Here is a 277,917-nt window from a genome sequence, read left to right on the forward strand (position 1 = left end):
AGTGGTATTAATTACTATTGTGGTGCATTTCCTTCCCAAAATCCTTAAAAAGACCACAGAATGAGATCACTCTGTGGTGGCTTGGCTTTGGATGGGCTCTTTTATTTCAAAATGTATTTCTGCTAGTGGCGTGAGAAATCAGATTTCAATATTTCCTTCACAAGAGGTTGAATGAGTGTATTTTGAGTCATAAGGCCCAGCAGGCTGACAGCAGGAAGACAAGCTGATTTGCCTTACTGATGGAATATGTAACGTATATTTCTTTCTTGTTAACACAGATTTTCTTCCTCTCAATAGTTTTCACAATGTCATAAATCTCATGAGCACCTGTGCTCAGATGTGCAAGCATGGTAGATTTGCTTGAGTTGAACTGTTAAATGACCATCTGTTTGAAAAGCTTTCTGCGTATTAAATAGCCATGCAGCCAGGAATCCAGAAGTAATGCCATGTGGCTGAGATGTTAAAGAGGCTCAAATACAGTTGCCAGAAATGACAGCAGTGATGATCCAACCAATCACAAGTTCAGGCTTTCCACCTTTGGTGTGCAGTCTGTAAAAAGCTAACTGATGAAATTTTATATCTTTTCCAGGATGATTAAATTCATGCCCAAGGTGAAAGATGACTACTGTGCCTAGCAATAAGACCTGCTTTGATTTCTCCAGTACAATGAGTTCCAATTTAGGGAGGTATAGGTGAGAGAGTTGAATATGCTTTCCCACATTTCATGAGATGTTCATTGCAAAAAGGTGTTAAAATACCCAAAATTGCCAGCAGAGATTTTCTTAAGGCAAAATGTTCCTTCTTGCTATCACTAAAGTAAAGGGAAGAGATCAGTGATGCAAATCTATTTGGAATACAAGAAGGACTATTGCAATTCCTAGCTGACCAGATGAAATTACAGAGAAGTTGAGTATCACTCTAAGACAACCCTACAAATGCAAGATATCATTTTCTTCCAGGTGCATCAGTTGCAGATTTTGCTTATATGTTTTGTTAGGGTGTGCTCAGTTCAGCATGTAGATGCGCAGCCTGGCTTATCAGACCCTTATACCAACATGGCTCTGTTGTTGCTGGTGGTCAAGCTACATTGTCTAAGCTAGCTTTTGTGTATCTATATAGCTATAACACACAGTATTTCTCTAAATCACCCTCTTTTTGCCCCATCAAAGGAAAAACTGACCTTGGTGTTTTTTCATATCAGAGCTGGCACAATAAAGTAAAACAAAATTTGAATTCTCAAACAGCAAATAGATGTGTTGGAGAATGCTTGAAAAGAATGAAATTTATCTTTTCTTGCCCCAGAAACAGTTAATTCAAAGCTAACCAAGTAGAATGTCAACAAACTCACAAAATACATTTTTGGCTATAGAATACCCACACAGAGAGAGAGAGAGAGAGAGAGAGAGAGAGAGAGAGAAATCAAATAAAGCTAATGCTGAAATGAAGTCAGTTAAGACTTTTCACAGGCTGTGGACTTGCAGCCTTCAAACAGTCTAAGCTCACACCAGGAAAGTACAGCTGTGGCAGTAGCTCATCTTCCCCTTAACTTCAGCTATTTTGTTTCACTTCCACACAGCACTGTCTGTCTTTCTAATAACCACTGGAGCTCAGACAAGCTTTCCTCCATTTGACGCTCCTCTGGCCCCATCAATCTCACTGTTTCCAGACAGCCAATCATCTTCACCTCCTGGAAATTGTCAGGTTCACAACTGATGTTAAAGATACAACTTACTTGGAAGAACTAATGAAAACATGCCTGACTTGCTATCTTTTAAAGACCCGATACAACCTGATACAAACATTGAATCAGTTTAAATACACATCATTTGAATGTATCTCTGGGGCAGAGTGAGCTTTGATTTTTCATTTGATTTTTATCAAGACCTTCCCATTTTCATCCATGCACACAATTGCAAAAATCTTGGTAGATGGTCTATGAACTGGGACTAAGTTCATGGATAGAAGCAAGCACAACTTACAGTTGATGAAGTTTCAAGATTAGACTATTGAGCTTAGGCTGAAGAAGAGCTGAACATGAAAACAAGGGTGATCACTTACCTGAAAGCTCAAAAAATGCATGACATTTCATCCAATAAATCTTTTACAAAAACACAACCCACTCTCAAATGAATGCTTCACTTCAATTCTATTTAAAACCTGCTCCACTCTGTTAAGGTAACAGCCATTTTAGCCTGTCAGTGTTCTTCCAATTACACCTGCTAGGGATATGTTTTGTGTACTTTATTTTCTACATTCAAAGTTACCTGCCAGTTGAAATGCACTACCTGGCTTTTGGATAATACATCAAGTATTGCCATATCACATTGGAAATAATCCAGTGAAGCAACATCTGAGACAGTAGTCTGTAATGAAAGACATTAAATAGTACAGCAACATCAACAGTTGAGCTAAGGGCTCATAAACTTCATGAGACAAATAAGAAAACCAATTATTATATATATATATATATTTTTTATGAAGACTTTTTTTAATCTGAACTTATTCATTTCTCACATTGCTTAATGCCTGATCCCTTTTCATAGGAAAAAAAAAAAAAAAAAAAAAAAAAAAAAAAGTAACTGAATCAACGTATCAAAACCCATTTTATGAACGTCATCATTATCTTAACAAACAGAAGATAGTGAATGATTTAACCAGCTATCAGAACCTTCTTATGTTGTTGCCATACTTCTTCTGTGTTTCATATAAATGTTTTTCTCTGAAGTTGTATTTTAGTAAAATGAATACAATGAATACTATATAATGTTATGCTTCCATCAGAGTTTGTGTAAATATTGTCAGCTTTTCTCTACAACTTCATCAAATTCATTGAATAAATTTCATTTATATCTCACACCAGTAAGAAAGACATTATCTATATAAATACAGATTCATTGGCAAGTTTAACATAATATGGTTTACAGGGTGTTTTTTTGTTTTGTTTTGTTTTGTTTTGTTTTAATAAAAATATTGTTTTTTCATGGTGATTAAACTGAATTAATTTAGTTCTCATGCAGCTATAAATCAGACAGTATATACCTATATCTATCCCCAAAGAAGAGAATCTTAGGAGTTTGGTACATTCTGAATGAAACTAATTAGTGTAGGAACAAACTGACTATAATTATGTTGCAACCACATAAAACAGTGAAACTATTATTCTCTATATTTAGTTTGTCGAATCCCTGAGTCACTGCTATGCAGAATTCTCTCACTGTGAAAGTATTGTTTTACACGCTATTTTAACATTTTACAGTTAGGATATACATCACTTAGTCATTCCATTGACCTTTCTGCCACATCTCAGTAGGTGCCAGGTGAATAAATTCACCTTTTCTTCCTGCTTATGAGGTATAAATTTAGTGAAAAGTGGAGTATTATAAGTGTAGCAGTGGCTACAGTTCTCAGTTAATAACTACACTAATCAACCTTATGGAGGTGGTACAAAGTTACTGAGGTGACATGACCAGATCTAAATGACAATAAAATGTTAAGCAGGATTATAAAGAACAGTTACTCCTGAAGAAAAGTTACTCCTGAAGAGTAACCAGCATAGCTCTGTAAGTTGGAATCACAGCAACGTAAAACTGAATCATACTCAAAAGGTGTCCTGCCTCTAAGGACATAGAACGCTGTCAGAAACTTCACAAGAGGAAAACTCTTCCTCAGATAGATATCTTAATCAATTGGAAGTAACTGTTTGCCTATTTAAGCTATTGCTGTGCTGTCACCGAATTCTGGCCAAGAGTTTATGACCTATTCCCAATAAATGTTACATGCCAATAAGAGGAAGGTAAAGAAGGAGACAGAGTCCTATTAGGACACAGGTTTTAATAAGCAGATTTCATAACTCAAAAAGTTCTATAAAAGTTTGAGCTGTAAATATGAGAGGGCTGAATTTCTTCATCTGAGCTAATGCAGTGTCAACGAGGACAGCAGGAAGCCAACACAGATGATGACCTAAGGGAAAACTCAATTAAAACAAATTGAAAATGTGGGAAGCAAGAAATAATCTGAAAAAAGGATGAGCCAGATCCTTAACTGTTGTGAATCATCACTGAAGTGCCTGGCTGAGTTGATTTATACATGCTGCAGATCAGGCTGTTGGCAGGAAACCAGAGAACAACCAGTGGCACCCACCACTGACTTAGGGGGTAGCTTGTGTCTTGGTCAGAAAAATCTGAGAACTTGAATCTTTAAGCATGAAATGTGAGAACTGATCCACCTACTTGTTCATCCAATATCCTACATAGTCACGTGTGTGGAAGTGAGTGGTATTTAGTACTTACAAATGGACACAAACAGGCAAAAAATACCAAGGAGATTGCTCTTTCACATATTCTCTCCCAGTTCTCAGCAAGCCACAGCTTTTCCCAAACAAATTGGATTAGTAACTTGTGTACTGGAAAATTACAGTAAGCACGAGAATAGTGTACTGCTCTGAATTCCTCCAAAAGCTGTGTTCTCCTATGCGTTTAGCCCAGAAAAGGCTTGTGCTTGAGAGGAACAAAAGGGCTCTTCAAGTCTGTAGCCCCTTCAGTGAATGATCTAATGATTCTCTCACTCATGGAGGTTTACTGGAAGAATTCTCTGTCTTGTCTGAAATGTTCAGCAACTGCTGGCTTGACAAGTGAAGAGCCCCTTTGCTGTGGGGATGGCAAGTGAAGAGGCCACTCTCTTGAAGTGATGCATCTGAACCCACAGAGCTGGTAGTTTTATTTTAAGAAATAAGTCAATGGCCATCAGATTCATGGGGAAAAAGAAAATTCAGGTTTCCTGCAGCTGCCATAGCCGCTCAGCCAAACCAATGAAACCATCACGCTCCGCCTGTAAATCATCCTCCTTGTCAACAGGACTGCAGTTAGTATTAGTTATTGCAAGGATTAGAAATAGTCACTCATATTTAAATGCACATCACATTAATCAGCAGCCTGCAAACTTTTCAAGAGCTAAGGGAAAGTTATAGTGACATTCTTAGATACAGTTCCCATTTGCTAAGTACTACTACTCACCACTATACTTACAAAGAGCCTGGCAAGCACTAATAAGATTATAGATCTACTCTCCTCAAAATTTCCAGCTGAATACAGTAGTAAAGACCTTGTTTAAAGAAGTTTATCCTAATATCAAGGCTTTCAATGGTTATACGGCTTATAAGATTTGTGTATATATGTTGCTTGAATCTGTTTAGCTTGTACACAACTCATTTTGTGTTTTCTGTTACCATGCAAAAATCTTTGGTTGACTACACATTACTGTAGAACTCAATTCATATCCCCTAACAGTTATGCTGCCAGGTTAGAAGAGAAATATTCCTGTGTTAATGGACAATCATTATTAGCCCACTCAATTATTGCCACATATGTTTAGATTCTAACCTGCTCTTGGTCCAGAATATATCTGAACTTCCTCTGTATTTCTGTTAACCATCCTGAACTCCCAGTCACAGTTTTCTATGTGCCAGTCCTAGCACTAGAGGTTTATTCAGTATTTCCATGTTTTGCTTTGGAAACACCTAATTAATAATTACCTGTGGCGTCAAGAAACCCTGACTTACACAAATGAAAATGTCACATCCTCTGACTCAGTCTGTTGCTTTGCTTTGGAATGTGCAGCAGAGCTTCTGAGGGATGGGCAGAGATTTGTCCTTTTGTCCTTTTATAATCAATTGAAAAATCACTCAGAACAAACACGCAGATCTGAAGGAATAAGCTGAAACTACGACAGGAATTAAATATAAAGTATTAAAATAATAATAATAATAAGCTAATATTTCTGCACAGACAGGTAAATTAAATGTTTCTGTCTTGTAAACAGAACTAGTCAGTTTTGTCCAAAACTCTTTCTCTTCACGCATCCTGTAATTCCATAAAGTCATCATTCATGTGGTCAGGGAAAAAAAGATGTGCAGAAATGCATTATTATGTGCAGACTGGAACTATTCCTTGCACTTAACCAAGTTAAGTATAAATAAGTGTAAGTTCTTATAAGAGAATCAGCGTAAGAGAGTAACTGTTAATTCAGTCACCATAAGTGATTCATTGTTCTAGAAACACACTGGACACCAGCGTAATATTTCAGTGAAGACTGTAGGGTTTTTCTCCCGAAAGCCAGTTCTTCTTTGTCTGATGGGAGTTACTCCCACCAAGGCCAAAGGAATTTTTTCCTGTTCTGTGCTAGAGCATGGAAGCCAACAGGTCTCTCCTCCTCATTTGTCTGGTGTGAGGTTTATCAAGAGCATAACATCCTCATATCTTATTTTTCTGGCAAAATATTCAGTTGTCTTCCAAAGAGAGTATTTCACAGAATCACAGTATGGCCTGGGTTGGAAAGGACCTCAAGGATCATGAAGCTCCAACCCCCCAAATAATTATTTAATTATTATTATTTAATTATGATTATTTTATTATTATTATTATTATGGAATTTCAATTCCATAGAAAACAACAACAGTATCCTCCCAGTGAGGAGGGACTTTCATAAAGACTAGAAATCTGCAAGCCTTGGTGACTCCACAACCACCTCTGTAAAGAAAACTGAGATTTTTTTTCAGTAGGTGGAGCAGACTCCAGCCCAAAGAGGTGGCTTTTGGTTTTAGATCCTAACTGACCACACTACCTGCCCATCTGTCGCCCTGCATTACTTGCCAAAGCAAACGGGAAAGATTCCACACACAATAGTTGAATGTTTCCTATTGGCATTCTAGGTGGATCTAAACATACCACAATCATCTGTTTTTGTCTGGAAACACCTGTGTTTCACTGAGGAGAAGTACAGTGCATCTATACTTCTGACCATGCCTTGCAGTCCACTCTGGAGGCTGAGCATTCAGACACTGAGACTGCAATCCATGAAGTTTTTCTTGGTTTTTCTCTTTCATACTTGACCAAAACCAACCCAGGTTTTCTGAAAGCTACAAGTCGCTCAGAAGCTATGCCACTTGCTGCCAATGAGCTAACTGCTTCTGAAGGGAACAACTGTTTACACACACATATGTATGTGCACATAACTTTTATAAAGTACATTTTCAAGGCTTTGAACCATCTAATGGAAGGGAGAAAGCAGAGATATTATACATAGATGCATACTGTATCAAATAGTACCACAAGCAATCTAACCAAATTATTCACATGTCTGGGAGATTGATGCATGCAGTGAAAAGTAAGGAGAGAAGTCAACAAGATCAAGATCTTCTAATTAAACCATGGCTATATATGAACTAAGGATCTAACAAACTGCTCTCTCTTGACTTCTTGTATATTTTCCCAACTAAAGCTTCATCTGGGATTTAGTCTTACTGTCCCTCCCTGAGCTTCTGCCCAAGGTACCTAGTACAAGATGTTGCACATTGCCTTCTGCCATCATCCCTGCTAAAAGTTAGCTCAGTGGCAAACATGGAGAATAATCCTGGGTCAGACAATGTGATAATGGCCTCTCTTTCCTTCACTGTTATTTTCATGGATCTAGTCCTTAAAATTCTTGTCCTTTAAATAAAAGCTTTTCCCTGTCAATTTCAGTTTGAGATAACATTGTTAATGACAGTCTCAGAATATTCTCACTCCTCTTCTTCCCATTTTTACTAAACGGTCAGGATACTGTCACTGCCTTTCAAGTCCTGCAGGGAAAATATGTCACACTTTTCAGTGCATCTGCTAGGATAGGGGATGAAAAAAGGCCTTTATTCACTACATTAGGTTACATAAATCCGAACATGAAAGCAAACAACATAATATTAGGCAGAATATACCTTTTCCTTGTACTTTTGTAGCTCTCAAGTAAATATCCAAAGATATCTGAAAAAAAAAGGTTGAGTTAAAAAAAAAAAAAAAAAAGCATTAAAAGTGGAAGTACATCTGATGTGTTTGCCTCAGACTTCTCAGACTTCTCCAAGTCACAAAACTAAAGCTGCTTTGTATTTCAGTCTTAAAAAGAACTAAATAATTCACTGGCTACTGTCCTGCAAAGTCATTTCCTCTCTTTGTTTTCCACACTCAAATTTTCATATCTTTTCCAATCTTTTGTGCATAGAATGAGTCAAGTTTGGCAATTTTGCCCAGAATGGCTCTTTTTTTTCCATAGATACAGTCTTTATTATCCTCCCCAACTCCATCTAACACAGATTCCTGTCAGTGCTCTCATAAATTATACTTCTATGCAGTTTTAGAACTGGTGACTAAAAGGGATTGACTGAGACTATTTGTGATAAATTAACAGGTACCAGAAAAGAACAGCAATATCTATTTCGAATTCTGCATGTAACCAACACAGGCACACACATAGAAAACACAGGAAAACACTTGCTTATCACTTTTAGATCTTCTGCAGAGAAATGACATTCAGTATGTTTCGTATACGTGGTCCTGACAGTTACATCTGCTGTTTTCTAAGGGTTCTTGTTTCTATTCAAATACCATATGCCATAGGAAGTCCTGCACATATGGTGCAGCTCTGCACAGTCTGACAGCACAGAGCATTAAGGCTAATTTTTTAGCTAAGTTTGGTGTGGGACTTTTCTGTTCCTACCCTTATCATTTTTTCTATCATGATAAAGGAGAGGAAATAATCCAGTACCAGTTACCAGACATTTTGTTTGGAAAGAACTAGTCTCAGATTATCTCAGCAAGAAAAATGACTGGAAATAATGTGATTGGTTGATTGCATCTCCAGTAGCCCCAGTAAGGGAGAAGCTAAAGGATGAGTAGAACAAAATATGAAGAGCAAAGCCAACATGCAGGCAAAAGCTTCAGTTTTCAGGAGGACACATTTTTACTGCAGACCAGAAGAGACGCAGCAGAAAAGAAAACAATCTGTTCTTGTCAAACCAGAAGGACTTCGTGACTGCCCAAATGAAAAGTCAAGGAAAGCAGAGAAGGACTGAGAGTCAAACCATTATCTATCACTTCATTGTTTATCTTGCTCAAACAGTGAAGAAAGCTGGCTTTGAATTTTTAGAGGGTTGAAAGAAGAAAGCAGTGCTTTCCCATTTTCCAGGGTAATTTGGTCAAGTTATGAGCCAGCTGCCCTCTGCAGAAAAGGGAAAGCCCCTATTTAACAGAGTTGCTATTTTTCCTATTCTGTTCCTTCCAGATCTCCTGGACCAGTATATCTGTGTTCTCCAGCTAGAAGACATTACAAACTCTTCTGTCTCATAGAGTGTTTCTGTCTGTGGTTTCCAGCTATTATTACATTACAAATGTGTTGATGATAGCTGGAGAGGAAATCCCAGATCCACTGAACCCCACAAGAATATTGTCCATCACTCCATGACTCCAGCAGAGCCTGGAATACACCCTGGCAGATTTTAGTCCCAGTCAGATTTGTAATGGTCCAGTTGCAATCTTTGGCCCATTCCTATGAAGCAGGATTTATCATCTCCAACTACTGCCCAAGCTACAGCCTCAGCGGACAGAGAGCTGGCCACTTACAAGAGAGGTCGGTCTCCTCAGGAGAAGGTTGGTGCATAGTGGATGAGCACTAGCACCACCGTCTCATGATGTCAAAGATATTCACAGTGTGAGATTAGTTTACGTAGGTGAGACACTGAACTTTTTGCAGTAGGCCTTTTTTGAAACATAGTCAAAGTTTTGCAAATAATAAACACATCCCAAAGCAAAAGCTGTTCTCATCTAATGATTAATTACACAGATAAGCCTGAGACTTCGGGCTCAAATTATTGTCCTGGCTTCTGGAAGATGCTGTTTCAATTTTGGGAGCTCTGACATTCTGCTGCTGAAACTGAATTCCCAGAAGTGCCTCCTAATAGCACCGAGAAAGTGACCGGTGCCAGGTAGGCCAAATTCATGCCCAGTATAAGCACATGTAACTCCTCTGGAGAGGCACTTATGTCTCAGTTAACCTAAGGAAGGTAAAATGGTCCCAATCCAAAATAGAGTGGAATGGTCTTCAGAGCCTTTCTCATCGTTTTCTCAGATGGTAAATCTTACTCAAAAGTTTTTTTATAACTTCTGACAATAATGCTGATAATATTAGGAATGCCCTGTGCCACATTATGCAGTGCTGTATGAGCCATTGTGATACTGGGGCTCTGAGCAACTGAAAGGGAAAACAAATCTTTGATATAATAGAGAACCACAGCATTACTGATGCCTCTAACAGGTACTAACCAAACTAATCATTCCCCAAATTTTCCACTGACTAGAACTTCATAGCTGGCAATCATCTAATAGCAGCTTTTCAGTATCTAAAGAGGAGCTACCTCTTTAGCAGAATCTGTGGTGATAGAAGAAGGGGAAATGGCTTCAAGATTAAAGATGGTAGATTTAGGTTGGATATAAGGAAAAAGTATTTTACAGTGAGCGTGGTGAGGCACTTGAAAAAATTACCAAGAGATGTGGTGGATGTGCCAGCCCTGGAAACAAAATTCAAGGTCAGGCTGGACGGGGCTCTGAGCAACCTGATCTAGCTGTCCTGTCCTATTTCCTGTATGACAGTACAGATGAGATCTTCAGCCAAAAGGAGTTTCCAGAATGCTCAAAGTTTAAACACAGGTTTCATGGGCTAGCCCTGAAAAACGTGTGAAAGAGTGGCTCATTCTCTAGTGAAAAGGCTTCTTTCTGGGAAACCAGAGATGTTTCTTTGTTTTTTGTTTTATTTCTTTTTCTTTTTCTTCTTTAATGTACTGTATAATCTGATATTTTTTTAGATTTTACTGGCAGAAAATTTAGTTTGATGCATTTTTTATTTTATTCTAGGCCCCAGACAATGTGTCAAATGGCATTATCAATTTCTTTGTGAAATAATCTCCTTCATTGCTGTTTGTTTGCATATAGATTTTGCAACCTAATTTTGTAGGCAAATTTTTGGCTACCAGAATATCATCGCATTGCTCAACAAAATCCACAATAGTCATAGTCGTAGTTGACTGTTCACTTACTGAGCCAAGAAAGAGAGACTTTATTTCAGTTTTTCAGCCAGAAGATCTTAGTCTCAGAAGGACTAAAGATTAGGCATAATTATTGTCTAAATCGCCTGAACAAAAATGTTAACAATGAACTGGTTGAATTATGATACATTACAGAACTGCAGATAATTTTGAAAGTGGCTGTAATTACTGAAAGGTTTTTACTCGGATTTTGTGGAGTGAAACTCAATCTGAAATCTTAAATACAATGATAAGAGCTTACCAGAATTTGTCAGATCTTATCAGATTTGCCTGGGGAATTACTGGTCTTCTGAGTTTCAAACATGCATTTTTACAACTTCATGTTGAAAATAATGTTGGCATTTTAATAGTGATTAGTGATACTGGATATTTAGTCTGATTTTCCAAGCGTGGCACGTAGATGTTTTAATTAGAGAATCTAAAATAATTTATTTTCAATATTTCTGAGTTCTCAGTGAAATCGTGGTTTTGTTTTAAATATTTGTGTCACTAACGATATAAGGCAATAGAAATCAAAAGGAAATTTTAACCTTATTTTAAGAAACTCCCTCTCCCTTATGGGTAAAAGTTGGTCGATTTCAGTGTACCTTCTAACTACAGAAATTCAGGAAGTATCCTCTGTGACTTGAAAAATTATTACTGGTTTACTCCATAATTAACAGTTTTGCAATCCTTTCATGTCAGGTAAATTCTCTTTTAAACGCTCATATTTCTATTAAGTAAAACATTTATATAGGAATTCCTGATGCATAACTGACCCTCTGTAAAGCTTCAGTTGTCTCAAAGTTACTCTGACAGGATAGTTTAATTTATTATCTCTCTCAGCTCCCTGACTAACACTAGTATCTCTTCATAGCAGAGTCTATCAGCCAAAAAACTTTTAGGCCAAGCAGACATTCACTCATTATGACAGCAAATTTTTGGAGAGACATCTGTGTGGTCTGGTATCTAAACATAGCAAATATGGTGATCAGGGGTACAGAGAAAGCTGAAGTATATCATTACACATTGATCTCATCTACTCTTATAAGCAAAAGATTATAAATTTCCAAGACATTTTGTATTTTACAGATGTGTTAAGTAATTTCCCTGTTTTTCCACATTTAACTTCATCAGTATTTTTCTAGCTACAGTATGCACCTTCTGGAGTTCCTTTTCCCCTTCTGTAAATTTTTCTCATAGATTTTGAACTGAAAGTAGGTGATGCTTTATTTAGCTAACTGAAATCATTAACAATAATTGTGCAAAGGTTTGTAAAAGCTCATGGCGTGCAAAACGAGGAAAATCTTTCCACAGGAACCAAAAGGAACCAGACACCATGGGACAAGTAAAATTCAACAGAAGCAGGCATTTGTTTGAAGTTCCTCATTACGAATCTCTACATATAACTCACTAGAACTACGTAAGCTGTTCCACAATTAGTTCCTCCAATTTCTTTTCCTGGAAACTACAACAGATACAAAGAGCACAATAACACTCTTTGACAGAACAAATTCTCAGTTACAGAACACACATTTTCAGCATAGTCGCCACCATTAGTTATGTATTTTTGCCACAGATGAACAAGAGCCTAAATGCTGCGCTCATAACAGTCTGCACCAGTGGAGGTGACTGGATGAGTCTGTCTCATTCATTCTCATAAACTGCATTTAGACACTGAAAGGTCAGTCTCAGGTCTCTCCAGAGCCTTCCTTTCTCCAGGCTGAACAGCTCCAGCTCTCAGCCTGTCCCTGTAGGATAGGTGTTCCATCCCTTGGATCATTTTTATGGCCCTCCTCTGGATATGCTCCAACAGGCCCATGTCTCTTCCCTACTGAGGACTTCACAGCTGGATGCAGCACTCCAGGTTATGCCTCACCAGCGCAGAGCAGAGGGGCAGGATCACATCCCTCAACCTGCTGGTCACACTTTGTTTGATACAGCCAGGGATACGGTTGGCTTTCCAGGCTGCGAGAGCACATTGTTGGCTCTTGTCCAGCTTGCCATTCACAGGTACCCCCAGGTAATTTTTGACAGGGCTGTGCTTTATCCTTACATCCTCCAGCCTGTATTGTTAGTGGGGGTTGCTACAAATCGGGTGCAAGACATTGTACTGGGTTTTGATGAACCTCATGAGATTCTCCTGGACTGCCTGATCAGTCTGTCTAAGTGTCTGTAGTTAGCATCCTGCCCTTATGGCATATCAGTAGTACCACACAGCTTGTTGTCATCCACAAACTTGTTTAAGTCGATTCCATGGTTGATGTCACTGATGAAAATACTAAAAAAAAATTGATCCCAGTACTAACCCCTGACAGACACTATTCATTACCAATCTCCATCTGGATACAGAGCCATTATCTACCACTCTCTGGGTGCCGTCTCACAACTAGTTCCTCGTTCATCAGACAGTCCACCCATCAAATCTATATCTTTCCAATTTGGAGAGAAGGATGTTATGGGGGACCATGTCAAAGGCCTTACTTAAGTCTGGATAGATTATATCAGTGGCTCTTCCCTTGTCCATTAATGCAATTATGCCATCATAGGCCACTAGGTATGTCAGACAGAATCATAGAATGGCTAATGTTGGAGCAGACCTTAAAGATCATCTATTCCAACCCCTCTGACATGAACAGCACTGCCCCCACCAGCTCAGGCTGCTCAGGGCCCCATCCAACCTGGCCTTGAGTGCCTCCAGGGATGGGGCACCACAGCTTCTACGGGCAGCTGTGCCAGCACCTCACTGCCCTCTGAAGAATTTCTTCCTAACATCTAATTCAAATATCCCCTCTTTTTGCTTAAAGCCATTCCCCCTAGTTCTGTCACAATCAGACCATGTAAAAAGTCAGTACCCCTCCTGTTTATAAGCTCCCTTCAAGTACCAGAGGGTTGCAATAAGGTCTCCCTGAAGCTTTCTCCTCTCCAGTCTGAACAAGTCAAGCTTCCTGAATTTGTCTTCATGGGAGAGGTGCTCCAGCCCTGTGATCATCCTTGTGGCTCTTGGTGAAGCCATGCTAGTTATTCCCTATCCCATGTCACTTCCGTCTCTTCCATATACCTCAGCATAGTTTCCAGAAGAATCTGTTCTGTGATCTTCCCTGGAACAAACGTGAACTTCCCTGCCACAGAGATGACAGTCCATTAAATCTTTAGAAGTTTATCACCAGCAGCACTGGTCTGTAAACCCTAGCAAGGAGTCTAGATCTCCTGAAGAAAAGCCACAGAAAACACAGGATTATGATTGACATCTGTAAGGGAAAAATATCAGAATAATGTGGTAAAATCAATGTTATTTCATCATCCAAGAAAGGAGTTTTCAATTGTGGTTACTGGCAGATGTGCAACAGTATGCAATGACAAAATGTATCTTTGTTTTAAGCACACTAACCACTTGTCCCCTTACAACCTCAGAACACAAGTTCTTTCTGACGGGTCAGTGTTATGCTGTTACATGCTTCTATTTGAATAAAATATAAAAATGTGTTTTAATTACACACCACAAACTGCATGCATGTGTAGAAAGAAGAATGTGGGTCATAGCAGAGTCTTAGTGGCCTCCAGGCTTTCAGTATGTTTTTTGCGACCACCATAACAAAGAAGAATGCAAGATAGAAGTAACAATGTCCAATACATAGGCAAACCCTGCTTCTAATTTGAACCAGATATAGCCTTTTTGTCTCCAAACAGTTCTAAAAACTGTATTGCTGTATCATTCTCCACTCTTTTAATAGGGCTAATTTAATTCTAAGTCAATATATAGATTTTCTGCACACATTTGCTCTGAGGAGCATAATTCCCGAAGGGAAAGAAACTGATAACTTAGAAAAAGAGACACTTCTGAAAAAGCCAAATTTTTAGTCTTTGCATGGCAATATATCTCCATAAAGAGCAACAAGAAGATTTCAGCTGGGAAGCTGATGAAGGACAGTAGAGGTGCAAGGTCCCAGCAAGGTAGAGCCCACTGTACCCCAGTCCTGACCTCTCTTTACACTGCTCCCTTTCCCTTCCACTGGCTTTGGCTCTCATCTGGCACTTGGGTGAGCAGAGCTGACTCAATGAACAACTCATCTTTCAGGAGGAAGACTGCGTTGCTGTGCTTACTGATTCAAACATGAGGCTGTTAGAACAGCCTTGTCTTTGATAGGAGAAATACAACAGTTATAGCACAATTCACGTTCTGTATCTTGTATTTATGATTCATGCTGTGTCATACTCTTCTCTGCTTTCAGGAATCACTCTAGAAAAGAGAATAATAAGCAGATCCCTATGTGTCTTCATGTCCTTTCCTGAAGCTGCAAACCTAATTTGCCAGGCATACCTTTAACAGAACCACTGTTCTATTGTTCCCTGATTTTTCCAGACTCCTTTCCAAAGGGCTGTATTATGTTCTTTGTTGGGTTTTATAAATAACACATGTAATTACAACACAAGAGACCTTGGAATTCGTTTCTACTCAATAGGTGTCATTTTGGTCTCCCTCTAGTTGCTTCTGCCAACATACTCAACTATAAAATCCATAGAAATTATATTGAATATGCTAACTTCTACATATATATATATATATATATTCCATAACCATTAGTTTCTGTGTGCTAAATTGCATACTTTGGCAGAATCTTCAAGTGTGTACAATTTAGAGATTGCAATATAATATGATGTGGCCACATGAAATGACACTGCTTGAAACAATGATCAGACAAATTTAGTAAACGGTTTAAAATAGGCAGTTCCATATTTAAATATAATACAAATTGTCATACATATAAAACTAGCATTAGTAAGCTAAGAAAAAAAAAAAATCTTTATATTCTTAGTTTGCACACAAATACAGGCATCCCTTGCAGTTTCCATAAAATACTACTATATAAAAGGTCTCAATAAGTGGCAGTGGGATTTTAAAACATTTGTATTGACTTTGCTGAATCAGAAAATTTCCTACTAAAGCAAAAACAATATATAAACATAATTGTGTAAAGCAAACAAACACAACACAGTTTTTATTTTATTATTTAAATTGATTGTTTGGGGGGATAGGACATATTTTAATTGAAAATAATCGTTTAATAATAAAATTGAAATCATTTCTAACAAAAGATTGCATGAATGTGCCAAAATATGCAGTGAGAAGTTTATCAAGTGAGCAGGAAAAGCGATGTATAAAATGCATGCCAGCTTATTCAGAAGCACTGCAGCCTTTCTGTTTGAAAACTACATGGCATTTTCAGATCGTATTGGATAATTTAGTTTCATCTGGGTGCTGGACTGTAACTCAGTTTCTGTTCACACCAGTTATTTTGACGTGTTAATCTGATGTCTCTGCTACACAACTGAGTTAAGCTCCTGTTGTTGAATGCTGATGCAATCTGAACCATTTCCAATGTCACCAAGTTCTCATTACTGTCATGTTTTCCAAGGAAGTGTTCCAGAGGGGAAAGGGGGAAGGGTCTTCTTTATTTATTTATTTTTTTGCTGCTGCCAGGCAATCAGGTGTTTCTCAAGGCCAAGGTTTGTCTTTGGGGTTTCACATGGAGAAGGCATGGGATCTTCTGAACCATACCCCTCCCTCCTCCAAGATGCGAGCAACGACTCTGCTCCCATGAGACCTTCATATTCTGGGACTCCTTCATGGTACAACCAGCAATCCCAGAACATGACGATCACACTCACTGCCCCACGGGCACTGCTGAAGAACCCAAGGGCTATTTTCTGGCTGAGGTCATCTAAGGGCTGAGTATTATGTCTCACTTGAGTCTGTGTTGCCAACCAACACGTGCACATACAGCTATCAAACTGGAGCAGAGACATGAGTTAGAACTGAAAGACTGGATGATGTCAAACCTGAGAAAGTTGTGATAGGTTTTAAAAAAATAATATATGGAATTTCCAAAATGTCAAGAAATCATGATTCTGGAATCATACATGGCATTAGAGCTTTAAAGATATTTAATATTATACAAGGTAGGTACGTTTGTATTTTAATTTGTATACTGTCTTCTGTGACCAAACAGAGGTAATACATATTATAAACGGATGAAGATTATATGTTTTTTAATGATACGGATATACTCACTAGGTGCATAAAGTATATACACAGGTAAGTACATAAAAGGGAAAGTAGCAAAATTCTGCAGTTCCACATGTTTTTCAGAATAGCAAAAGGTTTTTGTTTAGACTCCAGTATATCTGGTGGAAATGTTTCACAAGACAGGAGCCTTTTCCATTAACCTAAATATTGTTAACCCCAACAGAACACATGTTAAAATGACTTGATCACCCACCTTTCAAAAATACTATGCCACCCATCTACACAGGAGCATGTAAACTGAAACCTGTTCATGTTAAAACAATAGCCTAATTCATTTTTAAAGTTACTTATTTGTTCTGGAAAGCTAATCCACAGATTCATGCTAATCCACAGACAGTAAGTCTGAGATCCACATGACAAGCTTGATCCAGAGCACATTAAAGTCACTGGAAGCTAGCTGACGTCAAAGGATTTCAGATCAGAACCTAAAATAAGTTATTACAGCACAGCACTGAAAAACCCTTTTGTGAGCCCTTCATTCATCTGTGAGGATGTGGGGAGAACTGTCCTTTTTCTTCTTCTTACTGTCTTTCTTGCTTGCTTTCTTGCTTTTCTTTCCTTCCTTCCTGTTCTCTCATTTTCTTTGTCACTCATTTTCTCTTCTCAGTTCAACACTTTAAATAAACGGGAAAGACTCTGGGAGAGGGAGGTAGCTTATTAGCCTCATTTTATTACTGTTCTAAAGGCAGTTTTGAATCTAAACTATGTCAGTTTTACTTAGAATTCGAGCACCCCTTCACACTACACAGAATTATTGGTGAATAACCAAGCAATATAATCTCTGTGAGGTGTACAGAGTAGTTGTATCTCCAGTGCACACAGAATAGCCCTGCAAGAACATATTTTTGAACCACACAAGATGAGTGGTGTAAGAGCCCATGAAAGCCACCCCAGAAAGCAGCGAAAAACAGTACATTTAATGAGCTGAGCCAGCACCTCTCTCCTCCTTGAGTGCATCTTTTCTACTCATTCCTATTACAGAATTACAATCACAGAGAATACACTATAGAGACCTTTCCTCTTACATACATATGCATGCACACCGACTACACAAGAGGAGCGTGTGTTTGGACTGCAAAGGATATTCGTTGCTGCTTTCCTGAGGTACCATTCTGAGTCTGTATTTTATATAAGAAAAAGAACTCTGACAGTGGACAATGAGAGTGTAAAGAGTACAACCCAAAGGATTTCTGTTCTGAATCAAAGATGTAGGAAAATTTAAATTGGGTGACAAATCCAATGGACAGTTTTGACTAGGTCATTCAAAAATGCTTACAGTTAATGTTACCCACACATCAAAAATAAACATTCTGTGAAACCAGAAGAGCAACAAGAAATAGAGTCACAGAAGTCAGTCTTGAGAGTCTGGCAGAGCCTTCTGGGTCCACCTTTCTCTGAAGAAACACAGCTTCAAGACGTGTGTATATTAAAACCAAATCCATAGATTTGTAAATTTCTCATGAAATTTTCAGCAACTCTGAGGAAAATACTTGAGTTTATGCAATTCTGTCATTTATTCCATTATGCTGTAAAGAGGGGACAGAGACATTTCATATAATGAAAATACTAGCTTGCAGATCCAAAGTGAATCTTGCAGCCCTTGTTTATAAACAAGGTCTAGGAAGGCTTCTCAGCATAGATGTGTCACAGCACTACCCCACACTGACACTTTTCTGCAATACCATACCCAGCATTACAAGCTTTTCCACATCCTTGAGCACAGTGCAGGTGCATAATCAGGCACCACAACACCAAGCAGACTGCTGAGGGTGCAGAAAAGTGCCCTACTGAATGGGCCAGGGGTCTTGTACAACCGAATGTTGGTCTCTGCAGTGCCTGTGTCTTAACTTCACATCAGCATCAATCTAAGTTTTGTTGGTCCAAACAAATTACTGAATGTAGTCAAAAAAGAATACTTTTTCCTTCTGTAATCATCTTGCAGCTGTCTAAATTGCTCTTCTTGGCATTCAAAGAGTCTGTTGCTGTGTATTTCTGAGTGCAAATATACAGAGGACTAATGAATGTCAGCGTTATAAACGGCACTTTTTCCAATAGGGTAAGCAGTTACAAAAATACTATTCTAAACTTTCATGGAATTGTACTATACTTTTTAGCACAGGAACAGATACACAGCATTTTCTATCTGTCTAACAATCCTGTATGCTTAAATGGTATTGAATATCTAAAGTGCTGTGTTTCAGAACTCACCTGTTAATTTTTTTCACTTAACTGTCTGTATTAAAAGAAAAAAAAGAACATTCTCCTAAACACCTCTTGTGATGCATTAAGATCCAGCTTGGATTCTGATCTTATCTTACAGGCTAGAGGATTTATATTTTTTGATGATGGGAAAGATGCTGCTATGGAAAAAACAGTTATTTGTAGCACATTGGTACTCCAAGATGTCTAGAGGTGTTACTCTCCATAGAGCAGTTGGCATGTGCTTGTGAGACATCACCTTCTACCAAATACATCAAGCGCCTGGAAAGTAGGTATCTCTAATTCAAACCAAATGTCTGAACTCCTAGCTGCGCTGATGATCTCATCTCTCAGCGACTGCGTGCAGTTGTGCATTGTGCAATCCTCCCCTTCATTTTCAGTCCTGGCTCATTTAATGAAAGAGCTCTTTTCAACTGTTTCTCCACAGTGCATAGGAATATAAATATGAATTTCTCACACTCTCTACCTGTAATTGCATTTCACTTCAGAAATAATATTTCTAGAGATGCCTCCAGAACATGATTAAAATATACATAGTGCATTAATTACAGTAAATTGAGCTCCCTGCGTTTACTGAGTATAGTGCTCTGTAATTTTTGTTCATTAATTCTCTGTAATTGTGTCTAATTTCATCTGTTACTTACGCCAACTTCCCAAGGCCTTGAGCACAAATAACTCTCATTTACTGCAAGAGAAGTGCAGTGCAGAAAGGCTCCTACTTATATTTCACTGCAGATTTTCCAGATTTTACTTTTTTTTTTTTTTTTTTTTTTTTTTTTTTTTTTTTTTTTTTCAGAAACTCAAGTGTATTCGGCCTTCTGCAGTGTTGAAAAAAACAAGAAACTCACCTGCACATCTGAAGAGCGAACACATACATAGTCACAAATGAAAGGACCGAAGGACCGAAAGAGCTGAAACATAAGAATAAACTGTTTCGAGGTAGCACTTCACACTTCCATGTCTACTAGGTGAAAGCACATAGATTCAGATCTGAAAATGCATGGAAATACATGATGAACCACATTGCTGTTATTCTTCAAATCTTTTCTAAAACTGAACTTTGTTCTACCTGTAAAATACTAAAATAAACAAGCCCCATAATGTGCTGATTCTACTGCCCATTATCTTTCAAATTATGATTTCATTTTACATTTGCAGCAAACTTCCTTGTTGACCAACATCAGTGAGATTCTGGACAATGAGGCACTACTGCAGTATAGAGGTGCATGTGTTCATGTACGCAATAGAATGTGAACAAGTTAGAATAAATGTTTATGTGTTATCAACTTAAAGTCAAATTCTTAGGCATTTTTTCTACTTGTGTAGAGTAGCATCTCACTATGCATGTCTGCTGATTGCACCAACCGGAGATTTTAAATCTACTCTTAGCAGAAGATACAAGCCAGCCATAAAGGATAAAATGTGAATTATGTATCTGAACACATTTCTACATGAAAGAATGTATGAATTTTCTGCCTGACTCCTTCATGAAGCATGCCATTGCTTTGCTTTAGCTTTTATTCAATCCTTTAATCAACTAGGTCCAGAGACAGAAACCATGCCAGTGATAAGGAAGCTTCACATACATTTAAGGTATTTCTGAAATCTCAGAAAGGGATAAGCATGCTCTTAGAATTCTTACTGTCAACAGGTATTTATTTCATTTTAAACAGTAATAGTTCAATACTTCAATTTCTGGGCAGTAAATGATTACAAATACAGAAGAAAAGTAAAAAGAGAAACCTTGATTTCACATTTCCTGAACAGGATTTGAGTTTTATTGTTTGAGTGGGCGCTTTCTTCTTAGTTTTAATTCTCTCTTGATTAAATCCTTTCTCTGGTGATTAGATTTTTGTGCACTAAGCTGGAATCCATTTCCAGTGAGACTTGTCCCTTTTCTTTCACCCACTGTGAAACTTTTCCAGATGGCAAGGGCCATTCTGTGGCCCATTCAACATTTAAATTAACTGGAATTTGCTAAGTAGATGTAAAGCAAAATTGAAGTAGCTCTGGCTTCTTGCAAGAGCATGGTTTCACCCATAAGTCTTTATGTGTCTTGTTCAGTGAATACTGAAATTCAATGACTCAATGTAAAAATCTATTTGAAAAACTTCAGGTAGCTTAAAAGAGAGTTCCAGCTTCCCACTTCATATCTGTGCTACCATCAACATCTGCCATGTTCAGGAAATTAATATTTTGCGTATTTCTTTCTATGAGTACAATTAGAAGGAAGGAGATCTAATTACTTTTTATGAGTAATTCTTCCATTTACCTTGATTCTGGGCAGTTTAAATTTAAAAAGCAAGACAACACTAGATTACATCTGTGAAAATTCTTTACAAACATGATGTTGGCTCTCTGGACAAAATACTAACAGCATCTCAGCCAGTTACTGGTGCACATCCAGAAGATCATTTATTTGGAAGAATTTTCTTGCACAATCTCAGAACTATGCAGCAACAGATAGTAAAGTGTGAAAGTAGCTGGAGGCTGACTGAAAGCTGACTTTACTATACCAACTTGCATTAATTGTTTGCTGAGAGCCAGTTACTTAGACATTTTGCTGCTATGTTTCTTGCTGACATCAGAATTTATCCCCAAAGCTACATTGTTAAACATGCCATGTTAGAGCTTGTACTTGACAGAAATTTATACCTAATTTTGATAGAGTTTGTATGTACATTGCTCCATAAGTAATATCTCCTATTTATTTCCATGGAAACTGTAACAGATACAAAAAACACAATAACACTGCTTGATGGAGCAAATTCTCAGCTACAAAACAATATTTTTCAACACAGTCACCACCATTAGCTGTGCATTTTCATCAGTGATGAGCAAGATCCTGCATGCTGTGCTCGTAAAAGTCTGCACCAGTGGAGGTGACCACTGTCTCTGTCACCACTGCTGAAATTCACCACCCACTGCCTCACTGCTCTCACATCCACTGCTTGGTCTCCACCAGTGTTCAGAAAGCACCAATGAATGTTAATGGGTGCAATGTTTTCTACATGGAGGAATCTGGTGACACAACTTTTCTTCACATGCACTTACTTCTATGTCAGATGTTACTTTATTATACTGGCCTTCTGCTGCCATCTATCACAGGGCAACACAATGTAATGGAATATCGGTAGTAAGTTTCACCCTCAACTGCCATACCACCAACATCTACCTCTGATGTCATGGGCCAACATAGTAAAATAGGAGGCAGTACTTTTGGAGCAGCTCTCATACATTGAGTTAAAAGACATGATCACCAGCATAAAAAAAAATATGGCATTTCCTTTGCCACCCTAGATCTCACACCACAAATCACCACTGTGTCCATGACACTACTACCGTGTTCCAGAGGGTCCCTGCCAATAGACACCCAAAACACTCCAAAAACATCCACAAACAGGCCATCTCTACTGCTTTCATGTCTTCGGTGCACAGTCCCCTCAAACCTTTTTGAAGCACAGAAGCACTTGACAATATATTAGTACCCATCTAAAATTGTTCAAATCAAGCAACATGGACTTTTGACCAAAATCCATATATATATTTACATGTAAATTATTATTATTATTAAAATCAGTAGCAAGGGATGAGGACCTGAGAGCAAGGTTTCACCCTTGGCAGCTGCAGGCAACTAATTGGATTTCCAGGTCTTACTGACTCTTTACGGGTTTCTCAATCTGGACAAGTGTAACTAACCAGTAAATGAACTGCTGTGGTCTCAGAAAGAAAACCAAATCGACGTGGAGGATTTAGACTATTTCCATAAATACATTTAAAAACAAAATTGACAGGAGTTTTCAAACAGGTCTCAAGTGAAAAAAAAATAAAATAAAATGAGTGCCTGTGCAATCTCTCCAGCTGATATCTTCTCCATATGTGTCTGAATTGCCAACTGGCCAAGAAGCTCTCTGAAAACTGAAGCAGCTCTGACAGAATCTCACAATGCACTGCTCAACAAATAGAGAGCACAGTTAAAATTCCTGGCTAGGAAATACATCACTTAAAAACATACGAGATCCAGGAAAAAAGTCATGGAAAACATTGAAAATAGTCATATGGCAGTGCTAGATGTCAGCGTGTGTCAGTTTTTTAACCAAAAAAGGCTGAAAGTCAGCATGATTGAGTGTATCATGCTTCATGTCTTATCAGAAGTATCTTTTTCTGCCACTTATCTGAAAAACAGCCATATAAAATAAAAAAACATGTTAAAAAAAAAAAAAAAACACCAAAAAAAAAAAGAAAAACCAAAAACACTGTTCTTGCTGGACTAAATCACTGTATCAACTGAAAAATAAGCAGAGAATGCATTCCCTAGCCAGGACCTTACCAAGTTTGCATGTTCAGCTATCAGAGAGTCATACTGAATTAGGCCTTTTAGAATTGAGGAAACTTCTGTGTAATTAACTGTCTTGTTAACAACCCCGTTGTCTGGTGATAAGTCTTTCAAATGAGCTACCTACAACTCATGCATTTAAAATAAAAACAGCTTCAGGATGTTCCTTTATTGCATACAGTTTTAACCACAGCAAATGCTACATTCCTATCCTTAACGAGAACAGCCTCAGTAAAGGCCCACAAAAAGAACCAGCGGAGCACATATGTCACAAATAATACATTTTCCTCCCTGTGCCAAGCTTTTGTCTCCATTCTTTAAAGCTTCTCTGTTGTCCTAGAGGATTGTTTTGGCAAACGAAAGGACCCTCCACTAACTTCTGTGGACAGCTAGCCCACTCATCCTGCTGGAAACTGGATTGCTTGTCAATCATGTGTCACAAGTCCCCCAGTGGGTAAATGCCATCTCCTCCTGCACCGATTTGCCCTTTTACAGCCCTCCAAGGTAGGCTTTTTGCATGTTAGTGTGGATGCAAAATCAAAAGGAAGGACGATGTGAACTAGATCCTCTTCCATAATTTCCCTAATCTTCAAGGGTGATGTTCTTTTTCTAAGGGAAGGGCTCATGGTCCCATGGGTTGTGCAGTCAGGATCTGACCGTGTCCATCTGGCAGAGTTCTAGGAGCAGCTGATACCCCTCCTCACCGCTCAGGGCACACCATGAACACTCACAAGTGCTATCCATTCTGCAGGATGTGAGTGGAGGAGCTAATACTACATATGTAATGATATATGTTATAGTGGCATGCATGATTTATTCAGCTCCTTCCAAAGCTAAGCTCTTGAGATCAAAGAAGATCACCATTTGCAGCTTCTCAAGGAGGAAAAAATAGCTGGGAACACCTCATGGGTTAGCCAAGATGGCCTGCTTCAGCAGCCCTTAGTGGCTCCCGCTCTGCCCTTCAGCTCCAGAGAACACCCATGCTGGAGCAGATGCTAAGAAGTGCAGATTCATGTGTCCATACCACCCAGCAGGGTGTGGAAACACAGAAATCCTGTGCTACTATTGATCAGAGCCAGGCAGCACAGCTGAGAATTCCCTCTGCAAGTCCTGCTAGCCTGGGAGCACCTCCAGCTAAAAACTATTAAGTGCAGCCACTAGCTCTCATTATATGTCTGCTTTTACCTTGTATTTATTTACTTGAGGTTAACACTAGAGAAGAATGGTAGAGAACATGAAAGAAACTCTTAGATGCAGGGCAATTCAACCAACCAACTTTCTGCCTAGAAAATACATGGAAGGCACAGTGCATTAACACACTGGGCATGCAGCTCTGAGAGCAAGCAATGAACACCACTAAATCTATTTTATCATCTTAAAGGCAACATGAGATTTTCCTTTTTACATGCTAATTCATTCTGACCATTACACTATTCAATTGTATTTAAACCAGATACAGATTTCTGGGATTCTTTCTTTCTGTAGTCGTTGATTGGCTATGCTTGGCTAACAAGAACTGCTTTTGTTAAGATTTTTGCTGCAATACATTTAATGATCAGATGTCATCTGATTTCTTAACCCCCAGAAGACTCTCAGGCTTATCAGAATCCCTTTTTACCTTATAAGATTAAATCTGGAGCAATTTTTTTTTCCACAGTTCTAAGTAACAGTATGCTCTTGAAACAGATCTTTTACATCTTGTAATGTTGCTAAAGTCATAGCTTATTGGCTACAGGATTTGGGAGCTTACATCTTCCTGTGACAGTCAGTGCCTGCACCTTCATCCAGGTTAGTGAGTTGAAATTAGACGACCCTGCAGGGTTCAGCCTGCAGCCATGGCTGTTCTCTGGGAAACAAGGTTTAAGAAACTGGAATGTTGATGCAGGCAGCCATAGATGTATGGTAAGGGGGCAGAAGAAAATTGTTCTCTCCAGGGCTCCTCAAAGTCAGCTCTATGGAGGCATGTTCTGCTACCAGAATGCGGACCCAAATGGTGTTGAATTTCTCTTTACTGTACTCTGGGCCTATTCCTTGCTACAGTCCTTTCTTCCCTCTGCTGCCACGTGTCCCTTTCAAAGGGGGCAGCAGGCAGCCTGCATACACACCCTGCCTCCAAAACCCTGCTATCCCTTCCATAGCTGACACACAACCACACAGGCATGAGATTGCTGAGAAGTCTGATTTCACGTACAACTCTCAATCATGCAATTTTTTGCCCTTTCATTTGGTCTTGCCAGGCAGCTGCTGGCACAAGGACTTCGTGATGACAAGTTTAGAGGAAGCGTTACTTTGATTTAGATCTGGATAGTAATCGCGCTGAGGAGCCACAAAAATCAGGCTATGAACTGGTAATTGCTTATTGTCACTGTTCCAGGAGTTCTCCTGCCTCTTTCATATCACTAAGAGTTCCCAAATCATGCAAGATGCCTTCTTTTCCTCTGCATAGCTGAGTTCCAGGCTTTAATGGCAGCATGCAACCTGATCTGCTGGAGCTTGTCTGACAGAAGCATAGCAGTCTCTCTAACACAATATTTTGTTCTGTTAATTTTCAGGAGAAAATGAGAAGGAATGCATAAGAATTCTACTTCACCATAGTAGCTCTCATTTGAGATTTAGAAGAAAAAAACCACAGAATCACAGAACTGTGGGGTTTAGAAGAGCCAACCCCTCTGCTAAAGCAGGTACCTTACAATAGGTCACACAGATAAACATCTAGGCAGGCCTTGAATATCTCCATAGAAGGAGACTCCACAGCCTCTCTGGGCAACCTGTTCCAGTGCATTATCACCCTTATTGCAAAGAAATTCTGCATGACAACATGGAACTTGCTGTGTTCAGGTTTTAGGCCATTACTCTTCGTCCTATTGCTACACACCGCTAAGAAGAATCTGGCCTCATCCGCCTGCCTCCTATCTCTTTAGATATTTAAAAAATATTTATCAGATCCCTTCTCAGTCTTTTTTTCCCCGGGATGAATAGGCCCAGGTTACTCTTAGCCTACAACAGGAAAAAAGTGAGGACTTCTAAGTATGTTATATATGGAAAAAGGAAAAAGAAAAAGGAAAAAAAACAAACAAACAACAGCCTGTTTTCCAGGCACAGAAGATGCAAGTTCTCATCTTGTTTATTTCTCCACTGAATAGAAAGGAATTATATCCCAGGCCACAAAAACTTTCCAGCAAAGTCTTTGTCAAAATTAGGGTATCGGGACAATGAGTTTCATTTTTGAGTATATTCCAGTATTAAAAAAGAAAGAAATAATAATAATAATAATAATCAGCCTTTGCCACTGATGATACAATGTGTCACAAAAAGCATTGCTGTGTATTGAAGCGAAACGAGCATTTTCATCGGATCTGAAAGTTCCTTGAAATTACAGAGGTAAACTTCTCCAGTACAGAGATAAGCTGCTTCCTGCTCATTACTGCTCATTATTGTCATGTTACTGATACCTGTGAGCTGCTCCAAGGAAGTGCTTGTTGTCAGATAAATACAGCTTTGACAAAACAAATGAGCAGCCTAAGAAAAAACATCACACTCCTAGGCTAGTATCATTTAAAAAAGCAAAAATCAAATGTGTATATACAACTGACTATAACTTGATTAAAAAAAACGTGGGAAAAACAGTACAAATATACAAGGATGCAACAATATTAGAATAACAGCAGCAATTCTAAACAAAGTGACGGATGTTCCCTGTTCAAAAGAAAACAGTGCTGAAGGTGACAGAACATGGTGGTAAATCTGTATGAAGAACAAACCAACAGGGGAGAATGGGAGCTATAGTCAGTCCATAATGCTTCATTTCTGCTGTTCCTTCATGGCCATTCTCAGTCCCTGCTACCAAAACCCTGCCATATGAACCCAACTGTTCTTGCCATTCCAGTTTGGAATGCTGTTAGCAAAGCTGTATACATGGTGACAGCCCATGTGGCAAGATGATTTTGAATGATACTAAGCAGAAAGGACTGCAAAGTTGATGGTGCATTCAAAAGCAGATTTAGAAATAATCATGAGTAAGTGGTCACTATCTGGGAAATTTCACAAAATATTAGCTTCTAACAGTAAAGAATTTTCTTCATCATTTCTACTTTGCTTTTCCTTCTTAGGTTCTCAAAGAAGGTTTTTTATTTCCAGCTTCGGAGTTGCTTGGAGTTCCAATGTTACACTGTTAGCTAAGAAAATCTATTCAAATTTTGGTATAAAATTTAATAGGAAGGTGAATTTGGTATAATTTTGGAGAATTTGGTTAATGATGGGTGATATTAAACCATTGGTCTTATGTCATTATGAAGTGCAGTTGATTGTTTTTCTTACCCCATCTCAATATGAGTTACAAAGTATTTCATACTGGGATTCAGATAGACAGAAGTTTGGAAATTCAAATCTGAAGCAAGTAGTATCATATTATGTTTTTTTCACCTTTGTGTACACACTTCTCACTCCCAAATATATACCTATACCACTATATAACCCTATATGTATGCCAAAAGGGTGCCTGTGCCTCTCTGTGGATGTTCATACTCCTAGGAACTCTGCAGCCATGTGACTAGAGCAAGAAATGCAGTGGATGAAGAAGGATAAAAGGAAATCTTAGCTAAGTATGTAAGTACTGAGCCCAAGAGGATGGCAGTTGTTATGTGGCTATTTGTGTTAGGTTGTATGACAGGCAGATCACTTTTCAGTTTAGCGTAATTAGGTACTTGTAAAAGTTACTGTTTTCTAGTGGTTTTCTAATTGTCTGAGGACATCTCTTTAATACTGTTAGCTGAGCAGTTCAAGTATTTAAAAAGACAATTAAGGAAATTCAGAGTATAAAATGTTACATGCCTGTAGAAGTGCAATGATGTTCTACAGCTGAAACTCACACCGGAGTTCGACATTGGTAACTCTTAATATATCAAAATTCAGTTCTCTGTGGAAAAATACAAGCACCCCAGCAGAAGTACATTGATCTCAATCATTCGGTGAGGTGAATCTGGTAGTTTTTCAGAGTCATGGAATAGTCTGATGCTTAGAACATTTACAGACCTTCAGATTCAACATTATAATTTTATAAATTGCTTCTGATGATATTTTAATCATTATAAACGTTTCAGAGTACTGCAGAAGATAAACACAACCAGTTATTCCTATTTAAAAGTAATTAAGGATACATGCATAACGAAATTACCACCGCTGGAAAAGTCATTTTGCTTTTTTTAATTGAATAGATAGAGAGACAGTATTGGTATTGGAGAAGTCAAGGTCCCCCAGCTGTTTGTAATTTAAGATACTGATGTTTCACTTAAAGCGTTTGCGTATGCTGACTGAATTGAACTGTTCCAACACAAAATCCCATCAAAATCTAATGGGTTTCTTCCACCAGCTACCAGATTCTACAACTAGCTTGTATCCATTTTCTTAAGGTGGTGGGACAACAGGTTTGACTCAAGTCAAGCTAATGAATTTGACTCTCTTTTCTAAAATCAGTCTAACCTCTTCAAAAATCTCAGCTGAATGAGGTACCATCCCAAGGTACTGAAATGAACTCACTGTGACTAATGCCATTGTCCTTTTGTGGTATTCTTTATCACTTGGAAAATCTGCATGTGTCTTATCTGTCTCTTTTCTGTTCTACGTATACAGATTACTTTCCTAATCCCATATGTATTTTTTACTGTAAGCTCTGTCTTACATATAGGCTATCTATACCTTAACAACCACAGTTTCTTGGTCTGTTTCTTAAGGAAAACAAAACCAAACCAAACACCTTTTTTATCGTGTGTGTGTGAGCACTGCTGTGCGTGTGCTTCCCAACCTGCAAAAATGTGAAGACAGCACATTACCATTACAGGTATAATTAAGAAGGTGCCCTTTCCTCATGCTGGAAAGCTGACACTATGCAAAGACTCATTGCTCACTTGCTCCTTTTTCCAGCCATGGAATAAGTGGACACTGAATAGCATGAATAGTGGGAAAGAAAACATGATGTTTTTCACCAGCCTGATCACTGGTCTGAGTCATGGTATGGTCAGCAGTAGCCCAAGGCCATCTAGTAGCTATGGAGAAATCTGTGTGCCATGAATTAGTGGCCACATGCCAGGCACTGATTAGGCATTGCTAACCCATGGTCCCTGTAGGACAAAGTGATGGCACACTGTTGAGGAAACCTGAGAAGCTTGTTCATTCGCTGCCCATGCTGGACCAGCTTTGTGGATAAACAGAGGAGTGCACACTCACAGGCTTAAAGTTTGGATCTTCTCACTAGCAGGCACTTTTTCAGATGTAGTAGTCAATGTCAATATTTGCATTTTTGCCATCTCTGTCTAAACATTTCACTTCTCTCTGTTATCTACCAGATGGATCAGGGTGAGTTGAACAGCACGCCCATGACCCACCCACAGCACTGGCTTCCCGGCTCCATCCCAGAGCTGAGTGTAACTCAAACTCTGACTTGGCTTCTGAATCAGGCTGAAATAACCACAGATAGATGCATTTCAACCTGTTACCAATCCAAGGACACATACATGTCCCATTTGACTACCTCGATAATGTTTACATCAACACTGTCATCTCCTGCAGGTGAGACACGGAGACTCCATTATCTGTACTTTATCAAGGGGAAGAAATTAAGGCCTGGGACTACAGGGACACCAAAATAAATGGCTGTTATGTATCTTCTGTTTTTGGTAAGCTAGCCAGAATTTTTTTCTACATCTCTCTGTAGCTGTACTAAGTAAAGTATCCTTGTCCCCAGCTGCTCTTCCTATTTTTCCCCTTGCCAGCAGCTCACATCCACTCAGGTCTGCCTGAATAACTGGCTGTGTAGCTTCTCCCTCACACAGCTGAAGGGAAACAGAATGGAGTAGCTAAGACTTGCTGCTTACAGTATTGAAGATCAAGGACATCAATGGAGAACGGGTTAACCTGGCAGAGCAGAAGTGATGGAGGGGTCAAGAGTCCCTGCTACCTCTTGCTACATACATAGAGGCCTACTGAGGTGTGGATGAAATCGCCACTGCAGCAGCTGCAGCAAACCTGGCTGGATGAGGGCTTCTTCTTCCTCCCCTGTCCTCCTCCCAGGGTGCCCCAGCTCATAGTTCTGGGTTCCAGCTGCCTGCCAGAAGGCCACCAAGGAGAACATGGATGAGCACTGGGCATAAATTTGGCTTTCCTCATCTCAGGCTCATCTCCATCCCTCTGCTCATAATAGCAAGAGGCCATGGAGAAACCTACTGATCTGCTGTTAATCTCAAAAGAGCCTCATCCAAACCACACAATACTGGCTTCCACTTCATAAAAATCTTCCAGCCCAGCAAAAGTGAGTCTTCTGTAAGCACCATTTACAGTCACAAACTGTGATTTCTTGTAGGTGGAGGCACAGTCAATGGTTGGCTCGGCACATGGCATTTCTGCTCTTCCAAAGCATTTGCAGTAAGCACCTCAGGAAATGGAGAGCACCTGATACTAATGATGTAACAGTGCTGGCAGAGAGAGACACACATGCACACAGGCACAAAAACTTTTATAGAGTGTGCAGGTTCTCCTTTGTAGTTTCTTAGGCTTTTATTTCAAGTGTGGTAGCTATAGTATGTGTCCCTGCTTGCACTGACAGAATATCAGAAGTCACACACAGATTCTTGCACAGAGTGAATATATCTCTTGGGGCTTCTCTCATTAGAAACAAATAATACAGATTCCAAGGCTTTTGTAGCTCTTCTCAAAGAGCTTTGTTTTCTGTTACAGAATAAGCATCTTGCCTTGTTCAAAGATCACAGGGGAATGTCCATAAAAGAGCTGGAATTCATATCCAGGTCTCTCAAATCCCAAACTGATTATAATTCCGTAATTTACTTCTTCTATGTAGCAAAAATGTTTTGCATCTTATTTTATTATTTGGAAGTATGGCCTTCTGGTTTTTGTATTTCGTCATCAGCATCAGTTCCATAAATACTTTCTGCATGTAACTAATCCTACGCAGTGTCAGACTACTAAAACACATGTGTGCAAGATCAGGGCCTGGATTTGTTTTCAGTCACTCTTGCAAGGTACGATTCAGCTCTAGCACAGCTAAGCTGCATCTTGGAAGGTTCTAGGAGGAAATATAAAGGTTTGCCAGAGCCTGAACCCATACCTGTTCTCAAAGTCTCCCAAAGCAATGGTGTATTAGCTCCAGAGAAAACTGGTGAATATCATTCGAAACACAAACGTATGGATCAGAGATATTTCAAATCTCTAATTAAAAAAAGATAAATTTCCATTTACATCTGCTGCTGAACTGTCACTCTTTTCAGCTGTGATTACTTGCCATACTTGCTGGAATAGACTTAGAAGGAGGATGTCCATCTGAGGGCAAATTAACTGAAATTCAAACAACAGAGTAAGCATAGGAGGAGCCTTGATTACAGAACTGAATTTCATCATTAATAATGAAGAATAATTGAATAACTTATCTGCAAAACAGCAAACTGGGTCAAAACCAAACAATTTCAAAGATGAATTATTACATATTTCACAACTGAAGAGCTATTCACAGTCCTTTAGTGCCATCTACAGCCTTCTGAAAGCAGCAGGATTTCTAAACAGAAGGCATGTGTAGACTTTAGCAATGGTCTGATCCAAAGCATGAGTGTTCCATGGCCAACAGATGATTTTTTTTCCACCATTATGAAAAGGGAAAAAAAAAAAAAAAAAAACTATTTTTTTTTTCAATTGAATATTTGCTCCTTTTTTTCCAGCCTTCTTTGCTTTCTGTCTCACCTTTCTGTTGTTTTTGCTAATTGAAGATATATGTCAGACCAAAGGTGATACATATTATATAGACAGTCACACAGAATGCCTTTGTTACATGCTGATTTATATATATATATATATTAATTTGTATCATAATTATTACAGAATTTAATCTGAGTTTTAACAGAACATATCCCTTGATACCTACAGCTGGAGACATGTCAGCTTCTTTTCTTGTATGCAGAAGTTTCCTGGAATATGCTTTTTCAGTGGAGATGATGACTGTTTCCAGCTCTGTTTTGTTCTGAGTTATGGAAACAGATCAGCAAAAACAGCACTGGGCCATATTCCATCAGGGAGCAGACCCACGGCTGAGTGCACAGACGTATGGTGTCTTAGCAGGGTACCAACAGTAAGCAACCACAGTGGACCATCATTTTCCGTGAGACTTCCCCCAGTCTGTGAGGTAAAACAGCCCCTGAGGGTTGTTGAAACAAATGAGTCACCTAGGTGTACCACAGGTAATGCTTCTGGCCACTCATCATGTAGGAGTCTGTAATGTAATAAGCTGTGGTTGCTAGTTCATATGGCCAATCCCTTTCTCTCTTTTGGAAAGAATTTATCTTGGTTGATGATTGTAAGGCAGAGAATTAGCACTGTTTACAGGGTTATAGTCATTGCTAGAGCAGGAATGCTACAAGACATTCGGAATGAACTTTCCTAGCCAAAGAAAAAGGATTAAGAAGAGAAAATAAACACAAAAACATGGTTTAGAAAGAATAGACTGTTTTATAGCTGCAAGCTAAACTGAGAATATTCGCTGGGTGTCAAAGAGCAAATAAGGCAGCTGGGAACATCAAGTTCTGCCTTGAAGGGAGCAGCTCAAGCTCAGCTGCACCATTTACCATAATTCCTCTAAACCCTAATGTAGATCAAGTGCAAATCTGACCTGCCAGCAGGTGAGTGACTGAGTGGAAGCTTAGCATTTCTTCTTCTGCACTTCTTGTCCCTCTGTTGTTCAGAAGCAACACATCAGTCTGAAGGTACAGAACACATCGTACGTGCCTGATGCAAGATAGGTTGCTGCTCTTGAAGAGTGAGTGAGCATAGCTGGGAATACCAAGCTAATGGGGTACAGTGCTTTCTAATCACACTACTTTTTCCTTCTCTATAAGGCAGCACTGTGTTCAAAATACATACATGAGGAGCTGTGGCTGCTGTCCTGTTCAGATGCATTACTTGAGCTGCTGCAGCACCAAGCTCCTGCCTCTGTCCTGCTGCCTGATACTTAAAATCCACCCACATCCCCTCTTGAGGACTCCTACTTCTTGCACTAAAACCTCTACAGCAAATATTCAAAGTAAATAGTTTCAGTAGTGCTAGTGTAATATAAGGATTCTGTAGACTTTGGTCTAAAATGAAGAATGAGCCTGAAAATACCCATAATCTCAAGACACTAATTCAGAACGATTAACATTTTCTGAAACATTTAATGCTGTCTCACTTGCAGCTATTGGTCTAGATTCTGCCTTCCAGACACTTGCAGCTACAGCCCCCATCGATGCTGCTGGGGAACAGCTGTTGGTCAGCTTTGTGTTAAGAGCCAAATGCTTCTTCCAGTGTCCACTCAAATGAGTAGCCTCAGGAATCTCTCAGGAGGCACTGAGTTGACCTAGAGGCACATCTGACACAGGTATATGGCCAGAAAAACTCTAACATCAAGGAAGTTGGAAAGAAGGATTCCAAACTAGCATCCAGCCCTGTAGCTGATGAGTTCAGGCACCCTGACCTGAGCGCTTGCAGGCCCCCAGGCATCAATGACAACAAAACTTATACATTTAGTTGTTAAACATCTCAGGAAATGTATGTTCAAATTTAAACTCTGTCCTAGGGATCAAGTAGGGAAATAGGGACAGAAAGTGACCCATGACTTGTGTAATACATAATGCTTCTATTGCACAAACTGCTTTCACGGAAATGGTACACAATAGTACATCTAATCCCTGCTGCCAGTATGTGTACTTGCAAGTGTTAGCATAGCAAATCAGTAACCAAAATGTAAAGACCAAGGACAGGTCAATATTAAAAACCATTTTAAAAAGAGGTAAATAACATTCCCTGTCATATTTTTTAATCTTTGATATATTTGTCCCATCTGAAGTAGTCATTTCAGGGAGAAAGGAGATTTATGGCTATATGAGAGAAAATGCAAAACAAATGGTAGAGGTAAAGGAAGAGATTATGTTACCAGAGATATTAGAGTTAAAAATCACTGAATGAATCAGCATGCAGTGCTGAGGCTGAATTTTCATGTAGTCAGACTGACATCTTGTGGCTTGTGCCGAGCATTTAAATATGCACCTGGGGAGAATTAACTTCTATGCTATTACAGCATGGTGAGATACACCCTTTTTTCATTGGAATGGTATGTGGCTCCCCCAGTGTGTTAGAGGTTGCAATCATTAAGATTTTAGATTAACCCTCATTTCATTTTCTGCTTTTGCATGTGTTTGTTAACCCTGTCTCCATTTGCACATCTCAATCTAAAGATAAAGCTACATACAAAGCCAGTCTTTCAAGGGATGTATCTAACAGCAAAAATTCCAAAACTGGCTAAACATTCATATTTTAAAGATTACTTCTAACCATGGATCCTTGTTACTTTTCTTCTCCTTTAATGTCAGTGTTAAGGCTTATGAAACACAAAAACCAGCCCTTACAGGTAAGCTGACATCTGCCCTTCCATCAGTCTCCAGTGACCAGCAGTAAGTTCTTACAGAAGAAAACAGTGTTGCCCCAAAAAAAATTGGAAGATCTGAAAATCTAAACTGCAACAATCTTAATAATGATGGCATCCATTCTCACACACATTTTTATCCAACTCTGAGTGCCAAGAGCCTGAGAGTTCTCCCTTTTTCAGCCTGTAGGGCAAAGAGAATGAGACCAAAGATGATTTGATGGATGCTCCATCCGTGAAGACACTTAAGGTCAGGTTGGATGGGGCCCTGAGCATCCGATGTAGCAGGTGTCCCTGCTCATTGCAGGGGACTTGGACCAGATGACCTTTAATGGTCCTTTGCAACTCAAATAATTCTGTGGTGAATCTATGATTCCGTGATGGAGCAGAGGCAAGAAAGGACTGCTTGGGATCTGCCTAAGGTTAGATGAGTGTGCACAAGGAGAGCCAAAGGGCACATTCAGAGTTTAACCCCAGGGCAAGCGTGCCCACAATATGCATTCAGTCATCCTCCACACTGCAGAGGGAAGCTGAGTGTGGGTGTCATCCTTGATGGCAAGTGACACTAGCACAAGCAGAAGGCTCTGATAATAGAAGGTGCTTCTTTGTCATTTATTTTTAGTGTGATAGAGCAGAAAGGGAGGAATTAATGTCACTGTGCTGAGAGGTATTTCTGAGGGCAGAATGGAGCCACATGCCAAAGTAGATCAAATGTCTTCAGCTGAAGTTACAGAGAAGCTGCCTGAGCAGGACTTGAGCAATAAACTCAGTCAGATCTCTCCCACACAGCTCCACTCATGTACCTCGAATACAATCTGGATGTAATGTCCTTGCTGTCCCAGCTGGGATCTGCTTTCCATCAGCAGCTGACATTCACACCAAACTGTAGCATTTAACATTTATCCCTAAACACATAAAGCCCGCTAATAAAAACGGACGGGAACTATTTGGTTATGGTTACTAAGGCACCAATAGGCGAGAGTGGGAGTTCACTTTTCTGAGCCTCAGGGTGTTCCATCCTCCCCAGCCTGCTGCTTTCAGGCCATTTCTTCTGCAGGCTTCCTTGCTGTTTAAACACACTTCTGACAGAAGGTCTCTAAAATGTCTCCAAAGCCCTCTCTTGCAAGAAAGGCGAAGGGTGGGAAAGGTACTCCCTCAGCACATTTCCTTCTTCTTCCCACAAGGTGATTGCACCTCCCAGCCATGAAAGAGTGGAAATATTTAAAAGTAGCATATTTAAAAGCAGTGGTGTGGGACTGTGGGAGTGAGGGGATATATTACCTGTATGAGGTCCCCCAGTTTTGCCCCTGGAGTTTCCATAGCCACCTCAATATCTCACATACCTGCTAAGCACCTTTTTTCCCATTACCTATAAAACCAAGTATAATAAAGGGAGGAAGACAACACCATTCTATGTCTTAAGTTTCGTTGGTCTCAGTAGTTCCTTAAAATATAAGCATTATCTAAAGGCAGAGATACACTGGACTTTATTGCTAGGCAGCGGGCAGTGTTTGCAACACAGACGCCTGCGTGGATGCAACACGTGCTGTCTTCCAGTCTGTCAGGTCAACACATTTCACAGCTGGTAACAACCACAGAAAGGAATTCTGAGCAGTGACAATGAAATTAATAACTAATTTCAGGACCACTTTGTTCCAAGGGTGGCAGCCGATATGCAAGTGTGTGACTACAGAAGTCCTCCCTGTAGGCCTTCACAGTTCACCCTAGCCAGAGGCGTCAAATGATGGCAGGTGGCTGTAAGAAATTCTTGAGACATTAAGCAACAAGGACATGTTGAGATCTCTAACTTACTCGAAATCTGAGCAGCCATCCCAGTCACGGTTGCCAACACTGTCACTGCTGAAGTCCAGGCCAGGTCAGACGCTCAGCACTTTTCATAGTAGTGCCTGAAGATGCATAGGCCAGTTTTAACTGGAACAAATCCATCTGAAGCTAGTAGGAACTGTGGATGTAAGAACGACAAGGTTTTCAGGATGAAGCAATGCATTTCATTAGAGATACTGATAAAACTGGAACAAACAAGTGAGCTGTGAGGTACTCTTCTGAGCCAAAAGAGGCTCATGTGCTCCAAACTTGTTCAGTTTTTCCTATCTATACAAGCTAGAGCACCACACTCCTCCCGAGAAATATGTTCTCATTTATGAGAGACCATCACAGCAACATGATTACTGCTAGTGGCAGCACCACAGCAACACAAGACCTTCTCTGGGTCTGAAACAACAGAGAATCTGGAAGACACACAAGTTCTTTTTTTTTCACAACAATTACTATGAAAAAATTTTCTGCCTCGTCTATTTCTCACAGTCTGTTCCATTACTGTAACAGAGAACAGAACTCTCACCATCGCCCCAACCTTTGCCACTCTGTGGTAAAGCTTTTACTTCTTCAGCTCCTTTGATAAATATCACATTGTCATGTGGCAGAGGTCAACATTTTAAAATTTCCAGACTCATACAGTAATTATCTATGAAAAAAAACAGTGCTACTGAGATCTGGTCCTGTCAGCAAAGTCAACGCTTGTACCTTCTCCAGGAGCCAATGCTGTCCAAGGAAGAGAACAAAGCCCAAGAAATCTGAATTTGGCAAATGCTGACTCTCAGAGCCTCAAGGAGATTTTCAGATAGGCTTTGCAGGCTCTGAGAATCAAGCTCATGGCTGTGGTGTCTAGCACATGTCACATCTAATTATTGTGTAGAGTACTTCAGAATTGTACATGGGAATTATACGTTTCCTTTGAGTTACCATGAACAGTATTGGTCAGGCTAAAGGACAGTGTGCTGTTTTTCTGATCAAGTCAGGATATCCTATTTCTTGTAATATAGATAAGTACAGACTCCCTCGCACTGATTTGCAGAAGTTAATCTCAGATGGGTCCAGATAGGGGAAGAGACAAAATAAAGACCTTCAGCTTTCCTCAGCACCAGAGTACTTAGTGTTCTTGGGGAGATCCACCAGCAATCAGCATCACCCCTATGCAGCCCTTTCCAGGTTGTATCCTTTACAAGCAATGCTCCAGAGGTCAGATCTGTCCTCCTTTATGCTCCCCAGGTAAGTGGCATTGGTATTTATTGGAGCAGGTTTTCACCAGCATACACATGGAGTTAATTAATGCAGCCCACATTGTTGTTAATGACAGCCAAGCACCTAATCCTCCATATGCAGCACTCCAAATACATTACCCTATGAAACTGCAGTTTCACAGTTATTGTACTTTGGTTTATGCAGTTTCCCTTATGCTGTGCTGAATGGATTTTCATTCTGTGTCCAGGAGCATTCCAGTCCCTCCAGTAGCAAACAATAAATGAATCTTAGGAGGCTCTGGTGTACTTAGGAGGCTCTGGTGAACCTATCAAAAGAGGCAATTTATTTCTGAACTTGGCACTAGGCACAGCATGCCTTGTAAATGTCAATTTGTGTATGTGTGAGCATCTGACACTACTCAGCAGCACATGGCTGGAGCCAAGAATTTGACTGATTCTGGCTGATTTGCAAGCCTAAAAATATTTTCTTTTATCAATATCCATTTTTTTGGGGGTGTACTTATTTGCATGCTAAGACAGTTCTAAGTGTGCAATGGCTTTATGAATTCATCCACAACAGCTCTGTGGAGATCAAGTACACAGTGACCTGCCATAAACTGTGTGATGACACAGTCAGAAGCATTGCATAAGAAATGGCCCATATATAGGCATACTTTGATTTTCACTGTTTGTCTGTTCTAATCCTGCAGGAATCGGAGACATTTTAATCTTTTTTATTGTTTTGTATTCATTTACATGCAGTACTCACAGGCCTCTGGCAGGCAGAGAGAGCTATATAAGTCAAATGCATTGTTGTTACTACTGTAGTTCCTATCATGGGCCCAGTTCTCTTCCCATTGACGTCAATGGCAATTCTTCCAATAACTTCAGTGGGAGCTAGATTAAGCCAAAAATCTACGACCACACCCTGTTATGTTTTACACCAACAGTACTGTGGGCTTTAGCTGAATATTTTAGTACTTATTACAGTATAGGAAACAGGGGACTCCTACAGAAGTTTTGATAATAAATAGGCATGTTTATACAACAAGGTGACCTGTCTGTCATTGGAACATGGTAACAGTAAGTTCAAAAAGAATCTTCAGAAATACCAAGAAAATTACAAACCTTCAACTTTAATTAAAATAGCTCAGGGGCACAATGTGGGTTAACATGACAGTTTTAAACTTCAAGAATTAGTTGGCAATGCTGTACTGTGGCAAAACTATACAATATTCAAACTACCCCATAGGTTTACAGTTGGGTATCCTATGTCTTCCATTTCACCTATTCTGTTCATTTGGTGGCCTGTCAGTATTGCCCCATCACTTTCAGTTTCACCCACTGAACCTCTTCTTTACTGCTCATTTCTTGTTTCCCTAGCCTTTCGCATTCTTTTCCTTCATTTTCAGATTGTGTGCTTACCACTTTCCTTCCCTGTTTAATGCCTCTCAAAGACCCCTCTGTTTAACTAACACTCAGACTGCCACAGCTGCAAAACTTTTTATCTCAATTTCCAGCTGCTGTCATACTCCAAGACCAACATACACATTCTGCTCCTATCTCCCATTTTAATCACTCCTCCATCAGCCTCCATTTTTTTTTAATTCCAATTTTTTTCCCTCTTCCTCAGCACTTTAAAATATTACACCTAAATTTACTATTTTTTCTGTTGCCTTTTCTGACATGGAAGTTCAATCTGTCTTTTCTAGAGGACTCTGTAGACGACAGATCTGCACTAACACCACTGATCTCTTTGAAATTCAACAAATACATCAAATCAAGTTGGGTGGAAACCCAGCTAAAATTCCAGGCTCAAAGTGTAATGGTTAATTAATGGTTTAAAATCAGACTAACAGCCATTCATGACTGGAATTCCTTGGGGGTTTGTGTGGGACTCAATACTATTCACCCTAGTTGAAAATGGATGATGGAACTGAATTCCCACACCAAGTCTGTGGATGACATCAAAATTAAGATGTAAATACACTGGGAGGAGATGAACCACTGCACAGAGAGGTCTCAATAGGCTCTAATAAGACTGAGCCAACAAGGCTGTTATTTAACATGAGGTTAAATCAATAAATACTTGAGATTTAATGAAGACAAATGTGAAGTCCTGCAGCTGGGATAGAATAATCCCAAGCAGCAGCCCAAACTGGGGACTGGTTGGCTGGGGAGCCACTCTTTAGAAACAGCCCTGGAGGTATGGGCAGACTGCAAGTTGAACATAGGCCAGAAGCCTGCCCTGGCAGAGAAGAAGGCAAATTGTATTCTAGGCTGCATCAGCAAGAGTACAGCCAGCAAACCAAGGGATGTGGTTATTCTTTGGCATGTGGCACTTGTCAGGCCACACCTGGCTTGATAGCTTTGCTTTCTCCCTGCTCAAGAGACATTAAAAAATCAGACAGACTGATAGATGACAACCACCAACGAGTAGAGTGCTACAAAACTTGATTTAAAAAGAGAAGTTGAAGGAGTTGAGATTTTCAGCCTAGAAAAAAACATAAAGAATTTAATCATAGTATTCTAACACCCAAGAGCACTTAGAGACATGAGCTCTAAGGGACACAGTTTAATGATGAGACTTGTTAGTTCAGGTTGAGTGTTCTTCTTGACAGTCTTAAAGGTCTTTTCCAACCTAGATGATTGTATGATTCTAAAGTGCAGTTTTAGAGAGGCACGTAGATGTACAGAGGAGTACTCTCCTCACAGGGATGCACAACAAGGTAAGAAGCAATGGATACAAGTTACCACAGGAAAAATGTCACCCCCAAAAATTAATAATAATTTTTAAAAATCACCATGAGATCTACACATTGAAAGCTCAGAGAAGTGGTACAGTCACTCACTTCAGTGGCAGAATCATTCTTCATTGCTACAGATGTGGATTGACAGGGCCCTGGATAACCAAACCAAAGGCCCTGCTTTCAATAGAGGGCTGGTCCAGGGATTCCAATCTAGGTTTTTCTGTGATTCTGTCAAGTTCTGGATGTCTTCTCAGAAAGAGGTTTGAAGCCAGGGTAGGCAGGTGATAAGACAAACATAGGGTAAGTTCAGTGGATGACAATATACAATTGAAGAACAATGAATTATGTAGGCTTCCCTCCCTGGTGAAATTAGAACTGTTCTGTTTTTCACCTCATCACAATGCCCAGGAAATTCAGCCATGGAACAACATACTATGATGTTAGATATTGCCCAGAGAAAAAGTGGTGGTTGCTATCCAAAGGAAGTTGTCCATGTATAAGACAGTAAACCAGGAGGTAAATGAAACATACAGACCTCCTGGAGATTGCTGGAGACATAGTATTGGTCAATGTGACAGCACTGGTTGGGAGCCAGCTCTGGGAAACAGCAACTGAATACCTGAGAGCCAGGATGCACAGCCTGGGTCAGCAGCAAATAGAAATGGGTGCAAACTGAAGTCTTTGCACTCACTCTAAGCTTTTAAGCTGAGCTGCCAGCAGCCTTTCATCTCTCAACGTGCTGCTGAAAATATTTTGGAGCTCGTGGTGATGAAAGCCCAGAGCTTCATCTCTGTTGGTTCTGAAACATCCCAAACACCTTACAGCCTGCAGAACCATCTTGTAGATGATACATGAGTTTGGGTTAATGCAAGTCAAATACTGAAGTTTCCATAGTATCAAATGTGTGTGAGGTGGGGAGTGCTGGGGGAGGGAAACAAGTATCCTAAATGAGAAATCTACACAGGTGTTCAAATTGAGTGAAATGTTGTTATTAAAATGTTATTTGATACTCTTCTACTGTTGGAGTTCTGTTTGATTTGTGATCTCTTACCCTCTCTTCCTTATTTATTTACTTTTTTAATTTCTGAAATGTCTGCGATCTACCCATGAACCAACAAAGGAAACAAGCTGCAAGTCAGGGTAAAAGGAAGATTGCGTTAATGTCGCACAGTGCTACCTCAGGACTTGCCTCAGTTGCCACACCAATCTGTGTTTCACCACAGTTCTTCAAGGGGTAACTTCTGCAGTTAAATGAGTCTACAAAAGCATTGTTTGCATCAAGAGATTTCAGATTGCTGGTTGAAGAGGACTGAGACCATGTCAAACTCACTGCATTCAAACTCAGGGAGTGCAAAGTGCAGGGGGCAGTTAGCAAGGTACTTGGTGTGCACATCCCATACTCCATCTTCCTGGCAAGACTACCACCACTCACCACTACTCACATCTCTGAAGGAGGAGCTGCAGGATACACCTTCACTCACACTACAAAAACTTCTGTCAATATTGGCAGATTTAATGGCACCATTAATGCAAGTTGTGTTTCTTGAGCACAGGTAAATGGCTCCTTTTAACTTTCTGTCTTACTTCCATGCAGCAGCTCATCTGAAAGTACCATGCAATATCCAACAACAATGAAGAGCATAAATTTTTCACTCTGAGGTATTTTTAAGAATACCAAATTTTCAGGAAGCACATCTTTTGAAATAGTTTGTAATCTACCTTGATGTTAGGAATACATTTTAAATGAACCATCAACAGATGCTTTCTGAACACAATGCAACAGAACTATCTGCATTTTCTGACAAGAAATATAGCTTAAGAAAAATGAAATTAACCACACTGACTACCCTACCAACTGTAAGAAAACACTTTCAGGATGAACAGCTTTGAAGCATTCTATTAATGATTTCATCAATTTGTTCATGATCATCATTATATGCTTAGTAGATCCTTCTGGAAAACGAAACAAAATAAATATTATTTGTCATTATATCACTGTACAGAAAGATAAGCAAGCCTAGTTATCGCAGTCCATTTTAGATGTTTTTACTGAAAATATTGTTTGCATTTGTTTTCATAACATTTCTAAGAAGCAGGGAAGTGAATCACAAGAAGCTTAGGTGACTTACTTAAGTGAAATTACAGCAAGAAAGAGACTTGAGCCCTTTTGAGTCCTGTGTTAAACACTGAACCATGCTACCTTACCCTCTAAAATATACATGGTGTCAACTCTGGCACATAGCAAAAGTTAGAATGCTGATCTGTAAAATAAATGTATTCCTGATGATATTTAAATTCATAATAACATTAATTTCCCTGAAGTAGATATTTATTCTGGTTTGTACTCTAAGTACTGCAAAGCCATATCCATTAAGAAAGAATGAGTTACATTCTGTTTTGCATCATGTATCAACATTTTTTTTCTGTTCTTCATTTGCGTGTTAACTGTTTTCTGCTCTGCATCATGCCTCAATATATCCCAAATGCAAGGCTATAATCCCTTGTCTCTCCACACATCCTCTGGAAGACAGGGAGTGAAAAAGATTAACAAGAATCAGAATTTGTAGAACGTGCGCTTGCATAAATGCAACACAAGGCATGGTTTGAGTGGTGGAAATTTATGGTGATAATGAAGAATTCAAGGAGACCACAGCTTGGATTTCAAGAAGGTCAGAAGCCTGCAGAGTTGGAAGGTGGACAAGATTTTGTGGCAGACGCTCAGAGCAGAAGACATTTTGAATACTTCACAAATGGTATTGGAGACAAGGAATTCCTAGCTCTCATCCTGAGAATTAACATTTGCTGTTTGCTGTTACAAGCTAATCAAGCCATGGTAATTTTTATAAAGACAGCAAAGCAGTCTGTTGCATTCTGTAGTGTATTTTTTCTGCAAATAATCACAAAATGTTACACATTGAAAGCAATTTTTTGCAAGTACTTACAGCATCAGTTGTTCCTCAGAATAAAAGGCCCTGAAATATTGGATCATATGTGCTCAAAAGACATCTTTTGAGAAGGAGCAGCCATAGAACTCATCCTACAGATACTATTTTATTGTACTTTAATCGAAGCCCAATTAGTCACAAGATTTAAACAGACTTCAGCAATAAAATGGATGTCTTAGGCTTGTCTTACACAACAAGAGAGCAAAAGAATAATTTTGGGGTTTTCTTAATGGAAAACATTTTTGCTTGAGTTAAGGAACATTTACAAAACAATTGCCAAATCACACTACTTATGAAAGTGAAATGTTTTAATTGGCTTTCAAAATTTTTCTGATGAAGCAAATTTTTCGTCTTTTCCATCCACAAACCTAAAACCACCCTACAACAGAGAGGAGTTCTTTCAGGTACTGCATTAGGACTGTCATTATTATTCTTGAGTATTATCAGAACTCTTGCTGTAGCTCTAAAAAATGTCTTCCTTATGGCAGACAAATCTTGTCACCAAATGTTCTCTAATTCATTTATAGCTGATGTGTATTAAAGATAAATAAATAGCAAATTATACATGTGACTTCATCTAATAGTCTTGGTACGACATTTATTATGTCTGAGGCCATACACTGGTCTAGCTCTTTCTCCCACTCTTTATTTTCCACAATTTAGTGATTAATGGTTAAAAAAGACAAAATCTTTGCCAATTTGAACAAATAGTTCTAGGGATTTGATACATCTGGGCACAATTCCAAATTCAAGGAGGCGCCAGTAAACTAATGAAGAATGTTACTGATCTGTTCTAGCCACACGAAATCAAGACTTCATCTAGTACAAATCGCACAGGGTCAAGCACAGTCAACATTTTGTTTGGAGTCCTCAGTCTGCTCCTGGGTGTCAGTGACTCACCAGGATAAGTTCAGTGCCTTGGCTTACTCCTAGGGTGCACTGTGCTGATACATGAGACAGTGAAGTCATAGGATTTTGAGTCTTCAAGTTCAGAAAAGGTTCTTATGGTATCTTTTTGTTGTTGTGAAACAGGACCTGCTAAAGTTTGTTGTCCTGGACAGTCACCAGCTCTGAATGATTTATGTCTGCTTAAGTGACCTACGAAAGTTACATGTATATGATTGTATTCCTTGTTTCTTGTGCTGGAATAGAGTCTGAAGAGCTGTCCTTGAAGAATAGCTATGAATAAGTCAAAAGCCCACAGGTGAGAGTTAGAGACTGAGGCAACAAAAGGGAGACTCGTGGCTAATGTCTACTACGGGCTACCCAATCAAGTGGAGCCTGTTGATGAAGTCTTCTTCCACCAGCTACAGGAGTTTACAGCCTCTTGTTCTGCTTGAGAACTTAAACCACCTTGACATAGATGGCAAGCTATATGCTATTCAGGAGACTCCTGGAATGTTTTGAGGATAACTTCTTCAGCCAAGCAATAGACAGACTCGGCATGGGCTGACAAGGAGCAAAATCAGGCTGAAAATTGTTAGGAGAGTCAATTTCCAGATTCTTCAGGGTGTGAGTCAACAAAACCTCCTGGAAATCTGTCCTGATGGACAAGGGAGTGGAGCAGAGCTGGCAAAGCTAGATAAGCTTTCCTTAGTGCACAAAACCTCTCCATTCCCAGATGTGGAAAGTCTGGAAAAGAAGGCAAGAGACCAGCATGGTTGAAACTGGACCTGTTGGCCAAAATAGAGTGCAAGAAGAAAATGCACAGGCAGTGGAAGCAGGAACAGGTAGCCTGGGAGGAGCATAGAGATGCTGTAAGGCTGTACAGGGATAGGGTTAGGAAGACCAAGGCCCAGTTGGAGCTGGACCTGGTGAAGTGGACAAAAAAGGATAAGAAAGGCTAGGTACATTAAGTGGAAAAGTCCAGGAGAGCATACCCTCCCTAGTGAGCAATACAGACGGGCTGGTAACAACAGATAAGGAGAAGGCTGAGGTACTCAACAAGTTTTTTTGCCTCAGTCTTGACCAGAGACTGCTCTACAAACAGTCCTCAAGCAGATGGGTTGAAAGGTGGGGACTGAGGATGCAGTGCCCCTCCCACTGTGAGCAAAGATCTTATTGATGACTGCCTGAAGAACCTGAACATCCACAAGTCTTTGGGTCCCTAAGTGATGCATCACAGAGTCCTGAAGGAATTGGCTGATATAGTCACCAAGCCACTCTCAATAATATTTGAAAAGTCTTGGCAGTCAGGTGAAGACCCTGGTGACTGGAAAAAAGATCGTGTCACAGCCATTTTTAGAAGGGTAGAAAGGATGACCCAGGGAACTACTGGCCTGTCAGCCTCACCTTTGCACCAGAGAAGATCCTGGAGAAGATCGTGCTGGAAGCTATGGAAGAGTGGGAAGTGACAGGGGATAACCAGCATAGCTTTACCAAGGGCAAGTCCTAGTGGCCTTCTATGATGGCATAACCACATCAATAGACAAAGGAGGAGCCACTGATGTCATCCACGATTCTACAATAGAGCTAGAGTTGTGTGTGGCCATCCTTGACCAGAAAAGCACAGTAAACATGATCAAAGGTATGGGGCAGCTTCTGTTCCAGTCAGGAAAAGAGATATCTGAAAGTGAATATGATGGAAATCTACAAAATCACATTATGATACAGAGGGTTCTCTTCCCACTCCTATAAGAAATACAGGGCATTAGATGAACCTTGCAGGAACCAAGTTCTAGACAAAACAAATTACATGTTTTGTCATGCCGTGTATATACTAAATTTTTGATTGAGCCAGTGGGTAGGCACAGCAAACACACAGGATGGAAAATCACAGTGAAAGATTTGTAAGTATGTATAAATTGCACGTGTTCCTTGCACCTCATCCATACGTCAGTGCAAACACACTTTCCAAGCACAGTGCTGGGTATCTCTGTTCTGATGTCTGAGAGCTGCTAAGCTGCAGCTGTCATGGGAATATTTAGGAGAGCATACTTTGCCTTAGAAAGTGCAGTTTAAATGCAGTGGAAAAGGAGTTGTGAAAAAATATTAAACCGAATATTGGCAATGGAGTATGGAAAAAGATTAATCAAATTTATAGGTGTCTTCTGTTTGAAGAGAATATCAGGCATCTTCAAATCAAAATCATCACTGGAAGTTACTCTTGAAAGGAAATATACTGTGGTAGGCATCATTTGCTAGGGCCCCAATTCAGCAAAAGGGCTTATGCCTGTGGTTAATATGCATTTGCTGAACTGGATCCTTCATGCAACACAAGGGAATGTCACTAGACTGGGATGGGCAATAAACTGTCTCTTCAACAGGAGACACTGATAAACTGCAGGTAAAATCTCTCCAAGACACTATTACATCTGTAAGACCGCGTGGTTTTTACTTAACCTATTTCAGATGAACACCTAATTTCCAAAAATAAATCCTCTTTTATACATATAAATCAAATAAAGAAATGCTTTGCACTCTGCCATGCACTGTAAGTGAGACAGGGATCGACATATTTGTAGAACTGAATCATAACTCTGAGGCACAGAAGCTGGCTAGAAACTCCTATTACTGGCACTTCCTGTCAGGTGCTTTAGTTCTGCAACTTGATGACTTAGGATTTGGTTGTCCAGCCTTTTGGCTTACCTGGGCCACACTGAGTGAATTGTCTTAAGCCTCATATTTCCTTCCAAAAGTAATGCCTCCTATTTATTTCCATGGAACCTACAGCAGATACAAAGAACACAGTAACTCAGTTTCACAGAGCAAGTTATCTGCTACAAAACGCTATTTTCCAACACAGTCACTACTGTTAGCTATGCATTGTCACCAGTGATTAACTAGAGCCTGCATGCTGCACTTGTCAAAACCTGTACAAGCAGAGGTGACCCACTGTCATTGTTGCCACAACTGAAATGAACCACCCACCCCTCACTGTGCTCACCTCCCCTCTTTGGTCTTTATCAATTTTCAGCAAGCATCAGTGAATGTCTATAAGGTCTTTTTTTTTTGCATGGAGGAATTCAGTTACATTTTTGCTTCACCTGCACTTTCATATCAGATGCCATTTTGCCAGACGGCCTCTCTGCTGCCATCTGTCACATAGTAACGAAGTGCAATAGGGTATTGACAGGAAGGTTCAAGTTCTACTGCTTAACCACTAGCATCCACCTCTGATGTCATCGGGTCATAACATAAAATAAAAGGCATTACTTTTGGAGCAACCCTCGTAAAATATATGCTATCATTAATATGTAGATAAAAAAGCATTTTATTCTTTTAGTATTTTTATTAAAACACTAAAACAGAGAGAGCAACAAAAACATAAGCCTTGCTTTTGTGAAACCAGTGCACATGTCTGGTTCTATGGCAGTGGCAGCAATTCTTAGTGAGTTCTCCAGGTGTTTGTCAGAAATTTTTCATGAAGTTTTACTCTTCCTGTGCTTCATCCCCGACAGTTACTCACAAATGTGTCTACTGCTAAAAAGCAATGCCATGAATAAGACATGAGTGGGAAGTGAGGGATCTTTTTCTCTGGTAAGGGAGGTCTTATAAAAGCCTGGCAAGGAGATGTGATCAAATTTTTTGCATTGAATCACAGAATCACAGAATCATGGGGGTTGGAAGGGACTTCTAGAGATCATCAAGTCCAACCCCCCTGCAAAGCAGGCTCTCTACAGCAGGATGCAAAGGTAGACATCCAGGTGGGTCTTGAATATCTCCAGAGAGGGAGACTCCACAAATTCCCTGGGCAGCCTGTTCCAGTGCTCTGTCACCTTTACTGTGAAGAAGTTCATTCGTATATTGGTGCAGAACTTCAAATGCTTCAGTTTATCACCGTTTCCCTTTGTTCTGTCCCCACAGGCCGCTGAAAAGAGATTGGTCATGTCCCTTTATCTCCCACCTCTGATCACCGTGTTTACCAGAACCAAAGTATTTACTTGAGGAGATGTTTAGGGGCTTCTTATTGGGAAGTTTTATGTTCTGCTCTTACCTCAGGATATGTAGAATGAATTGCATATTCAACTGCAACTCTATACATTCTATTTGAAAATTTACAGGCATCTTATTTATGTCTACTGAAAATGGTCTTGCAGACACAAATTGGTCACTTTTGTTGCAATCTTGATTCCTATTCTCAAATTCCTGTACCAAAACAGAAAACACAGCTGAATATTTTGCCCTGTTCACTGGACTGCATTTAGCCAGGGTATCAAAATGCACAAATTATTTGCCATCACTTGAGCCAGCACTGGCCAGGGCCTTCCATCAGTGCCTCTTATAACTGAATCTTGCACTGCAACTGGGAAGCTCCAGAAGAAAAAACATTCTCTGATGCATATTCAGTAAGCCTTTGGAAATCTTCTCACCACATCCCCACTGTACTTTTTATTTTGTTATACACTATCCCGCTGCACCCCACCACACCAAACACACAGCTTTCACAACGTGGGAGTAAATGTCCTACAATATGCAGGTAGAAAGGAAGAAGAGAGCATCCAGTGTCCAAAAGCTACGATGAACCAACATATTTCAAAAATATAAGAAATAACTGGAAAACCCAAGTGAAAGTACAGTATTTACCAGAAGAAACAGTTGAAACAAGAAAACAAATACTTTTTAAATGATTGTATGGACACAAAGTATTTTCTGCTGGAAAATCCCAGTCTGTACAATTTCTGTTGTGACTTCATGATCTGCTGTTCACAAAATGACATCCCCCTTTTTTTGATGGAGTGACAAATGCAAAAGATTAAACCAAGCAGAAGCAGAGCAGAAGTACTCAGGAGAAAAAATAACCAGAAAAAAGGATAGGCCAGCCTAAAGAACAAGGCATGTGCAACCACTGGTTTCAGCAAGCAAAGCAGCACAGGAAGAGCAGACCAGCAGATCAGAGCAGTTGGTGATGAGGCTATCATTAGTACTAAGGACGTAAAAGGATGAGCTGAGCTTTGTTAATCAAGGAAATTACTTCTTAAACAGCATGGCCCAGAGTAGAGTTTTTCTGTGATACCCATCAGTTAACCAATGCAGAGGGTATAAATTCAAAACCTTACAGGCAGAGTGGGGAATCAAACTTCCCTGGTTAATCAGATACATGGATAGAACTGCCATCAAGACAGTCTGCACGAGGTCTGCAAGCCAGCTCCTTTGTTTCCTCACTTCCCACTAGAGACACTTCAGACAGGAATGCACCACTCCAATTTTGTTGAATATCACAATAAAAACTCTTTCAGAGTTCTTTTAGGCTGGAAAACAAATCAAGGAACTTCATGTTCCATGCAGCTCAGATGAGGCTTGTTACTGGCTTTTCAGTCTGGCTGAACTGTATGCTAAGGTACATTCTAATATAGTGTGAAACCTTCTTAGTGCAAGGCCAGTGCTTTGGTGTGTGGGCATCCTGTTACCTATTTGTGGAGCTGAGTTCACAATCCAGTGAAATGAACAGCATTGGCTGCTCTTCCTGACACGCTTTGAGAGACCACAATTTACCTTCTATGCATTCGTGCTGAGATGGATGGATGAGGTTCAGCCTTTGACAAAGTCTGAAGAGAATCTTTTCTCTTAGCAGAGACCCAGATCAGCTTTATTTGGAAATATGTGGATTAATCACTGTATAGGCTGTATAAACAAAAGCATTCTTCCTGGTGATTTGAGGCAGAACAACCCAGTAACATATTTGTGTAGGAATTTAAATCTTCAGTTATTTCTGGAATTCTTAAAATGCTGCCAATTAAATTTGTAATTCAATAAATAGTGATTTTTGTATATTAATTAAAGGACACAAGTCACTCACTTTGTATCCACAATCTAAAGAATTGCACAAAAAACATTTGTTTTGGATATCTTCTTGAAACTTGTTTTCCAACATAAGCAATCAACCGTTAACAAATCTGAATGGCATTTTTAAACAGAATTTAAGATGAGAAAATAAACTGGGGGTTTCAAAAAATAAAAAGAAAAGAAAAGAAAACAGCCTGAATATAAAATGTCTCTACTTTAGCTAAATAGAGTATTTAAAATAACGAGCACAAATCCTGGCAACCTGGCTGATAGTACAAAAAAGAAGTAAAACATTTCCCAGTCTCCTCTGAAGCAGGAAAAGTAACACAGTGCTACCTCTATTTTGCAGGGGAGAACTGGAAGGCAGAAGATATTGATGTAAACACATGCCCCAAAGAACTGAAGTAATGGTATCAAATTCTTTCACATAAATGGCTGACAGCCCTCAGGAGCTAAGCTGCTATTCAATATGCACTACTCTGAGACCTAGGAAGAAGTGTTAAACTTAAAGAAATATCAAACCTAACAGTTCTCACAGCAAAAATGCATTAACTGTGATAGCAAAGGTGGTGGATGAAAATGTTGCTCCCACAAACAATTTACGAGAAAAATGTATGTTAATAACTCAAGTACCGTGTTAGAATGTTCCAGTATTCATCCCCCTTACTGTAAAAAACTTTGTTCTTTTATCCAAACTAAATCTCAAAGGGCAGGCCTGTACTTCACACTCTATGGCAAAAGAAAGACAGAAATTTGTGGAGATGCACAGTTAGCTGCCTCCTGGCAGGATGTGATCCGGAGAGCTGTCAGCTCACAGGACAGATTCTAGGCATTTTTCTGAAGTCCATATTGGATCATACCGTGCCAAAGACAAACTACTAAAAGTTGGCCAGAGCCCACTGTAGCCCAGAAGTACCTTCCAGACAGTTATTAGCAGAGTAAGAAGGGAATCATCCTCAGATCTGCTTTCCAGGTGGAGCTTTCAACAGGGAAGCCATGTCCATAAGAGAGTATCTTTTCTGACTCTCCTGATGCCTGCACATTCATCGCAGAATGATTCTGAAGGTGTTATCATCTTTAGTTAAATGCATGTGAGCATTATAGGTTCTCATATATAATTACAGGTCTTAAAAAACTAAAGTGGAATACATCAAAAAGTACATTTACAATCTGTTTTGTTTTAACAATGCATATTTAAGACAAAGAGAAGGACTCACTTTATTTTAAACTTATTTCTTCAACTTCTTTTAAATTCTTGTTGTTTTGTTTTTGTTTTTTTTTCCTATCTGAATTTAGTGAGCTTAATAACGCTTTTATAGAGCAATATTTTAACATGTGTTGACCAACAGGGTAAGTCCCACTGGAGAAAATTATTTAGAGTTCCATCAGTCAAAGTGAATTTATGGCGTTTTTCTCTGATTTCAGAGAAAAGTTTAAATGCAAGAGGAGAACAAAAAGATATTAAAATGTAAAGCATATTTTAGCTATTAAAAGGTAAAGCCTATTTTCTTATATTACAAACCAAAAAATCTACTGTATACTTGTAGGGAGACCAGTCTGCTAATTTGCTGTCTGTCCACATCAAGGAAGTCTTAGATTCAGATGTTATATTTGGTAACTACACAACATTTTCCACAAGCTGGTGGAGCCAATTGTTTGGATGAGAAAGGATAGGAAAATAAAGAAGAGCATCACATAGCACACAAATGCTAGAATTCGGATTAGAAATAGTTTCCATGCTTCTTAAGAGACTGTCAGGAACTTATTCCTATATGAATGTATGCAAAAGATACACACAGATTTTGATAGAATTTCAAGAGAATCGTGGCTCTGAGCAGCCTGGCCTGGTGGTAGGCAACGCTGCCCACAGCAGGGGTGTTGTAACTAGATGATCTTTGAGGCCCTTTTCAACCCAGGCCATTCTATGCTTCTATGATTCTATGAATAATCACAGTTCTTGCACTTCCATGATAAACTGCAGAATAAATGCATAGAGAAAAGATTAAAATCTGCTGAAGAAACACAGTGTGACTACAGTAGGCACAACTGCACATCTTAATCATTGCTATTGAATTGGTGCCTGAAGGCTTAACCAGGAGTTACGCTCCAGGTGAGCAGGTTTGCAGTGTGAGCAAAATGTCTCTGTAGCATCTGCGTGTGGTGGGGAAATAAATCTTTGTGCACTTGCAGGTGTTAGGAATCAAAATAGCATCTTACTTCCAACGCTTTTGTTTGGAAGTCTGTCATGAGCAAAAGCTTCGCATTTTTTACAGTTAATTTATTATTCATTTTGCAATCATTTGCTGCATGCCACATGCAACATTCTGTGAAACAAGCTAACTAATTACAAAGTCCTGAACTAAACTCATGTTCAGCACAAAATAAACTTCCTCCTGCTCTGTTCAGTATAAAGCAAGGTTTGGAAAGGAGAAGCGGGGGCACAGGGAGCCTGGATTTCTGCAAGATGTCAGAGAGCTTTCAAGCAGATATCCAGCATTTCCATGTGGAAAGATCTGAAGCCCAGTTTTTTGAGATATCTTAATGATGTCCCGAGAGGTCATCCTGCACATTGCAAAAGCAGTGCTCAGTAGTGCATGACTGGTGGGTTATTTTCAAAAGGAGGATGAATATGCGCTCAGAGGGGATGTGACTGTGGTATAAATATGTGTGGAGCTTATAGAATGGCTGCATCACCCCTGGCTCTGTCTGCCTCTGAGCAGCGATGTTCATTAGGTCTCTTCATAAAGAGCACCATGCTTGGTTCACAAAGGCTAATGAATCCTCCTTTAGCCTCTCTGCCTGGTAGTCCCTCTCTCTCACTGCTGCTAGGGCAGGCTGCAGGAGGGGAAGCACCAGAACTCTGATACTTGGGTGGTGAATAATCACAGACATTATGAGGCAGCTGTGCTGAAACCTCTGTATCAGAGCAGGATGAGAGGAGCTGATCAGGAGAAGGAAAATGCCTTGTGACTTGGCAGTTGCACTTCATAACTCCATGCATGCTCCAAACTGTCTGCTCATTTGCCAAAAATCCATCTAAGAAATAAGACCAAGCTGGCTCCTTTCCATTCATGATGATCTGTCCTCTGACGGGTATCCGTTGTGGGGATAGGGATGGTTGGTGGAATGTGAGATCCATTTAAGGAGTGAATCTCACAGAGAATACACATGGGGATGGACAAATGGAAACAGTACTGTGAGCCTGGGGATGTGCTGGTCCCTGCCAATCCTCAGTCAGAAGCAGCAGAGACCAGGACACTGTTCATACAGAAGTGCATCATTTGCATAAACTCATGTTAACTTGAGCACAAATACAAGTTCAAGCATGGTAAGATGTCAGGGCAATGGACCTACCTATAATGAGCAGAGCTGCCTTTAGGGAGGCAAGAATGATTCTTCAGGTGCATTTATTACTTTATCTGTTGTATTTTCTCTATTTGAACATTCTGCCTAGCAAAAGATAAGAGGGGGTCTCATGCTGTTGTTTGAGGATGTGTGAGTTGTCCTGCCTTCTTGAAGATCAAAGTTGTTGCAATAAGAATGTCTCTATATCATGTAGAGGAATGTGGCAGTTCATCTGGGGCAATATCTGTTCATAACTCTGTGCCTTGCCTTGTAGGAATCCTTCCTGTAGTTAAGAAACAACTGCCTAGACATGATCATGTCATTTTAAATTTCCTTTCTTCTTCTTTTTAGTGAAAAAACCTGCATGGAAACTTGTTGGCACATCTTTCCAGTCTGTAGCACATACCAATGCTAATGAGGACAACTGCGGTAGGCTGCAAATAAAGCTTCACATTTAGAACATAAATGCAAACAGACTCACTCATCTTCCCTCAAAACCACAAAGCAGGACTGGACCCCAAAAACAGTTCCGTTGGTTCATCTCCAAGTGGCTTTGCATGGATGGCAATAAACAGGACAGCAGTGGATGGGGAAGAAAACATCCGTATTAAACAAAGTGTCTGATCCCAGTTCCTCACAGGGTAGTTTGGGTTCACTTTCGGCTGCTGACTTTACTCCCAAGGTGTATTAAACTCCTTCAGGTCTTTTTCATGTCTACCTGTCATGTCAGTGACCCCCATTCACTGTGTCAATGGGGCCACACCTTTACCAGCACTGTCGCATTCTCTTGCGATCCCAGACACACAGTTTTGTTGCCATACCAAACTGAGAACAGAGCTGGTGCTTTGTTTACAGGCAGTGTTCAATAAGAAATTTGAAAGGAGAATCAGCATTGTAATATACCACCATCAAAGAGGGGTTATAAACTACCTGGATCCTTCTGCAAATTTCCTGTAGGAGACATCAGTACAACTAAAAGGATAGAGAACAGACTTCATACTGAGGGTTCTTGGACAGAAAATTAGGTGGATCTTGCCTGATACCAGGCCCTTCTATTCTTCCTGTTAATGAAAAGAAGAATGGTCCCAGATGTAAAGGAGCAATGGTTTCAACGAACTATAACCAATCCTTTTGTACTTAATAAATTATGTGTATTTTAGCAAGGCACTATTCAGTCCTTTGACAGCATAGTTGTCAATATATCCTTAGAAATGTAAAACTGGGAAAAATGTTGCTTCCTAATTGATAGAATTATAGAATCATTACAGTTGGAAAAGGCCATTAAGATCATCTCATCCAACCATCAACCCATTACCACCGTGCCCAGTAAATTGCTATGCCTATCCATTGCAATGGATGCTCTAGCTCCAACTTGCTTAGGAAATACTAAATTTTGCTGGGCAGTGATAATGTAAAATCATTGTGGATTACTTTTTAATTGTAACTGATGTGGCATTTGTCATTGACAATGACCCACATGTTCTGCATCAGAACTTTCTATAGTTTTTACTTTTATGAGAGAAGATTTTCAGTATCTTTTCCAGGTATTTTCCTTTTTCTTTATGTCCAAGTCTGATTAAATTCAGTTATTTTGCAACATTAAAATAGTAGGTAAAGCTTCTTTCCACTGTAAAAAGGTTCTTTCATTAGAGTAAATTGAAAGCCAGAATAATTTTTGTGTGCGTGTGTGTTTTCTTTTGATTTTTGCTTTCTATACGTAAGGGATGCACAGTAGGAGTGCATACGAAACCTAAAACAGAAAAAAAAAAATAAAAATAAAAATTAAAAAAAAAATCACTTAATATAGAGAGTAAGCACATCTATGTCAAAAATCTTTGATCTGAAGTGTTTTCTGTTTCCTGATCTGTCAGATATATCTTCAGTAACCTGAACAAAGACCATTCATCTCTTTGAACCTGTATTTCCCTGTCATTACAACTGGGCAATAGACTTTCCCTGCCCTACAAATACACTGGTAATATTTACACACTGCAGATTGGAGAGGTCAAGTGCTATATCAATGAAGACCATGCAAGTGCTTAAGAAAACGTACTTTGTATGTTTAGAATTACCGCCCAATTCCCACTACATAAAAGGAAAGTACACCTTGAATGCTTTACACTGCAGTTCGATTGGTTAATAACCCTGTATGGGAAATTGGTAATCACAGCCTGAACCTCTGATTAATCAGCTGAGGCAAGTGTCAGGGCAGCTGTGGGAGCACAGGTGAGAGTAATTTAGCTGTGCTCCCGGAAGGGATGGAGCTTGACTCCACCTCCTCTAGACCTCATTTAAGGGCTGACCACCACTAATGCAGCATCTCTTGGATATTGCTCCTCAGTGGAGATTGCCTCAGCATTTCCCAGCTAAAGGCATCCATATTGGTGAGTTTTTCCTTATAAATGACCTTTGGAATATCTGTTACCATCTTTGTATCATTCCACCTTGCAACCCCTCTGGGTAATTTTTTCATGGCCTATTTCTTTACTGAAAAACCTCTTCCCAAATGAAATAGCATTAAGTTAATATTTTCCACTTTGGTGTTGATAGTTACATTCAGTATCTAAAACTGAATCCTTTAGAAAAAGTAATAAAGAACTGTAGAAATATGTTGATGCTTTTTCATTTTATCTGGACATCAGTGTGTGCAGTGAACCTGAATTCTAAGGTGTTGTCAATACTGAGAAGACAGACTCTGATAATTCTGAGAGCATTCATCAAGGCACTCTCTGGAAATATTCTGTGTTCAGACTACCTATATGCAAATATATGCAGAAACTGCAACACCAAAATTGCTGATTCACTGAGAAACAAAAACAAAAGAAGGCAAGGTAAGTGGAAATACAGACAGTACATGACATGGACAGATTAGACATGTGACTGAAGTTCTACCATAGGTTTCCAGGCTAGATTAATCATTGTAGCATACATGATTCAAGTCCCTAGTACATTCCTCCAACTGGCAGTGGCTACCAGATCAGAGTGTGGTTTCTGAGTGTATATGATAAAATTTACCTACTGCTGACCAGTGTTTTTCTGAGCTGCCTTGTCACATCTGTGCTGCTAATTGTGTGATTCACTTTGGTTGCTCATTTCCAAATCTGCTGCATTAAAATGCCTTAATTTACAACGGAACAAGATAACAAGCCAATATAGAACCATGTCATTAATATAGTCTCACTAGCACTTGGTCATATTATAAGAAATTTAAGACTTATTCTAGACTGTAAAAACATGGTAGGCCAATTACTCTTCCCTTTAAAATACATTTAATAGAAAAGGACACAAGTAATCTGAAAAGCTAACTCTATTTTACAGATATTGGTATTACTTAAAAACGTGTAAAAATATTTTAAATAAACTGTTTCTAATTAATTGCAGTCAAAGAAGCCCCTCAGGCCAAAAATTTTCATAGGCATCTGCACTCATCACAAAACATTTGGGCTTTCACACTTAATGACCTCCTCCTGCTCCATCTCTTCACAGGTGCCCAGACACCCCTGAAAATGAGGTTGCATTTATCTACATAGGTGGATATTAATCTACTCAGGTACTGGCATACCTCAGTTTAAGTACTCATGTTTCTTTCATTACTATTTAGCTCATAATATTGCAGTTCACAGCGTTTTCTTACTGGTGCAAAATATTTTCAAACAGGGAAAGATCATGATCTATCAAAATCCTAAAATGGAACTTAGAATATAGTTGTAGCTTTGGTATACTGATACTAAGGAGCACATGAAAATAAATGAAAGTTTCTTGCATGTGGTCTGAATACCAGAGCCATCATCCTCCAGAAAGTACCAGTTATCAGTTGTTTTAGTTCTTGTTGGAATTAACCAAAATTGTTCTATTCATTTCTACAGAAAATGTTAACATTTTGAAAATGTTCTGGCTAAATTAACATGTTACTTAGCTGTTTCTCTTCTGCAGACCTCATTTTCTGAGTCTCAAGAAACACATCCCAGCCCTCAGAACCAGCTCCAACAACAGCCCAGCCTCAAGTTCTTTCCACAGCTGCCCACTTTCTTCACCTAATGACATGAAGTGCTTGGTCAGCTCTGGCTGCTCTATAGAACTGAAGCAAGGCTTGGATGTAAATTGATTCACAGAATGGAACACCTCTCCAATGAGGATAGGCTGAGAGAGCTGGGGCTTTTCAGCCTGTAGAAGAGAAGGCTGTGATGTGATGTGGTTGATGCTCCATTTACCCAGAGACCTTCAAGGCAAGGCTGGATAAGGCCCTGGGCAACCTGATCTAGCTGTGGTGTCCCTGTTCATTGCAGGGGAGTTGGACTAGATGGCTTTCAGAGGTCCTTTGACTCTAAGGATTCTGTGATTCTATATATGCGCTCAGCTACCAGATAAGTTATTAAAGCAACTGAAAAATGATGCAGTAAAGACTGGCATTGTGAAACAGTAAAAAATATTTCACACTTATCTGACCTAGTGGGTACATAGCTGAACTAAACATAGAAGTGACTTTTTCTTTTTTATTTAAAAGGAATATGTTCCTTGCCACTAGAACTTACTGGCATGTGGGAGATGCCAGCTACTGGAGATAAAAGACTTGATTAAGGGAGAAAAAGCAATGGGGTAAGTCCATGAAGCTATTCTGTTGAAAAATTTATTGAACATTTGTAAATTCAGGAGAGCCATGGGGTGGTGGAAATGCTGGCAGTGGTGGTGTTTTAGAGCTAGATCACACCAGGATATTGGGTAGTTTTTAAGGATAAGAACTGGGTCAGTGGTTTCCTACAGAAAGATCTATGTAAGGTTAAGACCTGGAATAAATGTGTGGGAAAACTATTATCCAATTACTTGTTCTCCCTGGCTACAGTGAGGAAATCCTGCAAAATTTCCCTCTCTTATGTACTGACACCATAGAGTCTGTGTCAACTCTAGCATTGCATGTAGTACGTGTGATACTGACAATTATTTACTTGCTCTTAGCCAGATCCCTCACATTGACAACAATAGGGTCTATTTATACAATTTAGAAATCTTTGCATGAGGACACCCAAGAGACCAATTGAAACTGTTTGAAAAGTATAGCGCTATATATATACAGTTTCAATAACCAAAACTGGCCTTGCTTGACTAAAAACAATTAGATTGTGCAATCATTTGGCTTGGTTGCTTTTGAAATACAAGATGTTGAACTACACGATGGGCAGAACTATTCTAAGCACTAATTCATCAAATCAAGGGACATCTTTTGCTGTTACAAGAGCACCTTCTACTGCCTGGGTAATGGCATTGTGTTAGGAATGCTCAGTCTTACAAAGACTGGTCTAAGAGAACACTAAGTCTCAGAAGAGCCTTCCTAAGACATTTTGAGGAATGATCTCATATACTGTGTGACAAAGGAAATTACATAGATTTCAGGCTCAAGTTTGTCCTTTTAGAAATAAAGATTCTTAGAGCTTCAAGTGAAAACCTGTAAGATTTTCAAGCTATAGCCTGATCCATAAGGATGCTTTTTCCCAGTTTGAATACTTATGCTGAATTTCTTGGTACTGTTTCAGCTCATGAAGTCTGGCTATTTGTCCTATTTCCAACTTGCTGGGGTGGAGAATCACATAGCTCACAAACCACCTATTAATAAGGCAGCATTTTTAATTACAATATGTTTCCAATATTTACACATATGAATTTTATGTTCCCAAGGAATAACAGTGTACTAAATGTTGTTTATAACCATCAGATAAACTTTGCCATTACCGATTCATCAGCCAGGGGATACCGGAGCTTTTTCTCATTTTCTTTTCTTTTTTTCTTTTTTTCTTTTCTTTTTTTTTTTTTTTTTTTGGCCCTGTGTCCTCTTGATAAATCTTCCCCAGTTAGCAGTGAGAAGCCTCACCTAAATGTCTTTTTTCAGAGGAAAAATAACCATTCAAAAAAATAACCATTGCAATACAGCATCAGAAAGAAACTCAGACCCTTATAAACCTCATGGACACTAAAACTGATGGTTCAGCAATTTCATGCTAAATAATCGTCTACAGAAATCATCCATTAAATCACCTGGTGACAATCTTTTGTGTTCTGCAAAAGACTTGTGCACAGCATGCTACTTCCAGCCTTTCCATGAATTTGTTAGCTGTTTTTCCAGTAACATCAAGAACAGTTGCCACTAAGAAGTGTACTGTAGGCACTTGTGCTGACAAATGGCACCCACGCTATGCTTCCAGTTGCCAAGTGATTGTCATTAGGTAAAAGAGAGGCGGTATCCTCCTTGATCTCTCTTCATGTTTTTTACTTTACCTCCTAACTCCAATCTCATCCTGATGTATTTACATTCCTCCACTTAATATTCCCTCTGCAATTTCCCACACAAAACAGTTTTCCCTTGTTACAGCCACAGTGCACTCCTAATCAGTTTCTTCAATGTTCCCTCCCTCACCCATGCAAGAGACCTCAGGTAAGACTGGTTTCATCCCGCAGGATGACATTCTAAGTCTGTGTTTTTATGGTTCTTCTCAAGGTTATACTTCCAGTTATAGAAAATAATGCTATCTGAGATAATACTGAATTCAAAATATTTCTCAGTTTCAACACTAAATTTCAGAAGTCCCCACTTTAGACAACCTATGCTTCTTTTAAGGATAGCATTAAGGAATACTGAAAAACCTCATCCAGAACTGTTCCAAACGTTTCCTATTTCAAAACTGCTTTGCAAAAAACAGCATACATGAAAACCTTAACACTACCATACATGGCCACCAGCAAATACAAAAACAAGAGACTTTTGATCTCCTTAATACCGGCTTGGGACTGGCAGTGCAGTAATACTGCATGTCTCTGGTTTTATTCTGTCATCTTTGAGGTTAAGGCTTTCAGGAGCTGTTCCACTAATACTGTCTTTAATGATGCGTATAACCAGTTAGAGGATATTGAACCATTCAATTAGGATGTAATGAGATAGCCTTGTGTATATGTTACTGCTGTTGCCACACAACACTGACCCAGTGTACCTAAGCACTAAATGAGAAGACTGATGAGATATTTTTCAAAGATGAATATTCAGCAGAAATCTTAGCACCTCATTTTTGCATAATATTTTCCTTGATCAAAATTCATCCCAGTCTAGCTTCTCTCCCTTTCCTAAGAGTGTCTGGATAATGTCAAATGATTGCAGTTAGGCTAATTCTGCTCTTGTGTGAGGGAATTCATTTTGACATGATAGACTTGGCATCATTTTTGGGTACATACCAGTGGGAACAGGTGGAATTTCAATAATAACTCTTGTCTCCTTGGTTGTGTTATAAATCCAACCTGTGGAATCCAAGAAGATTAAGCAAAAGTGTGCTGAGGTAAATTGTATTTTATAGAGACTGAACTCCTTAAATCTTATAGGCAACACTATTTTTCCCACTTTTTGGGTTGTGAATCATACAGAACAGTGATTAGTTTTTGTAACACCTAATTTTATGCCACCTAGGCAAATTATTTTTTGAGGGTCTGGATGTAACAAGAATTTTGTAGTTCTCCTTTTGGAATAAAAAATTTAAGGAATTATTGCAGTTAGCTTATTTCTTTAAAATGAACCACAGTATAAAGCTACTTACACTACACTTAAAATATTTCCTCCATATGCTCTTAATAAGCAGAGCCGCTATGCTGCGTTGGTATGAAATGGATGAAAGTGACCATCTGAGGTCATTTCTCACACAAAGGGAAATGGCTGAATAATTTAATTATTTAACGTCTGCTGCAATTAGCCCAGATGTAACATAGTCATATAATTACTCCAAATATAGACTTCTTGCAGCTTCGATGAGTTTGGCTGGCTGTTTAAAATAGTTTCACTCCTCCTCCCACCAGCAGTTTAGCAATAAGAGCTCTTGTCTGCTCCACTCTTGTCTATTTTTGCCCCTGTGTGTTTGTGCATTGTGTGTTGACAACTGTAGCATGTTTGTACTACAAACCGTACTTTGAATGAGGGCTTAAATCTGTTCAAGTTTCCTAATGTGAAAAGAATGTTGGCATAGCTAGAGAGAAAAAGAAACCCTTTTAAAAATCTTCCTGCATAAAGAAATAAGCTTTTTTCCTCCACAATGAATGTGATTTGAATAGAACAGAAGAACTAATTGTTTTTCTCTTGTTCTGGCACATATGTTGTGAATTGGGTGTGACCATATTTAACTGCAGCATCTATTCAAATTGGTAGCAAGCAATTAAGCTATAACTAATAGTCTATTTGGGAAGGAATTTTTGCATAGCCCTTGCTGTAGCTTTTAACACATACTCCTTGAGTAAAACGGTGTTCGGTGCTTATTTAGAAAAAGGTTCCCCACAACATTCTTCTCTCCAAATTGGAAAGATAAAGGTTTGATGAAGAGGTGGTGTGATGGACAAGGAACAGACTGCAGGAATGAGTCCAGAGAATGGTGGACAGTGGCTCAGTGTCTAGATGGAGACTGGTGATGAGTGGCATCCCCCACAGGTCAGTGCTGGGACCAATACTCTTCATGATATTTGTCAATTATACAAACAGGGAGATTGAGTGCACCCTCCGCAAGTTAGCAGATCACACTAAGATGTGTGGTGTGGTTGATGTGCCTAAGGCCTGGGATGCCATCCAGAGAGACCCCAGACAGGCTCAAGCAGTGGCCTCAGGAGAACCTCGTGAGGTTCAACAAGTCCAAGTGCAAAGTCTTACACCTGGGTCATGGCAACACCCAGTACAAGCTTGGGGGCAGAAAGACTGAGCACAGCCCTGCCAAAAAGGACCTGAGGTTACTGGTGGAGGGGAAGCTGGACATGAGCCAGCAAGGTGCTCTCACAGCCTAGAAAGCCAAATACATCCTGGGCTGTATCAAAAGAAGAGTGTCCAGCAGGTCAAGGCAGGTGATCCTGCCCCTCTGCTCTGTTCTGGTGAGAAGTTACCTGGTGTTCTGCATCCAGATCTGGAATCCTTGGTACAGGAACGACGTGGACCTGTTGGAGCACATCCAGAGGAGGGCCATAAAAATTATCCAAGGAATGGAACACTTCTATGAGGACAGGCTGAGAGAGCTGGGCCTGTTCAGACTGGAAAAGAGGAGTCTCCAAGGTAAGTTGATAGTGGCCTTTCAGTATCTAAAGGGGAACGGCAGTAAAGAAGGTGACAGACTCTTTATCAGGGTCTGTGATGATAGAACAAGGGGAAATGGTTTCATACTTAAAGAGGGACAATTTCATTTGAATATAAGAGTCTTTTACTGCAAGAGCAGTGAGACACTAGAACAGGTCGCCCAGAGATGTGGTGGAAGCCTGGTCCCTGGAGACATTCAAGGCTAGGCTAGACCAAGCTCTGAACAACCTGATCTATCCATGGATGTCCCTGATCATTGCAAAGTGCCCTACATCCAGCGACAGCCCATCAGCCCAAAAAAGCAAGAGAAGACATGATCCATTCTGGCAGCCAGACTTGAGATGTGCAGCACTTCCACAAATGTCACAAATTCTCCATAATCCTCAAGCAATCCTCTCCCACTCACTCTATCACTTTTGCAGCAGATGAGTATAAAATGTACAAAAAGCAGTTTGTTTTTGTACTCGTGGTACCCCCATCAAAGACTGTCACGCTGCTGACAAGGAGCTTCCAGTTCAGTTTCCCTTAAAATGATCCCCATTCACACAAACTAAAGCCACTCCATAAGCTGGATCAACATGGAGGCAAACGGATAACTGAAAACACATACAGTTCCAAAATAAATTGCTAGTGTAGAAGCAGTCTTGACATACACATGTCAGGTGAGATTCTCTTTTATTCCTTTGAATCTTGTTTCCTGACTTTTTTGTTTGTTTGTTTGTTTGCTTTTTCTTTATGTGAATTCCTCATTCAACAAGATGATAATGAGGATAACATGAAATTATCTGTACTGTTTGGTGCAGGCTCTCAGAAGCAATAAAATGTCACCACTAAAAATGAAGAAAAATACCAACATAAAGATCTTTAGTCAAACTGCTGTTAGTGCAAGAATATTCATTACTGTTATGGCAGGTTTGGGGCAACTTATATATATATGTATATGTAGATATGTACATATTTATGTATATACACATATTTTCTTCTTTGTTTAGATTTCTTCTCTCCATATAATTTTCATTGTTCAATTTAACTACAATAAAACAAAATTAATGTTGTAAAGAAAGACATTCAAAAGTTTAGGAACATAAAAATTAAGTTAATCCAGGCAACATTAATTTGATGCCCTCAACCTATGTATTGTATTTTCATTGTCTAATTGCAAGATCATTTAGCGTATTTCTCATGGGAAATTGTTTTGTGAATCTATTAAAAAGATGGTTATACAATCTTCTGCATCTTCTTCTATAGATGTATTTTTTAATGAAAATCACCAAATTGTTGCCAAAAATACGTAGTTGTGCAAAACAATTCTTTAAGTGGGGCTTTGAGCAGCCTAGTCTAGAGGGAGGTGTCCCTGCCTATAGCAGGGGCTTGGAATGAGGTGATCTTAAAGGTCCCTTCCAACCCAAACCATTCCATGGTTCTATGATAATCAGGATTTTGCAAGAGCCTTGGAAAATCTCATTCAAAACCAAGATATTTCTGTTAGTACTGAATGTACACCTGTTTTATGCATTTAGTACTGCTACATCAACATTTTCTTAGTAAATTCAGTCTCCCTGAAAAAAACAACAACAACAACAACAAAAAACTGCATCTTATCTGCATCAAGATGCTTGATAGACTGCAATGGTGTTGCAATCCGTTTGAGCAGGAGTGTGCCTATTCCTGCCTTCTTTTATTCACCCATTCACTCCTCCTTTTTTGCAGTCAGGGTGCCTGACTCCCGGAAATATTTACCTTTCTGTTACTTGTTTATGGCAACCACCTGCCACTTTGTTCACTCACCAGCATCCACCAGTGGCCTCAGAAAACAAATCCTTAGCAGAATCCACCTCCTTTTCTAAACATCTTACTGCTGACTGGAATTTTTTATCCTTACATCATCTGGTCACAGAGATTGGAGCAATAAACTCTTAGTTTCATTCTTCTTCCCTTCCACTGCATGGAGCTACATTTGTACTAAAACCAGGCTTTTGACTCACTTCTGAAGTCCTTTATCTCAGTAAAACCTTCCTAGATCCGGAAAAAAAGTTAAATGGTTTTTAATTGTGTCTTACAAAACCATAGAAGGGAAACTCAATAAAATGTTGACTTTTTAAGAGTTTTCAGAGTTTTCATTGTGTTGGTTTGGGGTTCTTTTGTTTTGTTTTGTTTTGTTTTTGTTTTGTTTTGTTTTTATACAGCTTAAGTTGCATGCAAATAGTTCAAAGTTATATATAGTGTGTGAATAAATATGCCTCTTCTCCTTCACATTAAAATATGTTTTTGCCATAACAACACTCCTTATAAAGTAACTGTATTTTGATGTGTGTGCTTCTCTTGGGAAAATCGCTCCTTTGCTTGGTCAGTCTGCATCCGCACAGAGCCAGAAATTAGAGTAGAAATGAAACATTTACTAGCTGGTTTAGCTGGTTTATTTCTATTCCTGTTGTTTGGTTTGTGAGTGTTTTTGTTTTTTGGGTGGGTTTTGTTGTTTTTTTCTTATGTCTCAGACTGACAAACCTGCAAATGCTGGGAAGACACTGAAATCAGTTGTTTATGGAGGAAAAAATAAAAGTCTTCCTACTCAGTTAAAGTATGGCTGTATTCCACAACTTCTCATCTAGGTTTCTTTAGCCAAAACACTGCTGGAAGGTACTACAGAGCCTAGTTAGATAGAAAACCAAAATGAGAACATAAAAAAGAATTGAAGAAAATACAGTATGATTTGCAGTTCCAAACCAAAAAAGATCCTGTCTCCTTCACAAAACCACTTACTAAGACATCACAGAATCATGGAATCACAAAACTGTAGGAGTGGGAAGAGACCTCTTGAGATCATTGAGTTCAACCAACTGCTAAAGCATTTTCCTACAGCAGGTTGCACAGGTAAGCATCCAGGTAGATCTTAAATACCTGAAGAGAAGGAGAATCCACAGACTCTCTGAGCAGGCTGTTCCAAGGCTCCATCACTCTGACAGTAAAGTTCTTCCTTATATTAGTATGGAACTTTCTTTGTTCAGTTTCTGCCCATGGCCCCTGGTTCTACAGTTGTTTGCCACCAAAAGGAGCCCACCTCCTACTGACTTGACTCCCACACTTCAGATGTTTATAAGCTGCTACAAGAACACCTCTCTGACTTCTCTTCTTCAGACTGAACAGACCCAGGTCTCTCAGCCTTTTCTTATTAGGGAAATGCTCCAGGCCCTTAATCATCTTTGTAGCCCTTCACTGGACTCTTTGAGATCCCTGAGATCCTCTGAGAGATCCCTGTCTTTTTTGAGCTGGGGAGCCCAGAAGTGGACAGTGTTCCAGAAGTGGTGTCACCAGGGCAGAGTAGAGGAAGAGGATCACCACACTAGACCTGCTGGCCACTTCAGGATACCATTGACCTTTTGGGCCACAAAGACATGCTGCTGGGTCATAGCCAATCTGTTGTCCACCATGACCCCCCAGTCCTTCTCCATAGACTTCCTCCCCAGAAGGTAAGCCTCTAACCTCTACTGGTGGAGTTATTCCTTCCCGGGTGTACTTTCTCTTATTGAACTGCATCAGGTTCTTCTCTGCCCAACTCTCCAGCTTGTCTGGGTCTAACTGAAGGGCAGCACAGCCTTTTGGTGTATCATCCATTCCTCCCAGCTTTGTATCATCAGCAAACTTGCTGAAGATACACTCTGTCATCCAGGTCACTGATGATGATGTTGAACAAGCCCGGATCCAGCAGTGACCCCTGGAGAACATTGCAATTTGCATGCTTCCGACCAGACTCTGCTGCTGATCTCAACCCTCTGAGCTCTGCCAGTCAACCAGTTCTCAATCCACATCAGTGTCCACTCATCTATTCCACACTTTCTCAGATTCATTACAAGGATGCTGCAGGAAACACTGTCAAACACCTTGCTGAAGACAAGGCACTCTATATCCACTGCTATCCCTCCATCTACTCAGCTGGTGATGACATCATAGAAGGCTACTAGGTTGGTAATCATAGAAACATTAAAGCTGGAAAAGACCCCTAGGATCATCTAGTCCAACCACACAGCTTAAAGCTACTAGGATATTTACCCAGCTTCTTCAAGACAGCAGCAGCTCACCAGTGGGTCTAGCAAACAATGGAGCCTACAGGCAGTGTGCTCACATCAGTCCTCTCACCCCTCCATAAGAATAGCTGGTTCATTCTTTGAAAGAAAAGGAATTATGGCTAGATCAAAATCTAACGGGAAGAGTCTTAATTTCTTAAAATTCAGCAAAAAATAGAGATTTTAGGTTTTGTTTGCTTCTTTGTTATTGGTTTTTTGTTTTTTTGTTTGTTTGTTTGTTTCCTGAACTGCCCATTCAAGATGCTCTAGAAAGGAGTATTGTATCACTTATCTTTCTTACTATTTGTTACTAAGCCTGTAATTTTGATGATGATTCTAGCTCTAGGAAGGGCAGTCCAGTTTTTCACACCATCATCAGGAAGAGATCCTCAGCACAGGGAGAAAAAGAAATGGCCTCCAGAAATGTACACTATTATTAGCAGTAAATAGAAATAAAAAATGTCATCTTCTAATCATGAGTCTACTTGTAAGGACTCAGGGAAATCTCTCTGCCTCAAAATGTCCACCTGCAGCTCATTATAGGAGTCAACTATCTGAAAGGTGGATGGGGAAAAATAATTGAGGAGTGAAAACCCGAGTTTCTCCTCACTCATTTAATATACTTATAAATGCATTGTTCTGATTCCTACTACTGCTAGTGAAAGAAGAATGAGTGGTACTTTGAAGTATTATATCAAAGCAAAACATTGTATTTGGCTTTTAAATACAAAGTTGATAGCTGTTTTAGAAATGCCTGAACTAGGCAATCAATGCCAAATACTACATTTCTCAAATTCTGCAGTATTCCTCCTTAACTACTATAAGATTCATACAGAGAAAATAGCACACGATCTAAGTAAGGTTGTTATTAATAGTTTTGACCAAAGTCATATGATTTGTCATTCTGCTTTTTAAACGTTTGGAAGCTGTTTTTGCTTTGTTTTCTGTTGAAGGAGTTCTGTAAGTGAAGTGCCACTTACATATTCGCCACAGTTCCTGAGGTTTAAACATGAGCCATATTAGTAATAACAATCAAGGTGCAGTGAATTTCCTGAGGATTAATGACTAGCTGGGAGGAGATGAAGGTCAGCAGCGCAGCCAAGGATCATTAACCCAAGCTGGTCATTAATCTCTAAAATATACCTCATGCCAAGGTCAGTATTGTTATTTTAAGCTGCAAATGAAAAAAACTTGGCCATATGGACTTTTATTTGATAGTTTTAACTGTAACATCTAGCATATTTTAGAAAAATTAATTATATCCAAGAGAATTATATTAGCTAATCAGACCACCATCCAATCCTTCAGTATTTGATTAGTCTTGCTTTATTTAACATATATATACTGGACTATGACAGGCAGAAAGGATTTATAACATTTTTTTCCATGTACAGCGGTTTAGATCTATTAGATAGTGAGCTTGTTTGTGTATCTACTTCTGAGTTTTGATTTTCATCCCAAATTTTATCTCTTAGATCTTATTAACATCTCTCCTAAAATATTTGTTTGATTGAACCTCTGTTTATTAGGGTTTTGAAAGTAATGTTTCCAAAAACCATTTTAAAGTGAGGTTATTATGGAGGCGTGTCAGTAATTTAGGGAACCTTTACTTCAGGATGTGTAGTACTCTAAGTGAAAAATGTAATGGCAATTTTATTTCTATCATTCACGTTAGTATTTATGGTAGTCTAACATTTAGATTAACACAGCCGTGAATCATTTTTGTAGACACTCATCCAATTTTTATGTCTGTACACATCTGGTGGGCTTCAAAGACTTTAAATTCTCCCTGGTTGGGAGGGATGCAGCCATCAGCTCTGGTGATGTACTCAGTGGCATGCTTCAAGAGGGCAGACTTCCCTAGGCTTTCTGGAAATGACTCTCCAAAAAGCAAATACTGCCAGCCCTTGTCTCCATGCTCCATAGATACCCTTGCAGACTGAAAGTCCACAAAATCTGTTCTCCGGGCACGTTCCAATTTACTACTGAGGCAGGTGAGAGTTGCAGAAAGCATGTAAAGACTCGGATACTAAAGTATTTTGACCTTTCTAAAGCAAATCACTTTTCCCCTGTTTCAAAATCAAGCTCTCCTTGTGTTTTAAAGTGTTTCAAATGCTAGTACTTTTGTCCTATGAGTGCCTTTTGAACTTCTCAACCTTTACAGTTTTAAGTCCTGACTCTTATTTCCCTCTATTCTGCTGAAAGAAACAAAATTGCCCTTTTGAGTTCTGTTCCCCAAGTTTACAAGAAAAAGTGGAATAGATGCAGATCTGCAGAGCTTTGACTCAATTCAGAATAGACCACAAAATGCTTTCCAACATTTCTTTACAAATGTTAGCTCCACGATGAAAGACAAAAGCCTACATGTAATGTGCTACACAAAGACAGCAGGAGTATCAAGGATCAGTTGCGACCATTTTTCTTTCTTGGCTAGATCCTGATTCCAGATGAGGTCAATGAGCAGTGCTTTAGAGCATGGCTCACCAACCAGGCACCTTGAAGATTTTAATACAGTTCTAAATCACCTCATTTATTCATACTGACATATGTTATGTCTCTACTTGCAACGTATTTTTAGCATTTCCTTTAAAATATATTAACAGGTGTGCATGTGAAAAAAAAAAAAAAAAAAGGACAGCTTAAGGAGATTGTTGTTGCTGGACGAAGCCTCAATTTGAGTGTAGTCCAAAGAAAATGTTAATCTCTCATTCTGATTGCAGATCAGGCCACTCAAACAGAAAGAAGCTAATCTGCAGGCTCCTTTCCACAAAATATTTAGGGTTTTTTTTTTCTCTCTGACATGCTTTTTGTATATTCTCCTTTTATATTTCTTTTAAAAATCCAGGAAATGTATTGAAATAAATGTAAAGTTAAATAAAAGCCCGAAAAACTCATGAAATAGAGAATCATGTCGTAATTTATGAAGTGCTAGCTGATGTTTGTTGCTAGAGAAAGTTGCTGCAAATGTGGAGACCCATCCACGGTCCTTAGAGCTGAATTAGATATCATATTGACTGTCTTGTACTATGACGAATTCCTTCAGTGTAGACCAAACTCTGCTATTATTTTTTTTACTAAATAATGTGTGACTCCACAAATGATTCTACTAAAATAACCTTAAATGAGTAACTATGGCTAGAATTTTTACAATGTATACTCATCAATCATCTACAATATGTATAGGTATAGAGTCAATATATGAATAGGTCTCTCTAAAAGAAATGTCTCTTTATTTCCACGGAAAAAACAATAACAAAGATCACAATGACACTATTTGATAGAGAAAAATGTCAGATGCAAAATACTCTTTTTCAACATAGTCACTACCTATTTTTGACACTGATGAACAAAAGTCTGCATGCTGCACTCACAAAAATCTACACCGGTGGAGGTGACCAACTGTTTCATAGCTGCTGTGATGGTGTCATTGCTAGGAAGATGTTGCCCATGCAGTCCATCTTTCATTGTCCCAGGCAGATGAAAATCAGAAGGTGCCAAGTCTGTATTATACAGTATGCGTAGCAGAACAGTTCAGCTAAGATGTGCCCCATGGACTTCAGTGTCATGGTTTTGGATGGGGCCTGGTGTTATCATGTTGCATGAGAACGGCTGACTTATTCTCTGGCCTGACTGGAATTTTGAGCCTTTGGCTTAGCCAACATCATGACATAGCAGTCAGAGTTGGCAGTTTGTCCAAATCCAAAAGGATCAGTCTTTCCTATCTCAAGAGAGTACACATCAGCTCATCCACTGAGGGCTGCGTCCTGCACTTTTTCTTCAATGAGGAATTAACATGTTGCCACTCCATTTACAGCTGTTTTGAATTGGGTTCATAGTGGTCACACCATATCTCATCGCTGGTAATGATGCAATCCAGGAAACTGTCACCTTTAGCCTCATATTGGTTCAATAGGTCCTGGTAAATTCGTATACAGTGTTCTTTGTGTTTCTGTGTAAGCATTTGTACCAGGCACAAACTCTGTGATATTCCAGCATTGCCTCCATCATTTCCAATGCACTGAAGCTGATATTCAGCTCCGTACATAGCTCCTCTGTTGCACAACAACAGAATTTTGGTAGGAAGGTTCAACTTCTACTACCATACCTTCAGCATTCACCTCAGATGCTTGTGGGCTAACATAATAAAACAGGAAGCATTCTTTTCAGAGCAGCCCTCATATTTTGCACATTAGAGTCTTTTTCCTATAGTCTGTCAAGATGCTTTATCTCAATAACACTCAAGAAAATCTTCCCTCGGATGTGCCTTAGGAGATGTAGCAAGCTAGCTGTATCAACACCCACTATGTTGGTAGACAGCTGCCTAACATCCCTCCTTTTGAACCATGAGTATTAGTAATGGAGTCATTATGAAAGACATGTCAGGACTGTTTTGAAACAAAAATCCTTTTTAATATTGCTTTATTAGATTTTCGTATTAAAATACACACAGGGAAAACTGCCACCCAAAATGTAATTACATGCAGATTATGTTTAGTTTCATAACAGTCACACTGGTTATCTGAACACATTAGCATTGTCCAGGAAATAATACGGATAAGACTGTGCTGGCAAAAAGTTTGTAATGTATCCAAACAAAAAGATAAAAAGTGTCATAATATTTAGAAGTGCAAGAATCACTGTCTGTTAATACTGATCAGTATCGCTGTAATCTATCAGCAGTGTCAGTATCAGCCAGGAAAAGGTACATAGAATCTTCTACATGGTGGGTGTTTTTCACTGCCATTTTTGCAAGTATGTTGTATAACAAAAAATTCCCAAGCAAGTTTTCAGATGATAGCAAACTGGGAGGACCAGTTCTGTTCCAGAGGGTTGAGATGCAATGGATGCAGGTTGAAATATATGCTTCAAGCAGGTCATAAAGAAAAACACTCTCACCCTGAGGAAAGTCAGGCAGTGGAGTAGGTTGCCAGGGAGGCTGTGCAGGCTCCATCTTCACAAAGCATCAAAACTGCCTGGCAAACATACTGAACAGCCTGGTCTGATGCCAGAGCTGGGCTTGCTTGGGACAAGAGAAGGAGTGAGAGACCTCCTGTGGCCCTTTCCATCTGGGTCCCTCTTTCATCCTGTAATTAGATCAAAAGAAATATCAAGATTAAAAAATACCAACTCAAACCTGCTTACAATTCTTGGACATTCCTAGGATAACTAAAAATAAAGGAGGTAACTCAGGTAAAAGTGAATCACTTTAATTAGTGAATTTCTCCCCATATTTTTGGTGTATCATGCTTCAGTGACTCAACAGAAGATTACATTTTTTTACTACAAACATCTCTCAGCAGTCACTGTTCATGTAGAATAACAGCATTGGAATTAAAACTAAGTGCAAAATGCTTTAATAACCTGGCTGTTTATTATACCCTATTCTAAATGACCATTTGTGGATGTCTGCAACCCAAAAGTGTCTTGTTTAACATTTCAGTTTCTTCAATTCATGCAATGCGTTTTCAGTGTACAGTTTTATAAGCTTCAATCACGTTATTACTTTTTCCTTCCCTAGCATCCTAATCTACTCTTCAGAATGTACTTTTTAGGCTACCATGACTACTACAGACAGACTAACCTGGAGGATAACTCATGTTAGTTTTAACCTTTTTAAAAGGAATTCCATTCTTCTAATAGTCAAGAAGGAATGAGTATATTGCCATGAGGATGCATATTATTTTCATGCTCTCTTTCTCTCGGTTCTCCAGAGATCTTGGAGACAAAGTAAGAAAGCATCATCAACTCTAACAGTCATGATCAAGCACCTCACTATTTGTCAGGAAGGAAGTATGATGGTTTGTTTGCTAGAAATCAGTGATACAACACATCTTTAGTCTTATTTTCCTTTCAAAACTAACACTCTAAAATGGCCAGAAAATGAGGAAGTGCCCTTAAAACAGTTGAAGGAGTCAATCTGCCTCCAGGTACATTGTTGTAGTTTCTTGTGGAGAACAGACATAATTCTCTAAAGGATGCAATCTTGGTAACTCAGTTATAAAAGCTTCACTATATCTCTGCTGCTTGAGGTGTTATATTTTAAGATGTAATGTTAAAGGAGTTGATCATTTGTGACTTAAAAATCCCAAGTCTCTTTTTTTTTTATTATTTATTTTATTTTATTTTGCATTAGCAGTAGGTTTTTCCTTGGTTTCTGGCCCAAATCCAGGTAAAATAATTATATATGACTACTTAACTAAATCTTCTCTTTCTGCTTAGCTGAATATGGTATTACTCATTTTCCTTCCCGAAGTGTTGAAATACTTCTGCACGCTATTAAAATGTTTCTTGCCTTTTCCCTGAGGTAGCTGTATTTCAATGATGAGTGATGCAATTCCTTCAATATAATAGTTTGTAATTGGTTTGTAAAGTTTATTATGTACTCTGGGATCTTTCCAAGAAGGGATACAAACAAGTATCCATCACTCTTACTCTACAGAATGTCATCTCTGGACCTCTTCTTAGCAGGTTTAGAAATTCCATTGCTGTGATTAAACATTACCATGCCACAGTGTATTGAAGCAATGTCATGATGTAAGGGCAAGAATTTCCATCAGTCAGTAGAGAAGCAGGGAAGTGAACAGAGATTCAAACTATTCACTGTAGACCTGTAAAAGAAAATGTGTAAAAAATAGCACTGACTTGTGTGAGAGTATCTGTGAAGAATGTGGGATGGGAAAGATTTGTTGGTGCAGATTTTTACAGGCACAGCATGCAGGCTCCTGTTCATTGCTTTGTTCTTCACCCAATGCTCAAGGAAGCAGTAAAAATACTGTAGTACCTGTATCATCAAAGATGTTACTGCTTTGTGACTTTTGACTACGTTGCTACAGGTATGTCAAGGAAAATAAGCATTCGTGACCGACTGGGGAATAATTTAATATAATTAAACAAAGGAGAAACAAAAGGAGGTCTGTAACTAAACCTCACAACTCTGAAATGACAAGCTTTGGTAATTACAAGAGTAATTGATTGAAATAAACTAAGCTGGCTTAGTGATTAAAAACAGACAGACGATGATTTTGGCCACGATGGCAACAGCGGTACATCTTACTACATTACTGCAGTGTCTGTCTCCATTTCTAAAATAGAAAAATGAAACATAATGAACTTACTTAGACTCCCATGAAGCTTTTGATGTGGTGTTATGTGGAAAAGTATATGCTAAGCTGGGGAACTGAATACAGATGATACAGCCATACATCATATTGAGAAGGAATAATATCAAGTTAAAAGTAAGTCCCTAATGCTGACTTCCTTTAAGATCGCTCCTGAGGCTGAAATTACTTAATGTTTTTATTGCTATCGTTGCCATCACTCTTATGACAATATGTAGTCATATTCAGAACATGAACAACAGACTCTTGAAGTGGACTAGTAAAACAATAAAACCCTATAGAATCAAGACAGCTTGTGTATGGGAAATTGGTAATCACAGCCTGAAGCTCTGACTGATCAGCTGAGACAAGTGTCAGGGCAGCTGTGGGAGCACAGGTGAGAGTAATTTAGCTGTGCTCATTTAAGGGCTCACCTCATTTAAGGGCTCACCTCATTTAAGGGCTGACCACCATTAAGGCAGCATCTCTTGGAGATCAGTCCCTGGTGGAGTTTGCCTCAGCATTTCCCAGTGAGGACATCCATATTGGTGAGTTTTTCCTTATAAATAACCTTTTAAATATGTTACCATCTTTGTTACCATCTTTGTATCATTCCACCTTACAGCTTGTCACTCTTCAAGAAGGAAGTCTTAAGGGCACAGGAGCAGGCTATCCCCAAGCTGCAAAATGAGTTGGCAGGGAAGAAGACTGGTGTGGATGAATAGGGAGCTATTTTTGAGGCTTCAGGAGAAAAAGAGAATCTACATCCTGTGAAAGAAGGGGTGGGAGACTCAGAAAAAGTACCGAGAAGTTGCTAAGATGTGAAGAGAGAAAATCAGAAAGGCAAAAGCCCAGTTGGAACTGAACCTGTCACTGGGATAAAAAGGAACAAGAAACAACCCCCTTCTCTGCAAGGAAGACATCAAGGCCCTGGAATGTGTTCAAAAAAGTGCAACAAAGCTGGTGAGGAACCTGGAGCACAGGCCATATGAGGAGAGGCTGAGGGAGCTGGCGTTTTTTTAGTCTGGAGAAGAGGAGGCTAAGGGGAGACCTTATTGCTTTCTGTAACTACCTGAAGGGAGGTTGTTGTGAGCTTGGAGTCAGCCTCTTCTCTTGTGTAACTGGTGATAGGACTGGAGGGAATGGCTTCAAGATGTACCGGGGAGGTTCAGGCTGGATGTTAGGAAATGCTACTTCTCTGAAAGAATGGTCAGGCAGTGGAATGGGCTGCCCAGGAAGGTGGTGGAGTCACCAACCCTGGAGGTGTTCAAGGAACATTTGGACGTTGTGTTGAGGGACATGGTTTAGTGAGAGCTATTGGTGCTGGGTGGGTCTTTGGACTGGGTGATCTTTTGAATCTTTTTCAACCTTGGTGATTCTGTGGGTTCTCACTTAGCTATCTGGAAACCATTAAGGAAAAGATTAGGAAAAACAGATGAGCCAAAATGGTAAAAAAAAACAAACACCTCACTTTTGCAAGAAAAATGCAAATATGATACTGGAGTGTCCCAGAAGAGACAAAGTAGCTGCTGAATTTTGTCAAGCACCACTAAGGGATTACCCTTAGTGGAATATTTTGTACAAGTAACATTCAGGGTTAAGTCAGACTTCAATCCTTAGGCAAAGGATGAAAATACATCGAGGGAAATGAAGACAACAGGAAACTTCTTATTTAGTCAAGCAGAACAAAGGCTGATGAGAGTCTTTGTCTACAAACCCATCAAGCAACCAAAAAAACAAAAACCTGTGAACTGTTTAAAGTGATGCAGCTGCCAGAAAAATGAGTGAGCATAAAGCCTATCACCACCACCTTAACGCTGGGAGTTACAAGGTCACCATTAGAGCACTGAAGTGTTTGGAATGAAGAAGTGCTTTTAATTAGAAATACCAGTAGTTAAGAAACCTAGCTCCTTTTATGAACACATTTTTCACTTTAAGAAAGATACTATAAACTGTAGTTGCCTGCTGGATTTCACAGACAGATAATCTCAGGTATCATCATGGTTGAACTAAAGGTCAGCCAAGGGATCAGGCCTAGTCATCATGGGTTTATGAATGGTAGATCCTGCCTGACTAACCTGATTTCATTCTATGACAAGGTGACCCGCTTAGTAGATGAAGGAAAGGCTGTTGATGTGGTCTACCTGGACTTCAGTAAGGCCTTTGACACTGTCCCCCATAACATTCTGGTAGAGAAGCTGGCTGCCCGTGGTTTGGATGGGCGCATGCTCCGCTGGGTGAAGAACTGGTTGGATGGCCGGGCCCAGAGAGTTGTGGTCAATGGAGTGGAATCCAGTTGGTGGCCGGTCACAAGTGGCGTCCCCCAGGGCTTGGTGCTTGGGCTGCTTCTGTTTAACATCTTCATTGATGATCTGGATGAGGGGATTGAGTGCACCCTCAGTAAGTTCATAGATGACACTAAGCTGGGAGGGAGTGTTGATCTGCCTGAGGGGAGAAGGGCACTACAGAGAGACCTGGATAGACTTGATTGATGGGCCAAGGTGAACGGAATGAGTTTCAATAGGGCCAAGTGTCGGGTCCTGCATTTTGGTCACAACAACCCCAGGCAACCCTACAGGCTTGGGGAGGTGTGGCTGGAAAGCTCCCAGATGGAAAGGGACCTTGGTGTGCTGATGGACAGTCGGCTGAATACGAGCCAGCAGTGTGCCCAGGTGGCCAAGAGGGCCAATGGCATCCTGGCTTGTATCAAGAATGGTGTGGTGGGCAGGACTAAGGAAGTCATCCTGCCCCTGTACTCGGCATTGGTGAGGCCTCACCTCGAGTACTGTGTCCAGTTTTGGGCTCCTCAGCACAAGAAAGACATGGAGGTACTGGAGCAGGTCCAGAGAAGGGCAACGAGGCTCGTGAAGGGCTTGGAGAATCAGCCCTACGAGGAGAGGCTAAGGAAGCTGGGGCTGTTTAGTCTGAGGAAGAGGAGGCTGAGGGGAGACCTTATCGCTCTCTTCCAGTACCTGAAAGATGCTTACAGTGAGAGTGGGGCAGGTCTCTTCTCACTAGTGACATGTGACAGGACGAGGGGAAATGGCCTCAAGTTGCACCAGGGCAAGTTTAGGTTGGATATTAGAAAGAACTTCTATACAGAAAGGGTGGTTAGGTACTGGAATGGGCTCCCCAGGGAGGTGGTTGAATTGCCATCCCTGGATGTGTTTAAGAGCTGTTTGGATGTGGTACTCAGGGATATGATTTAGCAGAGGTTTTTTAGAGATGGGGTACTGGTTAGGCTGCGGTTGGACTTGATGATCTTCAAGGTCTTTTTCAACCTGGGTAATTATTCTATGATTCTTCCAGCCTACTCTTAGCAGCACTGACCTTGCAGCATTCTTGCTGGTCCTGCTTCTTCACATGTATAGGAAGAGGGACACTCACAGGTCCAACACAGGCCTACATCTCATCTGGGACACAGAGGGCCAGAAGCTGCCATGGAATGCTTGAGAAGTTTGACTGAGATCACTGAGAGCTGATACGCAGCTAGGAAGGTATGGGTTAAGCAATGCTGTGTGAGAGAGAACCAGCACCCAATTCCAAATGGGACAGGGCCGCACAGCTTAGTTAGGGTAAACAGATGGCTATGATCCTTGTCAAGAACAATTTTTCATCTCCGTAAAGCTCAGTTTAATAGCATGGCACAGGCACCATCGAAAATGGGGATATTAACTTTCCAACAATTTCCCCAAATTGAAATAGAATCTCTTTTGGCAAAAACTGTACAGCTGTCTACCAAGAAAAACATTTTAGGTAGTTATATAAGCAATAAAAATAAATGTTTTATAAAATTCACCCAGAAGGACTTATAAGTATTAAAACAAACAATAATAATTAACCAGATTTCATGAACTATTGAACGGCCAAAACCAACAACTTGTACAGCTGAAGATGGTGAAGTCATTTCTTCTACTGCAGCCCAAAGCCTGTGACCACCTGTGGAGATTTTAAATATACCCCAAGAATTAATTTTCCTAATATGGACAGAGAGGAAAACTCTCTCTTCTTAACATGATTTCGGTTTTAACAAAGTAATGGAATTTTATGCAAACTTAATATGTTTTATAAGCACTTGTTTCTAAGGCACAGAAGCAAATTGCTAGGAAGATGGATGAAATGAAGGAGTATCCAGTGAATGCCCTTTCGTATTAAAAACCACGGGGGCATCTCCAGTCAGGCTCTGCTCACTACTGTTCCCTGGAGCAGCCTATCTTTCTCAATTGGTGAAGAAAACATAGGAAGAGTTTGTAGCAGAATTAGCACAGTTATCAACTGAAATAATTTTTCTGGGCATCAGTCAAGGGACTTCCAGAAAAGGAGACTTTTAGTACCCTCTGACAGACACTTACACTCTGTGCAGTCACCATGCTGAAAGACAGAGTAATTTGCCACAGTAAATTCAGGACAGAGCAGGGTTAGGGGGTAAATTAGAAGGAAACAACTGTTAATTTTGTTGGCAAAATAAGAGGTTGAGATGGGTTATGACAATACTTCTAAATGTACTTGATGGAATTAAATAAGGGGAAAACAATGTTTTAAATTATAAGGTAATATTTGTGTAAGATCGCGTCCAGGAATAAATTTGCTGTGGAAATTGAAATGATCCAAGTGAAGTTTCTAGAACTGATTTACGTGCTATACCATGGTGCACGGAACCTAAACTCTCATAAGGCAGAGGTTGATGACTTCATTTCTGTGGTGGGGCAAAAAATGATCTCTGAGTCATAAACTCATCTTCTTATTTCTGGTTATTGATTTCTGGATATCTGATTGCATGGACTTAACTAAAAAGTGTGGGGTTAAAGAGTTTACCAGCTGATCATGCTGGCCTTGTGTGTATTTCTGGTATATTAATTACGTCTCCTGCTAATTTCTGTTGACTACCTGAAAAAGCAAAAGCACTGATTTTTGGGAGTAGAGTAGGGAGCTGATTTTAGTGGAAATGTCCTCTATTTGCTATCGAAAGCAAAAACTGCTCTACTGATGCCTGCCCTGCCATTCCCCGTCTGGCGGGGCCTCGTATCTCTTTGTAATTGGGTATTCATACGGCAAGCCTTGGCTCCGCCCCCTTTCACTTCCGCGGATGGCCGGGACGTGGGGAGCGGGTGGGCGCATGCGCGGCCTCCAGAGGGCGGATGGCAACGCCTGCCGTCCCCACGCCGCGGTACGAGCATGTGGGGCCGCACGGCCCGTTCCGGGACGTGTACGAGCCGGCTGAGGACACCTTCCTGCTGCTGGACGCTCTGGAGGGGGATGCGGCCCAGCTCCGGCAGGCGGGGTACACGCGGCAAGCTGCTGTGTGGGGAAGGCGGGGCGGGGCGCGTGTCGTAACACTGCCCTGATTCTGTGGCTGCGGGACGGGCTCGGCACCAAAACACTCACCCAGTGTTGTCTGTCCTTAGGATCGACGTCTGCCTTGAAATAGGGTCTGGGTCTGGCGTGGTTTCAGCATTCCTAGCTTCCATCATTGGAGCCAGTGCGCTCTACCTGTGAGTATAACAGTGAGACTGCTGCGTGAAGGGTGCCTGCACCTTGCTGTGTGTGCGTCTCGCTTTGAAGATTCCCTTTTCCATAGAGAAACATCACGTCAGTTCTACAGAGACGACAGTCAGTCTGAAGAGAGCCTTGTCTGTCTCATTGTGTACCCGTTAGGCAGAGATATGGCTTGAATTCAGCTTTCCCACTCCTTAGATGTTGATGCAACATTAGGTCACCTGGTTGTAGGTGGTAACTGAGATTTACTAGGGAGTGTATGCATATATACTTACATGCAGAGCTGATACTGAAAATATAATTATTTTAAAATGCTTATTTTCACATACTTCAGCATTCGGATAATCATTAAGAATTGTTTTGAGTTGCTGCGGACCTTTAAAGGTCATCTAGTTAACTCCCCAAGCCTGGCCTTCAGTACAGCATTGAGTAGTGTAGCTGCTGATACACTGTGTATGTTTTCCTAGCTATCTGTCACTATTTCTTGCAAAGGCTGTTCTTGAGATTGCCTTAGCACAGAGTCTGCAGCGTTAAACTTGCAGATACAGGAACCAGTAACTTACAGTGTTTTGCTTTTAAGATGTACAGATGTCAATCCTACGGCAGCTTACTGTACGCTGGAGACAGCTCAGCTGAACAATGTTCACCTTCAGCCAGTCATTACTGACTTGGTAAGATAGCTTCAATAATAACTTCTTGATAGTTTTTGTAATTTCCTTTATAGTTGTTATATCTTTTTTAGAGATACCGAAAATTAACCACAAATTGTTTCTATGAGCACAGGTTAAAAACTGATGAAATACTAGAGTGCAAGAATAAAATATTACCCTTATGTCTGTATGGGCATCTCTTGCTGTTCTGCATTTCACATAATGCTGTCTTAGAGATACTGTTCTGCTTCTCTTGCACATAGAAAGTTTGGTGTTTCTGAGTCAGGCTGAAGTGCTTGGAACCAAGCTAAAGTTGACAGATAATACTAACAAAGGAATTGATAATTTCATCTCTAGGTCACAGGACTGTTACCGAGATTAAATGGGATGGTTGATCTACTGCTCTTTAATCCACCGTATGTGGTAACACCTTCTGAAGAGGTAGGTAAAAATAGATGGAAAATCCACAGTAAACGTGCTGGTTGTGCTCTCAGGGGAGCTGGCAAATCAAATCAGCTGAGGTTTGAGAACTCGGCCTGTAATCGTTTCATTACCTCTGACATCTCTCTCATTCTTTATTGAGAAAGATGGGTTTTTTTGCTTGCTTTCTTTCTAGGTGCAAAGCCATGGAATAGAGGCATCCTGGGCTGGTGGCAAAAAGGGCAGAGAAGTAATGGACAGAGTTTTTCCATTGGTAGCAGACTTGCTTGCAGCGGGAGGATTGTTCTACTTGGTCACAATTAAAGAAAATAATCCAGGTGATCAGTTTCTTTGGACCCCTTTGTTCCAAACTATATTTAACACCATTAATCACATCATTGCCCACAACAATGTCCTGGAGGCTATCAGAATGTGGCAAACAAGAACAAAGTAGTACGGGAGTTTAATCTATTGTAGAAATGGCATGGATTGAAGTTCAAATAGGTATTGTAGGCCAATTGTTAGAAATGCAGTGGTGTATTTGCATGCTGCATACATAGCATGTCATCTGTGTGGACTCTTGTTTCCATATTTGTATGGGTGACTAAAAACAGAGTGACTTTTATATAAACCTGATGCTTCCCTGCAGTCCATTTTCTGAATTGGTGGCTTGATGTTGTGGACTCAGAAGCAAAATCTGAATCTTTTCTCTGCGCAGGTCAGAGTTGCTCCTTCTGACCTAATGCTTAATGGGTTGTATGTTATGAAGGGGCTTTGAGAAGAACAGTAATTCAGTTTTGAGTTATTAGTTGTTATTACTAATACCAAAATACTGAACTTTGTTTAACAAAATCTAAACTTTATTTGTTCAGGGTGGGAGGCTACTTTGCCTAAAAATTACTGTCTAAAGTGACAATTGTAGCTTACGTTTACAGTTTAGTATTGCTTATTATAGCTGACTTCTCTACAAACTTACTGTAACGCTGTACTTTTCATTATAGATGAAATTCTGGAAACAATGAAGAAACATGGCTTAGAAGGCACACAACTGCTTTCCAGACGAGCAGGACCAGAGATGCTTACTATCCTCAAATTTAGGAAGCCTGGATAACTGTTTTTATTACATATACTAGGAATGCCAAAGGTCGGATACAGAGTACTGAAGTCAAATCATTTTCTAAGTCAGAATTGGACAAAGTGCATCCTCACTTCTTAATTATTGCAATGAAACTGATCGAGACTCTTCTTATTTTTACTCTGGATGTCAACCAGCTTTTATCTGGTTGTCAGCTACAGCTGTTCTCTGGCTACCTGCAGGAGAGGTGTGAGTGAACTGGAAGATACCATAACACATCATGTTTTGCACTTTGCTGCTTATACAAGTAGGAGTTTGTGTATTTATTTTTATGGCTTAATAAAAGAATGTATGTGATGTAACATTGCCCGTTTTGATAGCTAGTCTGTTCCTCTGTTGGGTTTAAGTGAAAATTTGGTATCACTGTTACTCATTTTGATGTAATGTAAGGCTTAGCTCTCGTAGAAACTGATCTTCAAGGTTCTGTGTGAACAGAACTGTAAATGATTGGTTAGCTCTTTTCATGGGGTCTAAAGCCACAAGTTTGGGTCATTTGTTTTTATTTTTTGTCAGATACTGAGGCTTTAGAGTCACTGTTCCAATGTGACTTCAGAGCTAAACGTATAACTCTATTCAACTAGCTGGCTAAAACTTCAGAAGGTTTTTTGTGTTTGGAGCTGACTACCCAAAAAAACTCATCTGGGAGACTGAAGGAAGGCTTTGGACAGGCAGAACACCACGTAAGAAATAAAAGCGTAGGGCATGTTAGCAGAAATGTGCAACTACAAGCCTAGGTAGGCTGGCTGAGGAAGAGACATTTTCCTTGTACTATGCTGAAGAGCATACAGAACTGGAGAGCAGGCAGTACGCAGTGGTGATTGTTCTGCATCCTAAGATCACTACTTCCCAACTCAGAAGACTACCAAAAAACAAACACTGCAATTCAATTCAAGCACGGCTAACACATTCCTTTCAGATAATGTGTTTTGTTGTGGCTTTTTTTTTTTTTGTCAGTGTGGTTTTTATGTAGATTAATACAAATGTAAGCATCAACACCCAGAAGCATTTAGACAGAAGATTTGGTCATGTCAAGGATATCACCCGATGTGTGTTAAGTACAAGAATCCCTAAATAACAAAGTCTCACTGACCGAGGTGAGGCTACAGTCATCCTTGATTCTTAACTTCAGAATACCTTGTTTGAGGAACACCAGAGGTAAGAAGCTGAGATGAAACTTTGTGATCACCTGTGATATAACATAATTAAATCCATAGTCTCTTTCTAGTGATGAATTTAAGCTATTCAAGTTCTTGCAACTTACCTCCTTAACTGTAAGAAGGTTCTCTACTCACTGATATTGCATTTATGCAGAATTATGTTTTTGGTGTTATAGCTGTAGTGCTGTTCATCCTTAAGACCGCTCTGTAGGCATTCTGTTGTTAATCATTATGACCAAAGTCAGGCTGCTGTGCAAAGGTCGTGAAATTGAAAAACAATTTTAAGATGGATTTAAAACATGTAATAGAATCAAACTGTAAGTTTAACAATGGGAAGTTTAACAGAACTTGGTTCTGTTAGACAAACTACACAATTAAACCAATCAGACTCATAGAAAATTTGCAAGTTTGGGTCTGAATGAGGAAACTGATGTGGCTCTTTTCAAGCAATGCCTGGTAAACATCAGTTGGCCTTCAAAACAGTTATCAGACTTGCATTTAAGTCCGATAAAATGGTGGTATCCGTTAAAGACTTCACAGTTAAAAATTACTTCTAAAGTTGTCATCTCAAAAGGGACCAACACTGAGTGAACAGATCACCTAAAGCAATCAGCTGCTGAGGTACAGCCAATTGAGCATGCCAGAAACTACCTGAAAAATGATGCTATTAATTTCTGGAAGTTTAACACACATAGGAAGAGAAATCAACCCAGAAACTACACAGACTAACAACATTCATTCATTCCTCTCTTTTTATTGAGTTTTCCAAGGAATCTGCCATGGAACAACACCATCCAAGTTGGAGTATAATAGTATGCTACTGCTATTGGAAAAAAAAAACAACAAGAAAAAAGACTAATGGAATGAAGATGATGTTAAATTCTGACACATCTATCAGGTTCATTTAGAGCCCTTATTATTATGGGACACTGGAATTACACAGTAAATTCAGTCATAGTTTATGCCTCAGCTAATGAAGACATTTACTGAAATAATGACAGTACAAGAATTGATTGGTGCGCATGTCTTCTTAAAGGCCAATCTGCAATGAATGGGCAGTTGTTTCTCATTGTCATGCAGGAATGATAGTGCTCTACTACCTTAAACTTCAGAATTTTCAAGTGCTGGGTGGCTGAGGGTTTTTCAGAAAATAAGACAATTAAAGGTGAAAGCTCAATTAATAAATGTTAATTTAAAGCATGCTGTGTTTAAATTTAACACTTTAACAGAAAGTTATCGCCCTAAGTCCATGCCTCAGTGTTTAACTGCAGCATTTTCATTTATTTTTATCTCCCCCGTAAGAGGAATTATTGTGAACCCACATACACTGTAATAAAAAAAATCAAGTCTTTATGCCACCGATGTTAAATTCACCTGTTAAATTAATAGGCATGATTTGGCCCTAAACGCATGCCACCGTGACACTGAAAACAAGAGCTTTTAAATCAACTATGCTGTGGCTTAAACACCACTTTTCAGACGTAACTCTACATCGCTTAGGAATTTGGAACATATTTTCATACCTTAAAAATATACAAATCAAAATAAATTATTCTTATATATGTCTCTATATCAAAGAAGACTCTTCAAACTTTTACAAAAAACAGTCCAGAGGTAAATATGTGTCATATCCCAACAGTCAAAATTTTTAAGTAATAGATATTATTTCCAAGTAGTTTGCTTCTTTCAACAGATGGTTTATTGCCTCTTCTTCACGTATTACTTAGCTCACAGAAAGAAGGCAGACCATTTTAGTTCAGAAAAATGTCTCTCGACAGAGCGGGCAGGTGGATTTGTTGCTGGACGTGAACCATTTGTACTGAAAAAGAAATAGGGAGGATTAATATATGAACGTGAGCTAAGTATCAAGAGCATTGTTTTGTCACTTGTAATAAGCATTACACTAGTGAATGAAATTAACTACCAAAACATTCATTTTACTTAACACAAAAAGCAGCTGATAAGCCCTTTCTCCTTACATATATGCATGCGCGTGTGTATAGATGCATATTTGAATGCGTGTGCATATACATACACTGCCTGTGCAGAAGTTTTATCCTAAAGATGAACAAAAAGCAAACACACACACAAAGTAAATCCTGCCCAGTCTAATTTTGGACAGAAGTTGTGTTTTCAAAGCACCAGGAATTCCTCTTTTGCATGGCAATACGTGTGTCAACATGCTCCATCATACTCAGTAACAATACAAAAATGCCTATCTCACTATGGATACAGTTTATTATCCAGATCAGCAGATCAGATGAAGAGCATGCTGTATAAATTAAAATTAACATTTTCTTTTCCCTTATTCAAGCTGCGAACATCACGATGCTCTTGCTACACCCAAGCCAGATGTAATGGCTTACATTTTAGCGAACACAAAAACTCTTCAAAGTAGAATTCCTCCCTCATTGTATCTTAGAATAGAATTCATACAAATTACTTTGAATTCACTTAGTCCCAAATACTCCAGCAACACAGTGGAGAACTGATGGCACTGGAGTAGAACTACCTTCCTCAAACTATTCAAGGATACTTTACCTGCTCAGAAGGATTTAGCGTAGGTACTTACCAAGCAAGCTGAATGGAACTTTTTCTTGCATGTCCTGCAAGCTTTTTTGGGCAGTGAATAGTTGGAACCATGAATGACTGAAAAACAGATCATGCAATCTTCGATGCCCTCAAAACGTTTATCCACGTTATTTTTCCACAGAGATAAGCCTTCCATAATGCTTCCATTCTAACAGAAGAAAAACAGTTATTACTATTACAGAATTCCTTCAGAATATTCTTACTGTTATACTTAAGTACATAAAGGAAATTAAACCTGAAGACTCCAAAATCAAGTTATTGGCAACATGCAGTTAAGTGATTTACAAAACCAACATATGTACTACAGGTAGTAGTTTAATCTTTAAAATTGCAAACAATCTTCACCAAAAAAAGAACAAAAAACAAGCAAGAAAACCGCACTTTGGATTTCAGAACCTTAATTCACTGTTTTCTCTCCTTTGTTCTAAACTCGGATGATGCAACTTCAGCAATGACCAATCTCAGGTATACATGTATATTTTTCTAACTACAGTTGAGATGGCATTGCCAAATGCTGTGACTACTGGCCCACGCCTTATGAGACCTTATAATTCTCAGTTTTGGTTGTGGATTTTTCAGGACTAACTTACACAGATAATTTTACCTCCCTCTTCATTTCACCATCTGGAGAAAAGCAGATGGTAAGAGTAACCAATTCTATAAAGAAGTTTGAGATCTGAAGAGATGCATTACATGAATCTAAATAGTGTATAACTAGGAATATTGTCGTATGCTTTCAAAACTAGAGGCTTTCTCTAAACTCACCTGATGTGTAAGATACGTGCTTAACTGCAACATCCAGTTGCGCCATTGCTGAACAGCCACACCAACTCTCTTTCCACTCTCAACTGTTATAGACCCCAGTGGGTAATTTGATGGAAGCTGTATTATTAGTTCAATAAATATATCATCAACTGAATAGGTAGCAATGACTTCCCGTGCAGCAGACCGAGCTTTTACCTATGAAAAAAATGAAAATATTAAAATACATAAAATATAATAATACATATATCTACAATCAGAGATAGGCCTTCTGTGACCTTTCTAAAATATAAGACCTGTAAGCACTACAAACATTAAATAATTTTCTTAGACTAGGAAAACATTTTTCTCAAAAGAGAAAAAATTCACTTGTATCTTGGCAATCTAAGAAATTAACAGCCATTTTTTAATCTAATGGCTGATTATATCTATTAATGAACCAAAAAAGTAATATGCTGATAGCAAAATCTTCAACTTACCTCTTCTACTTTACCAACAGTCATAAAACCCATTCTTTTTGAACTCATTCAAAACAGAATGCTCATAGACACTTATTATATCAACAGCAAGCTAAATTATGTTCTCATCAGCCATACAGAATATTAAAATGCCATCATGTAAAATACTGTAGTAGTTAAGAAACAGCATTTCTTTCATGTTCTACAAAAAGTAAAATAAAAAAAGGAACAAGAAGTCTTACTAACCGTCATGCCATTAAATAGCTGTGTGCTGGTCTGAACAGAAGATATTTCCTGTGAAGAAAGTACGCCGCTGACATACTTGCTTGTAAATTTATCCACAACATTGAAAACACGTTTCTCACAGCTATTCCACCAAAGCCTAACCATGGCTGGCAAGTCTTTCAGTGTTATATGATACACAGAACAAGCCAAATGTGGGATCTGGGATGACAAGGCTCCTGTCCCTGTGAGAGAAAATAAAGGATGTTAAAATACTTGAACATATTATTCACAAATGATGGTTCTTCTACACCATGTATAAAAAAAAATAAAGTAAAAAACCTGGTATCAATATAAGTTTGGAAATTGAAATTCTGTTTAGTTCTCTATTTCTTACTGTAACTGTTTGAATACAGCTTTCTTCATCTGTCTTGTTTCTTTGTTTCTTGGAGTAATGCTTAATGGCTAGAAAAGCATCTTCTAATTTTAGAGGATGAACACTAGGCAGAAGACCTATAAATCAAGAATAATTTTACATTCTGGAAATTACAAACTGCTCACTTTGGAGTGGTGTCTGGAGTACCCCGGAAGTTTGGCAATGCTATACAGAAGTGTACAAAAAAGATGATCCAGTCCTTGACCTAGGGGCTGGCAACCCTGCCTGTGGCAGAGGGATTGGAACTTGATGATACTTGAGGTCCCTCCCAACCCAAGTCATGCTATGATTCTGTGATGAGGGATAATTTTCTCTCAGAATATAGTACTGTAAATTCTTCAGACTACCCTATTTCTGCCTTTCTGTCATCCCAATAAACAGCTTTGCGATATACAGTGATGTTCAAGCACAAGACTAAGAAATGATATCTCAGTATCTTTGTGGGAACATCAATAGATATATCAACATCTATACAGGAACACTGAAAAAACATTTTTAATGAAGCAACTTTCAAAACTATTTCTCTGTTCCATGTTTCTTAGTTAGAAAAACTGGCAACTTACCATAATTCATCAACCAAGAATCTTCTGAGCACAGTGGTAAAAGCAACACAGACAACTTTTATGCTTCAACAACTTAAAATACTTTAAAATAAATATTAAAATACATATTTGATTTTGTTTTTACATAGTTACATAGAGGGGAAAAAAAAGAAAAAATTCAATTTAGCATGAAAAAAATATAGAAACAAGGGAGAAATCCCAGATCACATATCTTCATGTTTCAGAATCTTTGCATACATAGAGAAAAAAAATGCATCACTACTAAATAGCATTTCCCAGTTTTGTTTCAGTTCTTTTTCTGTTATATATTTCAACTTCCCTTGAACTTCAAATGGGAAGTTGCTGGGGAAAAAAATTAAATGCACATTTCTGTTTATGTACGCATGTATATCTATTTTATAGGCAAAATCTTTTTTCTTTTTTTCCTCCTTTTTAAAGCCTGAAAGTCATCAAAACTCTCTCAAATACACAAATATAATTTTTACTAACCTTTGACATCTAAATGAAGCTCTTCGGTAAAGAAGGTTTTTGTATCTTTATTTGGAACTTCTGAAGTCAGCCCAGAAAAGACAGGGTTTTCAGGCATAAGCCTGAACAAGTGATAAAGCAGTTTGTTCAAGCTTTTAGTTCTTCTGAGGTATTGGGAATAGAGAACTCGCAGCTGATGATGTTTGCACAAAGAAACAAACAACAACAACAATAAGAAAAACAACAAAATCAAAGATAGGAATAAAAAGGTTACTCTAAAAATAATACAAGTATGCTTCTACATGGAGGAAACCAGCAAAAATAAAACCAAACTCATATCAATGAATTTTAAAATTTATTACTCTAACATTGCCATCCCCCATCCCCAACAGACATCTAGATCTACTAATGCTTTCGGAAAGGAATCCCACTAAGCCCAAAGGAAGTAGGACAACATACAATTACGAAACCAAATAAAGTCTCAATACCCAAATCAAGTAAGAACACTAAAAAAAAAAAAAAAAAAAAAAAAAAACAAAAAAAAAAAAAAAAACCTGAAATGAAAGAAACTGAGCATATACCTGAGAAGAAGCTGCTTTGAAGAAAGTTAACGTCAACTTCCAAGTGAGAAGATATCCTAGAACAAGGCAGAACTCATCGCTCAAGGGCTGAATAACTGCAAACTCCCCAACTGGAATGCATTCTAGGATGTTTTCTAGCAAGACCTCTTGAGTGGCAAGGACAGACATAAGAGCTGCTGGAGGTGATCTATGGAAAAAACATTATCTGGCATAGTAAACTGAAAACTTCAGCAGAGTGTTATCTGAATTTATATTCACAACCTTCCTAGCATTCTTTAAATAAAGCAACATATGTAGAACACATAAGGGGTCTTTCATTACAAGAAAACTCATTTTCAGATTCACATACCACTGCTACATCTTCATAGTTCTTTCTCCTGCAAATAATAGTCTCTCACCTTCTTAGGAGAAGGATATAAACCAAGCACTTTCCACATTCTGGAAGGATGAATTTCATCTATGGCTGAGCTGACTTAAACTCCATCATGGAATGCTTAAATATTTTTCTTTACTTAAGTCACACCAACAATGGAGCAACTAATGTGATGGGTGTGGGTTTTGGCAATGGATTAAAACACCTTTTGCAGCTCTGTTTCAAAACATGTTATTAATCATTGCACTGTGGTAAATAATATCAATTATCCTATTCCATATTCAAATTGTTGACTTCTTCAGATTCAATCTATATAAAACGTCTCCAATTTTGGACATCTTCAATTTGTTACGTGGATAAATCTATCTAAAAGGAATAACTGAGGAATCTGAAGTTACTAGTGCAGCTAGAAATATTCTCAATACAGAAATCAAGTTTAAACATTTCTTGAGATTATACAATAGAACATATATGGTCCATTTACTTTAGTAACTGGATCCAGAAAACAATTACAAATATTGTTTCCAGTTTTAGTCAAAATATAGATGTAATCAACTATATTGTAGATTTTCAATATTCATACCCCTTATTGTCATAAGCATGTCATTTTTTCCATTTTAACAGCTTCTGAAAGGCGACTATATTGCTGCAGTTCTCAATTCTTTAATAAATAACAACAGGGAAAACAGTATTAAAAATTAAAAACATGAGGAAAAAACACATACAATGCTAATTCCTCCTCTTCATCACCATAGGACTTGAGATCTTCGTCATCAAATTTAGGCAATTCAGGCATTAACCTATAGAAGAATGGAAAAGAAATCAGATTTAATTTTTAGTTATTTTTAATGTATCCAATGCATAGCTTTTTAATTATCAATGTCAATATTATTGACAATGAGTAAAAATCAAGCAATTACTTTTTAATAACATCATAAAATCTTTAAGTCACGTCATCCAACGCTGGTTTCTGAATGACAATAGCCAAAGAGCACGTAAGCCTTACTAAAAGAAAAAACTCCATCTGAGAACAAAGCTCTTACAACTTAATGCCTCAGAATAATGGCCTCCAGTCAGCTGTTTTGCTGTCTGTATTTTGAACAGTCAAAGGCACATAGCAATCTTCAAGTTCTACATTCACTCTTTTTGTATTAGAGATATCAAAGAAAGTTCACAAGAACACAACACGTTTTTCTTTACTTTCTTCATTTTCTTATCTAAATGAGTGAAAATAAGAAGGTCAGACTATTTAATGATACTGTGGTAACCAAATCAAACCTGGAATGCTTCAGTTTACATTCTGGGATTTTAAGAGTATTGAAGCAAGTGCTAAAAATAAATAACCTTACAGTTACAACAATACATATTTAACCGTATCATAGAAAATAGCATTTATTTTTCATGTAATGCAGTAAAACTTCTTTGTATCTATTTAGTTTACTTTGACAATTAAATTTAGCATTCATGGCTTTACATCACGTCTACAAGTTGTCCAGTTAAGCAATTTTTTTCCCCATAATCAATTTGCTAAACATTTAAGTGCCCGTTCCAGATCATATTTTCAATATAAATAAATAAGGGAGAAGGAAGTAAAGAGAGTGAGATGTTTGTTGATCTTACTTATACAACATGTGGTAGACTGAAACCTGTACAGATCTAGCCCGGAAAAGCAGCAATGGAGATAATGTATTTAACAGAGTCTGTAGGTTATCTGGAAGATTGGTTTTCTGGCCTGCAACAAACTTTGCCGGTAGCTTATGGTTTAATAACTGGTCCTTCGAGATGTAAGTTAGAGCTTCACCCAGAGATGTTAATACAGAGTTCTCAAAAGAGCCTTCAGCTGCAGTTTTTGTTTCTCCTGTATAAAAAGGAGACAGGTAAGCTGCAATGCACAGTGTATGGATACTATGATAAACAAGCATAACTAGAAACAACTCAGACTGCATTTATAAGAATCTACCCTAAAACCAATGCAATACAAACACTTTACCTACTAGCATACATTGAAAAATACAATTTTACTTCTATAAACATAATATTATTTAAGAATATGTTCTATATTAGAACAGCCTGATTATGTACTGCCAACAGCTTACTTTCCAGTTACCATATACTCACCTGTGACTTTCACAAACAGAGGTAACAGCAAATTGTGAATTCCTTCAGAAAAGAATTCTTTCCACTCACTGACCAAGTTCACTGGAAGGTTTTCAGTAGTCTTAGGAGCTGCGGGTTCAAAGTAAGCACTGAGGGCAGATGCCAGGTCACAGCTGACACAGGCAAAAATTTGCACAAGTGGGACATGGTAGAGTGAATGGTTTTCTGATGTTGTCTAGGAAGAAAAGAAAAAAAATCATAAGAGGAAGATTTCATAATAATAATATTTGGTTTATAGTAGTTGTCTTACATTCCTTCCCTATAGCCCGAAGTACTATTTCGCAGAAGACTCAATTGCAAAGACTAAATTAAAACTATTTTAAAAGCTTGAAAATGTAATCTGTATGTTAACAGGACATGCTGAAATGAAATTCTAAGTCTCACCAATGTTTATAATTCCAGACTGCTTCTCTTACATGGCCTTCTTTATAATGATAGTCTAAAACTGCCACCAAGTGGGCTCAAAAAGAAATGCATGCATCTGTAGCTTTTACACTGCACTTGTGCAGCCAAGTGAGCCAAAGATGGAATGTGAAATAATCTTACTTTTCCAAACATAAAACTGTACCTAGACCATGCCTACATTTCCAAATTGAAGGAAAAAAAAAAAAAATAAAATAAGAAAAAATGTATAAAAATGTAGCTGTTTCCCAGTCTAATTTTGAAACTCTTTCCTTGCTCCCCATCTCCTGCCTAAATTAGCCTATTATGTTCCAAGAGCGTTAAAAAGATTGCATTATAAATGACAATGTAATGGTTAGTAATAGACTCTTTCATATTACCTCCAACCAAGCCAGCATGGAGCACATGATAAAGTCCCATTCATTATCAGCCAAAGGATCTGTGGAATACTTCAGCAATAAGGGAAGGTAGCGGATCATCTCTATGTTGAAACCAAGCAACTGAGCGCTTGTTTCTTTCAGATTGCTGAAATAAAAATACAACTAAAGCTTACATATACTGTCATGTTGTAAATGAATGTATTAAGTTTCACTGCCTTTGCTTCTCCACACAGGACACATTAGGGCAGAGAGCCTCATACAAAACTATGTGCTTTAGACACTTGGTCTTTCAAAACGAGAATCCTACATTAACTATAATAAAAGTCAGTCAACAGGTACAAAACAGACGATTAGAGGTAGTTGCTCATTTATATGTTCTTTTAACAGATTCCTAAAACTGTAAATGACAAAATGTAGCAATTTTAACAAAAATCAGTGCAAGAAAAATAGTTTTCTTTTGTAATTAATAACTTACTTAAAATATAAGCCTTCAATAGTCCCAGTGTTGTAAATTATTTACAAACGGTGTTGCCTGGATTTTTCTCACTACTCAAACAAATACTGCAACATTTTAACTCTCTGCTGGAAGTTTAGCTTTCCAAATTACAGTGTCAGGTCCAGAATTTTAGAAAACTTTGATACTAAACTTAAGTGTCTTTCTCCTATCTTACGCAATCATAGTTTTGAATTGAATATTCAGCTACACCTGCAAAACTGGTCAGTTCTGTATGCTATGGAAACAACCTAAAAATGCCCCTAGTTTTCCAGCTTTGTTTACAGAATTACTGTCAGGTTGACTTTCTTACATATGCTTACCTTCAGGTAATCCCCTTCTGTACGACTTATTAGATACTCACACAAAGCTATCTTAAACCGCAAGATGCAGTTCAACAAGAACTTGAAAATATAGTACTAAAATGGTGGATGATGGCTTTAAGTTATTATTTTCTTGGTTCTGTTTGAGTTCACAACTACCCCGTATTTTTAAACTCTTTAGAAACTGGGAAAAAGAAACAGTGAAATTATCTCAAAGTTGCACCCACCAGCTAAAGAGGAAGCTGTCCTCATTATCATTTTTCCAAGACATTATGATTTTTAGTACTCCGGGTAAGAGGTGATCGCAACCAAAACTTTTGTCATTCAAGCAGGAATTCAAAATGGAGAGGCAACCAAAAGCTCCTACGACAGAAAAAAAATATTATCCCTCAAGAGGCATTAATTATCAAGGTAAGACAAACATTAGAATGTGCATTGATTGAACACTTAATACCATAACAGAGTTTGGACAGCAGCTAAGCTATTTTCTTTTAACACTTAATCTGTAGATGCCATTATTAAATTAAAAGTACTAAAACTAACCCAAACGCTCAAACCAAGAACCAAAAAACTCCTGTAAGATTCACAACAAACCAATCCTGAAGAACAAGCATTATAGAAACGGCAACAGCAGAAGCATTCTCTTCAACTGCTGCATGAAACTAACACTGAAGATTTCAATACTTCAAGGACATTCATTTGAAAGAGCTCATCTAAAAACATCTGAGAACACTCATTTTTTTCTACAGGACATTCGAAGCAATTATAAAACATCTTACCACGTTAAGTAATTTCTCAAAAGCTGTTAGAGATGCATGTACAGCAGTTCTTGTTCAGCACATGACACAGCATTCACTATATGAATTGCTCAGAAAACTATATATGAACTTCAAAGGAGTTCTCACTAAAACCAGTCACAACCCTAACAGTAAACAAGAGAAGTATTTTGCATGCTGTGTAAAGCCTAAATGATGAAATGAAAACTCCAATGTTTGCAAAGGTGTCCAAATCAGATACAGCAGGCTGTATCAAAATTCTTTTGACCGACATTGTTAATCTTTAATTTCTCATTTTGGACCAGAAATATATAGCTGTACTTCCTTAAAAGACATAAAACCACAGTGCCCAACAGTATTGAAGAAATAAGCAAACTGCAGACACACTAATTTCTAGTAAAATCGATATGATTATAGTTAATTCATCTAAAAGCAAACATTATTATAAAATAATGTTCTTCAATTATAGTGAAGTGCGCTGAGGTAGAAAACCATACTGACCATCAGTACTGGAGAGATCTGTCTGTGTACACGTCATAAGTTTGGCCACACAGTGAAAAACAAGTTCTCTCTTCTCTTCCTCAATTAAAAAGGGTGATAGGCACTGAAGTGTATGCAATCTGCCCTCTGTTAATGGCAGAAACCTATTCAAACAAGCAGAACATCAAAAATAAACTCAAAACTTTAACTAGTAAACAAAATGATAACTGGTTTGTATTGATCTAGATGCCACTTAATATCTTGCAATGTAACTAATCCCACACACTACATGCAATGTCTCATTTTTACACATCACATACATATACAACCAAATTTTCAGTCTTCAGATGCTGATCATCAGAATTACTATCATTTAACATCAATATTTGCAATGCAAATTTTGCTTAAGAGATTATAGGCAACAGTATTTAAGATACCCTTCGCTTGTCTTAAAAAGCTTTTTCATCTCACAGGACACAGTGTTTTCTCCACGAATCACTTTGGCCAGGGTTAAGGACCAGAGTCTTCCATGTTCCTCTGATCTTCAAAAGAAGAAAACAGACCCTGGTTAAAATATACTACACATAAACAGTTCACAACACAAGCATTTGAATGAAATATGAATGAATATACAGAAGGAAATACTATACCATTTAACAGAAGTGCTTAACAGTTAATTCTCTACACACTGCAAAGTATAAAGACAGAGCTAAGGGCTGTACTGTGATTGAAGTTTTATTTCTTCTTACATACCTATCAAATATTGTTTGCTGAAGGTTAGCTGTATTACTGAGCGCACTGAACTTTTCATATGTGATGTGCATCTCTTCTAACATATGAAGATATTCCAGAAGCAGATAAGGAGGATTCTCCAGTTCTTCAATCCACTTTAATGAATACAACAGTTCTGCAACTAATTAAACAACAAAAGCAACTGCTGAATATATTCAATGGATAAGTAAGAAATCTGTTTTTTGTTATTGTTGTTGGATTGTTTTAATATATTAGCAATGTATTACGATAACAATGTCTATACACAATCTCAGACCCTTCAGAGCACTAACTGGGTTATCTGCCATTACATTGTAAAACACAAACGAAGAAAAAGCGAGAATAAAATACCACAGATGTACAGGAAGTTTTAAATGAAATCACAAACAACAAGAACTTTACATCCTCTCCATAACATTTTTTTTTTTTTTTAATATATATTTTTTGCAGACGAGGCAATCAAGATCTAAATCTAGAACCCAAACAGAAACACACAACTAAATCAATAGCTAGCATGTGGTTTGTTGTTGTTGTTTTCTTAAATTGGCTTATAATGGCCTACATTAAACAATTACACTTTTCTTCTGATCTTATTATAAATCAAAGGAAATAAAATTTCACCAAGCAGAATTCAGAAAACAGGCTTTTATTTGATGGCATGGATATGCCTACTGTTGCCCACTCATTCCAATGCACATACTTGCTTTGACAAGAAATAACTTAGAGATTCACTGTAAATTCAATCTTCCCTAAAATCCAAGTTCTATTGAGATAGCATGTATATGAAGCAAAAGGTGCTAAAAGTCTAAGTACACACTCATACTTTTAAAGGAGACCTAATACAAGCATATTTATATGTATGTATACATGTGTGTATATATTTATTTATATTTATATACACACACACACACATATATGTTTGCACGTTTCTGATACTCATATGCCAAACTTTAATTATTCAATTATAAATCAACCTGAATTGACAATTAGAACTACTACAACGACAAATTCCTTTAAGTTTTACCACCATAACTTACTTATGTTGTCAATTTTCTTTCTTTCAGCATCCTCGTTTCCCTTCACCATATCATTTTCCAGTACAAGTAGCACCATTTTACTTAATAAGGCTGAAGTACACAGATGTCCTGGAAGCTTAGTTGTGCCACATAGCTTAACGCACGATCCCAAATGTTCACAATTCATACTCAGCCTTCCTTCCAAAAGAGGTTTGTGCATCCACTATAATACATGCATAAAAAAGTTTATGAGCAAATGATTGAGATCTTAATGATACACAGAAGATGAATGTTTAATGTTAAAAATACTCAACGATTAAAAAATAACAATGGAAGATAAAAGTTTACACCAAGCGCTTAATACTGAGGATCACCCTCTCAAGTATATAAGAAATAAATCCATAGCAACTCCTTGAGACTGCATTATTGCATCAGAAATAAACACATAACTTTAGAACACTAGACAGCTTACAAAAAAAATAGTAGGGTTACTAAAGATTAGTAGTTGGACAGAAAATTATTTCTTTCTCTCAATCTAGTCATGCCAGCATTTTGTTTACGATCAGCACATCAAGTTACCCTGCAGATATTAGTGTTTCACAAAAAAATAATCTTATAGTTTACTTATAGAGTATCTTCAGGCAAAATTTCAGAGTTGTAATTTGCCAATGTATCACGATGAAAAGTATTTCGCAGATGTTGCTTGCCTCCAGCAGTACTGATGGGGCCATAAGCATACAGATTTTGTCCTACAGCAGGAATAGAGGCCAAAAAGAACTACGGGACATGTGCTGATATATATAATCATACCAGAAGTGTCATGTAATTGGAGACAGGTAAGGTTAACTACAGTGCGAAAGTCAATTATCATTTTCATACCTCAGCAGAAAGTGACTCACGCAATGTCTCCCATTCAGTTCTGTTGGGCGTAACATGCTCAACATAAGATCCCACAAGACATCCAGACTGTCTGTCAGCTTCCAGAAGTGTAGACAATAAATCACTAACTGCAGAGATCAAAACCTGAAGGCTGAGAAAAACAAAGAAACGCTGTCAACAAGTTTGGCACTATATATAGCAAAATCTTGTTTTAAATAACAGACAATACTATTTATGTGCAATGTTTTAATTATGCTTTTAGGCCACCTCTGACAGGCTTAAAAAACTTTAAGTAATGCAGATGCCAAGTAAATATGGAATTATATAGGTTTGATCTTCATTTGTTTTGGGGAACAACATACTATGATGTGGACATGCACATCACAATTACCTTTTGACATCCAAAGAGGAAGACTGAATCTGATTCTTGATCCACAGTGCAGATTTATGCAAAAAGGTGCTCTGATTCTGCATACTCCGAAGATGTCGGACGAGTGAATTTACACCAGATATCCATGTGTGCTTTAACTTGCATACGAGCAAATCTATTGTAAAAAAAATAAAATAAAAATTGCCTCTTAGAGCAATGATCGCATGACTAATGGTGCTAGAGCAAGTAGAGAATTCTTTTTTCTACATTATTACACATGATCACCATCATGGGCAGATATGTAAACTTCTAGATGAGGAACAATTTTAAATTAACTCTTATGCACAAGTAATATTTTATCTGAGATTAAGAGTGATTTTTATCACCCTTCTGGCTGATAATCCATCTCACAACAAGACAAAGCAAGACATGGTCCAAAACAATTCATTTTTCAGATCACCTGTTAAATGTGTAGCATCCTGCCTCTGAGCGCACAGTTGGAAAATGGTAAGCAGCAAGTCTTCTGAGGATGGCATTAGTAAACAGCCTTTAACTGAACTGAAAAAGCTTGAGGCTACATCACAGATAAAAGACACTGATAGTTCCGTATTTCCAGCTTCTGAAAGATCCTTAGCTTTAGACAGAGCTCCTTGAAGTTTATCAATAATCCTTTCAACATAAGTTTCACCAATCAAAGATTCTATTAGGAACAGGAAAAGAACAATGAGCTTTGATAAGTTGACAAACGATATCTCAAAGACACGATATCAATATGTACCTACATGCTTTTTATTTACTAAGATGGCATGCAAAAATCAAGTGCAAAGTAGTTTGAGAAATAATTATCACCCTTTCACAATTCATCCTTATTTCCTTTTAATTCCTATCACTTATTGACCCATGAAAAGCCTTTCCTTTTGCTTCATGACAGTTTACCTTGAGAAATTCGGAAGAGAGAACACATCAAAAATCTTTTTGAAAGTCATACACTCTACTTTACCAGTAAGTCAAAAACCCTGAAGGTCTCTTAGAACTTCATCCAATGCACAATAAAACAGGTCACACAGCATCCAACACCAAATGAATGCCTTGAGCTTACCAGTACCTTCAAGTTCTACAAGTAGAAAAACAGCCAAGTCACTGAGAAATCAGCTGTAGGAAACCACTGAATCATAAGGAATCAAGTTGAAGTTTCTGTCTGGAGAGAGGTAGGAGTTCTCCTGATACTCCTCTACACCTAAACTTCCAAAATTCTGGCAACAAAAACCAAGTTTAAGTGCAGTATTTCCAATTCACAAACTCCAAAGATGAAATACGTTTACCATTTTTTATGTGTTGTGACAACACTAAACTCAGGATGGTCCATTTTTCTGAAGAAGATGATTCGGGTGAGGTTGCTATTGGTTTTAAATCCAGGTGACACAGATCATCTGCCAGCATTACAAGTCTTTCCCCGAGCATATCTCCTTTCAGCCACTCAGAGATTAATGAAAGCTTTGCTGTGCTAGAACATGCCTGAATGACAAAAAGAAAATAATTCTTATTATCTTTTGAAGTTATTATCCTCTATTACAAAGTATAAGATTAATATGCAGAAATCACAGATCAAACCTACACAAGCAGAGCAGGAATCCTACTGTGTCAGAAACTAGGCCCTAGGTAAATATGTCTGTGATTGTCCCCTAGTTTCCTTTTTGGCTAAAGACAAGACAGCAATTTACTGCTAGGTCAGGCTTCTATGTCAGGGTGAAGCAAGACACCTTCTAAAAGCTCTCCTTTTTTATCTTCTCAAACTACAGAGGCCAGAGAATGCCTTAATCAGAGTAAAAAAAGCTTTCAGATAACTAAAAGTTTTGGCTGAAATAAAACTTATTTACACCATCCAAGTTTCTCTAAAAACAGATGGCGGGTCACAACCAGAAAAGCATTGTGAATAATAATGTGATAAAAGTTCCAAAAAATACACAGTATCTGTAAGGAAATGTACTGTTTTGAACCCAGTAAAACATCAATTAAATGCTACAAGTTCTTGTCCAAAAAAATTGTAATACACTCCATATATCATCCCAGGCAATTATTTACATACTAATTATGCAGAAATAATGGGATGCTACCTTTTTCTTGTGCACACAATTTACGGGTGATAATCTAGAGATCCTTAATCCATTGCTGGTCCTCCAAAACAATAAAGGAGCTTACATGTGTGTTTTCAAAGTAAACATGAACTTTGTGGTAATAAGCAGAGAAATAACACAAGTATTGGTGATTATCCCAAGATAATCAATCTAACACCCAGCTCCGTTTTCTCTAGCTTAGAAGGGATGACTGGAAATGAATCAGGAATCCCTCTGGCTCAAAGGGCAAGTTGATAAAAAAACAGAAGGGACAAAGATGCATGGAGGTTTTGTGTGCATGTTTGCGGGTTGTTTTTTTTTTTGTGGTTGTTGTTGTGGCTTTGTTCCTTTTTTCTGCTTTTCAAATTATCATTTCATTTCTAGGACTAACTCTAGATTTAAATGGGGTTAAAACAAACGCTTTGAAAGTGCTGCTGCATCACTTTACCATTACTTTGGGGAAAAAAAGTAAGAAATAGGGGTCTAGCACATTTAAATCTCAAAGATAAAACCAAAGAAACAATAAAAACTAAGGAAACAACAACAAAACAAGTCTAAAGAAGTACCTTCTGAATTATCTGGAGAAAAACAATCCATTTCAGATCCATCTAGAAAAAAAAAACAAAATTCCAGAAAATTTAACAGAAAGTATTGACTGAATTAGAATTATTTGATATTTTTTTAACTGTTAGTTGCAAAATTTGATATTCTGCAAATGATAAGGACAAGTTGCTAAGTTTCAGTTAACAAAGTTATTCATCAGTTATTTATCAGTTATTTTGCCTCCCAAGTCTCTCTCTAGTACCTAGACCAATAAAGGTCTGTGTTTAAAAGAAAGGCCTCCCATGACTAAGCATAAAAGCACCCCGTATGAAGATGAACAACAGAGAGCTTCTGATGCTACTTCTATTTACATATGTATATATTTATGTAAACATTTTTAAAAAATATATTTACATCAAAATATAACTTCAACACTGTAATGTCAACCTTTCTAACTCTACTTATATTCGGTTGAACAACTTCACGTAGAACATAACTCATCCTACATCCCCAAAATAAAAAGATTAAACAGCCACATTCCATAAAAAATAGTAATTTCAATGAAATCTAGTATGAAAATACACAAGACATACCTTCGTTAAATCATCAAGAATGACTTTCCTTTCATCATTACCGTTGCAACAGTGAAGCACACTGTACAAAATATCAACCAGAAAATGCATGTCTTTCCTCCAGTCTTCTTCAAGCCAAATTATTAAATTCATATACAGAAACTGTACAGATGGATTTTCATAATGAACTTTTATGTCTTCTTGGGATTCAGCTGGAGGACAGCTTGTGTTGCGTCCCTGCTCTAAAAGCACTTGAAAAACTCTGTTTGAAGAGAATGAGTTGAGGAGGGCAGAAAGGAATTTCAAATGCCGCTCTGACTTCTGTTCATTGACATACACAATACTCAGCTCAGAAAGGTTGCAGACTAGATTTTCTAAAGGTTCTTTCCGTAGAATTGAACTATGCTGTAGGTCAGCTAGCATTTCGGAGTCACTATTACTCCTCACTTCTGTGATCTTTCCATTCTCCGTGTTCCTTTCAGATTCATCCTCATCTGAAAACTTTACTTTGAGAGATTTTCTATTGCTTGGTTTTCTAGCAGTCTTTGGATTCTGAAGAACTTCCAGCATATCAGATATAGCAAACAATGTCTTCTCATCGGCCTCCAACTTATCAACGTGAAGCACGCACATTTTTAAAAGACGGTCCCAAAAATTTGACAATAGTTTCTGGAAAACTTCATTTGTATTGTCATCACTGGAAAGTTCAGCTTTAGCTTCCCAGGAGTTTAGTGTTTCTGCTATTTGATAAAATAATGGTCCATTTTGTAACCTAGGCTCCTGAAGTACAGCATCAATTAGAGGAATTAGCTGTAAAATAAAGAAATAAATAAGATTGACCCAACTATAAAAGCTTTTTGTTGTTCCTAAGATCAGAAAGTTATATCATTTTGAAAAATGTTCTGGAAACCAAGACCGAAAACCTCAGAACTATTGAAGTTGAATTTATAGCAAGAAAGATATTGAATGACTTTAGTAACATTATTTTTCTCCATAAAATCTAGCGAGACTTTCAATAGAGAAATAAATCCTCACAGAAGTTGATGCTTTTCTTCAACTTTGAACTACTGTGTGCATGTGAAAGAGCATGAGGTAGTTTTAACAAATACCTGGTCATATATGAGCATTTGATGCACTTGTCTTTGCTCATCTTCATCTATTTTCTGTAGTATGGCAAAGCGCAGACATTCCATAAAAGTAGATATAATAGCTGAACTCTCTGAAGGACTGTTTAGTGCTCGCTCATTTGACAACCTGTTGAAAGATAACATTGGGAGGTGGGAGTAGAAACGGTCAGCTGTCCAAGCTTCAGAGAAACCCACTGTTATACTTCAGCGTAACCTTGATTATGTTGCATTTATCCAGACAAAACCCTTTTAGTTGTCAGATAGAAAAGAATTCAAGAGGACATGTTCAAAGAGCCAAAACAATAAAACTAGGCACGTAATACAAATTACATTAAAATATCTTTTTCATCTTGTTTCAGCATTAAATAGAAAGGAAAAAAAACAACTATGTAAATTGAGGAAACCTATCCAATCAAGTATGCAGTTTACTGTTTCAGCTACTTGTAAAAGCTCACCTGCAGTTTTCTGTACGCACTAAACAGGTTTAGGTGCTCATGAAATGTTTAGCTGTTTTACTTAGTGACATGGGTTAGAGGGGAAATACTGCTGGCTGGTTGATGGTTGGACTGGATAGTCTTTGAGGTCTCTTCCAACCTTGGTGATTCTATGATTTTACTATCCTATGAGACGCTATTATTATTTCAAATCTGTAGCTTGTGTCATAATACAATAGGAAAGGAACCAATCATTACAGGGGAAAAAAAAAAGAAGAAAAAAAACCCACAAAAAGCTAGCAAAAGAAGGTTTCACCATAATCGGTTTGATTCAGAGCAACAGTGATGCTTAAATCACCATTTACAGACCACAGAATATTACTACACAATACTACTTCCTCTGAAGAACTCTGCTAATGATCACCTCGCCATCAATCAAGAACTCATTTTGGTTTAAATAAATTTGGTTTAAATAATTTTAATCTTTCAGACAAAGATATATGTATGTTTGAGTACATAATGCTAACAGAATGTGTAAATTACATTTGACAGGAAGCTGGTTTGACATTTTAAAGGAAAAAATATAGTAGCAGTTCAAATAATCAATATAATAAGAATTAAACTTCCTGTACATAGTAGCTTTCACAACCACAATGCTAACCCTCAGTAATCTCTACAATAAAGCAAGACCTCCATGGTGGCAAGAGGAACCTGATCTCTCCAAAGTAACTCAATTTGAAATTTATTTTTCCCATTTTTCCTTTCAAAACTTATCATGGAATAAACACAGAACTTTGACAAAGAAAGATAAGAATGCTTTTGGCAAGGAATAGGAAATAATAATCCCGTAGGAGGCTCAACAGGACAGGAACAGCTGCAAAGGATTGACTTTAGCACTGGATATGCAAAAGGAATATGAAAATGTTATTTTCAGATACCATAGCAAAGAGAGTGGTTTCTTTCCCCTCAAAATTAATGATACATGCATATTTAAATATCCTCAAGCCAAGAGATACAGTTTCTTATGTTTGAGTACTTAAAAGATTAGTCCTTTTACCAAATATAAGAGACTAATAACAAATAAATGCAGTTTGTGGTTCATACCCTTGAATTATTGAGCTGAAAAAAGTTTTGAAATATTCCAGCTTTGGTTCTGTGATACCAGGAGGTACCTTGCTAATGAATGGCAAGATATTTGGGTATATAACCGTAGCTAGTCCTCGTCCACCTTCTCGAAGTACTGTCCACAGCTTTGGTAGAACTCCTTTTCTGGCATTTACATGACTCCAACAGTCCTAGAGAAAAAAATATACTTAATGTAAATTTAATGAGAATATGTTACTTTGGAGGAACTCTTTAGACATTTAATCTATCTGGCTAAGTTGCAGATGAAGCAATTTATTGGAAAATTTCAATTCATTTGCCCCTAATTTTAAAAATTCTTATTTCAGCTGTAAATTTTTACAAGTAATTGTGATAAAACTGCAGTTAAACACTTTAATGATCTGCACTTAAGAATTGCTCATAAAGAATATTAACATAACTGCTTCTTTATTTAATTCTGCTCTTATCATTAAGAATAAGCATTGATTTTGAAATCCTAACTTCAGAAGCAACACTAACTTCAAAACTTCCTGGAAAAGTCTGATGATCACAAAATACCTCAGCACTTTCTTCTCATGCCTTAAAGATTTTCATCCTCTGATCTATCATCATTCAAGATATCTACAACAAACTACTGTTTAGCATATATCATGTATATTTATGGGGAGCACTGCTTGTCCTGCTATTAAATTCAGTAAAGCTGACATTTTATTCAAAAAAAACCAAAAAATTTAAAAAGTCTGGAACTAAGCATTAAATCAGAAGAGAAAACAAAGAAAACAAAAAAGCACTGAAGGTAATTTTTGTAACCTCCTACCTATTTTTAATCCAACAGGTTAATTGCATTAAACTTATAAAACTACCTATGCTAGATACAACAGATTTGAAAGTTACACTGATAGACTAAGGAGAAGGAAGGAGTGTGAATTATTGATAAGTTCATGTTATTAGTTAAGAAGAAAACCTAGATAAGCAGTTCTTTTTTCTACACAAATAACTCTGGCATCTGCTGAAAAATTGAATGTGGCATTCCAGTAAGACATCTGCACCTTATGTTTATTATGTTACCTCAATAGTGGCAATAGCATGAAGGACAGCTTCCCAAAGAGCAGGGCACACCACTGCATCACTGTCATCAATGCTGAGAAGAACAGCAGGACAGACTCTCGGCGCTTCAGCTTTCACCAGCTCAGGCAAGTATTGGCAAAAAGCAGAAGCCAGCTCAAAGAAAGCTGAACGAACCTGACAGACCACAGAAGAACAAAATCATTAGGCAAATGACAATACACTGTTGCCACACATAGCTTTATAACATTACCTCTGAAAACAAAAGGCAGGCTTCATATTTTAGCACAACAGCAAAGGTTTAAATATTATGAAAATAAAATAATGTTTAAAAATTTTAAATAATTTGGTCCTTCATAACATGTACTCTACTAACATTACGTTTCACTTCAAATCCATCTCCTATTAGACAAAATTTAGAGCAACATTATCCATTTACAGTCTAAAAAGTCTGAGAACTGTTTCAAACATAATTAAACAAAATACAGAGTTCATTCTTGAAGTACAGAAGAAATTTGTACCTGCTTAGATCCAATGCATTATCTTGAATAAAAACTCACCAAAATAATTAAAATAAAGTTACCTGTGGTGTGCTGTGTTTACCATATTTCCAAAACTTGTTTTGAGACAGAAGCGACATTAATTTCTCCTCCAATGAATGCATCTCTTTCTTTGGCAGCATGCTAAGCAACTTTTTTAAAGCTAACAAGGAACAGGTCAAAATCCGGAAAAATTTGGCTTCTCTTTCTTCCTCTGGTACAGTTCTCAAAAAAAAAAACAAACAAAAGAAGACAAAATTAAGGTGAACCCTAAATTAACCAACAGGTTTTCCATATGCTCCAATGCTACCAAATTACTCTATAAATTACTAGAGTTTCAAGTCATCCCATCTTCCACAGCTATTCATAAAAGATCTGAAACAGGAATTAGTATTTAAATTAGGCAACTGATAATTATAAATGCTTTCACAAACCCCAAGGAAAAGTGCTGGGATCTAGACTCGCATAACCATTCCCTCTCTTTATCGGAGCTAGATCCACTACCTCAGCAAGAAGAGTAAAACCCAACACAGACCAAGAGTTAAACTTAATAAAGTAGGTTAACATACTGAGGATCACTGAGTGTGTCAGGGGTTTCTTTCAGAAGGTGATCTTGAAGAACCTAGGGAGAAAGAAAAAAACCCACAATATACCTACTCACATACACACGCACAAGAATATAATCATAGAATCACAAGGTTGGAAAGGAGACCATCTAGTCCAACCGTTCTTCCTTTACCATACCTACAGCAAACCACTAAACCATATCTCCTAGCTCCTTATTGAGACACCATAATACTACATATTATTCAGAAACAGCTCTACGGTAAAACTTGCAAATCCCTAAGCTGAGTTTCTTAAATATATTACAGATATGCTAGTGAGCAAGAACACAATTTTAATGATGCCTGTGAAACACAGTAGCCATTGTTGAATCCAGACTTCATAATTCTGCAGTCATAAAGCTGCAGTCCCACGCTGACATGTTTCAGGCAAAAAAGACGATAAATTGAGGCAAAACAAAACGGTTAAGTTGGCATAAGATGGGCCAGCAATGCAAACTTTATCTTCTTAAATTCAGTTTCACATATGAGTAGCAGAGTAGTATTAACCTTGGTAGCAATATGACTTGTTGGAGCTTTCTGAAACAGTGCTTAGCATTCTTTAATCATCTACTATTCCAGATAATCTGCATTGTTCTAGTTGTCAGCAACATTATTCGATGACTGAGCATCATTACAGAGAAATGCATGCAGTAACATTCATTTCATTAATTCTTCTGGTTGTGCGGTTCCAGTCATTGCAGCACGTCAAACAACACAAGAGGTATCTTTGTATCTGTCTTCACATTAGTAAGAGCAAAGTTTCAGGTGAAAAGCAAATTTATCTTACTGAAATTTAACCATGAATAGGTGGGGACAGGATGAGTTTTAAACATTTAATAGAAGTTGACATATACACGCAAAGCCTTAAAGAAATACCAACTCACGTTAAGAATTTCTTCTTTACAGAACGCTAAGGCTTCAGGTTGTTTGCTTGAAGGAAAAGCTTTCTCAAAAGCTTCTTTTGCAGCAGAAGCAGCAGGAGAGTAAGTGTCACACTGTGCAATTAGCCAGTATCCCATGATACTTTTTAAGTAAGGCGCCAAGTGTTTCTTCACTTTAAGAATCAGTTGCTCAAAAGATTGCTGAGTTGCTTCTCGAACACGGCGATCATGATCCTGTTGAAGGGAAAAGAAGTATAGTTTTGATGCCAAGCATTTCAAAGGAATGATACATGCACACAGAAACAAAAGCAGCTCTCTCTCAGTTCAGCCATTTTATGCAATGAATCAAGCTATGTAGATTTGAAAATGTTGATATACCCCTAAATAAAGGAGGTTGCTAACTTAACACCAACATACTCCTGATATATTACACATCCAGAACCATTATCTTTCCCAGATAAATACAACAGTCAGAATCCCTATTTTATACAAATGTTTAACAGAAAGACGCGAGGAAAGAAAACCATAAAGCCTTGTAGACACTATGAACTGAAACCACTATAAGCCTACATAGACAGTGCACTTACTTGCACTTTCTTTGTCTATGTATGTTTATTTGTATATCAGTTTACATCATGATTTTCTATGCCCTTGGCTTCTAAAAGAAATATCAAGAATTATTCTAATGGATTCTAATTATTTATTTTGATCAATATCATATTCTCAATAGTAGCCATTCCAGATGGAGGTATCATGATTAAAGAACGACAAGGTCCAAACAGCAGAAAGAGCCCAGGCATCAACAGTTGAAGGCTCCCCCACTGCCAATACAGAAACATCTCACTAACAAAGAATGCTACTTTCCCTCATTTTCTTTTTCCTGGAATAAACCAACAATTCCAGCAAAGACAGATATATCAATAAGACGGCCTTAAGCGCTTTTCCAGGACATATTCAGGGAAATTTCCAGTTTATATTGTTTTGTACTTACTAGTGAGATCTTGCAATAAATTCTTGGCCAGTAAGGAAGAACACCTTTAACAACTTCTGCTTCTCTTTCTTTGCACATCGTACCAAACTCTTGCATAGCCTAAAAAAAAAAAGACATCAACAGCAAGATTTAAGAACTGTCACATAGCCACAATCTCCAGTTTATCAGCTTCTACTAGATACTGCAACTCTCTTCCAAAAATTATTTCTTGAAATTGAGCATCCATACAGTTAGTTTTATGAATGCTCTGTCAGCACTGCCTGACAGGCAGCCTTAGGAGTCTTCCAAAGTATCTTCTGTACTGCAGCTCTAATAGATATACTGGTATGAACATATGACCGAATAGTTTGATAGATTCCTCTCCCAACCTTCAGAAAACCAAGACAGCTCTCCCAAACATGAATTCATAATGGGGAGAAAGTATACACCTACTTTTAATTTTGTTATGATATCCCTTTTAGAGAGTTTTCGTAAGACCATTCGAAAATCAGCATCCACGAGGCTGTCTATTTCCTCTGCACCCTGAATTGCAGGAACGTAACCGAGATCACTCTGCGATGTTCCAAAGCCGATAAACCCAGGCACTGTCCCGCGTTCCTTGGCAAGGAGCTCTGCAGCCCGGCCGCTGCTAGAAGGCTAACAAAGGACAGAGACATCAGTCAGCTATATACATCAATCGCTTACTTAATTCTGCATGCATCGAGCATTCAAAATAATGATACTATTTATAATTAACCTCCTATTTAAAAGAAAGCCTTACAAAAAAGGGACATCTGTGGCTTAAACATTGAAATCTGACCTAGAAAATTATTTTCCTCTTTATACTCAACATGCAATTTCCTTATTATGACTTTAATCCATGAACACTGATGGCACGTTTTATTGTCCATGAACCAGCACAGCTCCCATGGCATGCTCAGTGTGCCTGGAGGAAAACTTAGGCACCTAACAAGGAACCAGCAACAAAGTAAAGGGTCAAGAACAATTTAGAAGAATTGAGCTAAAAGGATACATATGTAAGCCAATGTAACACTATCCCATCAGGCTGCAGTGAGTGGTTTGGAGTTGAGCATTTAATCTAACCAGCCCCAGGTTAAGCCAGCATCTAGATCATGCTATGGCCTCATGTTTATTTCAAGTATGCTCTTCTGAAGAGACTGAAACTGAGTTATCTGTAATACTGTATCATAGAATCCAACAATAAAATAATTAAGGTCGGAAAAGACCACTAAAGTAATCCAGTCTAACCATCAGCCCACTCCCACTAACCACATCCTTCACATCCACACAATTCTTGAACAGCTCCAGGGACGGTGACTCCAGCAGCTGCCTGGGCAGCCAGTGCCAGTGTTTCACCACTCTTTCTGAAAATAAATTGTTCCTAATATCCAACCTGAACCTCCCCAGAACAAATTGAGGTCATTACCTCTCATCCTATCACTGTTACCTGCGAAAAGAGGCTGACCCCCACTACAACTTCCTTTCAGGTTGTCGTAGAGAGAGATGAGGCTGTTTCCTCAGCCTCTCCCCATTACACTTGTGCTCCAGATCCTTTACCAGCTTTGCTGTCCTTCTTTGAACTCAAGGCGAAGGCCTCAACACCTTTCCCGTAGTGAAGGGTGCAAAACTAAACACAGTGCTCCACTTGCATTCTCACCAGTGCTGAGTACAATGGATGACCACCCCCCCGGTACTGCTGGCTGCACTATTACTGATACAAACCAGGATACTGTTGGCCCTTTTGGCCACCTGAGCATACTGCTGGCTCACGTTCAGCTGGCTGATGACCAATAGCCCCAAATTCTTTTCCTTCACACATCCTGCCAGCCACTCTGCTCCAAGCCTGCAGTTATTGTGGCTAAAGCACAGGACCTGGCACTCAGTCCTGCTGGACCTCAAAGGGTTGTTTTCACCCCACTGGTTCAGTCTACCCAGATCCCCCAATAGAACCTTCCTACCCTAATATACACCAAATACCTTTTAATTCCTAATGATTGTTAAATTCGTTTTTGGGTAAGGACAACCTGTTGAGGTTCACTCTACTTTCCTAATTCCCCTCAGGCACACATGACACACGGACTCACTATCCAACCTCCCTAGTTGGCACGGTAAGACAATGTTCCTGCACGTAAAACCTCAGCAACAGGGACGTGCCCCTCGGTACCCCCTCAGTAGACGGCGAGCTGGGTCAGAGGTACGTAAAAACACCCCCCCACCTCTGTCAAGTTTCACCCGGGCGATTCAAACCCGAGTCCAGCAAAGAGCCGTCCCGCAGCCCCAGCTGTGGTGCCCACCGGCAGAGGCACGGCCCTTACGACGGCAACGGACGGTGAAGGGCGGCCTTAACTGCCCGCCAGTGGCGGAGACCACGAACCGCGGGTCCGAGCCCCGCCGCCCACCCAGGCTAAGCAAGACGGCGCGACGACACCAAGAAAGGGGACAGGACGGGAACGCCTCAGCTCTCACCCTCACGTTGCCCTTGGTTCGCTGCTTGTTCTTGCCCCCCATGGCTGCGGCGGCGCCACCGGCCGAGGACCGGCGTTTCCGGAAGGACGAGCGACAGCGACGCGCGGGAGAGGCGGGGCCAGCGGAAGTCCCGCCTGCCTTACGAGCCTCCCTCTCCGCCCCCCCCAACCACACACCTCACGCCTGAACGAGCGCGCACCAGGAGGAAGGCGTTGGGGCCTTTCCAAAGCCGCTGTGTTTTGTTTAAAATTAAAAGGATTTCACGATTTGCATAACCTCAGCCGCGGAAATATGTTCGAATCGAACAAAATCACTGTCAAACTATCACTACAGAAGATGTCCGATCTCATTCTATCTGCACAAATAAGGGCATTCCCGAGTCTTCTCAAGAAAAATGTATTGATCTCACAGCTTCATGTGGAAATCAGTAGAAAACAGAGAAGTCTGGATGTAGTATATGTAAACAGTATAAAATCATGTAAACATCTTTCTTCAATGCACGCACCTTTTACTCTTCTTCCTATTCATACATTCCCTCACTACAATCTCACATTCTGCAGTTCTACCTATTAGGCTACCAAACAGTCTTTTGTAATTCGGTATGTTATGCAAAGGTCTTTAAAATCAGCAGCTGTAATAACAGAATCATACGGGTTGGAAGGGACGTCTGGATATCATTGAGTCCGGTCCCCTGCTAAAGCAGTTCCCTACAGCAGGTCGCACAGGAAAGCATCCAAGTGTCCAATCATTCAGTCATTTTCATTATTCAGTTCTGAAGGTTTCCTTAGAAAACTGGATTTGTCACATTAAGAAGCACCGATTTCCTCTTTGATCAAATGTTGCAGAAAAGAACCTGTTATGAGGTTTAAGTCAGAAATGTAGGCAGTTGGACCTGTGATGGTTCAATGCCCTTCAACCCCAAAGTACATTTGAAAAATGTCAGCACATCCTTTTTCTTCTAAAAAGTGATACAGCTGCCCCAAATCCATGTGATTTCCTCTAGCACCGTGTGCATCGAAACATTTTTCTTCCAAAGTGGAGAACTTTCTTTGTTTCTGAATCTCAGCAAGACCTCCACATTCCAAAGAAATATCTTCTCTGTGCCGAATTAGTATTCTTTTCCATGTTAATCTTCTTATTCTGAAAGCAAATGGAGATATATCAATCTATAAGATAGAGGCTCTTTTAGAAGATAGTATGAAATAACAATTATCACAAAAGCCAACAAATTTATTTCTTGCATACATCTGGACAGAAGTAATGTTTCCTTAGTTGGTCATAGGAATACTGCTTGCATGGCAGCAGTTTGCTTCGCCTCCTTCAAAAACCCTTATGTGTTTTTCCTCACAAAATAATTGATGAAGGTGTGGTTTCAACTTCAGTACTCACTTCTGCCTTGCTGTGCTAAGAATTCTAACATCCTTACCGTGAGTTGTCAAATTCTTTTAGTCAAACAATTACATTCAATCTCTACTATCCACACAAGTGATGGGAGCAAAATAAATGATGAACATAAAGCAATATAACCATATATATATATATATAACAAGAATGGAGCACTGCTGTCCATTGCTATACCTCTGAAATACAGAGCAAGATAAAAACAGAAATATATGTGAACTGTGCAGTATTAGTAGCTTTGACTGCTATAACCACCAGTACAGTGGATATTCAGAGTTGCAGGGACATTATGACAAAAGAGCAAACAATAAAAAACAACAAAAATTCATATTTGAAGAACTCTATGGGCTGGAAGGTAGTCACATCTTCTACCCATATGTACAACACCAAAAAAAAAAAACCCAAAGTATTCTATTTATTCATGGCATTTAATTATAAAGAAAAGCTAACCTTGACCAGAACTCTTCGCAGCTACTTTGCAGACCTTCTACACAAACAACACCTGGTTTCCCTGGCATACAGAATCCTGACAGAGAAAGTTCCTTGGACCATTCTATAATATTCTTCCTTTTTTGTTTGTTGTAAATATGGTGACTATAGATCCACAATCTAGTGAAAACCATGTCCTCTGACCGCACAGCATTAGATGTCGTCACTGGGGAAGGTGAAAGTTCTCTGTCAATGTAAGAGGCAGCTTGGTCTTTAACCCATTCTCTGGCACTCAACACACAAGGCTCACCACTGCAGTTCTGCATCAAATATGCTTTTAGATCTGAATTCAGCTGGACTTGCTGAGAGCGGCTTAATAATGGTGACCTAAAGGAAAAGAAAGAAAAAAACAGTTGTAATATGCTTACAGATTACCATTTATTTTTTTTCCAAACAGTTTACTTAGGCTACCAAACCAATCAGGCCATATTCACTCGCTATTGACATTGAAGTTATCTGAGATATAAATGTCATAAAAAGCTTTCAATTATCGCGCTAACTCTTGAATACAGATACAGTACTGAAAATCAGACTCGAGGAAAAAAGCACGTAAGGAGGAGGAATGGTGGCTGAATTCATTTTCTGTAACATGGTGATGGAAAATACCTTTTTAGTGAGAAACATTCAAGAAAAAAACATACCCGAAAACCTGAGGCCTGGTAGTAGCTGCACTTGGTCAAGAAAGAATAAGACCAGCGTGTAACTTTTCGCTCCTTTAAAGAGTGTTAATCCTTATCAAAATGGAAAACGTACTCTGCTTGAGCATCAGACCAATGGACAGTATGTACACATAAACCCTTTGTGCAGAAGATGGGACTCTTCCACACTACCCCCATTTTTGTCTTATCTGCCAAGGTGACCGATGCAATCAAATCCTTGTAGGTATGACTTTCTTCTTTGTCCACCTGGCTACATCTGACTAATGAACTGATTTGAATAATTTGATAGTAAATCGCAAAAATAAAATATTAGATCTGCTATTAGATCTTTATTGACACATTACAATGGCTTCTGAGTTATTTCTTATTAGCAGTAGTTTTAATAACATACCTCACGGTAATTTCTGGTAGAACAGATGGATATTGAAATGGTAAAGCACAGACCATAGTAAACTTTACCTAGAAACAAATGAGCACACATTAAGCTCAAGGAAACCTCGGTGCCTCACAGTAACATCTTAGGGAAGAAAAATCATGAAATACACTCTCTCCAAAATAAAACATGCAAAAGAAAACATTATTATGATACCACAGAGGCATGAGAGTCCTCTGGCTTCACATTCAGTATAAACTGAATCTTTGAAGAGGGCATCTCCGCAGACTCATTTTCAACGAAGTGCTTTAGTTCTGCCACAGCCAGCTGGTCGGTCACAGCGAACTCTTCCTCATAAGGAAACATGCTAGAGAGTAAATCTAATTCTGATATTTGTATCTCGGCTTCTTCTCGGCTACTCATTTCTCCAGCTTCCTAAGTAAGGGAGGAGAAAAAAAAAACACACGTGAAGGAGAAAACACGCGAAGAAGTCCATCATCTACCCCCACGCAAACCAAATTAAGTCTTTAAAACCAACTGATTCATAGATGTTGGGCAAAGCATGAAGCTCGTGTGACAACTTCATTACTTTATAGTGGAATACGACCCAATGATCCGGGTTGGAAGGCAGCCCACCCAGCCCCAACGCGCTGCCATGCAGGACTACCTCCCACATGCACCCACTCCAACCTCCCGGCCGCCACTCCGCCACCGCCACCCACCCAACGCGCATGCGCCGCCCACCCTATGCCCTCACGGCCCACAATGCAGCACGCCGGAAGTACTCTCGGCAGCGGCTGACCGTTGCCCGGGGATGAGGTGAAGCTACCGGCTTCCCCGGATCGAGCCATGAGTCACCACGCCGTCCGCGCTGCTACGGAAGCAGGTGAGGGGCGGCAGCGTACCGGGCACTCCGGACACCTCAATCCCGAGACTCCGCTGTCTCTCCTCCAGCCCTGGCGCTCGCCTTTTCCAATTGGTTGCGCTGTCTGTCAGTAAAGGGACGGAGGCGTTTTCGGCCAATTGGAAGCGAGTGGGGCGGAGCCTCGTGCTGTTGCGCGGAGAGGCCGGAGCGGGGCCGTGCGGGCGACACGTGAGCGGCGCGGGACGCGGTGAGTGAGGCGGCGTGGCCGCCACCCCAACCCCAACCCCAACCCCGAGGCTTTCTGGCCTTGCCCGGCTCTTGCCGCTGGACGGGGGTGTCAGCTCCCTGCTGGCAGCAGGTGACCGGCGGGACTGCTGGGCTAGGCAGGCCTGGGGGCATTACCCTGCGCTTTTAGTGCTTTTTAGGGGATTCTTGCTAAAAAGTAAAGCCGTCATGAATTGAAGCCCAAGCCAGTGTTTTGTTGAGTTAGGCGCTGGGCTCTGTGACCAGCTTCCCAGAGTAGGTTGCTGGCGGAGATCCTGTCAGACACGTCTGGCCGACCGCAGCAGGTTTACGTGTGAACAGCGTGGTGCTGACCTGGCAGCCTGGCTGGGGCTAAATCAGTTTGGGAAGGGCTGTAATGGCTTCGAACTGACTGTAAAAAAATCAAGCGTTGTGATTTTCTGTGGAAAAATAATAATAAATGTGCTTTGGAGGGAATCTGGATGAACTCTTCTTCTGAATGAAGCAAATGCGTGGTTATGAATGTGATCATAAAGTCACAGAACAGTCTGGGTTGGAAGGGAGATCAAAGCCTGTGCTGCCCCAACTCCTACCATGGGCAGGGATGCCTCTCACCAGCTCAGGCTGCCCAGGGCTGCATCCAGCCTGGCCTTGAGCACCTCCAGGAACTGCTCTTAAAGTCATTTAACCATTCTGCTACTTCTCATTTTACATCTGAGTTATCAGCTCTACAAATATGCTTCTTAAAAGTTTTTTCATACAGAAAGGTCCTTTGTATGTATTGTGCCTAAGCTCTCCCGAGCTCAGTTACTCTGTGATTCTTTTAGGCTTGTTTTGTTTTCTGACTGTGGCAGCACCAAGCAGGCAGCTGTTTTGTTGGTGTGGTGCTGATTCCAAGCTCAGAAATGGTTTTGAAAGGATGGATATTATGAGTCAGACCGAGTTCTGTGTTTATGCGTTTACCTGCAACTGACTTGAAGGGTGGAGAGCAGAACCAGGCCGGCTTGCAAAGCACGCATAAATCAGGGACTCAATTATGAGCTTTTTCACAGCATCATAGAATTATTTGAGTTGGAAGGGACCTTTAAAGGCTATGTGGTTCAACTCTCCCGTAATGAATGTAAAACCTACAGCTAGATCAGGTTGTTCGAAATTGTCTAGCCTGACCTCAAGTGTTTCCAGGGATGGTGCATTCACCATCTCTGGGCAGCCTGTTCCACTGCCTCTCCATTATTATTGTTAAAAAAAAAAAAAAAAAAAAAAAAAAAAAAAAGCCCAAATAACAAAAAACAAACAACCTTTTACCTTATATCCAATCTAACGTTTCCCTTTTTTAGCTTGAAATCATTTTCCCTGTCTTATCACAGCAGACCCTGCTAAAGACTCTGTCCATTTCTTTCCTGTAGCTTCCCTTTAGATACTGAAAGGCCACACTCAGGTCTCCCCAGAGCCTTCTCTAGGCTGAACAGCCCCGTCTCTAACAGCCTGTCCTTGCAGGGGTGGTGTTCCATCCTTTCAGTTTGCGTCTTTGCAAATGTCAATTCTGACATCTGTAAGATAAGTCTCAGAGCTTTGCAGCAACTCCAGACTAAAAGCTAGACAAGCACCAAACTTTTAGAAAGGAACCTCTTGACATAGACCTCTGTAGTGGTAGACTGCTTTTCTGGAAGGGTTTATGGGCATACCAAACACCAGCCCATTTTCTTGTAACGTTGGGAAGCAGTGATAAATTTCCCCTCACAAAGAAATTAAAATATCAGAATTCCCATTGTTTGTCTATTTATATATATCGGAATTCCCATTGTTTGTATATTTTTAAATCTGTTCGAGTATTTGCACATCTCAGGCCTTATCAAAGGTGCGAGGGATTTACAGAAAACAAAAGTGAAAGGCTGTAATTGCACAAGTCATGTAAATGTAATGGGGAAAAGTTCAGTTTCATTTCCTGCAATTGCTGTTTTACTAGTTACTTAAAGTGCAAGTTCTGATAGCGTGTAGGATTTTTGATACATAACTAATTCACCTTGTTCTCCTTTGCATTGTTTTTTGCTTTAAGGTTTTAAACCATTTTTAATAATTCATACTGGCATCTTGTTTCTACCATAGTTACAGTTGCTTCTGTTAAATTATAATTAATTTCTTTTGAGAATGTTGAACTACAAGTTAATTCTCCTGAAGGAACATCTCGGCCATAGAAACAATGTATTGTTTAGCAACTAACAAATAAAACTTAAACCTAATTTCTGATTTATTTTTTTTTTCTTTGCTAGGCCACTGTTGTATGTGAAGAAAATCGTAGGCTACAAATATGGGAAAGAAACGCACCAAAGGCAAAACTGCACAGGCTGATGAGCCTGCGGATATAGTGGGTATGTTTCTTCCGAGAAGTCAGCAGTTCTGAAGGGGAAAACAAAATGTTTTAACCTTGGAGAAGGCTCAAATACTCTTTAATATCAGAATGCCTTTATGCTGGCTGACCTCACTAACTTTGGAGTGATGATTACAAAGTGTGGGTTTGTATAATTGAAACTGAAATTTTAAAAGAAACTTTAGTGTTTAGATTTAGATTTCATACATACAATATATAATATTTTATATATACTACATATAAATATATGTATAGTATAAAATCTTACAGCACACTGAAAGAAGTAGCCACGCTGAAGTTTCTTTTAAAATTTCAATGTCTGTCTATCTATCTATCTATAGATCTATCTGTAGATCTGTCTATCACATATGTATCTATATATATATATATAGATATCTATATAGATATATATGTGATAGATATATATAGATATATATCTATATAGGTATATATATAATATATAGATATATATATGATAGATAGATCTACAGATAGATCTATAGATAGATAGATAGATAGATATGGCCTGTTGAAAGCCATTATTCAGTCACCACCTTCACCCTGTTCTTTACCAGCATGCGGATCTTATATAGGCCAGCCAGGTGCTGCCTTGGTGCCTGGAAACTGGCAGTGGGCTGTGGCTGCTCCTTGAGAGGTGTGGGAGTCGTAACAGCAGTAGTAGAAGCTCGCAGCCTGCCTCAGTAGGTAGATTTGTAACCAAAAGCTTTGACAATGTAGAACTGAGTGATACTTGAATTATTACTTTTGTTTTTTTTCCTTGTAATTCAGGAGTTCAGGATGTATCAGAAATGTCCTCAGGTTGTGAGTGGTGGTAACAAAGTATGAGGTAACAAAGTATGAGCTTCCCAATAGGTTTTCTGATTTGTCTGCTGAATTGTCAATCAATGTTCCTTTGAGTTGGGAGAGATCATCACAGTTTCTGGATTATATCCTGCATCTTTGAAACCCACAGACCTCTACATTCGTTATGATACCTACAAGATTCTTGTGCTTTATGTTTTATAGAGCCTGCATGCAAGCATATTCGTAAAGGACAGGAACAAAGTCATCTGAAGAAGGCACTGATGGATGTGGAATGGCATGTTTGTCAGGACTGCAAGGCAGACAACAAAACACAAGAGAAGTCTGAGGAAGAGTCTGATGAAAGCCCTTCAATATGGTTATGTCTAAAATGTGGCCATAGGGTATCTCTTGTTTTGTTGTTAATTTCTATTAACATCTTTCATTGCCTCATAATAGAGTGTAACAGTAGAGCTTTAATTAAACAGCAACACCTTTTTAATATTATTTTAAATGTGCTACGTCAGTGATATGATATATGTTAGTCTTATGAGAAAGGTCTGCTCTGAACTGCACGTGAAGTACTTCAGAGCTTGGCACAAAGGCATTTAGCAGACTTAAGGCTAAAACACAATCTTGAGGATTTACTTTCTATGACAGTCCAAATTATTTTTCTAAGAAAAAATAATTTTTTGTTAATGCCCTAAATTTTTTATTTTCACTATCATATCTTGTGCAAAACATTAGTTTGTTGAAGGTAGAACTCCGCATGCCAAACAATTGGTTGCTTTTTGTTTTTGTTTGCTTGTTTTTTGTTTTTCTGTTGCATTCTTCGAGCTGTTCAAAGTAGGATTTGTAAATTAGATTTTCAGTCCCCAATAGACTCTGTGTTTATTCTGCACTCAGTGAGGTACTTTTCTGTCTGCAGAAAAAATGTCTTGAAGTAAAGAGCCGTCTATTCATCCTAAGTGGTCGAACTCAACTGAATGATTTTCATTTAAATACTTTCTTTATACTCTGACTCTTTTTGTGTTTCATTGATAGTCAACTGGATTTTGTGACGCTTCTGGTTATCAACATTATAGGGCTGTGGCAGAAATTCTCAAGAGCAGCATGCTTTAAAGCATTACACAACGCCAAGATCAGATCCCCATTGTTTGGTTCTCAGTTTGGACAACTGGAGTGTGTGGTGAGTTTGTCAGGAAACAGTAAAGATGTAGCTAGAGGGCAACAGAGGCTGGGTTATCATTTGTGCTTTCTTTGTGCTTTCTAGAAGTTCTTTAGAAATATGTAAAATGTTTCCACACACAGTAGTCTTTATTAAGATCTGCTGAGTAAATATTACTCTCTTGTAAAACTCCCAACAAGGATGTTTTTCAAATTGAACTTGACCAATCAGTAAGTGCTTTTGATTTCTTATTTTACTGCTTTTGTCTGGTGAAAATACTGACACATGGAAACATGTTATATAGCTCTAAATCTTGACTTCGATCCCTGGTAGAAGCTCCTTTCTGGTGCAGACTTAATGAAAAGCTTACTTGCTGAGAAAATAAAAGTAATTATGACCTCTTAATAAAAGATGCATTGTTCAAGAAGCACAGCTGCAGGATTAAAAGATGCTGTTGGGTCAGTTAATACGAATTCTGTCTTCCTGGTATTACTCTCTTCTCTTTAAAGGAACAGTACATTAGTGTGTAATGGAGAACTGTAACATCCTTAACTGTGCTGTTTAGAAATACGGTATCTGACATAGTTTTGATTTGGCTTAAAATCACCTTTTTCTGAACGTATTATTTATCATTAGATTAATTTTACATTAGACTGTCTCTTTACCTGATCATATTTGGCACATACGCTTAGGATTAATATTTTTATTTTATTTTTACTATTGAATGAGAAGTAGTTGTCTAAACAAAATATTTGCTCTCTTGTTCGAACTTGTATAAGGAGTTAATCAGAGAACAGTGTATCAGGCTTCAAGTATTATTAATCTGAACTGCAATCCTGAACTGTATTTCACAGTGATTTTAGTACATAAAACCAAAAAGTTGAAAGCAATTTTAATCAGCATATGTTAATGCTATGAATTTATGAATTAATGTATAAAGTGTGTATGTGTACGGGATTGAAATTTGGCTCAAATAATTCCTGTAAGCAGTTACAAAAATGGGTTTGAATGTGGGGAGAAAGAGGAGAGTTCTAGAAGTTCTTCTGCTGTTTAGGGTTTACAGGAGATGCTATTGTACATACTTGCAATAGGACATAGCAGTTGGATCTAGTAATGGTTTTCGCTCATTAGCTAAATTGGCATCACTGAAAAATATCTTAATTTCAATCTCCTGATTTCTTCAAGACTTCCTATAAAAATAATCGTTGAAAGGTTGTTGTGTTAAAAATTGCCCACGGAAGTAACTATCATCTGTTATTCCAGGAGTGAGAATGCCAATTTTTACAATTAACCAAACTGACAATAAATACATACTCAAGGATCCCACAGGTAGAGCCAGGGTTTTTTGTTACTGTTGTTTTTTGTTTGTTTGTTTGTTTAATGAAACATTAGAAAAATAGGAAAATCACAGCTAATACTGAAGATGCCAGAGATTTAGGGAAGCAGTTTACTGCAGGCTTCTGCTGCTTTTAAGATCAGAAAGTTACAGATAATCCTGAGATCTGCTAAATGCATTTGTGCCTAATAACTGTAATTGCCATGGTTCAAAGTGCAGAAGTGTTTGCATTCCCATCAATACCTTTTAAGACCTCTTCCAATAGTTGATTGACCAGAACTATAAAATTGATACATACAACTATCCATATGCTTTTTGTGTTCCAGCAAAAATTAACTCTTACTCCAGCCTTTATCACTGTAATTTCTATCAGAACTTTGTTGAAATCAGATCTGTGGTCTAACCACGTACTTGTGGTTAGTTACTTCTTTGCTTGTGAAGAGAGAAATAGATTTATGTCAGTAACAAAAGAGGGGAAAAAAAGCATGCAGAACAAATGGAGCACAAAAATAATCAGGTTTTTTTTTCAGTGCTATGAGATTGGAAGGGCACTTCCTATAAGGCGTGTTATCTCATCTTCCTTTATTTGGGCAATATTTGCCCAGCACTTCCTTTGCATGCAGTTTAGGTTTATAAGCACATATTTTAAAGGTCTCGTTTTTGTTTGTAGATCACTTTACTGACTTCTTTTAATCAGAAATAAATTGAATGCTTTTCTGTAAGGCTTCAGAATCTTCAAAAACAGAAAAAAACAAACTCCCATAACTTGTAATTTTATCTGTGTAATTAATTGCATGAAACGAGAAAGTAGTTAGGAATTGTAATGGGAAAAAAAAAAAAATAGGAATAATTTTTTTTTAATCGTTTTTTGGGGGGTGTGGGTGGGCCACTACAGGTGCTACATATGTGATAATGAAGTTCCATACAGTACTTCAACACGTTTGGGCCAGACTGTGGATTACATTAAAAAACAAGTTTGTGTCAACTCATCACGTTTAGGTAAGTAACTGCAGTATCCATAGAGTAAATCAGAAAGTCCCTTAAATGTAGCAAATAATTCTGTAAGTTAAGAATGTTCAGTAATTCTTTTCTTACTATAAAGTAGCTTATGATGATTTAAATGGCTAACTTCATTTGTTTTTCTTTGTTAGTTTTGAAAGCAAAATATCTTAGCCCATAGACTTAATCGGACTAGATTTTTCCTAATGTCTTGTGAACTTTTATAGCTCCAAAAATGAAAGAATAGCAGGAAATTAAGTATGTTATTAGGATGTACGGTGATTAAATAATTGACTTTCATTACTAAGAAAGGTCCTGTTTATACATTGGTATTGCCCAATCTTTCTTGAGATTTGAGGACAAAATAAATAAATAAATAAATAGTTACTGCTTAAAGGTAATTTGATTTTTATTTCTTATATATTTATGTAGACATTCTAAAGCATATCAGCTGGAATGGCTAGGTCTTCAGCTGTTGTAGCGTGTATATTCCTTCCATTAGGATATAAGAAGTTTTGTTTTCTGAGGGTGTACGTGTTGCTGCAGAGTACTGAAAGCTCTGCAGTCTACCTTCAAAACGTTGTTTAAAAGCAAAAAGCCCAACCTACCCCTCCAGTTTGTACAAAGTGCTGTGCTCTGCAAAACTATTTCTCTGCAAGGGATTTCCACTTGGAGGAGTTTTCATAGCAGAATAAATGCTGTAACTCCTACCAAAATTTCCAGCATCATCCTACACTTGAGTCACATCATAGCCCCTTTTGGAAACAGATCACGCCCAAACCAGCAACGCCAAGTAGTTGTCTCTGAATATTTTGTTCAGGAATCAGCTGAGCTTTTCCCAAAGGGGATCAGAATCTTTGGGCGTGTTTGTTCCGTCTTTGCCAGATAAGTGGTTTCATTACATGTAATATTTGAACTTAGATTTCTTGCTGGAATATTTGTTCTTAGATTTGAAGTAGACTGCTTATTTCATACCTGCCCGTGGTTGCCTGCTTCTGAAATTCCATCAGTTATTCTTTCCTTGCTCATCAACAAATATGATATTGTCCATTTTCTTTCTTTCTCTGAGCTGGTGTTTCATTGTCTTAAAGTTACCTTGACTCCCAGCCCTATTTGTCAGAAACCTTATCAAAAGTAGATTGCTAAACTGGTAGAACCGGTGTAGGTGTTATTCTGAAAACTACCTGGTGTTCCTTTATGGTTCTGCTAAACAAGTCATTGGAATTTTGAGCTATACATCAAGGTAATTTGGGGGAAAATATCTGATGTGTCTTGAAGAATATATATCGCTCTGTTTCATCTGTTTATATTAATGAAGAAAACATGAGGATTCTTTCACAGTGGGAATCCTTTTTAGTTTAATTTTCAGACAATTATGCCATATCAAGAGGACCAGATGCCATCTTGTTGGGTGCTGTAGAAACCCCTAACATAGAGGATGTTGCAACAGGAATGAAATTTCAGATAACACATGCTGAGTTTCAGAGATTGTTGGCATGAATGGCTTATAGGCTGAGTGTCATGTTTAAGTGCTAAGCTGATAAGAAACAGTGTTTCAGGAGTTTCTTGTTTGTTTTAGACTGTCTAAGTGATATGAGTTAAGAACATTACATCTCTAGGATTATAGAATTAATTATCATGTGTTTAAGTTTCAAACATCATGGTTTGCTCCTGCATATAATAACTTCATCCTTGCCACTTCTTTGTTGCTCGATTAATGTGTTTGTTTGTTTCAGCAGAAAAGCAACAGGGAAACAAAGATGTTGGAAATAAAAAGGTAGAAAAAGACAGCAGAAATGAGCAAGAAAAAGAGGTTTTGCTGAAAGAGAGTTCTCATTCTGGTACCAGCTCTGAAGTGACTGTGAAAGGACTTAGTAACCTGGGGAATACGTGTTTCTTTAACGCAGTGATGCAGGTACAGTAGTTACTGCTGTTCTTAAAAAGTAAAAATAAAAATAATAATTAAAAAAAAAATCAGTAAGGAAATGGCACCTCTAAAATATGATTTTTATCTGCCAAGAATGATGGGTTCATGTTAAAAATAGTGCATTGGCCCAGAGGAATATGAAGGAATGGCATTGCAGGTTCAGACTTGCACTGAGTGGAGATCTAACCAATTGCATTGCCTTTGAGGGACAGCATCTTTTACTGATAGAGATTAAGCATGCCAACATCCTAATTTAGTAATAATGTAAAAATACATTGTAAAGTAGCCTGGTATGTTACCCTTCCTGACCTCTTAGAATATGACATTAATACCCAAAGACCATGGATGTTTACTGAAACAAAATACTTGCTGTAAGCAGCAGGAAATCAAATAGAGGAAAATATTAACTGGATCAGCATATTCCATTGCCATCTTGCATGTCTTTCTTTGCTAAGAAGTGCATAGATTAAATAAGCTTCCTCTTCTGAATGTTCTAAAAGTTGCGTGTTACCTTGTACTCTCTGGCTCCTTGCTTTTCTTGAGCGAAATTCACATTGCACTCATAGAATTTAATGTTGTAATATGTTTAAAACCAAGGGAATAAATACGTACACTAGATTAACCTTTCGATTTAAAACAGACACTAGTAAGTAGACTGTCAGAAGGTCAGTCTGTAGAAGAAGAATACATCTCTGGCTTCTACAACCAATGAGAATATAGAGAGAAGATATTTGCAAGTCACCTTAGTTCTGTGGGATTTACTTTGAGCAGTTAAACATTTGTAGAATTTCCAGATTTCTGTCCAAGGTCGTACTTAACTCTCTAGTTGTGGTTGGCAGATACAACTTACTGTTAATCTTGTTGTTAACACGTGGCAAGTGGAACTTCCCTTCCTACTGTTCCCTGGCTATTTTTCTTTCCTTTGTCGTCTGCAGAATTTATCACAGACCCCAGTCCTGAGGGAGCTGCTTAAAGAAGCTAAAATGCCTGACACAACAGTTAAGATTGAGTCACCCGAGTTATCCATGGTATATATGTTTCAACCTTCATTGTGGTTTTGTTTGTCTGTTTTCTTCAAGTCTTAACAAAAAAAAAAGCAAGCAATACTCTCTTCTTTAGATCTGAAAACTGTTTAACCATTAACAAGATTAAAATGTAAAAGCAGTGCAAACTTCACTGAATTTAGTAGAGCTGCTACTGAAGTCAGTAGTGCTTTTCATTTTCCAAGTAATGAAAATGTGTAACTTCTGCATTTGTCTGATGGCAAAATATGGAACTAGAAAATGTCTCCAGCATGAACCCAGTGGGAATTTGGCTGGGGAAAAAAGAAAAAAGGAAGGGTGTTAAAGCACTAAATAAAAGCAAGAAATACGAAGTTGCAACTGAGCAAGAAAAATAGTTAATGACTCTCAGGTCAGTGTTTTGATATCACATGATGAGAAACCATTCGTTGCTTCTTCTTGTCAGTTCTTAATACTTGAAATTTTGTGTATTCTGTTTCTTAAGAGTATTTTCAAGAAGTCAAGAGATCAGACAGGGAAAAAGCTAATCTGGAAGGATCTGTCACCAAACTAAGGGGCAATTCTGTTGTTGTTTAAAACAGGAACCTCAGCTGGTAAAACTAGATCAGCCAGGTCCTTTGACTTTAGCCATGCATCAATTCCTGACTGAAATGCAAGAGACAAAGAGGGGGGTAGTCAATCCTAAGGAACTTTTTGCTCAGGTTTGTAAAAAGTGAGTATCTATATATATATAGCATAATGAGTATGGGACGGGGGAGTGTTGTTTAAACAAAAGATGAGTTTTCTTCCTTTTTTTTGTTGAGCTTTCATAACCATGTATAAAATTACCACAGTACTTAGACTTTGGAAGGATAAAAAGTGAAATATAAGCAAAAAGAAATTAAAAGATTTTCAGTGATACAATGGTATGTTCTGATTTGCTAGACTCTGATATTTAGGAAGTACAATGTGCAGATATTTAGTGGTCTTACGTATGTGGGTGCTTGAGATTTTGCACTTATGTATCTGGAGCGTGTTGTTTTTACTCTTCTATCTCTATGATGAGCTATACTTTACAATTATTGTTTTCTTTAACAGAGCAATACGATTTAAAGGTTATCAGCAACAAGACAGTCAGGAACTGCTTCGGTATTTACTTGATGGAATGAGAGCAGAAGAAATCCAAGTGAGTGTTAGTTTCATAGTTGCATATAACTTTCTTCTTCAGATCAAGACTTTCATCTCTGCCGAGGGAAGAAAACGTGTTCTTAGAGAGGTCAACCCTTTGTAAAGTGGTTTGTGCTGCCCAAAAGCACTTACTTGCAGAGGATTGGCAACAAAGCTGTAGAACCTAGCAGCCCCTAAGTAGTACTGTTGTGAAGAGACCATCACGAGTGATGCTGTTTTAGTTTTAGAAAAGAATATTCAAATAAATACATTTGTTCCTGTCCTGTTTATCTTCCAGATTGCACACGTTGTTCAAGTCTCAAATGCAGTGATATTTTCTGTGGGTTTTTTGTTTCTTGCTGTTTTTCTTTTAAAGAATTGTACTGGTTATTCTCTGCTGTTCTGGTAAAATCAAGTAGACACATTCAGTTACATTTGCTCGAAGGGTCTTGAGTTGATTGAACACTTTTCATATAAACGTCTGTTGTTCTTCAGAAAGGTGATTGGCTTGTCTGAAACTACTATAAAAACAGGGGTTTGAACTATGTGCAGTCATCCTAAAGAATGTCTTTTTGTCTTCCTTTCTGAAAAATCTGGCAGAACGGTTGTGGAAATTTCATGGTGTATCTGCCAAGTTCTAATTTTATGAAGTATTTAATCCTTGGACTTATTTTCTTATATACTAATTGTGATGTTATGATTGCAGGTTTGTTTCTTGATTGGTTGGCTGATTACTTTTTTTTTAACATCAAAACACGGGAGCTCTCTTTTATCTTTACAGGAAATTGTGTTGTTTGTATGGATTCTTTTAATAGTAAAGATAGGGTTGGGTTTTTTTTTTTCTGAATTTGAGGCATTTTATGAAGCTAACTGAATTTGTTTAGGAAATGGTGCAAAATGTGGGTTTGTTTTGAAAATTTCAGCGACTAAGTGTTGGAATACTGAAGGCTCTGACCGATTCAGACAAACAAAATGAAGAAGAACTGAAGAAGAAAATTAAAGGTAAGAATGTGTTGCTGATACTTTGATAGCTTCGATTTTTCTTTTTCATTCTAACGCCAACAGTTGTCACTAAAATATATGTGTTAAATGTCACGTCTTGAATCTGTGTCTGTCTAGAACATAAGACTTGAAAACATTAAATGATGTATTTAAAAGTCTTGCTGACCTTAGTGGTGTTCTTTTCTATAGTGAAGTAAGACAGTATGTGCTGCAGTGGCAGCACAGCTTGAGAAATTGATTTTGTTTATCGAGGTCTTATTCTGATGGAAGCTGTTACTCATTTTTAGCTTCAGACAATTGTCTGAGGTAAATCCAGAGAGAAAATAGAGACTCCTGCTGGGGTGTGGTAGTTCTTAAGAAATAAAAACGTGCATTTGGCTTGAGAAAGTGGTAAAGTTTTCTGTTCAGTTGAATTTTGCAAATGTGTTTTCACACCTGCTCCATTCATATATGAAAGGATCTTATTGTAAGAGGCTTGTTACACTTCCTGAGTAGACTAGTACAGGCTGACTCTTGCCTTGTACTTCTTATGTAATGCTGGTGGGATTTTGGGGGTTTGGTATGCCATAGTTAAATGGGTTGCCAATATATTACATGCAACGTTATTAACTGTAATGTATACTTTGTCTATTCTCAGAATATGAAAAGAAGAAGGGAATAAAAAGTTTTGTAGATCGGATCTTTGGTGGAGAATTAACCAGTACAATTATGTGTGAGGAATGCAGAACAGTGAGTAAAGTACCTGCTTTGAATGCCCTGGAGTGTATGATTTTATGTCCTTTTGAGAAGAACCCCAAAGTAACTTTATAGAAATGAGTGGAATTAGATTTTCTTCAGTTAATATGCTTCTATGAGCTGATGAGCTGCATGGCTGGCTGGAAGTCCGTCTTCCTTTATGCTATAAAGCTAATCTTCCGTTCTTTTTCAAGAGTTCCAAAAAAAGAGGTTGGCAGCAACAATTTACTGCTACCAACACAATTTATCATCAGATTCCAGGTAAATGCCTTCCAGTGATGCGAACTGTAGTGAATGAATTGTTCTGCTACCAGCAGCAGTATGCTACAAGGGTCTCTCTTTTCTTTTTTCATGAGACAGTTAATGGGCTCCCTTGCCCACACTGGAATTACCATGAGGTTCCTTGGAAGATAGTTAAGGAAGAAGGCACTGTGGGGATAAGGCACCCTGAAAATGTGCTCAGCATGGTCGTTAGTGAGTGGGTTAGATGAGCATCCTGGCAGATGTCTGAATCGATTTCGTGGCCATAGGCTGGAATCTCGTGCTCTAGAAAACCAAGACTTGTGCAAGGATTTCTTATCTCTGTAGCAATAGGACTGGTAGAATTTGACTGTGGATGGCTCTTTGTGAATGCAGATAAACTGTGTTTTACATCTGTATGCATAAGTGGGGAAAAAAAAACCATTGAATGCAACAAGGATACATACGGATAATCTTATTGACAGCATGCCAGCCGCATCCAGAAATTTAAACTGAACTCTTAAATGTTCATTTAAAGGTATCCTTGGTCCACGAATCTTTCCTTGATTTGTCGCTTCCTGTACTAGATGACCAGGTAAGGACCTGTATGTGCTTGATACCTGGCTTAATTTTGTTTGCATATATGAAGGCACCTATATTATATAATCATTTGGGAATTAATATATGCATCTTTCTGAATGCTTCTTTGCATATTAAAATACTGACCTTGCCTCAAAAAGGCAAAGGATATGGTTTTTTTGAGACTTATTCCAGTTAGTTATGGCTATTCAGTTGCTTTTGTAAAATTAGTGGTAGTCTGTTGGTGATCTTGCTGCACTGTCAGTTAATATCTCTGATTTGGACTTTGACTTATGGAATAATCTGCTAAATTCAAATGTTGTCTCACCACTGTGGAAGACTGAGTTGCAATGAACAATGTTCACCAGTTTGCCTTCGCTGTCATTAATGAACTAAATGACATGACAGTGATGGTTGCCTATTGGTATGCTTGCATGATTTGTTTTCTGACTTTTCATCCATTTTTCTTCGCTCAATACAGTAATGCTTCTCATCATCTAAATGGATATTGAGCGACATTGAGAAGCATCACTAGAGCAGTGTCTGAATATTTATTTGATTGGCCTGCTCTCAAAAATTGACACTCAGAATACTTGATTTGCTTTGTGCTTCAAATTGAGAATCAGCATGTATAGTATTTCAGATTTGCCATGTAGTGCTGTCCAACTAATGAATATATATTGAAAAGAGATCTCAACCAAAGGAATCATATGTCTTCTGTGATGAATTTAGTTTCAGCAGAAGCAAATAAATGTTAATGCCGCAAATTGTGTGGCATGCAGTTCAACTGTAAATGTCTCTACTTGTGTGAAATACAGCTCTTTAGTGAATTTAATGTGATTTACATCTGTTAGAGGAAAAGGTTGTCCCTTTATGGGTCCAGAGTATGAGTCTAATATACTGACATTTTCATGCTCTTTCATTTTGCAAGTCATCTTTTCTCATGGGTTTCATCTGGAGTCAGATCCATCTCCTCTAAGCATTAGGGTGGTTGGCGTCAATGAGTTGGTTGTACCTTAATCACTAAAATGTTATGTCTGGGGCTCAGAACTCAAATAGTTTTCTGTGGAATGCGGTTTTATTAGTCAGGACAGTAACATTTCTGCTTCTGTGATTGTTTTGTGGCTTTTCTCTTCTTTTTACCACCAGAAAATAAAAAACACAAATGAGAGGAATGTAAAAAGAAACAAAGGAAAGGAATCTGAAGAAGAAGAGGATAAAAATGATTATTATATTAAACAGAGAGATGAACCCCCTGGTACAAGTAAGCACCTTCAGAAAAAAGCAAAGAAACAGGCCAAAAAACAAGCCAAGGTTGGTTTTGATAAGTATTTCGTTTGTACTAATGAAGCAGTTGAAACTTGGGGTAAAACATGTTCTTTTTCGCTTCCTCTGTTTAGATGGAGGAGGAGGGGACAACTTAGCATTTCTCCTCAGTCCAGTGCACAACAAAAAAGACCATTTCTATGTACAGCATTGCTATGAAGAAATTCTATGTTCTGTTAAGAGTTGCTGTACAAGGGAATAAGTTAATATCCAGAGGAATGTGGAATTATTCCTTCTTCAGATGGGCAACGTACTTGTGTCAGGCTCTCCATTCATTGGTTGTGAGATAGTCACAAAACATATACAGGCTTAAGAAAGTGTCTTTAAAATACATCAGTTCCCTTTGTACCTCCTTGATCCTGTGCGACAGGATGAAGTGGGGGGAGCGATGTCTGAGCAAGGATAAATTCAGTGCTAGTTAAAATGACATCAGATTACTTAATAGTAGGTATTTTTCTCCCCTTTGACACAGATATGAGGCGCAGCAAGGAATTTCATGAAGTGCGAAGTAATATTTAAACTTACTCTGCTGCAGGTTTAGTTTGGATATCAGGAAAAACTTCTTCGCTGAAAGGGTTGTGAAGCACTGGAATGGGCTCCCCAGGGAGGTGATTGAGTCACCATCCCTGCATGTGTTTAAAAACTGTTTGGATGTGGTGCTCCAGGACATGATTTAGTGAAGGGTTGTTAGGGTAGCATGGTTAGGTGGTGGTTGATGATCTTTAAGGCTTTTTCCAACCTGAGCAATTCTATGGTTCTGTGTTTTTTCTATGCTGATATATAATGTATACCAATTTGCAGAGCCAGCGCCGCCAGCAAAAACTCCAGGGAAAGGTACTTCAATTGACAGATATCTGTGCTACTGAAGAGTCAGAAAAAGATGCAGCGTGTGACCAGGAAGGAGAGGCAGAAATTAACTCTGAAATTCCTGATGTGAAACAAGAAGTGGAATCATCAAATGATTGCAAAGATGACTGTTTACCTCAAAATGACTTAAATGTACAGGGAAATAGTACAGAAGTTCAGAGCATGCATGAAATTACAGCAAAGCCAGAACAAGAAAAGGAGTCTATAGTGGATCTCCCTATGGAAGGCTTAGATTCTCCTGTGGAGTTTGTCAATGGCCTTGACGACCTATCTTTGAAAGATGAGGATGAAGAAAATGAAGATGAGGAAGGGCTTGCTACTGACTTCTCAAAGCTACACTTGGGTGCCAATGCTGAATCTGATATAAACATCTTAGATGACATTCAAAGTGTTCCAGCCAAGACATGCAAAATATTGACCGAAGATGCAGAAATGGCATTTTGTACTCTTGCCAACAGGGAAGACCTGAACCCAGAAGAAGACTCAATCCATCACTGTTTATATCAATTTACCCGTAATGAGAAACTCAGTGAGAACAATAAACTGCTGTGTGATGTATGTACACAAAGACGTTATGGACCAAAGAACACAAAAAGTATGACTGATTATATATATCTTTATTAATCTTTTAAGTAAACAAACTTCCTGATTGCTGCTTGGATTGCTGGGTGGTTGATGGGGGGTGTTCCGAAAAGAGTGCTTGTGTAACTACAAACCTGACTTGGATCAGTAGAATAGTATTTAAAGTGTAGGTTGTGAGAACCTTGTCTATGTAGACTGATACAGGTAAAGTGGTGTGCTCACAAGCTTCCGTACAGATTGCTGGAGGAATGGAACAGAAGAGTGGTCAAAGAGGAGTGAGTTTTGTTCAGGAGGGTCATTTCAATCTAAAACTTCATAACATAGATGAATTAAGTGGTTATTCTTTCTTTTCTCAAGTCTGGGACCTCTGTAACAGTCCTAGGGAGATCATGTTGGTGTTGCTCAAATGACCAGTGAAAGTAGCACACGGTTTCAGATTATGAGGGTTACAGAGAACAAGAATTCATCCTGAGTGTGTTGGCCCTGATCAGACATAGTATGAGCAGTTAGTAATTCTGTGATCTGAGAGCTGCGTGGTGGCGGCTGTTTTACAGTTCATCACATTAAGGTGGAGTGCTTGGATTTACATGTTCATCACTGGTGTTTTTTCTTTCTTGCAGATGAAAAGCATGTTTATACTAATGCCAAAAAGCAAATGCTGATTTCTCTTGCTCCTCCAATTTTAACTCTTCACTTGAAGAGATTTCAACAGGTAATGAACAGCAGTTATTTCAAAAATGTGCATTTTTAATATGTATAGATATGTATCACCTTGGAGGTGTTCAAGGCCGGGTTGGATGGGGCCATGGGCAGCCTGGTCTAGTATTAGATATGGAGGTTGGCAGCTCTGCCTGCAGCAGGGGCATTGGAGCTTGATATTCCTTGAGGTCTTGAGGTCTCTTCCAACCAAAGCCATTCTATGATATCGTAGCAGCTTAACTTAAGTCTGATGGTAGCGTGATCTAGTAAAGGCGTATGTTTGGTGGCCCTGCTAGGCAGGGGGGTTGGAACTACATGATCCTTGAGGTCCCTTCCAACCCAGGTCATTCTGTGATTCTGTGATTCTGTGTTTCCATTTATCTCTAATCTTGTTTGTTGTTTTTTTCTGCTGTTGTTTTCCTCTTCCAGTGTTTGGGAGGCAGTTACATGCAAGGTTGTTTTTTGTTTCATTGGGTTTTTCTTTGTTTCTCAAGGGGTGGTAAGATGGGTGGGTTTTTGCTGGGGGAAAAATACCAGAATGTTCTAGCAGGGCTCTAAGCAACTTCTTGTTGTGAGCTTATTTGCAATATATTAATTCTTTCCTTCACTGCTGTTAGTGCAATATGTTAACGTTGTTTCCTGCTACTGCATATATACATATGTATATGACAATAACATTTGTCATCTTCTCCCTTGTTTTTCCAGTTTGATACTGGAAGATTATTTGAGTAAGGTGGGAGTAGAATTTCCATCAGTTCTGACAACTTAAAATTAGATCCTCAGGCATATTGCAGTACCTACAAGAAAGAGATGTCTTCATAGTCATAGGAGTGTACTTTGAGTTGATTCGTTTTCTCCTGCTACCATTAAGTTACCATAAGAGGGGGCTTAAGAAGAGCCATCTTAACTTGTGCAGCCTGTAGAGGCAAGGAGGTAATGCCAGAACACCTTGGGCACTGGAGAAAAATAGAGACAGTTTTGCCTCCTTATAATCTTGTCCAATGTAAAATAGAATTTGCATTGCTAAAAGGTTAGCCTGAAGTATTTAGTAATTAAACATAGTTTTAATATGCTACACTTTAATCTATGGATTTTCCTTCTACTTTTTGTCTGTTTAAGGCTGGATTTAACTTACGGAAGGTTAACAGGCACATCAAGTTTCCAGAAGTGATAGACTTGGCTCCTTTCTGTACAGTTAAATGTAAAGTAAGTAGTGGAATAACATTCACATTCTCTCATGTTTTAATGTGTTTTTCCAGTCCTGCTGCTTAGCAGAATCTGCACTGAATGCTTATCAAGTTATGTTTCTCTGACAAATGCAAGTGGCACTTAAAAGCTGTGTTGAATGCCAGTGTTTTACCACAGGCGACCATCTTCCTTTTCATTGGCAAACACATCCAAGTGAAGAGATTATATTCTAGCCTCGTTCAAAAGCCAGTACCACACTGACATGCCTTATCTTCCACTTTTTTAGAACGTGGCTGAAGGGAATACAAAAGTATTATACTCCCTCTATGGAGTTGTTGAACACAGCGGGACAATGAGGTCTGGGCACTACACTGCTTATTGTAAGATGAGAAATATGAACAACCATCTTTCTGATCTTGTCCTTCAAGGACAGCCTCCTCAAGGTAAATAATCAGCTGTATTGTACAAATTGTTTTTTACTGCCAAACAGTAACAGGACTGAGTGCTTTAATCCCTGCTTATAACGTTTTGCTCTGAAATTCTTACTTTACTTTCATAGCTTTAGAAACTGAACCAATAAAAGGACAGTGGTTCCACATCAGTGATACCCATGTACAAGCCGTGTCTACATCAAAAGTGCTGAGCTCACAAGCCTATCTGCTGTTCTACGAGCGACTGCTGTAACTCATCCAACAAGTCTTCTTGGTCTGTCACCACCTTAAGCACCCTAAAAGAAGGCAGGGACAAGCAAACCGTACTAACATGTTAGAGCTACTGTATGCAAGTGCAAGAATATACTTTGTGCTTCTTGGACACACTGACAAGTGGTTAACTTATACTTTTTCCAGTGTTTTCACTACTTATAAATAAAAAGCTTTTTTTTTTTTTTTTTTTTTCAAAATTAGACCCTGATGTTTCTATTGAGTATTTTTACATTGGTACAAACAAGCATCTGCTGCTTTCATTTCATAGACCAGCTGTAATGTTGAACTACAGTTATCTGTTACCTCCATATGTGTTATAGAACTTTCTAGGTGTCAGAGCCAAGACAGATTCTGCACTGGCTGTCTTTCTGGCATTGGTTTATTTCCAGCAGTGTCCTCAATTTGCCAACTCTCTAGGAAGTCTTTGGTATGAGCACCTTACTGCAGCATATTGACAAGGCTGTGATCACAGCTTTTAGTACCAGCACTTCAGTTAAGCATTTTTGTTCAGGAGGATGAAGAAAGCTTGTCCTTCTCCTCAGGCTTGGCTTCACACTGGTTCACATACATAAAGTCTTGGCTCCTTGTGCTAGAGCAGCAGCTGTTTACATTCAGTGCATTTTTCACAACACCCTTACTGAGAAAATGAGTGCTCTCATCTGTTCCTGTTACCCTTGAAGTCATCAGCAGTAGCACTTGTGCAGCTGACGAAATCAGTATGCTAGTCCTTCCAAAAACTTGCTGAGTTTTTCAGCCATGCCAGCTACCAACTGTAAGGCAAGCTCTGGTCTAGCTGCTGTATGGCAACCTTATTTAGGCATGCAGTAGTTCCAGACTTGATTTAGCTGTCCACTCCCTTCTGGCTGTGAAGGAGTATAGACAAGAGTAATAAAAAAAATAAATTATTGAAGTGGCTTGAATTTCAAGGGACTTTAAGGCACACGAATGTTATTGACTTTGCCCAAGGAAACTTAACACAGGACTTCAAATTTTACATGCACGTGAAAAATTTCTAGTGCTCTGCATCTACGTACTTGATAACTTCTCAGCTAACCTCTTTATTTGTCAAGCTATTAGAATGAGATGTGTTTCACCACTGTCTGGCTGACACATTTGGTTGGAGCACACAGAGCCCTCTGAACGTGTGAGAATGAAAGAGACACGTGTAACAACACGAAACATAGCTACAGACTACCTCATGACTGCTGTATTTAATTATTTCAAAACTCAGTTAACTTTTTACACAGGCAGAAGGGTAAGGACTGTAATGAGGTGCAAAGGTTACGGACTGTGCTTTCAGTTGTGTTCCTTATAGCAGACGTACATCCAGCCTCACTCAGCTCCTGTACTAGGCTCAGCTGCCCAGGCAGGGGCAGGGGGATGTCTCAGCTCCTGGACAAGGCAAGGCTAGGGCTGCCTCCTGCCTGACACAGCTGGGCCCACCCAGCAGGGAAGAACTGTACCACAGTAATTCCAAATAAAATCCCAGTTAACAGTTTAGTAGCAGTATGTTTATTGAAGTGTTCGTTCAAAGTTCTGCACTCTTACTGGATACAGTTCATAACTTAAAGGCAAGAGACCAAAACGTCATGACAGGTTCCAACTGGAATATTACAAAACTCACATAATCATGTAACTAAGTAGTACAGTTAAAGCGTTCAATCATTTTGGTCTTCATCCCAGTCTTTTTTTCCTGATGGAGGTTTAGGACCACCAGCTGGTTTTGCCATTATGATCTTGATGGCAGCAGGAAAGTAGAAAGAGAAAGAAAAAAAAGTTAGACTGACTTTTCTCCCCCCTCTAATTTATAGCCTTATGATGCTGACTGAAAACATTTCCTAGGTTATACAGTTTCCCTGCTCTGAGCTTAAACTCATTACCCATCTTATTGAAACTCGGTAGTTTTTCTTGAAAACGGGCAGAAGCGGAGCCCTCACATACAAAGTGCATTTACCTTACTTTTGCATGCAAAATAAGTTAGTCTGATAGAACATGAGTGCTTAAACTAAGCGGTGACTGCTTTACCGGTTGCACACAACACAGAGCAAAATCATTGGAGCTATTGTTCTGAACTCCAGCCAAGATACACCCTTTAAAGCACAAGTTCCACTAGCATTGCTTTGTTAGAGGCTTATTTAATGCACTTGTTCCAGTGGCAGGTAAACCTAGAACTATACTCATCATCTCTTCAATGAAAGTTTAGTTTGAAGAATAAAATTCCTTTCACTGTGGCATTTATTTCCTTCTCATTTATCAGCACACATAAGACAGCAGTGTTACATGCCCCCAAGAGCAAAGCAGATCCGCCATGTGATTGTCAGTATGTTCATGCATGCTCTTACACACTGAGACTTCTCTGACAGAGCTTACTCATACTACTTTTCAGGCTCATCTCTCCAGTCATCCTTATCCCAATGTCCTTGTTGTTTAGGGACTTTTGGACCGCCTGCTGCTTTTGCCATAATAATCTACAGAAATTTCACACGCAAATACATTTTTGCTAGAATTCCATACAAGAAATAAGCATTTTTTTTTATTAAGATTATAAACATTTTTCCTGAGGTGAGATTCTTATGTAAAAATAGTATGTGGGAAAAGGTTTCTTGTGATAATCCTTGTTCCTATAGAAGGTTTCTTTCTAGGCGTGAGTATCAGTTGCCAAATATTAAAGGAACATGAAACAGCACTTGTTGGTAGCTGAAACATTTCCACTCGTATTCCAAACCATAAGCTGCTGAAGAAACCAATTCCTCATTTTTGACAGTAAGCTTAAACAAACCAAGTCTTCCAACATCAGATCTGTATGCCTTGTAATCCCAGAACACTCTCATACTTTTTGTGTTCTGAACACTGAGTTATAGCAGAGGTTTCAGTTTAGCACCCAAAGTATTTTTAAGCTTACCTGATCGACCCGTAGGACAGTAACTGCTGCATTTGTGGCCAGCTTGATACCCCACAATTTTCCCAGGTATGTGTCTAATATGCCAGCTTCTAACATATCCTTCACAGCAGCAGCTTCAGCCTTTCAAATAGAAGGAAAAACTTAAGTTTTTACAGGCTTCTACCTGATAAGTTATTAAGTGTTCAAGGTTACCATTTTCTTTCCTTCTCTCTTCAGAAAACCTTCATTTCTAATCCATTACAGGAAGACAAAGTAAGTAATCACTAAAGATCTGCTGTATCTATGATAATTCAGTATCTCGCTTTACCTCCTACAGGAGGCTACTGTGCGACATCCAGTTTAATAATAACAAATTAAAAAACCCTGTTAGTTTCAGAATTCTAAATTTTCTTCTAGAATGTGCACCATTAAGCTTCAAAGATTTCAATTCATCTATAAATATGTAGTACTACCAGTGGAAATACTTTTAAATATAACCTAGTATTGCTGAGCACTAAGTAATGTGAGAAACTACTTACCTCGATATCAAATCCAACGTTTTTGTTGCCTTCCTGATGCACAGCATAAAGTTTGGAGATGACTTCATTTGCCTTTACTCCAGAATTTTCTGCCAGTGCTCGAGGAATGGCTTCAAATGCTTCAGCAAACTTCTTGATGGCGTATTGGTCAAGCCCAGGACAAGTCTAAAGTGAACACCATGCAGGCGTTTTAAACAACAGTAATACAGGGAGGTATACTTTCTACCCGTTTTTCTACTGATTTACATGTAGGTACATGTAAATATGTATTTTTGTTTAATAGCATGTGTATATATATATAAGAAAAAGAAAATTAAACTAACAAAAGAACGGGCGTACCTCTCCATAAGATGTGATTTGCTTGGCTAATTCAATCTCTGTTGCACCGCCTCCAGGAACAAGACGTTTGTCCTGTGAACAGACCATACCAAAGCAGAAAGCATTACATTTATCTCTTAGCTTTTAGGATGTTAGTTTTTAGGAGACATTGATCAGATTTTAATCATTCCAACCAAATATCCTACAAGAAAAATAATAATGCTTTTTTTTTTTTGTTCTCTTCATAGAAGTCATTTCAATTAAACCCTCATAAGCTGAGGGTTGAATTCTTGTCTCCTTCTCCCACCTTTTCCATTAACTGTTAAGTATTTGGGAAACAATATGCATAGAACTAGTTTTCTCAAACTAAGTTCAATATGTCAAGAGGTATCACAACGGTTTTATTTAAAGAAAAAAAAAACACAACAAGAATTTAATAGACCCTTTGGCCTTCATTCACTATCTCCCCATCTTCTAAACAGACAAGTTATCAACATAAGTCATAACTACAGCCAGCCATAAATGTACTGTTTATGGGTGTTTCCATACTCAGTGTCCATATTCATGAATGCAGGACATCAAGTGTCCAAATTTTTACTCTTTTTGCATGCCATCTTCCAAGTACATTTTCAAACATTTCCTTTCTCCTTCAAAAGCAAAAGAAATTTACTCCACAAGGACTGAAAAAGTGAATTCAGTACCAACCGAGTGCTATTAAATACATCATATTCATGAGAACGCTGGCAGCAGTCTTCTCTACACATTGTTTTCAACCTATCAAAAATGGTCCTGAATTGACAGTGTAAGAGACAGTTAATGCCTTTATGACAAACGAGCCCAAAGCAAACAGGTATAGTGCCGTACCGAGCCTCAAACTGATCCGTAGCTCAGTTTTGATAGCTGAGACATTTTGGGTACTTACTCTTGTGAGCACTTTGAAAGTATTTACACCATCATCCACTGCTCTCTCGATATCATCCATGAGATTGTCTGTAGATCCACGAATGAGTATAGTAGAAATAGCACCATCCTCCTTTTCTGTTAAGAGAGAGATGCTCATTACTGAACTAAGTTTTCGGTTATAAACACATATAAGTACCATCCTTATGGAGCAGCAGTATTAGAATTTCTATAGAACATACATACCATGCTTAAACACAACAACTTGCGTATCTCCAACCTCTGATAAATACACACTATTGCAGTGACCCATTTCTTCAAGAGTAGGGGGGGTCTGGAAAGGAAAACAATAGTCAGGAAATGAACGTACTCAACAATGCTCTGCTATCTGCTTCTCATATGAAAATTCCATACCAGTCTGGGTAGGGCTGTTGCACCAACAGTTTTGCACAGTCTTCTCAGATCCCATTTTGAGTTCAACCTTTCAAAAACAAAAGCAGTCTTGTTATTTACAACTTCCCAGAACAAATGACTTTTTAATAGTTTGAAAACAAGTAATCCAAATACAGGGAAATTACTAATCTGCTACTGTATAGTACTTCAACTGATTTTTACACCACCTCTGTAATAATCCCGTCATGCAAGAAACAGCAGTATCATGCTCCACTTCCACAAGTTCAGAATTTTGTGACACCATCAGCAATGTTAGTTTTTAGCAACTCATCTACCTAATACACGAAAGGTGCCATCAAGTGATTTGTCTGTACGTATCGCAGAATGTATTTTAAGCAGATTGTAAGTCCACAGAAGTGGATGAGAAGTACTAAGAATTATTCTTCCATTCATCAGTGTAAGAGTGATGCACAAAGATGCATCTCATCATTGCTAAGGTTTCACATGACGACTGACCAGGAAGAGCCCTCATGGTGATAATGCACATTTGTGGACACGTCTCTAAAGAAAAAAAATCAGTTGATTTGTAAAATCCCATAGGACAGAGTAACAGTATCATATACACTAATTAGTACCCAGTTAGTTACTATGCACAGGTCAAGAAACATAAGCTAGGGAACCACCTGTCTGCATCTCAGGTTTTTACCTACTAGAAAAACTGCCTGCAGTACTCTGCATTGTAAGTTACCTGAGAGGCAAGAGACAATATGCCAAGTGCTTTTCATAAATCTGGTGGGGCAAATGTCTTATGTCTACTAGCACTTACCTGACTATCATAAGATTGTATTTGTTGGCATAATGAAGTGCCATGTCTGCCACTTTGCCACCTGTTACAACTACATTTGCACCACTATCAGCAATAGCTTTGACTTGCAAATCCATTAGGTTTTCTTCTCCCTTGCTGAAATTCATCAACTCTTCAGCATTCTTTATAAGTACAGTGCCCTAGTAAAACACATACACACATCAGTTCAGTGTCAACTAAAAACCCCTCAAAGTTTTAGACAAATTACTGGCTCCCAGCCTATCCATAAACCTCAGTTCTGCCTGTTGTGTCACAATGAAGCTTTCCAGGCAAAATGGGTAAAAACAAAACAAAAAAACCCACAAGACCCACCCACACCATCAAAAACCCTACAAAGCAAAATTAGGTTCAGAAGTTTTCTACAAACTTTTTTAGACTAATGAACTCAGTCTTAACAAATATATCTTAATCACCAAGTGTCAAAAATATTTATAGATAAGTCTAAAAATAAGAGGCTAAGAGCCACAAATAAGTATATGTAGATACATAATTTATTTTGAGCTTCTACATACCTTAGTTTCAGTTATCATACCATCAAAAGGGCAGGAATACACAGCTATTTTTGCATCTTTGACAGAAGTAACATCTCCTTCAGTTTCCTTTTTAAAAACCATGCCATGTAGCACTGATGAAGCAGAGACACCGGCACCCTGGCAGAAAAGAGATGGAACAGAAGTCACATCACTCATCATTTCACTTACTGTCAGAAAGCTGCACTACACCTTCCAAAAGTAGTCCCTCCATCTACTTGAACTTACCAGTCCCCACTGTCACACAAACAGAAGGTAAGACTTAAGAAAAAAAAAAATAGAAAAGGGAAAATCTTTGCTTCAATTCTACATAATCTATCACGGCCTAAAGACCCACTTAGCAAAAAACATTAAGATTACACCACTACACTACATTTCTGCCAGTCTGCACCTCAGCCTATCCATGTGAATTCAGTTAAGGTTCAGACTGGATATTAAAAGCAGTCTATTGTCAGCAAGAGCAGTGCTGCAGTGGCACAGGCTGCCCAGGGAGGTGGTGCAGTCACCACCCCTGGAGGTGTTCAAGAACAGTGTGGATGTGGCACTGAGGGACGTGGGCAGTGGGCATGGTGGGAATGGGCTGATGGTTGGGCTTGGGTGATCTTAGCCGCCTTTTTCCAACCTTAACGATTCATTCTATGTTTCTATTTCAAAGCAGCAGTGCCTGTAGATGATTAACATCTCATTTAATGCAAATTTCAACAATTTCTATTTCTGAAATCAGCTACTGGGCCGTAAACAAGGAATGTGGAGACCAATTTCCAAAGCTTATCATACGTGCTACAGCACAACAGAGATTAGAACAGAAGCAGCACCTTCAGAAGGTCTAAAAATCACTTCCTTTCCTTAAACTGTAAAAAGCTTACAGTAAAACTATACTCAACTTACCACAATCTTGCACACTCTGATATTATCAACGTTGAAATGACCAGAATCAGGAAGAATAGAAACTGGTTGGAAGAAGAAAAGAATATATTAGTGTTCCTTAATGATTATATTAAGATTATGACACCATAAATAAAAAAAACTTAGAGCTTTTCCACAAGTACTAGAATTCTATGGTTTGAACTGCCTAAATAATTTAAGGAAATTACATTTCCTGCTTTAAATTCTTTTTAAAATGTAGCAGTAATCAGAAAGCAACGTTACTTTAACTGACCAGCCTGAATGAGGTCCAAATATCCATTTAGAAACTTATCTTTGAATGAAGCCTGACCCAGGGTATTTTTAGAAAGCACTTAAACTACATGTTTTACTTTGAAGTCTAAAAGGAGAAACCAACAGCTCAATACAACTGCAGTCTTGCTATCATTGTTCTGTGGCCTAGAGTAGAAACAGCTTTTCTGAAGTGTAATGTATCCCCTTTAATGTCAAAAAAGACTACAAAAGGCAGATAAAAAGGCAGAAGTAGTAAGCAAATCACAGGACTTTTTCAAGCTACAGGGTCAGTAAACAGTTCAACGTGAGAAATGTTATACTAATCTCAGAGGCTACTGTATTAGGTTAATTTAATGAAATAAACTAAACAGGCCGTGAAGAATCACAAGCAAATACATTCATTTTCTCTTATGCACTTACCACAAGCCTGAGCAATAAGCTTTGACAAAAAGCTTTCATTGCCATACTGTTTGCTCATCACTGAAGTATGCAACAGAGATGCCACTTCATCAACATCTCTAAGGTTCTTTGCAGAACAGCACACCAAATCTGGAAGAATTTCTAGAGCTTTCTTGCATGCCTTCTCATATCCTTCAATCACCTGTGCAACAACAGCAAATATTTACTACTTTACCTCATTATGCATTCACACTGCCTACGTTTCCTTTTAAAAGTCCACTAAAACATACAGGTGAAAAAGCTTACCAGAGAAATAAACAATCACAAGCAGCAATCGCAACACACTTCTAACTAAAAATTCAGATGAAATACACCATTCTCAGCACAATGACTCGAAAACACTGACCAGCTGCAATCTGAACTCAGGATACATGAACCGTATTAACAATGTGACTCGCCTCTGAGACTGATAATCCCATCCTCAGAAGGTCTTCTGCTAACTCCAGAAGGACTCCAGCAAAAACAAGGACAAAGTTTGTTCCATCTCCAACTTCTTGTTCTTGCATGTGGGAAGCCATCACAAGCATTTTTGCAGCAGGATGCTGGACCTTTAAAAGAAGGTGCACATCATTGTCACTGACACCAGTAACTATACAGGTTCTAAGGAACTATTCTACAGTTGACAAAATTGACAGTTAATTATTCTAGAACAAAATTTATAAGAGTAGAACTCGGTAAAGTATCATTTCTATCACACATTTGATAGCAAAAGAAAAAAAGTCATATGTCAGCCTTTCCACAGTCCTTTTCTTTCACTTTACTTAGAAGTGGGTGCTGGTAGATCTCCAGCTTCATAAGTCCAGTTATCATATTCCAAGCAAACAGAACAACGTGGCAACCACCAGCGCCATGAGATTAACACAACAGCTATTTCATTCAGAGTTTTCCAAACACCGTGTTGTCTACACATACTCTTTTCTAAATCTACAATGGTCTGAGAAGAAAAGAAGTAGTCATTTACTGAGCATCTTCTGCAACTGCTTGATGCTGCTTTACAGAAGAGTAACTCGTGCTGGGGATAGCCCATTACTTTACTCAAATCCAATAACGAATGTAAACACAAAATGGCATATATAATCTGGGAGGGTGACATAAAATTCCTATCAGTGTTCAGATCCATAGTGACCCACGCTAACAAAAATGCTTGGTTACAGCCACTGACACAAAGCTGTACTGAGATTCAGACTGAACATCAGGAGGAAATTTACCGTGTGGGTCACACACTGTAACAGGCTTCCTGCACAGGTGGTTGATGCCCCATGGCTTTTGGTGTTCCAAGACACATTTAGATAGTGTCCCCAGAAACATGATCTAATTTTTGTTTAGTCCTGAAGTGGTCAAGCAGTTGGACTCTCATCTCTGAAGGTCTCTTCCAACTGAGCCACTCTAAGAGAACTCACCTCCAACTCTCTCAAGATAGTAGCAGCATCATTAGTAACAAAAAGCTTCTCAAGATGGTTGATAACCATTTTGTTCATTCCTAGCGGGGAAAAAAAAAGTATTCATTAGGCAACTGTTGCACTGTACAGAAATATGGTTTCCATAGGTTTCCAGTTCATCTGACACATTAAAACATGAGCCCTATTTATAACTTCAGACTCTTAGGTACTTTTGTGAACTAACACTTGGGAATGCATTACGTTATCAAGAAGTTATTATTTCTGAACAAGCAGTTTTCTTTTCAGAAACATTGGTGCATAATTTAATTGACACTGAAGAACACTGTTGTTGTTGTGTATCTATGCGAATACAGTATGGTTACATTAATCATGACTATCGACCAAGTTACCATCTTTCCTCTAAGTTCTGCAGGTCTCCCATACAGCAATCAGACAGCAAAGAGGACAAAGTAACTGAAGCAAAACAGGCACAAAAACCCCAGCAAAAGAAGGTACATGGTGCATAACTTCAGAACTAACCAGACACAACAACTGTATCTGGAGTTCTACAGCAAGTCCAATATGTTTTCTCAAGAAATAACTGCCTCTTTCTCAAGGCAAGATTAGCCTTCAGACACACCATTTTGATCCAAATAACTACAGCAGCTTCAGGATTTACTTACCATTGGGTCCATAAGCTGTACGGGTGGTTTGAGCAAGTTCTTTGCATGCCTGGATGTTCCTGTAGACAGCTTCCTCTAGTCCCGAGTAATGCTAAACACAAATGAGAAAAAACTAGTCACTTCTCAAAGAGGCACTAATATTCCAGCAGGCCAACAAAACTTTCAGATTGAGTTGATACTTCATAAAAACTAAACTTTACCCAAAGACAATGGGACAAGAAATTACATGTGTTCCTACTCAGCGTGACTTGATTTTTTTAACAGTTTGCATATCTAAACTCCTCTAAAAAAACTCATAGAATCATTTGAATTGGAAGGAAACTTTAAAGGCCACCTGATCCAACTCCCCTGCAATAAGCAGGGATGTGCACAGCTCCATCAGGTGCTCAGAGCCCCATCCAGCCTTTTACCATCTCTAAGGATGGAGCATCTACCAGCTCTCTGGGCAACCTCTTCCAGTGCTTTGCCACCCTTATGCTAAAAAATTTCTTCATTACATCCAATCTAAATCTCAGTTCAAAACCATTTCCCCATCTCCTCATTTCTTATAGCTCCCCTTCATATGCCAAAAGCCTACTAACTAAAATATTAATGGCATACCAAATGCAGATAGAAAATAAGAGCAGCTTGGAGAAAGAAGGGAGGACCGGGGACACAAAACAGCAAGTTTCACTTCTTTACCCATAACTCTGTACATCACAGAATCATATAACTCAGTTTCACATTCAAATGTGTGGCTTAAAAATTTAAAATTCAGTGATTTAATTTAACACGTTGGAGTGTGTATGCCCATGCACCAAGTGACATGGCTTAGTCATGAGTCTCAGGTCAGGTTCATGGCTGGTCTCGATGATCTTGAACATCTTTTCCAGTCTAAATGATTTGATGATTCAGAAAATATTGGTGTTTGAGAAGCTCATCAGCCTGGCTTCAGATGAAAATAATGGATCTCCTGAAAGGGCCTTACTTGTAAACCAGGTAAGCCATAGTCTATGCCTCCCAGAAGAGAGAATCATAGAATGCTTTGGATTGGAAGGGACCTTTAGGATCACCTAGTTCCAACTCCCTGCTATAGGCAGGGACACCTCCCTCTGGACCAGGTTTTCATAGCCCCATCCAGACTGGCTTTGACTGACTCCAGCCCTCCAGGCAGGGAGCATCCACCACATCACTGGACAACCTGTTCCAGTGTCTCAGCATCCTCACAGTAAAGAATTTCTTCCTAATAGCTAGTCTAAATCTACTGTCTTCCAGTTTAAAACCATTTCCCCTCATCCTATCACTACATGCCCTTATGAAAAAGCCCTCCCCAGCTTTCCAGTAGGCCCCTTCAGGTTCTGGAAGGCCACCATAAGCCTTCCATACTATTATACTATTCTTTACATTCAGAACAAGCACCTCAGAACATCCTTCTTATTTGGTAGAACACAGCTCTCTCTATTGTTGATCTTTTTTTCTTTGAGAGTACCACCATCTATGGCACTCTGTCCTCCCCCACCTCTGAAAGAGACCATTCCTTCTCTCCGAGGAAACCTCCAAAAAAGAACAAAAATAGGGCTGAGCTGTTTAACTTTATTTTCCATTGTATTCATCAGCAACAAGCAAAACTTCACTCCTTTTTTTTTTTTTCCACCTACAATAAGCTGCTTTCTTTCTATTCCATCTTTCAGTAGCACTGCCTCTATCTCCGACTGCAATGAGGATCCACCGGCTGGGCCCCAGCAGAGCCTTCTAGAAGGCCGCCCCCAGCACGCAGCCACACAGGGAGGGCCAGGCCGCCCTCCCGGAGCCCACAGGCCGAGGGGAGCAGCCGGGGGCCCAGACCGCGCCGGGCCGCGTGGAGCGGCCGGGCCTTCCAGAACCTTCCCCGCCCATCATGCCAAAACGCCCCGCAGGCTGCTCGTAGCGGGAGGAGGGGGAAAAGGAGGGAGTCCGGGAGGCTCTCACTACCCGGCCGCTCTCACCTTCGCTCCCTCCTTGAGCATCTGGGCAAAGCCCGGGGCCTTGGGGACGTGCAGCGCCATTGCTCCTCTCCGTTCCGGCCGCGCCGCGCCTCAGGATGCTGGGACTGGCCGCACGCATGCGCAGTGAGCGAGGCGGACCGGCAGACACAGCCAGCCGCTGCCCGGGAACTCGAGCGTGCGGTTCGGCTTCTCCACAGGGCGGTGAGGGGCGGCGCTCGGGCCGCGGCCTTGGAATGGAAAAGATCTTTAAGATCATCGAGAGCAACCGTGTACCTAACTGCAAAGCCACTGTTTAACCACCGGATGGGGACTCTGCTGCTTCCTTGGGCGGCCTATTCTCGTGCCTTACAGCCCTTCCCGTGGGTAACTTTTTCCTGATATCCAGCCTGAACGTCCCCTGGTGCAACTGGAGGCCATTTCCTCACTTGTCCCTTGGCACACAAGAAAAGAGACCAACACCGTCTTCCTTGCTGCAGCCTCTTTAAAAGCGGCTGTAGAGAGCTATGAAGTCTCCCCTCAGCCTCCACCTCTCCAGATAAAACAGCTTCAGTTCCCTCAGCTGTTCCTTGTAACTCTGGTTTTCTGCACCATCTTCATTTATTTTCTCTGCACACAGTTGAACAACTCGACACCCTTTCTGTAGGGAACGGCCCAAAACTAAGCACAGCACTCGAGCTTCAGTCTCACCATTGCTCAGTACTGCCTTAGTCCTGCTGGCCACACTATTTCTGATACAAGCTAGAATGCCATCGGCCTTCTTGGCCACCTGGGCACGCTGCTGGCTCATGTTCATTTGGCTGCTAAAGAGCATTCCCCGGTCCTTTTCTGCTGGTCAACTCCATTGCACGGAGTTGTTATGACACAGGTGTCAGACTTGACATTTAACCATGCAATTGGACATGGCCCATCCATCTAGCCCATCCAAATTCCTCTGCATAGCTTAGGAAGCAGATCAACTCTCCTACCCAGACTTATAGAGGGATTCACTTCATCCTCTCACCAGCATCACTGATAAAGATGTTAAACGAAACTTGCCCTAATACTGAGCCCTGGAGAACACCACCTGTGACCACCGCCAACTGGATTTAACTCCATTCACAACAATTCTTCGGGCCCAGCCAGCCAGCCAGTTCTTTACCTAATGAATAGTACACCCATGCAAGCCACGAGCAGACAGTTTCTCCAGGAGAAAGCTGTGGAAAACACACACCTTGGCAAAGAAAGGAAATAATATTGCTGAATTTAGGCCACACAGTCAATAGGCCTGTAGCCTAACAGGGACTGAGTTGCTTCACCTCTGCATCGTAAGTAGACCATCTACAGCTTAATGAAATCGCTTGAGATGTGATGTTTAAGCATCCTCAATAGGACATACTTGGTTTAATTTTACCACCCTATAATTATTAAAATGTCTTCAGTTTTAACTTATCGTGACACTGTAATATGGAGTGCTAATAGAACATAAAAATAAGGCGCTCCATGAACCAACTTCAGAAGACTGTGTGAGCTTTTGCCAGAAGTTGTTAGAGGACTTATCATAGAATCATAAAATCATGAAGGTTGGCTAAGACATCTAACATCACCCAGTCCAACCATCAGCCCACCCCCACCCTGCCCACTGCCCACATCCCTCAGTGCCACATCCACACGGCTCTTGAACACCTCCAGGGACGGTGACTGCACCACCTCCCTGGGCAGCCTGTGCCACTGCAGCACTGCTCTTGCTGAGAAGAAATTGTTCCTAATATCCAGTCTAAACCACCCCTGATGCAATTTAAAATCAGTAGAGGGAACCAATTCTGACCTATCTCTTGTGATCAAGGATTGTGGGCACTGCAAAAGGAAGTGCTCATACATGGCATAATGGGTGCAACCCCACTTAACTCTCTCTTTTCCTTTCCAGTGTATCTGCATCACAGTGCATCTTAGGAATAAGAAAATTCCTGTCTATCCTACAGATGAAATTGCATTTTATAAAGTAACATATGTAATCTTTTCTTAGCCTTGGAGGAGACACTTCTAAGTCAATGCAGATGACTTTTCATTGTCAGAAGCATGAGGTCAGGGGTCTTAATAGTTGAGTGCTTCTACTTAGAGATATCCATTTTAGGGCACAGACTAAGAAGAGATCAAGTGATCAAGAGTTGATGTGGAGCAACTGATGTACCTTCTTATGAGCAGCAGTTCCTCTTCCTCTGCCTGAAATGCAGAAAGTGAGGGAGGTCTTAGGCAGTCACATTGCAGTGGGGTAAATCCACGCACATTAATCTGAAGAATGAAGCCTTTCCTGCTTTCTGTCCCACAAACTCTGAGAGGCCCTTTCCTTCCCAGGGCTTCCACCTGAAACAGCTCTCACAGTGCAGTTCTCACTGTGATCCCACCAAGTACTCTCAAACTGGTCACTTCCCAAGAAAGGAACTGGGTAGCAGTCTCTCTATGGCAATGCTGCCTTATTCTATCTTCTGTTATTTCTGGAACTGCTCTCTTGGTCCAATGTATTCCATGAAGTTTATGTTAGCTACATTGTTTTAAGCCAGAGTACTACTAAATCTAGAATATATATATGTATGTCTGTACGTTATTATGAACATATACATGTATACGTTAATCTCTATTGAACTCTATTACTAAAATACTCTTTCTGTTATAATCAGAAGGTATTTGGGACTCAGTGTCTAATCATGACTTTGACTTGGCCTTGATCTTTTTTTAGCTATTCATTTATATTCTGCTCAGACATCACCATGCTGGAGGACCATCCAAAGGTCACAGGGTTGGCTATTGGCAGTTGGCTGCCCTTTCAACAGCCCAAATCTATTACTGTACACATGGAAATCCCCAACTTATCTGTCGGCATATGCTTGTCGAATTTTGGGATGGTAAAATTTAACAGGATCTTGGGAAGTTTGTACAAAGGACAGAATGTTAAAGGGCATAGAATCTATTTACTTATTCCACAGTGGGAACCTGAGAAATTGGAAAGTAAGGGACAGAAAGGTGTTTGGTAAGACTGTGAGTAAAATATCTGATTGTGTTTGTCAAACGGTACTGATGTTTGGCCAATGAACAAATGTGAGTGCCATGTTGAGGAAAACCTGAGGATCACACCTAGTTTGCAGAGAATCACACTTATACATGACACACAGAAGTGTGAACCACATAGCACTGAGCATTCAAGATGAGCATTATTCTCTTGGAAACAACAGCAGTAAATCACGTAATCTTTTTCCAGACTGTGCTTATCTCACCTGTCACAAAATGAGGAGTGCTCTAATCAGCTATGAGTACTTCTTACATTATTGGTCCAGAGCTCCTGGGTTAAACACTACTTGCATCACGGGCTTATCTCATTTGCTGGTACAAGCAAGTCAAGAAAGAAAGATTTCTTTACCACTAGTGTGTTTTTAACTCATTAGATGAGCTTTCTGCTATAGCTAATCCAATTAACTAGTCACTCCTAAACTGCCCTCTTCTGGGGATTTTAGAGGGGAATTGTCTTTGCATGGGATGGAATTCTTTGAAAATGTTATTTTAAAATAGCATTCACAATCCCTCACTGAGCTAAAGATCCATAGTGTTTGATTCTCTCTGCATGTGTGACAAGAGATGAAAAGTTTTTCTAATCAAACAAGATTGAAAAGGCTGATAGTCTCAGAATGGAAGTGATGCTGTTTGAACTATTTTTTCCTGCAGGTACTATTCAGCTGTAAAATCACAATGAGTCACAGGTACGCTACACATGATCCAAGAACACTTGCATTATGAGAGAAAGCAAAATCATTGAGTTCTTTCTGGATATGATAACAGAAGAAAGATTCTTTGAGAAAAAGTAACAGATGTAGATGGTAAGTTCTGTTTTCTGTGAGAAAGCCAAATCCAGGATCAGTTAAGGCCTGGGGAATCATCTCTCTTTGGTTTTTTGAAATTGTGATAAGTGAATTTTTTTTCCACTGCATTGCACAGTATCTGGGAAATACAAACCAGATGCTATTATGTTTGGCTGCTCTTGTTGGAGGTGGGAAGAATTTATCAGCATGTATGGGATGTGGAAACTTGGAGAACATCAAACTGAGGAGTGGGGGAAAGTCATTTTAGGCTGCACTTTCAAAAGATAGGAAATACTGGAACAGGATGGTGGGCTGAGGATTGGATAGCCAAAGACTTCTGCAGAAATAGCACTCAGTTAAAGTCATGAAGAGTGAAAGAAATCAAAACTGTTTGCAGACTCCTAGAAACAAGCTACTATCACATATGATCTGCATTTCTTTCACTCTGCTGATGCTAAATAAAGCAAATATAGCTAAGAGGTAGGATTGTGAGCTCAAGACCTCAGCTTAGGTTGGTTGCCACTTGAGCCACTGAGGTCTGGGATCTTTCTGCACTGTGTCCTGCCTTGATTCAGAGGAAAATTTGGAATTTTCTGAGGGTTAGTCTAAAACAATACTAAATTTTTAGAAAAGAAAAAGAAAAAAAGATTTTTTTCTTTTTTTATTCTTTTAATACCTAAATTCTCTACCCAAATAATCTTAAAGAGCTTGTTCAAGTAACTGTAAATTTTCTTTCTCGTATTACCCCTGCTCTTATTTGGGGATTGACCTTAGGTTTTGTATTTATATGTCTTCAGAATACACCTGTTGAGAAACCCATGAAGTCTCCAGAACTTAGGTCAGTGGTCTCCTGGCCCAGCTGTTTCTGAATCACAGAATCGTTTGAATTGGAAGAGACCTTAAAGTTTATACAGTTCCAACACCCCTGACATGGGTAGGGGCCTCTTGTACTAGGTCAGGTTACTCAAAACCCCATCCAGCCTAGACTAGAACAGTTCTGGAGATGGGGCATCGGGCCCAGGGACTGCAGAACTCCCTTCATCCTGCTGCCAGCATAGATCGTGACCCACCAGCATGACCTGGGGAACTTCCGTGTATCCCGTTATTTCCTGGCTGCTCTTTCAGCCCCATGTATCTGCCAGCAGCTGGGCAATTGGACTGATTCCATGCTTGTCTGTGAATCAAAAGAATTCAAAGGACACCTTTGCAGCCCTTTCTGCCCTGCATAAACTTTCCTAGATGTAAACAAATACGTCTTACAGAGTGATGCATAGGTTTTCCTACACAATTCCTTAAGTGTTTAAAGAAATATTGATAACTAAATGCTATGCACTTCTGCAAAGTAGGAGGTATGATACCACATTGCATAAAGAAGGGAATCATGCTTTAGTGTCATAAAAGTAGCCCTGGAGTGCATCTATGGCAAAATCTGGGACCATATCACAAGATTTGATTCCAATGTCACATGTTAAATCCCTAAACTGTGATCCCATGTCTGAACAGTAGTCACATCAACTATCACTTAAAAAACCTGCTAAGATGAAAAAATATACTACTGGTATTTAAGTTATACAGTAGGGGAAAAGTAATATTTATATAGGTATATAGTTAGATAAATGTCATATATGGACAATTGCCTAAGTATCATTTAAGCAGCGTGACATGATTTAAATCTAAAAAGTAAGCAGTAAGCATTTTTTAATTACAACTTCAAAACAGATAATTGTGAGTGTACCAGTGTTGTAACGTGTGCAGCAAGAGAACAGAATGGAACAGAATAGAACAGAATTGAACAGAATAGAATAGTTTGCTCAGAATGGACATTTCAAAGACCATCTAGTCCAATTGCCTGACCAGTTCAGGGGTAATCAAAAGTTAGAGCATTTTACTGGGGATATTATCCAAATGCCTCTTGAACCTGACAGCCATGGGGCTTCAACTGCATCTCTAGGAAGCCTGTTCCAATGTGTGACCACACTCACAGAGAAAAAGGTTTTTCCAAAAGTCAGCCTGAGCCTCCCCAGCACAGCTTTGTGTTTTTCCCATGCATCCAGTCATTGATTTCCAGAGAGAAGAGATCAATGCCTCCCTCTCTATATACTCACTCAGGAAGATGCACTCTTGACTTCTTCCAGACCAGACTTGACAATCTGAATGTCTTCAGCCAATCCTCACAGGCCATCCCTTCCAGCCCTGTTACCATCTTGTCTGCCTTCCTCTGGATGCTTTCAAGAATGTTTTTATACTGTGAAGCCTAGAAATGCCACACGTGAATTTTTTAGTAGTCAGTCTCTTGGGTGAAAATGGTTCAAAAATATACTAATACTTCACATTGGTTATTCTGATCTCCTAGCAGAAGTCCTTCTTGTCAGCCAGCTGGCAACAAAAGCAGAAGACATTAAACCAGTGCTTGAAGTAGCATGCTGTGTGGCAACAAGCCATGCCACCACTTGCTCTCTCACATTGAACATCAGCATGCCACATATATAGACAGAGATCATCTATGTTCCTAACAACTCCAGAAACTCTAAGAGAACAACTGGCTTGCTTGATCACTTACAGAGGTTTTGGATAGGTTGGCCCAGAAGACACCAATTCAACAGAAGGAAGAGTTGGAAGGTAGAGTCTACAGAACTCTGAACCACACTGCTACATTTTTTTTGCTTTATTTGAACTTCATTTGCTTTAGAAATAAAAGAAGTCATTTGACAATTAGACTTACTTTGTGCATGAACTCAGAAAAACACTGTGGAATAAGATCCAGAAAGAAATCATTTGGGATGAAAAACCCACAGCAGTCATTCAGCAATATATGATTCTATTTATGATGGTTTTGAAGAAATGTGTGTAACCCCCTTTGCTCTCTTAGACAGTCTGATGTCTGTCTTTCAAGCCATTAGCTTGGACGTTTGAACTCTAACACATAGTGAGGTACTTCATTATGCCTCCATGCCTCCAGTCCTTTGTGATATTGTGTGTTGAATTTCTGTTTCTACTGACATGTACAGAAGAACTAGAAAAGAAAAGGTGCTATTCTGATGAGATTTATATGAGATTATGAAGCTGAGAGCTAGTAATTGATTTTACATACTGGGATCACAGTCCAATCTAAAATAATAAAACACTGAGTATGTATTTCTAAGGGTATCATCCACAGCGTTTTTACTTTAAAACAAACACAAATAAATTCTTATGTTTTATGTCTAGGTGTCTGGGTTCCAGATACATAGTTCTGGTGTTTCTCCCTTTAATTCATTAGAGTGAATCCTTAGCATAATGTTGCAGAGACTCATAGAAAATCACTGGCAATACAAGCTGTTTAGTACTACTGGTACTGGAATTATCATTTCAACGAGCATGGGTCATATTGATAGCTGGTTTTGTTAATTTTAAACTAGTGACATTTTATTATGACTATAAAAATGTAGGAATGGAGTGAATAGACGGGAGTAATTTTCATTTCAGTTATTTCAATAGCAATTTCTTTAGTTCTACGCTGTGTTTAAAGACATAATACTCAAAAGGCAAACAGGGTGATGATCTGAGCTGTGCCCCAGAATGTGCAATTTGTCCCCAAAAATGTGTTACCCCACCTACCTTTCAGCTTTTGTTTTGATACCACTGGAGAATACTTGAGTCTTCAGTCTTACGTATCATAATGTTTCAGCGTTTCATCTGAAATAGATGGCTACCAGATGTTACAGCCTAACTGCACACATCTAGTGGAATTCAAAGTATGATCGAGCTTTACACATAGAGTTTCTGAACCTTGAAAGATGGGATTATTCAACATTTTTTAAGAGGATCCCTTAATTCAGATAATCTAGAGATCAGTATTCCCTGCTGCCTCCCTGCCAAGGAGGCATTCTTGTTGCTCTCACGAGAGAATCAGGACTGAGAGATCTCAAGCAGGAGCTATGGCAGCCCTGGTACAGTTCATGGTGTTAAGACAATCAGCTGGTACTGACAACAGAACTAAACAAAAGGAAAACAAGAATTAAAACAAAAAGAAGAGTACATGTTTAGTTTGGAGATTTCCTTTTATTCTTGGATTATTGTAGATGGCTACGTGAAGAAAATAATAAAGTTAAAACTGGGACACCATTAGAGGACTTACACAAAAGAGGTATGGGGAATCTTTTGCTTTGTTTGACAAACAGTGCTGAAGCAAAGGCATTTTCTAGAAGTGATTAAGGAGTTTGGCATGTTAATATACTGTAGTTGTGAACAGTTAGAATCAAAACTGTTAATAGGTTTCAAATGGCACAACATTGTACTGTCTTCATGCAGTTCTCTTTGTATTGTCTTCAAAGACTCTTTAACAGGAGATGGATGAATTTCTTAAATGTGTCCTCTAAGGGGCAGCATTGAAGAGCAGGTATTTATCTTCCATTCATAATCTGAGGTAAGTAAAAATCAGTGACTAGCAAATTAGTACTTATTCTCTGTTGTCTACAAATAAGGGTTTTCAAAGCTATTCAATATGTTTGAGAGTCATTACTGCTAATACTGTTAAAAATCCTGTGGCAGGTATATTTCAGTTAAAGTGCTGAAACCTCTGGCACAGAATATCAGCTGCTGCTGGGGATTCTGTCAGAGGTTCTTCTGGAGGCTGATTTCTACCTGACAGCAACAAAGTTTGATGAAGAAGTGTATTTTGAAAGTCTCACGGCTGTATCCACGGGACCAGGATGACCTCAGCCACCGTCAAGTAAGTCTGTAATGTTCTGCAGTATTTCCTCCAGGTAAGCTCTTTAGCAAGATAAATTAAGCATTTCCTTAGGACGAGGAAAGTCCAATTGAAGTGGAGTGATAACTTTTACATGACTGTAAGAGAGCTGTCCTTCTGTCCTAGGACAGTTTGTTATGGTTTAGTGACACAATCAGTAAATAAACTTGATGTATTTGTGTTGTAGTGATTTCAGGAAAGCACTAATGTTTCTATCTAGCCAGAGCTAGCTTTGACCGTTGGTCTGCTAATCAACCAATGCATTACTGCATACTTTCTATCCATATCCCTCTTCATCATTCCCTATTCGGATGACCTGCTGCTATTCTTCCTGTATTTAATTTCTAAAGGTTATTTGCATCTCTGTGCTGATGTGAGTGTATATTTGCACCTGTTAATTTCTGACAACAGTGATCCTTTTCCAGTAATATTTCTAACTTCAGCTTTCATCTTACTCTTCATCCAACAAATATTCAAGGACCTTTGGCAGCTTCCTGTCTCAGAGGTTTATGTTTTCTTCCTGTCAGCATCATTAGCTTCCCACAGTTTTTGTCTACAGATTGCTGGAGCTTTTCAATAGCCAGACTTTCAAATGATTCAAGTTGCAGTTATTTCCAGATGATCATAAGGCAGGTGAAAAAATGTTGAGCCAGCTCCTGTCATTCCACATTACCTTGACTAAGCCAGTGTTTTAAATTTCTCTTTAACAAAACAAACAAACGAATAAACAACAGCAGAAAAAAAAACAAACTCCACAACACTTCTTTACTCATTTCCATGCTGACTTGAAATAGTTACCCTTATAGAAGAGACTGAGTCAATAAAGAAATGTTATTTCTGTGGGTGGTGTGAAGGCACTTTTTCAATTACCATGACAGGCAAAATGGAATATACCATCCAGCTTTTAATGTCTGGCAAATTCTGAGCTTTGCAATCAAGGTGTTTTGGTTTTTGTTGTTATTGTAGTTGCTGTTTTCCCTAATTTTACATGTAATGTGCATCTAAAATTGTAACTCACCAGTTCTTATGCCTTTAAAGTCAATTCTCCTTGGAAAGGAGCAGCTTCAGCCTGGTAAGCCTCAGTCTAAGTAAAGGGGACCAAATGTCTCCCGTAGAGGTTTCTTTTAACAATTTTTTTGCTACAGCAATAACATGCAGCAAAATCAGAGATATCCAAAACTGATTCTTTTCGTGCTCAGAGGAATTCGTAAAATGAAGATTTTGCTGTAGGAGCAATTTTAAGCAAAGGATTTTTTATTATTTTTATTTTATTTTATTTTTTTCCATTTCTCCTTGGGACATCTTCCATATGATGGAATATTTAAAGTGTATTTTTAAATAGTGACTGACAATCTGTGAAACACCATTTTAGCACGAATGAGATCATATGCTACTAAAATACTACTTATACTAGGAAGCTGAGATGAATTGAGAGTAGCTCAGCTAAGAAAAGAGAAGGCAACAGGTGTTTTATTAGATAGCAGATATTGGCTTTTTTTCTTTTTACATCTGTAGAATAACTTATACTTCATTCTAAAAATGTTACAAATTTGCATGTCTCTGCTACTGAGCATCAGTGACTTTCAGTGTCCTTGATTTAGTGTATGTTTCTTTAAGATGTTTCTGATGACATCCTCTTCTTATCACCAGTTTTCCAGTGTGATAAAGCATTAACAAAATTTTGTTTGAGTAGCAGGCATCTGATGTGTAAGACTATGCTGGAAAGGAAACAGGGCAGGCTGTGCCCTGCACAAAATAAAATAAAATGAAATTAAATGAAATAAAGTAAAATAACAGGGTTATAGGCATCCTGAAATTTTCACAAATATGACAAGGTGTATATGCAGACTGCTATAAAGTATTCTTTGTGTTGCAATAAATGGGTGAACAGTTTTCTTAGATGCGTAGATTTCAATCAGACTACAGAATAGGAGAAGCAGGATGCATCTCCTTCCCAGATTTATTATGTCTTCAGCTACTAGTTTCAGCAAATCACAGTATTGAAGCACCCTGGATTTCAATTTCCCCGTTGTTTAAAATGGATTTATTCTCTGCTTTATTGCTGTAAAGTAATTTTAAAAAAACCTTTTAAAATGTGCTATTTAAGTCCATATTGTTATTTTTTGTAGAACCCCATTAGTAAATGTATGACAAAATGGTTACAGTAAAATCATTCAGCTTGATATTTCAGATTTAATGTCCTTTATATAGAATGCCACAATGTTCTCAGATTCTTAAAATATGCTGCCTTACAAGAAGTAGTAATTCCAGGTGGCCAAGCATTGTGTAAAGCATAGAACTGATATTTAAATGAATTTAAATCATGGGCTGTTTGGTTTGTACAATTTTGATATCTTAGTTCATGATTAATAGCCTTCTGGAGAAGAACCCAACTTACGGGTGTGCGCATTCAGTGAAGCACAGGTGTTTCCATTTGCTTTTGTAAACCATATATAATAATATAGATCTAGATAGAAACACTGACATTTAAAAATATGTGTACAATGGATTCCAAACGTGATTATGAACTCAATTTTCAAATATATATGCTGTTTAAACGGAGTACAACTGAAGTGTCAGTCTGGAAATGTGGAGTGTCAGAGCTGTCTGGAAAAGCCACTCCTGAGCTATTCAGCCATACTTTCTGGTCAACACCCTTGCTGTTATGACTACTGAAGTTCTTGCATGTCATAAGGTTTTATGCAGAGAGCCTTTTTAGGCTTTATCATAATGACATGTAATGAGGGCACCTGTACCATCTGAATGTCATCTGTCCACATAAGCAGAAGAGATTACATAGGACCGTAGAATCATTAAGGCTGGAAAAGACCTCTAACATCACCCAGTCTAACCATCAGCCCAACCCCACCATGCCCACTGCCCAAGTCCCTTATTGCCACATCCACACAGCTTGTGGACATGTCCAGGGATGGTGACTGCACCACCTCCCTGGGCAGCCTGTGCCACTGCATCACCACTCTTGCTGAGAAGAAATGCTTCCTGATATCCAACCTGAATCTCTCCTGGAGCAATTTGAGGCTGTTCCTTCTCATCCTATCACTGTTACCTGGGAGAAGAGGCCAACCCCTGCCTTGCCACAGCCTCCTCTCAGGTGGCTGTAGAGAATGATGGGTCACCCCTGAGCCTCTTCTCTGGACTGAACAAATCAAGTTCCCTCAGCTTCTCCCCATCCAATTGGTGCTCCAGACCCCTAACAGGTCTGTTCCCTTCCCTAGACACACCCTGGGGCCTCAATGTCTTTTCTGTATGGAGAAGCCCCAGACTGATTTCAGTGAAACCTTGGCTCTGTGGAAACAGAAAAAAAAAAGTATTTTTTAGTAATGTCAGTGAAGTGAGGACTTTCTGTATTTCCAAATACTTTCCCAATAGCTAGTCCCAGAGATGGAGATCAGTATTAGCTGCTGATGCTATTGATCTGTAGAAAGTTATTATAAATAGTGATTATGACTGGAGATAAATATCTCTCCTTCCAAAGGAGACATGCAGGGAAGAACCATCATTTTGTTTGTTCGTTTGTTTGTTTTCAGAAATATATCAAGAGAAAAGGATGAGCGTAGTCAGAGATGTATTTCTGGTTTTGACTATCTGAGCCTAATGCTTGCTTTGAAATCACAGTTCAGGTCAGAAGATTGCCTCACCAGACGCCTAAACTAATGGTATGGCTCTCTGATACCCTTCTGGATCATTGCTGGTGGAAAGGCTACAGAATATCTCTGTAGTTTGGTCATTCCAGAGTATGAAAAAGGTCTTGTGAGGGCAGATGATGAGCTCCTGGGATCTACAATGATTAGAGCAATCATAGGCTAAAGCCAGAAACTGAGGAGGGGCTGAAGCTGAGAATGAAGATCTGACTTCAGAGAGCCTTTACACCTCAACTTGTCCTGCAACTTCTGTGTGTCTCAGCTGAGCTAACAGAAGAATCTAGCAATTCCTCCACTTGGGTTAGATAAACCATTTCCATCTGGAGTTTAGAGATTAATACACCTTCAAAACATAACTTGAAATATATATATGTGTGTATGTGTGTGTGTGTGTGTATACATATATAGATAGACAGATAGATAGATAGAGATATATAAAGAACCCCTTTTTCGATAATATTCTGTGTACTCATTTTGTAATTGTTTTCCATTTTTTCTCCACTTCTTTAATTACAGTGGTAGCAGTCAATCTAATAAAATTACGTAGGCAGTACACATGCCTGATATAAACTGAAGCTCTTTTGTGATGGTTCAAGATTTCCCTCTGAATTACTTGCTTGCAGTTTCGAAGCTGAGAAATGCTATCAGAAATCACACTGGGAAATCTCTGAGTTCAGTCAAGTCTCTGATTTAGTCAGCTTCGGTTATTGCCATCATTATCAGTTCATCTATAAATACATCTGCTTTCACGGTGCATGCATTCTGAAATGTGCCGCTGCCTCTCCGGAGCTGCAGTGCCATTGCTTGCTATTAGCTGAGCCTCACTTCACCGCAGCCAGCGCGAACCGAGCCCAAAACACCGAGCCCATCCCTTGTTGTTAGCTCTGATCGTTGCTGCTATCATTTGATAGTCCGCTTGTAGCCGGTCCAAGTTGGCAATGTCACCCCAAGCTGATTGGAGCCACAGACATTTTTGCTGACTGGAGTCATGCTATCTTTGCCAGTTTGCTGGAATAGACACAGACACTGATTGGGTCATGCTGAAAACATTCCTGTCCTATGAAGCAAGTCTGTTTGTATTTTAGGTTTGCCAGGACTAATGAATTAAAAATCTTGAGCTCGCCACAGCTTGCTGTTTAATAATGCCTGTGACAGAAGGATTTTTTCCTCCCTGAAGCATGACAGCATCATAACCCCTCGCCACTGGAAAGGAGAGGAAGGAAAAGCGGAATTGTGAAGAAAAGCGGAAAAGGGTGATCTTCTGGGACGGCAAAGCCCATGGGAAGTGCAGGTAGCAGCATGTTGCCCTGACAGCTGTCTCAGCTTCTCAGACCTTGTCAGTTTGTTGCTATGCAGCAGGTGCAGCCTTTTCTTTTATTGAAGCTTTACTCCATAAAGGCAACGACAAGCCAAGGCAGTGGCTGGCTCTGGATTATACAAGTGCAGACACTCCAGTAAGTGAGGTAAGGCAACAGGTGTGAAAACTGAACTAAACTGATAGGGCTGTAACAACACTTAGATTATGTGGGTTCTGCTATAGACTTTTTATGAAGCATCAGCAGCCAGTGCTATAGGCAATTGTCATGAGCTAGGGGGCTGCTCATTAAAGGACATTAAATTCCAGGTTGCCCACTCACATTCATCTGTCTACAGCGATACTGTTCATCATGTGTGGAGAAGGCGGGTGGGATGGGGGCAGCCAGGCTGTGTGTTTCCTGCATCACCTCGTTTGCACACAGAATGCTTACACCTCTCTCTGTACTCTCATTGCTTTTTGTGATGAAGAGCTTGAGGATGCTGCACAAAACTGATTGAAGGTATAAATGTGTTATAAGAAACCAGAAAGCAGAGTAATTGCTCTGTATAAAGATGTGATTTTTTTTTTATTTTTTTATTTTATTTTTTTTGTGTGTGTGTGTGTGCTTGTGTGTGAATTAGAATAAAATGAAAACTTTCTTTTGTGTCATGACAGAAATCACCATTACTTACTGAAAGGGTAATGATTCTTGCCCTCAGACAGTTAAGTGGTTAAGAGAGCTAATTTAAAGATAATGAAGACCACAGACTATGCATTTTGAATAAGGCAACAAGTTTGTTCCAAACAGTATTGCTATAGAAGTTTGAATCCTCTAGCAGAACGTATCATTTTAGTTTCTTAGGCTATGATAATGAATTGTGAAGTGGAAGACCACTTCTATAGTAGATGTCAGGGGAATGATAAAGAATGATAAGTAGCCTTGTTTCAAGGATGTGCTTATCATTTAAAATCTTTTCCTCTTATTCTTATACTGGGGAGACGGTAAAAAAGGTCAAACACTTTTGGATTAGCAGTTCTGTTGTCTTTTAAGAAAATGGAATGTCTCAAATATTTCTCACAAAGTGTTTCCAGAATAAGAGAGAAAGATCATAATTTATGATAGATATATAATAGAGTATTTCAATTGACTCTAGAGATCTTTGAGACTACAACCATACACTGTGGCAGTTATTTGACCTTTGTTCATCTCCACCCAATAAATATCAGTTCAAATTTTTGTGTCTCGATGAATAGTAAGTGGGAATAAGGAATAATCCCTGGTATTTTTCATGTGTCAGCAGAAAAAGAAATTCTTACCTCCAAATGAGATTTATTTAGTGATATTAGAATATTTTCAGAAAAAGTAAGGCTATTAAATAACAATTTCTTTGATTACGGTTAATTCTAATGAATGATTGTGTAACATTGCTACAGAGTAACTGTATCTGTTAGCTAAATATTAATGCAGATGGAGGCTGAAATTAATGGGCCAAATGCAAATTTGATATTCTTCCACTGACTGCAAGGCAGTGATGCCAGGGAAGAATTTGATTCACTCATGCATCACCAAGGAAGACTGTAATCCTGTGATATTTTTCTGTTCTATTGACTTTCTGAGACTGCCAAATAATTAAGTGTAAATTGGAATGGGTTGTTGGGATTTCAGTGCAATATAATCACTGTTTCACTGAAAAACTGCAAGATTATTGGCTTAGGAAATTGGCTTGTGTTTTCACTACTAAATGCTATGTTCTTAGTGATATATGGTACAACATTTAGCTTTTTTTTTTTTTTTTTTTTCCTGAAAAATTTAGTTTCTAATTGACCCTGGAGTTTTTTATGGTGATTTAAAAGCTACTCTCATTATTTGTCCACATTGTTGGTATGAGTACAATGCATTCTGGATAGCATAGTCTTCAGTCCTATAATAATTTCGTTATGGGCAGATCTCTGGCATGCATGAAGTCCCACTGACTTCATGTTCTTCACATATGGAGTTAATCAGAAAGTTAATATCTGTGAATTTCAGCAGCTCTGTGCTAGTTATATGACAAGATCAAGTTTGCGTTCATCTACTTGGTAGAGTTCAATCAAAACCATTCATTCAAATGCTTAATGGTTCAATAGTTCACAGTTCACCAGAACTGTGAGCACAACTTTTGGATGTTTGAAGATACTTTGATTATACTAGTGCAGATCAGTAGTAAAAAACTTCTTTGTTACTCAACGATTCTTTGTTGCTCTGCTTGAAGTGAATTAGCAGTTTTCTTAATGGACAGGGTCTCATCTCATTAAAACCACTTTTGGGAGCTGCTGGTCTCAGAAGAAATTCCAAGGACTACATAAGGTCCTGATCCGGGAGGCAAACCCATGCAGAAAGACCCCTACATCTGCACAGAAGTCCGCTGAAGAACCACCACCAAGGTTTGGCAAGCCATTAACATTCTGTCCATTGACTGGGGGAGTACGGGTGGAAGGTAGGAGGTTGGGTGCCTCCTCATTGACACCATCTGGAGTGGTGTGCACGTTTCCAATCACATGGCAGGCTTGGGGTCATGTTACTCTCAATTCCCCACCCCTTCTTCCTTCTTCACCTTCAGAACCAGGCAGCATTGCCACGAGTCAAGGCTTGCTGAAGGGGCAATGGCGGGGAGCAAGCAGGTGAGGAGAGGGGAAGCTTCCTTTGCCATTGTTCTTTCTAATCTGCAAATAGCAAATGAAGGGCAGTCTGCACTTGAATCCTTTTTAAATGGATAAGTGAAATGTCATTCCCTTGGCTTTGATTCTAAACATTGCTTAGTTAGAATGAGAAAGGTAGCTATGAATGCATGAGAAGCATTAAAACTCATTTACTGAATGGTATCACATGCTCTGTAATAAATGTATTGTTTATATTATTGCAGCTGGAACAAACAAGTAAAAGCATTGGCTCAAGTGCCCACATGATCACCACCGCCAGGGTACCTGCTGATAAGCCAGTACGAATTGCCTTCAGCCTGGATGAATCCCCAGGTACAATTTAATTTACAGATTAAACCACAAGGAAGTGACTGCTTTAATTTTTTACATGTTTTTATGAGTGTCTACAATATCAAATGAAGTCCAGAGTTATGGCAGGATTTTCTTCCTGAGTGGTAGTGTATGATCAGTTTTCTTGACCAGTGGCTTTTAATGTTTCTGTTAATAATTTAATTAGACTAAGATGTCTGACTGACAATTTATATATATATATTTATATATATATTTTTTCTTCCCAATGGTTTGAGGAAGATAGACTTAAGATTTTAATTAAATATCAAAATCATTTGTTTTCACAGTATGCTTGATTTTCAGGCAATTTTAAAATAATAAAAGAAAAGGGACATTTTGTAATGACAGTGAGGCTAGAACAGGAAGAGACTTTCACTTCAACAGGAAGGTTGGAAAGTGCCACACGTGTCCAGCCTGGTGAAAGGTTTCAGGAAACGGATGCCCCACATGGCATGTTCTCTGAGAAAGCAGCAGAAATTTCATTGATGTTTATCCTGTCAGCTAGTGCTGACTGAGCATTAATTTCCTCAGATATGCTCTGTCTGTAAGTGGCTCCTTTGGACTTCAGAATAAATGAATATTTTTAGTTTGTATCTTAAATACTATTAAGATCTGGAGAGCCATTGAAACACAATAAAAAATCAGGGTGTGACAATGTAAAAGCTAGGAAGCATCTTAAATAAAGTTGACTGAGCTGTTGATAAAGGTGAGTCACTGTCTGAGATTTGTTGATGGCGTGAAATCTAAGGATCTCTGATAAGGATAACTGAAACCCATTGCTGTCGAGTGCCTTATGGGACAGGATAATATGTGAAGTCTCTTCCTGAGCTTTCTGAGAATAATCTTAGCTTGGATATCATTTTCTCTTTTTGTAAAATATCATAGAATATACTTTATATTCCCTAGCTAATTATTGCATAATACCATTTTACAGTGATTAGTCTGAAATAAAATATCATCCCTTATGCAAGGAGATTTCAAAACAAACATTTCTATTATTGCACATAACTTGCAGTTTATAAAGATGAGTAACACACAAATATTGGGAGAAGAAATATAAAGAAATAGATGTGGCTGTCTATGTGCCCTCTTTTCATAAGTGACAGTAACATGCTAATTACGCTTTTATTACAGAAAGTAATAATGAATCCTTCTCACCTCTGAAGATATAGTGGCATGGTACATTTCTTACAAGATTTTTGTCAAATCTAGGTCTTGGAGAAAGACTGAAAAGAAAGGGGAGTGATCTTATGAATTTTGGACAGAGAATGCTTATGCTGTAAGCAAGTCAGGGAAAGCTGAGACCATGGGAAAATCAAAGAGGGTAGAGTGGTTTGTGACAGGAGACGGCAATAGGAAATAACAAGGTTGTGAATAGCTTGGAAGAAGAGGGACATGAAAGGCAGGAAGCCTAGCTTCCTTATCATTGCATCATATTTATTTTTTACTTCTCTATCCTGCTAACAATTTCAGCCTCTCTTAACATTTACAGAGGGAATCTCAGTTGCAGAAAGGTAATCTTTTTCTGTTACATTCTGTTAAAACTTCCCATAGTTTTGAGTCATTTATTACTTATAGACAAGTGTTCCAGCAATATGCAGTCCACAATCTTTGAGTACTGATAAAGCTAAATAGCAACCAGTAAAGGGAGTGCCATATATTTCTCTGCATGACACCTCCTTGGGGGCTAGTAAGAGGTCTAAACTGACACCCAGTTTTACTACATCACAAGATTTCTACTCTTTCTTTTAGAAGTAACATATAAATATTATTACCTTTTACGTTATAAATGTTATTACGTTTACTGTTCTTAAATACTATTACGTTTAATATATTCAAAGAAGGCAAAGCAAAGAAACTTTTGTAAGGTTTCCAAACTTAAAATAAACCATAGTCAGATCAAGATAGTATAAAGAACCATGTAGCACATTTTTTAAGATGAGCTGGTTATGTACAGGAAGTCCTTCACCAAGACTAAGTTGTGACGGAATCTCCCTGACTTAAACTTTTCCTTGAATTTTATCTCATTTGAAAGACACAGTGATAGGTTTCACCAAGTAACGCTGCATTATCCTTCCAGGGGCTGTACCACAGCTTACTTGGAGGAACTTGCAGCATAACTAGATATAAAAAGGGGAAATGGAATGTTTCTTCTGGGTGGTGATTATCTCACTGGCTAGGATTGTAACCAAGCGCTGGGTGTGAGAAGCAGTGAAAGGAGAAACTGCTCTCAGCTCATGAGAAGAGATTACTTTGTGTTAACTGACCTACAAGACGGGAGCTTGCCTATCTTGAGTACACAAGAAATAACTTAATTGTGTTATATTATTTGTCAGTCAACACTTTGCTCTGTGCTTTGTGCAACATTTTAATATGAGTGTTGGCAAACCAGTTCCTTAAAAGTCCCAAGAACAGCAGCTGATTTGGGTGCTATATAAGATGACAGTTTTATTGTGTATCACTTATTACTGTATATATAGATATCTATGTTTGGCTCTTTTATTCACGTTCACTAAGCTGGCATCAAACATAGGTTTCCCAGAGTATGCCAGCACACCATATTGCAACAGTTTGACTTAAGGTACTGTTTTAAATTAACAGATTGGAGACATGTAGTATCAGTCTATCTTATATCAATTGGGAAATTTATACAAGTTAAACTGAATACGATGTTTCAAAATTTAAATAAGTGGTCCCAAAAAGAAAGTTCATTTTAATTTATCAACAACAATTTATTTAAACCAATGAAATTCAGTATATTCTAATTTATGTCATTAAATCTTATTTACTGATTATATCATTAAAACAGAAACATTCTTAAGTGTAGTGTACTGGATATGTATTGTCTAGTAGTTCTAAAAAAACTGTGTAGGTAAATATATCTTTAATTTCCCTTCCAGAATAAAAGCTTGAATCTAACAGAAGAATTCTGGTAGCAATGTGGTCATAAATTACTGCTCTACCTCTGGTAGCACTCTCTGGGAAAAAAATCATAAATAACAAAGGCAAAATATACCTCTTTTAATAAAACTGACAGACATAGTATTTTTGCTAGCCAAAGCCCTACTCAATTTTCATTTCTAATGGTAATAGAGACTTTCCAACTGATAATATAAGGATTGAAAACTAATGGAGATTGATAAAATATATGAGTGAAATTTATAAAGCCTGTTTTCCAAAACTACAGTTAGCCTACAAGTTAAGTGACTTGGTCCTTGGAAATGATGAAAATCATCACATACCACTCACCTCATCTTACTCTCTGTTTCTTATCTAAGGTCATGCTGTTAGCTCCTGAGGGGGAAATGTGCTGCCAGTGTGGCTGTCTGTTCAGGGGCTGGCATGATTGGCCCATTTTTTGAGGTCTTATGGGCATTTTTTGTGATATAAATAAGAAATTCTTGGAGGGGAACAACATAAGAACACTGCAGTAAATTTGCTTTTTAGTTTGGGCTCGTGCATGTCTTTGCAGCCCCAAATGTTTAATAAATCCTATGTGCAAGACCGTATTAGGATAGGAAGTACCTACTTGTTGTATTTTGGGGAAGTTAGGAGCCTACGTGAGATATCCTCAAAGGGACAGAGGCTGTACATTCCTCATAGGACACTTTAGGCTTCGGTTGAAGGTATACTGAGTAGGAGGGTTTTGCTCTTACCTCTTGTGTTATGGGCTGTGCTATTTTTGGGAGCTCTGCAACTCTTATTATTGAGCAAGCCTTCATAGCCTATTCCTGGGTCAGGCAGTGACCATTCCTCACTATTTTATGCGTGAGGTAACTGAGGGGTTGCGTAAGGTCGCTTCGGGCAGGACTGTGAATAGAACCCAGGGAGTTTCACACGGTGGTGCCAAGTCCCAGTCACTTAGCCACACAGCCTTCCAGGATGAACTCGATCAGTCTGTGCTCATCTGTCAGTAACCAGCACTGTAGTTACTGGGCCTCACTGCCCTCAAGGGCCAATGCCGGACCCCCTGTAACACAGTTTTCTAGTTGTGTCCAACTGTCAGTTGCAGTTGGGTTTGAGAACTTTTCCTGTGCAAGGGCTGATCCACTTACAGGATAACAGCCTGCTTATGTTACCAATTTAATTCTTTAATTTAGGAGGAAGAGATCTGAATGCACTTGCCTACGCATGCAGGGGAGAAAATTAGTATCTGATTGTATAATTAAAGACTGGATCATAAGTCAGTTACTCGAGGAAGCAGAGTTGTGATTGGCATTTCCGAAATTTTGAGTGCTTGATTTAGCAACCTTAATGTGCTTTTAACACATTTAAGTGTTTATGTTCTATTTCTGGCTATCTCTGTGGAGATCCATGAGATACTGTAATTTGTGAGTTCATGCTGCAAACGAATCAGATGTTGTTCTTTAAGTACTTATCAACTGTATCCCATATCCCAATACATATATATATATCCCAAAGTTATCCCTATATAGGAAGAGACAGGAGTGTTACTCTTCATTGTACCAAGCGTTCTGTCAGTCAGACAGTAGAATGTGAGGGATTTTTCTTATCTGTCTACATCATGGAAGTCTGTGGTATTGAAATTTCCAGGAGGCCAAAACATAGTTAAGTAAGCTTTCCGGAAAGTGTGATTTGTTCTTAAATGCACATTAGTGTATGTTGGGGGACTGAATGCATCACTAATAGGTGATACACCTTTTGTGCAAAGAAAGTCAGTGTTAATGTAGTTCAGCTTTCTAAATCTGATTGCTCGAGTGAATCTCTGTGCCATTAAAATAAATCCATCATCACCTTTATATGAATAGATGTGATCAGCAGGGAGACAAGAGCTCACCTGCACAACAAAGGTTGAGTGGCTTAGCCATTCATTTGTTACATTACTAGCTTTGCTATAGGAATGGTCAGAGTTGGCTTTGAAGCATAAAGATGCTTTGTCTGAGCTCGACTGAATGGAAAGCAAAAGGAATGTGATTTAGTCTGTTCCCCTGTGCACTGAGGCAGCAGTAATTCTTTTAGAAGAAATTGCAAAGGTTTCTTGCCTTTTGATTTTCAGTGCATATCCTTAAAAGAATCTTATGAAGTGAATAATGGCTGTCACTTGCTTTCCTCTTTTGTGAAATCTAAATGTGCTTTTATTTTTACCAAGTAATTTTTGTTGTTGTGGTTGTTACTTTGACAACAGTGAAATACAGACCAACCTGAAGAAGTAATTAATTTCACTGGAAGCTATGGGGAAATTTTTTTTGTTGTTTTTGTGGAAAAGGAGCTTGCAGTTAGCTGTGGAGATATCTGTTTGGTTTTGTGGGCTAAACACTTAAGCTGACAATTTTGATAGGAGCCCAAGAGAATTAGGAACTCAGAAAAATCTCAAGCCACCAAAGTCCCCAGCTTATCTGCTGTGGTGAGCATCATTGAGAAGATGATTTAAACAAGTCTTAAACTAGCATAACTAAAAAAAACCCTAGCAGCTGTTCAATAGATGCTAGGGCAGGCCCATTATAAAATGTACTATGGTATGCCTTAATGGTTAGGATACCAATATGTTCCATTTTTAGTACCATTGACTCAGTCACTTGAGTTCAGAAAATAAGTACGGAACATCTGCTTATTGAAAGGATTTCCTCTACAGTAATTTCTCTCCTTCAATCCTTTCTAAAATATTTTCAAACCTTATTTACCGTTTCTTTGGTTGTTTTCCTGAGGGCAATCCAAAATATTTTCTATTATTCTGCAACATTATTTTTTCTTATTAATATCTGATTCAGTGAAAAAGTGTTTTGTTTTTTTTTTTGGCTTATGTCTCTTCTTCTGAGGTGACTTTTTGTTTGATTTTCCTTAAGATAAAATTGTGTGAGTTCCCTCCTTACTGCTACTGTACTGAAGTTGTACTACTGGAATTGTCAAAACAAATAGGACCATCCCTCTGGTCCAGTATCTCTGTCAGAATATTCAACAGCTATTCAGCCAAATATCTGTAGAGCAGCTGTACCCCTCGTCTGACTGAGTCCTTTTCTGTCCTTCCTTTTAGCTCTGTCATATGATTCATCTTTCTTCTTTTAGAGTATTGGTCTATTTTTAAATATTGTGCAAGAAAGCAACAGAAAATTAAAGATAAACACTTGCATATCATCAGGATACAACTCTGAAATAAAAGCCATTTAAATATTCTGTATAACAGGCATGTATGGGACGTGGTGCACAAATGGAAGTTGTGTGTGTGGGTGTGACTTTATGAGGAAGACACCTACCCCATAAAAGTATACTTCTTTGCTTTGTTTCTTGCAGAGTTTTGTAAACGTCTGCTTTTCCTTTCTGCATCACTGTATTTTTCTCCCCCGCCCTCCTCAGGGCATTTCTTCCTAATGGTGTCCGTCTCAGGCTGAGCTAGTTAAAAGTAAGGTTCTGACTGTTAGCCAGTACATTTCTTCACTGGGCATAGTGGGTTAGTTTACTTGTTTCCTCAGCCTACTTTGTTGTATGACCACTGATGGCAGGATAAAGAGATAACAGCATTGGAAAAAATAATTCAAACCTGCTTGGACATATAGTTCTTTGAATTCTGTTGGGGATTTGTGGTATACAGGTTTGTCAGCATAAAGCAGTCTACAGAATCTCACCTATGGTAGCAATTTTCTCCAGTGAGAGCCGCCCTTGTTTTATATTGACTCATTGCAAATAAGCGACTCTGTAAGTTGGCTAATAGTAACCTTCTCTTCACCTCCCATAACCTGTAGTAAGATACATAAACCGTCATCACAATCCAATGCAAAACTGATAGTGTGAAAGTCACTGAGAAAGAAATATTGCGGTGGCTAGCTGTGACACTACGTAGTATGATTCATATTTCTGATCTCAGTCCAGCTACTAGTGGGCAGGTGTCCACACCACAGCACTGACGCAATTGGCACGCTCTGTCCCACCTTTGCGTGAAGCCTGTACTAAAAATAAAGAAATAAATAAAAACAAAGTTCGGCTCATTGTCATGAATGAACTAACTCTAGTAGGGAAGGATTACACAATCCACAGGTTAAAGTAAAGACATTTCCTTACAGTATGGAGAAGTTTGTGGCGCTTCCTCACTTTAATCATATCTGTGTAGGTAACTATCTTCTAGTTACCGGTGTGACAGTCTTATTTTCTTGTTCACACTGATGTCTTTGGGTGGTGGGAGAAAAGGTTTCTATTATTGTTGTTTTAGCCCTGGTAAGTCATCGTACTGTGACAGGGAAGGTGTCTTCCCTTTCATTCCAATGATGAACTCTTTCACAGTAAGGATGCTGTTTGTGGGAGGTTCGTTATTGTGCACTGCAATAGATAGCTCAGGGACTAAGATTGTTTCAATGTATTGTTTTTAAATTGTCTAGCTGTTCTTCTGTAACTGGCTTTGTTTTGTTTCTTGATTACAACAAGACAAAATAGGATTTCTAGAACCTAAACATTTCCTTATTTCCCACCCAGTGATATTGTCAAAGAGTCCACTAAGGTATCTCAAGTATAGAAAGATAAGCATATACATGGAGATGTTTGTGAATATATGCAATTTAGAACTACTTTGAACAGATCATTTGAAATGCCCCTTCTTGGTAGATGCTGGCTTTTAATGTCATCTGTACTTTCTAGATGATGATGCTCCTGAAAACTCCTTCCCTTTGGCATTTCCAGAACTAGATCAGCAGCTGCAGGTAAACCTTTTCTTTTTTGACTGCAGTTCTACTACACATTGACTAGATTTGTTTTGTTAAAAGACTCTGGATGTTACACTAAGATGAAGGTTTTCAGTGGTGCTTCTCTAAACTATGAACATTTATAAGACTGTATATTTCCATAGAGGAATACATTGTCTTTTTAAGATCTGAAGAAAAGCGATTCAGCATCTTTTATCCAATTGCAGGGAAATAACTATTTTAATAGTCTCACATGCTTTTATGTTGTTGTTCTATTTTTGCAATTCCTTCACAAAACACAGCATGTACTACAGCACAGCAACGCGGGGAGTTTTTGTGATTTTGATGGGAAAGGAAATGAGCCACGGATGCACACAGAGTGTGCTAAGGCTGGTGATCAGCTTTCTCTTAAGCGTCCCAAGGAGAACACAAAGGTGCGTTCTGCTGTGCCATCCCATCCTCAGTAAAGGCCAGCTGTCAAAACTACTGAATTTATACTGCATAGCAAGCTGCACAGTTGCCCTAGAAGATGTCTGCAGGCAGTAAAAGACAGAAGAGGTGAACTCCTTCATGCCCACTCTGATGTATGATGTCAGTGGAGCCCTGATTGCTGGGCAATCAGGCAGCAATTGATGGCAGCTCCATGGTCTGCCAGGCACAGAGCCAGCTCCGTGTCCAGGGATTATTTCCTTTTCCTCTCTGGCAGTTCTGGAGTGTTTGTTGGCCTTTGTAAGCTACTTTAGATCATCTGTTTCCCAGGAGCATTTAGACTTCCTCTGATATTTCAATATGAAGGCAGTTGTTTCCTGAGTGTAAATTGAGAAAGGCATTAGCAGACCGTGTTGTCCAATGATGTCATCCTTCCTGTCCCCATCAATGAGTGAGACAACACTGGAGGGCTGCTGACTTAAAGGACTTAATTTTCTCTCCTGCTGCTCTCATCAAAAGGATGACTGAGGAAGGAATGGAGGATGACAGAGACTCTTCTTGTTCTGTCCCTCTAATCCTGGGAATAGCAACAGGTTGCTTGGGCATAACTAGGAAAGATTAAATGAATGAATAGCACCTTACAGTCTGAGCTGAAAAGGGCAGCAGAGACAACTGAACTTTTTCTTCCCTCAGAAGAACTCCGTTTCAGAAAATCTCTATTGTTTTGTGGCAGATACATTGGATAGAAAGTCAATGACCTGCTTTTATTCTTCAGTCAGTGACACACTGTGTGATCGTGGATAAGCTGCCTCATCCCTCTGTTGATCTGTGGAGTGAGGTTAACAACTTCTACCTTCCTTGTAAAGGAAGTTAAAGAGCAATGAAATCAGTAAGTGGAGACTGCTCTAAAAGAGCAAAGTATGATTGTCATTACTGCTGTTGGTACCTAAAACCAAAATTACTAGTGTTAGACGCAGGTACTTTAAGGGCCAAGTTATTATTTTTTATTACGATTTTTACGGCCCATTTCTGGAGTAAGTAATGTGCTCTAAATGTGTAATTTTATGAAAGGCTGAAATAGACTGGAAGCATTCGAGTGTGTTGGATAAATAATGCTTCTTTACTGAAAGTTTTCTAAGGACACTCTGCAGCAATACCACAGAGTGCACCCTCTCGGTCTGCTAAGTACCTAACATTTGTTTTCAATAGAAATTTCCCTTGCCCTCATGATTTCAAGATGACAGCAAGTTCAAAGAACAATCGAAGGCTTTGATTCAGATTGTATTCTTCTTGTTATCCTTTATTAACTATTTTTAGGGATAAATCTGAGGTAATTCAAAGGATACCTTAAGAGGAATATCTGATTTAAGCACTCAGTACAAAGTTAATGGTACTTCTTCACCCATTAGCTTTTCAAACTTATGTGCATATTTATATTTAGATGTCTTGCTGCTGAACTGGTAGCATTTAGTTAGCATAGGGTTCTGAGCTATGTATAGGTGATTGTACATTCAGCTTTAGCAACAAATTCTTTACTTTCCTTGCTTTCATAGATGTAGATCACAGAGCTTTAAACATTTAATGTAATTAGGTTTAAATTGCTTTAAAATTCCAAACTAATAGTAAGTGTAATAAAGTTATAACGAACCTAGTTAATATTTCTTATTAATCACATTTTTCAGTTAGTGTGATCCAATTTGCACAGGGTATGTCAGCCCTGAAGAGCATATGTTTGCAATTTCTATTAATGAAACCTTGCCAGCATTGAAACAGCTAGCTCCCATACTGCAGAAGCAAACTGTAACCACGTGGACTTCACCGGGACCTGCAGAAGTACTGAATTAGTGAATGGTGGTGTCCTTTGTCACCCTATCCGTGCTTTTCTGTATCCCACAAATAGCTAGTATAAAGCAGAACACATCTCAGCAAGCCCTTTAATCAACCATGGCATAGCTGCCTGAAATACTTGAGTTTGTAAGAATGTTGGTACATATTTGTATAATAAAAACATCACATGTAGAGCCACGAGATTTTCATCACCATGCTGTGAATACAGTCAAAAGCATTAGTATTTTATTTAAAGAAAAAGACTGTATATGCAGGGTAGGTGTCTATACAGCACTAGGAACTTTAAAAAAAGGAAAAAAAAAAAATGAGTCTGTGTACTTTTGAAAACTGGAGAGACCTTGAAACCTTTAAAAAGAAAAGCCCAAATTAACTGATCTTTGGGTTAGATTTTGAAAGCATCTTGAAAGATATGTAAGTTCACCGAGCCACTTGGAAAATCAGTGCCTTAGTATTTTATGCATGCAGGCAGCAGACCACAGCCTGAGTACCAAGCAATTTGCACCTCTCTTTTGGGCTTCAAGCCCTTGCCTTTCTATCTTTGTCACTGGCAGTCATGTTGGCTGTTTGAGCAGAATTACCTAGTGTTCCCACTTTTCCTCCCACAGTCCTGCCATGCCTCCTGCCTGGGCACTGGTGTCAGATGGCAGGGCAGAGTTCAGTGCGGCCACCCCTGGCAGGGTGATCGTGCCTGCTGTCCAAGCACTGCTGCCAGCTATGCAGAGGTGGAGGTAGGATTGGCTGGAGGAAGGGTATTTCTAGGAGGCCAACTGCAAATACTTAATGCTCTGTAAGAACTCTTACTAGAGGAGAAACTAGTTGAAAGTCAGAGCTGCTTTCTGAAGAATAAAAATGGTCAGTCCAGTGTTCAGATCAACTAGGTACGCTCAGAAAAAAAAATGTTATCTTCTCCAATTACCTTTCTGAATGTTACTTTTTCCACTAATGTGAGAGGAAAATGTTTCAAGAAGTAACACGTAAGAAAATGGTACCAATTCTCTAACTCATAAGTTTTGTTCTTGTTTCTTGGCCCTTGCCGATCAGACACAGTAGCTCTGTATATGAGAACAGAGCAGTTTATAGACAAGAAAAGCTTAGTCTCTTTTGGAGTTTCGTTATTATAATAAAATATATAAAGAAGTTCCTTATATGCTTAAATGAAACCAAACCCGTATTAATAAGTTCTTAATTTGGCCATCCGTTGTTTGCAGTATTGGAATGTATTATCTTCCCACTGAAAAGCAACACTTTGATCATAAAGCTCTTGCTTATTTTGGCTTGGGGTTTGTGTTCTTCCCCGCGCTGCACAAGCAGCATAGTCAAAGGTGAAGAAAGGCTATGCTTGCCGCATTTGTTAGTTTGTTGCTGGGATATATTTTCCCTTGTGTTAGAGCTAAACCAGGCCTTGATTAGCTGCATGGTGGTCGTGGCCTCTCTGTCAAACATTTCACTACTGCTTTTGAATCTATTTAGACATCTCCATCAGCACGTAAGGCCTTGTTGCTCAGGTCACAGAATGTAGATGAATGTATCTGGTATTAAAAACTTAAATTTCTAGGCCCTGTCTGCTGTCTGTCTCGCTCCAGCATTTCCTGTGGTTCATCTTCATCTTCTAAATAGGGAAGAAGACGAATCTTGTACAGATACACAAAATGCTCCGCAGCTCTTTATCCTTCATGAAATCATGAGCTTGAGACAAGCATTTGTATCATATTTTGTATGATAAATCTCCTGAAATCTGGTAGAGTCGGATGATCATAACATTTCCTGTGGCAGAGATAAGACTCCAACTGTTCATAATATCAGCTTGTTAAGTCAAGGGGTAGTTTGTCATGCTTTAGAAGGAAATGCCTATACAAAAGAAGCAAGGAAAACACTGTGAGAAGGACAGTTTGAATGTGACACAAGCATTTATCAGAAACCATGTTTATTCTGTCTGGAAATTGAATAATGGAACCATTGCTTCTGCTGATTGCCAAGAAACTGGTACACAAATTAAAAAATATATATTTTAGAAAGTTAAAAAGCGTAAAGAAGTTTTAAAAAGTTTGCTCTGTATTAAAAGTACTAAATTCCAAGAGACTTCCTGTAGTACTTTGATACTCTATGATTAGATTTGATTGCCAATGAACTTGCGGAATCTCCCATAACACTGCTGTAATAACTGCGCTTTTAGATTCTGTGTGTTATGGATGTTGACAAAGCCAAAGCATCACATTGTGATTGGAAAAGTGTAGAAAATCTCTCAGGCAACAAAAGCAGAACTCTCAGTTGCTTCCATCCAGCTGACCTGAATTGTTTGAAAGAAAGGGAGCTGCCTATTTCCATAGTAAAAGTAGAGTAGACTGGATATATCCTGGACTAGCTGTCTGAAATTACTTGAAGAGTTGCAGTTGCTACCAAAAAGGAGCTGCAATGTCCAGCTATCACATGAAAGCACAGGGCTGTGTAATGAAAATGGGCAACATGCAAAATGTTGTCATTGGGCTTTCTGTTTTTTCCAGAATGGTTTAGCTGGGTTTGGTTTACCAGCTCTACAGCACTCCAGACCTGGGCTAGAGATTGCCTTCTAGTCGAGTCTGTATGCTCAGCTGGTAAAAATGCATGACACAGTCTTTTTCTTTAAACCTCCCAGAAACAAGACTTGATTTCTTTCTCAAGAACCTACGACAAAAACAACAACAAGAAACCAAACACAAACAAAGAATAATGCTTACAAAAAATTGATTTTTAAAGTTTTGAATTCTAGAGTGACACCATTGACTACTCACTTGTCTGTGGACTTGCTGTGGCTTTAGAATGCTGATATTAATTTGGCAAGGAAGAAAATGCAGTTTGTGAAGTGAATGAATCATGGTAAAAATACACAAAACTAATTCACCAATTGCTCAGCAAAGATAATTAGAACAGCCCGTCTGAGGCAGAAAGCTCACTCTTAACTGTCTTTCCATGAATTATCCTTACATATCATCTTTCAACGCCTTTCATATCTGCATTTGAAATGAAAACCTAAATAGACATTGCAGATGTCCTGTACACATGTATGTACGTATGTGCAGTAACAGAACAGCCTATAACAGGATCTCTTAGTGTCTGTTCGCTGGGTTCTGTAGAAAGTTTGTCGGGGTGAGTCATTCCATAAAATAAAAGCAAAATCAGACCTTGTTGAAAATTAGGGATGGCAGGATAGACCAACAGTATCAATTTGAGCTATAGTTTTTGTAATAGCTTTGAAAACCAAATCAGAGATGCTGTGTGCGCATATTTTGCCAACACAGGAAAATGAGGGTGGATGACACTGAAGCCTGAAATAAGCGGGATTAAAAGTAGCAACTGTTGTCATTAAATATAACTTTCTTTGGCAGGAGGTTTTTTTGCTTATGTAGCAGGTATGCTTTTATATATATTAATTATGGACTGGCAAGATACTTCCTGAAGTATCGGAATGAAAAAACAAACAAACAAACAAACAAAAAAACCTTACTGTAAATTGAACTTTTTAAAGGACTTCTGTCATTTGTCACCTATGGAAGCTAGAGAGCTCTTACCAAAAAATAGCCTACAGACTTCATGGATTAGAATGGGGATGTCAGTTCTCTGCCAGAGGACTGCCCTCAACGTAGGCACTGTGAGGCTTAATGTGGCCTGGTCACAGGCATTCAGAAAGGCACTGGAGGTGGAACAGAGAGCAGAGACTGCTAGGACAAGCTAGGGGATAAAGCTTTGTCTAGGATGGATTAGAGGAGTGCTGCTAGGATGTAGGGTTGGAAAGTGCATGAGAGCTCTCTGTAAGTACATCACAGGAGTAGAATAGGCAGGATAAAGGAGCACCATTTGAATGAAAGCCAGTGCTGGCGTAATGAAAAAACTGCAAACTTATCTTCAGCAAAATGGAACTGGAAAGAACAGAATAATTTCTAATCTTGTTGAAGCTCTGAGGCAGACCCTTGGCTGAGAAAGGGGACATGAGCTGCTCTAACAACATGACAAGCCCGTGGACTGCAGAATCTGATTCTGATAACATGGGGCTGGATTCAGACCTTTGCACATTCTTCCCAGTCTTGTTTAGATGATTGCAGGCAAGACCACTACCTGCTACATTGCTGTTATTTGTTTCTTCCTAAGGAAATATGTCAGCACTGTAAATGTCTGCCTGTTCAGAGGTGCCCCTTTGGAGCATTAATTCCCCGCACCCTTGTTTATGGCAAAAAGCAGGCTGTTTGACATGGCTAAAATAATTTCCCTATGCTTATGTGTTGCTTTCTCTTTTACAGTGAGCAGCAAAAAAGCGGAGTGTTGCTCCTCCACATCTCTTGTGATTACAGTACAGCTGCTTGTTAAGTAATGATGCAAAAGCCTGAGTTTTATGTATCACAGCCCAGAAATTACTCATAGGAACTGTAGGTATTATCTCCAAGACCATTCTTAGAAATGTCAGTTTTACCAAAGAACAAACCAAAATATCCAGTCATACGAAAGCATTGTCAAATCTACATTTCAAAGTAAAATGTGCTGTCTTAATTTTTACATACCGAATAGGCATCTTTTCACAATTAGTACTAAAGTTATTGATTTAGTGTGTAAGAGCATCCATCAACGCTGAAACAGAACTGTATGAACAGAATTCCAGTAAACTGTGTCTTTTATTGTCTGTTTATTTTGAGTGATAAAATATCAATGTAAGAAAAAACTGACACTGAAGAGGAAACAATGGTAGGAGTTTGAAAGCCAGCAACTGGTTCTAAGTGGGAATTAGATATTAAGCCTCAGCATGACTTGATAATTTTAACTCTCTAAATATATCTTTTGAGTGGGAAGCTGGAATACAGAGACCGAATGCTGCTTTAGTTTTTAAACTGATTTAAACCAGCCAGTTTTGCGGAAACTATTTTGAAAGCCAAAGCAGGTTTCTTCTTCTTTGAAGTATCACTCTGGGGACTTTCCCCCAGTGCGTACTGTTCAAGATTGTTTTATTATGATGCATTTGTTGTTTGCTGATCTCTGGTAGATACCAGAGATGCTACTTTGGCTCACCCTTGCATTCTTGGATTAGAGCGCCGAGACTTCTATATTCTGTCCTGTTAAATTTGTGGTTATTATTTGGGTGACTGTATGAATGGTGCTATTGCTCATCCACATTGAAATGCAATTAAAAGCCCATTGCTAGGACCGCATTCACCAAGCAATGGACAGCCTTTTCCCTGGGGTCCCAAATTCTCCAAGCTCAGAACTGTGCCATGAAAACTATTCTGCTGTGGCATTTCTTACATTTAGAACATGGAAAATGACTGTCTCTTTTAAATTTTCAATGCGGAACTACATACCATCTGCAAATACTTTCAGAGGTCCAGACATTAGTGACATTTTTGCACTGGTGTGCATCTCAAGCCAACACAATCTGCCTCTTCGATAAAAACATTTTTCATGTCTATGTCTGAATATGTTTGATAAAATATGCATTTCCAGTTTAGCTACAATGAAGATTGCGAGGTCATAGATAGGAAATGTCTGAAGACTTGTGCTTGTCTTTTTCTAAGAATGCACTCGAAGGAATATTACGCTACAAATAAGAGCCAAAATAGTACAACAAGAAGTAAAAATCTTCTTTCACGATATAAGGCAATTGGATGTTCTTTAACTGGACAGTGAAGGAACTATTTTAAGTGCTTCCTTTTGCTTCAAACAGGTGGCTCAAGCATGCTATTTGGACTTCATTTACAGTCAATTGATTCATGGCTAATCACTTAAAAATAATACACTTCCTGAAAGTGCTGTGGTCAAGATGTCACAGCCAAGCTTGAGGCCCAAATTAAGCTGTACTCTTTTAAGGAACAAAATACACTGACACTTATCCACACTGTATTTTCAAGTTTTTAGTTGAAATTCTTATGAGGAGGCCTAGGACGGGGTGATTTAACCTGCTGTACTTAGTATGCACTGGAACAACAACAACAAATCTTTCTGTAATAATGTATTATTATTAATAACAATAAGGTATACAGGTGAGGAGGTGCAATGCTTTTACATAACTTCACTATGTATTTTTTATCAGATTTTTTAATTCCCGTCATCTTTCTACTCTGAATCTCACATGCTTCTCTCATGGAATTTGGAGACACTTTGCCAATGCTCTCATAACATTTCTGCTAACTAAGTATACCCTCTTCTACTGGAGCTAGCGATGCAGAGAAACTGCCTACAGTCTTGAGCAGACTGCTTAGAGACTGAGGTATTGCTTGGTCACACACACCATGAGATCTTGGCTTTACCAGTGTAATTCCTCGTGAATCCAGCAGAATCAGCCCTAGTGTCTCAATTCACAGCCTTGTTCATTTTAATAAGCTGGAAGAAGCAGTGCTTCTATGAAAAAGAGTGCTTAGTAACTTTCCATTCCTTTTATTCTCCTTTTGAGAACTGGAGAATAAGGGCTAGTTTACACTGAAATTACCCTTCTGTTCAGTTCTGTTGTTTCTGCAGTGAAAAGATGCTCACCTATTTTGTAGATATGACCAATGTGTTGGCTTTATCATTCTTACTTTGCTATAGCTGAAAAAGGAATAGGTAAGGGAGAAGTCTCTCTTTAAACAGTCTTTCATGATACTTTGCAAAGTCGTTGTGAAAAGCTCTGCAAATGCGTACACAGTCTGAAGTGTTATGCATATTCATGTGCAGGAAAGCGTTTTCTCCCTTATGTGGAAGGTCACCACTAAAAGTATTTTCAATACAGCAGTTTTTCTCGAAGTATTCAAATTTGTTCCCAAAGTATTCTCACAGAGATGAACTGACAATTGCGTCTTTCAAAGCACGGGTTTATTCCTAATATTGCATTCAAAAGCAGTATTTTTTTTTTCTCCATCTCTTCATAAAGCCTCTGCCTCCTTGTCATGACTCTAAGGAATCGATGCAGGTGTACAAACAACACTGCAAAATAGCAGAAGAGTATCATGAGGTGAAAAAAGAAATTGCGCTGCTGGAAGAAAGAAAGTGAGTAACTTTCCCACTGTATTTGTTGCTGTATGTTCTCCTTGTGAAATCCCATTCTAAATGCAGGGGTCTCAGATGACACTTTGTGACCTTATTCCTCTGTGTGACAGTCACAGTGCAGTGCAACAGGCCCTTGGTTAGGATTAACTGGGACCACTGTGGACACAGAGCTGTCAGAGCTTTGGCCTTTGGTTATGCAGAATCCCTTAAAACCCTCATTGGAAGCATAGAGACACTTTATCCTTGTCACATAGCAGTCTAGTTCACCTGGAGCAGTTACCTTGTTAATTTTGGGGTTGGTTGTTCTGTTTTTTTCCAATGTAACTTCATATGTTTTAATGAAAAGCACAATGGATCCTCAGTTTGATGTCAATTACTTGACAGCGTTAGTAAACTTTTTTCTGTGTGTCATCTCTATGTACATTCACATTTTAGGTGTTCACATCCAGAGTGCTTAAGCTGGAGGGAGACTTTAAAATTATTTTGTAAGTTTTTGTCTATGGCCTCTATTCATAGCCCTGTCATCTTCACATGACTATTAAATGAAAGAGTGGGTTTTCTGGGGCTCTTTCCATAAGAAACCTGGCAAAAGGTATTTTGTGGGGGAGGAAAAAGCAATACCAGCTGCTGAGAAGACTTTCTACTTTGAATGCTTTTTTATTTTGACATTCACACTGAGGGTGACTTCAAGAAGTGCTGCCTTCCTCAAGGAGAGTTGCCTCCATGTCGATATCTGAGGTTTCTTGGGAAAATAAAACCACACAACCATTCTTCCAAATGCTGCATGAAATTTTTGTGATTGCTGTAGTTAAAGGTGAAAGAAAGGCTATTGCTCTGAACGTGCTTGGAAGAGAAACATTCATAGTATGGCAGTGGGGCTCAGAAAAGATCTAGCAGGGAGGGTTTTGACTAGAGGAGGAACCATTCTAGTTGTGTTACGGCAATCCTGGCACCAGCTGACCATATAGTTCAGCCATGTTTGCATCTGTGGGAGTCTGCAGCTGCAAAAGCAAACTGGAAACTGGTGAACTCCTGTGGTCTTATAAGTAAGACAGTGAGACATCACTGTGAAACCAAACTTTATAGAGTAAGAAAGTGACGCTTGTCTTTATCAGAGTTGATGGCTATAGACAAAATATGCTTAGTTGTTGCCTAACATCCCAGAAACAGTTGAGGTTTCCCAGTACAGAATCCTCTCCCACTGCAGCATCTGCATGGCACTCAATTGCTAACATATTGGCACAGAGGTTAAAAAAAGAAGAAACGATAACCTGAAGAGTCTTAACACCACGTTCTCTCAGTGACTGCACTTGATTTATCATTAATTAAACTTGGCCAGTGGAAAGTAACCGATGTTACATGTAAACATGTAGAGAGAAGATGTACAATGTTCAAATGAATCTACAATGATTTGTCAAATTTGATCATCTAATATAAGCTGTTTACGTGTCTATTTAATAACCAAAGGAATCAGAGGGAACTGTATGTTTTTATCCTTTCTGTAAATGCCAACTGAGTATAAAATATTAAATGACGGTTTTAGGTGCTTGACTTCAGACATAAATTCAAATTATAGCCTTAGAGCAATTGTATTTTGGAGCCCACCAATGCAAATGAATTGTTGTTATTGATGCATTCCTGAATCGGCACTGCACATTTACAAAAGTTATCTTGAGACTCTTGAAAACTACACTAATATAAGTGTTCTGCACTTGCAAGAGTGAAAAAGAAAATGCTGTTTGAGTGCATTTTTGCAGTCTGTGCTACTAGCTACACTATAAATATTTTCTCCTTGAAAATGGCAGATGCGTGCATGGAACTGTTTACCTCAGCTCAAAAAATATCCTAATCAGCCCCTGAGACCAGTAGGCAGTTTCTCAGCTTCTGTAATTCTGGATGAATTAAAGGACTTCAAGCTGCCATTTCCCTTCATTTCACTAGTGGATGTGAGCAGTGGAACAATGTGAGGAAGTTTCCATATTTCTACCTCTGCTGAACTTGTTTTGTGGACATAAGATTTCATGCTCCAGAAAATACAGTAATACAAGAGCAGCTGAATAAGACAGCAAATAGAATTCTATTACAGTCCTTCTTACAAGCCTCCTACTTGTACATTTGTGGTCCAGATGCTCACATACTATGTAGCCATGAAGTGCCTGGACATGAAAGATGTCCGTGCAGCACCATTCCTTACCTTTCAAACCTTTTAATCTAAAGAAATAGACCGACTTCTTTTCTTTTCTAAGCGAAGCCCAATGGGATGCAGAGATTTTAGACTAAAGAACAGTTATCAAATGGAAAATGCGGAGATGTAGCTTTCTGAACCATGAGCAAATCAGGAAATGTTACAGGCATCATAATTTTCTAAATTTGAATTTGAATGTATGGAAGTGTAGATTTCACATTTGCTTAATACACCTGCCTGTATCTTTTAAATATCCGTTTGATAAAATGGACAAAGAATCTTTTGTAATATGAACAGATAATTTGTGCAGTGCTTTTCAGCTTCCATTTTTACCAAAGACAATGAGAAGTGCTGTTGGCTGAAGGCCCTGCTACTGTTCTGAATTTCTTCTTCACAAGTCAGTTCACCCGTGGAACTCAAATGTTGAGTCCCACCTGGGAACGTTGGCACATATGGTGCCTAATACTAGTAACACCGTGCATGCAGAATATCGATGCTGGTTGTCAGGTGCAATACAGAAAATACCATTTTTTCTTTATTTAATTTGGTGGCTAGGAGAAAGCAAGTCAACCTGAAATTAATATCTGTAGAGTTATTGGAGGTGTGGTGGTTTGGTGGTTTTCTTCCAGCCTCTAAAGTTCAGAGTAACCTTTTATATATAGAAACAAAACAAAAAGGTATATTTCTAAAGGAATCATTTTTAAGAAATAGAAAGGTTAATAAAATTATTTTAAAATAGTCAACAATTATTTACTATTTTTGAAACTTTTCAATGGTTTTCAATTCTTAGTTTGACTTGTCTCTCCCTGTAGTGCATGGATTATCCATGGCTGGAGTACTGAAAGGTGGTACTGTGAAATGACTGGGGTTGCTTTTGTTCAGAGCTAGAACAGAGCTTATTTGCCCCTCTCTTTTGTGTGCAGTACAGATGGAAAGAGAATCTACTAGACTAGGAGTAACAACTATTTCATAAGAAAAATGGGAAATGTGAAAGGGAGGTTGCAGGTTCAAAAATGGAATAATCAGAGAGCAGAGCAAGCAAGAAGGTAGACTGAACTTAGTAAAAGGACAAAAGGAAGCAAGAAATTGAAAGAATTTAAGAGAACATTAAATAGATTTGCCTTGCTAATATAATGCATTATAGCTCTGTTTGCAGTCTTCACTCAGACTCTTCCCTCTTATGCCAGCAATACGAAGTAGGAGGGACAAAATCAGTCTGGAATGGGAGACATGATCAAAAAGACAGAAAAGGGTGGGGAAGTGAGAACACACCACATTTAGGTCACAGAATGTTATTTAATTTATGTTCCAGAAACACACATGTATTTCCATAACAGATGTTTTGGGGTATCTAAGTTTGGGTGAAAGGGATGGGATAGCTGGTTATTTTGAGCACTTGTTATATTGCTATTACTAGATAATGACCCTGGATTATGTAGTTAAATATTAGAGTTGCCATGGTTGCTAGCTATACCTTATATTCTTAGCTCTGGCTGGTTTTCTCTTTTTCCTCCCCCAGACAATTCTAATATAAGTGTCCAGAAAATATCACTTGACCACCACCTGGTTTAGGATCACACTTCTGCTTTGCCATAGTTATGATTGTTTTTCCTTCCTTTACACATATTACACTACTGTAGTGGAGATGTCCACTGAATTTAGTGTGAGCCTTCTGTGTGCTTTAATGTGTTATTGTGACCTTGGAGTGTTTTTAAGGTCTCAAATTCAAATGGTTCCTCCAGGCACACTTTTTGATGTATGCTGTTAAGAAAAGTCCTCACCAGACTTCCAGGTACTGCGGAAAAAAGACTGATGTTAAGGCATAAAAACAACCTTTTATCTTTCTGTTTTTCTTTTGTTCCAAACTTGATTTTTCATTAACTTACACGTATCCAAAATACTTTTTAAGTTGCCAAACCAGTAGAAAATACAGCTTTTCAAATATAAAGAGAAACCACAACTTGTCCCGTTGTAGTAAGAAATATTTACGTACCTCTTATCTGCTGGTACTTGAGAAATAGCTTTATTTACATTAAAACAGGCTATCTCGCTGTTTAAAAATTAGTTACTGGACTTTAAACGTGCAAGGTTAGTCTCCTCAGTCAACAGTTATCATACGGGGGTCTCGTGATTCCTCCTGATGTGAAAGCCGTGTCAAATGTGGGAAAAGTAAATGACCTTATGGCCACCAGAACACGTCAGCTAGGAAGACGTGCATTGTACCACGTGCGTGATCCTGAATACATTGTTCACAACTGCAAAGAGACAAGCCTGTGTCTTTGCACTGTGAAAGCTGTTTTCCTAGAGTCTGGTTTATCTATCTATCTGCCAATAGTTTTATCTGGAGATAAGTATATCTGCTTTGTCTGTCACTTTTGGTATTTGTTCATTGTGAATATTACCGTAAAGTAATTCTGTTCTTTGCATGGGAAGTCATTAAGACCAGGACTAAAGCAATGATTTCCCTAAGATCATGCTGATTTCCTTTTCATTCTTTGCTTCTCCATTATTGCTTATGGTTTATTGGTTTATGATGCAAATCGCACTGGTCTGGTCTTCGCTTCCCACCCTAGCCCCTCCCCAGAAAAGACCACTTAAAGTGCATGTTACAGATTGTCTCAGAACTTCAAGTACTTCAACACCATTTTAGAAAATAACCTTATAAGTGCTGTTAATATTTAAACACGGGGTAACCATTAACAGCAAACACAGATTACACAATGATAAATCTATTTATTAGGCATCCATAACAAAGGCTAGATGGTGCAAGAGCTTAGTACGGTGTTCTTTAACCTCTGAGAGCTAAGTTCAAATCCTGGATTAGATCAGAAGCAAATGTTAGTTACTGTCCTCATCCTTTGTAAGCTTCGTAAACCACACCATTCATAACATTTAGCAATTCCCTGGTACTCTAATTTTAGATCTCTGTGGCAGGCTGGTAGTATTTGCCTGAAACATCACCCTACCCTGTAAACAGGTGTTGATCCTGATGGGAAGGGAATAAGTAGGTTCTGCTGACTCAGAAGAAGGCAATTTTACTACCTCAGGGCAAGGAAGGGAGGTCCTAGAGTCTGGACTACGGAAATGAGTTTACTTTGATTTTAACTCATTTTTGCTTTCTTCAACAGCAAAGCAAAGTCTCGGCAATAAATAAATAAATAAATAAATCTATGCCGCTTGACTTTTATTAGATAGCAGCATGAAAACCATGCTTGTAAGCAGCCTTATCAAATCAGGACTGGCATTCATTAATAGAGCTGTCTGAGTTTGTACACTGTCTGCCTGTGCCGCTTCTGGCTCGAGTCCAAATAGGGTAGGCAGTACCTTTCTTTCACAAGTGCTAAAATTTCCCATGGAAAAGGTTCATCTGCTCTTACTGTGCTGATTACTTACTGCTGTGCTCACCGCCCCTCCCTTTAAGAACTTCATAAAGAGTGAGAAAATAATTATTCCAAATTAATTGGTTTAGAAGACTTCTCAGTCAGCAGCCTGCAGCTCAAAACAGAGTCATATAATCCTTCCGTCCTGCACTGCACCAGTAGAATAATTGCAAGGAAGTACTGCTAAAGCTCTGGTCCTAAGAGACAAAAATCTTCCAGTGGAAGCTGACGGGTCTGAAGTGATTAAGCTAGCAAAATCTCACTGCCCTTAAATACATTTATTACTCTCTAAAGCTTACCTGCATTTTTGTGTGTGTGTGTTTAATAGCCCCATTAACAGGAACTGGAATATCAAACTGCCTGGCATGATCAGTTCATCTAGCCTAATCTGAAGACCAGTAGATCGAGCACAACCTAAACAAGGAAAAAGTAATCTGTTCATGGCTTTGCTGCTTTTAAAATTTTTACAACTACATCATGCCAAATGTTAACAGAATTCTACTAAAGGCTGGCAGAGACGGCTAAGATCACGTAGTCCATCTGTCAGCCCACCCCCACCATGCCCACTGCCCATGTCCCTCAGTGCCATATCCACACGGCTCTTGGACACCTTCAGGGATGGTGACTGCACCACCTCCCTGGGCAGCCTGTGCCACTGCCTCACCTGTGCATTACAGCAGTGGTCTAAAACAAAGCTGAAACATAGCTACACGAGGGCTTCTATATACTGCAACTTGGGGATGATTTAAAGTGCTGTAAAGCCTGCTGACTCTTCCCTGTTTCTTTTTTATATGGGAAGCATTTTTTTGAGAAATGGGTCTGCCATGGCTCTCTTACAACTCACTGAACTGCAGTAACTGTGTCTGTAAACAGTCAGCAAAGCCTTGGGTAAACGACGCTATCTCTCAGAGCTGTAGTAAATAGAGAGAAAGATTAAATTAATCTTAAAAGAAGGTCAGATAGAACAATTGCTTGAAAACCCAGGTGCCTAAAATCTTACTGCTAGAAGTGGTGTGGTTTTACAGGTGTAAGTAATGCGAGCGATCAGCAAATACTGAAATGTTATCTTTTTGTGAATACTCTGACCTATGGAAGCGGAATCACTAATCTGTAAAGAATTTCCTGTACAAAAGCACTGGTTCAGCTCGCCAGGGGACTCCTTCAAAGACTGCAGAAAAAGACTGCTGTGATGGTGTTACATCTTCCAACGGAAGATCTACAAGCATTGTTTTGGCGTGACTGAGAAAGTCACAGGGCTCCAAAGAGTTAAAAAAAGATTCACTAATCTCTGAGATAGAGTGATCAAAAGAGCCAAGAACCCTTTAAAAGAGACTTCTTGTAGCAGAGATGAAAAATGATTTGACTGAAAGGGAAATAAAACAGAGGTCAGACTAGTCTGCTGGGTAACTAAGTGGAGTGCGATTAGATACCCCATATGCGCTCAGTATGTTTTGTTTTAAGGCCTCCACTATCTTAATTCCTGTGGAGGGAATTTCAGCTGATGGTCTACAGGAAACTGCAACTTCTGGCCAAATCTGGAAACACAGACACACCAGGTGACTCCAGTTGGGATGGAGCAACAGCTTGAATTCTTGGGTGTCTGCTCTCAAAAAGGCCAGGAGAGGTCAGGTTTGCAGTTGGTGACCACGCTTCAGCAGCAGAAGTAAGGTCTGAGCATGAAAACAGAAAAGAAGCAATTGGGTTAGTTCAGATCTGTGTGCCTAGTCTTAGCTGGTATCCTTTTTCTAGGTAGCAGAGAAAGCAAAACAAGGCATGCTTCACAGAATATACCAACTGGATATGCAGGCTGGACAGCAGCAACATCAAAAATCCCTGATGGCTTTCAAATATATTTGGCATGGCAGAGAGAAATAAATCACTGCTCTTCTTATACAGGCAGAACATTGGCATTCAGTCTAAGATGTCGGTCCTCCCCATACAGCTGTGTGGTGAGTTCTTAACGAAGGTAGAGATATTTGCTTGAAGGTTCTCAGCATTGTGCAGGCTTGGTCTCCTAGGTGTGTATTTCACAGCAGCTCAGGTAACTCCATATCAACAAGGAGTACTCCAGCTTTCTCCTAACCCATGACAATACGTAATTGCTTGCTGCCATTTCTAATCCTTGTGGATTTCTTTTTAATATTATTGCCAGAAAGGAGCTGATTGCCAGACTGGAACAAGTGGAAAAAGAAAGCATGGATGCTGCTCAGCTGGCCAAGGAGTATGCAGAACTGACAGAGGAGAACCGAACACTGAAGCTGGCCCAGACGCAGTGTGTAGAACAACTGGAAAAGCTCAGAATACAGTACCAAAAAAGGCAGGGATCCTCATAACTCGCAACTAGCTTATGTCAGGCAGTTAATACAGGATTGATCCTGTGCTGGAAAGAGATTTTAAAATAAAGGTCTGTTTAATATGTTATAATACTTTACTACAGATACAGAGTATGTAGAAGTCTATATTTGATTTAATGCTTGCCAGCCAGTAGCTTAATATAATGGATATTTCATCCATTATATAATGGATATTTTATTTCAAGTAACATAATTGAAGTTAATCTATCCCCATTATATGTTCTAGTAGATCAGGTTTCTTTTCTAAACATATTTCTTCCAATTTAAGAAGATACGGACACACTAGAAAATGATATAAATAGTCTCTGTGTTGGGAATTTGGACCATACTAAGGCATACAGCAGGGACAATGTTAATATATGGAATACGCGTATGTTTAATTTTAGTTTGGTGAAGATTTTTTAAATTATTTTCCTCATGCCTAAAGTGCTTGGAAGTTATCTTAAAACGGACCTCCTCATGGGTAAAAACTAGACTTTATTATCCCGTGTCAGCTTTACGCCGTTGTATAAAATCAGATAAGTTGTACATTAAAATTGAGTTAACCCAGTCGCTAGTTATGAAGCGAGAGTGCTGACAGCAATAACACACAAGTTTAGAAATTGCAAAGAACAGATGAGATCAGGCTTTCCTTCCCTAAACGTAGATGACCTGGGAGTCTTTTTTTACCGTGCTCTTTGCCATATGAGAAATGAAAAGTTAACATATGAAAGCTACCGTCATAGCTGTAACTGAGAACATGTCAGTAAATGTACCATGAGGGTATTTTGTTCTCATCTTCTGGTCTGTTTGGAAACGTAAGTAACTATAAGTACAGACAAGAGTTCTGTGATACACAAATAACCTGGAATTAAAATGCTTGTTTTACTTGCTCTATTTATCCCTGTATTTTCCTAATTCAATTGAAATTCTTTGTTATACTTCCATTCCTATTCATACAGTATTTTTTTCATTAAAAGCAAATATAGAAAAAAGTGTTTTATGTTCTGAACATTATTAAAGCTCCCTGTATTTTTTTTTTTTAACTCAGATTGTTAACTCGGCTTGTTACGTCTTCGTGAGGTTGGAATTCAATGCAAACTTGTTTTGCCATCAGTTCTAACATGTCTTAGTAATTGAAAACTATGCAGCTAAGATTTTTGCCATAACTTTAAGTGTGACTGATATCACTAACCTCTTAGGTTTAAGGTTCATCTGAACATTTCCTAGGGAAGTCTTTTGTCACCCCAGTGATTCTGGCAGCAGAGACTGAAGCATGAGCTGCCTCTTTACCTCAGTGTTCCCCATAGTGCATTGTGGAGGCAGGCCCCGCTTTGCTGCCACTGCCTCACATTGCAACAGGAGAGCATGAGGAGATCATGGGAGCACAGCCCACTTCTCTATCTGGGATGCCAGGGCAATGTATATGCACAGCACTTGTTCTGTCACCCCACCCCAGCAGAGATGTAAAGGGTAATAAGCAATCACATGTGCCTGTTTGCTGTCACTGTGCTGTGTGAGCAGTAAAACCTTGTGCAGTGGTCAAGGCCACAAGCCTGCTGGAGTCCAAGACACGTCTGGACACAGGTTTTTATAGAAGCACTCAGACAGAGTTTGAATTTCAGGTGGCCCAGGAGTTGGACTCGATGATCCTTATGGGTCCCTTCCAACCCAGGAGATTCTATAATTCTGTTCTTTCTGAACCCATTGCTATGTGAGGATCCAGTTTGCACTCCGTGTTGTGAACGCTGTAGAGAAAAAATACCATAGTGAATAAAAAGCACTTGGGATGTCAAACTTGGGAATGCTGGAAAAGCCTTTCTGATGGCTAACATACCTTGTGCAGGCTCCAGCGTTTTGATTTGAGCACTGGATGCTGTGGAATCCGGGATCACAATATCACAGAATCGTAGGGGTTGGAAGGGACATCTGGAGGCCATCGAGTCCAACTCCCTGCTAAAGCAGGTTGCCTACAGCAGGATACACAGTGTGATTCAAAGAGAAGAGAGTAGGCATGGTTCTCAAAGTAGCCATATCCTAGGGTACTTTTACATGTGAAAGGTGTGGAAGATAAGAACCTGCAGCAGGTTTGGGTTTGGCAGCGTTTGTTTTTTGTTCTCTATTTTGTTATGTTCCCCTTTCTGAGGTTCTCTCTATTCTGGTTGCTTTTGTGGATTAATCATCTTTGGAAGTGTGTCATATCCCTTGTCTAAAAAGCTTTGTTGCCACTGACGCCCTTGTGACCATGACATGGAGCTCATTTTCCCCCCGGCATTCTGCATTTGCTTGATGCTGAGGATAGCAGCGCTGGAAAGGGCAGGGAAGCTGCTGGTGGGGGGAGCTATGCCAGTCTTATCCAGGAAGAGTGCAGAATGGAAACTGACTAAAGAAGAGGGTCTCAGGGAGAGAAATTTTGCTTCAGGCATAGGAATAGCAGGAGGACAGCTGATTCTGGCCAGCATGACTACGAGGAAGGTTGGCAGAACCCGTTGTGCCTCCAATATCCCAAATCAATGAGCATTAATACCCACAAAAGTTGGACTAACAACTCTTGAAGTGTTCTCTGATGCTAAATGCCCCAGTCTGTGATACTCTGTGTATCTCCAAACAGGCTGTATTAATGGGCATTTTGTGTTCTAATCGGTGTGCCTCAGTTCTATTTGAGAAAAGGGGTGGGAGCACATACATACAAAGAAAATTAATGCATCTTACAGTGTAGGAACAGTAATGTGGGAGACCCACGGATAACGCAATGGTGAACACAGTGAGTTGAGATGTGGTGAATGCCCTACTCCTGGAGACACTCAAGTACAGGCTAGATGGGGCTCTGAGCCATCTTATCTAGCTGTAGGTATACCTGTTTATTGCAGAGGAGTTGGATCACGTGGCATTTAAGAATCCCTTCTAACTCAAATGATTCTATGAATATCCTTGGAAAATCCATACAGATACTCTTGACTGTCTTCAGGTGGCACTGAAAGGTGTGTAATAAGGGAGCCCCAGGGTTGTTTCTGAATGAGGAGGAGAATACCGAGTACCAAAAAGCTGCCCCCAGTTGCTTATCCTGCTGGGCCTGTCTGAGGAAAGACCAAGCGCTGGGATCCTACAGCGTACCAGGTGCAGGCTGAGGAGAGAGGGAAGCAAGGTAAAGTTGGATGGGCGGTCTTCATCGTTTCCTCTCTTGGATGCCTTGATTTAGAGTTGATGCTTCAGATGCACAAAAAGCTGTTCAAATAACATTTAAAATTCAAAAAACAAAACAAAACACAAAAACCAAAAACACAACCTTCTTGACATAGATTCTTCAGAGTTCTTTAAAAGGCGTATCATGTGTTAGTCACACCCGTATGAATGAAAGACTGCAATCATTCACAAAATACCTCAGCCCAGGCTTTCTAGACTGCATAGTCCAGTGGTTTAAGCTGTAGAAAGCAAGGGCTTTAGCATGAGTCATTCAACATTTCTATGTGACCATCATCAGTTCCCCAATTCTAAACCTCAGTTCCCTCATCCATAGCCCATGCATCCTTACCCATTCTGGAGAACACAGTGAAAGTCCAGAGTGCACATCCAGTTGACTGGTGATCTCATCACATGGTCTGATGATCACTGTGTTCTTCACGTGTCTTCCAAAAGTTCCAGTTGTAGGACACTTTGTGACTGGGTGCTGGGGCATGGCGGCAAAGTGCTCGGCCAGCTTGTGGTCACTGGCTTTGAGGTGCTTTGTCCTTCTCTGAACTGTTTAGGAAAATATGAGAACAAGTATCTGTGGATTTAGTTATTTGTCTGAATTGTGCATTAGATTTTAACAGATAAATTAAGGAAATGAAATAAGGATGTGTGTGCTGATGTAATAAATGTGTGGACAGATGCAAGACTGTCCTTTGGGTGCTCAGGGTGAGCACAGGGATATGAGAGCTGTAAGAAGGGGAACTGGTGAGTGAGCTATATGCTCTGACTGCTGGCTTGCTGGCTTTTTATGGCTGGCATTGGAGGGGTGTACAAATAGTTATTCTTAGCCCAAAATTAAAAAGCTTTTCTTGGGGGTTTTATATTGGGATATTTTACACTGGAATATTTACTTCCAAATATTTACATTATGCAAATATTCATAGAATCACAGAATGGCCTGGGTTGCAAAAGACCACGATGATCATCCAGTTTCAACCCCCTGCTATGTGTGCAGTTGCCAACCACCAGCCCAGGCTGCCCAGAGCCACATCCAGCCTGGCCTTGAATGCTTCCAGGGATGGGGCATCCACAGCCTCGTTGGATGACCTGTTCCAGTGCATCACCACCCTCTGTGTGAAAAACGTCCTCCTATCTATGCTAATGACTATATTAGCATTAAAAATAATTAAATTACAGCTTTCCTTACAAACTACATATAGCAAAAACTACTCTCAAGGTAGAGCTCTTTGGCACTAAAATAAACACATCCCCGCTAGTCGGCTTTTCCTGCTACCACCATAAAAGTGCAGTGTTAGTGTTAGTTGTATTAACTAGACCCCCAGTGACCCGTGTGAAGAGAGAGCGTGATGTTCTGTGAGGGAAAACCTCCCACTTCTGCCTTGTGACTTCCCTGCCAGTGCACGGCCCTCCTCCACAGCCCAGCCCCTGCAGTTGGCTCCCAGCTCTTCCTCTGGCGTGTGCCTGCCAGCTGCCCTGCTGTGTGGGGCTGGTTGGAGCAAGTCAGCCCCTGAGAGCTGCTAACAGCAGCCAGAATGAGAATCACAGAATGATAGGGGTTGGGAGGGACCTCTGATGACCATTGAGTCCAACCCCTGCTAAAGCAGTTCCCTACAGCATATAACACAAGAAGCATCCAGACTGGTCTTGAATATCTTCAGAGAAGGAGACTTCAGCCTCTCTGGGCAGCCTGTTCCAGTGCTTTGTCACCCTCACAGTACAGAAGTTTTTCCTCGTGTTCAGATGGAACTTGCTACATTTGTGCCCATTGCCCCTTGTTCTGTCGCTGGGTTCCATATTTCCTGAGTGCAGGACTTGAAAGTGATACTGAGCGACTGCAGCCTGAGTCATTCGACACATTACTCTGAACACAGTAAGTGCCAGATAAGATTGGTTTACTATTGAAAAGGAATACACAAACTGTGAAATCATTTCCAAAAAGGAGTATTCTTCCAAAGGAAATATATATATATATATATGAAAAGAAATCTACATAAAAGTTCCCAGCGAAACTAATTTACATCCAGCCATTCATTAAAATGTGTTATGCCTAAATCTATTTATGACCTTTGAAAAAACACCTCATAAATCTGCAGAAGGTAATGTGACTGTGTGAGCTCCCTCTTGTGGGTATCGTGACATCTACCAATGTCTTGGAGAAGCAGATACAGACATCTGAGTAAATGTTTTCAGTATATAATTATATTCATCGTGTGGAATTTTGATCATTTATTTAAGTAGTTATAGCCACTAATTCTTTATCCAGCTGAGGAGAGGATACCAATTTCTCACTACCTCATCACAGCTCCATGAAGCTATCGAAGAGTGATATCCAATGTTTTTTTGACATACTATAAGCGCTTACATGGCGGTACAGTTTTCATCAAAGCATTGGACAGCAGCTAACATAAACTCCCGAGCTGAATGAGTTCTGGCATGCTAAAGAAGAGAGAGTGTTCGCAATACTTACATGTCATACATGTATCCAAAGTAGCTCTGTTGACTTCAGCTGGATTTACATTAATCTGTGTGGATTCCTGCCTGGAAATCTGGCCTAAACAGCTTTACGAAGTGCTATCCAGTACTAATTGATTGCAGACATATTAGGCAAAAGGCATTAATAGCATAGCAGAAAAATGAAGAATCAAATGTACTTTAAAAAAGACTATAGAATAACTACTAATTATTTCTCTTGTTGGTAAACTAAGTCGCATACAGCATTGTTTTCATGAGTTACGTGTTAAAAAATATGTCTCTATGCAATATTGTCCTCTTATTTTTCTTTCTTTATTCAGGATAAGTAATCTGAACATCCCAAGTGCCAGACTTCGGAAGCGAGCCCTCATGCACGGGCAATGTTCCAGCCACAGGTCAAGTTTCAATGACACAAAGTGGTTGTGCTGGAGTCTGAGGATTATTTTGCAAGCCATGAGTTTGGTAGCTCCTGCACAGCCCACGGTTCATTTGAACAGATGTATTTGATGGGAAAAAATTGGATCCACAGGAGGTTTTTGGAAGGAAAAAGAGTGGAAAATTATGCTAATAAGTTTGCTTTGCTACTGTAACTGTTTCACGTCTCCCCCTTAGTAAAGAAAAAGAGGATTGTGTTTCCTCACCTGGCTAAACCTGGCAAGGGATAAAACTCCAGTTACATGGCATTTTAAAAGGAGGCATGAAGAAAGAAAGGAAGTATAGTATTTTACAAAAGGCAGCAGACAACGTTCTTATTTGTAGTTTGTGGTAGCTGTGTAACTCCTAATATGACCTTACATGCAGTGTTATCAGATGTTTATGATGATCTCCTAATCTTGTAATCTCAGCACAAGAGAGTGTTAATTCAAAGTCTTACCACGAGAGTGTTCTATTACTATCCAAAAGAGAATAATCACTGTTCTCTTACTGTGAGAAACTAGGTTTAAATTGCTGAACGTGGATTCTGAAGTGAAGGAGTTCTCATCTAAGCGAGCGAGAAGGCCAGGTAAGTGATCTACAAAGCCAAGAAGGCCCAAGATGGCAAACTACAGTTAGGCCCTGGCTCAAAACAGCACTTACTGTGGAGCACGGTGTCCATATCAAACTAATCTCTTAAACATGTACCTAACTTGAAGCGATGAGTAGGTCCCACCCACCGGCAGTGGTCATACTCATTCTCACTACACAACTACAGCTGTGCCAGTGCTTATGGTGTGACTCCGTGGAGTTAGTATATGGACCTATGAGTTTAAAGAAAAGCAAGCAAACATAGAAAAAAAAAAAAAAAAGATATCAAATATTTACAAAGCACTAAAAAACACATCTAGAAATTGTTCTTGACGGGGTGTGATAGAGAAAAAATGTGACTGTGGCACCCTTGTCTCTGAGAAGCTCTATGTTCCCTCTGCTTCGGATGCAGGTGTTGGGAGGGGAGTGCCTGGGTAAAGGGGTGTTCTCTGGCCTCCACGCGAATGCATACTCAAATTTGGCTTTATAATAAGCATAAGAAATTTTCAGTATGCATGTTGCACTGAAGCTAACCTGTTTTCTAGCTGAACTTGCTCCTTAACCCAAGAGGACTGATATCTTTGTGACTGTTCAGCACATGGATTGCTCTCCTCAAATGCGTATTTCAGACTGGTACACCTGACTACAGATGTTTTTGTTTGTGATTTCGTCTTCTGGTTTGCTACCCATGCTATTGATATCCTTCTTTTGGTCACTGTGAATTGTGAAGGAGGAAGATGTAGCATTCGAATACAAATGGGTCTATGAAGGAGGGAGATTCTGTCTTTAAACCTGGTTAGAACCCATTGCTACATTTCTGATTTGTTTTAGCATCACTGATCACTATTAATCAAAACCAAATCTTTTCCTTCTACCCTTCCCTCCCCTTCCCCTTCGTTCCCCTCCTCCTTTCTTCTTCCTTCTTTTCTCTCTATCCAGGAGTATTTAAGCATAGGCTTAGAAAAGATAAGTGATTTAAAGTAGAGTGCCTTTATAATACAGATAGGCAGTGAGCTCAGACTTACCATGATATGTACAGCTGAACAAACAGAATGACTATTTCAGTATGATTTTAAGCATCGGAGCTTTTTGTCTGATGACACACTTTCCTATTTCAAGAGTAAGGATTACTTAATCTCTGTCTGAAATGAGCGGAGGATTTATGAAACACATCATATTCAGATAGTCTCAGCCTTACTGAAGCATTATGGAGGGCTCATTTAAAAACAATAAATGAGATCCTGTTTAATTAGCCATACGATTATAAATGCCATTTTGGTTGCAGGAGTCAATACCAACCAGAGGATGAGATTAGAAGAAGAGGACTAGTCCTCAGTGGGCTTAGATTACTCGCAATGTAATTTAAGTCAACTACTGAAAACTGATTAATGTTTGAGTGATGATCATACAGTAGTTTCTCACGGCTTCACTGTCAGGAACTGGACCTCAGGACTTTTTGAATGTTAGATCTCTTGAAATAAATCAAAATTGTTACAACACAGCAAGCCGGACTTCAGCTTGGAAAATTTAGGTCATATGAAGATCTCTTCTGACATCTGAGAGGGCCTTGGACAACACAGAAGGTGCTGTGGTTCAAAAAAGATGTGAGCAAATCAGATGGTTACTTATGTGGGGCTGCTGCTGTTCTGAGACCACAGTCAATAGCATTTATCCAATGGTAAGTATCTCCTACAGTGGTCTTTTACTTTTCCACAGACTGTATGGGGATCTTGGGGTTCGGTCCCCCACCAGCTGGGGTCTCAACAGGGTTCTTACTTACTGCGTCTTTTGTATGTATGAAAGAGCCATTCATTCACTGAAAACTTGGCTCTCAGCGCTTAACACTTCTGGGAATACTGCTGAGAATGAAACTCTTGGTACTCTGAGTCATGCTATGTGGATGTAAAAAGTACCTAAAACTCAGATTCCGAGTAGCCTTAGCACTTAATTTTTTTGTCTTCATTTGAAAACCCCCCCTCAGACATATAAATAAGCTGTTCTGACAGCACCACAGAAGCAGGTATGGCATGGGTAAGAGCTGAACAAACATGAAAGAGGGCTTGAAATCCTTCTGGTATGTCTCTGCAGCTGTAGTTATTGCTCTCTTGAATTTAGAGGTCTGACATAAAGCCCTATTGTGTGCCATGCACATTGCAGCCATTTTGTGTGACTCCTTCCTTATTGAGCCACCTCCAGGTTTTGTAGGGGAAAGTGGAGCCGAAGAAGCTGCTCTACTCCTTGCGAGTGGCAGGAAGAAGAGAGGTCTTCAGAGAACAGAAAGAGAAAGCATTGGTTACCAGCGCTCTACAGGCTCCTGCAGCTCCATTAGAGCACTCAGCAATAAAGAGGAGATATGAGATGGCAGAAACTGTGCTGTTAAAAAATACATATATATTTTTAAACATAGTACTGTGGTGCTGCAATGAAGACACGTGGGAGATAAATGGACAGTTGTCTGTATCACCCTCAAGCTGCCGGAGCTCAAGAAGCATCTGGACAATGCTCTCAGATATAGGGTTTGAATTCTGAGTGGTGCTGTGTGGAGCCAGGAGCTGGACTCCTTGTCTTTTGTGTGTCCCTTCCAACACAAGGTGTTCTATGATTCTATCAGCTGGCTGAGACAGTTGCTGGTATGGATAACTGTATTCAAGAGCTTGAGCTCTCTATGGGTTCAACATGAAGCATATTTGGAGTGGAACAAGATTACTTAGAACTTCTGTTGTCTGTGAAAGCAAACTAAAAAGTAAGAGAGGTGCTGCCTCTGCAATGTTTCTGATGTGGAACAAATGGAAATCCTGGAGATGGGCAGCAGATGGGTGGTATTGGTCACTGCTTTTTTAACGTGCTGAAGGAAGAAATTACTTGGTGATTTGAGCTAAGAAATACAGGAAGTATACCCTATGAACTTTACTTGCCTGCACTCTTTGACCCAAAGATGGTTTTGATGAAAGTATGAAAATAGACTTTTTATTCTATCTCATTGGAGTAATAGAGATCAGGAAAAAAGATATTCACTGTAAACTTTGTGACAGTTTACATAGGTCTCCATGGGGCTTCCTAGCAACACCCTCCAGGACTGTTTCCTTGTGGAACCTCATGGGCAGAAATGAGGGCAGTGATGTCTATCACCTCAGTGTAGCCCTGCAGGCCCAACAGCCTGGAACAGGCCTGCAGTCTCATCTCCATTGCTGTGGTCATCCCGTGAATCCAACTCCAGCTTCAGCTTCCTGTATAATTAGTTCATAAAAACCTGCCTGCTGTTTATCCATGCATCAGTAGTACGAGGAAGCAATCCATTTGGATACAGCAGATATGTGAAATAGCAGTGCTGGTTATGAGCAGCCTTGTGGCTGAGCTTCTCCATTACCTGTACGCTCTGCTAGAAACCTGTTTCTTGTTCCCTTCAGTCAACAGAGCCATTTCACTGCGGTATTTTTTTTGTTAGAGCTGCCCCAACCTGCTGTCAGATGCCTTTTGTACAAGAGTTTCTCCTTCTCTGTAGAAGTTAATTTGATGCCCACGCCAAAACTGCTAGAAATAGTGGAATTTATTAGTAGCAACAAAGTAGCTGCCTCAATTCATTAACAGGCAGTTACCTTTCTTGATAGGCAGCTTTTCCCCTAATTGTAGTTTTTTAATATATGCACCCTATAATACTTGCACAGCTTTAGAATCACTGAATCATTAAGGTTAGAAAAGTGTGCCTCTGGTGGCGCAGTGGTATAAGGTGCTGCTTGCAACACCAGAGTCCCGGGGTTCGAATCCCCCCTGTGGCGCAAGTGGCAGAAATGCTGCTCTGCTACACAGAGGGCTCGAATCCTGGGAGTTGGACTCGATGATCTCTAAGGTCCCTTCCAACTCGCACGATACTGTGATACTGCGATACTGTGATACTGTGATACTGTGAAAAGACCACTAGGATCATCTGGTCCAACCATCAACCCACCCCCACCATGCCCGCTATGTCCCTCAGTAACACATTCTACCTTTAAAATGGACTCAGACAGAACCTCCTAACTTGAACCCCTTCAAACCCAGAGGAGCCAGACAACCTCAAACTCAGCTATGGTGTTATCAAACCAATAAATCAAATACATCTTAGCTCTGTTTATTTAGCTCATTTGGCCACATGTCCTGCATTGCTGTTTGAAACCCTGAAAGCATCTGAACAAGCTCGGTTTAATCCAAGTTAATTTTCACACGGCTAATGGCCTATTGCCTGTTTTAATAACCCGCTGGTTATACACTTAAAACAACATGCATGGATTGAAATAAAACCCTTGTGATTTGTTCAAGGGAGTAGCTGTTTGAGCAGCACAAAAAGGCTGATGCCTCGAGAACTATGGGAAAGAGGATTTCCTGGAAACCGATGATGGCACGCTTTTGTTATTCATGACTCTGCCAAAACCATTCCAGAAGAACAGTGTGTTTAAAATACATTAGCTGGATGATGTGTGATGCTTCCTTCCTCTCCTTTTTCTCCAGTTCATATTTGACATCTTCTAGCTCTCCAGAAGGAGCATGGAAGAGCAAAACCTGCAAAGAGAATGTGATCCTTTCGTTTACAGGATGGTGCTTTGCTTGCCACAGAGCCACAGCACTCAGTATGAGTCTTAATGTAAGTGTCTGAGGTACAGTGTACAAGTGTCTGAGGTACAGAATGCCACCACGAATAGGATGAGACATTTCATTTAGACGCTGTTCTAATTTTAATACTGAAAATAGCAAGATACAACTTGGGAAGGAGCTTCTAAGGTAGGTTTCTCTGTTCTTAGAAGCACCAGAGGCGTGAAGACTTGGCAGGAGCTGAATTTGAACAACTGCAGCACTTGCGATAACTTCAAGCTTTATTTCAAAACCAGAAAGTACCTAGAAAATACAACAGACTCTTGGGTCAGCAGGTTTTTTTTGTGCTGCATCATTTCCACTGCAATTGGCAAATAACGAAAAAACAAGCAAGCTGCTCACGTCCGGACAGAAACAAAGCTTCTGTGGCACTGTGCAAGGGAGAACTTTTAGAACAAAGCTTATGGAGCAGCATTCATTCGAGGAGCTCCTAGCAGTGTAGAAGTGGTTATCTGACGGTATCTCTTGCTTTATGCAACAGCAAGCACTGCTATCAGTGACAGGCAACTTTGTATTAATAGAAACATGTGAAGCTTACTCATCGTGCCCTTACCAATACAACTGCCAGCAACATAAAGGCACTTACACATTTCTCGTTGGTAGAAAGACAGCCACTAATACCAATAAACACAATTATGACACATGACCTCTCTCAGGCAAAGCAGTAAGACAAAATGGCTGCAGTATCAAACTGTATTTTATTTATATATTGTTTTCTATTTTAGCTGAACTTTGACAGGTTTAGAAGCCTTATTTAAAGATCTGCAGTGTGGGGGGGAAAAGATGAAGTTACTCAAAGACAGTAAAATGGGTCGTTACTGGTTATTGATGAGCATTTGTCCCACCAAGCAGTGCTAGAATAACACAAATGACAATGATGGAGAAAAAAAGAAAACCTGATATTTTACAGGATTGCATTTAATAGACTCATATTTCTTGACATGTAACTCAACAGTGTAAATGTCCAATAGATTTTTAAAGGCTTGATCACACAGATCTCAGCTGGATGACTTATCTGCCTGATGACACATGTTAAATGTCTTACCAGAGGAGGGACTCTATGTATACTATATTCCATCTCTCTCTTTGCAGTATTTAGCACACAGCCCTAGAGCTGGGTAATCTTGCATAAACAGTCTCCTGTACTACAAACTCCGGTCCCAAAGCCTGTGTTCTTACCTGGAGTTGCACTGCTTCTGCCATCCTGATTGCTGCTCTTCCATTTATTACTTTGTTCCAGAAGCATTTTAAAAACATCCCCGGACCATTCGTTCATTTCTCCCTATTTAACTCCTGCATGTCTACAGGCAACTTCTGCACCTACTTTTGAAGTTGATAGCAAGTATTTGCTTTGTGTTCATTTCTACTTTGCCTGTTTTTCTACGTGTTTTTCTTACTTAGACAATGACGTCCAGATTTCTTCCCCTCACACTCTGTGCAGTTTCTGCTCTGTTTCACTGCTAGAAAGGAATGTGCAGTAAGTATATCATAACTCACAGCGCCATGTAGTAATAATCCCTGTACGACACCATCACTAACTGCCTCATTCAGCACATTCTCCCCATTTTCTGAGAGTTTAGATGAAATGTGACAGGTGGTATCATTTCTTTTCCCAAGGTAGTGATTCATAAGCATCCAGCTGGAACCTTAGGGTTTGTTCTGCCTTAGAGGGAACTAGCATGAGGTAACTGCAACTATTTCTGCTTTGGAACATCATCACAGGGTGTAAGGCATTCACATTTTCTTCAGCAAGAACTTGCTCTCACGTGGTAGGAATGCCTGTGAACAAGCGCTCAGAACTGCAGACTCATATCTTATCAGCACCAAACACTGCCATGTTCTGCTGGGGCTGCGCACGGAGATTTAAACAACTTGACTGTGACTTGCATAACTCCACACAAACACCAGAATCCCAAATTTCCCAAGTGGCTCCTGTGTGGGGGGAGGTGAGAAGCAGGCAGCGTGCTGGTTCAACCCACCCTGGAGCGCACAGCTCCTATAAGCAATGTACACCCCTCTGTCCAAATGTTTTCTGAGAGGTAGAGCGCTCAGTGTGGAAGCAAACTGTATTTTTCAGGGGACTGAAGCCCCTGCGTGAGCTCTGCAGGCAGGAGATAGGGGTTCGTTTCAGGGAAGATGCAAAATATGCATCAGAACCTATCACCAACATACAGGCTGCTTATTACTCAAGCCTAAGATACATCTGTACAGTCTGGATTTTGAACAAATAGCTCAAGGCATAAAGAAATATACCGGAACTATGATCCAATACGTCTAAATAAGTATTCAGTGACTTTTTGGGGATGTTTTTGTAGAGCCTCTTGAAATCCTCTCAGGCAAGATAAGCTCTGCATGGGACAGTGTCCAAGGCCTGGCAAAAATCCAAGATCTACGCTGACATTAACTGTAACATTTACACATTTTGTCTGACAAAAAGCATGCCTCAAAAGTTGTAGTTGTTAGAATGTAGCAGAAAAGGCATCAGAGGTATTTGCTGAATAGATAAGTCAGCTTAGTCACTGACTCGGCAGCTGGGCCTTCTTCAGTCCTTCTTCAGTAGTTCATCCCAGTCATGGACAAACTCAGAGGAGTCTCATCAATGTATACAAATAACTGAGGGGTGGGTGCAGAGAGAATGAGGTCTGCCTATTTTCAGTGGTGCCAGCACCAGGTCAAGGGGCAATGGGCACAAACTGAAGTGCAGAAGGTTCCCTCTGAAGCACTCTGGTGCTGTGTGAGTGCCAGAGCACTGGAAAAGGCTGCTCATACAGGCTATGGGTTCTGGTTCTTGGGGATGTCCAAAAGCCACCCAGACATGGCCCTGGGCACGTGTTCCTGCTCTGGGTGGCCCTGCTGGAGCAGAGGTTCGGCCAGATGGACCCAGAGGACCAGCCAGCCTCAGCTTCTCTGTGATTCTTCAAGAGAAAAGAGGATAAGAAACTGAAGTAAATTCCATTACAAAGTGCTTTCCAGAAAATCCTACTTTGCCCTGTGAGAAATACAGCTGCAAAATGTTTCTGGAAAAAGCTGTCAGTTGTGGATCATTAACTGTCCATAGAAGGGAAAAGAAAAGCAGGAATAGGAAACTATCAAGAAGATCCTAGGCAATATACTCAAAAGATTAACAAAAGACAACTAAGTTATCAGGAAATGACACTACGTAATCTGTAATGTCATTCCTATCACCAGATCTAGGTTTGCAAGTACACTTTCCAATTGTAAACGTGCCTTTTTTTAACAACTTTCATCCTCCAACAAGAGACAACCACCACTGCTTTCTACATCACCTCATGTTTTACTTTTGAGAAGGGACTCCATCCCAGACAGACCCAGTACATGCAGGTACATATTTTTTTTGACACGTTGGTGGTTGTAACTCCTGTGTCTTCTCTGCACTGTTGGGTTACCTTTTGCTGCACGTAGCAATTCAGGGCTCTCTGTGACTTTCACAGAACTAAGCTGGAAACAAAATTAAAAGCAGAGTTAAAACTGGCCTCATTTTCCTTTCGGTATGAGTTGTGCACTTGAACCGTGACTCACCAGGGCTCGCAGTCACACCCAAGGGAACCATGCACGGAGTGGCCAATTGCCTGAGCACAGGAGGAAATCCAGATCGATGGCTGATGGGTCTGGGCGGGCTGCCCCCTCCCACTGGATCACCACATTGACGTACAGACTTGCAGTCGCTCCACCTTCTCAGATGAGACTCCAACCTGGTAATCAGTACCAGAAACCAAACGGCTTCTGTTGTGGGGCGTTTAATTTGCAGTTCTAAACAGAAGCAGGCATTGAATCATTTTTATTTTATTTTTTCCCCTCTGTTATGACAAAACATGGGAAAACATACAGAAAAATAATCTTTTTTTTTTTTTTTTTTTTTTTTTAATTAATTTCAGAAAGATTCAATAACAGTAGTGGCTTTGAACAGTCAACCTCTTCTTGGCAGGTAATCCTATAGGTAATCCATAGGTAATCCTATGATCAATATAGAAGCGGTAGGTTACAGCAACAATGCCATGTTGTGAAATTAAAACCTAGCCAAGTAGTTGAATGTATGATGTTCTTTCCTAATTTTGGTAGGCTTTCCAGTCTTAACCGAGTCTTCAGATACATCACTCACTTTTGCAATCCTCCTGCGTAACAAAAGCAAACTGGGTGATCATAATGAAGAACTTATTTAAGCAAAAGGGTGACTTACTTAGTTGCTTTATAAAAGGGCAATGTTATACAGCACTGCAAAGGATCGTGCACTTTCAAGTCTTTTTTGCCCCTGTCAGATACTCCAAAAGCAAAATGTAATGTTATCATTCGCTGTTCTGCTACTGACATATTTATGGTAGCCGAAGTGAAAGTCCTTCACAAGGTTTCCATCAAATCATTTTAAAACGAATCCTTCTTCAGGCATTAGAGTCGAAAGGCACATATGCTCAGATACATTGGAATGACAATTCGTTTCCACATTTTCTTCAGAGTCCTTGAAATGTTTCTGGCTAATTCCAGAAAACCTACCCTTCTGAATCACTTAACCAGTGTTTTTGTTGTTCATCCGTCTGTCTTGGTTGCGTCTGACCTCTGTAACGATTGTAATAGAAAAAACATTCCGCTTTTCTTTCCTTTCTTCACTATGACTCAACATCCTTCTCCTCTCAGGGGTATGACTACAGTTCTTAGGGAATCGGTCCAAAGTTTTAATGTTTCAAGTACTGTGGAGATCTTTTGAATCTGCATGTGTTTGAGAGAGAAGCTGTTTCTTTCCTGCCTTCCAGAGTCTCACCCACAAATACTTTTGTCTATTTAAGACCACTCAGTGTATCTCCTTCTGTGGGTATAGCAAATGTTTTTTAGGCTTTATTCTAGGGGAGAGACTTTGCGTTTTACTGGAAGAGCAACAAACCCAGTACTACAGATATCCCTGATAACATAGTGCTAAGAGCAGACTGTGAATTCAGAGCAGCTTTGAGCAAGAGCTACAACAGTGTCCCAAGACAGACACACACGGGAGAATGAGCTACCAGCTCTCAGCCCCTCTAAACCAAGGAACCATTCAAGTTGCTAACTGAGACTATCAATAGACTATAACGTGTTAAGGAAAACAGATGGGCTTTTCTTTCTCTAGCACCACTTGAGGGCATTTTTTGAGGTGGCGTCTCTCTTATCCAGCATGAGGTCATAGGAGAAGGGAATACCAAAAAGATGTGGTGTGTTATGTGTATAGTTTGTGAAGGGGAACCCCCATATGAGGTGTTTCACCTGGTCTCCCTACATCTTCCCAAATACTCAGCGCTCCCACAAATCTGACTGCAGATCCGCATCTGGCTGAAAACACTTTCTGCAGGTTTCAAACTTCGTGGTTTCCTGCTGCACTGAACTAATTCATTTCAAATCCACACAGCTGCTATGCCACAGCATTACTTGAGACTGAAAACACTCATCAGGCTCTGGACAACATATACTGCCTTTCCCACAAATACCAGTTTCCTCCCTTCAAAAGAGCCAATGTGTGATAATGTGCGGCCTGGGCAGTCTGGCTGAAGTCATCCCACCTCACCTCCTGAACATTTCTGGTCTTTCCTCAGTTACCTCAGACCAACCATTTCTGTCAGACAAAATTAAAACCACTAACAGTTGTTCTCTGAGTTTCCGAGAAAGCAAATCTAGTTTGTCATGAATAAATCAGTTGTTGTCCTCTTTCAAGCTAAACACGTGGATGGGTCTCCTTTAGCAGTTTTCAGAGGCCGGGCTCCTCATTCACCTCCCTCAGACCATCTCAGCAGTCCTCTGATGCTCCCCAATACACACACACAAACACATAACATATCAACAGGGAATTTAAAAGTATTTCCTTGTGAGTAACAGCACGCTTTCCCAGAATGAACAAAAGAATTTTATAAGCAAGAAACCATGAAAAATAAGCATGTGTGCTTTTAAGAATTAGAACAGTACCTCCCCCCCCCACACACAGCAAAAGACAGTAGGGAAAGAAATCAGCGTGGCTGCTTACGTACTGGTGAGAAAATGTAGGAAGACTTCAAAGGCTTTTTAGAAGAATTTATTTAATGATTTTAAAAATAGTTTTAAAGTATGAGGCAGATATACAGCTTATACATGTTGACACAGCCCGGGGGTTTTCTTGACTTAAATACATTACATGTGACTTAGCTAGTTGATAGCTAGATTTTCATATAGGAAATGTAATCTAAGTGTAGATTAAAAAATAGCTTTTGCGTTTGCAAGCTGACAGGAGGGAGTGGTTGGGGCTGCAGTTAGAAGAATGCAAACGCCGTGGTGTTCTGCGTGGCTGCTGCAGAAGCCATACTGGATGCAGATGTGTGCCTCAGCCTCCAGCCATTGCACCAATCTCCTGCAGGTCCCCCTGGGGGACACTGGCACTGACACTGTGGTGGGTCCAGGCCAGCCCCAGATGTAAACTGTTCCCTCGCCACCTGCCACCACGCATGCCTGCCGTGCACATGTGCAGCACAGCTGCTGCATGCATGCATGGGAAATAAGTGGCTGGAGATGCTGGAATGCTGTGCATGCATCCATTTGTTTCAGTGTTTACGGCACTGCAGTGAGCACTTCCAGGAAAGCATTGGAGGTATTCCATGTGCAGTACAGTGCATTCAGTCCATGCATGGAGAAGTAGTGTGTCTGGGACAAGCTCATTGCACCTGATTTACTACGGTGGTCTGTTTGCTCATTTGGCTCATGACTAGAAATGCTGGGTTCACTGTATATGCCTCATTGCTTCATCACAGCGTAGGTGTGGGGACAGAGACAGAAACCCTCTTTTGACACCAAGTGTCATATTTAGCCAGAAAGAACTGGACACAAAAGGCAGGAGATGAGCCCTTAGCATTTGCATTTCTCAGTGACTTTTGCCAATGCCTTTAGCATATTCTGATCCCAGCATCCAGCAGAAGTGTGGATCAAGGAGCAGACTGAAGTAACCTGTAGTCCTCTGAGGGTTATCCATCAAACCTAACCCAGTTATCTCTGTTCTCAACACATAGTGAGGCAGGCAAAACTCCAAAAGGAGTTTCATCACCCCACTCTCAGACATCTACCATAGGAAGGGAAAAATTACCCCTTGGAGATGCCTATCTGGTTTCATGAACTGAACAGGAACGTAAATATATTTCTTACAGTAGACAGCTGATGGATAAAGATAGGTGGGATGAGTCTCACCTTTTTGCATTGGGGTGTGTTGCAATTAAACTGGAGAACCTATTAGCCAAGATTCAGCGCTATGAAAGTAGCTTCAGCTACTGAAGGCAACTGCAGAAAAAGTCGAACACATATTAAAGACAGAATCACAGAATCATAGTATGGCTTGGAATGGAAGGCACCTCAAGGATCATCAGGGTCCAATCCCCCTGACGCATGCAGCTCTGCCGACCTCCATATCCAACACTAGACAAGGCTGCCCAGGGCCCCATGAATGTTACTGTTTTAGCCTCTGCCTGTTTGACCCAAAACCTGACTCTGCAAATTACATCACTTTCGTCTATCTGGGCCATTACCCTACAAAGACAAAGCAGAGCTTAGTGAAAACTAGCCACAAAGTAGCAAGAGCTGAGACTGGTGCGCTCAATGTGTCTGATGCAATAAATGACACATGCAAAAAGACAGTGACAGTTACGCTTCTTCATGTCTTAAACGTATCAGAAAAAGGGACGTCATCCTTCATTTTCTTTTAACTACATCCTTTTATTATTATTTCTTCTCATACTAATCTTGCGAGCATTTGTAATTTCAGTGTATACAGTGTTTAATCTTTAAAATATTCATTATTAATCTGCAGGAAGATACACTTCCTTATTTTGTCGGCTTACTTCCCAGATCTCCTTTTTTTTTGCTGGTTTTACTTCTCCTTTTTAGGAAAAAAAAAAAAAAAAAAAAGGATTTTTTTATTTATTTTTTTTTCATTTTTCCAGTTGTGTCTAATTTCAGTAAGGAAAGTATTTATTCAGTTCTTCTGTCTGGCTGTGAGTGAGAAACAAGCTGTTACACCATCGTTTCTTTTGCTATTGTGTGGGAACTCAGCATTGCGTCATCCTTAGCACTGGGAACAAGAGATGAAGATCCCTCCTTGGTGGGTGCGGTCCAAGGTTCGGTAGCCAATTTTCAAGCCAGAGTTCCAGACGGTTCTTTAAAGCTGCTTGGTTGGTGTCTGAGCACTTGGGGACTGGGAGTTATCAAGGTGTGTAAGGGTGTGAGAACTACAAGTCATAGAAAGCATTAAGAACAAGGAGAAAAACTTAGATTCAGAAAGCGTTATTGTTTAAAATGTAAGAACTCGTAGTACTCACATCTCAAGCGTCAAGATACTATTTGGATATAATGATAAATAGCTTGTTCTGAAAGATTTTGCCAATAAATTGCTTATGCTGTTCTATAATGAAAGTCTGGCCATTAGTGTGGATGTTCATACAGGAACATATTTCTGTTTGCTGCCGGCCTTTCAGAGAAAGCACTGCTTGATTAAATCTCACGTACAGACAATACAGTAGATTGTTTGTTCGTGTTGCTTTTGTTTGTTCGGCATGGTTATCAGTTACAAATGGCGACTATTACTTGGCCCACATTAAACACTCTTAAAGAATCCAGGAACAAGTAAAAGTAAAATGAAAGGTGTGTCGCTTTGGAGTGTGGTTAAAGTTTATGTACCTACAGCAGGCATAGCAAAAAGACAAACTGACTTCCACCTGGTGCAAATCTAGACAAGGTGTTAATACGTATCTCAAAGGCTGTCCATCAAGGAAAAGGCAGCTTTTATTTCACAGGCTTTCACACCTGCGTGCAGAGCTTACAAAGTAAATACTGCAGTTCTTCAGGGGTTGGAGCAATCGGGAACCCCTGAATAATGAACCTGGAACTGCTATTCCAACTGTAGTTGCAGATCTACTTTTGCAGTGCTTCAGGCTGTCGTTTTTATTTTGGTGGTGAGGAAGATTTCTTCTACAGAACTGATGAAAAACAAACCCTAACAAAATAAACCTTTCAAAGCAGAAGCTAAAAGACTTGGAGAAAGTATACAAGGAAACACAAGACCTGCCTGTGAAATGTAACCACTCCCCACCTAAAAAAAACAACCAAACGAACAAAAAAGTGCCATTGAGAACCCACTCTTAAGCTAACAATAAAAACAATAAATCAATAAAGAGCAAGGACTTCCTGTCTGTTATCAGTTTTAATCTGGTATAATGACCATTGAAGAAAGACACTGAAAAATTCCTTTCTAGGTTGTAGTGGAAACTAAACTGGTGTTCAAGTTCTCCTCAGTTCACGAGGTGGGGGCTGGAACCAGCTCACATGTCTGTGTGATTTCTAGCTAGCTAGTTTACCATTGGAAATAAAGAAGAAATAAAGAAGACTTTGATTATCATTATCACTCTCATGGCAGCTCTTCAGAAATTGGGTATAAATATGTGTAGGAGCAAAGTAATATCTGAAAGAACTTTGCCCCAAAATTCTCAGGAAGGCTAAAACTAAGTATAGAGCATCCATTGAAAAAGGAGCTTATGGAAGTTACAGGGCATGTAAACACAGGGCAGGACAGACAGTGTGTTTCATAATTTCTTTTATTTTTTGTTTCCACAGAATCATAGAATATCTCAAGTTGTAGGGACCTGTAAGGATCACTGAGTCCAACTCCTGGCTTCACATAGGACCACCCAAAAATCAGATCCTATGTTTGAGATTGTTGTCCAGATGCTTCTAAATCTGTGTAAGTAAGCTCAGTGCCATGACCCAGTGGTCATGGGAAGCCCGTTCCAGATCCCAAACACTCTCTGATGAAGAATCTTTCCCTAACGCCCAATCTGACCCACCTCCCCTGATGCAGCTTTGTACTATTCCCTCAGGTTATATCACTTGTCAACTCAGAGAGATCAGTGCCCATTTATTTATCTTTTTAATTTAATTTCAATGATGTACAAAGCTAATTCTACAATTCCCATGTAAACAAAATTGTCACACTTTGTTAACATTTTGTAATAATGACATTCCTATTGCTATTACTGACAATGCACCTTTCAGCCTTCCCATCATTAAAGTTTTATCTGGGACGTGCAGTTTCCAGAAGGAGGCTGCCTTAATTGGGTTCCATGTGCAGACAGATGGAGTTTATCTCCATCTCTCCCATATGACCAACAGATTTTTTTGTTTTCCTTTTAGTACACAATAGAGCTGAGTTCTTTCCATTTGTCCTTCGTTGGGCTTTGCTTTTTTTTTCCCAGGATGATACTGGGGAGAACAAGCTGCCCTCAGGCCAATTTTTAGCACTGAGAGTAGTAGCAGGTAGGTCTTTTTGAGTTGCTCTGGAGATTGAGGCAAACATCTACAGGAGATCCTGAAAACCCTCCAGTTCTGGACAGCATCTCCTAAGACACCTCTGAAGTTATCTTAGACTCAACTTTCACTTGTAGATGGCACAATGCAAAAACACTCACTGGGACCCAAAAGCTGCATTCATGTTGTGATGGGGCTCTCATTCTGCCTTTCAACAGGGCCGCTACCTTGATGGCAGCTCCACGCTACTCTCCCTTGCCTGTTGCTAGCTGAAGGCCACCTCCTTACATCTTGCTCACCCATGCACTCCACTCCCCCTACTATCCTGCTCAGAGCAGCTGTGCAGTCCCCATTCTTCAAGATGTTTAAGAATAAATTTAGATTGGATGCTAGTAATCCTTTCCTCAGAGGACAGTGAGGCGCTGGCACAGCTGCACATAGAAGCTGTGGTGCCCCATCCCTGGAGGTGCTCAAGGCCAAATTGGATGGGGCCCTGGACAGCCTGAGCTGGTGGGGGGCAGCCTTGCCCACGGCATAGGAGTGGAGCAGGGTGGGCTTTGAGGTCCCATCCAGCCCAAACCATTCTGTGACTTGATGACCTTGGAGATCTTCTCCCACCAAAACAACGTTATGGTCCTATACTATGGCCCTACCTGTCCTGCAGTGTGGCAGAATGCTGACGGCTCAGGTAGGGCACGCAGTGCTGCATGCTGCTTCCAGCGGACTCGGCCCTATCGGCGTCAAGCAGCTCTTTGAGCCCACAAAGCACACGCTCAGTGAGTAACTTTTACCAGGAAAGCCTCCCCGCGGCCGGCACCTCAGCGGAACGCCAGCCTAACGTTTCCCTCTGGAACGGCATCACCGCTCACGTCACTCCCCGAGCGGGCGGGTCCCCGCGGCGCACGCGCCCTGCGTGCCTCTGTGGGCGTCTGCGCGGCGGCGGGGAGCGCGGCGGCCAATGGGCGGGCGGGGTGTGTGCGTGTGCGGCGGGGGGGGGCGGCAATGTTGTCGGGAGTCACCTGACCGCGGTCGCCGCAGTCGGGCCGCAGCCGCTGGGACGGGAGCAGCCGAGCAGGACAGAAAGGGAGCGGAGAAAGGAAACGGAGAGAGGCGGCGGCGGTGCTGCCCACCGGCCGCCCGCCGGGACCGCGGCTGAGGGGTGGCGGCAGCAGAAGTGTTGAGGTGAGCTGAAGGGCGCGCTCTCTGTTGGGCTAGCCGTAACCCTCCCCCCCTTCCTCCCCCTCCTTCTCCCTCGGCTCCCCCTCCCCCGGCTGGGCGCTGCGAGAGCGGCGGGTCCGAGCACCGCGCCTTCGTGTGTCCCCCCTCTGCTGGGCTCGGCGGCGCTGCGATCCACCGCCGCTCTATGGGGCGAGGGGGGGGTTGAGCTCAGCTCGGACCGTCAGCGAGGAGGCGGCGATCCCGTCGGGCTCGTTGCGCGCTGTGAAATGTTTGGCGCTCTTCGGGAAGTGTAGCAATTAGAAAAGAATTGTCGTCTGCTTCTCTTGTCTTGTTGTGGTTGCGTTTTCCTTTCCCACTGCGCTCGCGGGGACCTCAAGTTCATTATTAGCCGGGGCCACGTAGTGCTGTGCGTCCTTTAAACTCTAATGCTGTGCCGTGCCGAGAAGAAAACACTCTGGGATATCCGTATCAAACGCGATGAGACCGGATTAAATAGTCAGGGCGTTGTTAACTTAGTTCTGTGGTTTGAATTTAACGTTTAAAAGCGACTCAAAGTGGTGCAATTCCTCTTGTGTGCCCTGGCGCATGGGAGCAAACCCGTGTGTACCTGAGCAAGGGGGGGAGGCCCGACCGTGGTGGATTTGTGGAGAGAAAACAGTTGTTGGAAACAGTGTCTGCATGGTGTGAGTCTCAGAAAGGCTGCCTTGAGGACCCTCCCGTTGAAACAGTGTTTGGATTCCTTCAGTTGTTCTTCTGGGGTGTATTTTCCATTTCATTTAAATACAGAAGAAACACACTTCTGTAGTCTGTATCCGTCCCGTGAAGGGAATGAAAGTGCAGTAAGTGGGATGCTGGGGAAGTCTGTATCACTCGCACACCCTCAATTATAACCTGAATGCCAAAGTGGACAGTTAGATCTGCTTTATTTTTTAATGTTTTTGTATTCAGAAGTGTCAGAGACAAAGGTTTTAGTGTGGTCAGGGTATTTTGAACGGTCATTTATGTCAATGTAAGAACTGCCGTGCTCTTCACCTGGTGACTTTGATCAAGTGTCGCTATTGCTTGGCACGGACCGCATGTATCTTAAGAAATAAAAACAGAGACGTCTTTGTATTGAGTTGTAATACGAGTCCCAAACCAAATATCTCTCTCCAGTGCTTTAGACTCGGTAGTCCTTGTTCTGTCACCTTAACGTTTGATCAAGTAAGAAAAGGTGTTAAGGCAACTTCCTCATTGGTTTCCTTTTCATTGTAAACCTGGCTTTCTCCCAGTGCTGAGCAAACCAGAACAAGGTGTTGGTGCAGTAGGGCCGCTCGAAGGATTCACCTCTCTGAATGCTGGTGTTATTGTTGTCACTTAGAATTCTCTTGCTGAATGTTTTGTGGGGGAGGTTCTAGGGACTGAAAAGACCTTTGTGGCATTTATAGCACAAGTCTTGTTTATATGCAGTCCTTAGTTAAACAGTAGTAACGTGTTGGTTGATGCAAACGTGGGTGGGAACAAAACATTAGTGGTTGTTTCAGCAGCTATTTTTTGCTCGCTTCAGTGGCGTGAATTCAGCTGGGTATGACCAAATTGGGGATAATGCATGAGGACCCCTGCAGCTTTCCCTGCCTCTGGTTCAGAAGTTAACTATGTAGGGGTAGAGAAAGGCTTACTTTGCTGAAACAGATCATAGCCTGTATCATAGAAGAAACTAAATCTCCAGCAGCAAGCTGTATTTTTCAGTTAAGGCAGTTCTTGTGGCGGAGAGGTTTGGTTCTTCAGTAGTACAAGGGAAACCTTTGTGTTTTGTGTAAGTGCTCGTTAGCAGGTCAGAGTAATGCTCAACTGACATCTGTTTGTGAGTGACTTTAATTGTCAAGACAGTGTCTGCACGTGTTTGGATTCCAGTCTTGGTCTTTTAGCTAATACTTTAATAGGAAAGTAAATAACACTTGCTATTCCTGCTACCATTTGAAGTCTGGCGTTCTTTCATCTCTTCTCCTTGTGTAAATTTGACTGAAATTAGCATTATTTGTATAGGAGTTCATATGCTGTTTTCATGGAAGTGTTTCTTAACTTTTGCTTCGGTTTCATATGCTGTGAAGAAAAGCTGTGGAAGCAAATGAGAGGAGTTAAAAAGCTAATGCCACTGATAACAGCATGAAGATCATTTTCCAAAAGTATTGTCTTTGACTTGCTGCTGTTTGATCCTCCGTTCTTTTCAGTCATTTCTTGCATCCTTCACAGGTTCTAGAAATGGTTAGTTACCATTGGTTACAAGTATCTTTAATGTACATCGTTGGGAATGGATTCTGAGGTCAATGACATGACAAGAGTGGTTTGTTTAACTGTTGCAAGGAGTAGGATATGCGGATAGAAACGTGAAGGTGTTTGTTCTTTAAGTAAAGGAAAGAGCTGTCAGTAGGTGCCAGCTGTGCGTGCTTTGTTAGTCAGTTTTATCCTGATCATATATTTTACTCTGACTTGGAAAGAGAGCCCCATGCCATTACTAAGGCTGTGCATAGCTGCCTTCCCAGAGTAATAGTTGAAGAGTGGAGCTGAAGGATTGCAAAGGTGGGGTTTTGCTGCAGAGGAGCCTCTGATATCCTTTCAATCCTGCGCATTTTTAGCACAGAAACCGCATACCCATGAGGTGATAATTTTCATGTTAGATAGAAAAAATTTAGCTGAGTATCATGTAATGTAAAGCTGCAGGTAGAAGTACCTTTTATATATATATATTTTTTTCCCTGGCTGGAATGTGATTATTGCTTTATGACATTGTAGGGAAACTATCCCAACCTTTATGGGGAGAAATCAATGTTTATACAGTATCAGTCTTCTACGTATTTCATCAGAATCCCAGCTGCTGGAGTCTTGTGTCTGCTAGGAAGCCTAATTCTTTGTCCTTCTCTCCCTATTCTGAGTTCCAGGTGTTTAAAAACAACTGAATCTTTAGGCTTAAAAGCTGGAGAATAAATCATGACTCTGAGACATGACACTGGCCTGACTTCCCGTGATTCCTTTCAATTCTCGCTTGTGACTTGTCAAGAGTCCAAATGCTTTGGTAAGAGTGATGTTGCAGAAATACAGCCTAATCATTTTTTAATTTATTATTTTTTTTTAAAGCTCACTTATGTAATTAAGCGGCATCATCCCGCTGTGTAGTTTGAATGGTTTAATTATGAACTTGTTAATCATCTAAAGATGAGATGCGCTTTCTTTATAGGAGAAAGCGTTGTTTTAATGAGCAAAAGCTTAGCTGTTGTAATCAATAGGTTTCTTAATTGCCGTGTTCAGGTATTACTGAGCTGATGCTGGGAAGGCGGTAAACATGAACTCTAAAATGCTTGTTCATCCCTTGTCAGCATAACATGAATCAGCAGCTATTAGCTGCTCCAGGCATTCATCTGTAACGTAACTTCATTTCCTTAAAAGGCAAGGTAGCTGGGGGCAAGCACACGGGTAGGAAGCTTTAGAAAACGGCTTTTGCACTGTATTTTGAATGAACCGTCTTTTATCCAAACAGTCTTGCTTTAGTAGTAGGGAATGGTAGTTGTCTCTTCGTGCATCACATCTGTGAGTGGTAGTATTTTATTTTTTTAATAGAATAAAATAAATGTAAATGTTCGCTGTAGGGGAACTGAGGGAGATAAGTGAGCTGCTTAAAGTTACTACATCAGCATAGGAGTCAGGAGTAACACTCAGACTTTGCTTTTCAAGATGTTTTCTTTCCTGGTATGCAATATCTTTTCTTTTTATCCCCTAGCTGTTACAGAATTTAAGGTATTCTAAGAATACAGGTAAGTTAGAAGCATGCTGGTTGCTGAGCAGATGTTTATTGTCTACTGCGTGATGAATTTACCTGCTAGTGTAATGGTGGTGATGATCACAGCAGGAATTGCATCTGGGTGCTCAAGTTCAGCCAGCTGTGATAGTGCTGACAGTAAGGGTGCCCTGCCTGAGCTCTGCTGAGGAGGAGCTGCACTCACTTCTTGTATCCTCAGGAGCTTTACCTGCATGCTACTGAAAGTTCGTGTCGTTATTGCAGAGGACTTGATATCCAGCGTGTTATTAGTGAACAGCTACAGTCTAAGTAAAGAATAAGGAACAGGCTTTTGTTTACTGGTTAGTGAATTGAGTAACACTTGGATTGGACAATCAATAGGAAATGTGGTTCAAGGTCTTGAGAAGGAAAAACAAAACCCAAACCCATACCTGTACACACATCAATGGTAGAGCAGTGTAACTGATATCCAAGTCTAGAAATAAAAGGTAGTTGTTTTTTTTGTTTGTTTGTTTGTTTTTAATTTAGGAACCTCTGAAATGTAATTACTGAAAGATGGAAAAAATAAGAGACTTGTTCTTTAAAGAAAAGTAATGACTTGATAGGATGTAACTTATGTAGCTGATTTATTTAGTTATTTTTGCTGAGCTTCTGCTGGTACTACTCCTATCTTTGCTGAACATAAGACGGAAGAACCACGCATCAGTTTGAGCTGCTTTATTACCCCAGTTGCTATTAAGTGTATTACAGTTGATGGTTGCAAAGTACAGTCTTGTGTTTTGTTCGACAGTGAGTCTTTCACAGATGATCCACCAGACTTGGATGCTCTCTAGACTTCCTCAAATCCAGATCGCTCTGGATTCCCATTCGTGTCGGTGGAAATTAGATATGGGATTTTCTGTGTCTTTAGATTTCTCAGCACAGACCATCCGAGTAGGAAAAGGCACAACTGCTGTTGATTTCCAAAGATTTGTGTGCACTGATTTAGTATTTATAAAAACATCAAAAACACTTGAACCCAGAATAGTCAAAAACTGTTTTGGCAAACGTGCTCAGGATTCAAGGTGTATCCTACTGTCATTTCTGCTTCTATTTACATGAGTTTGCACTCTTCTGCCTCTATCTCTGTTCTAAGTGCTGTTTTAGTATTTTTTTGGGCCTCTTCCCTTAAAGAGCCTGAGAGCCTATGGAGCTCACTTCTATGACTCATTCAGTTTTTCTAGTTGTGAATTTTCTTCTAATGCTGCCAACTTCAGTTTGCCTCACATTCAAAACATTTGCTTTCGCTGTAAAGCATAGATAGCCCTTTGTGTGCTGAAATGTCTCACCTTTCTCATTCTGGAGTTTGTGGCGTTTGAATACAAACTGAAGAATGCTGGATTTATTTACCAGGGTAATAGCTGTCATGTTGTTGTTGTAAGTTACTCTGTAGTGAAGTTCCTGGCATCTGTTGCAGACAGGCGGAGACTTCCAGCTGTTATTTTTGTCTTCTCTGTTCAGAAAGAATGATGCAAGTATACAGTAAAACAGAAAAACAATGAGATAACATCAGTTCTCTACATTTATAGCTAAGTCAACAAAAAGCTTGGTTTTAAACTATACAGCATCTGAGGGGTTTTCCTACATGTGTATAAAATACAAGGTACTCTGCTGAAACCTTCATTTAAAGTTTAAAAAAACTGTTATTAAAAGCAGCTATTTAATATTACGTTTGTTTTTTCTGTCAAATTAGTTGATCTTTATCAAAGAATCATCAAGATTGGGAAAAGACCTCAGTCCAACCATCAGCCCACCCCCACCATGCCCACGTCCCTCAGTGCCACATCCACACGTCTCTTGGACATCTACAGGAATGATGACTCCACCACCTCCCTGGGCAGCCTGTGCCTGTCTTTCAGAGAAATACTTCCTAATATCCAACCTAAACCACCCTTGGCACAACTTGAGGCCATCACCTCTGGTTCTGTCGCTGTTATCTGGGAGAACAGGCTGACGCCCACCTCACCATAACCTCCATTCAGGTGATTGTAGAGAATGATGAGGTCTCCTCTGAGCCTCCTCTTCTCTAGATTAAGTTTCTTTAGCTGTTTCTTATAAGACCTTTACTCCAGACCCTCTAACAGCTTTGTTGCCCTTCTTCCCTTCTTTGAACTCAAGGCCAGTGCTTCTATGTTTGTTTGTGGATTTTTTTTTTTAATTTTTATTTTTATTTATTATTTTTTTGTGGTAAGGGGGCCCAAAACTGCACACGATATTTGAGGTACAGCACAGGGGGATGATGGGATGATATCCTCCCCTCGGCTGCACTGTTTTTGATACAAGCCAGGATGCTGCTGGCTTTCTTGGTCACTGGGGCACGCTGCTGGCTCACATTCAGCTGGCTATTGACTAATACACCCACACTGTTCATGCAGCTTGCCAGCCACTCTACCCCAAGCCTGTGACATCTCATGGGGTCGTGACCAAAGTGCAAAACCTGTCCTGTTAAACCTCACATGTTTGGCCTCAGCCTATCCAAATCCCTCTGTAGAACCTTCCTACCTTAAAGCAGGTAATTCTCTATATTTGACACTTTTTACTTAGTCACCTTGGGGGGTAGCAAGGCCCTACAGAGGGATCTGGATAGCTGGGCAGAAGCCAATGGGATGAGGTTCAAAAAAAACAAGTGCTGGGTCCTGCACTTTGGCCACAACAACCCCAGGCAGCACTACAGGCTTGGGGAAGACTGGCTGGAAGACTGCGTAGAGGAAATGGACCCTGGGGGTATTGATTGATGCTCAACTGAACATGAGTCAGCTGTGTGCCCAGGTAGCCAAGAAGGCCAATGGCATCCTGGCTTGCATCAGAAACAGTGCCAGCAGGAACAGGGAAGGGATTGTCCCCCTGTACTCAACTCTGGTGAGGCTGTGCCTTGAGTACTGTGTCCAGTTTTGGATCTCTCACTGCAAGAAAGACATCAAAGGCCCTGGAACATGTTCAAAGAAGGGCAGTAAAGCTGATGAGGGTTCTGGAGCACAGGCCACATGAGGAGCGACTGAAGGAGCTGGAATTGTCCAGTCTGAAGAAGAGGAGACTTAGGGGAGACCTTACAGCTCTTTATAACTACCAGAAGGGCGGTTGTAGTGAGCTGGGGTCTGCCTCTTCTCTCATGTAACTGGTGGGAATGGCTTCAAGCTGGGCCAGCAGAGGTTTAGGCAGGACATTAGGAAATACTACTTCTCCGAAAGAGTGGTCAGGCATTGGAATGGGCTGCCCAGGGTGGTGGTGGAGACACCAACCCTGGAGGTGTTCAAGGAACATTTGGTTGTTGTATTGAAGGACATGGCTTAGTGAGAACTATTGGTGGTAGGTGGGTGGTTGGCGATTCTGTGGATCTTTTCCAACCTTGGTGATTCTAGGATATAAATAAAATACTTTGGACAGGGCATGGATGTTTGGGGAAATTCTCTGCAGGAAAGCTGGAATTTTGGTCGTTGTTCAGTGGGTGTTTGGATGAGTGTTGGAGGTGGTGATTGCTGCTGATGTTAAATTCTGCAGTGTGCTAACAGGTGGTATTTTGTTGTCTGAAGGCTTCAAAAGGTGTCCTGGCATCCACATCTTACTGCTATTACTTTTGATTAGTAATGGAAATTTCCTGTTGGAATAGGATTTCTGTTTATCTTCTTACTTTTTATTTAATTATTATTTAATTAAAATCTTTATTTTAACCTGTGTGAGTGAAATTTTTAATATAAATGTTAGGGTTATTTCCATGTGAGTTATAATGCAGATATTTCTATATTTGCAAAATGTCATATGAAACTTTCTCCAGGACTCTTTAGCTGCCTGAATACTGTAGACTTGCTTCATCTTCAAGCGGTTCTTTTTCCCTGCTGTGAGTGTGTAGAGTTAAGCTGGTTTCTGTGCATGTTTTTGTCAGCTTCAGTGACAACTGGATGCTTCAGAGCTTCCTTCACCTCAGGCACAACACTTCCCTTGTTGACCACAGGATGTTAATTTGAATGCGAGCTCTGCATGTGTTGTACTGCTGAGCACGAAAGTTAATCTACCTTGTGCCAGGTCTTTGTGTGTGGATGAGAAATTTTCTCCTGATATAATGTTCCCACTCTTAGACTATCTATTCCAAGATAATACTTATCTATTATGTTCCGTCTGTAACTTAGCAACAGTAGTTCCTTATAGCTTGATGTGGGACTCAGCCATAGTGATTATCATCTCTGGAATATACGTATATTGGTGTCAAATGGAGGACAACTCATGGTTTTCCTGAAGATCTGTACTTGAGTTACTCTTGACTTCTTTCCCTAGCAGTATCTTCTTTAGAGGATTATCTAACTGGCCTACCTCATTCTGCCATCAGCTAGGAGTTCAGGAGAAGTGACTTCTAGTTGTAGGCGATCAGGTGAGCACGCTTGAAGTCTGAGATTATTTAAAGTACCTTACTTTGCATTTACCTCCATGTTAGCAATATAAATTAACAAATAACAGTAATTTTGCAAGGAAATGAGATCTGTTATTTCCTGATGAATCTTGATAGACATCTTGCTCTGATTTCTACATTGCATATTCAGACAAATTTATATTCCTCTTCTTCACATTGCTGGTAGTGCTAATTTGTGTGAAGAAAACAAGTATTTTATATGTTCTTTGAAAATATGTGTGTATACTTAATTGATTAAAAATAGGGATGTATAAATCTACTGAAGATACATTGAACAACAGGTACCTGTAAAATCAGTTTTCCTTTTGAGTCCTATGGTAGCAGGGATGAGATTAAATCAGCTCATCTTCACTTGGAAGCAGAATTAAGTATTATCACCTGTGCTTAGGAGACAAGATTTTTGCCCTTAAGCAAAGCGTTTTTTTTCTCAGTCACTGATGAAGAGTGGAAGCTTGGTAGTACCATGCTTGATTGTGTCCTCAAAGGACAGCCTGATTAATTCAGCTGTAGTTTTCTGTCGGGTACTTCTTATACTGGCACATGTCATAGTCCCTTTTTCTTTCCCTCAAGTCTATGAGGTTCTTAAGTGCTCAGAGCTTGACATGAGAGGAATTTGAGGAATGTCTTTGTACTGGCGGTTCTAGTTTTCCGCCACTAAATGAAGATTCGTATTGAACTTCTGCTTTTTTTTTCATCTTTAATCCTTTTAGCCTGCATTGTAAGGGCTACTTTGAGTTTTGGAAGGTCTTTTTGGATTCTTATCTTGGAACATCTTAAACAATATTTTTGGTTCTTGGCATCTTTTTGCATTGAGCAAAAACAGTTGTTAGTTGACACTGACTTAATGAACAGTGATTTAAATGTATGATCATCTGCAGACATAGTGTAATTTTACCATTGTGCCTAATTTTCCTTCCTTAAGTGTTCATTTTAAAATAAAGATAGCGAGATTACTGCCATTGGGCACCTGCGTTGAGATGAAGAAAGCCTGTGAGGGTCTTTAGTAGGGGAAGAGTTGTAGAACAAGACTGCAAGTTACAAAGCTTCTTGATTACAACTGAATTGTTGTCTCCAAACCTTTTGCCTCATCTATCTATCCATAAATGGAATCAATTTTAAGTAATCTCTTAAGTCTCCAGGAAAGTAGATGAACACGAAACAGTTTACAAAAGTACAGAGTTTTTGGTTGCTGTTTCTGTGGGTGTGTGCATAGCATATTTATAGACATGGATACAGTGGAAAGTCGAGTTGCCTGTCATGATGTGCTGTGATAAATATGAAGCCATGCCTTTATTGCACAACTAGAAAACAGAATTAGGACACTCGCAAATTTGACCTTTGTCAGCACTTCTCTGAGGTGTGACAGAGTTCTAGTGGTTACATCTTTCCCTTTCCTAAATGATACTTTTTGTTTTCGTTAGCATTTTCAGCTCTTTGGTTCTTTTTCCTTTTGTTTTCTTCCTTTACAGTCTAATAACCTTTACTGGGTTTTACAAAGAAGACAAAATTAGTGTTTTGGTTATTTGAAGCCTCTTTTAAAATTTGAAATACTTAATGAAATGCTGTGTTTTATACTCTGGACATCTCAAACTTATATCCTTTTTAAAGGGACCACACCTCAAGTGCTGTGCTCAGTTTTGGTCCCCTCACTACAAGAAAGACATGGAGGCCCAAGAGGGTGTCCAGAGAAGGACAGTGAAGCTATGAGGGGTCTGGAGCACAAGTCTGATGGGGAGTGGCTGGGGGAGCTGGGGTTTTTCAGCCTGGGGAAGAGGAGGCTCAGGGGAGGCCTCATGGCTCTCTACAGTCACTTGAAAAGGAGGTCATGGTGAGGTGGGCTCAGCCTCTTCTCCCAGGTGACGGTGATAGGATGAGAGGGAATGGCCTCAAGTTGCACCAGGAGAGGTTCAGGTTGGACATTAGGAAATGTTACTTCTCTGAGAGTGTGGTGAAGCACAGGGTGCCTGGGGAGGTGATGAAATCACCAGCCTTGGAGGTGTTTAAGAAACATTTAGATGCTGTACTGAGGGATGTGGTTAGTGGGAAACATTGGTGGATGGTTAGACTGGAAAAATCTTAGAGGTGTGTTGCATGCTTTGTAGGGGTGAAGTGAAACAGGTTCAGCTGTCCACGGCGCACATATAAGCTGCTGTTCCTTTTAGCCTTCCAAGCTATGGAGGTGTAATGAGCTGAATGGGACACTGGAATGGTTTTTTATTTATTTATTTTGTTTTTAATGAGGGGAAAACCCGAGAGCAGCATAATTTGATGTGTGGACTGTTTGTCTGAGGGTTGGGAGGGCTTGAAGGAAAAAAGGGTGAGTAATGTCTATAGGACTGCTGGAACTACAGTTGAACTCATGAGCCGTTTTGCCTAAATATTCACCCTAAAATAAGTCCTTAACTTTAACATTTCTGCATTCCCCACCACACTGAATTTGGTCTTCCATCTTGTTGTCAGTTCCCCTTTTCAGTATTTATTTCTGGTACAAATACAGTTATACTTTGTTAAACTATATGTGCTGTAATATTTGAGGATAAGGATATGGTTAACTTTTGCAGTTCAGCTGTGATGTTTACTTAATCCAAAGCCTGTATTCATTCATTAGGGGTGTATGTATATATATAAAGCTTAATATGTGTGGTGTTTTGTTTTTTTTTACTTCCAGAAGTAATGTCCTCAGGATTAACTACTCAAGGTATAGCTATTGCTGAATGGGAAAGCATGAGGTCTGTGTGTGACTTTTCTTAGGACTTACATTTATGCATAATAAAATCCCGTGTCTTTGGGCAGATGCCCCAAAATTGACTTCCTTTTTTAGTCAAGTCACCAACTGTACTTTTCTTTGTGAAGTTGAGTGTACAGCATTCCATTATGGAGCGAGAAGTGCAAATAATGCTGATGGTCTGTACCTGGATTGGTGCTGTCCTACTGTTGCCACCTGGAAAATATTGAGTGGGGGATCTCTTTTTTCTGTTCAAAAGATAACAAAAAATGTTTGTGCTCTATGAAAATAACAAGCAGTAAGTAACTAGAAGTATATAGCTGGCAGGGTGCTCATTTTTTTTTATCTATTTTCCTTACTGTGTTTAAAACTACTCTTGTCCTCCTTCTCTCTTTTTTTGAGTTGTGAAAGTTTCCCGTATCTGCAAACTGTAGATTTGCATTGGCTACAGTTTTATTGTTGCTGAGAGCTGGCATATCATAACTGTTGAGCAATGCAATGGTTGGGTAGTCCTGTGTCAGCAACTATGTTCAGTTACAGTAACTGCTGGGTAAAATAGGACAGTGGAATGGAAGTGCTTGGTCTGTTAATGTATGTTATTGGGAGCAGAAGTATGTTTTCCTTGTAGGTCACCAGTTCCAAATCCAACTATGAAGCTTCTTGATCAAGCTTTAGATTCAAAGATGCTTTTTATTGGTTTGCTTGTTTTCTTTTGTTGTTGTTGTTTAAACTTGAAGGAAGGCTCATTCCAGAGAAAGTAGGAGCTGGGAAATGAAATGTGAAGATTAGTCTTGAAAATGCTGTTCAACTTTAGATGCTCTAGTAGTGCTGGCTTATGCCTAGCTTTACATCTCTCAAACAGTAGGAGTTCAGAAATAGCATTGGGAAGGTTATGAGTTCACTTCCAAGTTTTTAAATATTTTATCACTTTCATTGTTATTTATTGTTTAGTAAATACTGTTGTTTTCGAAGATTACTTTGTCATAAGAGCAGTCTGTTGCCAGGTGACCAGAATCACCTTCACTGCTTCAATATGAAAGCAGACTTTTGATAAACGTAATTATTAAAATAGAGATGAGCAGAAGGAAGGTTATGGAAGTGGGGGGTGTAGTCTGTATTAGGGAATTGAGACAGGTGGAAAGTAAGAGGGCTAACGTGCTTTAAGAAACTGAAGTATCTGCTAGAGAGAAAATAAATTCTAACAATGATTAACTGTTCTAGAAGGAACACTACTTTTGAAATAAGGTAAAACAAATAGTTTGTACTGTAATCAGTAAACAGGAGTAGCTTACATAATACCTTGCTGAATGGATCTGGGTTTTATTTTTCTTTACATTTTTGTAGTATTGGAGTCTGAATATGATGATAATTATTTAAGCATTAAATTTTAGTTTTTAGGTGTTATGGTCAAGTTGTTATGCTTAAGGATTTGCTGTGGGGAAAACTGGTACTCTGTCCCTACGGTCACGTGAAAAATTATGTTTTTGTCTATGCACCTACTAAATCAATATTTAAGATATACATACTAGAGTTTGAATACTTGGAATGTTCATACCAATGTGTTGTCTTGTGAAATAATAAACGTTAAGCACATTCTTGCAATGAATTAATACAAACAACGTATGTTCAGCAGTTTCCCTTAAGTTCTTGTACCGTCAGTAGGTTCCTGTTTGAAGTGATTTTCACATGTACAATTTGTTTTTCTCTCTCCAGATTGGAAGAATAGAAGCATGCTTTCCACTGAGACTTACACTAACATTTGTGATACAGAATGTCTCTAAGTGAGAAGAACAGCGTGGTTTTTGCGTACGAGTCTTCAGTACACAGTACCAATGTACTTCTCAGTCTTGATGATCAGAGAAAGCAAGATATTCTTTGTGATGTTACTGTTTTAGTGGAAGACCAGCGATTTCGGGCTCACAAAGCTGTGCTTGCAGCTTGCAGCAGTTACTTCCTTTCAAGAATTGTAGGCCAATTGGATGCTGATCTTATCATCACTTTACCAGAAGAGGTGAGTGTTGCTTGCTTTTGTATTGTACCTACCCATGCTTCTGGTTTGTTTTGCTCAACTTTCAGCTGTTTTACAATAAACAATAGAGATTATCAGTAAAGAGAAGAGAGTTAAGAACTGAGGGGAGGAAATTTCTAAGCTGTAAAGTTGCTGCTGATTGAGATAAAGACTGGATAGAGTGAACACTGCAGACTGAAGATAGATAAATGCTCTCCTGGGGAATATGTAGAGTAGATAAATTCAATAAAGTGTTTATTACTCTTAAAATAGTGCACTAGATTCTAAGCATGTAAGTTTGTTGAAAAAGAAAAAAAGAAAAAAAAAAAAAGGAATATTTTGGGAATAATTTGCAAATTAATGGTATTGTAATTTTAATCTTGAAATTAGTGTCATCAAGATTTAGTTTAATAATATTTGAGAATACAGCTGTGCTTGTATTCATTGCTTGCAGCTTCATGTTGACTTTCTGTGCTTCAGTTCCCTATCCTTTTTGTACACTCATTGTTAGCAGCTTGATCTCTTTTTCTGCTGTATTTATACTTTAAAGCCGAGGACAATTGCTTGCTTTTTCACCTTAAGTAAATATTTCTAAATCAGATTGAATTTAAAGGCATTTAGGGGGAATGAGCCAGAACCCATCACGCATAGGAAAGCAATTTGGTTATCAGATATCTGAAGCATCTAAGACATTTAAAGATTCCAGTTGGTATTTAGTTGGAAGCATTTCAGATACTTAAATACCATCTGAAATCTTCAAGTGCCATGAGGCAAACAACTGTTTATATGAAACACTGTGCTTGTAAATGAAAAGTCAAGAGCCTCCAAGTACTCTATGCCCAGAAGCAGAAGTAAGCTGAAGAAATGGTACATGATCAGCGACTTTCTGGGAGGCTGTTTCTGGTAAACAGCTTGGGAAGGGAGTTAAAAATAACATGAAAATTGTTGGCAAGTCATCTAGAATCGTTAAAGCCAGGAGGAAAGGTGCATGACAATGAATATCTGTAGTGACGTCACTTCAGCAACTTGTTTGTGTACAAGAGCAAGTTGAACTCTATCTTAACGTAATTATGTATTCAGAAAGCCTGTATCTTCCTAAAATAGCTCCTTCACTTGCTTTGTAATATATAAACACAAGGATTCTCTGTAACTGTAGTATCTGATTTTATTAAAAAAAAAACCTGAAAACTGAAAGTGATCACATCATCTCTTTAAAAGAGCTTCCCTGATCTTTGCTATTCTCCGCTGATGAATTTGCTACAAACTGATGTTTCGCCATGATAACACTGTCAGCTTTATTCATTCTTCCTGTTGCCTCTGTATGTTTGTTTCTTCTTCCCTCTCTTCTTTATAGTGTCTTTGCATGTTGTTAGCCTAAATATCTTCCAGACTAAAAAAAGTGACATGGTGGGAGCTGTTGTAGAGGGGAAATAGGATGATAGGGAACACAAAGCTGTCATTTGGAGTAAAAGAGGAGATTAGTGATGTGTAAAACTCTTGAAACAATATGAAAGTAGGATACTGGAAGAATAAGAGAGGTACATCAGAGTTGGCAGGGGAAAGTCTTGTGGAAAGCACTAGTGTTCCACTAAACCTGAGCTGGGAGGGGACCAGAGTTTGTTAACAAAATGGAGGAACGTAATAACACAAATAGCATGAGTGAGATAAATCCTTTTAAGCCTACACCTTCACAACATTGTCTAGTATTACTGATGTAAAAACTGGATGTGCTGTAACAATGAGCAAAAATACCAGCAGGGCATCTTATCTTCTAATAATTTGATCTCATCACTTGGTAAAAAACACTTTGAGGAATTGGAGCTTGTCTTCTGGAAACTGCTAAATGTTTTGAAATGAGTCAGTTTATGAAACTGCGTACCTGAGAGGGACAAATAAATACTAATTGGCTTGACAATTTCTTAACCCTTTTGTTCATCCAAAGTTTTTGAAGTTTAAAATATGCCAGTCCAAAATGTGAAATACCCAAATATTGACATTAATTTGTTTCGTATATATCATCAAAGCTAACCGGTGACACCTTGCTGTCAGTTACTTCTATTGTTTTCCTACAGAAGTTGTCACACTCTGAAATTAGATTGCTATCAGCAATACAGATGAAACAAATGGCTCCTGCCAGACTTTTCTTCAGTCAGACCAAGAGTCTTTCCAGTGATTGACCATGTCTGAGGATAGCTAGCTAGAAATACATGGGAGGAAGTATGAGGAGCAAAGTGTTTTTTTTTTCCTCTTAATCTTTCAATTTATATTTTTTAGCAAGGAGTGGTAAATGAAGAATGTACAATTTTGAAACATATTTATTTTGTTTGGTTTCATGTATGAATGTAGTCTGTTTACAACCAATAAATCTAATTTATTTATATTAGGTATAAAGATGCTTTGCAAGCACATAGATAAACTCTTCTCCTTTTCACTTTTCTTTAAAGAATGAATTAAGAATACTAACCAGATCACGTTTTTAGAATTCTTTAGGTTTAAGAGTTTTCAGAATGTTTTGCTAAGCTGTCTGTGTAGATCACTTCAACTGCCTTGTATTTGGTATTTCCATGTTCTTCAGAAGCGAAAAAGCCCAGTGTATAGGCTTGGGCTATAGTAGTAGTAATAATGGAAACATTCCATTTTATTTTTACTTGCTAAAGGGAGTAGCATGTAACTTTTCATATGATCCTACCTGCTTTCTTAGTAATTTTTTCAGTGATAAGCAGTGTTGTTTATCTTTGAATTCCCTTTTAGGTAACTTCTCTGCAGTAGAAGCGGAGTTGATAATGATGGAACTGTTCCAAAAGGCTTACCTTCTCCAAAGAGACTGTAACTGCTGTTGGCTTAGGGTTTTGGTTACTATTCTTTTTGTCCACAAGAGGAAGAAAGGCGTAGATGGCTGCAGTAGTAAATAATTGTGTGCGGTCAAATTCAATTACTTCAAAGTTCTTTATATCAGTGATGCATGAAACTGAGCAAATAGCAGTAATTGCTCTTTAAAGGAATGATTCATGCCAGCAGCGTTTTGATCTTGCTCAGGAATAATTCACGTGTAATTTTACTATTGACATTATCTTTATAAAATTTGAGTCCCTCTCCTGGTTTTCAGATTACAGCAATATTTTCCACTTTTTAGTATTGTATTTTAAGAGTTAAGAGGTTGATCACAGTGAAGGAAATAATTGCCATAAAATATACAGGATATAATTATTTCTTATTTGCTTCACAATGTGTGTGGCCAGATTTCCTTTCTGAAGCAAAACTGCTGCTTGTCTCTCGTTCTTTGTCCTGATGGCATGACTTTCTGAATACAGGATGTGAGTTCTGGGTGTTTCAGCCCATGTACATGTTGAGATTGTAACTAGAAACTTGGCAACCTAACTACTACCCAGTTAAACAGAAGTGGATATGTGGGGCCTTGTTTTTTTTTATGTGGTTTGCTGTGGTAAATGGGAAGCAAGAGAGTTTCACCAAGCAGGAAGTTGGCCATGCTAATTTTTTTTTATTTTTATTTTTTTATTTTTTCCATAGGTAACACTTAAGGGATTTGGCCCCTTGCTTCAGTTTGCATACACAGCTAAACTTATTTTAAATAAAGACAACGTGTCTGAAGTTTGCAAGTGTGCTGAATTCTTGGGCGTACGGAACATTGAAGAGTCTTGCTTTCAGTTTCTCAAATTCAAATTTTTGGACTGTAAATCAGATCAAGAGTGGCCTAGGAAGAAATGCTGCACACAGCATTGTAGGAAAGTAAACCCTAAAATTAGCAACGTGGATGATGGAGACCTAGAAATAGATGATGAAGCGGAAGAACTTCTAGAAAAAGAATATATTCAAGCCTCTCATGCAAAGCTCTGTAAAGATGAGGACAGTGCTAAAGCATCACCTGTCCTTCAAGATAATACCAATCCAACCTCGGACCCTATACATTTAGAAAAAGGTAATGTTTCCAGCTCATCTTCCCAGTGCCCTAAGTATAGGAAATTCCAGAAAGCTTTTGGAAATGACAAAGTTCATACTTCAGATTCCAGTTCCAGTACTAAAGATATTCAGGTGCCACCAATTGTAACCTTTATCGAGAAGGAAATACCTGATAATGACAGCACACCAAAAGCTCAGGAGTGCGTACCTATGCAGCTGGTCTCAAAGTGTGAGGAGACTCAGGTAAAAATGGAAGAAGGGGAGGAAGACATTGAGAAAAAAGAAGAATCAAAGAAAGATTCTGTGACTCAAAGCGTCTCATGTCCTGTGGAGAAAATGGATGTTGCTGCTTTCCCCCAAAACACTGATGCGCCTCATGGAGTTAATTCTGTGTCTTTTTTACGTACTTGTGAGCAATATGGTAACTTAAATTTCAGCAGTATGCAAAGCACCACAACCTTATCTGAAAAAACTGCAACATGTACTGGAGCTGAAAGTGACAAAATTGAAAGTCATGACAATGCAACTTTAAAGGTTGATTTGTGTACTGGGGAAGCCGTTAACGTTACATCAACTGGTGATCGAAGCAGTGTGGAGAGAGAGGTAGCAGAACATCTAGCAAAAGGGTTCTGGAGCGATTTTTACAGTACAGAACGCTGTCAAATCCACTTACCTTCTTCAGTGTCAAAAGAACGCTTGGAGCCTGCATATACGGCGAAGAAATCAGAGTGTCCGTGGCTGGGTATCAGAATCAGTGAAAGTCCTGAACCTTGCCCTCCGCGAACTTTTACAACTTTGAGTTCTGTCAACTGCCCCTTCATAAGCAATCTTAGTACTGAAGGATGCTCCAACAGCTCTGAAATAAGCAGTGGAGATTATGTTCAAGGGCAACAGCAAGAACAGTGTCCCTATAATTATGTGATAAGTTTGGGAGAGGATTCAGAAACTGATACTGAGGGAGACAGTGAATCCTGTTCAGCTAGAGAACAGGAATGCGAGGTAAGAACATTCTTGTTATATTCTTTGCTTCCCTGTCTCCTAAGGCCCTTCTCAGAAATCTAGTTCTGCAATATAGTTTCATTACTTCTTATTGTAAAACCTTGGGAAATGGAAGTTAAAATAAACGTTTGAAGGCTTATGTGGGAGAGAAACTGTTAAATCAAGGAGACTTAAAATGTTTGGAAGGACACTGAAGTGATAGATGCTTAGGTGTTAGATCTCCTCAGATTTGTTTCTGGAATAACCTTATGATAAACTTTTGTCTTTTAAGTCAAGGACTGTAGAGTTTTTCTAGGCTTTTTCATTTTTTTGTTTTTGTCTACTTCATTTAAAGTTAATTCTAAAAACTCATAGTGTGTTTTATAGAAACTTGATTATAGAAACATGTTCTTGATTTTCTTCAGACTTGAGGAGGTAGGAGGGAAATAACATTTCACATTACCTGCAAAATGAAAAGTCAAGTTTTTAAGCTGGCAACAGGAGTTGTGCATTTAAGAGTATTTTAATAGCTTCACTTTCTCTGAAACTTAGGTTATATTTGTTCTCCCCAAATGCAGAAAATGTTTGGCACTTCTTTCCAATGTGTCGTTGCTTTGGTAGGATTTTAGACAGATGCCCTAAGTGGTCAAATACCAAGTGGTTTTATTGCGTATGTAAAATGATTTCGGTGGTAGTTACTAGGATTGTAGGATAGCAGGGTGCCTCATTTTGCTGTGGGGCATTGAAGGGACTTTTGTCGTAGATGGAAGCAACAATTCCTGTAGCAGGTTGGCAGATCAAATAAATGGCTGGGATAGGCTTAAACGCATTTATCATCTCTACATGATGAAGAAGTAAATGGCATAGTGAAGGCAGTACTCTTCCAAATTTTCCAAATGTTTTACTTTCCAAATTAACTTCAGATCCTTGACCACAGTAATGGAATAAATTTTGATTCTTAATTCACTCCAGTTTAAGGGTTGTAATAGTGTTTTTAACTTAAGAATTCTTTATAGAGGTAAAGATGGTTTTCAGTATTTGTCAGAGCTGTATGATCTCTGTATGTTTCTGAAGCTCTTGGTTCTGTAGCTGAGGTGTATGTCGAGTAGCAGCATTAAGGTGTATAAAACAAGTGTCAACTACCCGTACTGTCCCTGTTTTTAAGTAGATGCCTATTTCAAATGAACTTTTCCTGCAGAAAATGTAAGGTATAAAAATATATACAGAATACAGGCTTATGAAGTTAGAGGGAACTTCAGGGTGTGGCAGTGATTCTTGACCCCTATTTTATTTGCCTCCTAACAGTAAATTACTTGCCTAGAACGTATCACTGAAGTGATTCCCTGTACACAGGGATAGACTTCATCCTACTTGAATAAGCTTTGATGATGTAGTGTAAATGTGCAGGGTACTCTGTTACTTTGCTCATACTTGAGTTCATCTGCTTGAAGCCCCTAGGGTTTTATCTAGTTCCCCCAATGGCTCTTCTAGCTTGCTCTTGTTTCTGAGTTGTAGGGATAAGGTGTTGTGGTAAAGAACACATAAAATTTAAAACTTGAGATGATTTGTTGGAATATATGTTTTTCAGTTTCACCTTTGGGCTTATTTGTACCTTACGTTCTAGGTAAAACTGCCATTTAATGCACAAAGGATTATCTCCCTTTCCAGAAATGACTTTCAGTCATTTCTGAAAATGCATAAATTAACCCCTGAGCAGTTGGACTGCATCCATGATATTCGAAGACGAAGTAAAAACAGAATTGCAGCACAGCGATGTCGTAAGAGAAAACTTGACTGCATACAAAATCTTGAATCCGAAATTGAAAAACTGGTATGTATGAATCTCATTATTCATATGACTTCTGTCTTTCTTTAAATGTGTTTGCTGGGTATCTGCCAGCAGCTTGGTAGTGAGGCAGCATATTACTTTATCCACTGAAGCTCAGAAAATGATCTTAAACAGATGATGTTTCAACACATGTTGATAGCAGTTCTAGATTTACTGTACACTTCAGTGCACGTTTTTCCTTCTGTGGTTTTCATTCAAGTAAAAGTGCATCACAGCGTGAGTCTGAGTGAATGCTGTTTCTGAAGCACATCAACATTGAGTTTTATTACACAGAACATTGCTCAGACTACTCTCCCATCCTACTCAGTTTCCTACCACTTCACTTTCTTGCTTTGTGATTTTTGTTCTTCAGCTCATGCTATTGAACAGGTTTCCCAAGGAGGCTGTGGATGCCCCATCCCTGGAGGCATTCAAGGCCAGGCTGGATGTCGCTCTGGGCAGCCTGGTCTGGTGGTTGGTGACCCTGCACATGGCAGGGTGGTTGAAATTATTTGATCATTGTGGTCCTTTTCAACCCAGGCCATTCTATTGCTCTTGAAGTTTACTGTTATATTGTTATTAGCTGTGTAAGTATTTGCTCTTGTAATGTTTCAGCATGGGCTGGTAAATTGTTTGCTGAGTCCTGAATCTTGAAATTGGCTTGCGGAAGGCAGAGTTCAAGAACCTGCTTACAGTTTTAGTGCTTATCAAGATAGAAGCTGAGGAATTAATTCATAACTTCAAACAAATGTGCAGAATCCCAACTACTTATAGCAGGAAAATCATTGAGTGGCTATTCTTAAATGTTTCTGACTCTGTCATTTCAGTTTTGTTGTTGGTTACACCATCTGGGCTATGTAGTTCAGTGAATTATGGTTACTGTACACTTAGTTCATGTCGGTGGTGATTTAGACTTTGTGCTTTATGTATATGAATTTGGTATCTGCGTCAGATAGGAGTATTTGCAGTCATGTAAGCGCCTTCTGACCTTAGAAGGAAAAGGAAAATGAAGTTAGACCAAAGCACCATGGGCTAGAAACTTCTTAGCAAGAAGTGATTCATCCTTCATTAAACATGCTTCTGCAGAAAGTCAGACATTGAAGGAAGGCTGAGAGCTGAAAGGGCAAGTCCATTCATTCAGTGCGCTAAATGAAGATGATGTTCCTGAGGGAGGAGGGAAATCAGGTGATTGTGTTGACAAAAGTTATATTATGCAGGAGGCTAAAATGAGAAGCTGCAGTTCTGAAAGCTCAGAACTTTGTTGTCTTAGTGTCTTTCCGTTTGTTTTGTAACCTTGTCAATATTGTGCAACAGTTTTACCCCCAAAATTAGATGTGATTCATCTGCAAGATTAAACTTGCAGTTGACTAAATGGCTGATAATCATAGTGTAATATCCTTTTTTTTCCCTGTGGACCTACCCTAAAACTGTGTGAATTTCTTCTGTTCTACAGATATCATTGTGCAAGTGCTAGACAGTGAGTGTAGAGTTGTGATGTGAGGTCTGAGTTCTGTATTGTGCTTTGGACACAAAAATTTCCAGTTGCTTGTTTATTCCAGCTGTGCAGGTTGGTTTCTTGTTTGGAACTGTTGATCTTGTCTTGCATCAGCTGATGTTATGCACAGTCAGACTTGTGGAAGTGGTGAGCAAATACAAAATCTTTGAGGTCTGTCTGAGCATAGCTGCTGGGTGACTGGAAAAAAAGAGGCATCTGTGAAAGGTGGTGTGTGGTACACCCGTGTTTCTTTGGGCATGGCAACTTCTTCCTGCTTCTCTATATTAGTCATGAGTCTCAGAAGTTACTTGTTGATCTTCCCATGGTATTCTTTGTAATGTTTCTTTGTGAGGGGATAATGTGGCATGGCTGTAGTTGGAGAACATTTGACAAGCAGATAACAAGTTGCAATTCACAGAGTATTAGGAAACATTCAGCTAAATTCCTTGTTCTGCTTTTCAGGACTTGTGGCATGTTTTCTTCTATTTATGTCTTAAGTTGTTGCTTGTTATGTTTTTGTTTACTTGGGTTAAAACACAGTACTTGTGGTGTGCTGTGGAGAAAGTCACATATCAATTTCATTAGCAGAGGCTAGAAGCTGTCTGGGAAGTGGCTTTGCTGAAAAGGCCCTGGTTGAGGGGGGGAGGGGATGGTTATCTGGACATGAGCATGAGTCAACAGCTGAGCATGAGTCAACAGCTTGTCGGAACTGAAAAAAAGCTGTCAGCATCCTGGGTTGTATAAACAGGAGTGCAGCCAGTGGTTTGAAGGCAGTGATTGCACTCCTATACTTAGTAATCATAAGGTTGAATCTAGAATACTGTGCCTGGTTTTGCCCTTGCCCTCCCTGTGCCAGATGGTCTTCCACTCCTAACCTTGAAGTGGGGTTAGGAGAAGATCCCCGGAACAGTCGGGGCTGGAGTACTTTGTGAGAAGACGGGCAAAATGGGGCTGCTTCTGCCTGTACAAGAGATGGCTGTGGGGAGACATAATAGCCACCTGCCTGTTTCTGTGGGAAGGCATCAAGATTATATATGCTACTTCCCTGGAGGCATTCAAGGCCAGGTTGGATGGGGCCATGGGCAGTCTGTTATGATGGCTGGCAGCCCTGAGAACAGCAAGGGGTTGGAGCTCAATGATATTTAAAGTCCCTTCCAGTTGAAACCATTCAGTGATGTAGACACTGGAAATACTCCAGCTTCCCAGTCAGGAAAAGAAAAAGACACTGTCATAAATGAAAACTGTAGGTTTCAACTGGACATACGGAAAACCTTTTTCTAATGGGGATAGGGAAGTGATGTTGAGGTAACATGTACAAGTTGTGCAGGTTCTGTCCTAGGAAGTTTTTGTCACACTGCAGGACAAAGCCTTGCCTAGAGCTGATATTGTTTTGAGCAGGAGACTGGACTACAGACCTGCTGCAGAGATACCTTACCACCCAAGTGAATCTGTGAATTTGAAACTTACGTTAATCTCCTTGTGCTCCTGGCTACTCCTTGTTTGAACCCAACCTTTACCCAGGGGAATTAAGTTTTGTCAATTCCCTTGGTCATCTGTACAGGTTCTGTCATCTTGAACCTTGTACTGCTTGGGATGAAGTTAATTCTTCTTGCTGCAACCCATATAATGGTGTGCTCTGCATTTTTATCTAGAGCAGCATTATTGCAACCCCCTTCCCCTACCCCAAGTCTTATTGTCCCTCACTCTTCTCTGGAGAAGTGAGAGAGCAGTGTGCTAGAGTTTTAATTGGTCATCAGTATGAAACCAGCACAGACTTATGCACAGTCTCTGCTCATTGACCTTTCAGGCAAGCCTATGTATTCTTGTTGCTCACTGTACTTGGGAATACATGTGGACCACTCAGAGAGAGGTTAGCTGCTGTGAAACAGCTCTTCCAGAACACTTGTGTGTTTTGATCTGCCATGTACCCTCTTGCATTGTATTTGCATTAAAGTTTTAGGCTAAAGGGCCTTGTGAGAGGGAGCAGAGTAAGACAGATGGCCTTAAGGAACGCTACCTCCTTGAGGGTTCTGTAGTTCAGAAGAAGGATGGGGCAGTGATTGACACACCATACCTGTGATCTAAGAAGTGTGATTGCGATCTTGGTGTGTATGCTGTAGCAAAGAGATGTACGAACTGAGTAGATTTCTCACCAGAAGTAGTAGATGTTACAAAACAATAGCAATCATAAAATCAGAAACAAGTTATCATTACTTTGCAGTAAAATAAAATAATATTGAAATATAATGACTCAGATAGGGAACTTACACAGGAAAAAATCTTTGAGTGTTCAAGTTTGTGTTGAGTAATATGGACTGGTGAAATAAGCTGGACAAATACACAGCCGAGTGCCTCTGCATACCCAAAATTTGCATAAAGTGATTTCAGATGAGGACATGTGGCAACAGCTGCACTGTTCTCTAATCATTTTAGGCAAAAGGGGACTGGCAGCAACTGCTTTCCTTGCCAAGTGCTACTTTATGTTAGTGGGTTCTTTCTGAAAATTGTAGAAGCTGCAGCATGAGTTTCTGTCCTGTAACTGGTCTTTCTAAGAATGAATTGGTCTAGCAATAAGGTAACCTGGGACAAATATGTATTTCTCACAAGCTATTTAAAGCTTTGTGTAGAAACTGAAATTTGTCTTCAGAACTCTGCCTTTTGTAGTTAGCTGTCAGACTTGGCGTGTATTTCTTTCTTGTTTGTTTCCTGTCCTTTTTCCTCATTTTACTTTTTCCTTTCCCAAGACATAGTTTATTCCTATTGTTAGACAACCTCTGAATTTTTTTTTTTGTCCTTTCATCTGCAGCCAATTGTGCTTCCAGTACTTTCTGGTCTCAGAAATTTGACTTTGCAGTAAAATACAGGTTAACTTTTAACGAATTATACTTCTTTACCATTTGATGTTCACTGGGTGAATTGCTTTTGTTGCCATGTGCTTGAAGTGTAGCTGTTCAGAGCAGTTTTATATTTGTGAAGTATCCACCATTCTTAAGCATGTTTGTCTAAACAGAACTTAAACGTTTCAGCCTGCATTTCCCTGCTCTAACAAAGGTTATTTACCTGTTGGCACTGTTTCTTGAACTATTCTGTTCACTTTAGAAACATGTCTGATTTCCATTGTCTATTCTACAGCACCTCTTGAAAATTAAGTTTAATCTAACAGTAGTGTCAATACTGAAAATGTGGTACCTGTTTTTCAGTATATACATTTAAATGGAAACCGGCTGTTTAGTGTTTAGTTGACCTAGCGGTAGCAGTTCAGATATGCTATCGTATAGAATTAATGTTTTGGGAGTATTTACAGTAAGTGGATCTAGGTTTTATTTAACAAGTAAATTTCATTAGTTTGGCTGTCAGCGTTAGTTTGAAAAAGTTTTATGCCTGGAAAAATACCTTCCGATAGCTGAGCTGACAATTCAATATAGAATTTTTCTTTTAGTTGTTACTTGGTTCTATTGCTGATGGTCTTCACAGCACTGAATTCCTTCTGTTTCAGCAGGCCATGTTATTTACAGCCTTGTTAAAATGTAACTAAAGCTTTCTTCATTTTTTTTGCAGCAAAATGAGAAGGAAAACTTGCTGAAGGAGAGAAACCTCATTTTGTCAACTCTGGGCGAGACAAAGCAGAATCTGACCGGTCTTTGCCAGCAGGTGTGTAAGGAAGCAGCCTTGAGTAATGAGCAAATACAGATACTTGCAAAATATTCTTCCTCAGATTGTCCACTTTACTTTTCATTCCCGGAGAGAGAACAATCAGCTCCATCTGAGGGCGAGCTCACAACACCAACAACTACAGAGTTAGTAGATGATCTTTCGAGTGTTACACCTACAGATGAGCAGAGTTCTTGTTATCAGCGTGTGAAAAGTGTGTGCGATGCAACATATGATCAAGTACAAGAACTACATCCAGTTCCTGTAAGAACATTGGAAAAAACTTCACTCGTGGAACAGTGTGGGCAGAGTGGTGCTATCACAGACTTCTGTCAGCAAATGACTGATAAATGCACTACAGATGAGTAAATCTATTCTCTTCCTGTTGCCAGCTTTTCAGCACTGCGATTTAAAATGAAATTGAGCATTATTGTGCTGTAATTTACTAAGTGAAAGGAAAGATTGATATTTCTTTTAAAACTGTGTGGAGAATTACACAGCCATTGTTGGCAACCTTCGGTTTGCTCTGTGTAGTTCTTAAGTGTAATTTGTATGTGTCAGCCTTGGAGCTTTTTCTGCGTGGTGATGGTAAGGAGTGTTCAAGCAAGTCGTTTGAAAGTATAAACGTTGTGCACAGATGTTGATTCGTGAGGAAGTTTTCATTCAGATTTAAGTAGCCTTCACTCTGGTTTATGCCACAGTACCTATTGCCGTTCTACATCTCAAGTAAACGTTCCTGACAGATGTTTATCACAATGACTTCTATACATGGAGTGCTTCAAGATGGTTTTTTTGTTGTTGTTCTCTCTGTCAGACAAACCTTGGGAAGCATATATAGCTTTGTAAATGTTTATTTTATAGATGAGTTAGGATTATGTGACAGTTTGAGGAGATTCTGGCAGATGCTCTCTAGAACAGCTCATTGCTTCCTGCTGTTCCCATCCAAGTTACCAGAGCCAGCTTTTGTTGAATATTTGTCTTAGCTTTCCCATGTATAGTTAAGATGACTGGAAAAGCAAAGGTGCTGCAGCATACTGCTCTCTTTTCTGGTTTTTGTGTGAGAAATAACGACGTAGTTATAGTACCAAAAGCAGAAAATTGATAAAATTTGTTGTTTTTACAGCACACATTGGATCCTCTGGCATCTGAATCCCAAGTGCTTGTTAAAATTGATATACAATGACATTCTGTCCTAGCACCTATTGACCTTATTGCTATCTGTGATATATTGGAATCAAACTTTTGTGAAAGATTAAGGACAGTTATCATTGTTATTAAGGTAGTCAGGCACAATTTCTTCATAACCTGAGTGCCTAGTTGTGTTTTAAGTAATCTTTTTTTGTTCTCTGATCACTGGGACCAGTAAAGATCTATTTCAGAATTTTAATTTTCAGAATACGTTTATGGCTAAACCTGTAGTGTGTTTTCGATGGCTTGTAAGTATAAATGTATAAGGAGTATAAAGAAAGAGCTGTAAGGATGATTTTCAGTTCATCTGTGAAGGAGAATTTCAGCCATTAAGATAAAAGAAACTTAAAGTAATCCCCTTTTTTTTTTTATTTTAGATTTTTATGTGGAAGTAGATGCACGTTGTGTACTGATGATTCTTTGTTACTTCAATGTTATTCTCACACCAGAACTGAGTATTGAACCTCACCACAGAAAACTTTAATTTTGCTGGTTTACAAAACATGAAGAATCTTTTACAAGCCAGTGGAATTCTTCATTTCCTACCTCAGAATGTGTATTAGCTGTTTGTGTCTTTGTGTGCATGTACAGTAGGCAGCAGCTAGAGCAAAGGACTATTGTAAATACTGCTTTGCAGTTTTGTCTTGCAGTGAGACAAAACTTGCTTAAGAAATTTCTTGGTAATTTTTTTTTTTTTCCCCCTTCCTCTTACTAGGTAACATAGCATTAATAAATATATTAAGACTATCAGGCCGCTTATTTAAAACAAAAATTGAAATCGATGAGTTTCAGCAGTACTTTTCTTAACCAGCACCTAATACAAGTGACTACACTACCTCACCTGTGGGATTGAAGGTTAATTCAAATCTCTAGTAATATCTTTGGATTTTCATTATATATCATTACTTCGAGGGGGAAATTTATGTTAATGGAGCATAGCTTGTATAAATCACAGTGCTTGCAGTGATTGAAATTCAGAAATAAATACTTCATTGTGGACATCGTGAAAGTTACTACTTTGGAAATACTCAGATAACTGAAATTCTTTTAAATGAACACCATTTACATATGTTGATCCTGTATGTGCATTACTCATGAAGCTCTATGTGTCTGTTCTCCAGCATCTGTTTATCTCTGATTAATTTAATACTGCCTCCCTCATGTGCTGCCATCATGGGCAGTATATTAAGTGTCTGTTTTTCTTGTTGGTTTGCTTTATAAGTAATATTAAAAACAGAGTCCCAAACCTTCTACTGTCCATACATAACATCACTTTTTAAAGTTGGTGATATTCTGAAATGACACGGATAATGACGTTAAAGCATTATCCTACAATACATGTACTTTAAAATGGGATTTCTTAGGTTAGATATATTTGTAATGAATTGATTGAGTGTATATGTAGACAATGACTGACTGGGAATATAAATGAGTCCAGTGGCCCTAATCCCTGGTTCACCTAGCTGAGGATGAAACAAGGTCCATGATGACCAAGTCCCAGAAGGTAGAGTATCCACCAAAAAGAGTTGCGCTCCGTTGCTGTGGTCTGATCAGCCATGGCTGAATTCCATCTATCAAACAATGTGGGGCTTCCAGTGTGGAAGCAATGGCTGTTATTTGATGTCTGGTTATGATAAAATTAATGTAACATATTTAATCTTATGATGAACGTGATGAAGTTCAAGGGTAGGCTTTTGCCTATCCAGTTGTATCTAAATTTGTAAAATATTTATTTAATACTCTAGACACACAAGTTGCATGTTGACTTCTATAGGTTTTACCATCAACTTGCAAAAGTTAAAAATGAATGATTTTTCTGATACTGATTCTCAGGTAAATGTTTTGGAGGCTTTTTTTGTTTTTGTTTTTGTTTTTTTTTTTTCTCCAGTAAAGAAATACTCAATTTTGAAATTGTAAAATACTTTGTTAAAGCATGTTTTAAAGTACTTTGGACAGAATATCTTAAAGCCATAAGAGTATGATGGCATACAGATTGTAAAATAAACAGATAATTACAACAGTTGATTTTGTATCTTTCATAATTCAGTATTTTCTAAGACTACAATAAAAACCACTATCCTTTCTACAAAGGCTTTTCTTTTTTTTTTGTATAAATCTTATTCAGTGAGAATGTTTACTGGCGGAGTTGTTTGATCCTATAGCAGATGCTTTATGAAAAGCAAAAGCTGTCACTGTTGGGGAGAAGACTGGAAAGTGTGCTGATTATGAGGCTTAACATGCTGCTTTTAATTGCTAGGGCAGCATAGCTACTTCTTCTGAAGGACAGTTTTGTCACTGAAATTTGTAATCGCTTGGATTTAGGTTGTAGGTGTTTTGTGCGTTTCTTGGTGTTAAGAGTCAAGATGTTAGCTTTTGCAGGGATGTTACTGTGCAGGAGGTTTAGGTTAGGTACTGGGAGGAAGTTTTTCACTCAGGGTGGTGATGCACTGGAACGGGTTGCCCAAAGAGTTTGTGGATGCCCCATCCCTGGAGGCATTCAAGGCCACGTTGGATGTGGCTCTGGGCAGCCTGGTCTGGTGGTTGGCCACCCTGCACATAGCAGGGGGGTTAAAACTGGATGATCATTGTGGTCCTTTGCAACGCAGGCCATTTTGTGATTCCTCTTTGAGGAAACAGTGTGATAAGTTTAAATCTTCTCCTAATATTCAGCAGGAAACAACTGCAATGAAGGCTAAAACGGGTACATATGACAGAGAACAGTACTGTACTCTTAGTTCTGCCTCTGGATCTTTTTTTAGGAGGAAAGAAATGAGGAACTGCTGATAAGTGGCACTCTTTTATATGTAAGCACTTTGGTTTTTATCTGACCATGTCAGGGCTGAGTGAAATTATTAAGAAACATATTTGAAATAGTAATCATTTTTCTAATGTTGCAAAGGTGACAGTGTGCCTAGTCCAATTGTAGCAGTTTCTTTTCTTTTCAACAAATTTGATCAGTGTTCTGACAAAGGATTCGGTGTAAATAATGCAGTTGATCTTTGCAGAATGAATGTTGTCCTCTTTTGGCACAGAAGGAGAAGCCGGGCTTTTGTGGCTACTTGCTAATACTTAATTTGCTTATTGGTTTCTTCTTTTTTTTCATTTTTGTTCCTCTAAAGAACGAGCCCCAAAAATGTGCAGTTGAGATTCAAAAACATGTATGTTCTTTTTTAATTCCAGTACATTAAGACTTGCTTTCAGTTGAACTTCTGTGGATGAGACTAGAGGAAAAAAGGGGAAGTGAGCCACTTGAGCAGAGCTCCAAATGAAGTCTTCAAGTATGTGTTATATTCTTAAACCTCTTAAATTTATATACACTGTGCAAACTTCTTTATTAGTACTGTTTTTAATCTTATTTTACTTGCAAATACTAATCTGACAAAACGTGGACACTAATTTTGCTAACAAAGCAATACGTTTTTTTTCCACCTTTGGGTAGCTGAGATGGGACTGGGAAATGGTGTTCATCTCGACTTGAAGCTTTGGAAAGCAAGCAGGATGCTTAAATAAACATTTCTGGGAATGGTGGGTATAAAGGTCCAGGTAATGACATTTGTTGCTGGGAAATGTTTTTCTACTTCATAGCAGTTTAAAAATAAAACCTTATTTTCCTGTTGAGTAAAGGATAGATGCAGAGTAAGGCTGGTTAGGAGCTCGCATTAGAACCTGATATTTTTCTCCTTTAGAGAGGGTGTCTTATAGAAAGCTCAGATTGACTTTTCCATCCCTTCTCCACTGTTTCAAAGAAAACTAGAAATAAAAGCACTTGTTGCAATGGCTATTCTGTATGTGATGTAGCTTACTAAGGATACTATTTAAAGGATGGTTATGTGTTTAAAAGAAAAATAAACAAAACCACATTAATATGGGATGCATATTGTAGGTACTCATACAAATGGTCTCTATCCAAAGAGATTTTGATTAAAGAATATGAAAGCTCAATGATAGGATTTTCAAAATGCAAGATGTACTAAACTTAGATTTAGGACAGTGTTTCATCTTGCCACCTATAAAACTCTTTGTTGCGGGCTTTCTGGCCTCTGAGAAGGTATGGTATGACTGTAGGAGGCTAAAAATGGCTTTAGATTTGTCAGTCCTAAACATAAATGTTCTGTGTTGCATTACATTGCCTAAATATTAAGCTTCTATAATGTAGTCAGTATTGACTCATGTATATGTGGTCTTATTGCAATCTAGTGTACTGAGTACTAAATACATAGCAAATCTATATACATACAAAATTGTGCCTGAACACGTACGTCAGGCTGAAATCTACTGGTGAGCTGAGCTGTCACACATCTTGGAGAGCCTGGAATTCTTTATGCCGTGCCATCCACATGTGCATGCTGTATTTGAATCTGTGCTTGGGAGGAAGTGGAGGTGTGGGATGACTCGAAAAGCCCTTCATTCTGGGAACAACAAGAGGACCAGACTGTTGTGTGGTCAGTATTCACTAGGAAGTCTTGGAACCCTCGAGGTGTTTGTGAAAGTCAGTAGGAGTTTCAAGTTTGGTCTTAGATGGTCTAGAGCTACAATTACTATAAGATATGTTTCCTTGGAGTGCAGGTAATGATTTCTTTCCCCTTTCCTTCCATGAGAAACATTTTCTAAGCACTGCCACTGATGTAGAACTTCCATCTTTTTATGTATCTATATACTGGTAGGTTATTCTGATGGTTTTGTTGTTGTTGTTTTTGTTGTTGTTAATAAAGCCAGGAAATATCAGATGGTAGGAGACACATTGGTAATTCCTAGAATTTCCACACTGAAGAGTTTATTTTTATAATGAGAAAATGGGTTTCTTGCTCTGCTTTCAACAAAATACATTCAGTATTCACTTGTTAAAATAGAAAAAAATAGCTTCTTGCAAGTGCATGCAGTTTTATGGAGTCACCTTGAGCACAGAGGGACCTTAGTGCCCAAGTAATGCTACTTATCCAGCGCCTTTATCATTTGGTGTGATCTGTTTTCATGTCCAAACTATAGATGGCAGCATAATACTATGTACTGCCTGTATCCCTGGCTGTATCAGAGCGAGTGCACGTTTGTTGGTTAAATAAGAAGGCAAACCAAAAATGAGCTAGTGGAAGAGTGAAATGAGATGATTTTAAAAAGCCATTGAGAATATCAATCTCAGTATCAAGCACTTCATCCTGCAAATTGCTTAATACTCGTGCAACTTCAGCAGATTAGTGATGTGAATGCAGTCTACCGGTTACCGATGTTGTCATATTGTATTCAGATGTGAATTACAGAAGCATCTATTTTGCTTTCCTCTTTTCATTCCTCAAGTGGATTGTATTCCATGGACTTGAATCCCAGATAGAAATGAGAACAGGAAAAATGATGAACGGAACATTTCCTGAGGCTTCTCACTGTGTGATTATAATTAAGTTGGAGAGCACGCTGAAGTTTGCCTTGGGGTCTCAGCTAACAGCATGTTAGCACCTTTTTAGTGCTAATAATTATTACTGCTATTAGTCCAATTAATGTACTCAACTTCTAAGAAAGAAAAGGTCTTCAAATTAAGAGCTAGCATGAGGCCTTTTAAGTAGAAATAGAGACAGAAATAGATTATGGTTTAAAAATGAAGCTGCTGTTTTCAAAACATATGATCTAGCTCTCAGTCTGGCTCTCATAGCATCACCAGCCTGTGGTCTGATGCACAAATAGGCAAGAACTTTATTTGTACAAGGCAGTAATGGGAGATGGGGGTTATAGGAGTGCTGAAGTGCCTGGTCTGGTGGTTGGCGACCCTGCCTGTGTCAGGAGCTTTGAAACTAGATGATCTTTGAGGTCCTTTTCAACCCAGACCATTCTATGATTGTTTCCACAAAGTTGAGGATGATTCTGCTGCCTATTTCTTCTTCACTGATGGAATGCCTTCTTCCTGGGCTGTCTTCTTGGACACTGCTGAAGACAGCAAACACTGCTTTCAAACCATCAGTGCTTTACAAGAACAGATTTGCTATCACTGGCTTCTAGTAGCGTAAACTGCATTGCTCAGCTGATGCCATCTAGCACATGCCCACTAGGAAGAGGGGAGGAGGAGCTGAAATAAACCACATGCCTGTGTTTAGTTGGTCTGCTGTATCGTACATGCTGATGTCAGAGGTTGCCAAATTAATCATCAAGGTATATGTTGCAGAAGAGTGAAGTTATACAATGGAATTTCAGACAAAGATGAAAACACTGCGTAGTTCTTAATTGCATGCATAGATAAGAAGCTGAAACACTTTGCCCAAATAGGTGGTGGATGCTTTGTCCCTGGAGGCATTCAAGGTCAGGCTGTATGGGGGCTCTGAGCACCTGATGGAGCTGTGGGTGTCTTACTGTAGGGGGTTGGGCCTGGTGTACTTTAGAGACCCTTCAAACTCAAACAATTGTGTGATTCTGTAACCTCAGTAACACTGATATCCTAGCAGTAACTTCTCCTATTTCCTTGTTCTCCAATCAAGCTAAAAACACACATTAGATTGTGTTTATATGGCAAAATTTTCTACCATAATAGTGAAATGTAACTGTCCTGTTCTATAACTCTTCCTATAGAGCCAGTTATGAAAGTGTTTTTAGGGATATCAATTTGCTTGACGGATGACCAGCTAAACCAGAAAACAGCTCTTCATTGGAACAGTATACTGGTGCATTCAAATGCAAATATTAAAATCAAATGCAGATGTTATAAAAGGAAAAATCCTTTTTTTAAAAGCTATTACCTTATTAAAAAAAAAAAAAAATCAGGTATCAGGAATGCTTTTTTCTTACTAATAGGAATAGTTGTGCATAATTTCAGTCTCGAAAGTAGCTTGAATCTTTTATTTGAGCTGTCAGAAGTTACTTGTGCTTAAAATCTTAAAATCAAATGGTTGTCTTAGCACAATGTTTTTAACACTGTACTATAAAACTGTGAGAATACAGGTTTACAATAGAACGCCGATGCAACTGAGCAATAAAATGCAACAGAGCATTAATCTTTCTGTGCTCTTTTCCTCTTCTGTTGATCGGAAGATCCAGCATCTGACCCTAGAAATATTCTTTGGTTATGTTAAGTTATGGAACTCTTGAAGGAGGAGGGGAATAAAATGAAGGGAGGAAAATTCAGTGCTACAATGAATGCATCTGCCATGCAATTGTTCCAACACTTTTTGGAGACGTCCTTATGGCTGTCGGTTAGTTTGCAGGCTCGCAGATTTAGGGAAGCTATCAATGTGAAAGCTTAAGTCAGGAAGCCAGCTGCTGTGTGTTGTGATGTTTTGGTTTGTTTCCCATGGGAGCTGTGATTTTAGTATGAGGCTTAGTGAACCAACTGCTTCCGTTTGGGGGCTGGCGCTTTGGTGCTACAGCTTCTTGATGTGCAAATTCCTCCACTGGAAATACTAAGGGAAACATGATTTCACATGCAGTGGCATGAGGAATTGCATTGTGGTAATTGGTTTTTGTAGCCACCTTGTACAGGTGTCCTGTTGTTTGAAAATAGCCACCTTGATGCTGAATGCATTGTTGTGATATATGCCAAGTTTCTCTCTCAAAACAGTTGTTGGATTTTGTTCTGCCTTTATAAATTGACTTGCAGAAATGAGAGATGTGATCACTTCATCTGAAACATTTATGAATGCTTGAAAAAACATGCTTCACAATTCAGTCTGTTCATAACCAATGGGGGTTTTAACTTTCCCTTTAAATGTCAAGTCAGACTGAGCAGTACTGATGGGTATATTTGATGTTTGTCTGTACCACACCATCCTGTGTGCCCAGAATTGCTGACTGACAGAAGTCAACACAGCCACAAACCCTGCTTCCATGTCATTAGCTAGCTAATGAAGGAAAAAACCTTTGCATGGGCTTCTTGCTTTTAATTATGATGTCCTTGCCTTTCCCTTCCTCCCAGTTTGTGACCGGTCATACAACAGAGGAATCATAACTTGATGTGTGCTGCAGAACTGCTATGCTGCATCAACAGTCAGGTCTGTGAAGCAGTAGAACCCAAGACTGTATTTTCCTTGCTGTTCACTTGAATGTGATTTATGACCGAGGCATTTTACGTATCAGAAAAATAGGCTGCAAGACTTCAGCTTTGTGCTTTTGCTGATAATTTTCTTTCTCTTTACCCTGATAATTTCTATCCCCTTTAAAAGCTATGCTGTGCTATTCATATAGGGAAGTAAAGCACGTGAAAATGTCTTGTAAGATGAGTCATGACTCCTCCCACACAGTTTTGAACGAAGCCTTAGTCATTGTAGATGTTTTTTTTACCATCATAACCCTAAACTGTAAATGAGGTTCAGGATGGTAAGCTCTTATTGTTATAAAAATGGTGCTAATCAAAACAAGTGCCTTTGTGTTACGTATCTTCACTCCTACTGCTTTACAACATTAGGCCTGAGCAGTCAGGGATCTAAATATATATTTATTATGACAGAGAATTGTACAGATAGTTCAAGAGCTACTGCTTCTTTCCGTAGACAACCTTCACCTCCTTTGAGACAGGGATGAGGTCTGAAGCCAGGAAGTCAGCCCTGATAGCTGTGGCCAAAATTCATAGGCTATTTTGTAGTCCATTTGCACATCAAGGCCAGATCTACTCTCAGGACAAGGGGAAATGGCCTCAAGTTTCACCAAGGTAAGTTTAGGTTGTATATTAGGAAACACTTCTTTACATAAAGGGTAGTTAAACACTGGAACAGGCTCTCCAGGGAGGTGGTCGAGTCACCATCCCTGGATGTGTTTAAAAGCTGTTTTGTTGTGCTCAGAGATATGATTTAGCAGAGTGTTGTTAGAGTTAGGGTACTATGGTTAGGCTGTGGTTGGACTTGATGATCTTTGAGGTCTTTTCCAACCTGGGTCATTCTATGATCTGGTCCACCAGTGGATGTGGTGTGTGTTTGGGCTTCTCTTCCATAGAAAGATGCTAGCATGGAATCTCGAGTTCAGGAAGTCTTTAGCTGTGCTCTGAGGCTGGAGCTGTCTCAGGGCTGAGTGGTGTGAGGTGTTCTCAACACTAGCAAATCAGGCAGGAGGGCACAAAAATGTGGGTTATAAAAAGGGTGCATTACAAAATTGCAAAATGAGTATTATGGCTAAATTAAATATCTTGCTAACTCAGAAGGATTTCTGTTGCTGAGATAGCATCAGCTCAGTCAGTATATCTTAAAGAGATATACTCAGTGGATATGATTTCAAGTTTTATGTTTTTCCAAGGGTGAAGAAATTCAGAGGAATGGGGCCCAACAATGTAACAGTAATCGCAACAGATTGTTTCACTGCTCCACAGAGATATTCCTGTTTGTCCACATTTACTAAACTCCAAGGCTAAGTACCTGTAATTGAGGTTAATTTTGCTACTGATGTCACTGATGCTGGTAGAGGGATTTGTTTGCCTAAAAGTATTTGTTTAGAGTCATAGAAGGTCTCAAGATGAATGGGACCCATAAGAATCATCAAGTCCAACTCGATGCCATTTCAGGTGTGTGGCTCTCCCATTAGCTGTGTGTTAGACTCACGTTTTGTCTTGTGTAACACTAAGTGCCATTAGGCATACTTGAAGTGGAGGCATGATTAAAATAGGAATTTTCAAAGCACTAGACATCCAGGTCCCTGCTAGACATTAAAATGGAAAGCCACTAGTCAACCAAACTGGGATAGGTGATTTCATATCTTGATAATGAAAACTTCGGCAACCATCCAACTTCAGGGTAAAATAAGGGTAAGATCAGGGAGTCTACGAACTACTAAAAGGACGTAGTCTTTCCTGTGTTGTATGATTTGCCATGGACTACTTAGGTATTGCATTTAGAAGTTATTTGAAGGCTAGCTGTGAGACCAGACTTCTTACTGATGAGTTTGGAAGCGGGCCCTGGTAGCTACTAGATGGTGCATCCTGCAGGGCTTTAATCCCAGCATACATCCTCAGATCAGATGAGCTCATGCACTGATGATAGTTCAGTGTATTTTCAATATTACTGGTTGTGTACATTTTAAGTCAGTAGGTGGATTTTAACAACAATATTGCAGAAACATGGAACATTAGCCTTGTTGTACATCTTAGTAGCAAGCTAATTAACTAGTTGAATCTGCCCAGTGTCCAGTCAGTGTTCACATGTTCAGTTTACCTTAAAGATTGTCAGCTGGGTCTGGAAGCAGTGCTGAAGCTCTAAGCTTGATCCCTTACCACTTCTATCTACAACATGTTTGACTGTATTTTAGCACAGAAAGACAATGGGGAGCAATCCCACAGTTCAATATTCTCAACTTCTTTATACCCACTGTTAGTTATGTGTAAAGCTGTATGGAGGAAGGGACAAAAAAATAATAAATAAATAAATAAAAAATAATAATAAAAAAGGAAACCTATCAAAATGATTATGATTTGATCTATTTCAACACAGGCTTTTAGACAAGAACCAAGTGAAGAGAAGGGAACCTCATGCAGCTGTCTGAAATGGGCAAGTTCAATCCTTCAGGCTAATGGTAAATCCTAATTCACCGAAAGCCTAATTCAAGGAGTTATTTGATTTGCAATTAAGAGGAGAACCTGGTTTCTCACATGTTCCTCCTTTTTGCAAAGGAACCTATGTGGCAAAACAAGACCCCTGAAAGAGTGGCCGTGGTGTAGTCATACGCTGTATGTTCCATCTGAGTTCAGCGGGAGAAATAAGTAGAACAATAGCAGTGTCCAAGCAGCCAATAAATACACATAATACTGGCTGCTGTTTGGTCCGACGTGACTGTCTGATCACCTGGTGACTTACTGACATCACTGGTAACGCTGTCAGAAATCAAAAGGAGGATGTGGAAACACACCTGAGTATTTATGAAACAGCTTTGCTTCTCACATAGTCAGACAGCAGTTGAAACTTCTACGGAGCTAAATGACCAGTTTCTGTTTCACTGAGTTCCTTTTCAATTCTGAACTTGAGGATTTAAGAGTTTTGTTTTTATTCACACCAGCTTTTCTTGTTCCTTTCAAAGATGAAGGGTTATAGGACAGTAGCAGCCACAAGAGAGAGATTCTTACTTTTTTAGTGACTATAGCAGACCTCTCTCTGACTTTGGAGATTATGAAGTGGAGCTGTATATGCTTTCATTGGGGAAGGTGATGAAGAAAGGTCTTACCTCTTTTGGTCAGTGTGGTTTCTAAAAAGTTTCTTAATCTTGAGCTGTCTTCCCAAGGGAGGGAAAGATGATCATGTATTAATCCTTGGATCATGAGAATATACTTCATGCAGTGTGCTTGTAAGCATAGAGGTCATATATCTAAGATTCTTTGTAAACTGAGGAATCTTTTCCTACTCTGTATTTTTGCTGCTCTGTATCAAAAATGCCTTTTTCCTTTTGAACTTTCCCCCTCCTTCAAATAACTCCAAATACATTTCTTGTTGCTGTTCTATAGAGCTGTGTGCGCTCTTTAAGGAAAAAAATCCAGATTAAGAGCAGTTTAATTGTAACTCTCTAGCATCAAAAATCAGTTGAAGATGGTTCAAAACTCCTATGGAACTTTGAGGAATTACTTTTCTTTAGACTTTTTTCTCTCTTAAAGTAATTTGAGTAGTTCAGGAACTGATAAACCAGGATAACCATTGCTAAGAGTGATATAAAATAAAGCGCTTCCAGGACAATGATGGAAAGTGCAAGGAGTTTAAAATGAATTGTGAAATCAAGATTGTTGTTCTCCTGGTCTGTCTGATTAAGATTTTCATGACATTAAATGTTTTCAGCTCAGCTACGTGAGGAGAAAACCAACTATTGTTTTGTCAGGCAGTTCAGACGTCTGGAGGCTTTTGTAAAAGACTGGGAACTTGGCACGGGGGGGGGGGGGGGGGGGGGGGGGGGGGGGGAGTAAATGAAGTTCACAAAAGAAGAGGTGACTTTCCCTCGTATCCTGGATCTCTCCTGCAATTAGCAATGCCCAGTATGTGCTTGCTTCTGAACTAATTAAATCATCCATACTCTAATGATTCTTCTCCTCCTGCCAAGTCTGAGACAAGACCCTAGAGTGGGGCTGTCTTGCTGTGGCGAGGTGAGATAAATTACAGGTTCAGTTGCACGGCAAAGCAGCTTAGCCTCCTGGGTGCTGGGCCAGTGCTCCAAGGACATGGGTCTGCCTTTTGTACTTCAGTGGTATTTTCTGAGTGGAGGTGGAAAACACCAAGTCTCACAAAAACAGTTCTCCAAAGGCTCTTGACAGTGGAGGCTGTGCAGGAAATCCCAATGGCCAGAAACTCTTCTGGAAGAGGAAGAGGGTATTGAAAAGCATTGCAGGGTGCTGTGTGTCTGCTGAAGTACTGCAGCACTCTGTTGGCAGCTCCGTGTTCCTGCCACCAGGTCCCCACAGCTGGAGCTGCTTGGGGCACCCTGGCTCACTCCAGCATGCTCTCCTTTAAATGCTAAGAAAAAAAATATATACCTTCCCCAAAGAATTTGCAGTAAAACCAGATACTTTTAAAATTATATACCTTTGTCAGTAGGAAAGCTTCCGCACAGAGCATTTTGTTGATTCACATTTGTCTTGTGTGTTGTATACTAGTAAACCTGAGTTGCCACTGAGTGCACACAACTCTGGGGCACAGGAAACCTGAGTCCTGCTCTCTCTTTGCCAAGGGATGTGGCTAAAACAGAATTATTTTCCTGTCATGTTAACAACAGATTAAAAGAAACACATTAAGGGGGCTCTGATAGGCCTTAATTTTTCCCTGGAAGGAGAGAAAGGGTTCAGGTTTTTCTTGTGTCCTTCCCATTCTTCCCAGGACCTTCCCTAGGGTTTGAAATGGCTCTCACTTGCTGTGGCGGTGAGGAGAAGAAGAAGGGGAAGCAAACAGCTGTCTACGAGAGGCAGGTCAGGGGCCTCTAATCTTCCATTTTATACATACAAGATTAAAGATCTGCTTTGAGTTTTGATTAAGAATGCAAAGTTAAAAGATTAAATACCAGCAAGCCAAATTAAAGAGGTTTAAGTCAATCTCGGAACTCATCAAAGTACCAAATTTTTAAGCTGTCATTACAACACAGGATTAGTGCAAATCTTCCCTGAACCCTGATTTGATGTCCTTCAGTCAACAATGTTATTCTCCCCTCATTCTGTGCTCTTGGCATAAATCCAGCTATTGTCTTGTATTTAAGCTCATCTCACCTACATCCTTCTTTGTATTTTTCTGCTTTGTTTGTTTGTTTGTTTCTGCCTGTGCCCCAGTTAATCTAGGGACCTGATTTTGTTGTTGTTGTTGTTGTTGTTGTTGTGACCTGCAGCTTAGCAATATACTGTTCCATAATATGCGTGGTCACGGAATGCATTAACGCTTAGTAAATTCAGCTGTTTCAGAAAAAAGTGCCTTAGTCACCGTGATTATTATAAACTATTCCTATGAATCCCAAGCAGTAAATAGTTCCTGCAGCCTGGATACATTTCATATGATTGATTCCAAAAATTAAAGGAGAGAAAGAACGTACTGCATTCCTAGAATGAAATGAGGCTAACATTGTCATTGTGAGGCACCTTAAAAGCAGCATAAGAAGTACGTAATTGATGCTCCAATGTTTGGGAAACCATGAATCATTCCAGCTGAAATTACTGAAGAACTTGGGATGTGGAGGGCAGAAGACTGAAGAATGATTAAATCCAGGAATCTGCTAATGCAAATAACTACTTTGGTAATAAATTTTGCAAACTGTCACAAGTGTTATTTGAAACTCAAGGTGTAGTGCATGAAAGCAAATGTTCCCATGGTTTTCAGTATAATAATTTGGGTCCTTTCCAGTTTTTATTTATAGAAGTTGAGATGTTATATCAACATTATGATTTCACAGATTGTAACCACAAAAGATAACTTCCGAATATTGGCAAATGCTGAAGTAACGAAAGCCTTCATTTGAAGTTATTTCCATTGATAAAGTTGTGTGCCACGTGATATATATCAGAATTTTCATCTGAAGACTTACTTTTTGTTACACTTAAGATCAACAATTAAACTTTCTTTTAACAAAGACCCACATTTTATCCTACCTGTCCACAATCGTGCCTTATCCAAAACATTGAAATCAGATGCTAAATTCTTTTTTTTTTCTTTCTTTGAAAGGAAAACTTAAATTCATATTCTTTATTAAACACAGGTTTCTGCATCTCTATATGAATGAGGGTGCTTTCCTGTTCATTCTGCCTCTTATGGTCATTTTTGAGACTTCCAGTTATATAAAGGGCTTTATAAATGACTGCCTTGATGTAAATACTACCATCTCATCCGTGCCTATAATCTTTCAGAATGTTCTTCAAGATTATAGAAGATGAGATGCATTATTTTTTCCTGTGGTAGTTTTCTACCAACTTTTTGTGAACTATCTCCTCTCACATTTAATGTTATGTTATCTGCAACTGAAAATGCTTTTAGACAGCAAATAAACTTCCAATTAAAATCATAGAATGACCCAGGTTGGAAAAGACCTCAAAGATCATCAAGTCCAACCACAACCTAACCATAGTACCCTAACTCTAGCCACCATCTGCTAAATCGTATCTCTGAGCACCACATCCAAACAGCTTTTAAACACATCCAGGGACAACGGTAACTCAACCACCTCCCTGGAGAGCCTGTTCCAGTGTTTAACTACCCTTTCTGTAAAACAGTGTTTCCTAATGTCCAGCCTAAACTTACCTTGGCACTACTTGAAGCCATTTCCCCTTGTCCTGTCACCAAATTAGCCAGCTTTTTCAGAAGAACTTAATATGTGCCTTCTGATTATAGGCAGAAGAAACTGAATGCAGAAGAAACTGAATGCAGCAGAAAAAGGAAGATCATGAAGGATAAAACACAGTTGCTGCTTATGAAGCTCTTGGCATCCTACTCCTAGCAGACTTGCAGCAATTTTATGTATGAATGTCTCATGATCATGTTGTCATTTATTGGTATTCACATTGCAGACAGAAATGCCAAAGGGTAATTGTGAACCCACAGTTATCGTGATAGGTCAAGTATTCACAACACCACTTCTAGAAAGTGGCATAGGCAAATCAATCTCCTGGGTTATGTACGTAGAGATCAGATAGAGTTCAGGTAAGCTTGTTTATGTGTTGGTAAAGCAGAGTTGCAGCTGACTTCTACCACTTCGTGCAAAATTGTTCCTGCTGGTTTGGTGTCCTACTTCTTTATCAATACTGAAGAGTGTAAAAACAGCCATGCTTTCTGCACACAGGTCTACCTGACTCTGTATGTACATCCTGAGAGTAGCCAAGCCACTCTGGACAAATACAGTGTAATCCTTCCACTGCCTAACTTTTCTTCCGGGTAATCCACATGTTATGGACTTCCTGAGACCAGTATTGCACAACATTTTTCTCTTTAACAATATAATGGCCTCTTATAAGAGGTTGTAAAAAAGAGCCCCAAATGCCTCATTATGATTATTCTGTTTCTTTGTCTTTTACCTGACCAATACTTGGGATACTCTTGAGCTTTGGTATCATGAAAAATGGAGAACAACAAATTTCCTATTCAGATTTTCTGTATTGCTCAGAATTTTGTAGAGCACTGATCTGATATCCCTTTTTTTTTTTTTTTTTTCTGTGCTAGGTAATTCTCTAAAGCCTTGTTTTGTTGATGTTGCTGATTTTTTCTCTTCACCTTTGTCCTTCTGCTATATCCATTTTTAGATATGATGATCAGAACTGCACGCCTCGTTTAAGAAGTTTATCTATTTATTGCAAAGAAAATGCTTTCTGTTTTATTCTCTGTTCTTAATCTTTGCTAATCATCTGCTCATTGTTTTGACCACTAATGAGGTATTTTCAAAATCCTATCCATCATAGCTCTGGATTTTTTTTGTTTCTTATTCATATACAGCTAGTTTAGAACTCATTAGCATGTATGGTTAATTAAGGTTGTTTTTCCCTCTGTGGATCACTCTGCCTTAACAACATTAAATTTAATCTGCCCATTTTACCATCCAGCTGCTCAGTCCCCTCCTGCAACTGTTGTCAGTCCATTTTATTCTTTTACTGTGCTGAATTATTACCATCAGCGATCTTTATCATATAGTTCACCTTTTTCACGTAATTTATGAATGTGTTGAACACAAAGGTAATTAATGGATCCAAGCAGTAGCTTCCTCTACAGGTTGAAAGCTGGTTGTTTTAATGCCTTTTATTTTGTATCTCTTAACACATTCTTCTTCCACAACAGTACCCATTTCTTACAAAGAGCTTTGTTCTGTTAATATTATGCAAACCCATTTTGGAAACAGCAACACAGTTCACTCCTGGCCACATGCTTGGCAATCCCTTCAAGGAACACCAATAGGTTTGCAACTTCCCTGTTTTGGTCATCCTGATCCTTCTTATCAGATCACTGATACATCCTTTCTTGCTTCCCCTATAATAATCTTAATCAACCTGATCCCTACAGGCAACAGAACTACTAAACACCTGTTCCATAGATCTTCCCACCGCTCTTTTTGGAAGATAGTATCACTTTCCTTTTCTCTGACTACTCATGTTGTAGGACACACCTTACCTACTTACTTCAAGAACTGGTATTGGAAATCCTTAAGAGCTGAATGAATATCACCCGGGCTTCATGAATTATTACTATTTTCTTAATCTATTTGCCCTATTTTTCTTATACTGATGTTTCTATTTCTCATTTTTTTTTTTCCAGCTGGCTTTATGGTTGAGTGCCAGAACAAGCAATTCCATATTCTTCTGCACTGTAAAAACAGATGTAAAGCATTGATTTAGCATTTCTGTTCTGGCTTTACTTTCTTGCTTGTTTCTCTTGTGTCTTTTTTGTTTTCAGTTTCTACAGGCTGAGAAAGTTCAAAAAGCTGTCTGCAGCATGGTTTTAATATGGCTTTATCTTTAACCATCTAGAATTAATGCTCTTTTCTATTTTCTTTATTTGGACATGTCTTCTGCATCTGGATGGATGCTTTTTTGCTATTAATAGCTTTCTTTATTCTGCCGCTTGACCACACAGCATTTTCAGCTATCACTTGAGGGTCATTTTTTAGGACATAGTTAGCTCTAAGCCTCTGCTGTGCTATCTTCATCGTGCTCTCAAATCACCTGCAAGTACTTTAATCCTATAGGTGCTGATTTTAGTGGTATATATATATATGTTTCCAATATGTTACTTTATTTATCATGCCTGTGTGTTTTCAGCATAAACAGAAAAAAAAATAAATTCACATAGCTGTTGAAACAAGCTGGTGTGCAAGTGTCAGCAAATCAGTCTGGATGACGGGAAAATCACTGAATTTTAGCTGGCTGCTTTGCTCCCCTGGGGAAAGAGGTGGCTGCTCTCACACTTTGACTACTGGGCAGTCCTTTAGGCCTCCCACTGCTGACACCTCCATGCTGGCCTAGTCACATGAAGCAGGTGTTTCCACAGCCTTGCTGAGAGAACAATGTAATGTTAGGAGTTGTGTGTATGTGTGTTGGGGGGGAATCCAGTGGTTAGAAATGAGAATGGAAAGTGCAACAACCCATAGAACTGTGGCTTGCTGTTCATGCTTCCTAAGCTGAGGAGTCCAGCAAGAGTTTCTGAAATGTTCTGTGATTTCTCCTTCTGTGTAAAATCTTTACTATATTGGTAGGAAAATACTGAAGATTTTGCAGCTTCTTCTTGGGAGACTAGAGAGGAGTTAGGGCGTATCTTTGTATTGCTGTGTTAGTTGTCCATGAACAATGAATGTCAGCACTATGTAACAAGGACGTCCAATTTAATTATCTGAAAATTGACACAAATAGTTGAGGGACCCCAGAGAAAACAAACTGCAACTAAAAGCTAACTGATAAAGAATAGCATAAATTGACCTGTTATCACTGAACCTTGCTTGTCAAGATCAAAAGTGGGAATGGCTCCTTCATGAGGAGATGGTGGTAAGGACAATATGGGAAGTGTGACAGAGGATATAAAGGGTTTATGACCAGCATGGGATGACAGAAGGTGACCAGTCATTCAACATGTCTTCTGTGGGCTATTAAATGAAGAGAGCAGGAACAAGGTTCAAAGCAACCAAGAGGTTGGTCTTCGCTTAACAGATGGTTTGGGTTTCATGTGTAAAGGATATTTATGGGTGCTAGAATACTTCATGAGTTGGAAGAGAGGTTGGACAAGTGCTTGGAGAAAAAGCTTCAACAGATCTATGAGATGCTGCTGCGGAAAAGCAAGAGATAAGAGGAAGGTGTTTGTGTCCACGAAAAAGTGAAAGTCAGAAATTGAGCTGAATTATGTTATGAATTAAAGGATGGAAAACAGATGGAGAAGCTGCAAACTAGGGTGCTATTCTCTGCTACTGAGGAAAGCTTACTAAACTTCTTTAAAACCTTTTTTTTTTTTTTTTTTTTTTTAAGGAAATATTTTAACAACTTGAAGTTTGAACTTAATAAAATAAATTAATTACTTTGAATTCATGAGAAAAGTAGAGTGATGATTACCATTCTATTCAGATATTACTATAATTTATATAGCTCCTTTGGTTATACATCTTGATGTTTCTGATAGCAGGCACATTGTTTTGAAATCCATGTGTCATTCTTACAGACTACACTGAATCATTGCAAGGCTTCACCTGTGGCTTCATCTACAGAGATGAACGCAAAGAAAAAAGTTGTGTCTTACAGTTCTGCTGAATAAACATGACCAGTAGATGCCAGGGTCCAATGCATTCTGACCAGATTCATTTAAAGAAGATTTAATGTCAGATCTACTCATTACTAAATTTTATTATCAAGTTTACTTTGTATTGGATTACTTATTTGGTTTATTTGGTGTTACATGTGATTTTCATTTAAATGTGTGATACAGGAATGTACTGAAATGGCAACACAAGAGTGGTGCAATAACTGCAATAGACAACTGACTTCAATACAGACGTGATTCCCATTGTCAGTCACTGTGTGTGCTCACCTTCACTACACTGTCCTCAGTCACTGGGAAAGCACGTGTGGGATGAATCCAGCTCATAGAATGGTAGAATCATTAAAGCTGCAAAAGACCTCTAAAATCATTTAGTCAACCCATCCCCACCATGCCCACTAACCATGTCCCTCAGGGCCACATCTTGAACACTTCCAGGGATAGTGGTGGCTCTACTACTCTCTGGGCAACCTGCTCCAATACCTCACCACTCTTTTGTTGGGAGAATAATTTTTTTCCTAATACCTAACCCGATTCTTCCCTGGTGCAATTTGAGGCCGCTCTGTCTCATCCTATTGCTGTTACCAGGGAGAAGAGGCCAACTCCCGCCTTGCCACAGCCTCCTTTCATGTAGTCAAATGATTGCTCTCTTTAAAATGTGTTTTATTAGTTGTCCAGTTTTCATACATCGTGTTATCCTAAGCTACATATTCACTTTCCCTGCGTAGGTGGGTCTGTCTGGCTCAAGAAAATGTTGCTTTGTTAACTGTCTCTAAGAACCTAATGACTCACCAGTGCAGCTGTCTTATCTTAAGCCAAGGTTACCTTCCTGTCTCCCTGGTATTGAGATAAGTGCATCCTTCTTAGTGATGCATTCTTCCCCAAGCTTATTGTTTTCCATTCCATTTTTGTTCCTTTTTTGTTCTCCTCTAAGTTCTCCCCCACTGTGGGGGTGCAGGTGGATCTCAGTGTGCCACTTGAGTGATGAAAGATGAGGCTCACTTACCCATGTTGTTGTTCTTAGTACATTTTTAGCATTAGAAAGGCATAACAGCTTTTAGTTAAATTTCATTATTTTAAAAACTATGTGATACCTATAATACAGCTGTCGTATCGTGCCAGTTCTTTTGAGCACACTTAGAGCCCTTAGTCTTATTGGGCACTAGATGTCTCTTATTTACTCTTTTCCAAAAGGCTGCCAGTTCATTTGTATTCTGAATACAGTGTTCAACACATTGCACTAGCTTACATCTTTTGTTATTAGAGGTACAATGTATACCACAGACAAAAAAAAATTAGCACCAATTAAAAGGCCTATTTATTGAATATTGCTCTTTCCTATACAAGCAACGGCACAGCTTCCCTTGCAGGAACAAAGAATTAAAATCTCTAAATTTTCTTAAAGAAAAATAAATAAATAAATAAGGGAGATAAAGGACAAAGCAGCTTTTGTTATTTATTATATCTCTGTGGAGAGAAGTCTGAAGTTTTCCTCCTTAACTGGCAGCATAGTGTGGAGAATTTGAACTTGGATAGACACTTTCAGGTAACTGACTATGCAGCTATTCTTTGTGGTACACCCATGGCAGAAGAATAATCAAAGAAGTTATATTAAAGTATATACTTTGCCTGGTAAGTATGACTTCATTTAATTTCTGTATTTTAGGACACGCAGTAATACAAAACACACAGTTGCAATAGATCCTCAGGCATTTGAGATATACATTAGCTATGACTTTTAGCATGCATTTGACATTTTCCTTCTGCCCAGCAGCAGTTTGTTATAGCCTTTACACCAAGAAAGACTGTCAGTGGGAGGTTATCTGGTGTTAGAAGTGCTACTGCTGATAGATGCCATCTGCAGATATTCCTTACATTTCTTCCCTTTATCTGCATTTTCTGTCTCTGTTCACCCTGGGGGAAGATAGAAGATGGATTAAAATTGATTGAGCTAATGAGTTTTGGAAAAAGTGCTGAAATACACATTTTCTATAAAACAACGAATGAAATACATGCTGGCTGCAGTCTACCAGGGGTCTCTGAAAATAGAAATGCTCAGATTCAAATTTCTCCTTGATTATCACCTTATTCTTGCATCTTTTGTGGCACCTTCCTTTGTGAAACCTAGTAACTTGCAAATAGTAAGGACTGAAGCAGCCAAGTTTTAATTGTCCCTTGAATGACTGTTCATCTGTTTTATAGAGGGAGCATCTGAGACACCTAAAGCCCATAATCCTGGCTCCCATGCCTTTGGCAAGGGTAGGGTTACAGTCTTGGTCCCTTGTCAAATAGAGCTACCATCCCTGATCCCAGTTAAGGTTTCTTATTTCTGTCAGCTTGGATTGACTCACTGGGCACATGTACCAAAAACTTCTTTGAATAGCAGTGCCCAATGGCCACCCATCCCAACCTCAGAACACATCTTCCATTCATGAGGGTTTCCAAGACACAAGTGAGTAAAGTGCTGAGCAAGTTGCTCTGATCCCAGGGCTGGCTTTGCCACCCATGTGATCTACCGTGCTCTGAGAGCTTTACAGAGAAGCTCCAGGGGTGGTAGTAGAGGCTATTCCTCCATCTGACTGTGCTGGGGACAGAGCTACCCAAGTGCCATGGCATGCAGTGTCAACCCAAGCCTGCCCATCTGCACCATTGCTCTTTCTCTGGCTCCCAGGCTTTGGGCCAATGTTAAAAAAAAAAAAAAAAAAAAAAAAAAAAAAAAAAAAAAAGAGATAAGCTGACTCCTAAGGCATCTTGTCTCAAGTGCAGTTGTCCTACACCTGATAGGCATAGATTGGCATAGTCCAGGCCAGGACAACCTGGGCTGAGTTTTCAGCATTTGGCTGTATTTGCCCTCTGTCCCTGTTGATCTATAAAGGGTTGATAAATTGTACTTGACTACTTTAGGAGTGAAGAGTTTATTATTAAATTGCTATATAATGTATCCTTAATGACATATTTTAAAAAGAAGGGCAGAGATAAGCTCAGCATAAATCAGGGGTATGAGTGTTTATTCCATCCCATCAGTACTTGTGTTTTTGCTTGTCTATATCAGAGCCAGCTGATACTGAGAAAATGGGAGCTACCAGATAATGTGCCCCCAGGCCTGGGGCTTTCCAAGTAGCCTGCTAGTGCCATCTCACATCTTCTGGGACAGGGTTCTTGTGGAAAGCCCATTGCTGAAGCCACCTCACCATGAAATCATGGACCATGGGCGTTCAACCACACTGGAAAGAGACCAGGCTGATGGCATGGCAGGAGAGCTGGGTACTGAGCTGCGCAAGTAGAGGTCCTGATCAGTGTCTAGGGATGAGTTTGAATGTGAATGTAAATTACATGTCTCTGAAGGATGCTGAGTGCTCTCCTCCCAGGCTGCAGGCCACTCTGCAGCAGGAGTGTGCTTCCACCCAGAGGCAGAAGCAGGATGAAGAACTGGGAAGCCCACCCTGGGGCATGTAGAAAAGGTGGCATAGGAGTCCAGCACTGACTAGGTATCATCCCTTTTTTCTTAAAATTACAGATGCTGCAGATCTTTATCCAGTGAAAGATAACTGGTCAGAAATCCAAGACCATGCCTTGGGATGCTGATCTTGTTTGCTATTTGTTGTACTCCGAGTGCTGTCTTCAGGGGCTCGTATTTCTTATTCACTGAGTGTGTGGATGCATTACAAGTCTCTTCACGTTTTTCCAGTTAAACTAAATGACTATTATTTCCTCTTCCTCCCTCCCCCACCTGACTGTTGTTGTTTAATTAACCATAACATGCTGCTCTTCAGTGAGTGTTTATAGCTAGATAAATGTCAGTGATACGCTGTAGTGTAAAGTCTTTTCACTGGGACAGTCAGGGTTTTTAAACAATACTATAGTTGTAAATAAGAAAAGTTGTCTTAAAATCTAATTTTCTGCTGACTTCTTATGATAGAATAATTATTGTTTTAAAAGAAATATGGAATTCAAATTGGGTATAAAATATTAATTCCAAACTTAAACCATATGTGAGAAGAAGATAATGTGGATTTCTTGTAGTATTTTATCAAGAGGTTTATTTCCCTAGAAACTCTGATCACATCTGCATTTCTCAGCTTTTTATTTTCCCTCTTTTCCTTTCTTTTTAGGCCTTTGAGAAGACATAAGCGCGCCACATCTCCATGCCCAGCAAAAGACAAGGAATACAGATGTAGATGGGCTACTTTGACTTTTGATGCAAGCGTTCCTTTCCTTGGAGATATCTTCAAAAATTACAGAGAATGTACTTTGCTAAGACTGCCATTGGAGCACATCCCAACACTGGTCCCCACATATTTTGTAATCTAAATCTATTTTTTTTTGTAGATATATATATTGCCTTTAGTTTAAGAAATACTTGATTTCCCTTTCAGTGTGCAGAATAAAGTGGATAGTCTATAGACCTTTGGGTTACAGCGTAACATAACACCTGCCCTTACCTGGTCAGGAGGAACGAAGTACAGTGGAAGAGGCTATTGGTTCCCCTTCCACTATAACGTAGAAACTGAAAAACATCATGAGAGTGCAGCTCAGTCCACTGCCTAGCATACAAATATTCATGCTTAAAGAAAAGAATAGGAAAGGAAAGGAAAGGAAAGGAAAGGAAAGGAAAGGAAAGGAAAGGAAAGGAAAGGAAAGGAAAGGAAAGGAAAGGAAAGGAAAGGAAAGGAAAGGAAAGGAAAGGAAAGGAAAGGAAAGGAAAGGAAAGGAAAGGAAAGGAAAGGAAAGGAAAAAGGAAAAGAAAGGATGAAAAAAAAAAAAAAAAAAAAAAAGAGAGCAAGAAAAAGAGAAGAAGGGAGGCTGGAAATCTTGGCACAGACAGGATGGGATTAAAATGGTCAAAGACACTGAACTACACATTACCCTGCAGTAGACCAATAATAGACTTTCTTCTCCGGGCTGCCAAGATGCTGCTAGCAACCTTTCCCCAGAAGAAACCCTGTGTTTGTTTCCCATGCTCCCCAGAACCTGTTCCTGGCTGAGGGAAAGCCAGGCTGGAAGACTGAAAAGCACCTCTGAAGGCAATGGATTTGACAGTCTGAACACAAAGCTGCATCACCTCACATTATGTGTGTTTCTACCCTGCTGAGTACTATCTGGATATGTGAACATATAGGGAGGAGCTGCTCCCCTGGGCATGTGGCCCACATATTGGTTAACAGGAAAATGTTCTTCACCAGAGGGCTTTGGGCATGGAATGGGCTCCTTGGGGCAGTGGGCATGGCCTCAAGTGCTGAATTCAAGGGAGTGTTTAGGCAGTGCTCTCAGAAATAGGGTTTGGTTTAGGATGGTCTTGTCTGAAGCCCAGAGTTGGACCTGATGATTATCTGGATGGTCATGGACTTGATGATCCAGGCTGGATGTGGCTCTGGGCAGCCTGGTCTGGTGGTTGGCCACCCTGCCCACAGCAAGAGGGTTGAAACCACATGATCTTTGAGGTCCTTTTCAACCCAGGTCATTCTATGATCACTGTGGGCCCCTTTCAGGTTGGGGTATTATACAATTCTGCATGGCTGGGGTAGGTTATCAGCTGCTTGTGGCTGCACTGTGTGGGCTGTGCACCTAAAAGCATGGCCAGGGCAGACATCGTGGGAGTTGTTTGGACCTTGTGCTGTGTTGTCAGGGCTGGTAGTTAGGCTGCATCTGAAACACCTCTGAGTTACAGGGCTTTGCAATGCTCCTTTTGTCTTGACTTACTGAAGAACTGAATTTTCTTGAGTGGGTTTGTTGCTATTGAGAACTGAAGGCAATTGCTACATAAGCATTCACTCTGTTTTGTTGTTTTTTTTTCTATCCGACATGGCAGAATTGAAGAACTAAGGAATATAGGCATCAAAATCAATTTGTCTGAACAAGATATCTCTAATTGTGCTGTAATGCTTATCCAGGCTCATTCCATGTCATGCAAACATACTGAGAATGCTTGTACCTTGCTCAACAGCCAAAGAGTAGCCTCCCATATCTGGCACAGTATTCTGGGGTCCTATGGGATCAGGCTGCCAAAGAGCTGGCTTAGGGCCCCCTGTGCTCTGCTGAAATACAGAAGCTGGATCAGCTTCTCTCTTCCAGAATGACTGCTATATTTTGTGGGTATTTTTTTATTTTACATAAATATAGCACTGTTCTACTGGCTGTGCACTAAATCTGGAAGATTTATTGCCTGCATTGTCTCTCTTGAATCCTTATGCTGCAATTGGATATCTCTATCTGTTTTTTTGGGAGAAGGTTTCCAGTTTCTGCATTATCACCAGAAACCATAGACACTCTCACCTTGGGGGAGATATTCTTAAAACTATAAAAGTCGAATGAGGGAATGAATGGAAACACCACAATCCAACTATCATTGCCACCAGATGTCACAAAAAGAAATCACAATTCTCCCAGCGTCACCTGGAAAGTATATGCTGCAGCTTGTTGTTCAAGCCAAATCTATCATGTGGTTTTCATAGTACAACATCCTTTTAAGCTGCTTTTTTGATGTTCTTGCCTGTTTGTTTACATGATGGCAAAATAAAAGTACTTGTGATTTAACCTATAATAATAATACAGAGCCTGCAAATGGAGTAAATTGTTTTCATGTGCATTTATTTTTTTTGTTCTTGTCTGAAGCTTAGCATGTCCCAGATTATAGTTATAACAGGGCTGCTCCAAAAGTAAGGATTCCTATTTTATGATGTTGGCTTATGACATCAGAGGCAGGTATTGGTAGTATGGCAGTAGAGGCTGAACCTTCCCTCCAGTATTCCATTACAGTTTGTTGCCATGCGTCAGACGGCAGCAGAGAGGCAGTTTGACAAAATGGCATCTGACATGGAAGTGCCTACAAAGCAAAGGTGTGTCACTGAATTCCTCCCTGTAGAAAAAAATTGCACCCATTGACATTCATTAATGCTGGCTGAATCTTGATGGAGACCAACCAGTGGGTGTGAGCACAGTGAGGCGGTGGGTGGTGCATTTCAGCAGTTGTGTCAGTAACAGCAGGTTACTTCTGCTGGTTCAGATGTGTATGAGCATGACATGCAGACTCGTGTTTATTGCTGGTGGAAATGCATAGCTAATGGTGATAACTGTGGTGAAAATAGTGTTACTGCACTCTACGTTTCCATTGTCGTTTCCATGGAAGCAAATACGAGACATTACTTCTGGAGTATCCTATGAGGTAGCCACTGAGAGAGATTGTGTTCCTCGAAACATATAAAAGGTAAAAGGACAAGAGCTAGCAGACAGCATGCAAGGATTTCCGTTGGGAAATATCACTTATTTCTCTTGGAACAAATGCTTTCAGGCTAGGAAGAGCTGTTTTCCAAGCATCATCATTTCTAGTCATTTTTGTTATTGCATGAGGAAACTCTGCTAACACTAGGGAAATATCAGCAAACACCGCTGTCAACATCACCCAATCCTGGCTGAAGTAATCCTGAGTAAGAAGGAAGCTGCCTCCACTGCTTCCATCCTCAGAAGTGCTGGGGGAATGCTCTGCTCCACTGGATGTGACTGATCTGCCTGATGCTGTCACCAGCTGTAGTGCCCTCCTGCTGTGCCCTAGATGGGCTGTGGGCTGCCTATGTGCATCAGGACTCCCAGTAAACATCAGGTGTGCAAGCCCTTGAGTGGCAGCCAGAAGCCAGCATGACAATAATCAACGAGTTGAGGCTTCCCCCCCCGCCCCCCCTCCCCCCCTTCCATAAAACCCCAGCTTTTGGTGCTCTGAGGACAGAAGATCTCAGTATGGGTGATGCTGCTTGCAACACCTCTGGATGTTCTGCTTGCAGTGGTAGAGGAGGACAAGTAGAGATATCTCCACAAGTAACATACAGAGCAGATTGAGTTCACTGCCAGTTTTGTTATTTTTAGGTTAAGAGTGAGTTTGGCTTTGCTTGCTTTTACCAGAGGTGAGGCTGGTGGGTCTGAATACACTGTACCATACACAACACGTGTACCTTTCTAGCAAAAATAATTGCATTTTATGAGAATAAATGCTATTACTATCCATGCAGCTGTGTATGAAAGTAAGCCACAAGGAAGATGGGAAAGAATGGGTCTCTGAAAACACAGAAGAAAAGAAGCTACAAGATGATAGTTCATACATAAAAACATTCCTTCTACACCACTGATGAGTTAAGAGTCTCCATGCAAAACTAGTAGGGATGCAACAGAATGGCCGTTGTCATCCCCAGAGCATGGGGACACATCATGATAGAAGCTTCCAGGGCTGGTAGAAACTTCTGAAAATGCCCCAGAGAAGTACAAGGTGAAAACAAGGGCCTGGTCAAGGTCTTTATCCTGTGACGGATGGTGTGTAGCCTCATGTAACTCTTTGTTGTTTCTTATGGGCCAAATGGGGCCAACCAAACTGCATTTCATGGAAGCACTGTGGCAAGAATTGTTAGGGGTCCTAAATTCTTCTGTCCCACTGCATCACAAAACAAGGAAGGGAAAAACTTTGAGTACCCACAATTCAACATTATTTTCTTATAAGAAAAAAGGATTTAGTATGGACAAAGTGAAATATTTTATGTCCCTTTACAAAAGTCAGCTCAGTTACCTTTCTTAAACCATCTCATACACAAAGAAAAAAATCATTTGGAAGGTGTCTATCGGTCTTTGTTTCTTGAAATTCCCTTCCCTGTACTTGCCAGAGTAAGATATTCATTTGAATCCAAAAGGCTTTTTTGATGACCAAACTCCACACAGGAAAATGGAGAGTGATCATTTGGAGGGATTCAGATGGTAGGATAAGGAGTCTCATATGAATAATGTAGACAGACAGGCCTTTAAGAGAAACATTAACATCTAGTTTTTGAAGCAGATCTTCATTCACTGGGTAATGTTGATGAAATCTCACTTTCCCCAATATCTTAGTATGCATAAACAGGAGATTTATTATCCCAAATGGTGAAGAGGTCTCCCAAGTGTTATTCAGTCTTAGTGTAAGGGACTCCCCATTAATATTTTGGAAGAAGAGTTAGTGAGTTCTTGGAGATCATGAGCTAAGAACATTAGCCAGGTGGGACTTTGGAACAGAGATGGTATCTTTTATTAGACACACTGGTACATTTGGGAAAAGTAAAAATGTTTCCTGGCATCCAGTGGCTGATATAAAAACAGGAAACTTCAAAGTGAAATATAAAGTGGGAACAGTTGCTCTGAGTTTAGGTGGCTGTGTTGGTGGTTACGCTGTCTGAGAGAAGAGGTAAGAAACATGGGGTAAGGGAGGATTTTAGTACTAAGAAAGGCAGCTGAGGACAGAGGAAGAGGAGTTATTACATGTAGAGCCCAGAGGGACAAAGTAATGACTGTGCTGAACTCTGATGTTCTCTGAAATCACAGCACCAGAGCAGTCTCTTGAGGATTCCTTTTATCTTACAAAAAAAATCCCAAAAACAAAAACAAATAAAAAAACAAACAAAAAATACCCTTTTGTTTCATAGTTAATAAATTTACTTTGTTTTGTTTTTTGTTTTGGATTTCTTCTTTTTTTTCTGTGTTCCCTTATCTTTCCCTTCACCTCTGTCAGATCTTTGCAAGTACAGCAAGTGAATGATGCTGACACTTTCTCCCCAGTCTTCATAAAAGTTCTCTTTTCACCTCTTTCCTACCTTTAACTCTTTAAAAACTCTCCATCCTCAGAAACAGAGTTGGCACAAAGCAGAAATTAAGAGGAAACACGGCCCTTACTGTAAAGCAAAGCCCTGCATGGTGCCATGGCAGCACCACAGGCATGTGTGCACACATGCACACACTCATTCACGTGTGCTGCCATCGTTTGCCTCCCACCTTGGCAAAGGGAGCAGATCCATCCATCAGGCATATCTCTCTGTGAGCATCCTTACTCTGGTTCTGTGTTGCCGGTATGTCTTGTCAATGGGTACTTTATAATTCTAGGTAAGGAGGTCTGCTAACCGGTATGATACTCTTTTGGATTTGTGTGCTCCATCACTCTTAAAGAAGAGAATACTGCTCAGTGTGAATAAGACTGGTGACAGATGGCTTTTCAGACCTGTGCTACCCTTCTACTTGTTTACAGGAGCATCAATCTAAACTAGAAGACTTCATTGACAGACTTCAGCAAGTTAGCTGGGCTTTTCTCTTTATTTATTTAAGGATTTAAATGAGAAGACAGATGAATTCGGACAGCCCTGTTAGAGTATGCTATTCTTAACTTCAGCGGATACATTTGGATGCAAACCATCCATTCCTACTTCTAGACACGGAGTTCTCTAGGGGACAAGGGGCATTTTGTGCATGCTACCCCTAAGCAGTGATGCAGAGCTCAGGACATTACAGTCAGATGAAGGGGAGGTTGGACAGCAGTCTAGGCCTATCCTCTTGGGATGAGTCCATTCCACAAGGCAACAGTTGGGTATAATAAAATGTGATAATGTTCTAGTAGCACAGATTATGCACAATATTAAAGTAATAACTGATAGTCTGCAGAAAATCCACAAGATAAGATAGCCAATAATATCTCTGAGCAGAGGCAATTAAAAGACTCTTTCTTTTTAATAATTTTAAAATTATTTTTCATCTCGTATAATCTCCATCCCATTGAAAGAAAAATACGTTACTGTGCCCATAGTTGAAACAATTTTAGGAACGTGGTAAGTGGGTATGCTGGTGATAGGCTGTCGATTAAACTAGGTGATATAGAAACCTTTCCCAACCTTAATGATTCTGTGATTCTTTGCCACAGTCCTCTTATGTGACCTTGATCAAACTGCTTAACACCTCTGAAATGGGTTACTGTCTGTAAATTAGTGATAATAGATTTATCTCTGCTTTCTCTTGCAGCTTTTATTTTAATTGAATAGGAAGTGTCAGCTGCTTACTTTGCTTCTATATATTACTCATGAACAGCATTTAGCATAATGTGACCTGACTTCAGCTGAAGCCTTTGGTATTCTTGTACTACTACTAAGACTGTGGACTGGGGAGTTCAGTTTAAATGATGTAAATGACAAGTTCTTGAGAACCTGATAGGAGTGATTATCATGTTTTAATTATCTTGGAGAAGGATTTTTAATGCATACTTATTTTAATAAGAAGTTGTAAATTCATGCCTAAACTGGAGCAGTGTGCAGGTTTGAAGTGCCAAATCTCTACGAGGTTCCTATCAATCAGGGTTTTTCTGATCTAGCCAAAATCTGACAGGGGAACCTCTCTTTTATATATATATATATATATATATATATATATATATATATATATATATATATATATATATATATATATTTCCTGAATGACAGTGTTGCAGACTTGTTTAGCTCCCTTAGTTGCTCAGTACTGAGGAGCTCAAAGGTCAGTTTGGCATATGGAGATAGAGGTGGAAAGAACAGGATTTGAGTAATGATGAACAATTCTTGGCTTCTTCAAAAACTAACGGCATGCATCTGGCCTTGTTTCTGTAGAATGTCTTGCAATCTAAGTTAAGACTGAAAAACCTTCTTTAGGAAACAGGAAATAAATACCTCCATACACTGCTTTCCATAAACAACTTGAGGTCAGTTTTATCTTACTTTTCTCCCATGGATTTTCCTTAGTTTGTGGGATTCTGAACTAGGTGCCCTGTTTATTTTTCTTTATCTACTGCTTAGAATCATAGAATCATTTGAGTTGGAAAGGACCTTTAAAATCCATCTGGTGCAACTCCCCTGCAATGAACAGGGGCACCTGCAGCTTCATCAGGTGTTCAGAGCCCTGACCAGACTGATCTTGAGTGCCTCCAGGGATGGGACACCTGCTACATACCTGGGCAGCCTTTTCCACTGCTTCACCGCCCTTATTGTAAAAAACTCAGCCCGTCCTCATAAGAGAGGTGTTTTGTCCCTTGGATCATCTTTGTGACTCTCCTCTGGATGTGCTCCAACTGATCTACATCTCTCCTATACTGAGGACTCCACATCAGAATGCAGTAACCCGGGTGAAGCCTCACTGGCACAGAGAGAAGGGCAGCATCACCTCCCTCCACCTGTTGGCCACTCTACTTTTGATGCAGCTCAGGATATGGTTGGTTTTCTGGGATATAAGGACACATTACTGGCTCTTGCCCAGCTTGCTGTCTACCAGTATACCCAAGTCCTTTCCAGCAGGGCTATGTTTTACAGTTTCATCCCCCAACATGTATTGCCAGTGGGGGCTGCCATGACCCAGATGCAAGACCTTGCACTTGGACTTGTGGAACCTCATGAAGTTTTCTTGGGCCCACTACTTGGTCTTGTCTAGGTCTTTCTGAGTGACATCCGCTATTGGACTAATCAACAGAAAATATATATATATATTTTAAAAAGATGTTTTCTTTCTTGTTTAAGTACTAAGCAAAAATCCTCAGATAACCTCTAGTTTTCATACTTCTCCCCTAGAAGGGGACTGCCATGAGACATTCAGCTTCCCTTTGACCAGAGGATTTAAAGATTAACATCTTCCAGGAATGTGGGGATATCGACAGCTCTGTTTTGGTGCAGGAGAGCTAAATGACCTCTCCAGACTCCTAGTTCAGTTTTCTGTCTATGAAATGTAGCATTGCAATATGTCCGGAAAGAGCAGAAAAGATCCTGCATAGAAATATCTCATTACAGTGCTCTTTTTTTTGGTAACACTTGAAAGGTCAGATTTGAAAGGAAAATCCCCATGCAACCTTTAACTATCGTGTTCCTATTGATACATAAAAGTCCTAAATTTTTTAAAGATCACAGAAAAACCTCTAAAAAGCAGCAGCAGCAGAAAAAAACACAGCTGTACAGTACCTGCTCGAGGAAACTTGAACATATGTTTGACTGGGAGCAGAAAATAGTGAATTCTGAGAGAAAATCTTTCTACAAAGAAACACTGCGTAGATGGGGAAAGTCTATTTGTGCTTGGAATCACATGGAGGCCCGTGGAAGCACTGAAGTAAGTATAACAGATGTGTGTTAATAAGCATAAAAGAAAATATGTAGTAGAACAAATGCACACCAGTTCTTGTATGCATGCAAAGTAAAAGTGTATCTGGTTTCAAACAGTCCTGCATGCTATATTTCTTCTGGTGGTCTACCTATGAATTAGTTTGACAGGCCTTACAGAATAGGTTGACCCCATCTCTTTTTCCATCTCAGTAGCTAAACCTATTCTCAGAAATGCTTGCTTTTCTTTTTCTAGCTTCAAATGAAAAATAATATTAAACTTAAACTATCGTGGGTTGTGAATATTTGCAGGGATGGTGGATTTCTTAGGTAAACGTAGAAGCCCAGTTGTTAATTAAAAAAAAAAAAAAAAAAAAAAAATCAAACCATCCAAAAAGCCCAGAACAACGCTGGTTAAACTGAATAATCATCATATATTAATATTAAGAATGACATGTCTTGCTACTGCTTTAGCTTTGGATTGGTGTCACCATTAAGGGACAATCTGAAACAGAACTGCAGAATGGATGATGCTCAAATCTGTATAAAACAAACAAACAAACAAAAAAATCACCAAAATGTTTCTTCAGGGAAGTTCAGGGAAGGGAAGACCAGAAAAATAAAGGCAGTCTAGCTGTTAGACAAGACATATGAGGTAAGTTCAGTAACTGATTTTACCCACTTTATATGCATTTTGTGTAAACCAAAGGTCACACTTCAGGTCTATGTTAAATCATCAAATATCTGCTTTCAAAATGTCAGCAATTCATCGCACAAATAGTCTACCAAATAATAGTTAACCGAGTGTAAATAGCATGCAGATTCTCATGTAAATTCTGGGAAAACTGTTAACCTCGGCTAAAAGTAGAAAATATTTTTCATGGAAAGTCACTTCATGCACGTGCCTTGGCTGGTTTAGTCTGGGCATAGCTCTGCTATAAATAAATTCCAATGTGTGGATTATACAGAAAGGACACATTTGATCTTATTAACATAGCTGTACCTTGTATCCTCTGCTTGGGAGTTTTTTGCTGCATAAAATCATCCTCTTTGTACATCCATGTCACTGGTTTAGGGAATACATTGGATCAGACCTTAAAAAAGAAAATAGTGTAGTAGTCACTGTATAGTGACCACAAGCCTGGATTTTCCCCTACATTTCATTGTAAGTAGAATGACATGTGAAGGAGTTGTTGAGTGTTTTTCTGTTTATTTCAAAATACAGCCCTTGAGGTCCAGGTGAGACCAGCTCTGCTTCTTTTGCACTGAGCTTAGCTGTTACGCCACCTATCTCCTTTCTTTCTTCCTTTTCTCTTGCTTCCCTTACTCTTTTCTTTCCCACATTTGTTCTGTCAAGGCCTCCATACCAGAAAACATTAAGTATGATTTCAACTGAGGGCATGTAAAGGGAACCCAGCCACCCAGCATTCTTAAAGGAAGCAGGACGAAGGTTGGGTGAAAAGTGCATGGCTGAGCCATCTTTATTTGAGTACTCTGACACATTTATTTCCAATTACTGGATTTTTTTCTGACAAAGAAGAGGCATAAGAATAGGCTTGGAGCTCACTTATAATTGGAAATGCACATTGCTTTATGGTGTAAAGTAAGTGGAGTATGGCTTCGCCTTGATGCACTCATGGTGCTCGTTCATTCTTCTGTGACAGATCTGTTCCACCAAGCCTTCACATCTCCCTTTTCTTGCCAGCTCCGTACTCAGTGCTTTTAATCTCTGCATCTCCATGGCAAGCTTATTTCTGACCATTCTAAAGTAATCTTCCCAGCCCTAAGGTGAGTTTTGGAGTCATAATATCTTTTCAGTATATTTTTCCCGTCAATAACACTTCTGCCCCATAGCTGCACTATGAACTACTTTGCCTTATGCATGCCCTAATTAACGGTCACCAGTTAGCCATCAGCAGGAATCACTTTTATTTCATCTCACTGTTCTGTGATATCTGAGGTCAGGCTCAGAAAGCTTTCTGAGGTGAGTTATCGTGCTTTCTAGCTCTTGAGATACAGTTTATCTCTTCCTGTAGACTGTGTGAACTTGCAGTATGCTATGAGCTGCATGCAACTAACTAAAAGAAGTAAGCTCTAGCACATCACTGTCTGGCCACACTACATTCCCTTTTGCTTTTCCTGGTTTACTTTGCCATTGGATGGGACCCTCTTCCAATCAATAGTGCCTGGGTGAGGAACCCATGGTGGAGCTGAGCCAGGCCCTTTTCCCTGAGCTCTGAGCATAGGGAGGCACAGTGCCCATTTGGGGGCTGTTCAGATGTCATAGAATCATAGAATTACCCAGGTTGGAAAAGATCTTGAAGATCATCAAGTCCAACCGCAGCCTAACCAGTACCCCATCTCTAAAAAAAAAAATCTCTGCTAAATCATATCCCTGAGTACCACATCCAAACGGCTCTTAAACACATCCAGGGATGGCGATTCAACCACCTCCCTGGGGAGCCTATTCCAGTACCTAACCACCCTTTCTGTAAAGAAGTTCTTCCTAATATCCAACCTGAACTTGCCCTGGCGCAACTTAAGGCCATTTCCCCTTGTCCTGTCACTTGTCACTAGTGAGAAGAGACCTGCCCCACTCTCACTGTAAGAACCTTTCAGGTACTGAAAGACGGCAAAAGTAGAAGCAGGTCACTCAGTGCAGCAGTGCCCTGGTGAGCTATATGCTGCCCCAGGCTACCAGGGAAGAGCTGGTCCTAGCTGTATGCCCAGCAGAGCTGCCACCTCAAGAAGCCCTCCTGAGTGTTTGTTCATGCTGCCGAGTCAGACTACTCTGCAAATGTTTGTTGTCTTCCACCGTTCAAATTATTTATGAAAACGGTGAATTGATAATAAAATACTGAATGCCTGTTTTGACATTTTGTTCAGTGTGATATATTCCCAAAGAGCTATACTCTGGGGGACTATAAAGGAGATGAAGCCAGTCTTTTATAAGACATATAACCCATTAGGTGTATGAATGAGTTGGTTCTTCGGTGACTAAAAATAATTTGTCTGTAAGCTTTGTGCCTGCTGTGCCACTGCTGCATATGAAAGTGGTTCAGTATTGTGTTGTCTTGCTAGGATAATGCTGATGAACTTACAGAATTAATTTCTCGATGTAAGTTTATCATTTTTCCTGCAGTCACAGCTTCTCACTTTAAAAAATTTTGGATTTATGATCAGCTACTTCAGTTTCAATCTTTTTCATAGAACAGCTGACTGTGTGCCATCCAGACAGTCTGCAGAGTATAGAAACAATTTATATCTCATCAGACTCAAGTGTCCACCTCTCAGAAACCTGCTGAATTTCAGTCCTAGGAATGTATATCAAGTAATTGAAGTTGGTTAAGCCAGAATGGAAATTAGTACTGGCTAAGAAGGGCATGTCTATCCTGCAAAATAGATTCTAATATAGAAACAAACAAGCTAAGCTGATGCCACTGCATAATTCAGCACAATTTAGTTATGCTAGCACGGGCAATAATATACAGATTAAAATGGTTTCCAGTTGTAGTCAATTCTGCATCCTTCTCTAGTGTCCCTGTTGAATGCTACCAGCTTGCTTTCATAGGTACATCCCTGCAACATCTTCAGCCTCACTGCTCTCTACTCTGGTAAGGAAGTAAGCTAATGTGCTGTTACAAGTGCTTGCTTTCAGGATGGCATTTCCAATAGAGGTAGAACAGTGCAGTTTTCCAGTATTTTTTCCATGTTCTTTCAGCTTATAATTTTTTTAGAAAGTCATGCATGTGAGGCGGATATATTGCTGATGATCTGGTAACTTATTCACAGAGAGAAAGTTGAAAGCCATATAAATAATTCATGTTTCCTCCTGTTGACTGTCTTTTACTTAGTGTTAAATTCATTAAAATCAGTAGAAAGAATACAAGGAGTCATAGAATCATGAAGTATGGGAAGGACCTTTGAGATCACCTGGTCCAACCATCAGCCCACCCCCACCATGTCCACTGCCCATGTCCCTCAGTGCCACATCCACACAGCTCTTGAACACCTCCAGGGATGGTGACTGCACCACGTCCTTGGGCATCCTGTGCCACTGCAGCACTGCTCTTGCTGAGAAGAAATTTTTCCTTATATCCAACCAGATACTTATTTTACAGAACAAAAGGTGTTATAATTACTGAAGTAGGCCTTTAGATAACAGTGCCAAATACATCATGCCAATTAGGTATTGCAGTAAGACAATTTTATTTCAATTGTGGCTTCTGTCACTATGCCGCTGTCAAGGATTGTCTTCCAGTTCTCCTATTTTCTTCTACAAAAGCAAAACTAGACATTTAAAGCAGCTGTACCCAAGGTTTGTGCAGGTGTGAATACTTTGCATGCTAAGAACAGAAACAGTAAAAGATAATTTGGGCATTAATAATTGGGTGAGTTTTCTGTCACTAATTAAGCAGTCAGATAAGCCTTTAAATCCGACTTTATATCACTGCACTATCAGAGGTCCTTCCAAACGGATTGCCATTATTGTGCTCCAGATATGCACTGAAACAGGAAGATAACTTAGACATGTAGTGGATAGAGAAGATTACCTGGCAGATATCCCTGACTGGGGTGATATTTTTTGTATGAAGAAAGAGAGATAATAATTACAGGAGAGAGGGAACAGTGACGGCATGCCAAAAAAGCTTTTCACACACTTCAAAGCATCCTCCAGAAATGCTCAGACTCTGATTTAATCATCATAGGAAGATTATTTACTCTATCATGAAACTGGATTTAAATTTTAAAAAAATATATAACAAATCTTCTGTTTGTTTTGAGAGGGGAGTAATGGAAGCAGAAAACAAGCGAGTCTTTAAAGAAAGCTGCCTTTTCCAAGTGACATCTTTCTGACATGAGAAGCATCCATCAAAGGCATATGAGAGTTGATCCTCGTGCTTTCTCTTCTTCCCTCTTAAAAAACAAACAAAAAAACTAAAAACAAACAAAAAAACCCACAATCACCTCATTTATTTTTTGTGGTTGTTCCACTTAAGATGCAGATTCACCAACGTGCACAATGTTGTTAAAAAATAAATGGCAACCTACTCAACACCTCTGAGTGGGAAATCCTCTGGGAGGATTTGCACAGTGCAGATGTCCTCCACATCCTCCTGCCCCGGCCCACGAGACACAGATACCCAGCTTCTGCCCTCTGAGCAAGCCGTTAATCTGACATTCAATCTGATTGAATGAAACCGGGTAAATCCCTGTTGGATAACAAAATGCTAGATTAGCAGTTAGGAAACCCTGTGATTAGAGAGATTAACTGCTAAAGACATCATTCCTTCTGATGTAAAGCCTTCATTTTCTTTTAGAGCTGGTAGCCCATGAAAAACTACTGCACTAGCAATTAAGAAACTGTAAACGTGCTGACCTGCAAAAGGGTGATTGAAGCTTAAGGTAACTGTGACAGCAGTATTTCTTTCTGTTTCCTTGTTAGGCAACCTGTTTGTCTTCCTCTGAGCATTTAAAGTCGTGCCTTCTCAAGAGACACTAATTTCTTTGAAGGGAACAGGATTCAGCGCTGTCTGTAACAAGGAGAAAAATTTCTTCTGTTTGGCCTTATCATTTCATCAGGTGTAGAGCAACAGCTTCTAAGCAAGGAAGTGGCCATAAAGATCCTAAGGTTCCTCACAATTTTTGGAGCTGTCTGCTGGAAATCTGCCTCCAGACATTAAAGGTTACACTGGTCTCCCTTAGTGGCACTTTCAAATGCTATAATTTTAAAAAATAATTGTTGAAATATGGTACACACTTTAATAGGCACCATTAAATTAGCTTGTTAGTTTGATTCAATATAGACACGATATTTAATTTTTGCAGGTGCAGGAACTTTATGAATCCTACTGTAACTATTTTTTCAAACATTTCTGCATCAGGCCGATTTAAATGTGATCTCTCGTGTGTCTTTATTTCCAGAGATGTGATAGGTAAGGAGTTAAGCTAAATCACACTAAGAAAGTACTGTTCACTGTTTACTTTTTGGGGTAAACAGAAAATGTCTTGTTATAAGCAACTGCTTTTTTAATATTCTGCTAGGATCACTGTATCTTTGGGCATCCAAATTCTCTAGATAGCATAGTTCATACTTGACTTACTGAAAAAGAGACATTTATTAGATTACCTTCTGTGCTCACACACTAAAACTAAGACATCTTTTCCTCTGTTCTAACAAGAAGAGTTAACAATTCATAGGGTGCAGCTGAAGTGCTCTGGACATGGGAGTAGTTTCTCTAGGCTGTATTTTCAGCTGTCTGGTGCTTTGTGCATGAGTAAAACCCTGTGGGAGGAAGTTTCAACCTCATCTGTGGAAAATTCAGTCAAAATTTCCCACTGTTGCCACTTGGGAATGAAAGAGTTCACTACTGGCTTGACAGAACAAAGCTTTCAACATCTTTGTCATCTCCATTGTCATCCTGCAACAAACAGCAACCCATTTCCCTGTGGTATGTTTTTTTTTTTTCTCCCTCCTGTTGTGCCAGTTTGCTTCCCCCCTCTGCAAGGTTGAAATATCATCCACAGTGCTCTCATCTGGTCCTGCCTCACTGTTTTTTGAGATCAGAATTGCTTTCCTTGCTGCTTCCAGGAAGAGACGGTAGGCAGCTTGAGGATGAAAACCTCTGTTTGCTTTCAGGATGTCCTAATCAATCGCTTAAAAATCTTTCCTAAGGGTTGCTTTTTTCTCACAGTTTTCAGAAACCATGGGAAGCTTTTGCTGACTGTACATGCTTTTCAGAAAGCTAAGCACCAAAACCACCAAAAAAACCAACCAACTCAACCAACCAAAAAACCCATACCCATGTGACAGCTTTATTTTGTAGAAAACCCAACTGGAAAAAGAGGATCTAGGTCTCCTTCAGAGTCTCCTTGATTGCATGTATTATAAGCAGAAGGTGTACGATACCAGTTCTGGGCAGAACCCAAAAGATATGTAAAAGCATCAGCTAATGATTAACTGTTATTTATACTGTTCACCAATCTGAATGACAGCTCACTGGCCTGGAATTTATCTGCAGGTGGAGAGCAGACCCAGTAACATTGTAAATGTACCCCAGCACCTTACTCTGAAATCAGTAACATTAGTAATTCTCCTTATGGTAGTCACCATGAAGAGTCCTCCCTGCGGTAAGTATTTTGGGGCTATTAAATAGCAAAATCCCTGTTTCCATAGCAGATGTTCAAGTGCCCTTGAGGTTGGAGATGGTACAGACCCAGGGGTGTCATGCCAGCCTCCCGGGCACTGCGTACCTGCAACTACTGGCAATGCGCTGCTCCAAAATACAGGAAACTAACAGAGCCAACCCTGTCTTCATCCCTCTCTGCTGAACGCTTACCCTTCCTGTCAGCTTAGGTTGTGCCCCAAGGACACAGACTTGCATGGGTTTAGGCACAGCTACCCTGGTCTGGCTGGGAGGTGAAGCAGGGAGAGAGACAGGGAGCGGAGGAGCAGCGCTGAGCTCTGCTCTGTGTGACAGCGACAGGGCCCGAGGGAACAGCATGGAGCTGTGCCAGGGGAGGGGCAGCTGGGGGGCAGGGAAAGGGGCTGCACCACAGGGCGGTGGGCATGGAACGGGATGCACAGGGCTGTGGGCACGGCCCCCAGTGCTGGAGTTCAAGGAAAGTTTGGGTAGTGCTCTCAGACACTGGGTTTGATTTTGGGTGGTGATGTGTGGAGTCCAGAGCTGGAAGAAAATCTTGGCTAAAGATGTGTGCTCAATAAAGTGACGTGGATCTTTCTGAAGCAAAACTAACTGCTTCCGAGCAGCACCTTATCTGAAACTGCTGGGGAGTCGAGGGAGCGTTACAAGCTGCTTCATGCTTGTATGCATTTCAGAAAGGATGAGCACAGCGTTATCTGGTTCAGGTGTTTCTGTAATTGTGATTCATTAGGCTAATGCACAGTGCTTGGTGTCTAGCACCTGTATGCTCCTGCTGGGCTGGTGTCAGTACTCTCAGCTGTTACGTGAAATTTATGGCTCTACTGGCTAGTTCAAATACTTACCTTCTCTAGTAGTTTCTTTCCAATGTATTTCTTGGTCTCTTCAGCACTGAAGGCACAGTTGCAAGGAGCCTTTAAATTACCCAGCAGCATGATCAGCATGCTGAGTTTTTTTGTTCTCTCAGAGCAGGATTGCCCACATGCTCCCAATGGTTTGTGATACTCTTGCTGAGCATTCCTCCTCCACCATGAACGGAGAGGAGGAATAAGAGCATGCAGTCCTTACAGAGCACAGCTGGCCTCCCACAGGGTGACAGCAATAAGAGTGCTAGACAACGTTTTAGATGGTTAGCTGTGTCTGAAGGCTCCTATGGGTTGGATGGGAGAATGAGGTGCCAGCCTCATCCTCTCAGTGTTTCTAGGGCTGATATGTGTTCAATCCTGCAGGCTGTGGATCAACATCCTTACTTGTCAATATTCGTGGGGACCTGAGAGTGCTGATACAGTGCCCAGGGCTTTCTAGGCAGTTTGAAGGGGAGATGACACCTGAGGTCTTTTTATCTGCTGTTTTCATTAGTCAGAGTCAGACTGGAAAGTTACTTTTCTCCGGACGTCAGCTTGTCCAAGCTGGAGGCTACCATATCTGTAAGGTTGCCTCATGCCACTGGCTTTTAACAGCTGCTGCTGTTTTCTGGGCACATCATGAATAGGTGACCAATGTGTAGATTTCATCTCTTGGGCTGTCAGTGTCCAGAAAGGCAGGGACGAGTTTCATGTTTTACAAGTGAAGGCTGTATAACGGCTGCATTAAGGATAACAGAGCTTGAATTACGGGAGGTTAAGAGAGGCAAACAAGAATCAGAATTCAATAGTCAAAAAATGCTCATCTTTATCAATAGATGGGGTTGAAATAAAATCACAGTTGTTTGACAGGTGTAAGTGACATATCCTTAAATAGTGTCAGCTCTGATCCTTGAGAAATCGTGACTCCTGCAAGCCTGACAGAGAGCAATTAAGGGACAAGCTCAGCAGTCAGTAAATGCCCCATGGGATTACTGGTTCACAGCAGACCCACAAGATGCAGTCTTCTGACAAGGGGCTCAGAAGGGAATAAGCTGATCCTCATTTGTTTTACAGTAGCTAATCAATCATAGTGTTGGCCTGGGCCCTGTGCACACAGCTTAGTTGCTTACATATTTCCAATATTCTCTCTTTTCCATCGAGCCTGCCTTACCACTTTCTCAAGGAATTTAATGGATGTTTAATAGCCCTTAGTAAGACCACAGTCTGTTGGTTGGTAGCAGTATAGGAAAGATAACTTAACATCAAAACATGGCCATTTCTGGAATGAAACACATTAAAGCCATTCAACAGCATCAGTCAATATTGTATTTCTCTTTTATAAACAATGAGGATGCATGCCTGCTGCTGCCAAGGCAGAGATCTGATGAGGACGTTTGCTTTCCTAATGGATTATCTCTAATCAGGCTTATCTTGTACTGCATGCTGCCGTGCAGGAAAAAAGGCAGGTAAAAATATTTATTGGGATACAGTGAAAAGGTCGCAGTAATCATGTTTGCTACCATGTCGATGTGTAAGATTACCCTGTGCTTGTTCCTCCTCCCTCAAGACAAAACAGCTTTCTCGGTCATGTTATGAATTTACAATTAGCATCTAAACTGAAGGAAAATATTTCCAGTGACACAGAAGTGAAGGTGCTCTTAAAAAATGTTTGCTGGTTTTAAACAAATGTACGTGGAGAAAATGAAATGAGATGTATAACTGTGAATGGACTGCATGCATGTGGGTATGTGGAGCTGGGACCTGTCTGTGAGTGGCGTATGAGTAGTCTAGCCAGTGATGCAAATATGTTTTGAAGAGGTAAGGAAAGGTCACAGCTCCAAATCAGAAGAGCAGTTGGCTGAATCTTCAAATACTAGTGGGATTTAGATGGATCCCCAAGCATCTTCCTTAGATGTAATTTTAACTAGCTGAAATACAAAGTACTCTGTTGAATCAAGATGAGAGGTAGGTTGGTTTCAAGCCCCTGTGCAGGCATCCCACATGTCCATGGGTGCTCTGAGTAGTGCTCATGGCCAACACAAGGTGTGGACACAGGGACATGTCAGGAGCCAGCACCAGGTCACTGCTGGCCTAAGACAGGAGCAAACAGTGAGACTGAGTGTCCCTTCAATTCCCTCACTGTTTAGTGTCAGTCCTTTCTGCAGTGCCTCTAAAGGAGGCCAACTGGCAAAGGAGTTACAGGCCATGACAGTGCTGTCATTAAAATACCAAGAGACAGAAGTTGTAAAAAGCAGTAAACAAAACACTACCTCTTAGTTTCAGGAAAATATTAATACATATCTAAAACAAAATGGAATGCAGATTTCTTTAACCTCAAGGTCTAAGCCACAGAAGAATCATCTTCTAAAACATAAATAAATAAATAAAAGGACCTGATTATAAATCCTTTATCACTTTGAACCTATTCATTTAAAAATATCTTAGCTGAAGGCTGTGGTTGGCAGAGTGATAGAGTTACTCAGACTGGAAAATAACAACTTGCTTTTCAATCATGATGGTGTTCTGAAAGGCCTGTTTGTAACTTGATGATGGCATAAATAAAAGAAATTACTTTCAGAAAGATGAAGGTACAGTATTACGAGATCCTCTGTGAGCACCGAGGGCCGGGGGCTGTTTTTCTTAATTACTGCTCATCAACTCAACATATTTCTGGAGTAGGAAACACACTAAGCTTCTCGAAAGCAAGCACTGATCAGAGCTTTCTACTGCAGTCACTGTAAAAGATAGTTTTTGCTTTCCCAGAGGTCGGCTGCTCTGAACTCTCTCAAACAAACTCATGGAGGATAAGTAGGAAATGCTGGACAACAGCAATCATAATTTATGTCTTCCATGGGAGAAAAAAATAAGAATCTAGGAAGTTTTGAGCCAGATAGCTTAACTGAGGGTGCCTGGACACACTGGCATAAAATAACTGCTTCATAAGTAATTGTTGGAAATGAGCAAGAGTTAATATGTGCCTGTCAAATCCGAGTCTTGTTAATCTGATGAATTTTCTTCTTTAACAGCTTAATGAGCTCTGTGAGGGGAGAGCTCTTCCATCTCAGTTTTAATAAGTTCTTGATCCCATCCTATGTGATATCTTCATAAACAAGTAGGATGATAGGACAGATGACATATTCTGTGTAGTGGCTGAAAATGTGGAACTGTCCTATTAACTCTCAGAGCTTCACTGTCAAAATGGAAGGATTTATAGGGCAGCTAGATCTCCTTTATACTCTGTCTTTAGTGAGTGTGTTTGCTAAATTTGCAAGTACTAGCAAGCTGGTTAAGGCAAAAAAGCATGGCTGAGGACAAAGCAATCTGGACAAACTGAGATACATGAGAATCATATGGAGTAATAATAGAAAGTGTGGGGCAAATCAGTGATAATATCATGCATTTTAGGAAACCCAATTCCCCTGGAAAGGCTAAGTGAACTGAGGTGCTTTCTTGCCTACAATAATACAGAAATGTATCACTTTTTAAGCAAGCCTTTTGTAAGTAACGTCATTCTTTCTCAGATTGACCAAACCAGTCAGCTGGTGGTGCTGTGAGGAAAAGATGGAGGAAAGATTTCTTCACACAGCAGTTTCCACCATTACTGTCTGCTTTTGCAGAGAAAATGGACGTGAATACAAGGCAAAGGTAATCAGTGATAAGCAGTAAGTTCCCTGAGGGAATATAAAAAGGACAA

The 277,917-nt window shown here is 39.5% G+C and overlaps 7 protein-coding genes and 1 long non-coding RNA gene across 12 annotated transcripts; 5 read left to right on the top strand and 3 right to left on the bottom strand.

Moving 5' to 3' along the window:
• The first annotated feature begins 56,118 nt into the window (after nucleotides 1-56,118).
• On the top strand, nucleotides 56,119-57,783 carry LOC140249711 (uncharacterized). The gene is made up of 3 exons (XR_011903062.1): nucleotides 56,119-56,169; nucleotides 57,272-57,335; nucleotides 57,719-57,783. It is a non-coding gene; the product is annotated as an uncharacterized lncRNA (long non-coding RNA).
• A 21,335-nt stretch (nucleotides 57,784-79,118) lies between these two features.
• On the top strand, nucleotides 79,119-82,020 carry HEMK2 (HemK methyltransferase 2, ETF1 glutamine and histone H4 lysine). The gene is made up of 6 exons (XM_072355619.1): nucleotides 79,119-79,303; nucleotides 79,428-79,514; nucleotides 80,099-80,189; nucleotides 80,526-80,609; nucleotides 80,785-80,926; nucleotides 81,590-82,020. Exons 1-6 carry the CDS (start codon nucleotides 79,161-79,163, stop codon nucleotides 81,697-81,699), a joined length of 657 nt encoding a protein of 218 aa, XP_072211720.1. The 5' UTR covers nucleotides 79,119-79,160; the 3' UTR covers nucleotides 81,700-82,020.
• A 1,601-nt stretch (nucleotides 82,021-83,621) lies between these two features.
• Nucleotides 83,622-109,986, bottom strand: LTN1 (listerin E3 ubiquitin protein ligase 1). The gene is made up of 30 exons (XM_072355539.1): nucleotides 109,824-109,986; nucleotides 107,790-107,993; nucleotides 107,358-107,456; nucleotides 106,370-106,600; nucleotides 105,450-105,502; nucleotides 104,925-105,105; nucleotides 104,345-104,518; nucleotides 103,277-103,467; nucleotides 101,721-101,865; nucleotides 100,633-101,421; nucleotides 100,063-100,104; nucleotides 98,705-98,897; nucleotides 97,843-98,082; nucleotides 97,404-97,557; nucleotides 97,013-97,163; nucleotides 96,155-96,356; nucleotides 95,100-95,259; nucleotides 94,784-94,888; nucleotides 94,368-94,510; nucleotides 93,318-93,453; nucleotides 92,275-92,419; nucleotides 91,454-91,667; nucleotides 90,956-91,193; nucleotides 90,061-90,135; nucleotides 88,963-89,149; nucleotides 88,403-88,574; nucleotides 86,939-87,159; nucleotides 86,238-86,432; nucleotides 85,453-85,620; nucleotides 83,622-84,699 (listed from the first exon to the last, which is right to left on the bottom strand). Exons 1-30 carry the CDS (start codon nucleotides 109,863-109,865, stop codon nucleotides 84,637-84,639), a joined length of 5,313 nt encoding a protein of 1,770 aa, XP_072211640.1. The 5' UTR covers nucleotides 109,866-109,986; the 3' UTR covers nucleotides 83,622-84,636.
• A 54-nt stretch (nucleotides 109,987-110,040) lies between these two features.
• RWDD2B (RWD domain containing 2B) lies at nucleotides 110,041-113,710 on the bottom strand. 2 transcript variants are annotated; one of them, XM_072355608.1, is made up of 5 exons: nucleotides 113,548-113,710; nucleotides 112,962-113,180; nucleotides 112,764-112,831; nucleotides 111,675-112,040; nucleotides 110,041-110,963 (listed from the first exon to the last, which is right to left on the bottom strand). In XM_072355608.1, the coding sequence occupies exons 2-5, from the start codon at nucleotides 113,166-113,168 to the stop codon at nucleotides 110,726-110,728; spliced, it is 879 nt and encodes a 292-aa protein (XP_072211709.1). In that variant the 5' UTR covers nucleotides 113,169-113,180; nucleotides 113,548-113,710; the 3' UTR covers nucleotides 110,041-110,725. The 2 variants fall into 2 exon arrangements, with proteins under 2 accessions (XP_072211709.1, XP_072211700.1); XM_072355599.1 differs by lacking the exon at nucleotides 113,548-113,710 and adding an exon at nucleotides 113,413-113,455.
• USP16 (ubiquitin specific peptidase 16) lies at nucleotides 113,493-132,734 on the top strand. Of its 2 annotated transcripts, none has more exons than XM_072355564.1 (18): nucleotides 113,493-113,631; nucleotides 116,124-116,222; nucleotides 117,248-117,426; nucleotides 118,108-118,211; nucleotides 120,422-120,525; nucleotides 122,265-122,440; nucleotides 123,388-123,480; nucleotides 124,056-124,186; nucleotides 124,552-124,639; nucleotides 125,544-125,622; nucleotides 126,260-126,351; nucleotides 127,136-127,192; nucleotides 128,326-128,490; nucleotides 129,304-129,964; nucleotides 130,572-130,663; nucleotides 131,770-131,856; nucleotides 132,125-132,281; nucleotides 132,398-132,661. In XM_072355564.1, exons 2-18 carry the CDS (start codon nucleotides 116,162-116,164, stop codon nucleotides 132,520-132,522), a joined length of 2,451 nt encoding a protein of 816 aa, XP_072211665.1. In that variant the 5' UTR covers nucleotides 113,493-113,631; nucleotides 116,124-116,161; the 3' UTR covers nucleotides 132,523-132,661. The 2 variants fall into 2 exon arrangements, with proteins under 2 accessions (XP_072211665.1, XP_072211656.1); XM_072355555.1 differs by having other exon boundaries at nucleotides 113,535-113,857; nucleotides 132,398-132,734.
• Nucleotides 132,735-134,031: 1,297 nt separating this feature from the next.
• CCT8 (chaperonin containing TCP1 subunit 8) lies at nucleotides 134,032-144,769 on the bottom strand. Of its 2 annotated transcripts, none has more exons than XM_072355586.1 (15): nucleotides 144,612-144,769; nucleotides 142,648-142,738; nucleotides 141,986-142,065; nucleotides 140,984-141,133; nucleotides 140,547-140,727; nucleotides 139,857-139,918; nucleotides 138,951-139,088; nucleotides 138,400-138,578; nucleotides 137,595-137,661; nucleotides 137,427-137,514; nucleotides 137,203-137,318; nucleotides 136,302-136,373; nucleotides 135,963-136,127; nucleotides 135,445-135,564; nucleotides 134,032-134,278 (listed from the first exon to the last, which is right to left on the bottom strand). In XM_072355586.1, exons 1-15 carry the CDS (start codon nucleotides 144,669-144,671, stop codon nucleotides 134,201-134,203), a joined length of 1,647 nt encoding a protein of 548 aa, XP_072211687.1. In that variant the 5' UTR covers nucleotides 144,672-144,769; the 3' UTR covers nucleotides 134,032-134,200. The 2 variants fall into 2 exon arrangements, with proteins under 2 accessions (XP_072211687.1, XP_072211679.1); XM_072355578.1 differs by lacking the exon at nucleotides 134,032-134,278 and adding an exon at nucleotides 134,812-135,010.
• Nucleotides 144,770-157,828: 13,059 nt separating this feature from the next.
• On the top strand, nucleotides 157,829-186,957 carry MAP3K7CL (MAP3K7 C-terminal like). Of its 2 annotated transcripts, XM_072353389.1 has the most exons (6): nucleotides 157,829-158,292; nucleotides 160,406-160,550; nucleotides 161,030-161,138; nucleotides 168,741-168,802; nucleotides 177,927-178,042; nucleotides 185,760-186,957. In XM_072353389.1, exons 3-6 carry the CDS (start codon nucleotides 161,069-161,071, stop codon nucleotides 185,938-185,940), a joined length of 429 nt encoding a protein of 142 aa, XP_072209490.1. In that variant the 5' UTR covers nucleotides 157,829-158,292; nucleotides 160,406-160,550; nucleotides 161,030-161,068; the 3' UTR covers nucleotides 185,941-186,957. The 2 variants fall into 2 exon arrangements, with proteins under 2 accessions (XP_072209490.1, XP_072209482.1); XM_072353381.1 differs by lacking the exons at nucleotides 157,829-158,292; nucleotides 160,406-160,550 and adding an exon at nucleotides 160,770-160,787 and having other exon boundaries at nucleotides 185,760-186,086.
• A 21,578-nt stretch (nucleotides 186,958-208,535) lies between these two features.
• On the top strand, nucleotides 208,536-236,798 carry BACH1 (BTB domain and CNC homolog 1). The gene is made up of 5 exons (XM_072361503.1): nucleotides 208,536-208,710; nucleotides 221,359-221,656; nucleotides 225,182-226,570; nucleotides 228,174-228,380; nucleotides 233,431-236,798. The coding sequence occupies exons 2-5, from the start codon at nucleotides 221,417-221,419 to the stop codon at nucleotides 233,890-233,892; spliced, it is 2,298 nt and encodes a 765-aa protein (XP_072217604.1). The 5' UTR covers nucleotides 208,536-208,710; nucleotides 221,359-221,416; the 3' UTR covers nucleotides 233,893-236,798.
• Nucleotides 236,799-277,917: the final 41,119 nt, after the last annotated feature.

Source organism: Excalfactoria chinensis, chromosome 1 (assembly GCF_039878825.1).
Source record: "Excalfactoria chinensis isolate bCotChi1 chromosome 1, bCotChi1.hap2, whole genome shotgun sequence".
In the NCBI taxonomy this organism is placed as follows: Eukaryota; Metazoa; Chordata; class Aves; order Galliformes; family Phasianidae; genus Excalfactoria; species Excalfactoria chinensis.

Coding starts and splice junctions, on each gene's coding strand:
- HEMK2 (XM_072355619.1), top strand. CDS start 79,161: ATGGCAACGCCTGCCGTCCCCACGCCGCGGTACGAGCATGTGGGGCCG. Junction 80,190..80,525: donor AGCCAGTCATTACTGACTTG/GTAAGATAGCTT, acceptor TTTCATCTCTAG/GTCACAGGACTGTTACCGAG. Junction 80,927..81,589: donor AATTAAAGAAAATAATCCAG/GTGATCAGTTTC, acceptor TTTTCATTATAG/ATGAAATTCTGGAAACAATG.
- LTN1 (XM_072355539.1), bottom strand. CDS start 109,865: ATGGGGGGCAAGAACAAGCAGCGAACCAAGGGCAACGTGAGG. Junction 105,106..105,449: donor GACACACTCAGTGATCCTCA/GTATGTTAACCT, acceptor TTTTTTTTTGAG/AACTGTACCAGAGGAAGAAA. Junction 98,898..100,062: donor TTCTCCAGATAATTCAGAAG/GTACTTCTTTAG, acceptor TTTGTCATTCAG/GCATGTTCTAGCACAGCAAA.
- RWDD2B (XM_072355599.1), bottom strand. Junction 112,832..112,961: donor AGGACTCTCATGCCTCTGTG/GTATCATAATAA, acceptor ATTTGTTTCTAG/GTAAAGTTTACTATGGTCTG. Junction 110,964..111,674: donor TGCGAAGAGTTCTGGTCAAG/GTTAGCTTTTCT, acceptor ATTTGCTTTCAG/AATAAGAAGATTAACATGGA.
- USP16 (XM_072355564.1), top strand. CDS start 116,162: ATGGGAAAGAAACGCACCAAAGGCAAAACTGCACAGGCTGATGAGCCT. Junction 125,623..126,259: donor ACTGAAGAAGAAAATTAAAG/GTAAGAATGTGT, acceptor GTCTATTCTCAG/AATATGAAAAGAAGAAGGGA. Junction 131,857..132,124: donor TCTGTACAGTTAAATGTAAA/GTAAGTAGTGGA, acceptor CCACTTTTTTAG/AACGTGGCTGAAGGGAATAC.
- CCT8 (XM_072355578.1), bottom strand. CDS start 144,671: ATGGCGCTGCACGTCCCCAAGGCCCCGGGCTTTGCCCAGATGCTCAAG. Junction 141,134..141,985: donor CTATCTTGAGAGAGTTGGAG/GTGAGTTCTCTT, acceptor CTTCTTTTAAAG/GTCCAGCATCCTGCTGCAAA. Junction 135,565..135,962: donor ACGTTGGATTTGATATCGAG/GTAAGTAGTTTC, acceptor TCTATTTGAAAG/GCTGAAGCTGCTGCTGTGAA.
- MAP3K7CL (XM_072353381.1), top strand. Junction 161,139..168,740: donor CAGCCTGGATGAATCCCCAG/GTACAATTTAAT, acceptor TGTACTTTCTAG/ATGATGATGCTCCTGAAAAC. Junction 178,043..185,759: donor GCGCTGCTGGAAGAAAGAAA/GTGAGTAACTTT, acceptor TATTATTGCCAG/AAAGGAGCTGATTGCCAGAC.
- BACH1 (XM_072361503.1), top strand. CDS start 221,417: ATGTCTCTAAGTGAGAAGAACAGCGTGGTTTTTGCGTACGAGTCTTCA. Junction 221,657..225,181: donor TCATCACTTTACCAGAAGAG/GTGAGTGTTGCT, acceptor TTTTTTCCATAG/GTAACACTTAAGGGATTTGG. Junction 226,571..228,173: donor CTAGAGAACAGGAATGCGAG/GTAAGAACATTC, acceptor CTTACGTTCTAG/GTAAAACTGCCATTTAATGC.